Below are 219373 nucleotides of genomic sequence, written 5' to 3'. Positions count from 1 at the left end.
TGCTACCCTGCTTCAGCGTACCGTGATACAAAGGACTGTGTCATTAACACACCTGTCCAGACCTGGATGAGAAGCTGATGATGACCATTAATTAGAATCAAGTGTGATGATGCAAGGCAATTAAAGCATTATGCTGGCTTTAACAACAGCTCACAAAATAGATATACAAGCAGCATATGTCAATGCAATACTGTTTGTAGAAAGAGGAGTCATTTGTCTAATTGAAATCACTTTATTTATGAAGTTTCATTGCATTTAAATCAAAATTTAAGGCAACCCTAGTTGTTTTTGTAGAACATGATGATACAGATTGGCTTGAGATACACATCGCTCTTCGGGCCCAGAGCCCCACATTCTCAACCAAAACCCAAATGAGAGACACATTCACACTGATTTCCTTCCCCACTCTTGGCCCTGGCACATATTCCTTTTCCAATAAAAAGTACATTTACTTAGCACAGTGGTACAAATACCCAACAACCCAACGTGGTCTACAAAATATCTGGACTAAAACTCTGTTAAATAAAATGTATAGTCAACTACAGGAGATTCTTTTGCAGTCATTCGAATAAAATCAAAAGAAGTGATTAAATTGGTCTAAAAAGCTATATAAATTAACTTAAAAAGCCTCCTGTTGACAAAGAAGTTGTACTGCTGTATTCATAAAAGTTTCAATAGAAAATGTTTGGAATGTAAAGAAGAGGAGTGAACGACACCACATCTTTGGTGGCACGCCTCACAGGTCTACAGGTAACGTTAGTGACCGAGAATTCTGTTGCTAAAACATTTACACTGTGATGTGTTATACAGTGATACACTGTAAAGACTGAGAGTAATCTGTAAAACATTTACGGCAGATTGAAAGACTAGATTCTTCTTTATAATGTTGATCTTCACAACACTAATGGAACGACTTGCTAATGAAGCTGAGAGCTAAACGCTAACATTCCCCCGATGTCCTTGTGTTCACCAGCTCTGACCCCGCGCCACTTCAGGCGTCTTCCTCAGCTCTGACTTCGAGACATGAGTCCATCTTCATTTATATATTGTCCACATGCAGACAGAGTGTCTTCCTTCACTGCTTTCATCGTTGACAGCTTCACTCATTTCTTGGAAAGGAATTTCATCTTATTTCCTGGAAAAATAAAGACATGTACATCACGATAAGTTGAAAAGACGGGCAGAACCTTTATGTAAACAGAAATTGTGAGGTTTTTACGGTCGATTGGGTCAGAAAAACACAACAAAACTCACCCAGGCCCTTCAGGAACTTGTTGACCCCTCTCTGCTCACTCCCAGGAAGTGAATCCAGGTACTCTTGTGCTCTGACCTCGAAAAGACCTGGAAACAAAGACAAATACTTTAAAGTCATCCCTGCCCTCCTGTGGAGAATTTTGAGAATGTAAATATGACATTTAATTGTAATTGTATTGGCCTGCTCTCAGTAGCCAGTGGACAATAATATGACAATAATATGTGCAATAATATAAGATGTGCAATATCTGCCAATCTGCCAGTCTACCTCACAACACTCCACCTCCACCACTTTTGCACTGTTTCTTCTTTCAACCAACTGTTCATATTTCTGTGATTATACATATTTTATATATATTTTTTTGTATTTTTTATATATTTTTTATTTTTGACTTTTTAGTCTTTTTACCCCTCCCCTGCATGTGTGTGCTAAGTGTACTGCTGCCAACAAAAATAAGTTTCCCCACTGAGGGAGAAAATAAAGGATATCTTATCTTATCTTATCTTAGTTCATCTACAATTTGCCGGCTTTTTCCAAAGCTTTTAACCTCACCCCACAGTCGCCATCCAATAAGCAAAGTAACAAAATCTTCTGAACAACCATCTTTAGTCAATAATTAGTGTATTCTATGGGAAAACTTTCTAACAATTCTTTACTTCAGGATTTTTAAATTCAGAATGTGTATTAAAACCTCTGGACCCGTGTGTCTACATTAATGATTAGTAAACTGTGCTGTGACAGCAGTTCTCCTCACCTCTGAGGCCCTGCCTGCGCAGATCCCTCTCCTGGATGAAGCCCGTGAACATCTGGGTCTCCATGAAAACCTCCAGGAACCTTCTCAAGCTCTTGGAAGTGACGGCTTTGCGAAAGGCCTCCCGCTGGAAGGATGAGGGGGCGGAAGAGGAGGGACTAGGCAGGGTGGGCGAGGAAACAGACTCGTCCTCCCGCTCTGCTCCACCCATGAAGAGCGAGTAGTGGCCCACCATCTCCACGAAGAAACGCACAAAGGCCTCCGACACCACCGTGCTGAGAGAGATGGAGTCTGGAGGGACGCATAGGAAGAAAAGTCCCAGAAAAGGAGAGAGAAAAGGTTAACTGATGTGATATTTGAGGACAATAGAATAAACAACACATTTGATCCCAAGAACTCATTATAATCCTAGTTTCAAGAATTGATAGTGTAGAAAAATCATCTCCCTATTTAACATCTCAGTAAATTACTCAAAAAATATCTATAATTCCAACATTAAAGGAGCATGAGGCAGGATGGAGGCAGGATTTATGAAAAGAATTCATATACGTTTTAAGTTTTCTAGTAATAATGTCAGATGAAGCGTTCCAAACCAAAAAGAATGAGCCCTCTAGCGCATCTCTCCGTTGCCTTGAACAGGCTGTGTGCTGCAAAATGTGCTGCAATTCGGAGTTCGAATTTCCCGCGCTGTCCTGCGGATGTGACGTCACATGACGCTGCATGCACGTTCTCCCCGTTCTCCCGTGCCGGCTTCGCTGTTGGCTGCAGTACCCCCGACGGCCGTCGTGGCGAAGGGTGGCGCTAGAGAGTCTCATTTCTTAAAAGGAGCCTCATGCTCCTTTAATGTTGATATGCGCAATACTTATTTGCAAACAGTATGAATTCAATCATCATCAAGTTATTGTTTCTTTTTTAATCTCCAAATAAATATGCATACATTTTTTGCATTTCAGGCCTGAAACATATTCCACAAAAAGTTGGGACGGTATTTTTTTAATCACTTTTTCATCTTGCCACTCTTTAATGTTTAAAATGCGTTTCAGCTCTGTTGCATTCAGGATGTCCAGTATAGGGTCAAATAACAGCTGACATGCTTGACTGATTGATACCCCTAATCAAATTCTCCACACGTTCTCATTTGTGGACACCTTTTGTGGACAGGTCAGGACTGCAGACAACCCAGTGGAGCACCCCTGCCCTCATCCTCCTCTTTGGGCTTTTTGCTAAATATAATCTGAATGGTCTTCTTTGCCTTCAGTACGGCACAAGGTTACAATTTGTTAAAGATCTGGATACCTGAAATACTGTGTAAAGAAACTATTCAGTGACATATAAAGGTCCTGGGAAAGAATCAAGTTGCCCAGGGGAGTTATTTTGGAAGAAGTTTGAAAAAACTCCTTTCTAAGAATGTTTAAAACAAAACCTTGTTTACAGAAAATTAGAAAACGACTTAATATTATTTTGCTAGTTTTGAGAGTTCTAGTCAAGAAAATATTTCTTAGCTCATTGGCAAAGATATTTTGCTTAAAATAAGACATTTTCACCAAGATTTATGGAATATTAGGTTTATTTCTAGAGGAGCTGTTTCTGCAGTGTAGTATGATACAAAGTCTGAGATATAACCCTTCTGCCACCTAAACCAGTGTTTAAAGCTGCTGAAACTACTTAAAATAACTATATTAACTACTACATGTTAACTGAATGCTATTGGAAAGTGGTAAAAAAAAGTTTTTTTTAAAAGAGCAACTACCATAAATCGTTAGTATATTTAGTATTTCCCTTCAAGCAGCAAATCAATTGCAAAAATAAATTATAACACAAGCAAAAAGGCATGTAGAATCACCATCTGGCAGATCTCCTTTCTCACTGGCCAGCTCCCTCCTCTTGTCCAGCACGTGCTCCAGAGCTGCCTGCAGCTTGTGAGGAAGAATGGAGTCTTCATCATCCAGCTGTATGGAGCAGAAAGAAAAACAAAAAGCTTTGTGAAGGCAGCCAGCATGCTGCAGTTCATTTACATATTGAATCCATGTGACGTCTGGCGGAGTAATACATGTCTAAGTAGCGACGCGTGCAACACATTTATCCACGTCTAGTTAAACAATAACGACTGGACAGGCAGATTTCTGCAGTGGTCTCTTTGTTTTTCATTGTTCTTACCTGACGTAGGAAGCGGCTGTTGCCGAGGTCGACGACCAGGACCTGAACAGAAGAGGAGTGATGTCATTTCCTGGAGTTATTGTTCAGTGGAGGAAATGCCCAGAGTCAAGGGGCACCACAGGGAGCATATCCAAAAAAACAAAAACAAGAAAAAGAACTGTTGTCTTACTTCTTCTATGGGCATTTCTTTGAGTCGAGGTAGAGAACTGGAGAGGAGGCCCACGATGAAGGGAGTTGGAGTGCAGACTATGTCCAACATGGATGGTGGCAGGACAGGAATGTATGTGTGCTGCCAGGTGAAGGGGTAGAGCAGCGCCACGACTGCATGGCAACACTGAGACAAGGTGCTGTGGAAAGACAGGGAAAGTATTACTTCTGTAAAAATCCAAACTAACTACAGTTCTGAGCGAGTCACTCGGTAAACTCAGACAGTCATGGTAGCAAGTCGTGCACCTGTGTTTGTCAGCGCTTATCAAAGCCACCCTGAATGACTGAGTTGTATTGTTGTATTTAAAATCACTTCACAAGTATTCCATCATAAAACTTAAAGAAAACTGATCCAACAACCTATTGTGGAGATACAATGAAGACTGACAGATCAGATGTTCAGAATCCCACCTCAGAGGCTCCAGGTCATATAAAAACTACTACCTCATTATAGGGACTGCTTTCAGGACGGAAATATCTCCCCTGGATATGTTTTATTTTTCTTGCTGAACACTTAATTTTTGCATTTAAAGCCACATTATATATTAATATCACTTCTGACCACATGGTGGCAGACAAACCTGCTGTGTTGAAAAGAGAGCTACGGCCGATATAGTGCTGATGGGGTACAGTCCAGCATGTCTTGTAATACTACTCTGAGGTGCACTTTGCTGTGTGGTGAGCCAGGGGCTGATACAATGTGCGTTGTTGTGTGTTCTTGCATTCTTGTAAAAAATCATCTGCAGCAGAAGGTCTAGTTCTGATTCTCAAGAACGCATCTTACTAAATACTGAAGAAATACCCGGATCTGTTCTCGCTCTGGCCATTTTACCGAGGATCCATCCAGTGGAGCTTGTGGAGAGACAGCAAAGTATCCCATAATGCATTTTGCAGGTGAAAGTAATTGAACAGGAGAGGGGTAAATATAACATATTCATTTTTTTTTGTTTGTTTAACGGAATTTAGTTTCAAGATGTTTTCATGACTTGTGTTCTCTGGAAAAACAAAAGTACAGACTTGAGTTCTTGGGTATTGGGAAACAGACATGGCCTTTCTAGTGATATGCTGCCACCTCATGGTCAGAATTGGTACTGCTACTTAGAGTGGATGACACTATTTTACACTATTGACAACATTTATTGAATGGGATAATATAGAATTTAATGAAAATAGGTCAAGTTTGATCTAATTATCTGCAAACAAAGACTTAAGTACCACTTCTTATGGATTAACTACTGTTTTTAATATAAAGAGTAAACTATTATTCAACTTTGTAGCATTACATTATTTCATACCCCTGCACAGTTGCATAGCTCATGTAAACTGCATCTATTTCTATTTTCATATTTTCATATAATCAAACATCTTGCTGTAATCAAAACCCAGTAAGTCAATGATCTCTTCATCTTAATCCCTTTAACTGTGCCATAAAAAAACACTGTGCATGATTTCTCACAGGTTAAACATGTACGTCAGGGTGGAGGTCTAGTTTCTCCCACATGATGGTGCTAACATCCTTCAAACACCTCTCTAAACAGTTTCCTTATGTGACACACCATGTGAACAGTTAATTTTTATGATCCCCAATAAACCAGCTGTGACCCCGAGAGGAATGTTTGAGGGAACGGTGATTTTATCACAAAAATTTAACAGTGGCAGCAGATACACTCACTATTAACTTAATCACTTCTGGGTGTGCGTTTGGTCGCAGTTAATTAATTTAAAAAAAAAACTAAAAAAAAACTATTAGTAATACCAAATTCCCACTACACTATGGAATACCTGCTTCAGCTTTACCTGATGCAAAATGAGAAATTGCATGCAAAAGGAAACTGAAAAAGAAAATAACATCTAATATCTATGCAACTACAGATCCCCAATGTTTCCTAAAGTAAATCATGTTAGAATTACTTAATTTTACTGATTGTACAAGCTGAAGGCATGGCACCAAAAGACTTAAAAATAAACACAACTTTTGTTGTGTGTGTATGTTGTACGAGCTAAAGTTTGTAGCCAATATTGTGGATGTTAAAACTTGACTGCAAACCTGTGGTGATTCTGTAGTTATGCTTTAAAGCCATCTCCCTGGTATCCGTGACAGTTTTCCAGAAAGGAACTGATTGATCCCAAAGTGACATTATTTGACTGACTGAACCGACTGGTCAGGAGGGCTGGCTCGGTTCTTGGTTGTGCTCTGGACTCTGCCGAGGAGGTGGGTGAGAGGAGGATGCTGGTCAAGCTGAACTCCATCATGGACAACCCCTCTCACCCCCTACATGACACTGTGGGAGCATCAGCAGCTCCTTCAGCCAAAGACTGCTCCACCCGCGCTGCAAGAAGGAACGCTACCGCAGGTCCTTCCTCCCCACAGCCATCAGACTTTATAATAAGCAACTGTAGCCACCCTTGTGCAATAAACCTGTCTCTTTAAAAGTGCAATAACCACTAATACCTCACGTATTTTTGGAAATATTTGTAAATATTTTGTAAATATTATCCGCTTATTTGGTGTTTACTACTTTTTTTCTCTCTTGTACATAGTCTTTTTCTACTTTTTATATTGCTCTTTTTTATTATTTAACTATTTATGGTTATTTCTATTTAAAATGTTTTGTATAAAGCGTGTGTGTGTTTTGGCTGCTGCACGACTGAATTTCTCCTGTGGGAGATAAATAAAGTCTACTATTCTATACTATTCTATTCTATTCTATTTCCCTTCAATTAGACCGCTTATCAGCTTCTTTTCTCTCTTTTTCAATAACTATGACCATGCTTTCATTCATTTTATAAGTTAGGATGTATCAAAATAATGATAGTATCACAATATCTGGACCTATCCTGCAACATGAGATCTTTGAGCTTCAAAGCAGAGAACAGCATCGTCTGAATCGGTGTCTGTGAGCAGCAACCTGAGTTTGTCAGCAGTGAAGATGACCCTGCGCTCCAGCAGCAGGGAGGCAAAAACTCGGAGGAGGAGACGGAGATTCAGTGAAGAGAACAGACATTCAAAGTCCACGTGTTCAAGACGGGAATCTGATGGTCGACACAGTTCTATCACCTGGGGGACATGAAAAGAAGCGAAAAAAGAAACAAAAAAGAAAATTGCTTGTAAAGATTACTTACAAAAAGGTAAAAACTATAGAGAATTTGTCTTTTTTCTAAATCCACATTGACGGGGCCATCAGCTCACCTCCGTTCCAGATCCAGGTAGGAAGTTTTTGACAGTGATAGTTCTTCCCGGAGCAGGGAAGGGCGCCTCCATAATGCCTCTCATAAAAGGCTGCACCAGAGCAGGAGAGATGGCCCTCCTCTTTTCCACTTCATCCAGGATCTGACGAAGCAGATAAAAACACTCTGGATCACATGTGAGCAGACGTCAGATATGGATACGACTACTGCTGGGATTGTATTTCTATACCACATTGATTACCAGACATAATCACAGAACCACCTACAGTAAATCCTTGCTCCCAAAGACAGAAGCAGGACCTGTGCAGTGTCGGATCCATGTTTTAGACTGGGAATACTGTCTGGGTCAAGTCAGAGTTTTATTACAGAGAATCCCAATTCTGTTTAATGCTATCCATGCCTTCAAGTTGACTCCTAAGTTGCAATAACAAGCAGATTAGCCATGCTTTTCCAATCAGCAAAAGAGGAGTAACAGAAAATCTGGAGGTAATTTACCCACTTTCTTGGCAAGGAGGATGGATTATATGCCTCGCAAAGAAACACATGGGAAAGGGTCACTACTGTTCCCAGGTTTCAAGTACCAGATGGGTCTGGTTCGGTGTGTTTCTGAATATTTCTGGCTTCGGGGTAAACATTTTTGGACCCATGAAGACTGTGAAGTTGGAATATAAAAATGTTTCGTCTTTAGTGGTGGAAGAAGTGCAGAAGAGAAAGTGGTGACAGTTAATAAAAAAGACCCCGGTGCTATCTGCTACAGTAGATCAGTCAAGGGTGAAGAAAGCTCCCGCTGACTTTCTCTCCTGTTCACGTTTTCAGTCTGGCCATGATGAGGTTAAAAAAAAAAAAACAAGTAAAAAATAAAGGCTCGCAGCAGCCTGAATTAATGATGTGTGCTCCTCCACAAGCATGCCGCACGCATCTGTATACCATTAATCATCTGTGTAGTTAAAATACATTCAGGAAACTTTACATCCACTCATGTACCTGCAACAAGGCAACTTCAGCAAAGGCACATGTATGATATGCAGACAGTTACAAAGTTTAACATGCAGATAAACTGAAGGCTCATTACAGGAAACTTTTTCCACAGTAGCAGCCACATCAGCTGCATTTCATATGTGTCGCTGTACTGGAGCCAGGGCTGAAAGTCTTCATGGGAAAGTAGATGGGTGGGGTTCTGCAGGCACTGGGGGGGATATTTTTATATGGGGGTTATATTGCATATACGGCTTAGTGTGAGGGGCAATTCCAAGCAACGTCGAGCAGCTGGATGCAAGCAATGGAGCTGCACTCATATCCGTGGCTGAGTCACTCACACCTACCTTAGAGAAGAGGTCGAAGCACCCCAGTCGGCTTACGATACAGTAGACCTCAGGGAGTCTGCGGCCTTTACCACTGGGCTGAGAACAGACACATGTGAAAAGAAAAAGACAGGCAGCTTCAGAGCACAAGACTTCTCACCCAAATACAACCATAAGATTAGAGCAGTGGGGCAAATCAAAGCCTTTGTTTTGCAGGACACTGTATCTACAGTGTAGAAGAAAAAAAAACATCAACGTTGTATTAACAACTAAAAGGAAGAACTAGGCAGGTGGTTTAAAGGGATTAGAGGTCATTAGCAGGACATTAAAAGTTAATTAAAAGAAGCTGGTGACCAGAAACGGAGGCGTTTTTCAAGCATACCAGTAAACGGCGACAATAGCCGAACCGCCTGCTTCCATCTTCACCAGTCAGGACAAATGAGAACGTTTCACTGGGTGCGGTAAGAGAAAGAGACAGAAATAATTAAAATCAGCCGGAAATCTTCCTACCATGGACCGTTGCAAATAAAAAAAATTAAAACTTCAACTTCGTACTTCATGATATTGAGTCTCAGGAAATGCTAACACTGAAGCTCCTAGAAAGGATTCCTAAACTACTGACCGGCGAGGACCTTATGAGATGGCAGAGACTGACTAGAGAGTCAGTGTGTTTGGTGGCTTCTCATCCATCTCACCTTTTCCCCTAGGTCATTTTTAGCCATCATCATTAAGAGGAAATGCAACATCACTTCTCTGAACTATGTAGAGAGGAGGAATTGAACAGCAGACAAGAGAGGGGATTTTTTTTTTTCTAATGACAAATCTGTGTTTTGACACATTTGTCATTTTCTCTGCTTTGTAGTCAGTCATCGTAAAAGCTCTCAGGCCAGTTTCTTTATCTTTTTCACTGCCACAAAAACAGCTGAGCTATTATAACTCAAGTGGGAATTCCCAGTGTGTCCCCTGCTTTGTTTAACTTCTTGTTGGTTGCGTTCAAACTTGGACTGACCTGGGGAAGTTGTCAACAGGCGCCCAGTCTTTGGCATCAGGGAAGCAGAACTGAGGGATGACCTTCAACTGGTCCTCCGTCTCCCGCATGAACTTAAAGCTCCTCTCGAGCTGGACAGCAAAGAGAGAAAATGTGCCGACTATTACAGTCCGTACATTTAGCAGTGTTGTAATAATCTTTGACCATCTTATTACTCAAATGTAGATTTTAGAAAATATTGCCAGAGGGACAATATGTGACTGAAAAGAGACAAGGGAATGCAAATGATTCATGAAATTACATCTCAAAATAGGCTTTAAGCCTGTCTGTTACCATTAGGGGTGTAACAATATATCGTGCCACAAAATGTTGTGATACAAAAACGTCACAATACGTGTCGTGGAGGTGAAAAAGTGTATCGCGATATTGGAATATTAATATTAATCTATTGTGTTGACTAGTAACGCGCATCCGAAAAAAGAAAAAAGTAAAATCATACATGAGAGAAACTATTCAGTTTGTAGCAAAATATTTGTACTTGTATGAAACTGAAGATGCATAATGCAAACCTGACATTTACTTTTAGTTCAGTTTGTGGAAAATGGTTGGCCTGGCTTTTTCTTTAAAACTTAAACAGTTATAAAGCATTACAAACTGTAACAATAGGGCAAACGCACAGCATTGTTTTGTATTTTGTGTTTTTCAAATAAAAGACCATTTTTTCCAGTCATATGTTCCTCATTCAAGGTTGTTAAAAAAATACTGCTATAATATCGTATCGTTATCGTGACCTCAATATCGTGTATCGTACCGTATCGTGAGATTAGTGTATCGTTACACCCCTAGTTACCATGTTTGAATGTTGCCTCGATGTCTTCCTAATAATCACCGGGCACTTCCTAAAAGTTTTGCTGTTATATTTAATAACACCACAGGAAATTAGCATAATAAGATAATAATGAATCTAGAAAATTAGGACACAGAAACCTTTTTACTTAAATCATCTTGGAAATTGTATTTTTTCGTCGGAGGCCGTAATAAAGCAGAATCACGGCTTATATCAGGGGTAAATAAAACTGGTCCTGGAGTACCGCTGTCCTGCATGTTTTAGATGTTTTCCGGCTTCAACACACCTTGATACAAATGACAGTGTCATTGACAGACTTGTGCAGAACTTGATAACAAGCTGATGATGACTATTGAGTTGACTCAGGTGTGGTGATGCAACGAAACATCTAACATGCGGGACAGCGGCCCCTGAGGACCAGGATTGTATGAAGAATCAGCAAAAAATAAACTAATGTCATTTTTTCCAGCAAACTGCAATGTGCAGCTTCTTGGGATTCTAAGTAAATAAAATTGATTGAGGTAAATACATAAATAAACAATTATAGTTCCCTGTAAAAGGAATAAAATGTTGAGTCCCTCATTTTGTTTCAGTTTCTTTCTATCCTGTTTTACCTTCAGAGGGAACTGCTGTGTGACTTCTGGCAGGTAAGGAACTCCAGCCTTGGTCTTATGGAGAGCGACAACGATGAAGTACTCAAAGAGTTTCCTCTCCTGCAACTCCATCAAGTCCCTCTCCAAGGTCCGGTACCGCCCGGTCTGCCTCAGCATGGACTGAACCGAGAACAGCCGCTGGCTGTGAGCTGGGGGTGCACACGGAGAGACGTTTCATTCAGATTTACTGCATCGATGTCGTGCAAGCATATGTACTGTATATTCACATGCAAAACGTCAGTGGGATTTCCATCTTTGCATGTTTCACATGTCAGATTCACTACAGAAGAATTAAGTAAGAGAAAACTAAAGTATAAGTGGTTATTTTGCATGGTCTTTATGATCATAACTTATAAACTATGACCTGCATGTTAAACACATTTACACTACACATGCACCTCCCAGCTACTGTGTGTGAGCTTTCGGTTTCGCCGTCTCACCTTTTAGTTTTTCTTCCGTGTCACTTTCCGACTCACTGTTCTCATCTGTCACTAAATCAACGGGAAGACAGGATGAACAAAAGGAAAGCTAAGTGTGAGGCAGCAGATAAAAATCACAGGAAACTGAGTGAAGACATGGAATTTGCTTTCACTGCTTTTATTCCAGCGGTGGCTTTTACCACGAAAACACCACTCCTCTGGATAGTGGGTCAGCTTCAACTCACCCAAATATATGACTTTGCTGTATTACTAAAGGACACCCGAAAAGTCTTTCGGGTCAAGCCGTGTACCATAGAAAAGGTAAAAAAAAAATGTGTCTACAGTGGATACAGGTCTGATGTTTTGATAACAAACTTTGAAAAAGATAAAGAATAAATTCCCCAAGATGTAACAGTAGGTTTTAAGGATAACTGTATTTTTTAGACATTTGTCTAATTTTCTGCTCATGACAAAATAATCATCATATCAGATGTTAAAAATTCTAATTGCCATCTCCGTTTCTTCCTACATTGTTGATTAATGAAACCTCACCTCTCCCTGAGCTGGTCTCTGTGGACTGAGATACCCTCTTCATGCGTTTCTTTCCTCTGCGTGCCTCGAAGATGCCATTGATTTTCAGTACCATCTGCAGGAGGTAAAGAAAATTCCATCTTTAACTCCTTAAAGGGGACATATAATGAAAAAAAGTACTCATCTTCATTCAGACTTGCAGAGTACTGTGACATCACAGATCCATGGCAGCAATTTTATCAGGCTTCCTGTGTTCATACTGCAGTTGCATCATGGGATGGAGGCGGTATAAATCTCTACCACCAAATTCAATAGAGAAAAACCCTGCAGGGCAGGAGGTCAGAGTGGATTTAAATTAGCTGACTCCACCCACTTCTGAAGAGACCTGTAAATACATGGTGGATAACGGAGCTTTTCTACCCCGTCCGTGTGATATTTTGACCCAAACCTGTCAGATATTTCAACGTGACAAAATTGTGTAAAAAAAAAAAAAGAAAAAAAGTTCAGTAAGTAAAGTTTATTTATATATCACTTTTCACAGATTAAAAGCCATTAAGCGTTTCACAGGCCAAATATCCACAACCTAAACGCACGGCCACTTCTAGCCTTAAAATGAGTGCGCGTCATCACCGGCAATCTTTGACCAGATGACCTGAGGCTGTGAGAGGTGGTGTGGAGATCTAAAAAGTCTGAGACTTATGCAGGAGCTTGACCACATAAGGTTCTGAAAGTGAGAACTAAAATTTTAAAATGGATTCTGAAATGTACCAGTAACCAGTGAAAGGGGATGAAAACAGCAGTTGTGTGTTTTCTCTTTCTTGCCTTGCAGCAGTATTCTGGACTGCTTGTAGACGGTTAAGCTCTGTTTTGTTTAAACAGGTAAAAAGGCTATTACAATAGTTTAAATGAGATTAAATAAAAGCATGAAAAATCATCTCCAACTCTCATTTAGAAAGTAATTTTCGAAGTTTGGCGCTGTTTCTAAGTTGAAAGAAGCATTTCCCAATTGATTCTCTCCAGTGACTTTCCAAAGACATAGCGGAGTCAAAAATAACACCAGGGTTTCTGAGGCTTGGCCGGACAGATGAGCCTAATGCACCGAGGTGCTGCTTTATTTCAGAGAATCTGCTTTCACAGCCGATAATTAGGGTTTCCATCTTCTCTGCATTCAGTTTCCAGTAGTTACACAGCCACTGTTTGATGCTCGTTGTAATACGGTTGTGATAAGTCTCAAAAATTCAACTCAGTGAGGCTCCCACTAAAATCATTTCTGTGACTTCACACAGGAAATGACCCTACCTTGGGGATTTTCTTCCGTCTGCGATTGTAAGGGTCTCCAGAAAGACAAGGGGTGTCATCGGGGCTGCTGGGTGTTGAGGGGGGGCTGATGCGGGAAGGGCCCGAGATACCAGTGTCTCTGTTGGTCTTGCGTAGCTCTGGGACTTTGAAGCTTCTTCGCTCTGAGTTTTGTCTGAAGAAGCCCGGCTTGGAGGATAGCTGTTGAGGACAAACACATAATATTGCCGTTTGATATAGGAGTTGAACCTGTTACATATTATTTAACTGTGGCGTTGGCGATCAAGTACCTTATTTGGTGTATCAGGGGCTGGTGAGGACGGGGCTGGTGAGACACATTTGCTTCCCAAACAATTTCGCTCTAACTCTATATCTTCGTAAGGGTTCTCCTTGGATGGCGGATCTTCAAAACATAAATTTGAATATTTGTCAAAACCAAGAAATAAATCAACGTCAGCTGACTTGCACAATAACCTTAATAACCTGCACTTTCCAGAGAGCAGATGAGAACTCTTTCCATATAAGCCATGTTTTTCTGCCAGATGATTTCTACTCCAGATGTGCAGAGAGAGCTACTAGAGGCAGCGATGTGCTTACCCAGCTCATATTTTACCGTGATAAGATGTTGCCGTGGCTAAGGATAAATGTAGCCTCAAGTCTTCCCTTGCATGTATAAAAGTAAGCTAGTTCTCCCATATCTGTGTGCTTCCTTCTCTTCTCGTCGCTGCATGTATCTCTCTCCTGCTCTATCAAATCTTCCACCAGATGTGACCTGTAAGTGTATGCAAATAAAGAGAGACTCTCAGTCCACGGCTCCTTCTGGCCTGAAGGAAAACAGGGGGTTAGTGTGCCGTTTTCCACATTGCTGGCTGATGAGAACGTCTGTGTGTTTGTGTGTGATGTCAGCTAATCACGTGTGACTCTGCGTCAGTCTTAAAAGCCTGGATACATGTTCTGCCGACAGCTCCTTCCTCTTGTCTCAAAACACCAACAGGTATGTTCATATTGTGTTTTAAAGCATGCTTATATCAGTTTTGGGGGCGGCAGACACCAGGATAATTTATCTTTGTCTACGCTATCTATATCACTGCCTCCCTAAGCGGTTCTGGAGCAAAGCATTGCTTCACCCATGGGATTCTGGTGGGTGTCTGGTGAACAAAGCCTGCATACTTTTTCCAACACAAAATACCACTGAATGAAAGGCAGAAGCTATGAATACATCTCAAATAAGCTGTGGCATTACTTAAATATTGTTAACATAATTGACTGTTGCCATCAAGCATCTTTTGTTGAACACCAGTCTCTTGGATACAAACCAAAAACGCACTGAAGCTATGCCAGTTATGTATGCCAAACTGTTCACATGCCCCCTCCACTGCACTGACAATCACAGCAGCTAACCTCAGTTAAGCGCAAACCTCACACAATGCCACTGTTGTGCTTCGTGAAATTAAAGCAGGACTAGGTGGGGTTAGGATAACACAGCAGACAATAACGAAGGAACATTGTTCAGGTCTCTGCATACAGTTTTTAATAAATGAGCAGTCTGTCCCTAAATTAAAAATGGAGCAGAAAACAAAAGACAGAGCAGACCAAACACAGCTTGCCCTCCTCATCAACTCTGCAGCTGAACTCCGTGATACAAACTTGGTAAGGGGTCAGAGAGTTCAGTTAAGAAACAGAAAACATGACAAAGTAAAGCTTTAAGGAAAAGTAAAGGTGCAGTATTCACCTATTATGTCCTCGTAGACATTCTCTTCTGATAAAGTGCGTGTTAGACCCAGTCTGGACTGAGCATACCAGTCCACCCGGCAACTCTCTGTAGAGGACTGGAGCAAATCCTCAAACTCATAGGACTTCCTGGGAGACAAAGGAGAGAATGTAACCAAAAACAAAGGAGCAGAAAAAAATAAAAAATAAAATGTTTTTTACTGTCTCTGAATATGAATGTAATGTAACCTAAATTTAACACCTGCCACATCAAACAGACCCCACAAAGTTTCAAAATTGCTGAATACTACAGTGGAATAAAGATACATTAACCAATATATACCTATATCGCATCACAATAATAGTGCAATTAAGATCGTTGTGCTGCAAGGTTGACTGAATTAAGCTTTACTTGCAAAAATGGTTGTAAGGTTGCAGCCGTTTCTAAAGTTACTGCCGTTGCATAGCCGCCGCAAAGCCCTGCATAAAGATGAACATACTAATAGACAGGCACCTCAGAGTCTTGAGTGCCCACAGTAAAAACATGTATGAACAAAATTACAATTCATTCAAGAGGGAGACAGCCTGACCAAACAAAGGGCTTTGACACAGTGCCTTGAGCAGAGTGAGGCCTCCTCATATGGTATGGAATGTAACGGATCCAAGCCAAGATCCAAACAAGAATCTAAGCCACTAGAGAAAGTGAACAATAGATGTGCTCCACAACTACAACTGTTCACATTCTTTTCAGTTTTCTTACAGCGTTCTCTTCATTTGATGGTGACCATCTGAATTCAAGCACTACTAAGATTTAAACATTTCACTCATTTCTGTGGATGTGTTTGTGTTTAAAAATCTGGATCAGTTTTCACATCTTTGTGATCAGAGTTGCTAAATGACTTGCTGAAAAAAAAAGTGGTGGTTGCCAAAGTTCTTGCACAATCACTTTTAGAGTCAAGGTTAAGATTTTTGAAAAGTAATGTGCTTCTTGACATAACCTGTGCAGCTGTTCGTGTTGTTTGTTTTTTTTTCCAGCACAGTTTTGGAACGAAGAGTGAGTGGATGTGTACAGTCGCCAGAGCCAACTAGCTGAGCTCATTTAGTGGGATGTTCAGAAGCAAAACAAGGTCACAGATCCACAACACAGTCCACTAAAATTTGGAACCAGGGGAGTTTATATATATACATATATATATGGTTCTCTTTTATTGTTTTTAAATCATGTATTCCAAAATGAATAGCAAAAATTGCTATTTGCTAATACAGTGGATCATATCATTAAACAATTCAAAACATCTGGAGGAATTTCAGTACATAACGGATAAGCGGGAGTCCTGTGATCTCTGATCTCTCAAACAGTACTGCATCAAGAGCAGCCATTCATCAGTTCCTGATGTAACCACAAAGTCAAAGATTTACTAGTTTAGGAAACCTTGTTCAACCACTACAGCAGTGGTCCTCATTCCCGGTCCTTGAGAGCCACTTCCCTGCATGTTTTAGATGTTTCCTTGCTTAAGCACACCCTGATACAAATGACTGAGTTCTGAAGACCTTCATGACAAGTTGGCGATGACCTTAATTACAAGGACCAGCAGGAATGAAGACCACTGTACTACAGTCTGTAGTTAAGTGTGCGAATAAAACTCTGTCCTGTACAAAAAAAACGAGGTTTTAAAATGAGGTCACTCAAAGATATCTGAGGTGAACCCTCCCGTAGTGTTAATGTGTATTGTAGTCATTCAAACTACAGATCTTTTTTAAATCAAATGGGCACTGTGTGCTCTAAATCAACAACAAAAAGGACTGTTACTAGGGTGGAGCACACAAGCTGCTCCACCTGATTTTATTAATGGTCGTCATCAAGGTCTACACAACTCTGCTGGTGACAAAGCTATGTCTATCCGGGTTGTGTTGAAGCAGGGACACATGCAAAACTTGCAGTTGACTGCAAAAAGCAGAGAGGCAGCATGTGTTGCTCTAAACAGGGGCCACCAAGTCCTTGAGAGCACCTTTCCAGCATGTTTCAGATTTATTCCTGCATTAACACACCTGATTCTAATTAGTGGTCATCATCAGCTTATCATCAAGATCTACACAAGTCTGTTAACTACACAGTCAATGCGAACATTTTAAAACATGCTGGACACCAGCCCTTGAGGACCAGGATTGCCAAACCCTGCTCTAAAATGTCAGTGTACTGGTTTTTGCAGATGATATGGTTCTGCTGGCTTCATAAGGCCAAGACTTGCAACTCTCTGGAGAGGTTCACAGCCGAATGTGAAGTGACTGGGATGACAATCAACACCTCTAAATTCAAGACCTATATGCTGCCTCAAACACATTTTTCTAGGGATGTCCCTGCATTTATTTTAATCAAAATTATCCACAACCACATTCTTCAGACATTGCACGGAAATGGCTGAGGTAGAAGAGAATACTGGTGCTAGACAATGATGACTGTATATTAACTGATAAACTGAAAGAGGTGAGTAAAACAAATATTTTTGTGTATCTTTGTGCCCCCTAGGGATGGGCGGTATGGACTAAAAAATGTATCACGATAATTTCTGGCATTTATCCCGATAACGATAAAAATGACGATAAAAAAATACAACCTGATCTCACAAAAATCCGTGAAATGCCCACGACCTCTCACCACTATTTTCCGTGGTACCAACACGGAAACTGGTAGAATTACGTGTGGGCACCACGGATATTGTACCATGCAAAGTCAATGGGATCCGTGGTCGTGATATATACACGGATTATGACATTATTATTATTTATATATTATTCTTTGTTATAGTGGCTAAATTATGCGTTTTTGTCGCGCAAGGTACGGTTTTTTACTGTCAGTTTGTAAAAACATGTTTTTAACGCTGTTTTAGCAGTGTTTTAATGAGGTTTTAATCTGAGCACCACGGATATAGTACTATGCAAAGTCAATGGGGGCGTGGTCGTGATATATACACGAATTATGACATTATTATTATTTATATATTATTCTTTGTTATAGTGGCTAAATTATGCGTTTTTGTCGCGCAACGTACTGTTTTTTAATGTCAGTTTGTAAAAGCCCGTTTTTAACGCTGTTTTAGCAGTGTTTTAATGAGGTTTTAATCTGAGCACCACGGATATAGTACTATGCAAAGTCAGTGGGGGCGTGGTCGTGATATATACACGAATTATGACATTATTATTATTTATATATTATTCTTTGTTATAGTGGCTAAATTATGCGTTTTTGTCGCGCAACGTACTGTTTTTTAATGTCAGTTTGTAAAAGCCCGTTTTTAACGCTGTTTTAGCAGTGTTTTAATGAGGTTTTAATCTGAGCACCACGGATATAGTACTATGCAAAGTCAATGGGGGCGTGGTCGTGATATATACACGAATTATGACATTATTATTATTTATATATTATTCTTTGTTATAGTGGCTAAATTATGCGTTTTTGTCGCGCAACGTACTGCTTTTTAATGTCAGTTTGTAAAAGCCCGTTTTTAACGCTGTTTTAGCAGTGTTTTAATGAGGTTTTAATCTGAGCACCACGGATATAGTACTATGCAAAGTCAATGGGGGCGTGGTCGTGATATATACACGAATTATGACATTATTATTATTTATATATTATTCTTTGTTATAGTGGCTAAATTATGCGTTTTTGTCGCGCAACGTACTGTTTTTTAATGTCAGTTTGTAAAAGCCCGTTTTTAACGCTGTTTTAGCAGTGTTTTAATGAGGTTTTAATCTGACCACCACGGATATAGTACTATGCAAAGTCAATGGGGGCGTGGTCGTGATATATACACGAATTATGACATTATTATTATTTATATATTATTCTTTGTTATAGTGGCTAAATTATGCGTTTTTGTCGCGCAACGTACTGTTTTTTAATGTCAGTTTGTAAAAGCCCGTTTTTAACGCTGTTTTAGCAGTGTTTTAATGAGGTTTTAATCTGAGCACCACGGATATAGTACTATGCAAAGTCAATGGGGGCGTGGTCGTGATATATACACGAATTATGACATTATTATTATTTATATATTATTCTTTGTTATAGTGGCTAAATTATGCGTTTTTGTCGCGCAACGTACTGTTTTTTAATGTCAGTTTGTAAAAGCCCGTTTTTAACGCTGTTTTAGCAGTGTTTTTATGAGGTTTTAATCTGACCACCACGGATATAGTAGCCTACTATGCAAAGCAACCTGATCTCACAAAAGTCTGGGAAATGCCCACGACCTATTTCCGTGGTACCAACACGGAAAGTGGTATAATTCCGTGTGACCACCACGATATAGTACTATGCAAAGTCAATGGGATCCGTGGTCGTGATATACACACGGATAATGCCCACGACCTATTTTCCGTGGTACCAACACGGAAAGTGCTATAATTCCGTGTGACCAACACGGATATAGTACTGTGCAAAGTCAATGGGATCCGTGGTCGTGATATATACACGTTTTTTGACATTATTATTATTTATATATTATTCTTTGTTAAAGTGGCTAAATTATGCGTTTTTGTTGCGCAAGGTACGGTTTTTTACTGTCAGTTTGTAAAAACATGTTTTTAACGCTGTTTTAGCAGTGTTTTAATGAGGTTTTAATCTGACCACCACGGATATAGTACTATGCAAAGTCAATGGGAGGCGTGGTCGTGATATATACACGTTTTATGACATTATTATTATTTATATATTATTCTTTGTTATAGTGGCTAAATTATGCGTTTTTGGCGCGCAAGGTACGGTTTTTACTGCCAGTTTGTAAAAACATGTTTTTAACGCTGTTTTAAGAAGAGACAGGCGATATTTAAAGTTTCTCCCATTTCGTCAACCACAGGGGATTCCCTGGGCGTCCCCTCTACGTCATAGAGTGACAAGGGGGGATCCTGATCACGTGACGGATCCCCCCGAATAATAATGATAATGCTAATGATAATAGTAATATTAATAATGCTAATGATAATAGTAATATTAATAATAATAATAATAAGAAGAAGAAGAAGAAGAAGAAGAAGAAGAAGAAGAAGAAGAAGAAGAAGAAGAAGAAGAAGAAGAATGATAATAATAATAAGAATGATGATAATAATAATAATAACAATGATGATAATAATAATAATAATAATAATAATAATAATAATAATAATAATAATAATAATAATAATAATGCAGAAATTAATTAATTATTTATATTAATCATAATATTAATATTTAGTATAATAATAAATACACCTGTAGCACAAACCAGTGTTTATAGCAAACATTCAGAGACATTATCAGACAATGATTAATGACGCAACACAGTCTCACTCCGGAGGCATGTGCTTGTGCTCTTACAACGCCATATTAAAACAAATTATAAACCACATTAACACTTCATAAAAACAAAGATCGAGGGATGAGGTCTGAAAGATCTGTTTTGAAACGTGGCTTAATACGTTACGCCACTGAACGCAACCCTTCCTGTCGCCGAGATAGGCAGCAGGACAAAACGTTAAAATAGCACTAATAAATGCATATATTGATCTTGTCCATCACATACATCTACTCACGATATAAATATACATTTTATGGTCACACTTTGTCTGTTGAAAAATGAGCGGATATATTATTTCGGAACCCTAATGTCAACATCTGTTATGAGATTCTGTTATAGTGGGAGGCCCCGCCCCCTCCGGTGTTGTCATGGTAACGTTTTGCCCCGACTGTTAAACAGGAAGTGCTGTACAGCTGATGTCTCGAACGTTAACCGTTGAACGTTAATTAAAGCAGAGACGTTCAATAAACTGTATAAAAAATCTTTGATTAAAGTACTGCTGAAGTGATAGAAACGCTCCATGTCTCCTCTCCATTTATTGAACACAAACAACATCTTAACCCTAAACCGGAAGGAGGTTACCAGAACTTTTGAACTTTTTTTAAAAACATTTTTTAAGATGTGTTTGCATAACTTAAACACACAGAAATGTATTAGCACTATGATATATTATACATTTGATCATCCTTGATCATCCAGGATCATCCTGTCAGACTGGGGAAGCGGTTAAAGGGTCTCTAAATAGCCATGTTAAGTTAATGGGAAAATTTCAAAAGGTGAAACAATCAGTATTTAAAGGGGAAAATAAACTCAGAACTGGTCCAAATTGAATAGTATGACTGTGTATAATACTATCATCGATATCTTAAAGAAATCTGGCCACAAAATACTCGTTAAAAGATTTTGACTGATTGTTTCCAGCTCAGCCCCTTAAATAGGTCTCTGAATATACAAGTCAAACATCCATGATCTGTACCAACAAGAAAATCAAACTTTGTCGTAGGACAACAGTGAAGACATCGTTGGAAAGGTCTTAACCTCAGGAGCAACATATGTCAATATGAGATTTGTGGGCAATTCCTGCTCCCCAGGTGTGCCCTTTGAACCTTGTACCTGTGACACTTTTGAAGGCCTATAATTCAACAACAAAATATGCTAGAGACATGGGGTCAACAGTTTTGGAAAGCTCTGCACCTCTACTATCATGCCCGACAGTAGTCCAATAGGGGGCGCCACTGAATAGGGTCAAAACCTATAAAAAACATGATTTCACCCTCTTACCAATACAAAAGTCAAAATCAGACCGAACAGGCGTGCTTCCCACCCTTAAAAACATATAATAAGCTTGCAAAGTTCGTGATCACAGTTTTATATAAGCGCTAATTCATTGGAACTACAAAAGCTATGACGTAGCACAATGCTGTGTATTGTAACTTGGCGCAAATTGTAGTTCTGTAACCTCTTCCGGTTTAGGGTTAAGATGTTGACATTAGGGTTCCGAAATAATATATCCGCTCATTTTTCAACAGACAAAGTGTGACCATAAAATGTATATTTATATCGTGAGTAGATGTATGTGATGGAAAAGATCAATATATGCATTTATTAGTGCTATTTTAACGTTTTGTCCTGCTGCCTATCTCGGCGACAGGAAGGGTTGCGTTCAGTGGCGTAACGTATTAAACAACGTTTCAAGACCTCATCCCTCGATCTTTGTTTCTATGAAGTGTTAATGTGGTTTATAATTTGTTTTAATATGGCGTTGTAAGAGCACAAGCTGTTAAAAATAAGGGCAGTAGAATACAGCAGGTAAGTATTTAATTTAGGAGTGTCATCAAACCACACTTTTAAATTGAAGTACTGCTCTGATCGTCACATATAGACGGGATTACATTGGAAGTGTCATACAATTTGGTGTATTCTATTTGTGTCTGAAAATTTCTCGCTAGAAATGTCATCAAACCATCTTTTAAATTGAAGTATATGCATTAAAAAAAAAAAAAGAGGAATGGGGAAGCCGCTCGCGGTGATCACCTGCTCCGAGCGTCAAATCTAGCCGCAGACGGGATTACATTGCAGCCAATAGGAGCCTATTTGCGCCTCCGGAGTGAGACTGTGTTGCGTCATTAATCATTGTCTGATAATGTCTCTGAATGTTTGCTATAAACACTGGTTTGTGCTACAGGTGTATTTATTATTATACTAAATATTAATATTATGATTAATATAAATAATTAATTAATTTCTGCATTATTATTATTATTATTATTATTATTATTATTATTATTATTATTATTATTATTATTATCATAATCTTCATCATTCTTCTTCTTCTTCTTCTTCTTATTATTATTATTATTATTAATATTACTATTATCATTAGCATTATTAATATTACTATTATCATTAGCATTATCATTATTATTCGGGGGGATCCGTCACGTGATCAGGATCCCCCCTTGTCACTCTATGACGTAGAGGGGACGCCCAGGGAATCCCCTGTGGTTGACGAAATGGGAGAAACTTTAAATATCGCCTGTCTCTTCTTAAAACAGCGTTAAAAACATGTTTTTACAAACTGGCAGTAAAAACCGTACCTTGCGCGCCAAAAACGCATAATTTAGCCACTATAACAAAGAATAATATATAAATAATAATAATGTCATAAAACGTGTATATATCACGACCACGCCTCCCATTGACTTTGCATAGTACTATATCCGTGGTGGTCAGATTAAAACCTCATTAAAACACTGCTAAAACAGCGTTAAAAACATGTTTTTACAAACTGACAGTAAAAAACCGTACCTTGCGCAACAAAAACGCATAATTTAGCCACTTTAACAAAGAATAATATATAAATAATAATAATGTCAAAAAACGTGTATATATCACGACCACGGATCCCATTGACTTTGCACAGTACTATATCCGTGTTGGTCACACGGAATTATAGCACTTTCCGTGTTGGTACCACGGAAAATAGGTCGTGGGCATTATCCGTGTGTATATCACGACCATGGATCCCATTGACTTTGCATAGTACTATATCGTGATGGTCACACGGAATTATACCACTTTCCGTGTTGGTACCACGGAAATAGGTCGTGGGCATTTCCCAGACTTTTGTGAGATCAGGTTGCTTTGCATAGTAGGCTACTATATCCGTGGTGGTCAGATTAAAACCTCATAAAAACACTGCTAAAACAGCGTTAAAAACGGGCTTTTACAAACTGACATTAAAAAACAGTACGTTGCGCGACAAAAACGCATAATTTAGCCACTATAACAAAGAATAATATATAAATAATAATAATGTCATAATTCGTGTATATATCACGACCACGCCCCCATTGACTTTGCATAGTACTATATCCGTGGTGCTCAGATTAAAACCTCATTAAAACACTGCTAAAACAGCGTTAAAAACGGGCTTTTACAAACTGACATTAAAAAACAGTACGTTGCGCGACAAAAACGCATAATTTAGCCACTATAACAAAGAATAATATATAAATAATAATAATGTCATAATTCGTGTATATATCACGACCACGCCCCCATTGACTTTGCATAGTACTATATCCGTGGTGGTCAGATTAAAACCTCATTAAAACACTGCTAAAACAGCGTTAAAAACGGGCTTTTACAAACTGACATTAAAAAACAGTACGTTGCGCGACAAAAACGCATAATTTAGCCACTATAACAAAGAATAATATATAAATAATAATAATGTCATAATTCGTGTATATATCACGACCACGCCCCCATTGACTTTGCATAGTACTATATCCGTGGTGCTCAGATTAAAACCTCATTAAAACACTGCTAAAACAGCGTTAAAAACGGGCTTTTACAAACTGACATTAAAAAACAGTACGTTGCGCGACAAAAACGCATAATTTAGCCACTATAACAAAGAATAATATATAAATAATAATAATGTCATAATTCGTGTATATATCACGACCACGCCCCCATTGACTTTGCATAGTACTATATCCGTGGTGGTCAGATTAAAACCTCATAAAAACACTGCTAAAACAGCGTTAAAAACGGGCTTTTACAAACTTACATTAAAAAACAGTACGTTGCGCGACAAAAACGCATAATTTAGCCACTATAACAAAGAATAATATATAAATAATAATAATGTCATAATTCGTGTATATATCACGACCACGCCCCCATTGACTTTGCATAGTACTATATCCGTGGTGCTCAGATTAAAACCTCATAAAAACACTGCTAAAACAGCGTTAAAAACGGGCTTTTACAAACTGACATTAAAAAACAGTACGTTGCGCGACAAAAACGCATAATTTAGCCACTATAACAAAGAATAATATATAAATAATAATAATGTCATAATTCGTGTATATATCACGACCACGCCCCCATTGACTTTGCATAGTACTATATCCGTGGTGCTCAGATTAAAACCTCATTAAAACACTGCTAAAACAGCGTTAAAAACGGGCTTTTACAAACTGACATTAAAAAACAGTACGTTGCGCGACAAAAACGCATAATTTAGCCACTATAACAAAGAATAATATATAAATAATAATAATGTCATAATTCGTGTATATATCACGACCACGCCCCCATTGACTTTGCATAGTACTATATCCGTGGTGCTCAGATTAAAACCTCATTAAAACACTGCTAAAACAGCGTTAAAAACGGGCTTTTACAAACTGACATTAAAAAACAGTACGTTGCGCGACAAAAACGCATAATTTAGCCACTATAACAAAGAATAATATATAAATAATAATAATGTCATAATTTGTGTATATATCACGACCACGCCCCCATTGACTTTGCATAGTACTATATCCGTGGTGCTCAGATTAAAACCTCATTAAAACACTGCTAAAACAGCGTTAAAAACGGGCTTTTACAAACTGACATTAAAAAACAGTACGTTGCGCGACAAAAACGCATAATTTAGCCACTATAACAAAGAATAATATATAAATAATAATAATGTCATAATTCGTGTATATATCACGACCACGCCCCCATTGACTTTGCATAGTACTATATCCGTGGTGCTCAGATTAAAACCTCATTAAAACACTGCTAAAACAGCGTTAAAAACGGGCTTTTACAAACTGACATTAAAAAACAGTACGTTGCGCGACAAAAACGCATAATTTAGCCACTATAACAAAGAATAATATATAAATAATAATAATGTCATAATTCGTGTATATATCACGACCACGCCCCCATTGACTTTGCATAGTACTATATCCGTGGTGCTCAGATTAAAACCTCATTAAAACACTGCTAAAACAGCGTTAAAAACATGTTTTTACAAACTGACAGTAAAAAACCGTACCTTGCGCGACAAAAACGCATAATTTAGCCACTATAACAAAGAATAATATATAAATAATAATAATGTCATAATCCGTGTATATATCACGACCACGGATCCCATTGACTTTGCATGGTACAATATCCGTGGTGCCCACACGTAATTTTACTAGTTTCCGTGTTGGTACCACGGAAAATAGTGGTGAGAGGTCGTGGGCATTTCACGGATTTTTGTGAGATCAGGTTGAAAAAATACCAATTAAACTCCATCTTTTTAACTATAAATCTATCTCAGTCTCAGATCCGCCATGTTTGTTACACAAAAACGTCATCAACAGAAATTTCTTTCTTTCTTTCTTTCTTTCTTTCTTTCTTTCTTTCTTTCTTTCTTTCTTTCTTTCTTTCTTTCTTTCTTTCTTTCTTTCTTTCTTTCTTTCTTTCTTTCTTTCTTTCTTTCTTTCTTTCTTTCAGGCTCATTTCCTTCCTTCCTTTTTCCCTTCCTTCTTTCCTCCTGCTCTCTCCTTCCTTCTTCCCCTCCTATTTTCTCTCTTCCTTCCTCCTTTCCTTGTTTTCTCCCTTCCTTCTCCCCTTTCCTTGTTTCCTTCCTTCCTTCCTTCCTTCCTTCCTTCCTTCCTTCCTTCCTTCCTTCCTTCCTTCCTTTTTCCCTTCCTTCCTTCTTTCCTCCTGCTCTCTCCTTCCTTCTTCCCCTCCTCTTTTCTCTCTTCCTTCCTCCTTTCCTTGTTTTCTCCCTTCCTTCTCCCCTTTCCTTGTTTCCTTCCTTCCTTGTTTCCTTCCTTCCTTCCTTCCTTCCTTCCTTCTTTTTTCCCTTCCTTCCTTCTTTCCTCCTGCTCTCTCCTTCCTTACTTCCTTCTTTTTTCCCTTCCTTCCTTCCTTCCTTCCTTCCTTCCTTCCTTCACATACATTGCATGGATTTAACGCAGAACCATAAATCAGCTTTACACAAAAACATCATCAATAGGAATTTATCGTTTTTACCTCGAGATGATAAATTCTTATCGTGAGGAATTTTTTTGACGGTATATCGTGAACGGTAAAATATCGCCCATTCCTAGTGCCCCCCCCCCTTTATTGTTCATGTTATTTGTTATGAGTCGTGAGGTGAAAAGCCAAATGCAGGAGATTGATGCAGCCAGAGTTGAAATCAAACTTTTTTAATATTAATAAAACCACTGCTCAGGCAGGAGTCCAAAAAGGCAACAACAAAACGGTTTCAGAAAAACAAGACAGCATACAAAAAGCCAGGGATATCACTCAACCGGACTGTTGAACAAGACAGAACGAAAACAGACGGACCAGCAGGGAGGAAGAGAAAGAGAAGACAATAGAGACTTGGCAAATGAGACACAAGTGCAAAGTGATCCCGGGGAAGTCAAACTAGACCCAAACACAATAGGAACCAGACTTTCAAAGTAAGGCAGGAAGTGCGTACAATAAGGCCCAAACCTAACGGAAGAAATTAAACCCAAAATCCAAGAAGCCAAAGACCATGACACTATTCCAGCTTTTTTTGTCATTTGGGCTGTACACCATCAGGCTCCACTATTACTTTTTGGGTATGTGGTGGTGGGCATTCGTCATCCTTTCTAAGCAGTGTCTTACCTGTTATTACTGTTGTGGGTTTTTTCAGCCCACGGCCTCCTACAGACTCCTGGAGGGGGGCACGTGGGTAAAGGTGGTGGAGGAATGGAGGGCAAAGGAGGCAAGTTCCTCTTTCCTTTTCCAGAGAAGAGGACTGGGGCAGGTGTAGAAGGTGGTGTGTGATGCTGGAAGGTTCTTTGAGGCTTTGGTAGAGGGTTTATGGATGGAGCACCTGGCTCACTGTATACGTTTTCTGTGTCCCCGTCCCTTCTCCTCCGGGACCCCCCCAGTCGAGTCATGTCAAAAGTCCCAAAAATAGGCTCATTACCCTTCTTCTCTGTCTCCTCCAGCTCGTCTCTTGAAGGAGGACAGAAGTAGTTCCCTGGAAATGCCAGTGAAGGTCTTACAGGAACTTCCTTTGTAGCCTTCTCCAGATTCTTTACATGAGTCAAAACAGTTTTCTTGTCTTGGTCCTGTTCTGGTGGCTTGATAGCACGACAACCCCTATCTAGCATCACTTCTCTCTCTTTGTTTGTTGAACCGTCTGGAGATGTAGGTCGCAAATCGCTGAGCTTTCCAACATTCTCTTTCCCCACATCTTGTCTGTCCCAGCTGACAAACATCTTGCTATCTGTTCTTTGGACCTCTGAAGCTTTGGATTCTTTTTTTCTCGTTGACTCTGTCTCCTTTTGCATTGCACTAAGTGGACATGTCCCTGCAGGAGTTGCAGGGCCAGACTCCTTTTTGCCTTCCCATTGTGATATCTTATCACGAATGCTGGCAGTCTTGGACCCTGCTGAGCTCTTGTGGTTTAGCCCATTCTCCATGTTGGGAGTCCGTGGATCAGAGGTCGTCGTGGCTCTTCTGTGAGCCAGCATGGTGTCGGGAGGACCTGGGCTGTTGCTGAGGCTGACAGAAGGGACAGAGGGATGTTTGATGGTCACTGCAGTGCCCCTCCTTTCTCTGTCCCCTGGTGACCCGCACACCTCTGGAGGCTGGGCCACCACAGATGATCGAGCCTCCCCGACCTTCAAGCCACAGCACTGAAGCCTTAAGAAAAAAGAAAAAAAAAGATAAACAAATAAAACACGGAATGTGTCCATGAGTTGTGATCATCAGGGTCAGAGCAGATTCTCACCATGGATGAACTTTTACCAAATTTATCAGACATCAACAAAATATCACAGTGGTCAACCGAGATGAGTTTCTTGAAATTTAAACATGTGTATCGGAAAATATTGACAATAGAGTCTTAAAGGGCCAGGACCAGTACTCGAGTTGAGGGGGGATGAGAGGGGATAGCATCCCCCCTTAAATAAAAACGGTCCAAATCACCCCCCCTGTAAAACTGCCATCCCCCCTTTCCATCACTTATGTCATTTCATCAATTAATGTGGTTTTACTGCTATTTCAACATTTAGAGTCATCACCAGAAAAATAACACCAGAAAAATAACTTATTTGACAATTTTCACCTGTTTCAAGTCAATTTTCACTTGAAATAAGTAGGAAAAATCTGCCAGTGGGACAAGATTTATCTTCTTATTACAAGCAATAAAATCTTGTTCCACATGCAGATTGTTCTACTTATTTTAAGTGAAAATCTACTTGAAAAAGGTGAAAATTGTTGTTTTTTCCAGTGATGAGTCTTGTTTTAAGTGTAATGACATTTTTTTTTTACTAAAATGAGCCATTTTAACTAGAAATAAGACAAATATTCTTGTTAAGATTTTGAGTTTTTGCAGTGATCCATTTTTCTTATCCTGTGAAGGACAGAATCATATTGACAAGTTCAGAAAACTGTTTTTTATTGTTGTGTTTTGATGTATTTGATGTAAGCCCAGTGGATATTTAAAGCTTACAGAAGGCTGCATTTATCTGCTGCTATGTCATTCCTGCAGTATTTCTGCAGGTGTTTTGGTCAGTGCTATTATTTGTAATATATTATATTATTTGTAATCGGTACAAATTATTTGTCCCCATATGATAAAATCCACCACCCCCCCTGATTTTTTTTTACAACTCGAGTACTGGCCAGGACTTAAATTAACACTCGTCCAGGGCTCTTCTACAGTAAGTCCGGTCGTTGAGCACCGCTGTCTTGCTTGTATTAGATGCTTCCTAGCTCTAACACACCCGATTCAAATGAACTGATCACCATTAGCTTGCCTAAAAGGTCTACACAAGTCTGTCAATAACACATTCATCTTAATATGGTGTGTTGGTGCTAGGAAGCATCTAAACATGCACACCAGTAGACCCCGAAGACCAGACTTGAAGAGCCCTAAACTATCCCATGACATTGAAAGAGTTTGGCAAATCACAATGGTTCTGATGAATCTTTATCCCTGCTATCTGGAGATAATGCACCCTAAAGTTGGATGATGCCACTTTATTAGGAATGCCAGGTGAACCTAATGAAGTGGCTGGGTGGTGGAGTTCTCATGACATGAACAAAAACATGAATGTACTTCTTATAGCCTAACCTAGAAGTCTGCCTATGGAATAGATCTTTAGAACATTCTGATTTTATATACCAGACATGATGTGTCTAATGTAAACAGAACTAACACGGGCTGACGGGTCGTGGGAGGGGTTTGTTGATCACGTAACCGGAGTACAACCCACTGGGAAAGTTTTTATTTCTTTATTATTATTATTTTATAAAATAAGGAAACAGCTGATGAGAGTAACAACAGCAGCAGGACGTCACAGGTAGGGCCTTTATTTACAAGATGAGCAACTGGGGAGATAAGGAGATCTGCGAGTTACTCAGCCTCGGAGCCGGGGACGCCATAAATCGTCGTATGTCCAGAACCACAAAGGATGGTCCATTGTTTGAACAAGTGGCCACAAAAATGACAAACTGGGGCTTTGCAAGAAGTAAAACCCAGTCAAAAAAACACTCATCCCGATGTTCATCCATCCTCCTTTTGAAAGTGACACCTGCCTGACAGCGTATGACACTTGCTGATGTAGGGACAATACGTCATTCTACACACCCACACAGGTTACATTATGTCTCACAAATAACGCCTCCCGACTCGTCTTCCCTTCCCTTAACTAGCCTTCAGGCCCGAGGTGACAAGTAGCACGCCTTCCGTTTATATTACTAACACACGTTAAACACGCGTTCATCATCCAGCGATATTGGCGGGATCCAATCTAAAAACGCCTAATGTTTAGTTTTTAAAGCAAAATGAACAGAGATAAACATAACAAAGAGAAATATGTACCCATATCTCCACTTTAATAATTTGAAGCACAATTGTTTCCATATAATTAGTCTCTGCCTTCAGGGCACACAGCAAAGCATCATGTTTCTCATAAATGTGAAGAGACTGTCTGAGTGCCTACAATTATATCCAATTAGGTCTTTTCTTCAAAGGTTAAACAACAACTGTCATCAGAAGAGCTGAGACATTTGTATGGTGCCTCTCTTTCAATTGTGAGTAATTCTTGGAGCAATACTGAGTAACGATGACTTGAACTCTGGGTTAGAGGGTCAAAGTTTACAAGCTACACATGCAGCTATTTCTGGAGAGGAGATGAAGTATACAAGTGGAGGGGAGAGGCCGAATTGTAGACGTGCATCTTTTCTTCTCTGCTCCTGACCCACAAAACTCTGTTTTGGCCCAAAGCCCATTCATCTAGTGATTGAATTTCCAACAAAGGGAGGAAACACTGCCTTGCTGAGTGACTTCGGATGACACTGCTGGATGTGAAAACTAACAGTCATGAATTCTAGAGGAAACCTCTGGGGGCGATTAAGGATTTAAATTGATGTTGTAACATGACCACATCGGAAACTACTCCAAATTGCTCTGGCTATTATTAGGACGGCCCCATCATCACTCCAGTTTTCTTTCTGTCTTTGTTCTCCTCTGATGAAATACCAGTTTTTATTGAGGACAAATCAATAGAGAGGGAAACTAGGTCACTAAGAGAGACCACACAGAAGAGCAAGAGCGACCAAATTGCAGTGGAGCGGACAGAATATCAGTGCTGTTCTTCCATGTAAAAAATATGTTGTGGTCAAGACAGAGACAGATTAAAAAGTACTAATTTAACATGAGCATCGTACAAATATCTTGCTGATTCTACATGGCCATAAAAGAGTGAAAGACAAAGATATGAACAACTGAGGCTGGAGTAGTGAAGGATTAAAAAGGTGAAATAATTTCTTAACATCTCAGCTAACCCAGAATATCATAATAATATAGACTGTTTACGACAGGCAAAAAACATTCTGTCACATTGTGATTATCCCCAAGACAGAAATGGTTTGCTCTTGATCAAAGTCAAGGGACTCAGTAAACCCTCAAACCCTTAAAACAAAAACAGCCACGGACTAAATAGTCCCTTCTATGGCTATAAAGTAAAATCTCTTAAATATGATCTACATAGCACCAATGAATGCTGCAGGAATGACAGAGGGGACCAGAGTGGTCGTGGAGGCATTAAACAGTGGCAGCAGGGGGGCAGTAACAGTATCCAGATGGCCAGCTCTTCCCAGTTCAGCTCTCTTGTTATGCTGATGGCTTTCGCGAAAAGGAGCATGCCCAGTTCGCTTAAAGGAGTTCCGAGCTTTATGTTGGCTGTGGGAACATTTCTTTCCATTTCTGACAAGCTGTGCTCTAGGTCAGCTTGTTTGGTGCCCAGCTGCAAAAGAAAAGAAACATCACTGCGAGATCATTAGCTACAGCGGCACTTACCCGTTCACTGATTGGTAGATACAGTTGTCAGTGTTTGCACAGAGCAGCAGGGCTCTCCCACCGGTCATGGTGCTAGCAGCTGGCATCCTGCATAGACAAACACACGGACAGTTGGTTAGTAGACTGTACTTGTATGATGGGGCAAGTTCAATGTTTGGAAAGATTAAAAGCTTGTTGAAACACATGCAAATGCATGGGCGAAACAGAGTTGGGCGAAAAAAGAGAAGACTAATGGGCATGTACATATACAAACTGAGACATGATGATTGGGTCAAGAGAAGTGTTATTTCGATAGCAGACACTTAGAGAGCCTGAGTGTCTAAATTTAATGGTACATAATACCACATGGCTCAAACAACAGAGAAGCACAGCTCAGAAGTTGCATGTGATCCTCCCAAACGTTCATTCATCTCTTGGTAAACAACTGAAGACACATCTGAAAACATGTTAGGCTTTAAATACCTAGGCAAGATGATAGGAAAGGAAAGTGTGCGAGGATATGCTCGATCACTTTTAAACCACAAACCTCATTTCCAGAAGATTTGGGATTTTTTAATGCAACATAAACTAAAAATGCAATTTGTAAATTCATGAAGAGCTTCTGTTGACAGACACAAGTACGAGTCTTCACTTTATTGTATTTAAAAAGATGAAAACCTATCTATGATTTCATGCTAGCAACACACTCCAAAGTTTGAGTCCCTGCATCTGTAAATCTAACCAGAAAGTCTGTGCAGAATTACCACAGACCTCTAAGGATACAAATTCATCTCACATGGACAAAGGGCCAGGAGACACATGTTCTGTTGTCAGATGAATCCATTTCAGCGTGTTTTTTGTAAAAATAGATGTCAGGCCCTGCATGCCAAAGACAAGAAACACCATCTAGGTTCTCATCAGTGAAAGACTCACAAACCAGCATCTGTGATGATCATTAGCTGTGGCAGGAGTGACTCGCATTTGTTCAAAGGTACCATTGATATGACTAAACATTTGGAGAAATATGCTACTATCACTTTGTAAGCCATAATGTATTTGCCTGTGAGGTCTGTGATTATTCCAGAAACCTGTCTGTAGAACTTGCTTTCTTAAGTCTCTTAGTCTCTTATGTCCACTGTAGCTCAGACAGCTACTACCGTCTTTGATGCTGTGTGAGGTGCTGTCATGAAGAGAAACGCAGTTGTCACAAGAGACAACCGGCATGAGAAAGTTACTTTTGTGCATCTTAGTACATGTACTAAGATGCACATGTACTGTATACATATTGACTGATTTGTATCAGCAAACTAGAGCTAATAGTACAGTTTGCACATGACACAGCCTATAATGTACTGGGACTATATAAAGAACCCGTACTACACACACACACACACACACACACACACACACACACACACACACACACACACACACACACAAGGATATATACATATATGTATATGTATATATATATATATATATATATATATATATATATATATATATATATATATATATATATATATATATATTTCCTTTCTTCCCCCTTCTTCCCCATATATTATGTATAATGATGTCATCTCCTACTTTGCATACATTACAATTTGTATATAATTTTAACCGATGCTGTAGGAGAGAAGAATGAAGTTCTGGGAGATACAAGGGGAGCAAAAAACAGCTTACCGGTACATGTTTCATTTATTCATTTGAATTCAAAGTTAATGTTCTTCTGTCAACTCTCTGTTATTATGAATATAGGCCAGTGCAGTACCTTCACACAAAAACTATCATTAATAAAATAATAAGAATTACAGTATATTAGTTGGGAAGCATGGTGGCTTAGTGGTTAGGACTGTTGCCTCACAACAAAGAAGGTTCCTCGTTGAACCCGCAAGCCCGGCAGGGGTCTTTCTGTGTGGAGTTTGCATGTTCTCCTTGTGCTTGAGTGTGTTTTCTCCAGGTACTCTGCCTTCCTCCTGCAGTCCAAAAATATGTATGCTAGGTTGATTGATGATTCTATATTGCCTGTAGCTGTAAGTGTGTTTGACTGTTTATGCAATGGAGTGGTCACTTGTCCAGGGTGTAACCCTGTTAACCCTTTTCCACCAAACCGGTTCCAGAGCTGGTTCTGCACCACTGCTGGTGCTGGTTCACAACTCGTTCAACTTGCAAACCAGCTGAGAACCAGTTTGCTTTTTCATAACTCAGTTGCTCACGGGAGCCAGTTCATTACGTCACTGCAAACGTAAGTTACATCGCTGTGTTTGCATTGGCGCGAAAATTGAAGTAACATCAAAGCATTTGCTCTAATACGGATCTAATACGGACTTGATCCACGTAGCACCCTCCGTGCACGATATCGCTAAAAGACAGGTTGTCTCCTCCCCAGACCACTACTGCTTTGCTGTATCCATATTAATTTGTTGCTGTTTTGAAAATGTCGTTGTCTCGCAGTCTTGCTATCGTCGTTGGTCTTAATAACTCCGCCCCCCTCAGCTGACGTAAGCGGTTCTTTCCTCTAGCCCACCAAAGAGTTGGTGCTACCTTGGAACTGTTTTTTTCTGGCCCAGAGCCAGTTCTTTGTCAGTGGAAACAGAAAGCCCGGTTCCAAACTCAGCACTGGCCCAGAACCAGCCCTGGAACCTTTGGTGGAAAAGGGGTAAATAATAAGCAGGGATTGGCTCCAGCAGACCCGTGGACCCTGTGTAGGATTATGCAGTTGCAGAGGATGAATTCATATATATTAATCATTATTATCATGTTGAAAAGGGGTCTGCAGAAGTTGAAACAACTCATGTTTATGAACTGTCTCAACTCAAATGCACAAATCCATCTGAATAGGTCTTAGGTCTGACAAATGGCAGATTACACTTTGACTGGCCCTCTTGGTTGAGCTTCAAACAACAGACAAAGATATAGTTGAGTTTACTGAACTAGGCTGTGCAGCTGGTTCCCTTACTTTTTTTAGAGTGTAGTAAAAAAGAGAGGGATATTGCACCTTCAACTTCTGTTGTATTTGAAAATATTGTATATAACAGTCACAGATACTAATTAAAACCTTGCCATCCTGCTGCATACTCAAAAACAAAACCTCTATAAACACATCTAGACTATATATCCAGCCGAAGAATAAATATGCCAGTCCAACACATGGGTTTTGAGTGTGTGACTTCTACCAGATGTCCTGAGTTACTTTCGTTTACCGACTGTTTCCCAATCCTGTTTGGCCCGATTCCTCTTCTGCCTGTCAACCTATAAACTTGCATCAGCTAACCCTCTTGTCTTACTTATCCTCAAACTATGTCGAGAACTCAGCCAAATTCCACAAATTGCAGTCCCAACCGATAGTGTTTATCTTGGTATTTATATGAAGTGTTGATGATGACCTGTGTGTTATAATTTAAACATTTGTTTGAATTTAGTTTTTGTGTATATTATAAGAAATATGTATTCATCGTTGTAAATACTGCTGCCCCCTATCACAGCCAGGAAGAATTTGAAAAAGAGAGTTTATCTGGCCAAAAGCATTTCATCTTTTCTTTGAGTCAATAATATAATCGGCCCTATGAGGACAGTTTTTAAACAATTTGGGGCTTGTATGTTTTTGTCATGATCGATAAAAAAACAACAAATGGACATAAAGAGAAGGCTGAGGTCTCATCTGAGAGCACAAAACTACAAGTACAATATGTCATATTTCAGTTCCTGTCTTTACTCACAGCCTGAGCTATTCATTCTTTTGTCTTAACTTCCACCTCCCCGACCCACCCCCCATTAGTCCAAGGCTTTTAGCCCCCAGAGATAAAAGAACGGAGGAGGAAGGCTTTGCGTCAGCCGTTCTCTGGCCTGAAGGCCAAAATTATTTTCAGCTGTGAGCTGAGTGGGGGTCACATGTTTGAGGTGAAACATCACCCACATTTTTTTTCTTCCTTCCCTGCCTCGTAATTTTTCACTGCGAAAACCTAGAACAGAAATGAAGGACTTAAATTCTGCATGGAAAGGCGAGCTGACAAAGGGGAATATGAAGAATGTATAAAGTGTTCTAGTTTTACAACAATTAAACCGTAGAGCAGTTATGGTTTCATTTTCTTCTGATTTATGGGGAGAGAAGAATGGGGATACATGTCACATGGAGGAAGTATATTGGGGACATACAGACAAGAGGGATGCGAGTTGAGACAGGGTTTATTAAAACTGATTAGGAAAGTGGATATTGTATAGAATAATAAGAGTATACTGTTGCACAGTGAGAACAGTGCAGGGTTTAAGGCTGTTCACTGTTCAGAGGCCCTGGGCCAAAATAGAGGGCGCTTTTTTTAAATGCCTTAAAAAGTCATTTATTATTTTCACACATTTTTGACTTTGTGCATTAGCATATTTCAAACTGGACTCATACAAGCGAGTCGATGCTTCTCTGCTGAACCTGACGAGCTCTATTATATTCACATCTTGTAGAAGCAGTAAATTTGACAACATTGCTATGCTTTCAGTGTTCCGTTACTGAGGAAACTTTTTTCTTCTTCTTCTTTTTTTTTTTTGAGGGAGCAAAGGCTTTTGTCTCCTATAACCATTAGCAACTATTGTCAACACTGACCCCCAGAGCAAGATGGCCACCATGACAAAGCAGCGGCTGAGGGAAGCCATCTGTTGAGGCCAATAAAAACATCACGGGAAACTGTGGCCTATGAGACCTCTACCTGCCCCGCCTCCCGCTTTCAGACTCTGTCCTGCGAGGTGTGACAGCCCGTACACACCACAGCGGAGGAAATGGAAGTAGTGTTGTGAATCAGCAACGAAGTGGAGGAGATGGCAGTAAATGTTTCTTGGAATGGAAATTACTTTCTAATGTTTCGGATATTTCTGTTCGCTATTCATAGATTTCTTTTAATACCCTTTATTTTTGACGAATCCTCCAACATTTTTTATCTTTTTTTCACTTGTCAGCTCCAGATTTGAGTATTAACATTTTTGATTATGTAATACAATGCAACACAGATATAAATCATGAAGAATAAGCTCGAGTTTTGGCTTCAAATGGAAAAGGATTGCCACTCACTAAGCAGTGCAGTACTAAATACCGTAAAGACTTTACCAAAAAAGAGATCACATCTGCTGGGATCAGAGCCAGGGCATCACAGCCAAGCATCAGTTGCATAACAAAGTCTGGAGGAGATTTCTATCAATGGATGGACACTGGATGGAGGGAAAAAAGAGAACTTACAGCTCACCTTTTGGTGTTTTCATTTCTCATTTGTTTTTTGTTTTTTTCTGCCACTAGACACCCATGTAAGACACTGGACTTGAAGCTGTTTTATAGTTACTATCATGTTTATTGACTACCGTATGATCAATCAATAAGATTTTCAAACAGAGAGGATTATAGAAATCATGATGCTCCTCTTCACTGACAAGAAAACTAAACTACTGAATAAAGTACCAGTAACAATGTGGCTTTTGTAGAAGGAAAAGACTTAAGGGACAATTAAGTTAACAAAAACTGGGGTTCATCATTTTTGTTAAGATAACCTTAAGTATTAGATTCCCCATAAAGATTAAATTGCTCCTCTCTTTTTGCATTAGCTTACAGACATGGGGTACCTGACTTCAGGCTGAATAGTTCAACCCCTCTCCTCCTTATGTATTGTATGTTAGCGAGCACAGAAATTAGTCTAGACACGAAAAAACACAAGACACAAGCACATAAAGCCTTTCATAAACAGCCCTCTGCTTAATTGTATTTTCTCATTTTGAGCTCACATGATGCTGCCACATTTCACAGAATCTCCCTTGACTTATTCAACAGCTCTGTAACGTGAAGACGGATACAGATGCACACAACATGCTGAACCTTGAACTGTGCCAGTTATGAACTGTCTTATGCTATCAGTTGTCAGTTTTTCTGTGTTCTATAACTACTTAGTTGTTTACCTGACTTAATAGGGCTTAAAGCCTCAAGGATGATAGTTTTTATTAGAGTTGTCCAAAGGTGATATCACAAACACTCACAGATTCTGCCAAAAATAAGCGTAATGAAATGTGAAAGTATCTATTTGCATCTAATACCCCATAACCTTTACAGAGATAATTCAAGTCCCTCTTCATTGCTGTAAAAGCCAGCAGAGGGAGTTCTGCAAAACTGCCTTGCTAAGCTTCCTGTTTTTTGTTGGCAGGTGGGGAGGCAGTGGAGTGTGAGTTGTTTGAGTTAGCACTAAAGGCCAAATTATGCTTCTCTGTTGAAACGTCGCCATCGCGACGCAATATGATCATGATCAACATCTGCAGAGCCTCTGCGTCATGCACCTCCAAGATTGTATGACTATGGTCGAGGCGATGTAAACTACCAGGGCTGTGATTGGTCTGCTGTACTGCATTTCCTGCCCTTTGCTTTTCTTTGTCCCTTTTGCTAGTCCACCATTGGGAGCTGAAGTGTAAACAGCGGAGTAAACAGAAATGGATCAAGTTGAAGAACGCCTGATTGAAAAAGTAGTACAAACCAAACGAGCAACCACATGCAAAAACTCCAACAATGTCCTCTCTTGCTTAGTCACCATTGTTCACCCTGACCGGAAAAGCAAAACCAGAAGGTAAATACTCAACCGAGTTTCACGACAGATCCTTCCAAACTTTGAAACACGGGGACTCTGCTTGGTGGAGGTTTTCGATACACACAACCTGAATGCAGAATCTTGTGCACAACGACGAGTTCCCATGGCATTGAGTTGATGGAGAACCCTAAATCAGGCTCAATTCGGCAATAATTTGGTATTATTTTATGCTGGAATGCTCATTATTCCAGGCTGCATTTTCCAGAGGTGGCACAAATGCTGCTAGATGTAAAAAGAGTGATTTCATACTGTATTTAAGGAGCTATCAGGTGAAAGAGCAGGAAGAGTTTATTGAGTCAAAGGGGAAGACAGAAGAACCAACAGCAGCCAACCCTGGATAGCTTTTCTTAAACAAGTAAACCAGAATGTCCAATGATGACCAAGTCCTGTTGCTCATTGAAAATGCTTGCTTTTACTGCTTACTTAAACAGGTGAATATGCAGTACTTTAGTTTTGGAAATACACCTCTGAAAGTCCTGAACATATGTCCTGAAAGCAAAAAAAAGAAGCACAGGCACAAGTTTGCCTCTCTGAGTGTAATTAGCGTTATCATGCTGACCACATGTGTTGCTGTCAGTGTTTCATATTTAACTTTTATCATAACTTTAGCTTGCTGTCAGCGAGCCATGCGCTGGCTGCTGGCTGCTGGCTGCTGGCTGCTGTTACTGCGCTCTGGAGGCTTGCTTATCTTGCTCTTCCTTACAGCTGCTTCTCATAAAGATTTCCTCCACCCCTCCATCCCCCTGTGCACGCCTGCAGGAACAGCTAACAGCATTATGTCACCACCATTGCTTGCGTGTTCTCTCCTGACTGCTGTCTTTTTCTCTTTGTAACGTCCAAACACTGAAAAAAGAGATCATTGCTCCATGTGCATGTCAGTTATTAGGGCTTGGCGTTACATTAAATACAGAAAGCAACCAAAAAGGTCTCTAAACCTTGGGTTTTGAAAAAAACTATCTTAGAAAGAGGACACCATAGCAGATCAAGGACATTATTAGTCATTTTGCTTTTCATTTGTGTCTTTCTGCACACAGGCAGGTTGATGACACATCCCCAGCAAATGTGATTGAGTATAGCAATACACCAAAACCTTGTCTGCAATCAATTTAACACAGAACTGCGCACTTAGCCAGCTCTTTCTGGAATGAAGAACTTGGCTGTTCTTCTTTGCCTGTCATTCACTCTTTTATTTTCCCCTGCTCATTCTTTCTCTCTCATTAACATTCAGTCTTTGCATTGTGGGTAGAAAAGTTTAACAGAGGAAAGAGGGAAGGATAGGAAGGCAGAGAGCTAATGTTTTATTCTTCTCTCTCTCTCGCTCTCTTATGCAGAGATGTGCTCCTATTCTGCAGTTTCTGGGTTGAGTCTATTCCATTTCAAATGTCTAACATGAAGCGTTGGGTTTATTTCACTAGCCAAATAACATGAGCCGGTGGCCTTCGGAAAAGTAACGCCTCCCAGAAGCAGGATAGAAAGGTTTGATGGTTAGGGAAAGAATGTATGGAAAGGAAGAGGAGGATCGGGCAAGCACATAATGGAATTTTATCATGGCTGTAGAGTCTCTCTACCTCTGTTTCTGTCTTTGTGTCCTGCTCAGGGCCCCTGCTTCTTCCCCAAACGGAGTTCAGAGCAAAGCCTTGGAGCTGAGCCAGACTCCAGGCTAATGCTATGACTATGCATGCATGCTTATGTCTATGTAGGAAACTTGCCATGCATATTGTTGTTACCCTGAACATGTGTTACAAGCCTATAAGACGTACACTCACTGTGTCACACACACACATATGTACAGTACTTATTGCTGTCTCCACCCACTGTGTTGTGTCCCGTGGTTCCCCACCCCCTCCCCTCTCCCTCCATTGTAAGAGGAGGATGGACATGAGACGGCATTGAAACTTGGTTAGCCTCTGAGCCAGACAGGAACTGAATGGAGATCCCGCAAACAATTAATTTCACCCGCTGTTTTTTTTTTGTTTTGTTTTTTGCTTATCAAGCCATTCTAAATTTAACACAAGCATCCATTGTTGTAATTCAAATGTCACACATGTACTATGTCTTGTTTTTGTGGCTGTTGTTTACAATAGGCACTTCCCACAGTCTGGGTATCCACAGTGTCTCAGTGGAAGCAGGCCAAAATATTACCTCATAAAGTATTTTTAAAAAGTAGTTATTAATGTTGCTACAAAACAAGAAGCTTCCTGGTTCAAATCTCGGCTGGGACCTTTCTGAGTGGAATATTCATGTCGTCTCTGTGCCTGTGTGGGTTTTCTCCAGATGCTGCTTTTCACAGGCCAAAGACATGCAGTTTAGATCTAATCTGCAGCCGGTGATTATAAACTGGACAAAAGTTGAGTGTCCATGGTTGCAAATCTGTGTTAGCCCTGTGTTTGACTGGTGGGTTGGTCCAAGGTATATCGTGTATCTGGCCCCGTGGAGACTGGGATAGGCTCCACGGCCTTTTAAACCAAAGCAGGATAAAGACTGCGTGGAGAAGGGATGACTGAGGCCACAAACAAAGCCACAATGAATGACAATCTGGTTCACACTGACACCCAGGGGATAAGAAAGCATTCATTCTTTATGCATTAAATGATAGGTTGTCCTCCTGTTTGTCTGTGTGTTCCAACAAACAGGAAGTTGCTGTACAATATAACAAAGCTCCAAAACCAAAGTCATCAGGGTTTTTATTCCTACTCCATACACACCACACAGTAAAAATGTGAAATTGCTGATGGTAAATCTGACAGTTCTGAGTAATACAAGGTCAAAACGGCAGCAAACGGAAAGGAAACTCCAGACACACTCAGCAAAATCCCCTGCTTTCCATCTGTCAAGAGCTTACAAATTTCCAACCTTATCAGTTTCAATTTAAAGACTTCCCTTTCGTTTGGGAGTTTGTGTCCTACTTTCCACATTCCACCAACTGTAAATGATGCAACCAACGATGCAACCTTTAACACTGTTGACCCAGCATTGCACCAATCACCACAACAAATCCCTTGTGTGTGTTAAACAACTTGGCAATAACCCTATTTCTGATTCTGATTCTGATAGGTTGAAAAAAGACAAATAAAAAGGTGAAGAAATCTCAACAGTCATATACTACATGGCCTTTATTGAGAAATTATCATCAAGATGAAAAGAGAAAATAACCCCCCCCCCATCCCCATCTGGGAGAAAGTGTCTTGTTGCTTCTTTTTGCAGAGGTGGAGCATCTTTTGTCCAACTTCCTCCCTTAGACATGTCAGCCCCTCCTCCCTGCAGAAAGAGCTCCTGACTCATCCCCAGTCTGCTCCCAATTACTGTCCTGGCTCCACAGACCAAGCGGGCCTCGCTAATTCATACCAAGGACCACTTCTAAACAGCTTTCATATTGACCACCATTCCCGTCCCATCTCGCACGACTTCTGTCCAAAACACAAATCCACATCTGCTTCCCTAACAACTAAAACCCTTCTGCAGCTCCAATCAACCGTGAAGAATTCAGTTACTGAAAGTCTCACTGTGTTGTGTTTTCAACAAAGTTGTCAGGATAGGTGAATTTTCTGAAAAAAGGTCTGTTGATCAGACTTGTATCTCTTCTCTAATAGAAGTTGACAGAATTTTGTCCCATGCCCAATAGAACTGTGGTTACCCTAAATGTGCTGAAGACTTCATATGCAGTCATACAACTGGTGTTACATCCACTGATTGTTATTTTCTACCCAAGGACAAAAAACTATAGATCCTTTAAAAGCCTACATCACAATGACGTAACACAACTGGCTGGAGGCAAAACAGAGGAAGCCTGAATGAAAATACAACTATGCACCTGTTGAACAGACTATATAAAGATTGAATATGTCGTCATGTGTTGTTGGTAGCAAGAATGGTAGAAATATTACTAATGACTCCAATCTAAAATTATATCGCATACCAGCTGCAATTCCCCGTCAACTAAAAAGAAAACAACATTGGTTAAAGATGATACAGTAAATAGACAGGAATGAATGAATGAATGAATTAATTGTTTATTTCGGTAACATTACAGTATTTGCAATTCAAACTGTGTGTGTGTGTGTGTAAATGACAAAACACTTTCATACAAGTTTACACTCATCAGTTTCACACAAAAAAATAATAATAAACTCTGTAACTGAAAAAGGAATAGGCTGAAGCCAAAGCTTATATTTGCCTACCCTGTACTTTCCAACAGAAAACCCAGATTATCTGCAATATGAAAAGAAACAAAAAGAGAAATTTCCCTTTAAATTGTTCTGCTTAACCAAATTATACTCCAATCATTTAGCATTGTAATCCTTAATTATTTTACTTTTCAATATTTTTTTAAAATTCAACAGAGATTTACACAGGAGAATTAATTGATTAATTATCAAAAATGCTTGTGTCTCTAGTACACACTTCATATCAAGTTAAAAATATATATTTACTGTTATGAGTATAACATAGTACGTGGTTATTGTACCCATCCAATCAGAATTTGGATCAGTAATAAGGGTAATGATTCAATTCCACTGAGTGATAGCGTACAGGTCGGCGAGTCTGCGTCTGTCAGCGTTGATTTCTTTAAGTAACACTCAATGAAGTCCAGGTGATTAAGTAATCTTAGTTACTCAGACTAGGTCACTGGTGCGAGTTGTATAAGTATTATTTTCATCCATAACTTTAAACATTTTTTCCTCCAGCTATAACCCCGCCCACCACAATACATCATACTGCTTTCAAAACAAGAAAGGGGTCTATTGCGTTTACAGAAGGAAAGAGCCTGTCATTGTTGTAGAGCAGGGGTGGGGAACCCTGGTCTTCAAGGGCTGCTCTCCTGCAGGTTTAAGATGTCTGCCTGCTTCAGCACACTGTGATACAAACGACTGTGTCACCAACAGAGTTGTGCAGACATTGATGACAAGGTGATAATGACCATTAATTAGAATGAGGTGTATCAAAGCAGGAAATCATCTAAACATGCAGGACAGCAGCCCTTGATGACCAGGCTTGCCCACCCCTGCTCTAGGGAGAGAAGAAACGTTGTCATTAGCCTGACTTTCCACCAACTTATGTTTTCATCAGCTTGTCACCAGCTGGGGCTACTATAAACACCTGCAACTACTGTAGATCCATCCGAGGAGTACAGCACGTGTGACTGTACTCCTCCATGTTGCAGACAAAAACGTGACTTTAGCAGGTATTAATGAGTTGTTGGAAAGTATGAAAAAGGCTTTAGGTCTCTTTTACGTCAAAGTGATGTGATGAAAGTCTCTGCTGTGTTTGGTGAAAAGTGTATCACTAGAATATGTTGCGAAAACCGAATCTGACAACCAGTCAGTACGGTCTACGACGGAGCCCAACTTTGCAGTGCAAAACAGAGCAGTAGCAAGTGGTGTAGTCGACTCATTAAACTTTCAGTCCAGTCTCAAGTCCCTAGTATTCGAATCCAATTCAAGTCCAAATTATTGAAGAAAATCTGAGCTGAAGTTGAATCCAGTGAAACAGCTGTCAGCTTTTTTAAGCAAGCAACAGCCTGCGAATGAAAGGCAACGCAATCAGTCAGGAAGCCCCACCTGAATATTGTCTCCTGGCATTTTAGCACCATTGGTTTGTTACTAAACATGATGCATGTACCACATGAACTGACGGCAAACCAAATAATTATGCCATATGAAAAAAAAGAATAAGAGGATTCAACTCTGACTTATGAGTCCAAATGCGGTTAATGAGTCCAAGTCCAAGGCTTCAGTTCTCAAGTCCAAGTCATAAGTCCTTAAAATTAGGGCTCGTGTTTGACTCAACTCTGTATTGGAATTACATTTTGTTGTGTTGGGACGCTGGCTCAGTGACTAATAAAGGAATCTCAAATCTCAATCAATCCTTTGTAGTAGTAGTATGTCCTTTTCGAGCCTTGTGGCCCATAGAGCCGGTGTTTATCTCCGGTTTCTCTAGCGCAAACGAACAGGTGGTAACCACCCCCAGGATAGGACGCTAGTCTATCGCTGGATACTTCCCCTAGCAAAGCTAGGTACACATTCATACACCTGGGTGAAGTGAGGAAAGCCGAGAGTAAAGCATCTTTCCCAAGGATGCACAAAGTGACGCCAGTGCCATGGTTCGAACCCATGACCATCAGATCCTGAGCTCAAAGCCCCAACCACTAGGCCACTCCGCTCCCTATCCTTTGTAACAGTCTAAAATTATTGGTCCGAACAGGATTCGGTTTCAGAACTGTATTGAACTTGTTTATCTTATCTGTAAAGCACCCTGATATTGTATAGTATCTATTTATTCCAGACTTATTTGATTCAAATCCATACATTTATTCTAAATATTGATAGTTCTTACAAAAGGATATTCAAAACTTTCCATTTACTGTGTAATTGCAAATTAGTAAAATAATTGTACATTCCAAATGATTCATACCAAATTTCCTAAGGGATAAATACAGTAATATGTATCTGTCTATCGTTATCTATCAATCTTGACGCTGTGGGAATGAGTTTTGTCTATTCTCGAAAAGTACAACAAAATAAAATTTGGATTTACTGTCACCAAACCTTTATACAAAGAGACCTTTGTGGCACGTCACCTCAGGAAATACTCATTCCTGCTGTTAACAAATTCACTGAAGGGAAGACTCCAAAACACTGAGCAGGATTATCAGTTATCAAATTTTATACAGCGCTATCACACTGTGGGATTTTCTTTATTTTGGCCCAACTGTAATACTTTTTACCAAAACTGCAACCGCTTCAATGAACGAATCTACACTTCTTTTTTACCAATACCCTGGCCTTTTCAGCACAACAACATTATCTTCTTGGCCCTGGATTACATTTCTCCTCTAAGCCACATTCTCTAAACTGTGCTCTAGTGTCAAAATCCTCTCCTCTCCCTCTCTTTCCTCCTTTTTGGCACATTTCATACTGTTAGGGTTCCACTTGAGAATTCCCACCAGAGCTCCCCCCACCATCCCATTCCTGCTCCTCTGCTCCTCTGCATGCCTGCACAGAAACAGATTTTCATAATTCACTCGCCAGTCCTCAGGGGAGCAAAGCAAGGCGAGAGCTTGGGAAAGTGATCTTCCGGAGTGCAAACTTCAGAGTCAGAGCCGACAATTTTGACCTCCACACACCCTCTGAATGACAGCAGTGGGGCTGGGACCGCCAGTGGATAAAAAAATTAACAAAGTAAAACAGAGCCAACAAGCCAACACTCAACTGAAGTAAAGCAGTCAGTTTAAAGCGGAGAACTTTGTTCTTTGTCAGCATCTTTGCACCCTTTTCTGCTGACTTCTTGCAAGACTTCATACGCCTTACAATATAGATTTTGGGATCTGGTCCACTGTCCCCATATGGTTCTCATTTGTTTTTTATTTAAACTCTACTTGAAGTGCATCTGCTTTCAGGGTTGATCCAGGACAAGGATCCTCTTTAGGCAGGGTATTATTGTAAAACAAAGTGAGAGAATAATTGATTAGAAACAAGCCAATCAACTGTGCACTCAACCAAACCCTTTAAGTGCCCGCCATCGGTTAACTAAAGATGCTGCAGTGAAGTCGGACACAACCAAGTACTTCCAAAGAGAAAGGCAGAATGAATGTGTAGACCAATGTTAACAACACAAATGCTCTGCCAGGAATCAGATAGAAGCCACTGACGTCAAGAGGGGAAAGCTTTTTACAATGCGTAAAGGGCTTCACTCAAAGCCTGCACCCTGAGACTGTACATCAAGCAGGGGAAAGGAAGCTCAGAACTAATGAGTGTTAACACCACCATCAAGGACAAAACAACAAACATCCAGAAATATATGCACAAGATTAGCCACAACAATGAACAGCTAAATGAACGAAGGCAACAGAAACCCTAGAGGAAGAGGTTGGGAGGAACCCAAGAGGAACCATTGTGGAAAGATAAACAACTGCATGGCATCTACCAATAACAGATTGACTAGAAAGGGTTGGTCTAAAAGACCAGCCCTGAAGTTGAAATCATAGAAGCATGAGAGGAACAGAGACAACAGATAAAACCCCAGGTGGTGGATCTACAAAGATACCCCCAAGACAATCCAGTAGATACCACCAACATAGGGTATACGACAGAAGTAAATATCACATCAATGGAATACCACAAGCAAGTACTGAATAGTATCTGCGATCTGCTGGAGTCTATTCTGTCTATGGGTAGAAAGCAAAGGTTCATCCTGGACACATGTAGACAAACAACCAGATATGCATTCTTATGGAAAATTTAGAGTCACCATTTAACTGACATATGTGCTTTTGTACTGTAGAGGAACTCAGAGTACCCTGAGAAAAAGCCACACAGAAAGACCCCTGCTGGGATTTGAACCAACACTCTGCCAGCTCTGAGACAACAGCACTAAGCACCTGGCCGCCATATTGCACCAAAATGGAAATTAAAAAGGGAGACACTTGGGTGGTAGAAACTGAATTAGAAAAAACAAAAAATTCTGCCTCCAGATCCAGATGCATAGACTGGTGGTGGTTAACTTAACGGATGTGGTGGCTGCTGAAAAACTCCAGAAGCAGGCAGTGGTGACGGATGAAGCAATCCCAAGCGGCAGGAAGAATACCAAGAGTAAGGAATATGAGATGTTTGACAAATACCAAATGGTAAAAGAGAAAGCTGAAATGTGGAAAGTGAAAGCAACAGTGGTGCCACTGGAACCCCCCCACTCCCAACCCCCAACCCCCAACCCCCAACCCCCAGGCTGAGTGAGTAGCTCCAGCAGGTTTCAGAAACAGATCACTTTCCAGAAAAGCACAGGCTTAAAAACAGGTAAGATACTGGTAGACGCCAAGAGATCTGATAGAGGAGATAAACTTGAAGGCAAAATCATGGTATGTGAAAGATATGCACTATAACTCTTTAGCATTGGAGATAAAGAGAAAACTACCACTTTCCCTGGTCTAGTCGGTGTTTAAATATGATTTGGTATAATCAAAGTTCCTTTATGTCTGCAGCATGTCTGGAATATCTGCTCATTAAGTTGTTAACCCTGAATGAACCCCCAGTTATAGTATTGTTTTGTCATTATAGCGTGGATCTTTAAATTGGCAGGTAAACAACATTCTTCTCATTCTCAGTTATGGCTGCAAGAAATGTGAAAAGAAGAGGGGAGAAGAGGTGACAAGAACAAAAGAAAATATCAAAAAAAGAAGATAAGACAACAATGAAACTTCTTCAGTGATCACTGTTATAGCTTCTCTATCGCAAACATCACACACATACAGAAACAGTGTGCATAAGCAAAGTCACAAAGCACGCACGTGGTAATATTTTCCATTTTTCTTGGAATGCTCATCTTAATATTGCCCAAATCAATGATCTGTGTAGTCACATTAGAGCAAAGCTTTGAACCCAGATGAACACATTCATTTCCAGATGACAGCCTTCTACACCAAGAAGCTATCTTTTTCCAAGCTGGGCATGTAAAGCGAATATTATAATAACTATAATAATAATAATAATATGCTAAATGCATGTTAATGTGCAAGCATAGCTGTGTTTGGACGTGCATTTGGTGCATTACTGAGGCAATGAGTTCATATGAGTGTGTTTGAATCTGCAGGAGCCAGCTTTCATGTATGTGTTTGTGTGTATCAGGGGGTGTGTGGGTTTGTTTGGCGTAAGACACACCAAGTCAGCTGCAGTGGGGTTTTGGAGGCTCTTCATCAACACTGGTTTCCCATGATGGTTGTCCAAGCCCACATTTAAAAGCTTGTCATCAAATTGGATGTGCCTGAGGCCCATCTGTCTCCAGACTTTGTCCTAAGATTCATCTTCTGTACTGTAGCTTACTGTTAATTTTAAACTGTTATCAAAAGCTACACCCAGATTTCTGACCACAAGATTAAAGTGACTGGCACGTGCATCAAGATCTGGGAAACGTGATTGGAAGGAGTACATACAATGTATTCAGTTTTACTCTAATTTAAATGGAGGAAGTTTTGAGACAGAGTTTCATGTCATCTAAGAATCTCTGGATGGATTCTAGGGTGCTTTATTAACTAGGTTTGAATGGAAGATAGGTTTGCAGATCTTCTGCATACAGATGAACGGAGATATTATGATTGGAAATCACTGGCCCTAATGGCAGCATGTATTATGAAAATAGGGCAGGGCCAAAAATTAATCAAAGTGGCACGCCAGAGTCAAAGGGGCTGAGGAAGAAGATAGGTCATTAGTCAAAATGGAGAAACTCCTGTTGGTTAACTAGGATCAGAGACACTGCAGCATAAGTCCCTGCAGGCCAATCCCTTGATCCAAATGCTTCAGGAGGTCAGAGTGGTCAAGGGTGTCGAATGCTGCAGTGAGGTCCAAAAAACTTTGTATAACTATGACAGGAATCAGACCCAAAAACAGGAAACTCACTAAAATTGAAGTTACAGTATTTGTGATTGTTGATGGGTAACCTTTAAAGGTATTGTGACATAATTTTTAACATGCTTTTAACACTATTAAAAGTCTTGGCCAATATCCATCAAATGTGTCTAAAAAGGTGTAACAAGAAAAACTTCACTCCAGTACTCCATGCCTGGCTTTTTATGACGGTGTTTTTTTGCACAGTGAAAAACGCGTCCTTTTCCCCCTTTCCTGTCAATCATTGCCCCGCTCCTCCTCCCAACCTCCTCCAACCCAACTGCTACACACTTCAGCCGTCTCCACACACACGCGCGCACAGCGAACCACAAACACCCACACACACACAGCCCAGACAGGGCGACTACAGCCCGGGGATGAAGTCCGTGACCAGAGGACTGGAAGGCAGCACCGTAGCTCCCCGCAAGCAATACGCTAACAGCGGCGTCGGAGAGTTAAGCCGGGAGCGACAGGCGAAGCATGCACGGAAAAGCAGCACAGCGAAGCAGTCCACCGCAAACAATCACAAAAATAAAGGCATGCGAAGCAGCAGTGTCCCCTTATCTTAAGTCCAGTCAGTGGCCGCGGGTCTTTTTAGCAGTTGTCCTCCGGTGATGAGAACAGAGGGGGCTCTAAACAGCTCCGTGTTAAGCCTGATTTATGGTTCCGTGTTAAATCGACGCAGAGCCTACGCCGTAGGGTTCAGCGTACGGTGCGCGTCGCCGCGTAACCCTACGCCGTAGGCTCTGCGTCGGTGTAACGCGGAACCATAAATCAGCCTTTATGGTGCGCTGGAGAGGAGAGGAGACAGGGAACTGGGTGGAGGGGGCGGTGATTTAGCGGACCTATACGTATAGGTCCGCCACCCAACCAGATGCGCCGTTTTTGCATAATTGTGCGGAAAATCCCAGAAAGCACACAATACACTGAATGTTAAAAGTTCGTTTTTTTGGGTGTAATTGATGTCAAGACACCCAACAAAACACAAAAAATCAAGAAAAATGTGTTTTTCATGTCACAATCCCTTTAAAACATTATGGCTGCTATTTCCACGTTTCAGTCCTGTGTCTCTGCATGTACAGTATGCATCTTAGTCTACGTAGGGAGAAGAATGGCCAGAAGAACTCAAAGATCAGATTGTCAGCCTTCACGAAGATGAAAGTGATACAGCGAGAATGGAGACCAACTAAGAAAAATAAATATTGCGGCTGTAATCGGGAGTTATAGAGTAAGTCAAAGTGAACTAATGGAAATCCTCCAAAAGTGGTGCTATGGACAATACAGTAAAAAATACAAAGCAAGACTGCAGTAATCAAACAAAATAAAGAGGAAGCATTTCCCTGCATGTCGTAGCATGTCCCATGATTTAATCCACCTGAAACACCTTGTGGGTATGGTTAATAAAAAGAGACACCAATATTACACCTTTTGGAAAAAGCAAATGAATAAAACAAATGGGAGAATATCTCTCCAAAGATGTTGGCAACACTGGTATTAGTCATCTGGCAAATATGTACGGTAATAGAGCTGGCAAAAAGTCTCTGCCAGGCTTTTCTGCGATGACCTTCAACCAATAATAACAAATAATGCATACGACCATAAAAGGGGAAAATATGAATGTATTATAAACATGAGACCTTTTTAAACCCATGCAAACAACGTGAAAATGATGCCAGAGAGAGTGACAGCTTACAAGCAGTTCACTTTTGTATGAATATGTGCACATGCATGTAGGTCACAGTTAGGGTGTATATAATGAGAGTTGTATGGCCAGCTGCCAGCTGGATAAATGACTCCAGTTTTGAGTCGGATGGTATGCATTATTTATGCATGCAGTCCTGTGTGTTGGTTTGATTCTCAAAGAGAAAGTTACGGCCCTTTAAGGCGGTATGCATTTATCAAGCACTTGTATATGTGAATGCCTGTGAAGAGGCGGTTAGGGGTGTTTTTGATCATGACGAAACTCATGCCCATCGAGAGATAACATACACAACACCCCAACCATAACTTTGAAACAAGAGGAATTCTTAAACCATAACCACAGGACACATTCTTTCAGAGTATATCTCTGTGGCTACAACGGCAGCTCTGGGACCGCGGGAGGTTGGACTGTTGGGGTCTTTGAGTTTCAGCCGTCCTGCAGAGTGATTGCCAAAAGCTAGTTCTTATAAGAGGAGGCGTGACCAGACTGTTACCTCCTAAACAATGAGAAGACATCATATTGGCAGCGGAAATGCAGATGCACTCTAAAACAAACCAAGCCTCAGAAACCACAGTACATAGATATCCAAGTAGACTTCATATAGACACCCATAAATGTAACCACACATTTGTTTTTTCGAGTTTGAAAAATGTTTGAAATAAAAATCAGGCACATAATTGTTAACTTCCCGTAAAGTGTGATTATAGCGTTAATGCAAAACCAAACTCTACTTTCCTGGATGGATATTCTGGTGACTCATACCAATCAGTCAAGACTGGCTTCTCCAGTCATTTCCGAGAATAAAATAAACTGATTCATTTCTAAGAGACAACATGAGACTGGACATCTGGTGTTCAGCAGCAACCCCCCCCAATGATACGTGCATAGTGATGAAACATTCTTTTCTCTCCCTCCTCTTAGCAAATCTAAGGCCATGTGTCTCGAATGTGTTGACATGCCAAACTGTGTTAATGTTGGTGAGTATCCTGGGGAACATGAGTCACAGAATGACTAGATAAATGGGCACTAAACGAGGATACCATCAACTCAGAATATTGGTGTGAAGGTCAGAAAAGAAGGATATGAAGTCAACTTAAGTGCAGAAAATTGGAGAAAAAAGTAAATGGACTGGATTCATGTAACATTTTTCTCATCATATCGACTATTCAAAGCACTTTAATGGGTGATTTATGATTCCATGTTGAACTGAAGACACACAGTGTGGCTGGGGACTCCGCACCATAATCTTTGTCGTAACCTCTTCAGAATTGTTACAACACCTCAGGCTGACGTGAACTGCAACAAATGTGACTAGTCAGCATCGTATTTCCTTGAAAGTTCTTCACAACTTACTAGTTATTGGTAAACAGTAACTAAACGTGACAATGCTTTTTTTTTTCCTTACACAGAAGTAAACAAAATGAGAAAAACAAACACGTGGGAAATGGTTATACAAATTACTGGTCTTCCTTTTTTGTGTACAAGCAAGATCAAAAAATCGATTGCTGCAATGATAGTACAACATTCTTCAAAGCCAACTCACATAAGATATGCTTCATTTGCTCCATTAGTGTGTCCCTACTGAGTTCCTTAAGGGAAACAAACTAGCAAAAAGGGGACTGCTGAAACACCATAGCTATATCGTGTTAAGTAATGTATTTACAGACTGATAAGAACAGCAGCGAACGCCAAGTACCAACAGCAACTACTAGCATTTTTAGATTAGGAGTCAGGAGTGCTATCGAGTGATAGTACGTAATATGATGGCCCGGCAGTCTGTTTGGTTGGCCTCGATGACTTCCCCAACATCGGAAGGCTGATGTGCAGCACTGGGTGCAGGAGATGGAAATCTATCCTAATATATGCTGAATAACAGAAGTAGAAGTAGGCTTCCCCCAAATTGTATAACACAAATCAAAATATGACACATCCAGGCCTCCTCCACTCCTCCCATGCCGTTGTGGTCATTAACTTCATAGAACTTCTGTGCTGTGCTCTTCTGTTTATTAGTGACTTTAGTTTCCTTTCTTGCAATTGCATAGTCTGTCTTTTTAGTTGACAGCTGCATGTGACGTTTCTTTAATATGCACAACACCAACATCTTTAATATGCAGATTTATGGCTCACAACCCTCCTTGCCGTCAACAAATTCTACCCAGGAACCGCCACCCTACTCATCATTTTATCCAGGGAGCAATTAGGGTTAAGAGCCTTGCTCAGGGGTCCAAGGTGGTTCATCTTGGTTGCCGTTCTGGGGCTTGAACCTGGGTCCTCCAGACCCACGCCCACCTCTGTAGTCACTAGACTACCACTCCCTGCATCCTACTAGCGTCATTTTGTTTACATTCTGCCTGACCTGCGATTAACTGTACCCGTCAGAGGTGGGTTATTGGAGGGTCCAGTTCAACCCGTGACCCAATGTCAATTTCTTTAAAAGGATGGGCAACAACCTAGATTTGGTCACAAAATGCACAGTATCTGCCCAACATAAAAGGGGCTTGTGACAGGTCCTGTATTACGGCTATGTTTATAGATGCTTCTTTATTGCTCCGTCAAATTTGTTTTGCACTTCAATCAGTAGCCATTACACAGGAAGACAGTCTCTTCAATGTCCAACTGCTGATTGAGTTTGATGTCCATTCTTTTAATTTCATCAGTTCCCTAACTCGTAGTGTAATGCAAGTGTGACCAGTCACAACGTTTAACTTGGTTACAGTAATCCTGGCCTAGATCTCTAAGATAAGTGGTCCTTTGCAGCTAAAGGCTTATTTGTGCTTCTCCGTCGAAGTGACGGCGTCACCACGCAGAGCCTCTACATAGACACAAACCCCCTCCAAAGAGCTCTGCGCCACCAACATTTTCTGAGTACGTGTCGCATGGACGCAGATCATAAGAAATTTGACTGATAAAAATTACTGATGGTCAACATTTATCAGCTCCAACTCGTGTAAAATACTCTTTATATTCCCCATTGCCATGTCTGAGCTACATGGCGTAAACAAAAAGAAACTCGGCACTGTGAGCTACAGTGCTGCGGAAAAGAACCTACACCGCCACCTAGCTGTTGGTGGTGTAATTACAGAGCGACACAAACGAGAACGTCGTAGAGCTATTAATGCCAGTGATGGCATCAGTGCTGTCCACGCCTTATGCTTGTCACAGCTACACAGAAGCATAAATCTTCTAAATATTTTGAGGCTTGAGAAGCACCAGTTTTCCTGGCTCCAAACCAGTCCAACCATGACAACGGGACTGGTTTGCTGCTGAAAAACAAAGAACTGTCATTGGCAATGTAGTAATTCTGAGAAACGAGTATAAAGGCACAAGAACCTTAACCTGAAACCTGACCTAAATGTAAACAACTTAGCCAATCTTTGGTATGAGTACTAGAAACACTACCACTACATGCACAATGGCTTCACAGAGCTCCAGCCCACTCTTTACAACCCTGCAGACTAACAAACAGTCCCTCTCTCTTTATCTTCAGCTCTATAAACCTTCTTTCCACAGCACCAGAGAGTCGGTTAAGCTCAATTCAATAAACTCAGTCTTACCCAGTTAAATAAATAGAACACAACACAGAGAAACAGAGGAGCGAGTAGAGAATTCATGATTCGTGCTCAGTAAAACCGCCATTGCCTCCTAAAGCTTTTCATTTATCCTAATATGAACCTCAAGAAGAGAAAATGTTGCAGAGTCTGCCAAGAAAACTTCAGCTGCTGCAGTCAGCATATTAAATAAAATGTTCCAAAGTTATGGATTTTGTCCGTGAGTTCAGTGATTGCCCAAAGATGATGGAATGAACTAATTTGGCTGGCTGACAACCATCTGTTACAGGTCACTGCTTTTAGGACATACCAGACATTTCTGATGCATTGTAACGTGACATGCAGCAGAGCGTAAACGTAGCAGTACTATATGGGCTTTTTGACCACAGTTTGCACAATAAAGCTTTTTTTCTTTTAATACAGCACTTGCATACTGGTGAGGGTGCAACATACTGACCTTCCTGACTACAATACAGTGGGTGGGGACATTGCTTACTCAACTCTACCCTACAGAGGGATGTAAACAAAGTCACGTTTATTTTACAATAAAAAACTATTTTTATTAATATGTTTGACAATTTATTTTTTATAAGTTATATTTAAACCCTTGCCACCCTATACTTTTAAAGTTACTTGATCATGTATTAGCCCTAATTACTCCACAACAACAAAAGTCTAAATCCCAGCCTTATGCTGAATCACAACAATACTTACAATAATTAACAATAATTAATGAAAGGCAGTTTTATCATTTTCTAATACCTGCATGCAATATTTAGTTCCTGTTCAGTGGAAAGCTGAGTTTTCGCAGCCACCTGAAGCTGAGCTCCTCTTTGCTCTGAAGTTTCCACCCCTGCCTGCCCCTTCACAACAATACAGACAACGCATGAAGAGGCGCCTTTGTTCACAGTGAGGAATGCTCCTCTCACTTATCCTCCCCTCGTTTTTGTCCTTGCCCCCCCCCCCAACCCCACAACAAACCAGTTTGATATGTGATGGTTTAAACTACACTCTGACAGCCATTCACCCTGCACGTGTGTGTGCTATCGCTTGTGCACAGAAAAGTCAGTGAGGCGCGGAGGAGTCTCTTGTGAGTTCAAACAGTTTGCGCCTGGATACTCGAGCAACTCTCAGCATACTTTAACTGGACCCCAAGTAACCCTGAATGACATACAGCTCAAATACTGCTGCACATAGAGAACATCTTGACATCTCTTATCCACCCTGCTATGGACAAACATAGAAATACATTCTTTAGACATATAAACACAGTCTGACACAATCAAGGACAGGCACAAGTACATTTAGACTGACATAGAGAATATGTGAGAAGCCTATGTGAATGCACATGGATGAAAACTGACGTTAACAAAGAAATGCAGATTGGTTCCATAATGATGAAAAAGGATCATCATGTGTGGCTGTTAGGAAAAAGGTTTTCACTCACTTTGTTATTGGAAAAAACACATTTGGTCAGAAAAAGTCAAAACTGATCTCTTAAATGCCACTACCTTTCTGAGCTGGGTGAGCCCTGATGAAGTGCTCTTTTTGTAGTTTCTCATTTTGTGAAACCTGACCCAGCAGAACGCAGAATGCACTTGCATGGCTCCTTTCCTTCAGAGTGAGTTGCCTTTTCCCCCCTCACCCTCTCTTCCTCCTTTTGTACACCCCTACCCCTGCCGCAAACTTCTCTCACTTCGCATTGCTCCTGCTCATACCTCCCGCAAAAGCCACAGGGTAGAGCTCCAGGCACACACAACAAAGTTGGAAAAAGTCAGGAAAATCCTATTCCTCCCATCCAGCCTCGGGACTAAAATGTTTATAGGTCCTTCTTCTCTCTCTCTCAAACGGACTCACTCAAACCCCTATCTCTCAATGACACTGATTCCTTCTCTTTCTCTCTCCAATTCCCAAACTTTTCCCACCCCTCCTTGCATCAAGCCACCCCCCTCCTCCTCATCCTCCTCCCTTCCTCCTTCCTTCTCTCTCTCCTCCCTCTCCATTTTCCATCACACCCCCCCCACCCCACCCCCGAACCCCCTCCACCCACCTAAACCCCCTGCCGCTGAACTAATCTGCAGCTGGCCGGGTGATTGGAGCTGTAGTTGCTAGGGAAACCGAGTGTCCTGAAGCCGGAAGGGGCAATGCAGAGTGCATCTCAATACATAAATAAAAACCTCCTCTGGGAGGCAATTAAGAATCCCAAGGACCACTCTTCTTATCTGAGTGAGGGGACAACATGTTCATGTTTTTATCGTTCCAAGATTTTGTTTATGGGCTCACATGTGCCACCAGGACTTGTGTAGAAGCATCAGCCATGTGAACTAAATACTGACTGTGGCGAGACTTCAGACAGCCGCGGTACTGTTTGAGTTGATTACCGCTGTTGAGTCAAGGGTATACAAACTAGGAAGTCCAGCTCGCAATAAGGCCCGGGGCTGCAGGACAAGGGGAAAAAAAGGAAAAAAAAACAAACAAAAAGAAAAAGCTAGTGAGCAGGAAACCAGACTGGACATGCATACTGATGACCAGAGTGATTAACAATTAACCTAAACAATCCCAAGGGGCCTGTTTTCATTCTATACAGCAGAACAAGTTTGCAAATTACAATCTCTTTGTTTAAAACATATCAAGCTTAATTAAAAGAGAGTTAGTTGTTTGAAACTTGTGGCCTTTATTGAGAAAGTAGGTAGACAGGAAATGGATAGAGAGAGGGGGGGGGGCACTGCAGTGTAGAGCGACAGGCCGGGACTCAAACCTGCGCTGCCCGCATGAGTACTATAGTCTCTACAAATTAGAGACTATAGACATTTTCTTTAATTTCTCGCACTCAAGCAACATCTTTTTGATTTTGAATCTTATATATATATATATATATATATATATATATATATATATATATATATATATATATATATATATATATATTATATATATAATATATATATATATATATATATATATACGATTAAAAAATATATATATATATATATGTATATATATATCCTATCAGAGTTATAAATAATTGGAGTTAGACACACAATATCACCATTAAAAATCCAATTAAAACTGTGATATGTGTGCAAATGTCATGTCGTGAAAAGGCTTCACAAAATGTTTTTCCCATTAAATGTCATTGTTTTTATATGGGTGTTGCTGATATTACGCCCGTCTGTGAATGGTGTCAAGCAGTTAAAAAAACATGTGAAACCTTAAAAGAAAAGGAAACAATGTGCATGAATACTGTAATTTCATAGAACTGCACAAAAGTAAACAACTTTGTACAGCGGCTGCATTCCTATTGTTATATTATGAGTAGGCTTCATAAAGTGTCCACTAGGCTCGCCTCAATAGAGCAACTATCCCACTGACCTTTGCGCCTAAAGCCTGACCTCATCTTTGAGATGCAAGAGCAGTCTAGAAAGGCTGGACTGTTCACCAATAGCAGCAGGGAGAACATGGTGGGAGGTGGAGGCCAGGAACATCTGTTTGGCGTTTATCTGAGCTTATTGTGTTGCAGAGTGCTGTATAAGGCCTACAGCTGGGATCCTGGGAGTGGACTGAGCCCACTGTCCTGGGGAATCACACTGTGACCGGGAACATGGTTCCAGCATGTTCTCAGCCCCTGATGGAGCAGAGTAGGTTGTGTGCAAGACCTCTGGTTTAAGCAGAGGAAATGAAAATTAAATCACACAAAGGGTGTGTTTTGTTCCCTCACTCCTCCTTTTCGTTGTGATCCAGAAAATGGTATGTTGATACTCTCATACCGTAAAGCAGTAAAACATTTCTTAACCTACTCAGATGGTGGTGTTTATTTGAAAAAGTCATGTAAAACTTAAGGGTTTTTTTTTTGTTCATTTTAAAGCCATCCAACAAAGCATTTTATTTGTGAACCTTCAAAAAATGTCAGGTTAAAAGGGGTAAGGTAAATTCTTAGGGACCTTGCAGGTGAAAAAAACAGTATCTATCCAAAAAGTTTCCTTGAAGAAAATAATGTTTCCAACCTCCTTTAACAGCACATGCGTAACTAATGTTTATATGCAAATGATCATGTGTCTACAAAGAACAAAATAGCAACGTTGCACTAAGGATGCTGCTGTACCTGCAGAAACAGTTTTCTGAATATTAAAATAAATCTGTTACATAAAACTAACAAAAGTTTTGATGAACAAGTTTACAATGCAAAATCCTAACTTCATGGCTTTGAATAGTGATAGACTTCTTTATAAACTAAACCTTTGGTTGTATTGATGCCTGTTCGATAAAGTCTGCAATGCAAATACTTCACACTGGGCTTTGGGAGTATATGGTTACTTAGTATTTTTGGATATTAGGTAGATTGATAGAATAAGATTGGCAGAATAAGTGAAAAATAGCTGTCATAAATATTAAAGGTTGGGTAGGAAATGTTGGAAACAAAAACAGGAAGAGTCAGCAAGGTTTTTGAAAACAACCAGTTAAAAAAGTACAACCCTCTTCTTGATCCTTGGGAAATGGTTTTACAAATTACTGGTTTTCATTTAGTTATTTAAAAACACATTTTTGAATAACATCTAGTTTTATAATCCACTGGAAGCAGTGAGGGTTTGAAGTGTGGCGCATATGGGCGTCATCAAAGCACTCATTTCCTCCTTGAAATTGCGGGTTGTGGGTCCACGGCAAACGCTTCCAAATGCAACTTTTAAAATTGTTGAAAAAAAAAAGTGAAAAAAATAGACCACACTTGTCCATGAAAGGAGTTTTGAGTTAAATATCCAGTAACATTTCAGACAATATTAGATTTGGAACTTCTAACCTTTTATGAGGAAGTCCTCAAATTAACGCTGGTAGCCCGCAATTTAATACCACATCCATTACATAACTGCAACTTAAATATGCTTTGTAAATATATTGTTGATAAATGGCAACAAGGGTTTTTGTGCCCACCACTCTCCTTCATCCAAAGACGGCTGGAGACGGGCTCCAGCAGACCCACGTAACCCTGAATGTGATCAAGCTGGCATAGGTAATGGATCAATGGATGATTGTAAGCAAGTATTTCTGAAGAATATTGTATTTGAAAATAAAAACTTATATAATATATTTAGAATAATAATATATGTTGCTTTCATTATTACTAAAAATAACAATATCAATACCCTACATGTCTATCCAGGCTAAAAACCATGTAGTTATTGTTAACCCTTTCTCAAGCTCAGTCAAAATATCTGCAATTAAAATAAAAACAAGTGTCTCAATCAAATTGTGTTCACAGTTGCATCCTTCTTCTCTTCCTTTCCTTAATTGCTTCCCTTGTTGTGAGATAAAGAAGAAGTGGAAAACCAAACCAAATATGTACGTGGAATAGAGTGGGATGTGTCTCCATCTGTGGACCAAATGAAGTTGTTACAAACTGGTAACTTCAGAAAATTAGCATTTTATCTTATTTGTTGTTACTGTTACAGTGTAGTATGAGTATAGAGTTTAAAAAGCAGTAGATGAAGTTATATATAGTCTGTAACCCCTATTAGAACCATTCAGATATCAAAATGTTCAGCTCATTCAGGTTGCTATGACTTTTGGTCCTTCAAATCCTCAAACCTTTTAAAATATTCCAGGATTTCCAAGGTCCATTGGAATATAGTTAAACTCTTGAAAGACTTCCACCTTTTTCAGGCCTTAATACTTCAGCATAGACTTTGAACTCTTACCAAAAGATTCAGCCTTTTTGAATGTTATATAGTTTTTGAAATATTACACTTTAAGTTTTATGATAAACTAAGCATTTATAATGGATTTACTGTAAATTGTGGAGCTTCAGACATCCTAGAAAAACATTGTTGTCTTTGAAAGCTCACTACTTCAGTGAGGGATGACAAAGAAACCCGAGACAGAATGAAGACCAGGCCAAACAAAACCAGAACCATCTTAGACAGAACCAGAACCATCTTAGACAGAACCAGAACCACCCCAAACAGTATCAAAACCACCTCAAACACAAGCAGAATCACCTCAGACAGAACCAGAACTATCCCAAACAGTATCATTATTTCAGCTGTTTCTTCAGCAAATTTCACCTTTCATTAAGCACCTCAGCATTCAACCCTGAATTTTCAAAGGAAATACATCATTTTTTAGTAATACATAAATCTATTGCATTATATAATTTACCTGATGTGGTAGGAGCAAAATTCACCAGCCTGTTCAGATGCCATGAAATATAATCTAGCTATGGACACTGTTTGTTGCTGTAAATATGTTTATTTCTGCTCTAGTTGGACATTTTAACATGAGAGTCAATAAAAATTGACTGGCTTTTGGAGCCAATGGCCAGTTAATTAACTTCTTCTTAGTTCTGCATTTGCATCAGTCCACACTCACATTGTTGGAGTGTATTCATCAGATGGATGTTGACCCATGTCTCAGTTCATTTTTGTGTTATTTTCAAAAAATATTCTTGTACACAGTTAAGCACTGACAAATACAGTTAATTAAAGGAAAATACTACATTAATACAACACAATTTATGTATTTAGCATGGATGTATTATATAACTGGATACCGGATCGAAAATGGCCGCCCATTCATTTCAATGGAGTTTGCTCACCCAGCGCATCCGCCGAAAAAATTTCTGACTTCCTGGTTTACTTCCTGGTACACGGGCCCATAGAGCATGCGCAGTTGAGTCACCTCCCATGATGCTCTGGGGCCTCCCATCATGCCCCGGGGCAATGTGAACGAGCGCTGCGCGCTCTGGACAAGCGCTGCGCGCTCATGAGTCCTTCAGACCGGTAATGATAGATGTACACAATGAAATTAGGGATTTATAGGGCAAATCAACCGATGCTGTTCTCAAAGTCATGGTTATAGACTACATGGTTCATTTGTGTGTTTTTTTTAATTAAAGATAAAACGAGTCATTTTTATTTAAGATGAGACACCCCAGGTTAATAGGCTAAAATAGGGTAAAAATGTAAATAGCAGGTATCACCATGAAACTTCCCAAGTTTATTACTTACATTAAGACAAATATTTTTTGTATTACAAGTTTTGTCAAGTATTATGTTTAAATATGTCAAATATTATGTTTAAATGTGGTTAATTTACTGCGTTACACAGAGGCTACGCCGTAGGCTCCGCGGCTCCGCGCACCCTACGGCGTAGGAGCCGCGGAGCCGCGGACTGCCCACTGCCCACTGCCCTGCGGGCACTGCCCGGCTTCGCAGTGCCCGCGGAGCTGCGGAGGTGCAGCTTCCCCGGGAGCACTGTCATAAAATAAGCTGAGGATTAAGGGTTAAGATGATGTTAAACACATGACATCTAAAACTCCACGGCACCGTCGCAACAACTACGACACATCTCTCTCCCTGCACGTTTGCTCAAACCTGATGGAGGTCAGTTTTATTGTGAGGTGGGGATCTCACGCCACAAGCTCATTTTGTTAATATTGACCCTCATTTAGTCCCGTGCAGGGCGCTGCCTCCAAATGAAAGAGCAACAGAAGAATACATATTTGAAGTGCGTTAGGTGTGTGTGTGCAGGAGGATCTCAGTGGAAACACCCACACCTGCGCCTCCGCGGAGCCGCAGATGATCTACAGGATCATTAGAATGCTTATGAATGTGGTCGAAAACGCAGATCTTCGGTTATGTGTGGATGCAAATGTTTTTATAAACGGAGGGGGGGAAATATTCGTTTTTAAAAATACCCGGCTACGTGTGGACAGGGTCTTAGACTTGTGTTATTCCTGCCTGATATCTTATTTTCACAAACCATACACCGTTGGCTACAACGGAAATGTTTAAGTACAAGAATGACAAACCATTATTATTCTTGCTATTAAACATTTCTGTTTGGTGCAAATTGGCAATGCAATGTGTTTCTGAGTGATTATTCCGCCGAACGGCTTAGTTTCAGCCATCCTCGTTCCCGAGACACACACGACCGCGCTTTGCGAGTGCACGGCACAGCCGTGACGTCACGCCCAGAAAGAGACTTTTCTTTGACTTTTCTTTTTACAAAGATTAGTAATTGGTGGTGATTACAGCTGGAGGTGTCCTGTGAACAGTTTTAGAGGCTTCTCTTTTACTATTGCGGTCTATGGGAAAAAAGCTTTCTGGGCCCCATGGGATTTTTTGTTGCAGTACCGCGGCTGGCCACTGGAAAAAATCGGCGTGCCTGCTGAGCGCGAGACTGGGGGCCTGGTATTTAGATACGTTCAAGCGGTCTACTGGCCCTTTAAGAGGAAACCACGTGACCTAACCGGCTGGTCGTTGGAACCGGAAGCCACGTGTCACCGTATTTACATCGTGGACAGTTGTTTCATAAATGGAAATACATTGCATTTTTTTAACTGGTACAGTAACACCAGCTGAACCATGACATTTCTTTTTTCTCCGTGCTCAGACAGGAGGGAATTCAGTGGCCGTTCGTTGACAGGATATGGTTTAAAATTGGACTAATATGAGTGTTTTTATTTGAATGTACAGTATCGCTAGCCAAAGCTGTATCTTTTCTTTAAGGTGTTAAAAAAAAAAAAAAAAATAGTTAAACCGTCAGATGTTTCCATGGAGGAAACATACAAGTCCAAGTCTGGTTTCATTCTTTTAAATAAGGTTTGGTTGGACTAGTAGTTTGACCTCTTGGGACTGAGCTGAGCGTTACCATGGCAACCACGAGGATGTTTGGAGCCAGACTCCTCCTCAACCTCAGGGTCTCTCTGCACAAAGCAGGCTCTTTCACCAGATCAGGGTTTAAACCGAGTTACGTGACACGTTTCGTTAAAAGGGGTCAGTTTATAACCCACATACCCAAAGTCACGCTGCTGTGCTGGGGAGCGGCCAGTGCTTCAGGTGCCAGGTGCCAGGAAGCACAACTACCACCCAGGCTTTCTGGCAGAAAGTCTCTAGCCAGAGTCCAGGTCCACAAAGTGATATTCCTCCTCCGCCTCAGCCTGCGTGCTTTGGTTCTGCTCCTGAAGTTCAGTCCCCTTCTCTTCCTCTGCCCTCTGGCCCTGGTGTCCAGCCGCTGTGCGTCCTGCTGGCTGGACGCCCTGCTGTGGGTGACCGAGAGCTCTGGTCCCACCTTCATCAAGCTGGGGCAATGGGGCAGCACCAGGCGGGACATCTTCTCCCAGGAGTTCTGTGAACGCTTCTCCAGGCTCCACGTCAAGGTTCGCCCTCACTCCTGGGCTCACACCAAGCAGTGTCTCCAGAGGGCCTTTGGAGACAGCTGGAGGAGGGCACTTGTGTTTGAGAGCAAAGAGCCCGTGGGGTCGGGCTGCGTCGCCCAGGTGTACCGAGGCTGGGCCAGGGTGGACAAGGTGAAGGACCCGGCCTTCCAGTCCTTGATTGAGGAGATGGAGAAAGAAGACTTGCTGGAAGCCTGGGAGATCCCTGGTCTGGGAGGGGTGGCGGGGACTCTGCGGCGGCTTTGGAGGGGCAGGCGGGAGGAGGATGGCTTTGAGGAAAGAGGTCACCCAGAGGGGCAGCACCAGGAGGAGCACCAGATACCTGTGGCGATCAAGGTAAGTCTCTTGCTATTTGCATCTTGTTTCACTCATCACGAACAGGCATGTTGTAATTGTCTGTTTTCTGTTGTTAAGGTGGTCCATCCAGGTGTGAGGAGGCAGGTGGAGATGGATTTGCTTATCATGAAAGCAGGCAGCTGGCTTCTACACTGCCTGCCTGGGCTTAAATGGCTCAGTTTATATGAAGTCGTCCAGGAGTTTGAGACGCTTATGACCAAGCAGGTACTTCCTGAACATTCATACTCGTATATAACTCCTGCTTTTTAAAATTGATTTAATTTTTTACATATTTTATTGGTTTAATTACATTTAGCGTACTCTTAAATTAAATACTTACCTGCTGTACTCTACTGCGCTTACTTTTTAACTTGTGCTTTTTATTATTTTACCTCTTTTCTTATCATTTTATTTGTTATTTACTGTTTAATTTGCTGCTTTAAATGTTGATGTAAAGCACTTTGAATTACCTTGTGTTGAATTGTGCTATACAAATAAACTTCCCTTGCCTTGCCTAGTTAAATTGAGCTCAGGAATGAGTAAATAAGTTACCAGGTTTGTCTTGAATATATATCATGGAAAAAATATTTTATATACAGTTCTTAAAAATGAACTTACATTACATTCAGTTCTGGTTGAATCTGGTTAATAAATCTGGTTAATAAAGTAACATTATGTATTTTGTGTCTGTGAAAATTTGAGGAATGAAACAAGAAAAGTTTGATAATAAAAGTTCTAACAATCAGAATACATGCAATACAGTTCCAGTGTACATAAACATAGGCCCATGGGAAGGGAGCTGGAAATCTCTATTGATTACATAGCTAACTGACAATCTATTTCAGATTGATCTCCGTTTTGAGGCCAAGAACATTGAACGTTTTCAAGAAAATTTCCGCAATGTTGACCATGTCAAGTTCCCAACTCCATTACGACCGTTTGTCACCAGGAACATCTTAGTGGAAACCTTTGAAGTGAGTACACTTTCAATTCATTTATTGATTCATTCCAGACATGTCAAAACCAATGTATAGAGAGCATAACAACGTTAGCACTAGTATGAATCTATGCATCTACATATGAAGATGTTTACATATAAACCCGTGCATACACACACATTCTGAACATATAGAACCCCTTGTACATAAATCTATATGAATAAAATACCTCTCCACCCCACAACGGAAGCATCCCTGCAACCCTTGGGGTGGGTTTGGGGTGCCCGCCCAACCCGCCTCAGCAGAGGCTGACCCCCCCCAGAAAGTGGAGACATCACTCTGTTGAAGTATTACTGAATTGTGAAGCACTTTTCGATTATTTCAGGCTAAATTTATATAATTTTTCTCTCCAGGCAAGTGAGCCCATCTCCAAATACCTGAGCTCTGAGATTCCTAAGGAGGTGAAGCAGAGAATAGCCAGAATGGGAGTTGACACCTTGCTAAAAATGGTAAGGCGGTTGATCTGAAGCATTCACTGAATTTTTAACAACTTTATGATTTTTTTTTCCCAATGTTAAATTGTAGTATTTGTGAAAGAAAATTAAGATTGTTATCCCACTTTACAATTACCGGTATTTCCTTCCTGCTTCATAACTTTTATCTCCATAACTATTTGTATTCTAGGTCTTTGTGGATAACTTTGTCCATGGGGATCTCCATCCTGGCAACATTCTTGTCCAATGTCGAGCACCTCTCGCTGGTTCCCCCGATGGTGCTAGTGTTTCAGGGGAGCTTCAGGGGAAGACCACCCTCACTGACTTGTGGGACACGGTGGTGATCAGTGTCAGGCCGGACCCGTGTCCTCTCCAGCTGGTGCTGCTGGACGCTGGCATCGTGGCCCATCTCAGCGAGCACGACCTCGCCAACTTCAAGGCCGTCTTCACAGCCGTGGTGCTGCGTCAGGTGAGATCAGTTTAAAGGAGCTTCATTTGTTTCAAGAGATGACTATTAGGATAAACTGTTATGGATGTTCTAATATGTTCTCATTTTACAAGATTTAAGCTGTGTTCTTCAGCTGATATTTATTTAATTATTTATTTACAGCGGATCAAATCAGAGTTGAAGCCTTGAAACTCTTCTCGGATAGATGAAATTTGTGAGGGAGAACCTCTAAGCCGCTTTCTTTTATTCATTTCACAGGGTGAACGAGTGGCAGAGTTAATTCTGCATCACGCCAGAGCGAACGAATGCCAAGATGTGCCGCAGTTTAAGAAGGAGATGGCCGAGCTGGTGGACCATGCCGTCAGCAACACACTCTCTCTGGGGAAGGTCAGTTTGTTTTCATGTCTGATTGTTTGTGATCCAGCTCTTCAGGATTATGGTTGTGAAGCAGGTTCCGACAACAATAGTAGTGAAAATTAGATGGGGAGGGATAGATCATATTTGTTCAGTTTTAATCACATAAACATTACTTCCTCTTATAATCTTGCTTGCTAATTGCTATTCTGATCATTATTTCCCCTCAAAGAGTAAAAAAGTATAAAGTAAATAATGTTGTGTCCTCATACTTGTCTTAATGATGCACAGTGCTTTGAAAAGCTATAAAACATTTGGGTGGGGGAATGTTAAAGTAAATCATGTCCATCACAGATGTTTTAAGTTGTTTTTTTTTAACCATTAATCCACATCTGCGCTTATTCATTGCCACCTGTGGCTTCTGTTTGTTGTTTTTAGATACAAGTGTCTGACTTGCTCTCCCGAGTCTTTGGTCTACTCATCAAGCACAAGGTAAAATGTTTTTGTAATCTCACACACAATCAGCTATCGTGTGATCACAAGTGTTATGAACTTTTCTTTTTTTTTTAGCAGTTAACTGCATTTTAATCATCAATAGAAAACAAAACAGGGAATCTGTGGTTAGATATTTCTTTGGATAGCCAGTAAGTGCGTTGGGTCAGCAGTATGGCTGATTCAGGGCTTCATTTCACTACATGCTATAAGACAATAAATGAGCATGTAATGAATCAAATTTAAATCATGAATCAGACTAATCATCAATGACACAGTGGGCGTTTGTATTGGAGTAGGTCATTCATCATAATGTTTCAGATTTTTGTCAAATATATCTACAGCAAGATAGGTCCTGTGGCCAGTGTAGATACAATTACCTTTGAGAGAAGAACATATTTTAATATCTACATTTCTAATGTTGTGGGTTTGAAAATATGTAAATAAATCCTTAAAATGATTTCTAAAAGAAGCCAAAACTATTGCCAGACTGATCAGTGAGTCAGATCCCTGCTCACTGATGTTGTTGCTCATTGGTTGCTCTTGTTTTTTTTAGGTAAAGCTGGAGAGTAACTTCGCCTCCATCGTGTTTGCCATCATGGTGCTGGAGGGCCTGGGCAGGTCTCTTGATCCTAACTTGGACATCCTGGATTTAGCGAAACCCATGCTGCTTAGGAACTGTGCATCGTTGCTCTGACACACCCAGGACAGAGACGTGTCCATTGTCCCGTCAACATCCAAGTCCTCCTAATGCCAGACGGGGTCACACTGACATTCTGCATCGTGGATCATCAGATGGTCTCTTTCTCTTCTCCACATTTCAGCAGCATTGATGCCACATATACCTCATTGTGTTTTTATATTAGTGGACACATCCACTTTCATTCCTTTTTTGTCTTCTGTCTGGCTGGAGTGCAAACATTTTTGACCTCTGAATAAACTCTAATGCACATGTTTGGCTGTGTTTTAATGAATTAAGATTATATGTGTTATAAAATAAGCACTTGATAAAATAAGCACAGACAAAGGAGTCAGAATGTCTGTAGTAACTTAGCTTTAAAAATATGGTTGGACTCACTTAATGAAATATGAAAGAATATTTTTATTTTTTAGGGACTCATATAAACCTCAGGATGTCTTATTTTGTTTTTTCATCTTAGGTTATAATGTCTAAAGGACCTTGTTTTTGTGTGACTTGTCATTTGCTGTTTGTTATATATTACATTGACAAATTGATGCCTTTACTTGCAATGTAAAGCCTTTACTAGTATTTTGACTCCGTTAAATTAGTGGGAACACTTAATTATTCATATTAATAAAAAGGAATCCATGCCAACTGACCGTCTCTCCGTTTACTTCTGAGTTTAAGATATGTAACCTTTTTCAAGATGAGCTCCAAGCAGAAAATTCACTTCATCAAGGGCAAAGAATCCATTAATTTACAATTTTATTAAATCTGTCAATGAAAAACACAGACAAAACGCAATTCTGTCAATGTCATCAGGAAGAACTGTCAGCATGACCGAACAAAAGAGATCAGAAGATTCAGGTGAAAAAAAAGAAAAAAAAGTCATATACCCTTTATTGCAAATTGTTTTGTTTTTTTTCTTTTCCATCCCGATACAGAGCAGCGCTGTTCAAGTAAGCAGGGAGGGGAGAGGTGAAAATTGTGTTTAAAAAAAAAAATCTAGTAATAATAATAATAATAATATTAATGGCAAAAGAAATAAAAACATCTTTAATAGATAAACACAATCACCTCAGTATAAGACAATTTTCTGTCACGGTCACAACAACCAGAGAAAAATTCTTTTTTTTTTTCCCTATATTTTTAATTAATTAAATAGTTTTTAAAAATATCTCACCATTTACTTATACTCATCTTTTTTATTTATTGCGAAAAATAGGCAACTGGACTAATTGTGATGATTTGAGTTTTGTGTGTGTGTGTGTGTGTGTGTGTGTGTGTGTGTGTGTCTGTGTGTGTGTGTGTGTGTGTGTGTGTGTGTGTGTGAGACAGAGAAACAGATAAAATAGAGAGATATAGAGGAACATCTTGGAGCGTTGGCACTGAGAGCAACAGTGAGTATGGTGGTGCAGTACCCCCGAACAGCCACCAGGTGGAGCCGTTCAGTCTGCGTGTTCCTCTACGGTCCAACTTACGGAAGAAAAAGTCAAGTCCTACCAACGCCACTCTTTTTTTTTTCTTTCTTTTTTAAATTTTTTGTTTTTATTTGGAATGATGCTTGCTTGTTGAACTCTCTTGTCCACAGCCACTTGTTTGCGTTGCCAGATCTCAGTTCTATATACAAATGTTTCAAATCCCTGAAGGACATTTACAAAGACAAGTGCAACCTCCATGTGACCGTTCATGAGAAGCTCAGGGATATATGGGTTCCTCTAGAGGGAAAATATGGATGAGTATTACTAATCACATCAGGTAAATGTGCCACAAAAGGAATGAACAGAATTGTTTTAGGAAATGAGGATAGCGGATCTGGATGGAGAATTGTCAAAAAGATGACCGTGGAACTGTAAAATGGTGATGCTCAAATGATGCAATGACATAAATTCAGAATGTCTGAGAGATGTGATGGAACCTAATGCACAAACAAAACAAATAATCCATTGTTTGTTTCTGGTAATCCTTCATGCCGATCCATTAGTCTCTCTATGCATTTTAAAACAAAGTCTTTAAGACCAAGCAGTGCTCCTTGACTTTAAAAACTAAATTTGTGTTACTTGGCCATTCCACGCTTGTTCTGTCTGTTAAAATAAGAACTGTCAGTCTGTCCCTCCCTCAGTAGGGACCATAAAGCACAGAAGAGAGCAATATAGGGTGTGATGTGAGCTTTTTGGGTTCGGGTTCTCGGAAGAAGTAAGGGTGTAAACTTTTAAGTGTAATGTGGGTACTTCTTCCGGGATTAGAGAAGGGAAGTAGGCTGGAGAGAGAGGAGGAGGAGGAGGGCCGACATAGGCAGATCTAGAGCACAGGCACATACGCTCAATTCTCACACATATCATCACACATACTCCCGTTGTGTTGAGGCCCAGACGAAGTAGTGGTCCTAGAAGCTTGGGGCCGTCAGCAGTGCAAGAAGGCTGTTTGTTGACTTTGCAGTCACAACGCTGAGAAGATCAGCAGCCCGAATCCAAACCAGTTAAGACTAAAAACAAGAGAGAGGCAGACATAGGCAAGAAAATGGCTGACTTTTTGACAGCAGAAGAGACAAAAAAAAAATAGCACATGCCTTTCACTGTGTTTTACCCTGACTCGTCTCTTTAATAAAGCGGGCAACGTCATCATCTGACTCTTTCTGAAAAACGTCGAGGAAGATACAACCGCTGTACCATATCTCCACCAACTCGTCTTTACATTCCTCTTGGGGGAACAGACGTGTAGAAATGAAGCCTACTCAGGTGAGCGTGTAATGGAGGTGTGGGACAGAGCAGGAAGGAAGTCTTTTTTCATCTGTTGATCTTCAGCTTCTCTCCACATTGTGGTTTCTGCAGGCCACCACCAGAGGGCGATGCTGGACAGACAGTTGGGGAGGGGAGAGGGGGGCAAGAGGAGGAGGAGGAGGAGGAGGGTGATTGATCAGAGTTTGTGGCTACGAGGTGAGCCAGGGGTGGTTTAGGCATTCGCTGGCTGAGGCCCTCTTCTCTGGAACCATCTCCAGCATGGGCAGAAGGAAGTGAGTGAAGTGTCCCGCATCTTCGTGTGCCCAGCCGTACTTTTCCACCAACACGTCGAACAGCGACCACGGCTTCAGCTTGGTGATGTGCCGCAGCTCACCTGCAGTGGGTCAAATGGAGCAGAGTCAGCGGAGAGCAGCGAGCATCAAAAGGCCTGATCTGAGCAAATCACCAAACGTGAAGAATAAGACTGATGGCATTTCCTTTTTACCAGGCGTTTTCAACAAATCCCAGGAAGACCAAAACAATGACAAGGTTTTTTTTAATTATCCTTGAAAAACAAATGAAATGGAAAACCTGAAGGTTAGGGGTGGGCAAAAATATCGATATGGCAATATATTGCGATACTTTTCCAGCCGATTCAATATCGATATTCAAAATTTGAATATCGATTTTTTTTTTTTTTTTATATATATATATATTTTTTTTTTAAATATATTTTTTATCCCCGATTTTTTTCCCATTATATCACCCAGTGCTCCTACCTAAGTGACAGTCCTGGGCATTGCCACTCTCTACCAACCCTGGGAGGGCCCTGCACTGAGCTCAGGTTTTATTTCACGTTTTATTTCATTTTATAATTTATTTTTTATATAACACAATTGCCTGTCCTTAAAAAATGAAAAATAATGGACAGAGGTTTATTTATTTATGGATTTATATCTATACCGACTGATCACTGTGCCTGTCCTTGGTTTTAGTACCCATCTTTCTTGTGTTTATTATCATTTGCCACATAATTAAAGCAACCTCATACTAAATTTAATGTAAATTTCATATGATGTAAATAATATGAAAAACATATACAAATATGTTGTAACTTTAGCTTGTATAGTTATAATAAAACATTGTTTTGACTCAGTTTGTCCCATGAATTGTCACTATAATCTGATGAATGTGCAACTCGGATTTTAAGATCCATCACTATCATCTGATGTACATATATACAACTTGGATTTTAAGATGTGTAATGCATTTTTACATTTTTCGGTGAACTATGTAGAATATGCGGGATATCGCATAATCGGGATATCGCAATGTGTATCGTATCGTGGCTCAAGTATCGTGATGCGTATCGTATCGTGAGGTCCTTCCCAATACCCACCCCTACTGAAGGTAATGGAGGACAAGACTGATGTCTAGTGGGCTTTGATGGGTTTTAATGGATTCGTTGATCACGAGAAAATCAGAAAATCACCAGCCTTATCCTTCAACTGTAGTAGCACACGGTCACGTGGGGTGTGAAGTTTAACCAGTCTGAGGTTTTTGTCTCTTACAAGACTTACAGGTACATTAGATTTGGGTAAAATTCCACTCATGCTTCCCAAAGCTGTAAATTCCTGACAAATCAGCAGCAACATTAAAACAAAATAGAAAAATCAATACCTCTTTTTTCCAAAAAATGTTAAATATGCATATATTAACTCTGAACATATTCATTTATTATCAAAAGTAGCTAATGTACATATAAAAGGATACTGACATCTTCCATTAATCTTGTTAAATGAGTTCAAAATTAGATATGTGCTTTAAATCTGTTAAAGGCCTAATTTACATGGCAACAGCAGCAGCATCTCTTTTCTGTTACTGCCATTATCATTATTATTATTAATAATAATGATATTTGTACCCAAACCATGTCCTGGGTTAGACTAGAACACTGTTTTTCTTTGATTCTGACAAAAATAACCTTGAAGCAACTAAATTTGCGCAGTACGGCTCAGTTTGGGTCGGTTCAGTACGGTTTGGAGCAGCAAGTCCTGGTGAGCCTCACATTTCCACAGCCGGGTGTGTTCACGGCCGCAGCTTCCTCTGTTACGTGACAGTGGGACATCACACCTGCCGTGTAACAGTCTCCAGTCATGAAAATCACCGGATGAACAAAACTCATTTATGAAAGGTCAATGGAGGACATCCAGTTTATGTTGTGCTCTTTTTTTTTTTTTTTTTTAAGAATCTGACATTTAAGAAATTCTTAACAATCTTGTATTAATGTTTATGTCACACGGGAGCTCCACTTAAGTGTACCGTACTGCTAGCTGTGGTTGGCCTGGGCAACCATAAACCAATAACTTGGTTTATAATAATTTTCTCATAAAATGGATCAATACCGCTCCCATTCACAGTCATTTTCATCAATGCAGAACGTATTACAACCAATCGATTTCCATCAGGCTGTATGTGGTAGTCATGGTGATAACAGGCTGTATGTGGTAGTCATGGTGATAACAGGCTGTATGTGGTAGTCATGGTGATAACAGGCTGTATGTGGTAGTCATGGTGATAACAGGCTGTATGTGGTAGTCAGAGGTGTCAAAATTATTCACATTCATTACTCAGGTAGAAGTATAGATACTAGAGTTTAAAAATACTCCTGTAGAAGTTGAAGTATCAACTCAAATTTTTTACTCAAGTAAAAGTATAAAAGTACTGGTTTCAAAACTACTTAAAGTATAAAAGTAAAAGTAATGTAAGGGGGAAAAAAGCCATTAAGGACAAAAGCCATTGAAAATGAATGCGTCTTAGTATAATGCAAATATATTAAAGAACCATATATGTGTACTATTGAGCATTAACATGTGTTTCAGAGAGCAGGAGATATGATGACTAGTTGCCTATAAGTATTGTAATGGTGCAAAAAGTCAAACTTCAGAGGCATGTTATCATTTATCCTAACCTTTATTGGAATGTACATCCAAGTTTAGTTGCAGGAATCTGATGTAAGAACAAAACTGGACAAGAACATCTGAAACAACCACAACCAAATTCACTCTATCCGGATGGAGCAATTTAACTGGATAATTTTTTTTTAAAGGCCGAAATGAAATAGAGTAACGAGGCTGTTTTTAAAATGTAAGGAGTAAAAAGTACAGATAATTGCGTGAAAATGTAAGGAGTAAAAGTAAAATGTCGTCTGAAAAAGAATTACTCCAGTGAAGTATAGATAACCAAAATTTCTATTTTAGTAAGGTAACGAAGTATTTGTACTTCGTTACTTGACACCTCTGGTGGTAGTCATGGTGATAACATGCTGTATGTGGTAGTCATGGTGATAACAGGCTGTATGTGGTAGTCATGGTGAGAGCTGGTTGACTTCTCTACCTGCTATAGACAGGTGACTCCTATTTTAATTGTATTATGTATACGATGCCCCAGATCACACTTTACGAAACCAAAGGAAACAGAAAGAAAGTTCCTTATGGCAACAACCTTCAAAGCAACACACCATATTATTGTTAAATTAATCCTACATTTATACTGTCATACCAACTTCCAGTAGATACAGCTCACTTTAAAAGAAGGCTGGTGTAATCAACTAGTCTTTATCCATTTATTTTGAATTTTGTGAATGGTAGAAAAGTATATATTTTTCAAACTATTGCACATTTCCAACCTTGGTGAAGTCATAACATTTTAGGGGATTTCAACGTATGCATACTGTAGATTCTGAGATTAACAGCGAGAAGCATCTCGGGCATCTTCAGAACATCTCACATGGTCTCATGAAAGAGAAGTCCTGAGGAATTTTCCCTTCACGTTCTTCTAGAGCAGGGGCATCCAAAGTCAGTCCTGGAGGGCCGGTGTCCTGCAGGTTTTAGGTGTCTCCTTGCATCGACACACCTGAGTTTAATTAATGGTCGTCACCAGCTTGTCATAGAGGTCTGCACAACTCTGTTGGTGACAGCCGGGAAGCTAAAACCTGCAGAACACTGGCCCTCAGGGACTGACTTTAGACGCCCCTGTTCTAGAGCCTCGTGGGTACTTACAATCAAGTTCAAAGAAACAAACACAGTACAAGATAAAATGAACCTTTTCCCTGTTAAGTGCACCAAAAGTATGTTAGTATACATAAGTAAAAAACAAACCAAATTACCTCTAATCTAGAGTTAAGAGGATGGTTGTTGGAGGAAAAAAAAAAATTGTTGAAGTTTTAAACCCTATCCTCTACTAATTAATGTAAACAACCAAAAAACATGGAATATTAACATGAAAACAGTTTATATTTCTCCTCAAGTATCTAAACTGGTCATTTTTTCAGGTTTCCCGGTGAACTGTTATTATACAGAGTCCAGCCAACCAGCAGCTGATTTCACCTCTTTCTATTGACGGGTGCTAACCAGTGCTAAAACCATGGAGTGAAAACCTGCAGAGACCTGGCTGAAAACCCCAGCAGCAGGAGGCCAGTGATGAGCAGAAATAGACAGAGATGAAAATGTAATGGCAAAAGACATGAAGAAGAAGGTGCTCATTATTCAAGAGAAGAGAAAATCGCTCGGTTGGGAGAGAAGAAAGTGACAGTGAGAAGATCTGATTAATGACGTGAGCGACCAAGACAGAAAGTCCAGTTCAAACTGTTGCTGCCATGGAAACCTGTTTCCTCAGCACAATGTGGTGGAAAAGCATATTCTTTCTCTCTTGAAAAGCAACATAAGCTTTTGTATCTGTTTTTGGAGCTAATGGAGACTCTGCAGATCACATACTGCTGCATCATCCCCAACTCTTTGCTCTTGCAAACATCCCACCGTGTTTCACAGGGTTATGTCTCTAATTGGTGTATCTGCTTTTCCCCGAGTTCAATAAGGATCACCGTGCATAAAGGAAACGGGTGACAAGGCCGCCCGCCTGCCAGCACTGCATGGCTGAGGGCTTTCTGGCAGACAGGAGGAGCCCCGAGAGACAGAACGAGAAATTCAGCCGCCATTAAGAGAACACCAGCGGATAAAAGGGTGAACATTGAGACATCACATACAGACTCAGACCTCAGATAGAGACGACATCAAAGGAAGAATTATTCAGATCTTACAGGACATTATGAAGAATATATAAGCAGAAGGAAAAGGAGATAAAGGGAAACTAAAAAGTGAATAAGTGATAGTGTGCAGTAGGGCTGTTCGATTAATCGATTTTAAATCGTAATCGCGATTATGTAATTAGAACGATGTTAAAACGTGAAACTCGTAAAATCGATTTTTCACTTTTTTTTTTTTTTTTTTTTTTTTTTTTTACCTTGTCTGCACACATATTAATGATTGATACCATATTAATGATTGATGGAAATACCTCTCAATACCTGCGACAAGTGCCCCATCGGAGAGGCTCTTTAGTGTAGGAGGGGGCGTTGTAACATGCCACCGGGCATCCCTCAAGCCAGATGCCGTAGACCGGCTCGTGTTCCTTGCAAAAAACTTGCAAATGTGAATAGCAAATGTAATGACTGACATTACACACCTCTACCTCCTTCATGGGTTGCATTATTATTTAGCATGCAAAGACCCAGTTTAGTTTAATTAGAAAATGTTTTGTTTTATTTAATTGGAAATATAACTTACTGTATGTTTGCAAGTGCTGATTTGCTGATTTTGTTTTCAGAGATAAAACTTTATATTTTATTATATTTTTTAAAACTTCTTTTCAACTTATTTTACAGAGTTTTGCACTTTATTCATTCATTTTTGGTTTAATATGAGCAAAGTTTGCACTTAAAGCCCAATGGGGCAAATGTTCAATAAAAAAACAGCATATTTGAAATCATTTCTTTGCCTTTTGTCAATTCACAAAATAATCGTAATCGTAATCGAAAATCGTATTTTGAGAGAAAAAAATCGAGATTTTATTTTTGGGCAAAATCGAACAGCCCTAGTGTGCAGGGGTTATCAGCTGCATCAGACACAAGACCATCCACTTACCGGGCTCATAGAGGAGCAGAACCAGGGAGGAGTGAACCCTCACACACTTACACTTAGGAAATGTGACTAAACTAGGACTGTTTCTTGAAAAGCTCCTATTTTTGTTGAGTTCTGCTCATCCCAGATTGGAACGTTAACATGGAGACCTGAAGAGCAAAAGTGTGCAAACTTTTTTTTACGCGTTTTGTTTTGGCACTGACTGCTGAGATTGGTCATACGCTACAGAAATCCCTCTGGATCAGGTGTGCATTGAACCCAACCAGTCAAGAACCTCCGAGCCGTTTACCTTTCTTGGAGAAAAACTCTCGGCTGTACTTCCCGGCAGCGAACACTTTGCGTGGGACCTTCCCAAGGAGCTCCGTGATCAGAGCGATGTGGTCTGCCCACCACCACATACATCACAGAGGGAACAGGCACGGTTCAGCATTACAGCATGCACACACATTAACACACACACACAGGCTGTATGACACTGGCACACACTGCTGCCTCGAGGCACTGCATGGACACGCAGACTGAAGAATCATTTGGGGATGGAATTTCCATGATTGTTCTTACTTGGGTGTTTTTTTTCTCCACACTTCAATCAATATAATCTTTTATTATTCCCAAACTAAAACACCTTCAGCAGCCTGCTTGTGTCCATTTTTGTCCCTCTTGGACATATGTGTGTCCCAGTCCCACCAGCTCTTCGGTTGCTACCTCTTCTGTTGAAGAACTCCCGGGAATATTTTCCAGAGAGCGCAAAGTGTCTTGGAATACAGCCCAGCAGCTCTATGATGTGAGCTATGTGGTCTACGGAGGAGAGAGTCATGTAGGATCGAGGTGAAGGGGAAGGAAAAATGAAGGGGAAAGGGAAAGAAAGGCAGGAAAAGAAAGAAAGAAAGACATTTGACAACCAGAGTGGGGAGTATTGAATGAAGCAGAGATTAAAAGAAATTAAATGGAAGAAAAAGGTGGATTATGTGAAAAAAAAGGAAAAACAGGAACAGATGATAAAAGGAGGGGGAGGGTACAAAGAGAGGGAAGAGGAAGGAGAAAATGAGACAGTCACAGACAGTAAAAGGAGAAAAACCTGTGTTAATAAGCTGTGCCTCCACAGAAGAGATGAGAAGAAGGGATGAAGTAAAGTGATTAAGGACGGACTGTGGCCTCAGCGCTGCTAAATCAAACTCATCTCTCTGGTGATGAAGATGCTTGAAATACGTGACATGCCAGTGTAAAACATGCAGAGAGGACTCAACTGTGATTCACAGGCAGTGAAATAACCCAAGTGGAGATGACAGGATTTTAAAAGAGTGTGATGAGGGTGAACTTTCCAGGAATGTGTCGGGGCTTGCAGGAGGATGGTAGATGACCTTCAAACAAACATGCTCTACACTAACGAGACTGATGGCACGCCTACGTGGTCATTATTACCGTTTTACATTTAGCTATGACGCAGAGAAGAATAACATATTTTGTTACAGACTTAGCTCTCTGGATATTTATAACATTTAAACAGTTTCGGTGCGATGGAGAGGAGGGATGAAGATGAGTGGAGGCACAGCAGCAGAAGTAAAGGTCAGGATTTACATAGCAGTGGATAGAAGGATTTGGGGCAAGGGGTGGCTAAACCTAACCAAATCTACTAACACAACAACACAGCATTTTGTTTTTGGTTCAATTTTTCTCCATTGTTCCAGTACGTCGTTGGGCCCAAAAAAGAATTTGTGTTTGAAATTATTCTCACAAATTCTCATTCTGTACAATTGACTTATTATTTTAATCCATATGATATTTGTATATTTATATATTCATTATTCAAAGCGTTCATACTTCCTTATTAAAAATGGAGAAAAATTGTGGGGCCAGTTTTTACAGTTAATCTAAAACTCCTAAGATACCATTTACCCAAACATTTTTCTTCACAACAAATTATTTATTTCTTCTAGCAAAAATGTAAATTTTAAAGCCTTGTTTCCACTTGCATCCGTGCACTTATGTGACACACATGGAAACCCATTAATTCCTCTATAATCTGACAAATTTGTGACACTTCCTGCGTTTTCCTGAAAGATTTCAGCCTTGTGTGTCTTGAAAAATGACAACGTGTGCAGTGGATTTTAGAGATAACCTATATGATGTTAAACAGTGTGACTATAATATCAGGATTTTGAAAAACACACTTCTTTAAGTTGTTTAATGAAGCAGAGAAGTGTCATTTGTAACGTTACAATCGAGTCAACTCCCCCTTCAAGAGGTGTACTTCCTCATACTGAACAACAGGGGGCGTGTTCTGCAAATCATTACAATTTCCAGGGAGTCAAGTGGAAACACGGCGTGGGAACAAAATATTTCTGAACAGTTTTCCTGTAGAATACAGGAGGTTTAAATACTCACCCTCGTCACGGGAGTAGTCTTCTCCGGAGTGAGGCTCAAACAGGTAATCTCCTGTGGCCAACTCGAATGCCTAGCAGAGAACAAAAGCACTACAGTACTAAAGAAGAATACTACCTTTGAATGAAATGTACTAGCTACTGTACAGATGGATATATTTTCCTCACCATGCAGGCGGTACTCCAGATGTCAGCCGGAGTACTGTACCCAGCTCCTATCAGGACTTCAATGGACCGGTACTGTCTCGTCTGGATGTCCTCTGTAAAGTGCTTATGCTGTTGACCAGAGGAGAAAAAAGGAAGGAAAAGCGGAAAACTTTATGCAAGTTTTTTACATCTGTTAGTAAACAAATATGTGGGTGATCATGAACAGGCCAAATTTTTCATCTCTGTTTGATCTCTGTTTTTCCGTTAGATATGAGACAACACTGGCCAAGGGTAATGATCAGAGGGATGTGATATTAAATACGAGCTTGGATGCTTATGCATAATTCCTGATGATCTATAAGCATAATTCTCAGCTGGTGCTCCAGCATTAGCTGGTGGAGGACACCTCCTGCTGGTGCGATCAGCCCAGCAGCCCATTAGTTTTTCTAGAACTCACTGAAAATAACACACTGACAAGAAAACTGGGATTTGGTGCTCATTCCTCCTTTTTTTTTATTATCTTGCTCTCCTGTGAAGCCAGCAGCAGCCATGCTTCCCAAACGGTTCAAACTCAGACCATTATTTGCGTGCAAGATGTGGCTTTGCAAACTGCGTGAACCATAATTGTAAATCTTAATTTTAACAGCCGTGAGGAAAGTCAGAAGTATCGTACCATCACTGCAGAACTGCTTCCACTGGCGAAAGGAAAAAAACAAACACATTTTTTTTTCTTCTAAAAAACGATTTCAAGAATCTCAAAGAAGATGAAAGAGACCTCTATTTGACACCCATAGCAATAAAAGCCGTTAGGTTACAGAGTCAAGATGAATTAGGGCATTTATTACAACAGGTGGAAGAAATAAATGTGGCCTCATGGCCTGTGATGTCACTAAAAACAGACTCATTTTGAGGTTAGGGTCGACTTCTCCTCTTAAATAAACATTACCTGGTTGGAGTATCAGGCTGTTACTACTATGCAAGACATTTTTAACTTGTTAAGTATAAACAGTACTCGAGTTGTGAAAAATAATCAGGGGGGATGGTGGATTTTCTCATATGGGGACAGATAATTTGTGCTGATTACAAATAATATAATATATTACAAATAATAGCACTGACCAAAACACCTGCAGAAATACTGCAGGAATGACATAGCAGCAGTTAAATGCAGCCTTCTGTAAGCTTTAAATATCCACTGGGCTTACATCAAATACATCAAAACACAACAATAAAAAACAGTTTTCTGAACTTATCAATATGATTCTGTCCTTCGCAGGATAAGTAACATGGATCACTGCAAAAACTCAAAATCTTAACAAGAATATTTGTCTTATTTCTAGTTAAAATGTCTCATTTTAGTAAAAAAAATCTCATAACACTTAAAACAAGACTCATCACTGGAAAAACTACAATTTTCACCTGTTTCAAGTAGATTTTCACTTGAAATAAGTAGAAAAATCTGCCAGTGGAACAAGATTTTTTTGCTTGTAATAAGAAGATAAATCTTGTCCCACTGGCAGATTTTTCTACTTGTGAAAGTTTACTTGAAACAGGTGAAAATTGTCAAATAAGTTATTTTTCTGGTATTATTTTTTTGGTGATGACTTTAAATGTTGAAATAGCAGTAATACCACATTCATTGATGAAATGACATAAGGGATGGAAAGGGGGGATGATTTTGACCGTATTTATTTCAGGGGGGATGCCATCCCCCCTCATCCCCCCTCAACTCGAGTACTGAGTATAAACCATCTTCAAGTTACGATGTAGACTTCTAACTTATAATCTAAAGTTGACATTTCAGCTTATGAATGTTAGACAATCGTTTATTTATTCTAGAGAACTGTTGTGTGTTGCTCTCATTCTTTCACTGAGATGATCTTGCTCAAGATTTTACTGCTATATTTGAGACTTATTATATTTGAAACACAAAAACAAGGCAAACTGGCAGTTAGAAATGCAAAGACAAGTGTGGGTAATATTCAAAATTAAGTTTTAAATCCAGTAATATGAGCTTCCAGATATCGTGTCTTACCACCCAGCAGGCATTTCCCAGGTCGGCGATTTTGACTCTGATAGACTCGGCATTGCGGGGGTCTAGTGGGTTGACCAGGAGGTCTGCAGCTCTGGCCCTGACTGGGTGGAAGCAGACATGGACAATTACTACAAACACTAAAACCTAAGACAGGAGTTCACACACAGACCTTGAACCAGAGTTCAAGGGAATGACACATACAAAGCACTTTTATCATTCAAATTCAAATTTAGACCACTGCCATAGATGGATGAGTGCCTGATTGTTACACCACGCCTTGTGAGGGAAAAGGAACACCAGTGAACTATAAAAGTACACCAAAGGTATTTATATATGGACAACACGTGTAGAAATTGGTTTGGAAGTAGATAAATAAGCGAAATTCCCATTGGTACGTATCTAATGGTTCAATGTTCCGGATCGCATACAATCAAATGTTAATACAAGTATTTGCTCTAAAAAGTGTTTGTCAGAATACGTATTTTTGTATAATTATATATTTCTCATTAATGTAGCATCTGTCCATCCATCCTTTACCTACAACTGCTTCATCCTAGTCACAGCTGGAGCCTGTTTCTGCTCAAGTTCAGGCTCAAAGGCAGGAATTCATCCTGAAAATCTGCGATGATGGATTATGAGGTTAAAATTAATAAGTACTCTCAAAGGTCAATACGGTTCCTCAAAATAATGAGTAGTTTGTAGTCTGAAACAACAGATTCATTTAGTTTTATGATTGTCTTCCTCGAGCATCAAAGGTGGTCATGATGTAACGTTGGAGTTAAATTCTGGAATGATGCCAACATAAATTTAAAAACATGTCATTCTTTTGTCGTATTTAAGAAAATGGTTTGTAAAGCTATTTTTGAAGCTTATAAGTGCAATTGACCATCTGTTAATGTTTCTTTGCTTTTCTATTGTTTCTTTGCCTTTTGTTGTTTCTTTGCTTTTCTATTCTCTTTTTGGTTTTCTGGAGGTTGGTAGCCAAAAATAGAAAGTTGGTACTATAGGATAGGCTTTTATAAGCATTTAGCTTCAGCCTATGCCTTTTCAGTTATTGTTCAACACATTTTTTTGGTTTTGTATGAAAAGTTAATGCTGTGTACAATGTTTTTTTGCTGTTGTTTTGTGTTGCAATGACTGAATAAACTTCATTCATTCAATGTCTAACAGGGTTCTGTGTTTGGACAGATACTTTTAATGTCATAAATGCTTTCATTAGGTAATAAACTGCCATGGAGTCTGGGTAGCATTCCTGTGGCGTCTAGTACTACCGTGATGAGCTTGAGAGTTACTTGTCACTCGGATTTGGCTTCTAATTCACACATTAATTTTGTCTCAGGGTGACAGGGAAAAGACATGTCCAGACTCTTGTTACTTCAAGACTACATTACTGGAATTATTTTTAATTAGTCCGTCCTAAATGACTCTGAAAAGAAGTCAGAGTTGTGATGAGAATTAGCGGGAGCGATCATACTTCTCCCTCTTTCAGCTACTCTTCACTGACATCCTGTTCAATCCAGGATAGACTTCAAAACTTTCTAGGTTACATACAAAGCCCTTTTGGGCCAAACACTTCATAAATTCATAATATTCCAACAGAATACTTGTCTCTCTGATTTCAGGCTTACTTTGTGGTGGGAAGCAGAGCCTTTTGCTATCAGCTCTTAGATCAGGAGCTGGTTCCTCAAAACACCCTCTCTACCCTTTACCTTTAAAACCTTCCTTTTGGACGTAGCAGCACATACAGTAGGGCTGGGCGATATATCGAGATTTTAATATATATCGATATATTTTCAAACACGATATGGTACGAGACAATATCGTTTATATCGATTTAAAAAAAAAAATGTTTTTTTTTTTTTTATGATTTTGATATAGCTTATTTTGTGACAAATTGACTTGAATGTTTTATTTGAGATTTGCACAAATGTTTTGTTATTTGCACAACTGTCAACCTCAGTGGAAAAGTCTGCCTGTTACTGTCTACATTGTATTAATTGCACAGTGTATTTTAATGTAATTGTTATGCAGGAAAGGGATATTTGTTTTATTTTATTCAAGAAGCATTTTTATTCTATGTATGCAGGCAGTTTATTTTTATTTCATTTGTTTTATACATTTTGATATTGTGCAGACCTCTGTTAACAAAGGTACCTGTGTGACATTTGGCACGAGCCTTTGTATTAAAACTGACTGTTTTTTTAAGGGTTTGGCTCAGAAAAAAATGAAGCTAACAGAGATGCTATGCTATAATGCTTTGGGGGAAACCCCAATTAAGGCACAGAAAAAATATCGAGATATATATCGAGTATCGCCATTTAGCTAGAAAATATCGAGATATGACTTTTGGTCCATATCGCCCAGCCCTAGCGTACAGGTAACCCTGAGTGATCCCTTTATCACTCAGACCCGCTTTATCACTGTGTTATGTACAAGCAATTAATGCCGTCTCTCATTTTGTGTTGCTCTTTTTTCACAGCAGACATGCCTGCAGTAATCTCTGTATTTGACGGCATCAGCTGCCCCTCCAGAGCTCGATTCTGCTGAAGATGTCTTCCTGTTTTTAGGGAATTACGCTTTACACCCGTCGTTCTGTGCCTGTGCAGGAATGGGGGGCTGAATCACAGTGAAAAATCAATGCAATCGGTTGGGCCGATTTTAATAATTGCCATTGTAGTACTGCAATTACCGTATAATAAATAATAATTGCGTAATAAAATATTAAACATTGATTGAAACAGATTGGATTTAATCGGAATATAAATGTATACATGTGTGCTGAACTGGACTGTATTTATTTGGGCTTACATTGACTGTATCTGTAGGGGGGAAAAAAAGGGTTTAAGGACAGAGGTCAAGGGATGAAACAGATTTAAACTACACTGAACCTCAAGAGATGCCGAGAAATGAGGGTCAGTGAAAAGGTCTCATGTGCACATCTGTCAAAGGAGGAGAAAGGCAGTCAGTGTGACGAGGAAAAGAGATGGTATTATCGCCACATGGCAGACAGCTATATTCATATAAGGTAATAACAATCATAATAATAACAAGCTTTGAAAAAGGGATTTTATTTTTATATTATCGAGCCAAAACATTGTAATCCCACGCACATAAAAGACTACCGCGGATATCTTGTGACCGCTTGCTGAGCAGTGGGATAAATCAGATAGCAGGTTCAGTTGGTTCTTTGAGTTATCTAGAGGCTTGGTGTCTGCTCCTGACCAGCACGAGTGTGTTTTTACCAACCGCGCTTTGAGGAAAAACAAACCATGAACCAGCAACAAAGGCTGTCCCATCTGGTCTGAAGTGACATAAAAGCTTTTGCAACATCACACACTGTGTCACAGATGGTGTATGGATGTGTTTCAGGGAAGAGACGAGCGGCTGGAGGGAACGTGACGCTCTCAAGAACGTCCCAGGAATCCCTTCGTTCCCACCACCCACCTGTAAACAGCACTTTGTGGCAACGTCCCTTAGGCAGTGGCTCTTTTAACTGGAGGTCATCACTGTTTTAGGATGTTTAGATGGAGGATAGTTACAGAAATGTCTACATTTTAAGCTGTGAAGTGGCCTCTTTACATCCACATTGGATGTTAAGGCTGCGTCCCAATACTCCCCCTCGCCCTCGTTTTCTTCACTAACCCTAACTTTTGCGCGTTCCCATGAAGGTAGTGGTGTCCCAATTCCTCTTTTCACCAAGGGGGGGAGGGCATAACGAGGGCTAGGGGCTGAGAATAGCCCCTTCAAATCGAGGGATTTCAGATGCTGACTTCGCGAGCGAGGGGGTATGAAAATTTCCCAGAATGCTTTTCGTCGTCATTTGCGGACTGAATCAAAAAAAAAACATGGCGGACATTTCTTATTTTTTTGGGAATAGAATCAATATTTTGAGTTAGTTTCTGCATAAAAATGCATTTTGATTACATTTCTCGGCGCAAACCAATATTTTACTTTCATAATATTCACTCAGTGAATGTACATAATCCCTTTTTTGTCCGTTGTTCGCTAAAATCGCGCCGGAATATGGTTACGTAACCTACGTAAGCGACGCCGTAGGTTACGTAAGCTACGCCATAGGCTGCGTCTATTTAACGCGGACCTAAACTCCGGAGCCGGCAGACAGAAATGTCTAAATTTCTGAGCAAATTTCTTAACAGGCGTAGCTACAACTGTCTGATTTCATCTATTAAAACAACATCTTCCTAAATGATTTATTTCAGCCGGCGTAATTCTCAACAGAGCTGCGTCCCGGGAGAGAGTTTCTCTCCCGGGACGACGCAGCAGCTTGAACCGGCGGACACGTCTCTTCTCGGGCTGTGAGCTGCTGCTGCTCCCCGGGGGCGGGGGCTATTCTCATCTCCGAAAACATCGGGTCAAACTTCTTAACAGGCGTTATTTCGATAAACTGAGCCCCGGTTGCGGATCTTAAAGTTACCTTTATACCTGAAAAAATATTAAAACTTAATAAAGTGCCATATTAACAGCGCTACAGCTGAAATTAAAAAAGCTTTTGGCTCTCTGCTTCCTGATCAGGTTAGGGATGAAAACGAGGGGGAGTAGGAGAAATGGGACAGGCACCTGGGCCAAGTGCCCTAGATTTCAAGTGCCCTAAAATCTTCCCCTTCTTTTTTAGGGGTTAGGGAAGAAAAGAAGTGCGAGTGGAGAAAAGAAGGGGCGAGTGAAGAAAAGTAGGGGGAGTATTGAGATTGGGCCTAAGCATCAGCCATTACAAGCTATGTTATTTCAATAAGAAAATGTGAAAGTCCTATGAGACACCTTCTCTCACCTTTGGGCGTGTCTCCTGTGCTTGAAGATGACACAGTGCGACTACGGTCTGCAGCGGGGGTGTGGGGTGCGTGTTCTGCTCCGATGTCTGCAGTCCCGACTGAAATGGGGTTTCCCGGCGCAGGATCCAGCGGCAGGTCGGGGAACAGGGGCATCGTGCCCTTGTGTCGTTCGCTGGAGCCGTTGGTCATCCCCCGCTCTGCCACCTCGCCGTTGTACATCTCGTATCCAGAGCTGAGAGAGAGGTCCCTGTCGGTGTAGCTGAGCTCAGACTCCACCAGGGGGCAGAGGAGAGGCTCGGGGGTCGGGGAAGGAGGCGGAGGAGTGCAAAGATTCTGTCCGCGTCCCTCAGAGCCCAACAAAACATGCCCATTTGTTTTAGTCAAATTAGTTTTATTGATGCGGGGATTATTGGGAGAGGTGCTGTCTGTGAAGCGGTCGGCTGTCGTGGTATCATCGTCAGTCTCATCATCCTCGTCATCCTCTTCTTCTTCTTCTTCCTCCTCCTCTTCCTCCTCCTCCTCCTCCTCTTCCTCCTCACCCTCGTGCTTTTTTACGTCCTCTTCTTGCACCAAGGCCTCCTTCTCCGTTTTGCACTCAATCTTTGGCTCCTCTGCCTCAGTTTCCTCTGCCTCTTTATCAGTCTCTTTACCCTCTTCCTCCTCCTCGTCATCCTCCTCGTCGTCCTCTTCCTCCTCCTGCTGCTCCTCCACTACCTTCTCCTCCACAGTGTCATCCTCTGTCCCTTTTATTCCCTCATCCTCTTTCCGCTCCTCTCCCTCCTCTTTCTCTACCTCTGCTTGTGTTGAATCTTTGTTACCATCCTCTAAGATTAAGATTGGCGGAATCGGGGCATCTTTTTCAGCGACAGGCGTAGGCTCATCTTCGTCCTCTTCTTCTTCTTCTTCTTCTTCCGCCTCCACATCTGGGTTATCAACAGGGATGTGAGGTGCCTCACTCTGCTCCTGGGGAGGCGCTGCACCTAAAGTGGAGAGAAGAGTGTAAAAACTGTAATGGCAGGAAGTGGGTGGGAAGGGGATATACAGTGAGTGAAGTCAAAGACAGTGTAGGCAGAGAGAAAATGCATGAGGAGATAAAAAAGATTGGAGGGATGAGATGGAAAAAAAAGAGACGATGAGAACATAGGACACTACCGGTGGAGGAGGGAGACGGAGAGGGGTTTTTTTTTCTTTTAAATTATACTAGACTCCTAAACACTGAGACTAGTGTGGGCTGAGGGGTTGGAGCAAATCCACATCCTTTTCATTCAAAGATAGGTTGCTTAAACTGCCACACGCACACGCACACACACACACACACGCACACACACACACACACACACACACACACACACACACACACACACACACACACACACACACACACACACACACACACACACACACACACACACACACACCGTGTTTGCTCACAACTGCTTTGGAGTTTTTTTGTTAGAAAAGGTATAAAAGCAGACATTAATAACCTTATAAACTGGCAAATATGACTTAATTTGTATTCTTGGAACACCTCTGACGGCATATTTAAACCCAAGAACAACATTTAAATGATAAATATATGCACATCTACACTTGTATGAAGTCTGATGTGAATTTCAGTAGCTGTACAGATTAAAGCTGAACATTAAACCAAAAAACAACAACTAACAAATACTCTAATTTGTACTGTCAGGGAAAGAGACATTTGTAAAAGCGACATTTGTAAAAAGCCATATTAAATTACAATTTGGATTTTTTAATAAAACGTTATTGATTCCCTTGGAGGGTGAGAGAATAATTTAAGGAATGCTTGTTTTTTCTCGAGTGTATACAGTGAATTTCTGTTATTTTTTTCATTTCACTTTCACATCCTTCAGTGTTTGAATGTTAACCTTCATGGTGCAACCCCCCCCCATCACTACCTAAATGATATATATAGATTTTGAAAACACCTGAATCATATCTGCCACACTGAAGAAACCAAGATTTATTTACGAATGCCCAACTGTGATAAAATAATTGATCTTCGTGGTGAAAACAAAAATACATCGGGGAGAAACTCGCACATGACTCACAGGTATGATTAGTCAACCTGATGGGCCTCTCTCTCTCTCCTGCTTCTTCCTCTTCATCCTCTCCATCCTCCTCATCGTCGTCGTCGTCGTCACTCTCTCCCTGGGCCATGCTGGGGCCGAGATGCGGAGGCGCCCGCGGCAACGGGGAAGACGGGTTGTGTTCAGTTGCACCTTTGTCCCCTCCTTCTTTGGCTCTCTCCTCTTTTTTCTCAGCCTCTCTCTCCAGGGCTTCGATCTCCAACATTCGCCTTTCCAGAAGCTCAGCTTGCCGCTTTTGTTTCTTCTTCAGCTTCTTCTTCTTGTTCTTGGAAATCTTTCCCACCTGAGACAAAGGAAGCACACAGGAGAGGACAACGGGGAGTCACAGGAAGGCCAAAAAATAAATGAGAATAGGGGGTATTCAAGGGATTAAAGGAAGGAATGGATTGTGATTTATAAATAATGCCAACTAACACATGCACTAAACAGAATATAAATTCTAAACGTTGTTATGTGAAGTAGGAATGGGCGATATTTTACCGTTCGCGTTTTACCGTCAAAAAAATTCCCCACGGTAAGAATTTGTCATCTCGCGGTAAAAACGATAAATTCCTGTTGATGACGTTTTTGTGTAAACCTGATTTATGGTTCTGTGTTAAATCCACGCACAACGTACGTGAAGGAAGGAAGGAAGGAAGGAAGGAAGGAAGGAAGGAAGGAAGGAAGGAAGGAAGGAAGGAAGGAAGGAAGGAAGGAAGGAAGGAAGGAAGGAAGGAAGGAAGGAAGGAAGGGGAAGGAAGGAAGGAAGGAAGGAAGGAAGGAAGGAAGGAAGGAAGGAAGGAAGGAAGGAAGGAAGGAAGGAAGGAAGGAAGGAAGGAAGGAAGGAAGGAAGGAAGGAAGGAAGGAAGGAAGGAAGCAGGAAGGAAGGAAGGTAGGAAGGAAGGAAGGAAGCAGGAAGGAGGAAATGAGCCGAAAGAAAGAAAGAAAGAAAGAAAGAAAGAAAGAAAGAAAGAAAGAAAGAAAGAAAGAAAGAAAGAAAGAAAGAAAGAAAGAAAGAAGGATAAATTCCTGTTGATGACGTTTTTGTGTAACAAACATGGCGGATCTGAGAGCGAGATAGATTTATAGTTACAAAGGTGGAGTTGAATTGGTATTTTTTTTATCGTAATTTTTATCGTTATCGGGATAAATGCCAGAAATTATCGTGATAAATTTGTTTGTCTAAACCGCCCATCTCTAATGTGAAGGTTGATGTGCAACCTCTGTCAGGAAATCAGGAAAGGCAAAAAAAAAAAAAGGTTCAATACATTAAATGCAAATGTGAGCATCAGTATAAAAGCAGTTTTCTGCTCTGGAGCATATAGGGGTGCTTTCCTTTCCTTGGCATTCAACTGAGGTCCCAACATTTCCCAAAAACTGTCACACGAATGTACGGTTGAACCAGGATGGTCTGAACTACAGTGTTTCCAGATGCGTCTGATTTGCCAGCAGGAAATTCACAGTTAAGTTATATGACATAAGTTTACCTTTGAAGTTATTAATGTTGCAAGTATTTACCAACCACCAAAATCATGTCTTACGTATAAAATACAATCAAAACCAAACAAATTAATCACATAGAAAGTATCCAAAGAATAACAGCCATTAGCGTGGAAATATTCTACACAGGATAACTATCTGCAACAATATTGTTATTGAAAATAATCTGTCTGTAAATGTGTTTGTTTTAACACTATGAAAACATAACCGTGGTAGGCTGATGATGACCAGATCATTAGGTCATATGTTTAAAACCTGTCTGGAATTTCTTCATCTGTCCCATAATGCCCCTGGAAGCTTAGTGATTCATTTGTGATGAATTGAATTGTTTCAAAGATGTATCTGCTATCTAGTTCGTGGTTTAAAAGACTGAATACGTTTCCATATTTGCACATGAACATACAAGCAATATACTGTATAATTTTAGTTTTTGTCAGACAAGGAATGAGGTTGCAACAGCTGGGAAAATGGTGAGGAGACACCTGCTGCTTGTAAATCCACACTATGTATTCAATTTAGTTATTGCTTATTACTAGTAATCTTTTGTTCTTTGGGTTTTTAATTTATTAGATTAGCTGCTCTCTCCTTGTACCAGAATAACCAACCATCTAAAAATGTGTACAGGCCTGTTCTGACCCACTTTGTGAACCCAATAACACAAACTGAACAGGTATTGTTGTTTAAATTGCACATAAAGTAACTGACTGATTAAGTCGTTCCCGCACTCATTGTCCCCCTCAACTTTCTTTTTCTGCTTGTCTTGTTTATTTATTAGTTTGCTAACCAGATTTACGCTGTTTTGTAATACTTTTCTGCACATATTTATATTATATTTAAATTTGCTGTCAATAGTTTATTTTTTTCAGTATATTTCTTTTTTTTTCTACACATATTTTATTTCTTAAACTGTGTAATTGTATTTTTATAGTGATTATTAAACTATGCAGTCTTAGAAGAGATTCACGGCTACGTGTTACTGCATGTAACAAGTGTAAAACTGAGCATGTGACAAATAGACTTTTTCGACATGAACTATTTTGAAAAGACAGATTCTCCTCAATGTTCTGGTCTTTCGCCTACATACGCACCAAACACATACCTAAGTCACTGAAACTGACCCTTCTGAAATGTCCTTACCAGCTAAAAAACATTCAGAGAATCTATTTTTCAGTGTTGGCATAAACACAGGGAAATAGCTTTTGACTCCTGATATCAGAGTGTGCTCCCTTATATCTTCAGTTTCTTTTGTCTGCATTTCTTCTTCTCAGTATGTAGCGTTATGAACCTTATAAACAACCATAAAATACCAGGAGGAGTAACACGGTGCCTGTCAGTTTGTTGCTCTGTTGGCATTTCCTCAGATATGTCTAGGTTTCATATGTTCACCTAAACATCCTGCTTTTCACTTTGTATGTCTTGCGAATGTTTGTGTGTGTTTGTGTATTTCTCTGTTCATACTCACATCTGTTGTACTCACCGGTTTGAGCTGGGGGGCTGTGCTAACTGACAGACAGAGAAAACAAAACAACATCAATTAGTAACTCAGAAATTTTACTGCCTTAAAAATGTAAGTCACCATCTTCCAGAGCTTTCAACATTGGAGATCATCAGGGTTTGTACACGCTTCCTTTAAAGACTTGATACGTACAGATTCTATATGTGAAATTAAAATAATGCAAACAAATGTATTCTTCGCTCATTCTAGATCAATAATATAATGGTTCCTTGCTTCCACTTGCTCTTCTACAGGGTCATTAATCCTGAAAGGACGTTCTGTAGAAGCGATACACGTGAACCAGTGATGGTAGAAGTCCTGGACATTTACAAACATATCGACAAATTCATTTCCCTCAGCAACGGAAGTGCACACTGTTATTATTTTTAGTGGATTGCTAACAGACATCTATTGAGGGATCCCTCCATATCATCTTAGTGAGTGAACCAGCATCCAGCTACATTTTGTGTATCCAAGACTAATTTCTCCATACATTTCTGTGCTTTGCAGCCTTATTAGTTTTTAAATATATGAAATGAGCAAAAACAGACCATTTCTTTTGCTATAAAGCAAAACTTATAACACAAAATACCATGTTAACTTAATCTCCATTCACAGTGACAGTTTCTGCTACCACAAAGCTCTCTTTTTTTCACAGCAGGCTGTTTTGTGCTCAACGTTACAAATGTAGAAATGCGGGCTGTAAATGGTTACCCTAAGGCTAAAAAAAAAAAGAAAGTCTCGATTGAATGATGCAAACAACTGACAGCTCACTGTGAGATTCAGCTGGAGGACAAGGGTTCATGTAGAGTTCATATGCGTTATATCTTAAGACCCCGTTTTTTTCAATAGATGAAGTTGGTGAAAAGAGGTGGGGGAAGAAGCACAAATCAAAAATCTCTTTGAAGGATCAAAGAGAACCGGCTAAGGAAGCAAAAAAATATAGTGTCACCTTTTTACTCAAATCTAAATGATTATTAACTAGAAACAAACTTTCTGGGTTTAGTGGAGATTTGCTGCTGCCAAAGTGAGATCATTCAGTACAAAATTTAGGTTTACTGTTTTTTTCTATTTATGTTTTTTTTTTGCCAAGTAAAATAAATCATTCTTTGGTCTCAAATTTAAGAAAAATCTACTAAGAAACTGTTTGCTCTTTCAAAAAATACATTGAGCATTCTTGCCAAGTCAGATAAGAAGACTCGTGCCACTCCCATTAAATATAACACGGTTAGATTAAATTAAACTGCAAACATAGAAAAACATTCACTGCAGCACCTTCTTAGCAAAACAAATGAACACATTTAATCTCACTTGTTAAATCTAAGCTCTAAAACAGAGAAAAAGAGTTACATAGCTTTGAGCAAATGCTACAAAAGACATTTTGCTAAACTATGTATTTGAAAGTGCCCATCATGCAAGTGTTAATGGTGATCTACCTGCTGATCCGGATGGAGGAGGAGCCCCAGCTTTCTGCCATTCAGTGGCCTCCATGGCCATGCGTCTGACAAAAACATCATCTACACACATCAGGATGTTCTCTGGCTTGATGTCTGTGTGGATGATTTTACACTTCGCGTGGAGGTAGTCCAGACCCTGCAGGACCTGCGAGCAAATCCACATGAACAGACCCAGCATGTTATTACCGAGAAACAAGCTAATGATTTTTGTGTAAGTTTATATATATATATATATATATATATATATATATATATATATATATATATATATATATATATATATATATATATATATATATATATATATATAAATATATATATATATATATATATATATATATATATTCTCTCTCTGCCTGGAGCTTTGCAGTCCCTCTCTATTTCATTCTGTTTTCTCCTGCTCTGAATCTTCAAAAGCTTGTCATGCTCTGAAAGCAGAGAGGAGAGACTGCTGGAAGTTTCGTTCAACTGTTTCTTTCATTTCTTTCTGTCCAGAGGCTTTGAGGTTGGAATACAAAACAGTATTTTCTTTGCTTTTCGACTCGGCCTGTAAGGATCTGAGAGCAGCTAAAAATGCTTAACAACTTCACATGCTGATCAGGTGGCTGATGGGAAACATCCCTCAGAGCCTTGCATCTAGGAAAAACACAAGTGTTATGTATGAGGTTAATAATTGCAAGGTTGTTTCATAAATGAAGCATTGCATTCATTTAACTAAACGTATATAGTGGGATGAAGAGTTACCAGGCTTTAAATCAAGATATATAAAATATAAATTACAAATACAGAGCATCGTATAACCAGAACTTGGGACATTATAATTGAGTGAGCTACAACAGTTTGTTTTGTTTTAAATCTTTGTATCCACAATTAAATACATTTGTATGTTGTTATTAATATAAAGGAGGATAGGTGATAAGTGTTGTTCATTATCATGTGATACCTAACATACAAACCTCATTTGTTAATTTACAAATTTTTGTAAAACCCAATGAAATTTGTGATTTTCATTTGACCTTTATTTACATACATGATTACAAAAGAAATGAGTTTCAATGTCTTCACCAACAAACTCTGCTGTTTTTAGAAAATAGGGTAATGTGAACAAGATTACTAGAATTACAGAATATTGTAGAAAACGGTATGTAGAACACTGGGTAGAATTGAAAGAGCTTGGTCGTGACCACAGGACCTGAGGACTTTGAAGTTCTTCGTATATCAAAGTGTTCTTGTCAAACTCGGCTAATAGCGGTATCATGATAAAGGACATGGCTGCAAAGTTACATCCAAACTAAATTAAAGAATTACATTTTGCAGCGCTCCAAAGTCAAGACCTCACTCCGTCTGAAATACTTTGAGATTAAGAAATGAATGATCTCTAATCAACAGTATGTAGGACTGGAAGAGACTATAATCATGATACTATCATGCAGAAAACTATTATTTTAAGTTACTGCTACTGAAAAATAGTTCTGCAAAATTTTGAACAATGGAAAATACTCATATTGCCTCTGGATGCTCAAAACAGTAGGCTATTTCTGAACAAACTGAGGAGTAAACAAGTCAACTGTCATGTTCTTCCTCTGAGCAAGCCTTATTCACGCCACCGCTGGCTGCAAACGCCATGACAGAGGACAAAGAGTTTTGCAGTGACCGCTTTAATGTTTCTAATTATCAAGAAAAAGCAGGCTTTAATAAGTGGGCATGTGTTTGCTGCATAACATATCAGCTGAAGACAGACGCTGTGCCATCAGGGCCCAGCTTCATTCAGTGTCACATGAATTCAATGAACCCTTGACTGAATGAGGTAGGCACCCTGCAAAACACTAGAAACCTCAGTCGGTTTTACTATTACCCCAACAAAACAACTGATGCACACACTCCTCTATAAACAATAACTGACTTGAGGAAAAAATCCTGAACCTAATCTTTCTGAAACACAACGTTAATATACCACACAAAACCTTTGCAGCAGAATCAGTAAAGCATGAGGTATGAAGAGTCCATTCTGTTCCGCGTGTGTCAACCAGTATACTCTCGTCATAAGTCCAATAAATATTATCCACAAGCCCCTTAACACAACAAACCTTCATAAAAGTGTGATGTAGTCTTGTTTTTACTGTTGATATACACAGGAAGTAAATGCATGATTTCCAAGTCAGAAGTACACTCTGCGGCCACTTTATTACGTACTGTACACCTTGCTGGTACCGGGTTGAACCCCCTTTTGCCTTCAGAACTGCCTTACTCCTTCTTGGCATAGATTCAACAAGGTTCTGGAAACATTCCTCAGAGAGTTTGGTCCATATTGACATGATAGCATCACGCAGTTGCTGCAGATCTGTCGACTGCACATCCATGATGGGAATCTCCCGTTCTACCACATCCCAAAGCTGTTCTATTGCAGTGAGATCTGGTGACTGTGGAGGCCATTTGAGTAGTGAACTCATTGTTATGTTCAAGAAACCAGTCAGATGATTCACGCTGTATAACATGGCGCGTTATCCTGCTGGAAGTAGCCATTAGAAGATGGTACACTGTGGTCATAAAGGGATGGACATGGTCAGCAACAATACTCAGGTACTGTAGGCTGTGGTGTTGACACAATGCTCAATTGGTACTATTGGGCCCAAAGTGTGCCAGGAAAATATCCCCCACCATTACACCACCACCACCAGCCTGAACCGTTCATACAAAGCAGGATGGATCCAGACTTTTATGTTGTTGATGCCAAATTCTGACCCTACCATCCAAATGTCGCAGCAGAAATGGAGACTCATCAGACTGGGCAACGTTTTTCAAATCTTCTGTTGTGAAGATTGACTCCCGTATAGTCTCCTGCTACTGTAGCACATCTGCCTCAAGGTTGGACGTGTTGTGCGTTCAGAGATGCTCTTCTGCATACCTCGGTTGTAACCAGTGGTTATTTGAGTTACCAGTCTGGCCATTCTCCTCTGACCTCTGGCATCAACAAGGCATTAGCACCCTCAGAACTGCCACTCACTGGATATTTTCTCTTTTTTGGACCGTTCTCTGTAAACCCTAGAGATGGTTGTGGGTGAAAATCCCAGTAGATCAGCAGTTTCTACTTAAAGGAGCTTGAGGCTCCTTTTAAGAAATGAGACTCTCTAGCGCCACCCTTCACCACGACGGCCGTTGGGGGTACTGCAAACAACAGTGAAGCCGGCACGGGAGAACGGGGAGAAAGCACATGCAGCGTCATGTGACGTCACATCTGCAGCCCAGCGCGGGAAATTCGGGACCGAATTGCAGCACATTTTGCAGCACACAGCCTGTTCAAGGCAACGGAGAGATACACTAGAGGGCTCATTCTTTTGGGTTTGGAACGCTCCATCTGACATTATTACTAGAAAACTTAAAATGTATACGGATTTTTTTCATAAATCTTGCCACAATCCAGCCTCAAGCTCCTTTAAATACTTCGCTCCTTGCCACGTTCAAAGTCACTTAAATCCCCTTTCTTCCTCATTCTAATGCTCGATTCGAACTGCAGAAGATCATCTTGCCCATGTCTACACGCATTGAGTTGCTGCCATGTGATTGGCTGATTAGAAATTTGCGTTACGAGCAGCTGAACAGGTGCACCTAATACAGTGGCCGGTGAGTGTATTTGTATTTACCAACTGTTTTATGTCCTGCTGATTTGATGCTTATTTTACTTTGCCTGCAGTTGAAAATGTTGTTTTTCTTCTGATCCTGTGTAAACTTGGCACCCGTATAAATCATTAATACCACAAAACAGGCCTTTTCACAGCAGATGGAAAAAAGTGTAACAAATGTGAGGAGCAACGACCTACTTCCATCAACTTCTAGAGAGCCTTATCAGGCGAGGAAATAGCTCACCTAAATGAATGAAAAACATGTTCACATGTGATCACACGTGAATTCCCTTTTCTAAATAGATGCTGTGGAAAAAATAAACCCTGTGGATGCTCCTCGGATCACACATTTATTATCTCATTCTGGACGATGTCAATGTGCTTGTATTGAGGGCAGCATGAATGTATCATTAATATCTTGTCTTATTAAATTCTCTTGCTTTAACTTAATAATACAGCCATAAATATTTTGCTATATGAAATGTCACCCGAGCAACAAAAGAGAAAAAGGTGTCAAATTAGGGCAATTTAACAAATTATAGATTTGAGTGTTGAGGTGTTCAGTCAATCCAAGTTTAAGGAGACTTCATATGCGGGTTCTCACCTGTCTGATTATGCTCTTGACACATGCCAGCGGCAGACCTTGGTAGTTGGATTTTATTATCCATTTCAGCAGGTGATGACCCAGCACTTCAAACACCATACACACATCTGTGACGAAGAGTCAAGGACTCGCGTTCTCATATGTCTGACACTCACGTGCCAAAAAAAAGAGACACATTTGCACTTTGCTTGAGGTTAGGATACGTATGCCATTGACTCCGGAGATCTTGAAGTCATCAATCAGCTGAACCACCATATCCTTGTTGGGATCACTGGGATCGCTCTCTCTCACCTGAAGGAAGAGGTAGTTAAGAATATGAGATAAAAGTGGCTGAAGGCTAGTAAAGGGAACAAGGGAGTAATGAAATGAGGTCAGTAGAAAAACAACTGGAAGAGAAAAAGAGAGCTGAGGAAAAAAAAATGGCAGGACAAATGCACGTGGCACGTAAAAATATTGCATCTACTGCCAGGATAAATAGCATGCCGCTTTAATGTTTTGTGTTAGGGGACTGACATGTGAGGGGCGCATCTGAGGTATCAAGAAGGGAGGTGAAAGTGTGGAAAAAAAGAGGGGGGAATAAAGAGATGAAATGTGGAACAGAGCAGATTCGAAATCCCAAATCAATCAGATTCTCACACATCGCAGCAGCTTGATTTCATCCAAGGCCGTCTCTGTGTAGTGCTGGGCGCTCTTCACCACCTTCATCGCCACAAAGTTCTTCACTCTGTAGTGCAACACACATGTGGATAGTAACTGATTTTATTACTTATAGATATATTTGTACACTAACATGCAGTTAAAAACAGTAAAGATGATAAAGTGGCAGTGAGCTGTGAGGACAGGAATCATCACAAAAACAGTCGTTGACGCACACGATACTGCACCTGCACGTGTCACTGATTGTGTCACTGACTGACATCATGTTGATTATTATTGATATTCAACATTCTGATATTATCTTTCATGTTGTACTTCAATGACTTTCTTCTTCATAACTTTATTTTACCATTGTACACAGACAACAGCCTATGTGAAAATACACAGGTCCACATACTGCATTGAAATGTTGGACTGGTGAATTAGACTGGTGTTCTTCAGCTTTAACACAATTAAAAGAGTTTTTAATTTAATTTTAATTTAATCTGATGTTTTATTTCAGACTTGTCAGCTAGTCACTGGCTTATTGTTTAACTATGTCCACTCAGAACCAAACAGGCAACAAAACAACACAGAACTAGGAAGCAAAATGACACAGGAAATCTAAAACCCTGTTGGTGTCATGAGTTTCGCTTCAACTGCCTGGAGTTTCCAAACAAACCTGACGTGTAATTCAAATTTAAATTAAATTATCATGAAATCATTTGGGTATTTATCAGTTGAATAGTGCCTGTTGGAGTACGATATGGTAGCAAGACATCAATAGAGGCAGCTGAGGAAAAAATAAAAACGCTAGACTTCAAAAGTAGCTGTCACGTTCATAGACATTCAAATTATTTTTAGATTCCATTTATATTTTAATTGGTCAACATTTTCCATTTGGGGAGAGCAAGTTTGGCCCTCAGGCAAGTTAAACACATCAACCACTTGCCCAAAGGATAAATTGCTAAAAAATAAACAAAAAACTGCCCAATTTCGAGCTTATGCAGCCACATATCAAAAGGTAAGAACCAGCCAGGAGTTTAAGTTTGTGACTGCAATAAAATCATCACTGAACTCCAACTTCTGACCATCAGTGTAATTAACACCGATGACATGAGTAAATGAGTATGTGCATGTGTGCATGAGTCAGAGAAAGGTGACACTGGTTTGACGACACTGTTATCCATCTACCCTGGTTGCCAGGCGAACAAAGCAAACAACTCAGATCAAACAGATTTGGTTCCAGCGCAGCATGGTGTTATGTGCAGCTGTCATTGTGTCGATGTGCCAGATTCTGTCAAAAAGGTGTGAGTGTGGCGTACAGCATGGTGCGGGGTGTGTGTGGTGTGTGTGAAAGATCAAGCTGATGTGAAGAACTGTAAGTTTTTGTGCACTTTGTGGTGATGTCTTTGTGGCGAGTGTGTACGCATTCCTCACACATAAGAGAAGGGCTAGTATTGGAGCCTTACTATATATTGTACTGTAACGTGTGTGTGTGTGTGTGTGTGCGTGTGTGTGTGTGTGTGTGTGTCTTTCAGACTCACTGTATGTCCCAGCACAGCCATACGGTGGAGAAGTGGCCCCATCCCAGCTTCCTGATCACATGGTACCTCCCGTTGAATAAATCCCCGATCTTCACCGGATGGTACCCTCCTGAGACAGAGTAAGCCAGCGAAGATGAAGGTTAAACGTTACTCAATTTGGTATTGAGGAAGTGACATGAAATGTATTGGTGAGTGAGAAGAGGGATGACGTAGTGGCGGAGGTCAAACAGAGTACACTGCTGTCAGAAAGGGCTCAGACTCTTGCAAACTCCCAAAAGCAAATAGACATTTGGAGTGTGTTGAAAATAAAGACAAAAATATGACATTTACACAATTGAGCTTTGGTGCATCCAACTTTATCACTGGTCTTTGTGAAGTTTCTCTAACTTGACTGAAGTGAGGAATAGATTGTTTACCTGATCTGGACGCCCAGTCTCAGCGAGATAGTGTCCCTGTTTGTAATTTATCATTTCAAAACGTCTAACGTTTGCTACAGTTACACCTGGCATCCATATTTGTCCTGAAAATTTGACTCTCGAAAAATGTAAAGGCTTTTAATCCACTGCAGATGGTGTTTCAATTAGTGAATGCAACGTTTGTGGTCTAATGTGGATCAAGGAAACCATGAGCATTTGGAAACGCTTCATAATTTGTTCCTCTGGGTCACGACACATCCTTCCCTGATCCTCCATAGCTATCATGTGATATATCATAGGGCCATCACCAGAAGACAACACCCAGACATGATTTACAATCAGTGTAAAGAAATGGAAAGACAGAAAATGAAGTGCTGCTAATTGCAGTAAAAGTCTGCATTTAATAACACTGCAACTGCCTACACGTGCAGGAGAAATGTCATTATTGGGGCAATTCTCAACACAGGTAATGTGGTTTCCAACTAAATCATCTGAATAGCTGTGGTGAGCAACATTGTTTCCCTGTATAATCTGACCTAGTGGAAGCAGGTTGAATAACAGTGGTCCAAGAATCGATCCTTGAGGGACTCCAGGGGTCATGGGAATAAGCTCAGATTTATTCTCACCCATAGAAACGAAGCTCCCCCCCTTGAAGATATGATCTGAAGCAACTGAGAACTGGACCTGATAACTCTACACAGCTTTCCAGTCTGTCAAAAAGGATCTTAAAGTATCATATTTTATCCAAAGCCACTTACATCTGAGACTAGGGCTGTTCGATTTTGCCCAAAAAAATAAAATCAGGTTTTTTTTTCTCTCAAAATCCGATTTTCGATTACGATTACGATTATTTTGTCTATTGACAAAAGGCAAAGAAATGATTTCAAATATGCTGTTTTTTTATTGAACATTTGCTCCATTGGGCTTTAAGTGCAAACTTTGCTCTTATTAAACCAAAAATGAATGAATAAAGTGCAAAACTCTGTAAAATAAGTTGAAAAAAAGTTTTAAAAAATATAATAAAATATAAAGTTTTATCTCTGAAAAAAAAATCTGCAAATCATTTCCAATTAAATAAAACAAGACATTTTCTAATTAAACTAAACTGGGTCTTTGCATGCTAAATAATAATGCAACCCATGAAGGAGGTAGAGGTGTGTAATGTCAGTCATTACATTTGCTATTCACATTTGCAAGTTTTTTGCAAGGAACACGAGCCGGTCTACCGCATCTGGCTTGAGGGATGCCCGGTGGCATGTTACAACGCCCCCTCCTACACTAAAGAGCCTCTCCCATGGGGCACTTGTCGCAGGTATTGAGAGGTATTTCCATCAATCATTAATATGGTATCAATCATTAATATGTGTGCAGACAAGGTAAAAAAAATAAAATAAAATAAAAAAAACAAGTGAAAAATCGATTTTACGAGTTTCACGTTTTAACATCGTTCTAATTACATAATCGCGATTACGATTTAAAATCGATTAATCGAACAGCCCTATCTGAGACACACAAAACATTGCCTTGCTCAGGGGCCCAAGGTGGTTCATCTTGGTTGCCCAGGGCTTGAACCTGGGTCGTCCAGACCCAAGACCACCTCTGTAGCCACTAGACTACCACCCCTCTAATCTGAGGATCTATTAATTAACTAAGGAAATGTCATTCAAGACCTTGATCAGAGCTGTCTCAGTGCTGTGATTTTGTCTGAAGCCAGACTAAAATCTCTCTAAAAGACCATTTGCATTTAAGAAATTGTTCACCTGAACCAACACAGTTTTCTCTATATTTTTTCCAATAAATGGAAGATTAGAAATTGGCCTGTAATAGTTTAACAACGTAGCATACAAGCTTCTCTTCTTTAGAAGGCGCTTGACAACTGCAGTTGTGACAGATTTGGGAAAAGTGCCTCATAGAGTAGAGCACTAGCAATTTTCAGCTATTTCCCGAGAAGCAAAAACTTATTTGAAAAAGCTAGTTGTAATGTGTTGAAACAGCATGTTAATGAATTTGGTTTCTTAACAACCTCCTCTAGGGTTTTAGTACTGATAGGACTAAATTTTGACAATCTAATTAAATTGTTGCTGTCTGGTTGCAGTGCTGTAGGAGGTTCAGTGTTTGGTGTATACTGTACATTTTAATGGCAAGTTTGATGTTTTGGATTTTTACATAAAAAAAAAAGATGCAAACTCATTAGGCGTGTTCTGAGACGTGAAATCAGCTAGCTGTGCTGGGGCATTGGTTACTTTCTCAACAGTGGCAAAAAGCAGCAAAAAGCAGCTGATTGTTGTTGATATTCCTGCAGAACTTGACAGAAAAATAGGCTAGGTTAACCTTTTCTACAGCAGTTGCAAGTGTGAAGGTTTTCTTTAAATATTTCATTGTGGATTTGCAGCTGACTTTTTTCTCCATTTGTGCTCAGCTTTCCTGCATTCAGTCTTCTGCTTTGTGGCAGCAACACACACCCCAAGAAAACAGCTTGTACGTAGATACAGCCTTGGTCAGAAAGGTTACCAGCAGCAAGCCAACGCTCATTTTGAATTCAATCCTGAGTCCTACTGAAAAGAGAGGAGTAGCAAAAGCCTGTTGAGACTTTGTTCAATTTGCACCTACACTACTTTCTGATAACGAGATCCAATGTATACTTATCTGTAAACAAAAAGGGAACATTTTGTGGAATGTTGAGTAAATAAGGCTCTGTACTTTATAAATCTGACAACATCTAAGTCTGAACCTAGCAGAGCATCTTTAGAGAGTGCACCGCTGTTTACCGTCCAAACCTTTTAAGATACAATGAAACACAAATTTCAAAACAGAAGGTTTGCCAGCTTTATAGGATGATTTCAGAGAGGACTTCAAACTTCTATTGCTGCCAAAGGTTTCAAGTACTGAGTGGTCAAAATACTGATGTCAATGTATTAAGTCAGTTTTTTATTTTTATTCAGTTCATAAATTCTCCAAAAGCTTGTTTTTGCTGTGTCATTCAGAGAGTGGAATACTGAGGCAGTGAAGCAGAAGGAACCAGAGAAAAAACAGATCTTGAAGCAGGAAGCATCTATGAGGTTTTGAACTTTATGGTAAACCTTTTGGGAAAGAAAAGAGAACATACAATAATAATAATAATAATAATAATAATAATAATAATAATAATAATAATAATAATAATAATAATAATAATAATACATTTTAATGACTACTGTTAGCAGTTTATCACAAACACTAAGCCATAATATTAAATGTACTGGCAAGTAAATTGAGTAATACAACTCCTCATGCTATGATATAATGCTCTGTAGGGAAAACCTTTATGGAGATTTTAGCTGCTCCTAATTCAGTGGTGTCCATTTCAGCTCCAATGATACTGTACATGGAGCATTGTGTAAAAACTTCACGAGAAGCCTCATCTGTGAGAAACATTTTTGCGAACACCATCACCACAATAATAAAAAAAAAAGCTCTTACAGGACATCACAATAATCAGAATGCTTAATTTGAAAATAGGGAAGAAAATATAGCCAGCTTAGACATATATTTAAGACATCATGTAGCAATACCAATTGTGACCACATGGGGTCTTACAGCAGTGATTCCCAATCCTGGGGTCCGTTTCACAAAGCAGGTTTAGTGTAAACTCTGAGTCTGTTAACCCTGAAATGAGGGAAACTCTGAGTTTTCCGTTTCACAAAGGGAGGTAACTCAAACCAGAGAAAGAGAGGTAACTCTAGCCTGTTTCACAAAGAGAGGTAACTTAAGCTCTCGGTCAGTTACCGTAGTAACAGATGCTCTGAACCTAACCTGGTCGGGACCAGGTTTAAGTGAATGAACCTGGAGTTTCTCTGCGTCTCCGCCTCTTTCAGAGCTGCACGCACATTTGATTTCCTCATTCATTCAGTCAGCAGGCGAGTTTTGGCGAAGTTCTGCCGTCTGTCATTAAAAACAGAGTGAGTATTTTAGAAGTCCATTGTCACGAACATGGCATGTCCTTTTGATGAAGACAATTGATGAAGGTGCAGCATTAATGCGCGGAGAATTAAATATTCGTCGGGAGATGGTTATCAGACCACGTAATACATGTACATTACACATAGTCTCATTACAGGCAAAGCAATATATGTTAATCCTTTATTTTTTATAATTTTGATGATTGAATTGTTTAATGATTTCATAATATATTCAAATTTTTTGAGATTCTTTATTTGGGGTTTTCATAAACTGTGAGCCATAGGCTAATCATCAAAATTATAACAAATAAAGGCTTGAAATATCTCACTTTGCATGTAGTGGGAAATAATAGGCTATTTGTTTCACCTTAAGTTGAATTTACTATGAATGAAGTTTTGCAATATATTTAAATTTTCCGACCTCCACCTGTATATTATTACATGAATAAATAAGAACATAATACAGGGGTCTCCAACTCCGGTCCTGGATCCACCTATCCAGCATGTTTTAGGTGTCTCCCTGCATGAACACACCTGATTCTAATCAAGGGTCGTCATTAACTTGTCATCAAGGTCTGGATAGTTCTGTTGCTGACACAGCTCCTTGTATCATGGTGTGCTGAAGCAGGGAAAGATCTAAAACATGCTGGATAGGTGCTCTCCAGGAGCTCCAGCTTAATATGTGTCTGTATTGGTTCAATACGGAACGCAACTTTTAATTCCCAATTACGGAACAATTCCGTATTTAAGGGACGGGTGGCAAGCCTATTATCATAAACCTGTCCAAGCCATCAAGGAGTTCCACAGGATTGCAGGTGAATGATGTGGAGATCTGTTAAATTAATTTTATATTATTCTGTGCTGCGGTGTTACTCTTTTTTCGAAAAACATGTTCAAATTCGCCGTATGCGCGCATTAAAATCTCTAATTCCATTCGGGTGAAAAAGGACACGGTGTGAAGTATGTGGATCTTCAGATGCAATGTTTCCTCAAAGGGATTTTGTAAATTGAAATGTTAAATAAAGTTTAAAATAAAAAAAAGGAAATGTATGTCGCTCTTTTGTGTTGCCGGTTGCCATGGTGAATCCTTGTATCAGCACTCTACTGATGATGGCTTTTTATTTCCCTCACCCACGAGCTTAACTCCAGGTGAAACTACTTAGAGTTGAGTAAATTACCTCAAATCCGCTGTTCTGGAACCGAAAACTCAGAGTTTCCGATCTCAGAGTAGATCAACTAAGAGTTCAGGATTAGACTCAGAGTTTGTTGAACCTGCTTTGTGAAACGGACCCCTGGCTGAGAAGCTGGTAATGATTTTTAATTTCAGGTGCGTTGATGCAAGAAGACATCTAAAACTTGCAGGGCAGTGTGCCCCGAGGACCAGGGTTGGGGATCACCGGTTTACAAAGTCGCTGATAATATTTTGTAATACAACTTTCTCCCATTAGAGGTGCACTTTGTTGTGAGCACTTTATTGTGATTTGCTGCCCCTATGTGGTGTGAGAGCTGGGGTCCGTTTCACAAAGCAGATTCAACAAACTCTGAGTCTAATCCTGAACTCTTAGTTGATCTACTCTGAGATCGGAAACTCTGAGTTTTCGGTTCCAGAACAGCGGATTTGAGGTAATTTACTCAACTCTAAGTAGTTTCACCTGAAGTTAAGCACGTGCGTGAGGGAAATCAAAAGCCATCATCAGTAGAGCGCTGATACAAGGATTCACCATGGCAACCGGCGACACAAAAGAGCGACATACATTTTCTTTTTTTTCTTTTTAACTTTATTTATCATTTCAATTTACAAAATCCCTTTGAGGAAACATCAGTTTGCATCTCAAGATCCACATACTTCACGCCACTGGAGTTAGAAGTGTTAATACATGCGTATGGCGAGTATGAGAGCATATTTTGGGAAAAAAAATGAAATTTTATTGTCATTTAGATCAGGGCCGTCAATTGGGTACGGCAGCGGCCACACCTCGGCTTCAGGGGAAAATGTAAATGTTTTTTTTTTTTAAATAGATTTATGGAATTACTCTGTGTCTATTTGTATTGATTTGTTCTATTACTTAATACATATAAAATAACTACAAATGCATATCAGAACAACATGATGGATTTCAGTAGGTATTATCTTTCCCAACACTTCTACCCCCCCCTCATATCTTGAAATGTCCCAGCGTCCCTGACGACAGTGGTCGCTATCAATCTGGTTTTTAGTGCGCTCTGCAGTGTTACTAACTTACAAAAATGAAAAGGAAGCAGACAACCACGCAATAAAAAAAAAGAAAGAAGACAAGTGATGGGTCCAGAAGATATTAACGAGGCTGTTAGCCACTGATGGATTAATTATGCAAGTTCATCTCAAAGTAAGATATAAATCCTCTTATACATCTGTTTAAGGGAAATATTTGACTTTTTTTTACTCTCGCTCTCCTTTTTGCATTTGGACTTTAACTGTTTGAAGTTAAACTGGGATGTCCCTGTGATATTGTTGCACTGACAGTGAATAAAGTGAACGAGTTAAATTGTGTTTGTTAGATACGCCTTTTCTGCTCTCTAACTCTGCCGCTTGCTGTCCGTGGTGCAGAAAACGGATGTGTATTGCGTAAAGACCCATTGGTTGAATTGACGCCACTGAGGGAGGAGACAGAGAGAAACTCCAGGTTCGCTGAAATAAACCTGGTCCCGACCAGGTTAGTTTCAGAGCTTCTGTTACTACGGTAACTGACCGAGAGCTTAAGTTACCTCTCTTTGTGAAACAGGCTAGAGTTACCTCTCTTTCTCTGGTTTGAGTTACCTCCCTTTGTGAAACGGAAAACTCAGAGTTTCCCTCATTTCAGGGTTAAAAGACTCAGAGTTTTCACTAAACCTGCTTTGTTAAACGGACCCCTGGTCATGCTAGGGCAGCTTTAAAACAAATCTGGAATAGATGTGAAAATACATAAGATGTGCTCTTCATTTCTTTAATCTAACTGAAGGCAGAACTGATTTTTGGTGCTTACTTTAATTTAAAAAAAAAACAACACAATGGAGTCTGAAGAAATAAGCTACTGTATAGCACATGATCAAAGCAACTTTTGGTTCACTGATTCCAATGAAATTAAATATTAAACATGTTTTTTTCCCACAGCTATGAAATGAAAAGTAAAGTCTAATACACTCCTGTATTTACAGATCAATACATTGCATGAACACTTTTTGTGCTACCATGAATGAATGCCCTGAATGCCTTAAGATGCCTTTTATCATCTTGAGCCGCCACAGAAAACTAGGTTGTTGCTCTATTTTGGCAAGAACCAAGCAACCTTGAAATGCCTGTGACACCCTAATAGTTATGGAGACACACTTGCAAATCCCACCATGATGGAGGGAGGAATGAGAAAAGAGGGAGAGCATAAACAGACAGAAAGAGGGAGAAAAGACAATGTGGAACAGGGCAGCCACTATCGAGATCTGTAGGACAAATGTAGAGAGTGGAAGTGATGGTCTGGCATCGATGAATTCAGTACGTGTGTGCCGTTTCTGTGCAGGCCTGACCTTTGCAGTAGTCTGCGGGGTCCTCCTGCTCCTCATCGTCAGAGCCCAGGATCTCCTCCTCCGGCTCTGGGGGCCCCGCCGGCTCAGGGGGAGGTGGAGGAGGTGGCGGAGGAGGAGGGGCACTCACTGGAGCTTTCTGCTGGGTCTCAGGTCTGGAAACAAAGAAAGGGGACAAAAAAGTCATATTATTTAATAAAAAGTCATTTTACTTGCTGTGATTCATAACAAGTACAACTGCAGACTGAGTTATAACAGATGACTGATATCAAAATAATGTTTTTTTTCATAGACATTTCATGTTTTGTGTTTCTGACAGGAGGAATCAGTACTGATTTCATGAAAGCTTTTACATTTGCTGTTCACACTCTGTAAAGGCAGGTCTTTCAGACGAGGGAAAAGGTTCAGAAGTGTATATATTTTTGTCGAATAAATAAGAGAAAACAACAGTTGGTATGACCATTGATGTGTGAATAAAAGGTATAACCTAAAAAGATGATGAACAACGCTTCTTTGATACAAAAATAATCCCTGAAAACCGCATTGATAAAAATGTTCACAAATGCAACAAAACAGCCAGAATATTATTTTTAAGAGACATCACCGTTCAGATTCCCCCTGTCATTAGATTAAAATCACAAGCTCAAATGTATTGAATTATCACCTCTCCCAAAACTGCAGGACTGACATTTTTCAGCAGCTCAGAGACAGCCAGGCTGGTTAAACAAATCCTCATCCACCCAACACCTCAGACATGAATCAGCAGAAAAATGGAAACCATCCAAGATCAAACACAAAGCCATTTTTAACACTGGAAAATTGAGTATTATGTCAAAACAAACAGCAGTTAATCAGTGTATGTCAGTACAAAAGAGTTAACCTTTTTTCTTATCTAAAACAGGACGCAGAGCTTGAGAAGGACGACACTACTGTACGCTGCAGAGCAGGCTCGCTCTCCTTCCGGGCCAGACCATGTTTGGAGCACTTTGCCAGTACTCCTCGGGGTGACATAAAATGATCAACCAGGAAGGAGATTCAGCATTTCACTTCAAGACTCCATAAAAAACATCACAATTTATTCAAGTTCCAATAACTTTTCTGTAATCTTTTTGTCATTCTGGCTCCGCATCTGATCCAATCCATTTAGAGCCCCTACATACGGTGGACCTGGAGGCTTTGTGTACTCCAATCTGTACAAAGCAGAGCTAGTTATTTATTAAAACTTCAAGCAGTTACAGACCAACATTTGCATTTGCAACAATGTTTTTAGTCCCCTAAGGAATGAGGTGCAACTGCACCAAACTCCCGAGGGAGTAGGGGTGGGCAAAAATATCGATATGGCAATATATCGCGATACTTTTCCAGCCGATTCAATATCGATATTCAAAATTTGAATATCGATTTTTTTATTTTTTTTATTTCTTTTTTTTTTAAATATTTTTTATCCCCGATCTTTTTCCCATTATATCACCCAGTGCTCCTACCTAAGTGACAGTCCTGGGCATTGCCACTCTCTACCAACCCTGGGAGGGCCCTGCACTGAGCTCAGGTTTTATTTCACGTTTTATTTCATTTTATAATTTATTTTTTATATAACACAATTGCCTGTCCTTAAAAAATGAAAAACAATGGACAGAGGTTTATTTATTTATGGATTTATATCTATACTGACTGATCACTGTGCCTGTCCTTGGTTTTAGTACCCATCTTTCTTGTGTTTATTATCATTTGCCACATAATTAAAGCAACCTCATACTAAATTTAATGTTAATTTCATATGATGTAAATAATATGAAAAACATATACAAATATGTTGTAACTTTAGCTTGTATAGTTATAATAAAACATTGTTTTGACTCAGTTTGTCCCATGAATTGTCACTATAATCTGATCAACGTGCAACTCGGATTTTAAGATCCATCACTATCATCTGATGTACATATATACAACTTGGATTTTAAGATGTGTAATGCATTTTTAAATTTTTCGGTGAACTATGTAGAATATAATAATCGGGATATCGCATAATCGGGATATCGCAATGTGTATCGTATCGTGGCTCAAGTATCGTGATGCGTATCGTATCGTGAGGTCCTTCCCAATACCCACCCCTACGAGGGAGATACGTGCCTCGGTCGCTGGTAACTTATCCAGTGTCATTTGATATTGGTCGTATTACGCAGTTTCAGGTTTTATCGCTTTCTCACCGGAAACACATGTAAAGAAAATGTGATGTAGTTAACACATTCAATCTTTAAATTGTATCAGAGCTCAGGAGCATCTACAACCGATAAAATCCAATTAAAATTTCAATAATGACTCTGTCACATCAAATGACACACCATAGCTGAGGCGAAGCGAGGTCAACGAGCTCTTTGTACTCGGCATCACTGCACTGTAGTAGCAACATGGTAAAATGCTAAAATAAGACCAAAAAAACCCCCAACAAAGCCAGAGCTTGTGAGTAATTATAAAACCGTGGTCACAGGCTCAGACACATGATGGAGCCTCTTGGTGTGTTTCCATGGCAACTGGGAGACGAGAAGCAGGTGTGTGTACAGTATGTGTTTGTGTGTATTGGGGGGGGGGGGGGGGGGGGGGGCTGTGGGACTCAAAGCTAGAACATGGTGGCCTTTTAGGGGTACATATAACTTGGCATAGCAATTTTATTGTCATTTTACAAGCCTTTGTGTCTTGCTCACTCGGACTACGTCCTTGTAGGACAATGCTACATTTTTACCAACACAGTCACGCAGGATGTCATACAGTGCGTCCATAATCTCAGTTCTTTTATACAATTCATCTTGCAGCTGGATGGACGAACACTTAGCTCACATAACTTCCTGGACAAGAGCCAAGCCATAAAACATTAAGATAGCACAGATGTCATGTGCTGAAAGACGGACAGAGGAGAAACGGTGCCAGAATACAAAGGAACCAAACAAGGGAACTGGTGCACACGTTTCAAACAGCCTTAGAGATAAAGACAAATAAGGTGAAGGTAGACTGAGAATGAAAAAAGTGAGGAGAAAAAGGAGAACAGAGGGGTGTAATCGGATAAAAACACCAGGCAAAGGAGGCAGGAGCAAAACAGCGAGTGGCAGACAGGAAAAGAAAAAGCAGAACGACAGATAAAGACAGAAAGACAGACCAATACAGAACAAACACAAATGAACGTGCAGAAACTACAAAATACAGAAAGTCAGATATAGCAGCAGGCTAACAACCATATAGACCTTCCAGATAGAAACAGAGACACAAAAACACAGTGGACAGAAACTAAAACAGACCAAGACAGACAGAAAGACAGTGGAAAACAGGTAGAGCGGGATTAAGTCATATTTGCTGAACAAGAGGAAAACTGGAGCAATAATAAACCTGAGGCCAACAACAACCTCCTCCTCCAACAAAAATAACAATAAACAGTAATCATACAGTGGATGTTCCAAGGCGACTCGGGCTGCAACAAATGACTATTCTGAAAGTCAATTAGTCAACTAATGGGATTATAAATCTCATAATTATCAAATAGCTTACTTAGTTCTCCCCTTTTAAATGTTGCATGAGGTTGTTTAAATGTTGTGCTAATTAGCAATAAAAGACAAAGAAAGATGGACATTTCATTCAAAAATACATCTTTTAATGATCTTTGCTGCCTGTCGCCGTAGTGTTGCATCGGTCGACGCCATGGTGCTGTACTCTATTACACATGTGCAACTCTTAGCACAGACAGGAGGGAACGAGATGCCTCACTATTGAATTTTTATTTGTTTTTGCCGACAAAAGTCGACAACTACATTCGTTGAAGACTACTTTTATTATCTATTTTTGTCGATCATAGAGATGCCTCATACCATATATAGGGTGACCCACTAATTTTTATTTTTATTTTATTGGATTTCATTCAGTCATCAGCTCATTGCGCAGCATCAGTCTGTTTCATATAGTTGTCTCCTTATTATTTCACTAAACGTCATTTATTTAAGTTAAAAACACAAAAATCAACTGTAAATCAAATACTGACATTGGGTATTTAAAGTCTGTGCCACCAAAAGCAGACGGCAGTGTGTGCAGCCTATCAGCTGGGATTAGATCTCCCACTCATTAAAAGTGCATCTAATCAATTTACCTCACTAACTGGTACTGATGTGTACATCAGCAGCACAAATTCACTCCTTTCCTAGGAACAACAGCTTTTTAAAAAAGGTCCTTTTTGGTTTGTTTTTAATCAAGACAGCTTATTCTGAATTTCATGGTTTAAACATTACAAGTGTGAATCGTTTATCTTTTTATAGCTAATGCTTTTGGTTGGTTGTAAAACAGTAAACTTATAAAAAAAAAACAAAAAAAAACGATGCATTTACATTTTTTAAATGTATATTACTTTTATATTACAACCACTTCAAAGACCAAAAATGAAAAGACAGCAATTTTTGGAGAAATTGCAAACTGGGATGGCTACAACTGCCCACTCTCTTGCATTATATTAAATTTTGTCTCAAACTGCCTGCTGCTATTTATAGGAACACCATGACTCTGAATAAAATTTGCCTTTGAGAGCCACAAGGCATGTGCACACATATGAGTGGTTTGTGTTTCTGAAGTAAAAAATTGGGAACTTAAAAACAAGAGACAATACTGGATCTCTTTGGTATTGCTGTTTCTCTCCGATTCAAATCAATTCAATAACATTTTGTTGATGCCCAAAAAGAAACTGATCAATTAACTATGGAGGCTTCTAAAAAAAAAAAAAAAATTCAATTCAGTTAATTTTAAGAAGAACCTGAGCAATTATTACATAAACAATGACAGGTAAAAACTCTCCTAGTCAGAGATAAAATAGTCTGTTGCATGATTAGAGAGTAAGACTGTGAGAAACATTTTGATATAAACCAATAAAAAAAGTGGGCCTTCAAGTGAAAACACCGAGCTCTAAGGCAGGTTAAAGAAAAAGGTTTGATTTTGTATTTTTTTTCAAAAAAGACCCAATGCGAGCCACATTTCTACGTCGAATGCTGCAGGAATGTTTAGCGGACAAAAAAAAGGAACCTCCGAAGAGTATAACCGCCCCCCCCTTAAAAGCTAGTTTGAATGTGCTATCTTGATTCATCCACTGTCCATGTAGACCACAGAGCCATAAAGATTTACAATTTTGATTAAAAGTTATCGTCAAGGTTTTTCTGTTGGATTGTAAGCACCGTAAGGGAACTTGGCACAACATAAATCCATTACCTACTATTGATGGGCGTAATGGCACAGCTAAACTAATTATCAGCATGACAAACATGGCCATCCTTAAGAGCAAACTGACAAGGGTGTGTTTATGTGCGTGCAATCCCATTACCCAACACACATGCAGGACAAGCAACTACAAAACCTCAGGAATGCATTTTGAGTACAGTAAAAGCATTTTTTGTTTCCATATAAAAAGGAGAAGGATCTGTGTTTATGCCGATGAGCCCTTAAATCCTCACTGCACTCCAGAAATTCATGTTTTAGTGGGATCAAATTCATATATCTGTTTCATAAACACACCAGTGGTAAAACACTGATAAAAGACTGTTGTGCTCTCTGTCAACCTAATTGTGAGGCAAAGAAAGTTTATTTGTATGGCACATTTCAGCAACAAGGTAATTCAAGGTGCTTTACATAATGACAACATGAAAAGTAAAGAGAAGAACAAAAAGTCAGAGTTACAGTGCAAACATAAAGAAAAGTTAGACTTAAACTAGAGTTACAGTGTAATTCTGAAATTAAAGCTGTTAAAATCCAATTCAGAATGGTTTAAATAATTCAGTCAAAGGCAGCTGTAAACAGTCGAGTTTTGGGGGGTTTCAGCGTTCCTGCTGTTTTCTGGAAGTTTGTTCCAGATCTGTGGAGCATAGAAGCTGAATGCTGCTTCTCCATGTTTGGTTCTGATTGCAGAGCACAGGTTGAGGCAGAAGTCGTTCAGCCTCTAACCGAATCTGTGATGTTCGGATAAATATTATCATGTTTTGTGTGTGGACATGCCAAGACGGCTTCTTCACACCCACACCCAAGCGTGTGCGTGTGCACTCCTCGTTTTCAGTCTTAGCTTTTCTAGCCCGCACGCCCTGCAATGGCATCTGTAATCCTCATGTAAAGTTTTTATCAAAGCAGCACACTCTTCTGATTGTTTCATCTGGCAATTTTATCATAAAAGACTTAATGGTTTTCTTCCAAGTGCAAATGCTCATATGCAGCCTGATTTGGTGGGTTCAAAGTCCATACAACATACAGGACCTAAGATGTTGGTGTTGATTTAATGTCCAAAGTGAATGATTTCTTCTGACAAAATCCATATGGAGAAATGGGAACTGAAAGAGACACTTTTTTCTACTCATAAATTCCTCATCATACCAAGTTTTGCAAACGTGCCTGAACAGATGCGTTGCTGCAAACAGCTGGCACGAGAAGGCAGGACAAAAATACTATGAAAGGTAGTGGTAAAAGTATGTGTTGATTTGCTTAAAAAACCAACATTAATCTTTATAAAAGTGCGGCTTAAACAACATTTAAGAATTTGTTTGTAGCCAGCATTTATCTGGAGACTAATCTGAGCAATCAATGAGGCAAAAATATCATTTTATTATTGAATTACACCCTGGTAAACTGAAAATAGCATCACTTTTCATTAAGCTTTACTTAATAAATCCCAAAACCCATAATGTTGTCTTTCGGGACCAAATCCCATTTTGTCCTAATAGTTTTTGGTTTAAAATTGGTTAAGAATATACCGATGAAAAAAAATCAGAATCACAAAAAATGTACACTAAAATGCTTGAATACGTTTCTCCATCTTCCCATAAGTTATAATCATGAGCTCTGCAAGTCAAGACTAGATTATTGTCATCCAGTCTATTAAGCCATCGTCAGTTTGTACACCGGTTTAGCTGATGCACAAACAGTCCCTCGTCATTAGAATACAAATTAGTCTGCTGTTTTGAGAAAATAAGAATTCATCTCATGTGGTCTGTGTTCCTTGTGCATTTCAGATGGGTTAAAGGTTTTTTTATTATTTATTTTGTTTCTATATGAAAGATTTGAAACGCAGATGATAGATTTATATTGCAGAGGAATGACATCTGTGGTGCGGAAATCCTGCGCTTATGAAGTCTCAGACGTGGAGCCTTTTTTATTTATTTTTGTAGTATATCTGGTAATCTGTCATCCACAGTGTAAATACAAAACTAGCACACAATTATAGGGCATTTCTGGTGGAAAGTAAATCTTGGGATGTCGGTGTACCTTTTACTAAAATACACATTCAATTAATTTTTGAAACCACTCATTTTCTTCTAACTTAGCAGAGTAATTATTACTGTATATCAGACATACTACGACATCTGATATGAATGGGCTTGATGATTTACTCAAGAATAAATAATAAACAGATGAACGGACCAATTACTGTATGTTATAGAGAGATATCAGTCCTGCGGAATGCAACCTAGAGTTTTGTTGGTGACCAGAACTGGCAGGTTTCCAGCTTGACCTCCTACAAGCAGCGACAGAGAGATCAGACGCATCACGCACATCTTCACTCACATCTTGTCTTCAGTCTGGGTGTTTTAAAAGACCAAAAGCTAAAAATAAATGAAAATATACAGTATGTATATTGTTTAAAAATATCACCATAGGTTGAATAGAATGTTTAAAAAGTCAGTTGGTAAAGTGAGACATTACAAAAATAAAAGGTGGCTGTGTCCGAAATTGCATACTTCCACCCTAATGAGTATGCAAAATGAGTATGTGAGATTTTTTTAGTGCGTCCGAAACATTAGAACGTACTCAATAGTGTGCTCTATCCATACTCATTCCGGAGAATTCTTTTAGTGTGGATTGATGGACACTAGCCGAGCAGAAACTTCCCACAATGCAATGCAGCGACGTTTGGTTGCTAAGTGATACGTATATGTCATAAGTATAATATTAAGTATAATAATATTATTATATAATATTAATATTATAATATTCGTATATAATAATATTATATAATCTCATCTTATTTCGGCCAGAATAAACGGGAAAGAGTGGAGCGTGCGCTGCTACAGCTGCTACCGCTGCTACCGCTGCTACCGCTGCTACCGCTGCTACCGCTGCTACCGCTGCTACCGCTGCTACCGCTTCTACCGCTGCTACCGCTGCTACCGCTGCTACCGCTGCTGTGACAGACAGGTTACCATGGTAACAACCCCCCTCCCCTCCCTACGGCAGGAAGTGACGTGTGCGCTCTTAATAGTACGTCCGAATGAATGCACACTACGGATATTTACTCAAAAGTGTGCCAAATTTAAGTATACTTTTTAGTATATACTTTTTAGTACGGCATTTCGGACGCACCGGGTATGTTTTTTTAGTATCACCGATGGTGCAATGAAAGTGGGGGTACACCGTCTTCTTCTCAGGTCTCTTGTTTGTCTATAGGACGGAGGGCATCATGCAAAGATTATTTATGTGGATAACTGCCAGGATGTACTCTTTTTTACCCTAGTATAGACAGCAGCAGACCCCCGTGACCATGAATAGAATGGAGCAGGAATAGGTACATTTCCCAGTATGATATATATTTTAAAACTCACAGGTGGTTTAAATATGGTGGTTGCATAGTTTTGGTCGGTTACAATAATCACGTCCCCCGCAGTCACGTAGTTGTTCTTGCATCTGGCCCAGCGCGTTTTAGGGGGCCGGCTTAGCACAAGTTTTCTTGGCACCGAGTCGGTGCGTTCCTTGCAGCCTGCGGTCGAAAAGCAAAAAAACTGGTGCAAGGTCTGGCACTATCACCGAACTAGCCATGGAACCACTTCAGTCAAAAACCCCTAACTATAAAACCTTTCAAACTTTTTCATTTTTGTGGCTTGCACTGAGTAATGAAGGTTTGTGTCCGTGCTGAACAAAGAGTACATGCAGCAAAGAGCAGGACTGAAGTTTAGATGTTTCCCTGGTCTGACAGATTATCACCAGCAGCATGCACAAGTCTTCTGAGGCCATCGTCTTTTAAATCAGATGTGCTAAACCACAGAATCCTCAAAGACTTGCATAGTGGCCCTTGAGGATGTGGACTGGGGGGACATTAATGTAAATACTGATAAACAGACAGAGGAACACCATCCATCCAGCATGATGACTGGACGGACAGACAGTCTTTGCATAGGAGGCTCCAGAATTATGTTCTCAGGCACATACTGTACAGTAATACTAATAAATAACTTTTTCGTCAGACTAAACAAAAAGTAAATAAAGTCAACAACAGTTGCAGGTGGATATAACAATTGAGCTTTGCTCACCAGATGGTTCTCCCATCCCAACATTGAACATCTAGCCTCATGTGGCACACGTTTATATATATATATATATATATATATTTTTTTTTTATATAAAAAAAAGGTATGCTGTCTACTACCCAGCTGCCACTTGGTGGCAACTCATTAAGTTCAGCAAACTACAAAGAATTCATTGTTCAATCATCAGATTTTCAAGGAAACTATGGTTGAAGTTATGACCACTTGCCACTTCAAAACAATGATTAATCTGTGCGTATTTATACTGATACTCTTCAATATAAAGAAATACTTGCATCATGACAGTAACCTTTCTGACCACTGTTCTGCTGGATTGTCTTTGTAAAAATCCCTCAGCAAAGCAAGCTAGTCCGATGTATTTGCACACTTCCAGTGACAAAGGAAAAGTGTTAAAGTGTTCAGGGTTTTAAATAAAAAGGTTAAAGTTACAGCTGTATAGAATTGTCATTAGCATGTTTTCTGAGACGAGATGTTTTCTCTTAAGACCAAAAAAAAAGTATCAAGTAAAATGCCTGCATCTTTTCAATAATTTAAGTGTAAACCTTATGTTCACTTAATCCTGTTCAATTAACTCCCCTGTCTTTTGATTTAATCTCGTCAGACATTTTCATCTGGGCCTCCTAACACTTGATATGTGCAACATCTCTGCTGCTGATGACAGAGTTGGGCACGGCTAACACATCTCCGGCCAGCGACGAGCCGCATAGAACAGCTGACCGTTCTGAAGTTCAGACTTCATGACTCATCCTTCAACATAGTTCACCATCACCAAGGTAACAGGTATTCCTTAGCAACTAGAGCGTTGTCCTTCCTCTCAATGTTAAGGCGTGGGTTTACGACCGTGGCTGTCACTGAGCTCTGCTCCTCCGTTCCGACAGTGGTGTCTCCACCTCAGATTGATTTATATTTCATCTTTTCCTCTCTCTCTATCTTGGCTTGTGTCAGCGAGACAGCTGAGTCATTCTTTCCTCTCCTCCAGAGGATCCGTCTGTGTGCAAAACTTCTCATTGTTATTTTCAGGATGCGTCCTGACGTCACTGGCTGCACTGCCCCCACATCACAGTCTGTAAGCTGCACAGTATGGCTCTGCAGGATTCTCTTTCCATCCACCATCCATTCAATATACCGTACTATTTTTCTTTGTGGATGTAGCTGCTGCCCTAATGTTGAACTTCCCTTTCGCCTTGAGGATATTTTTCCCTTACTATCCCATTAGCCCCAAAATATTCAAAGAATAAAACGTTGCATCCATATAGCATGACAATAGAGCGCTGCCAGCTTCACACAGAGGTATGGATTTAAATCCGGCGTTGTGCAATATCGGTGTGGAAAAATGTCCATCAAAAATAATCTGGCCATTTAAGTCTATTCCAAAATTAAAATTGACGATATAAAAAAAAAATCTTTATCACCATTATGTGGCAGCTTCACTTGAATGCGTCAGCCTTGCATCTCATCTAAAACTGTGATAAGTGTTTATATTCTGCAGGAATCTTTCAGTCACTTAGCCTAATAGATCTGCTCCACATATAGGAAGATAAAGGTAGAAAGATAGAAAGATGTACCTGCAAAGCAAATTTAAACTCGCTAGTGGAACGTCTAGATTTCTGGGCTACCAGTCAAAGTATTGGCATTATTTGGTCAGCTAATGCAGTTCTCTAATTTGTTATGCACATATTTGTAGCTGCAGCCGCAGTCAGTTTTATATATCTTTAATGGATGTAGAACCTTAATTTCTGCTTTATATTCAATCTTCTTATTGACATCAGTGTTGCACGTTTCTATGCATGTACTGTTCCCAGAGCTGCTGTAATTTGAAAAGCAAAAAATGTGGCTCATAAAAAAAAGAAAAAAAAAGCAAGTTCTGGTAATGTTTCAACTATGCACAATCCCCCAAAAATATATAAATGATCTTCATTGATAAAAAAAAAAGGTGAATTTCATTGATAGAAATTAAACTAGTCCAGATCTGTTGTCATTGTATTTCTGACAAGGTAAAGACCCTGTCTAAAACTAAACAAAAAAAAAACCTAACCCATAGTTTTCTTTTCAACTAGCCTAAGCAGATTCATCTGCTCCAGTGAGATTTGAGGGATCTTAATCCAAACAGTATTCGCTTTGAAACACAACAAACTCACTTTGAAGCTTGTGTTCAATTTGGCAGTTTGTCATATCAGTTAATAGGGACTGTTACTAAATTCCCCACTGGCAGCCAATTGAAAAAAATTAATAAATAAATAAATAAAAGTCCACATGCTGCATTATATTGACTGAACTACATTGTGGATACATTATGTGACTGTACACTTAGGGACAGTGCAAACTCACAAACATGAGACACAACAAGATCAATAGTTGAAGTGCAAAAGCACTTTAGCATGCACAAATGAGGTGCCGTGAGCCATGAACCAGTGAGATACACATCTGTGTGTATGAAAAGCACTTTGATTTCAAATAGAAATTGTGTTGGAAAATAGAAACTCTGCTCTACATTGCTGGTGGGGCTGCATATGATTGCTCATGTGAGCCACACAAAACTGTAAATGACACAAGCCAACACATAACATTCACACCATAAAATGCACCAAAACTTGTGTACACAGTCCCATCCGTGTACATTAAAGTTTGTTTCTGAGCCCTGTGTATTCACTTTTTACTTTTACTCGTATGTTTGATTGTGCAGTGCACTTGATGCTTTATGGAGTGCACTTTTCTTGCTATGGTGCACTCATTTACTGCCGTCTGTATGTATATTGTAGTGACATCAGCAAGCCACAAAGCACTGTATTGTTAAACCGCCTACAACAGCTGAGGGCATCTGCAGGAAACCATGAGCATGAATGTAAAAGGCTCAGTATAAACGCACAATATGTGCACAGTGTAGCCTCAGAAGAAAATAAATCGGTGCTGATCCTGTCAACCTAATATAAAAATATTCATAAGCCACCTCCAACATATAACCTGATGAGGATTGCTTGAACTAATGATGCAACATAAACGTCAATCAGTCCGGTTCTTTAAGCAAACTGGTTCACATTCTTTCACGCTAATTTCCTTTCTTTCACACACATACATTCAGTATCACCCATAGTGCCTGCAATCTTTCAACCACCAACACCACAGGACTTGAAGAAAACAATGAAAAAAAAATAAAAAAAAAATAACTGGGTTTGTATGTGTATAATTATGTATGTGTATGCATATGTATGCGTATATATGTATATATATTAAATATAGTAACAATGCACATATATATGCCTTTGGTTTCTACCGTCATGGTATCAATCAATTCAATTGAGGCAAATCAGGGGAGTCTCAAAATACACACACAAATGCAGCGAAGTCCACAGACCACAAACCGTATGTAAATCAGGTTCTATTTGTGTGTGCATCAGAAATACATTTGTGTATCTTGTCCTACGCACGTGTGAATTGTCCAGTGCATTTGCAAGTAATCTCGTGCATTTGTGAATCTTGCCCTGTGCATTTGTGAATCAGTCTGTGCATTTGTGACTATTGAGATTGTTTTAGCTCCATATTGCTGTTCACAAAAACAAACAAACAAAAGGTCTATTTGAACAATGAAACCTTGCTGGCAGTTTCTGTTGTCTGTGACATATTTGTATTCAGTTCTCCACAGGAATTTTTTACTTGGCATCTGGCAGGAAAAAAGAAAAACTGCAGCAATTTCAAAAGCTAGGTTATACGAACTAATTTAAGCTGTCTACTGTGTACTATACTGCTAAATTGTGGACAGTACTCCCATGCACTTCTTTTTCCTCATATATTTAAATCCAGTGAAACACAAAAGTAGAGCTTTCCGCTAAAAATGTCTCTTTCTGTCTCCTCTTTATATTTGGCATGAACGCAGATGTGACAGATCGAGGTGTTATGTCTTGATGAAACGCATGTATTAACGTCATGAGTATGACTCACAAATAACAGGAATTATCGCTCCATGTCTTCAACTCATGAGATTGAATTGAAACAGCTTCAAGAAGGCAAATATGAACACAATTTCACAGGTTCTTTTTATAAAAAAATGAAATAATCAAAAAGCATGAAGCTAATCAGGACCAAAGCAATGGAACAATGTTTAGATCAATGCAAGAGCTACTACACTGCTGGTCCAAAGCGGGGAAAAAAAGTCTGGCCATTGTCGTCTTGGGATATGCTTGTGCCATCAGGGAAGAATTAAAATTACTAATGGATCAACCTGCTCATTGGGTATTATCAGATCATCAGATAAGCTACATTTTCTGGGGACACAATGTGCCAAGAAAATCCAAGAGCTGGCCAACAGAAGAAATCTCACACCATAACACTGCCTCCAAAAGCTTTCACCCTGATCCTCCATCACTCCGGCGTAAATCTGGACTCCAACCATATGATAAAGAATTTTGAATTGAATGGCCTTCATTCATTTCTCCAGAATCATTCATTAATCTTTTCAAATGATGTAATGTCCGGCCTGTGAAATGCCGAACCATATTTTAAAAATTGCAACACATTTTCTAAAATTCTAAGGATGACATCTATCTATAAATCTAAAGTCTCTTAATAATTGAATCTCTTTTGTTATCAGACACAGAAAAGCTTGTGTGATCATACTTGTTTTTTTGTGTGTAACAACAAAATAAAAATCATCTAATTGTAAAAAACAGCCTTCTACGAGGCAAATACGACCTTGAAAGCAGCATGCAATATTTCTCACCATTATTATTTACAGGCACTTTTGTGCATTAAATCCTCAAGGTCAAGATGCCTTCTATTCAAATGTTTTAGGGTGACCACGTCCACGACCTGGACAAAACAGAAACTAGACCAAAACATCGCCACATGTTAAACTATTAGAATAATATCATGTTCACTTGTTGTTGAACTTGTCAATGCACAGATGTAAATCCTGTCAGTTACATTAAGACCAGCTAACCTTTGCCACCTTCCTTTGTAGCTTTCTCTGCATATATGACAGTCAGAAATGCACCGATGTCAGCACAGTGTCGCACACACACACACACACACACACACACACACATATATATATATAAATATATTATTCTGAATGCTGTTCATCATCTACCTGTCTCGGAGGGCCCTGTGGCGCAGCCGAAGCACACACAATGCTAGTCCCCATTTCTTCTTACTCGCCAAACCTGAGCTCAACTCCATAGGACAGACCCGAGAAGACAACAACAGAGCAGAGAGAAAACGCAGCTTCTGCTCTCAGCTGTGGACCCACGGACACAGCAGCGGACAGAGAAGATGAACCCAGCCCTGAATTCCTCCAGAAGTCACATGGGGTTGTGACACCCACCTGCTAAAGCTCTGTCTCAAAGCCCAATTGAGTTTGCAGTTTATACGCATATAGGCACTAATGCACAAATACTCTATTATTGTGTCTATTACAATATACAAATACACACAACATATCACATACAGATCTAAAATGCAGCACCCGCAACCCACCAGCACTTTATCTTGTGCCATTTAATAAAAACAACAGATGAATTTCAGTTTATTAAAATCTTAACTAACGTTTCATATTTCTGATCATTTTACATTGAACAATATTTGCAATGAAAAGGCTGACTAATACTATGTGCTTTTAGTTACACACACCTCACACAATCTGAATATTATATTTTCCATCTTATATCAGACAGATTTTGCATGTCAATGTAAAAACTGATGCATGTATAAACACTTTACAAACAGCAAACATTCATAGTACATCTGGATTTTTTTATTTTATATTAAAAAGGATTTGAACCAAGTATAAGTTACCCTGTTTGTCAAAAGGATCTGCAGGGGGGCAGCACAGGGGCCTGGTGGTTAGCATTGTTACCTCACAAGCAGAAGGTTCCTGGTTCGTGCTCTCTGTGTGGAGTTTGCATGTACAACACCGACCCACGTCGTAGTAGCACCCAGCAACCTGAGCAGGGTCACTTTCAGGCCAGGAAAAGATGGCTTAGCAGCCAAAAAATATGAGCTATTACACATTCAGCCTCTGTGAATCACATAGCAGCCAATCACTTGAAGAGGAGGAAGAGGAAAAGGAAGAGGAGGGAACAGACAATGAATTGATGAAGTAGACTTGTTGACATAAGGCTGTTCTCAAAAGCACTGGCACTCTGGGAAACCTCCGGCTCTCTCCAGAGATTTCTGCAGTCCTTTCCCAATCTCTGTTCTCTTTCTTTCCCTAGTGACAGATGTTTAGGGAGTTCTACGTTGTGAAAAAATGTGAAATGTTGCTGCAGAATGATGTTTCAATATTTTAAAAGAGTTGACAAGAGAAACAATGGCACTCTACCGACTGTCATCTGCCCTGCTAGGGCCTAACCACTCAAAAAACCTTGCAGCAAGTCCTTAATATGGGTCAGTTTTGTTTGATTAACCACAGATTTGAAGTTTTATTAAAAATAAATACATTTAAAAAAAAATTAAATCAACATTTTTTATTGTCTATATACTTTGGCAGCAAACAAAAGGCAACAAGAGAAATGATCTTGCTCATTTTCTAAAGGTAGAAAGGATGTGCCAAGGTGTGCTGTGTTTATGGTAGCAACCCTGATGGAAAAAAGAAAAACAAAACAATCCAGCAGCTGAAATCAGTTTTCCATTTGCAGTAAATGATGATATGAACACATGTTTTATGATAAATACAGTGTGTTTAGAACCAGTTTAACACATAAAATATTGAGAGAAACAGATATACAAGTCACAAGCACCTCCCTTCCTCTACAATTACATAGATGGTTAGGGGTGAGGGGAAAAAATAAGAAAAAAAAATCAATATCACTAACCAGGTCCTGCTGAAGCCTATTTTGCTTTTTATGAAATAGGTCACATGATTGTATTTACTTTTGTTGCTAGTACATGATAACAGCCAAACTCAATGTTATTCAAAGATTTTGCATGTGGTAAATGTGTTTAATACTGTAAATGGACAAAATGGAATCATGTCAGCAGAACCAGAGACCACTGAGGCGAATGAGTGTTAAATAGCATGTCTAGTTGGTATGTAGGGAGACCTTCATGGGTTCAGAGCTCGATAAACCCCACCTACTCAGAGCTGATGTGGAAACACACACACACACACACACACACACACACACACACACACACACACACACACACACACACACACACACACACACACACACACACACACACACACACACACACATGACCAGGCTCCAGGAAGAGACAGAACAGTCAAACAGTGTTCTCAGACAACGGATGAATGCTGTTCACAGTTGTGCAGTAGACTGGTAACTCAGACCTCCAGGCTATACGTTGTTTACCAGGGGGTGATAGGTGAGTCTATGCATATCAAATGTTTCGGTGTAGTTTTAACAAAAGGACAGAAAAAAAAAACGGTGCCTTCAATAGGAGCATGATCTCTCTTCACATACACTGCAAAACCACACAAACAAACACTTGCTTCCCCAGAAACACAAACAGGCCATTATCATTCCTCTGCTTCAACACTGCAGCATCAGTGGAGATTAGTGCACCGATGACCTAGCATTACCCAACACACTGCGCAAGTCTGCAGAGAGCTATCCATCTTCTCCCTCCATCTTCCCTCACTCTCTCTCTCCTCTCCTTGCACCGTCTCTCCTTCCCCTCCTGAGTTTTATGTCTATCCGAGGCTCTCTCCTGAGGTTTCCGCTGTCCTTTCCCATCCTCTGCTCTCCTTCTTTCCCTAGTATTCTCACTGTGGCTTTATCTTCTCCTCCTCAATTCTTCTGTAAGACCATCTCTCGGGGATCATCTCTTCCTACATTTCTCGGTCTGTGCCGGGCATAACCAGTAAAGCTGAGTAGAGCTAATATGCAGATGGCAAATAGCTGTGAACTAATGAGAGAGAAAGATCCAGAAACGGCATGCTTGCCCTCATCTCTGCAGATATGAAATACTAAGAGTGAAAGAGCTGGGGAATGTTCCACTTAAATGTTTTTCCTTCCAAAAAGTTACATTTTATTGCAGAAACGGTGGTTAAAAATAAACAGAAAATTGTGCTATCCAAGTTCTACATGTATGTAGTACAGAAAAGTCAACCAGAAAACAGAACACAGTACCCATTTATTGTAATTACATCTGATAGCCACCATATCTACACTGAGGAAATAGTGCATGTCGTACTGTGGCACATCGGGGAGGGGCCTAGCCAAAAAAAAAGAAAAAAGGCAGGCAAGATGAATTTTAAAAGATAATTTTGGAAGGAAGACGGAATACAATGAGAAAGATTGTTACATGATATAAGGACAGAGATAGGAGAGAGTGAGTGATTTAATATGACTAATTACAGGGCTGCTGGAAATGCTGGAATGTTGTATATGTAAACATACTGAGTCAACAGGGATGGAAGTCACCGCAGAGCAGAAAAAAGTAGAATCATATCAACCGCCAAAAGTATTCCTGTAGTTTTTTATGTGCTTTCAAAGGGAAAGGGAAAGAAAACATGTTTTTGTTGTGTGTTACTAGAGGGTTGGGTTGCACACGTTCAATGCAAATCTACATAAATCATATTCATGGAGGACTGAAACCACAATGATGGTGAAAACAAAAGTGCAACTTACTTGTCGGAATTAGTGCAACACACCCGCATGAGGTTTATAAAAAGTCAAGAAAAAACTATATATTGTTTTTTAAGCAAAAATTGGGCATCTGCCAAGGAGAGGTATTGGTCAACATTATTTTTTAAAGCAAATAGGAAGAAGGCAGGGGCTCATAAAACAGGTGGGGAACCAACTAGTGTGCGCAGAGGCGTTCAGGCAGCTTTAGGTGTGAAAGATTTTAAATGTCAGGTTGCATAAGGATGTTTCAGTATCTTAAAGAGTTGACAAAAGAAACAATAGCGCTCTACAAACAGCTTGTCAAGATGAAATAACACATCAGTCCATGGTATTATCACCTTCCCACGGTGTAAAGCACAAAGCACACTTATCATTTGGGTCTTTTTATCTTTCTGTCACAGCCCTGGTGAACGTGGGCTTGAAATACTCAACATAACCTGAGCAAACCTACCCTTATCAGCTTAGGTTCAAAAGGCATGTTTCCATGGTGACCAACATACCCTGTGCATTTTGCAAATAAAAACTTTGAGTTTACTTAGCCAGGTAAGTGATAAAACCTGACACCTGCCTTCCCACCCCGCCCAAGTGAATAAATACGAAATCCGATTAATAATTCCGTATAATAAGGTTTAAAAATATCAGAAAGTTTTCCATTTTCTTGCACCAGCTCAATAGATCCCCCCCAACGTTGACAGCTACTGCTGACACAGAATGATTTTTTTACTCCGTGTTGCATGTGGCGTTACCGTCGCTCGGCTGAGATGCTCTCTACAGATCAGGTGCAAGAGTGCTGATCACGTGACCGCTTCTTAAAAAAAGGTGTCAACATGGCGACCGATGCTCAGTTTGCTTGGTGTTTTGTTCCTGCTAGGTGGCTGCTTGACTCAGTGATTCCTATTACTGATTAACCACATAGGATTTAAATAAGCAAAGTAGAAATTCCCAGAGCCGCTCCGTTGGGATGCAACTATGTGGGCAGGTAAGACAAGTCTGCAAAGCCTGTAAATCTCCGTGACGTTTCGACGACACAAATGCCTACACACTTCTTTGCCATTGCATGACCAAAAGCCCTCGGGGGGGATAAAGAGGTGGCATGCGTGACGCGTCCCCATTTCCATCTGTCCCAAGTTTGGAGGCAAAATAAAAATAAATGGTGAGGAAGAAAGTACAGCTAATCCCCTGTTTCCTTTCAGACATGAAGGGGGGTGGGGGTGCTGCTGGTGTGGATAATGGAGGCCAGAAAGCCAGACAGGCAGGGCAGGCGGGCTACTTTGCTTACTAGCTCATTTCCACGCTTCATTTGCTATTGTCATGTTGTGGCATGGCTGGGGCTGCTCATGTGAGCTTGCACCAGCGAAGTGGGTCAGACCGGAGAAAATGGTAGCGACCATATAGGCCAGTCAAAGCTACATACACTGCATGAATGCGATTGCTAGTGAACGTGAGGAGATCTGCTGCATGACACTAGCTTACTGGACCGGCTGGATACCTTCCAACACTCCACACTACATCCCCGATGCTCCATCTGCCCTATTCACTTCTTCTCCCTTTTATCTTCTGCTTTGGCTGAATCTCCTCCAGCTTTTTATATGTTGAGTCACATGGGCAAATTTGTCAACAAACTGGTTTTTAAAAAGGGAGTCACAAAGGAGGATGAAATATGTGAATGTACCTGTCATCTTTGTTTCAATAGCCACAAGCATATGAATCAGAAGCTGGATACTCAACAAGCATAACTAAACCCTCCATGTAAAGTTTTTTGAGTCCATGTTATTAAATCATTTACTACAGACACAGTTTGAATTGTATGCAGTATTTTTTGAGCTCACCTCGGAACTACATCCATTTAAAAACACAGAAGAATTGCATGTGAGACTACATGATGTAGTTTTTGTAGGCATAATTCAGTGCTACTCTGCAAACTGCTCCTGGAACTCTGTAAACTGCAGTCTAGATTGGCCAAAAAGCCTGTAAACTTTTGACATTTTGATGTTTATTTAGTCAACTCACACTTAATTCTTGGAGTTAGTCTAATCAAAGGACATAAGCCCTTCACTGAAGAGGTTGGCCTCAATAAAGAAAGCTTTAAGCCACTTGCATACAATGATTGAATATCCTCATATGCACACACACACTCCTTGCCCCACATCCATTTATGTGGAGCTTCAAGTGCCAGGTTACACAACAGGGTTCGTCTTCCTAATGTGCGTACTCCACAAGATATTTGTTTCTGTGCCACTTGCTGCTCTTTTTTTAGGCCATACTTGTCCATCCGTTCAGTTTAACACACATCAAATCTATCTCTCCGCGTTCCGATTAAAGCTCTTCTGAACCGTGCATGTGTGTGTGCGCATTTATGTGATGTCCGTCTGGGGTCCAGATGGTGTTGTAGACAGAGAAATTATGCAGTGTCACTCAAAGCAGAAGCCCCAAACAGACTTTGAAGTTTAACCCACTCTCAAATGTAATCCAGAAACAAAACAGAGAAAAAAGGTTCAAGTTTAAGCTTCTTTGTGTGCGAGACCAAAAACAATCTAGACACATCATGGTCGATCACAGTCAAATAATATTTACTATTATGAGATGTGGATCTAATTAGTCATTGCCTTATTATCAAACCTATACGTAATTTACCCAGCAATCTAAAAACAGAGGAAATAGTTTTTTTTTTGTTATTGGACCAAATGTCTGATAGTAAAAACTCGTTATAAGAGAAGTATGCAGCAAAGAAACATGTTTAAGAAGTTGCAATTATTTCAATTTTTGCATGCTGAATGACCATAGTTTACTGTTGAAAAAGCTGAATGCTAATCTATGTGGGTTGCATCTCCACATGCATGATCTTTGAGCCTTGATGACAACATCGACAATGATGACAACTTGTGTAAATGTGTGTTAACTTCGGAGCGATCCTGTTTACAAAGCCGGAACAGCTCTCCAGGTCACACCAACAACGCTACAGATACGGCTCTGATCAATGTCACACTGTTCAGCTTGTGACATTTAAATGCAGCTTTCAGCACAGCTCTAAATAACTCCTGAGATTCACGGCCGATGGAGAAATGATTAAGTAGTTATACAAAAAAAAAACCTGGAGGATGGAAAAGTGCGTCACAATTACACAAACAAATCTGTTGAGACGGTTAACTGGGAAAGAGCTATTCCAGCGGTCATAGGAGATTTTGCAAGAGTTAGAGGGCAGCGGTGCATGCACGAGTGTAACTCTTTGTTATGACCTGCCATGCGACAGGGAGATGCTCCTTTATTCTTAATTACAACCTGCTGTGACTCACACAATAGAAGAAAGGAAAGACAAGCCAAGTGATGGAATGCACAAAACTCCCCACACAGGGACTGACACATGATAAGCTTTACGGTATCATCATGATTTAGGAGTGTACCTTGAACAGGGAATTTCATTTTCTCTTTCTAAATCCTTGAGAAAATACGATCTTCCATATCACAACTCTGGCCGTCTCCTTAAAGCACGTGCCCAGTGTTAATGCTTCTTGGTCCATATTAAACTCCATTTCATAAAATCAGTACAGTGCCACTCTCCTCTGTGCCCAACTACCCATGTAATAATGTCTGATATTGTTAGTCCCCATTTACTTTTGCCTATCTGCGTGCCCACTGCGCTGGGCGCTGAAGTGTGCCAGTCTGGAGCTTGGCACAAGGCAGTGAGGACGGTTGCAGCTCTTTCTGAATGTACTTGGCACAGCATCAATGGCTACCTTAGTCATCCAGTCTGCCAGCTCCTCACCCTCCAGCACGTGTCAAATCAACTCATTCTGCTCTTTTTTGCAAACCGAACTAGGAATGTGGACTTTGTCTGATCAAATCTGAATAAACATGGGTTCCTCATGCATTCGGTCAAGAGCTCAGCACATGAATTTCATGGCCTTCCCCCTAGAGTCGCCGGCATGAAAAACTCCAGACGAGCTTTTTCTTTTTAAACATTTCCTCTGTATTTTCTGTGCCAGAACTACTACAAAGTTATGCAAGCTATGCAAGCTATGCTAATGTTATATAACGTTTTAAAATCAGTTAAATCTCAACAACCTTGTAAACAAATAAAGCACCATGCTCCCTTTGATTTCGGGAGGCTGCAATTTATTAAAGGAACATTCTGGAGTTGAAACAAGCCTAGTCTACTATTAGATGTTAACGTGTAAACATTCATGTGGGACCAAAATGAAGTGAATCAAAGAAGTTGTGAGTTGGAACGGTATCTCTGTTTTCAGCAAAATAGCAATAAATGTTGGCAGGGGGGTCAACGGAGGACTAGAGTTGATTTAACTCTGGATCTAACCCTTAAAGAGCACCGTAATCACTATTTAGTCACACGATCTAGACTAGTGCTGGCTTCACAACCATGGCTGGTCCTGTGCTGGTTACATATGAACCTTGTGTCATGACAATTAAGGTGCAAAATTGAAGGTGTCCGTCATGGTGTGAGTGTGTATCCAATTGGTGTTGGCGTGTTCTGGACTGATAACGGTCTGTAACACCATGCTACTTAAAACAATCCATCTTTGTATTTTCTATAACAGTTTCATTTTGTTGAAGGTTACATGGGGGGGCTGGAGATCATCTCAACTGTCATCCAGAAAAAGGTGAAAAACATCTAGGACAGATTTCCAGATACATAACAGCATTACTACTGTTTTTTTTTTAAATAATATCCATACACTCAAGGCCAAAATATTCTTAAAACAGCATACTTGCTTTATGAAGAGGTTGAGCCACATTGTTTAGTCGTGTTTAATTCCAGTTCATCTAAAATCAGATTTTGTGGAATCATCACCTTCTTCAGCATGCATGAGGTGGTAGGCGACAGGAAGAAGTCCCTGATGTTATGCACTGAGGTGCGTCATGTGGTGAGCTGTTGTCTTGCAATGCTGCTGAGATGCATTGCTGCTGCTGCTGCTGCTGCTGCTGCTGCTGCTGCTTTTGGCAGAGCTAATGTTGACGTGTGTTGACACTCTTGCTGTGTAAGCTTTGTGCTCCAGCACCACACACAGTACATAAGCATGTATGCTGGAATGTGCTTGCATGAATGTATTCTTTTTATCTTTGCCGTCGGAGATAACACGGCGTCAGAGGGAGAACGGGGGTTGTGTGATCAAGATTATGCTGTAAGATGATGTACATGTGTATGTGAGGAAGAAGAAGAAGAAGTCGCTCCTTCAGCGGCCATCTGAAATGTTACAGTCACATGCACAACAATGAACCGCTGCATTTCTCCGTGCTATGACCCAGACAAAAGAAGAAAAGCAACTGAAGACACACAGACAGAAAACAGAACCCGAGAGGAGACAAAACATGGAGGTGATGGGGGTGGTGGTGGCAGGAGAAAGCTGTGGTAGGAATTTTTAAGATGAGCCACAACGCAGACATGCACATTAATGACGGAGGGGATGAAGTGATGAGCATAGGGGGGGGAGAGAGAGAGAGGGAGGAGGGTAAGGTTTTACCTTTCAGGGGACGAGGATTTCTCTGAGTTCACGGACATGAGCGGTGCCTGTTAGCCGCTCTCTGGTCGAGGGACCACAGGAGACGGCGAAATAGAACAGAAAGCTGCTTTCTCTCTCTCTTTCTGAATGTTCTCTCCCTATCTTTGCTGAGTGTCTGAATAAAGGAGACGAGAGGGTTACAGCCTCCCCTCCTTCTAGTCTTTTCCACTCCTCCTCTTCCTCTGCTCTATGTCTCTCGTGTCCTCTTGAAGAAAGGATGGAGGACACAAAGGATAACAGAAGACCAGAAACTGTGCAGCACACAGTCTGTCTGACTGTGCGGCTGCCTACGTCGATATGTGTGTGTGTGTGTGTGTGTGTGTGTGTGTGTGTGTGTGTGTGTGTGTGTGTGTGTGTGTGTGTGTGTGTGTGTGTGTGTGCTGATAGTGATACCAGCAATGTCAGTCAGGCGCCCCTCCTCATGCTTGAGCCTCCCTCCTCCCTCCCTTTCCTTCCTCCCTTCTCCTCCTTCACCTTGCCTCTCACTCTCTCTCACTTCCCCTGCTTTCACTGATGCTCCTTCCTCTCTCTTTCTTCTTTTTTGCTATCCTTCCTCTTTGGTGTCGCTGCTCGAGCTGGGTGATGAAACGAATTCACAGCTCTAAATCCAGTGCGTCTGCATCTGTCTGTTTGTCTCAGCCTTCTTTCTCTCCCTGTCTAACTGGCTCTGTCAGGCCTTCTGCAGCTCTGCACAACAACAGAGCCCAGAGCGAGCCGGAGCACTCCACTCTCCGCGCAGGCGGAGGGGCGTCGGCTCGTAGCACAAACAGGAACACTGATGCATTTCTCCTTGAAGCACACGCTCCTCCCCCTTTTCCGCTTCAAGTTAGTCCTTCCCATTCTCTCTCTTACTCACTCTCCACCCAATTGCCTTATTACGACAGCCTGTATCTCAGGGCAACGCCGCACAGATCTGCCTTGCCCCCCCCCCCTTTTCTCCTTATCTGGCATCCTCTCTCATTTTTCTCTGAGCCTAATTTCCACCTCTGCCTTTTTTGAATTCTTCTAAGTGTGTGCACATATGTGTGTCTTCTGTCCTTGCATCCTTGTCTGCCTCTTTTTTTTTTCCTCGCCATCTCCCGGGGCAGATGAGTCTGCTTCTGCATGAGTGAGCAGCTCACAGAGGTAGCCAAAGGGTGTGCAGTGATGGAGGGTCTGGGTCTGTTAATATCTCTCAATATGACCTCGATATTGTTGTGCGAGTCGAGTGTGCAGAAGCATTTGTGCAGTCATGGATGTATGAGAATGTGCGACGAAAAATGCAAAGTGGGGGGTTGAAAAGACATAGCGAGGTTACTGTTACTGACTAGCAATCCAGGGCATGTACAGTAGAAACAATTCAAATGTTTATAGTATGTACACATTATTTCATTACAATAGCACCGGCTGGTAGGACATGCAAAACATTGTAAAGGCAAAGTGTTTGGTTTTACAACAAAGGTAAAGCCAAAAACTATGTATTGTATGTACTGTATTGTTGTAAATGTAAATGTCTGATGTTTTCTGATGCATTTTAAGGCAATGTGGTTAACTAATCAACAATAAGCCTTCTGACTTATCAACAGTACTGGTTCTAACAGATTTTGCATCACTATAACTAAACATTTTATCATTATTATAATTATTGTTACTGTGTGAGGTATCCATCATTTATTTAGGCTAACCTAAAAAGCCATTTCAGTCCAGTTACTGGCCAACAAAAGGGCCACTACCTCAATGTAACTGAGCACACAGGTAAGAACTTCCCATTGAGAAATGACTGCATTGATTAACATGTTTACGCAGGCAACAAGTTATTAAAACCTTTTTAATGATGGAGCTTTTCATCCTGAAAAACAAGACAAGACACATCCTGTGGTCGTGAAAAAATGCTGGTCTGTTTCTGAAGTGTCACATTATGGGTCTGCATCACAAGTTCTAAAATTGGATTAAATACTTCACAACACATCATTCAGACCTTCAAGAATATTCATGAACCACCATCTTTGATGAAGAAATGATCCTGTATGATCATAATCAGAGATCACTTCTACGTTAAGTGAAATTTAATGTCAAATAGTTTGGATAAGAACATCTACACATGCAGACTGTGAAGATAATTCAAGGTATTGGGTTGTAACAGTTGTTTATACCTGGTGTTGAGTAGAAACAGCAGTGTCACCAGACAGCGGCTGGCTTGCTGCTCTGCCGTCAGCTATGTGACGCTGACGTTGCCACCGAAGCCTTGGAGGGCCCGGCTATGTCTGCCACAGTCTTCTGCCTTCCACTGTCCATATGTGAAGGGCATGACAAGAACTCTTGATCATTCAACAAAAATAATCAGAGGTTACTCGACTACAAAAATAGTTTTTGTTTGCAGCCCTACTAGTTCCAGAGTCAAAAACCTTAGCAACACTGAAAATCTTTGGAAGTGCTGGAGAAGACTTGAAAGGTCAATGAAAGGTGATCAATTTTTTTTTGGGGGGGGGGCAGGAAGTGTACATCAGGTAGAGCTTTCGAATGAATGGTCGTTAAATTAGTGAGATGGTGCTCAGAAGTCACCCAAAAATCGACTTTTTTTTCTTTAGGTACCACCATGAGTATTGCACAATGTGCATCACCATCTTTTACCATTTAGAATACAACCAACCCTATTACGTAGGAAAGGATTTAATATCAACGGCTGAAATGCAAAACCTCCTACCTGATAATGCATTCTCCTGAGAGAACAAAACAAACTTGTTCATTTACAAACAATGATATTGGACATTAGGGCTGCAACTAACCACTATTCTTATAGTTGATTAGCCATCGACTATTGAAACGATTAGTCGACTAATCAGTTTATGAATCTCATAATTATTGAATGGCTTTTATTTAGCTCTCAGCTTTTTTATTTGCATAAAGTTGTTTAAATGATGTGTTACTTAACAATAAAAGAGGAGAAAGTTGGACATTTAATTAAAAAACACAGATTTTAATCAACTTTGCTGGCAGTTGCCATGGTGACTGTATACAACAATGCACGAAGCTTTTGGTCACGTGACCCATTGGTTTCTGAAGACTGATTTTGAAGGCCTTTTTTCCTCGTACCAGGTGCAGCCATGTTGCTCAGCAAGCCGATGGGAACACGCCCACCGCATGTCAATCAAAGTTAGCTTCGTTCCCAGCTCCTTCAGCCGAACCTCGCTGAAATATCTGCTGAGCTGCTGGCAGACATTTACAGCAGAACATACTGTTTAATATGTTGACTTGACAGCTAAATCAAAAATGACTGTCGCGTTCAGCGAACACTGGGTTCGTAACAGCAGCTGATTGCTACGGTGAGCACATTAGTGCTAACGGCTAGCCATTGGCTGAGCCTACTGTTCATCAATCACATAAGAAATATATGTAATGCTTTATATAAAATCTCATGGAGTGGTACAAAAAGAATTCACCCCCTTCAGAGTTGTCATGGGTGTGAAAACAAACGATTTAAAAACAAAAATGGTTTTCTGAACCAGGCTGTAATGTTTATATTGCTCTAAATTGGGACATTTTAACAAAGCCTCTATCTCTGTTTGGAGCCAGCCTCTACCTCCACTGAGATAGAGGCTGGCTCAAAAAGCGGGTCAATCAATCAGTCAGTTAAGGAATTGCAACGAAACTTAGTTCTGCATGAGCGTCAATGTGAAAGTAAGAAGGTTGATGTTGTTTTGCCCCCCCCGCCATATTGTTTACCTGGCTCTATTCTATTGCACATGTACAATTCTCAGCAGAGATAGGAAGGAAAGAGAAGGTAGGAGATGCCTCACTATGTTATTTTATTTATTTTTGTTGATGATTAAATTTGCTGGTGACTATTATAATTATCAATGTTTATCAAAAACGTTTTCACCCCTATTGGATACCCAATACATTTTTCACCTTTGTGCAAGATTACTATACTATGCGTTAACAAGACTGACTAGGTATTAATGAGTTGCAAGGTGGAGATTAGAAGATTTTCCCTATATTTTTTTATTTTACAGATAGGAACTTATGTGTTTCGGTCATTGATATAACACTGAGGCGATATGTATTACGCGTGTCCAATTCTACTAAAAATGAACAATTGTTTTCATATGCCCCTAAGAGAAGAAACCACAACTGATATTATTCCCCTACGATTGGCTACCAGTAAATGTTATGTCTGAACAATGCATTAGAGTAGGCAGAGTCACTACATCCGTAACTGAAAAGCTAGCAGACATATGGACGAAAGAGACAGAAAAACAGGAACACAATGATGTTCTTTCACTCCCATCTCCAAACAGTTCCACTTTCTCACATAAAAGAACTACATTAGGCACACGTCTCTGAGCCAAACTATTGTCCTCATTCTCTGTGGATGTGGGCCAATGGGAGGGGAGACCATTTTGGTTTCAGCAGATCCAGACAGCAGGAAGAATATTGAGCAGATGCGAAAGGGTGCATTTTATTCATTTATCTCCCATACCAAGTGTTGTTTGGGGTCACGGCAGGTGGGGGAGGGGTTTGGAGCAGTTCATCACTGAGACAAACATGAAGCGCACCGATTTATTTAGCCCGCAATCTCCTATTGGGTTGTGTAAGAAAAACATGGTGAGATGAAAGAAGGGCCATTCTCATACTACTGAATAACATTAAAATTTGTAAAACATAACCAATTGTTCTAAAACTGAAATTTTCCATGCAAATAAAAACAGATACTACCGCAATACTGTAGTAGACATTCGAAAAATGTGGAAAAGGGAGGGCTGTATCAGCTGTAGCTTTGTTCTCTGCATTAGTAGCCATCTGTCATTTACTGTATGTAAATAGAATAATTAGCACAATAACATTTGATGAATGAATTGGTAGAATCTTGAAGCCCCTTTCATAGGCAACCTCTTTATAGTAGTGAGAATCCAGAGCATCAAAAATGGACTCAGCTTTCTAATAGAGTACATTATAAGAAGTTTCCTCCAATCCATGCCAATTTGAAAACTGAAATGGCAATTCTCATTCTACAATTGAAACTATATGGAGAAAAAGAATGAGAATGAGGAAAAGGGGAAGGGCGGGTGGGAGATGATGACTCTCATGAGAAGATATATTTTAGGAGTTTGTATTGAGGCTGCTGGGAGCTATCTTTAAGCAGCCTACTTCTTCTCACTGCCTGGCAGATGCTGGGGAGAGAGAGGGGTTTATGCAGACTAACACCCGCCGACACCCTGACATGAGCAAATTTACGCAAATGCAGCCACAAACTGATGTCAGTGCAAAGCACAACTGTACAGACACATAGGCAAATGCACATATTTTGTACACTATTGTGTTTATAAGAAATGTTATTATTAATAAAAAGACTTTTGTATAGAAAATTAACCTTGAGTTCAGAAACACATAACTATTCAACAAGACATGCTGCTAGAGGTTGCTTTACATTACTAAAATCTAACACATCTGCTGGCACAGTGATATACAGAGCAATGAAGGAGTGGAATTCACTTCCTGATTATGTAACACAACAGAAAAAACATGTGCTAAGTTTTAAAATGAAACTAAAAGATTATTATTCAACACAACATTTTAAGGATTAATATTTAATGGGGTACTCATATTGTTGGGTCATGGCATCTTTGCAATGTAACAAAAGTATTCGTGATGATTCAATGTAGGAGCTTGTGTTTGTTTTGTTGTTTATATGTTTTGTATGTGTACATTTTTGTGTTTCTGTATATATTTGTGAATGAGTATTTTTTCTGTTTGGTTTGTATTGTGTGTACACTGTATTGTCACTCGTGAGAATATGAAGACCCCAGGAAGAATATCTGCTGCTTTGCAAAAGCTAATGGGGATCTTAATAAAACAAACAAAACAAACAAACACTCCATATGTACTGTGTCGTGTATGTGTCCATGCACACTAATACAGGCAAATGAGATGCTGCTTCTTCCTCAATACTAACAATTTTCTTTGTGATGGGAACTTGTCGTCAGGTCTTACAAGAAGAGCACTGCCCCCTGGTGGAAAACAAAGTCAATCACGTGGTAGCTTGTCCTGTAGATGAAGAGAAAGCTGGAGCGGAGGCTTCAGCAGAACATTACTCAGGATGTGCCAAGACGGTCTGACACACCTACTGTCTATAAATACAGTATATATAATTAATCAAGAAAACCCAACCCCCATGTAGCATCTTTAGCACGATTCTGTAATCTATAAAATATGGATGGATGGATGGATGGATGGATGGATGGATGGATGGATGGATGGATGGATGGATGGATGGATGGATGGATGGATGGATGGATGGATGGATGGATGGATGGATGGAATTATTGACAAACCTAACACTGCTTTCAGACACAAATACCATTTAATTTTCCCTCTCACTGAGAAGAGAGAAAATGTGACCAATCAGGAAGACCTTTAGGTACCATTTATAATAATATGCTAGCCTCCACACAGACTCATCTCTAATAAACTCTTTTTCATTTCTAATCCAACCTGCTGCTCCTGTCATCCATCTCCTGCATTCCCAAGTGCATATCCAGATTGCTCACATGATTGTGGGACTTGCCAACCAGCTGTTAGCCCATATGGAACTGCACATATTAAAAACACGCCCAGCTCTCTCACCCACTGCTACTTTAACGATGATTACTCATGTCATGTTTTGTTTCTTGTTTTTTTTTTTTCACCAAAAGGGATTTCACTTAATTAATCCCTTGCACCTCTTTGACACCTCTTTTTGTGCACTTCAACAAGTTCATTGTTGATGACTGCATCCCCGTACAGTGCCTCTAATCTGAGGAGAAATTCTATCTTTAGCGGGAACAGCCGGCAGCTCTTTGATTATGTTGTCATTCCAGCTTCCCGTCATCTCTTTTTCCAAATTTGCCACATTCCTTCATGACTGCTCAGATGGATTGCACTGTTGTTATGAGTCTATAATCCATTGCATAGCAAACATGTCATCATTTACATGCTGCACCATCTGGTCACAACATGCTAAACACTGCTTTATGCAGTCTCAACACACTCTACAGGGATTATCTTTTATCATACGAGGGGTGGGTGTGGGTGAACAAATCACAAGCTGTGCCCGCTTTAGTAGTTAAGATACATTCAGATAGACCACCTTAGTGCTATTATAGCAGCTTACCCCCTCTATCTGAGAGGAGCATACGTAGGCACTTTTCAGGACCCATTGGAGTTTGCTTGCCATCATTAAACTGGAGATCAAGATCCTATCATGTACCTGCTTTAGTGAGGCCACCCTCATCTGGACAAAGCAGTGAAGATTGTGTGTTCCTCGATCTCTCCGGACCACTTAACATAATTCACCCTGCACTGTTATGTGAGGAACTCCTCCACAATTACTTGGATTATTAACAACCTGACGAACAGACTGGGTTTGCAGGACTGAAGACCGAAGAGCTGTGTGTTTGAACAGGTTGCCAGCAGCACAGGAGTAGCAGTGGAGGACTGTGCTCTCACAGTTCTCTTCATATTGCATGTCTCAGACTTCTAGTACAACACAGGTTCATATGCAGGAATACTCAGCCTCTTGTCCACCATTAACACCCCCCACAACTGCAGAGTCACAGTGAAAGCAGTATAAGACCTGGTGAACAGCTTTGAGGAATGGTGTGATAACAATCACCTCATCTTGAGTGTAACCAAGAGAAAGGAGGATTTTCAGGAGACCAGCAATAAACCAATCACCATGTCCGTCCTGGGAGAAGAGGTGGAGGTGTCGGGGTACTAAAGATACCCCTATCGTTTACCTAGCCAACAACAGGCGTTTTTAGATTAGATCCCGCTATCATCTCTTCAACCCGCATTGGGTAATATAAACGTAAGGCGTGTTATTTGCCATCCTGCACCTGAAGGCGAGTTGAGGGGATGGAAGGTGAGTCGGGAGGCGTTATCTGCGTAACCAAGTAAGATGTGTGGGAGTGTTGAATGACAACTGGAGGAAAATGGGGATGAGTGTTTTTTTGGCTGGGTTTTGCTCCTTGCAAATCCCTGGTTTGTCATTTTTGTGGCCAGTTGTTCAAATAATGGACTATCCTTTATGGTTCCGGACATATGCCGGTTTATGGCGTCCCCGGCTCTGAGGCTGAGCAACTTGCGGATCTCCTTCTCTCCCCAGTACCTCATCTTGCAAAATATAGATCCTACCTGTGACGTCCTGCTGCTGCTGTTACTCTCGGCCGTTTCCTTATTTTATAATAATAATAATAATAATAATAATAATAATAATAATAATAATAATAATAATAATAATAATAATCATAATAATCATAATAATCATAATAATAATTAAAAAAAGTAACTCCCCTGATAGGTTATGTGATCAAGAAATCCCTCCCACGACCCGCCACCCCACATCAGCTCTGCTTACATTAGACCTGACACGCAATCAAGTGTACCCTCGGAGGCGAGTTAATCGCTGCGCCAGCTCGACATGCCACCCCGCGTCAGTCAATGTAAAAAGGACAGGCAACGCGCTAGATCCACGTGTTAAACGTGGGGTATCCACCAGTGTAAAAGGGCTAGTGTTAGGAATGCACTGAGGATATCTGTAAGGAAGGGCAAAGATTGTACTTCTTCAGGAAGCTAATCCATTTTGTAATCTATTATGTTTAGTAACAGTGACAATACGCACTTACAAAAAAAAAAAAAAAACAAACACTGAAACGGACCATCTTCAGCTTGGTTGTAATGAGTGAAAAAGGTAATTCTCGCACACACTACAACCTTTACAAAGAGACTGGAAGGAGTTGAGACTGCTTAAAGATGAAATACAGTTTACCAGCCTTTAACTTGCAGCTCTTATTTATTTATTTTTTCTTTTTGTCAGTAAATCACTGCAACAAATAGATGCAGTGATTATAAAATGACTTTACAATTTCAGGTAAATTCAATTTCAATTGACATTTGCATATGTTTAGAGAATATAGGGGGCAGATTCAGTGACATGCTGTTAGCCTCAGGTCTGCCTCATGGTTCTTTTTCTCCACTGCCAACGTCCATATGGAGCATGTTCGTCTAAAATTAGCTGTACATCTCAACACACAGCAGACAGAAGTAAATTCACAAGGGTCATATTATAAAGGTGTTTTTCCTGTAGTTAAATTAAATAATTCCTAGGTGGAAAAAAAATATTACGGACTCAGTCATGTGTGGATGGAAAACCAACGACTAAAGTAATTATATCAGGACTTCATTATGAATGATTATTTCATTTTAAAGATCAGGACCTCTGTTGAGGTACAACCACTCATTCCAGTAAGAACTTTCTTTTAATTATAAACCTAAAAATACCTAAATTATAAAATCATAATGTTAAAGAACACACACTAGCATCTTCTAAATGTACATAGTACATGAACTGAATGTACAATAGGGGCTGCTCTCTCTGTTTTGTTTATTTCTTTGTTTAGTTCTTTGTCTTTCCCCAGCAATGAACAAATCAATGTCATTGCCAGTAAAATAATAGAATTCCTGCCACTAGATGATCAACCATTTCCTGTAGTTGAGGACAGAGGATTTTTAGATTTTTTTTTTTTAACAGTTGGTATTGCACATAGCTCATCACACTAAGCCGATTATCGGTCAGGCGCATCTGTTATTGTTATGGAAAAAGATATGTATAATACCACTCCTTATGTCAATCAAACTGACAGGCTACTAGCTATAAATGTTGATGATAGAGTCCAACATTTGAAAGAAAAGATCATAACTTTTAAATTTGTATCTTTCCACCCTAAATAATTGATATTTAATTGGTTAACTATGAAATGTTTCTTTAAAAGAGAACAAGAGAATAACTCTGAACTACTTTGGACTTGCATTGACAGCAAACCTTCATGTGTAGCTTGGATAGAAATAAGCATCAAAACCTTCTTAAGGCTTCAGGGCCACATTTTTAAATATTTTAGTGCTGAGGAGCTTCACTCTTACTGGGAAGTACATGCTGGAGTAGCACAGTGTTCATTTACGTTTTGGTTTATTTTTGTGCCGTTTTTTGAAGCACTTTTATGTTTACGATGATTGAAAAAGAGAAAACAAACTACAATGTAGAACATTTACTGTAATTTCTTTTGTGTAAGTAATGAACGAACAGACTGACTCTATTCTTTGTTCTCCAGGTCAGACCTAAATAATAACATTTTAAAATTTGAAAATTTTAAAACTGCAATCAGTGCATCTACATGTTACTGTAATTCATATTTTTAAATAAAAAATATGGATATATGTTGAACAGAGCTTTAAAAACAAGCAGAGACTCCAGAGTTGTAACTGCAATACATACTTCAACTTGTTCTATGAAGCAAAGCACAACTGGAGCAAACAGCCGTTAAAATATAACTGTCCTGTTAGCTGTGCTTCAGTAAGTTCATTAGTTAAGATCAGCATCTCCTTTTCAATAAAGAGCTGAGATTTTAAATTAAAACAAAAAAACAGACACTACGGTAGTGAACAAGAACAACCTACAGTATGAAGCCAAACAGCCATCTGAAAGGAACAAGTTTCAATAAAAACAGGACACACTGACTAATAAAGCTTCAAATTATTAAAACAACTCAAAAGGTGAATAAAGCAGTTTTCAAAGTTTTATGTACAGTAAGTAAATCCCTTTCTGAACCAAATGCTCATCAAAATGTCTATGTAAGTCCGAGCAATAACATGAGTAATAGCAAACCGTAATCCAGCAGTTGTTCAGGTCAGATTGTCTGCAATCACTCAATGTTTTCTGATACTTTAACGAGGCCTTTGCCAAGCTAATCTCATCCTATTATGGATCACTTTACTTTCTTTCAAAAAAAAGGCAGAACCCCCCCCCATTACCCCGAAGAATACAGTGAGAAGCAATAAGTCTGAATGGGTGCACTTTGCAAGTGTGCCATGTGTGTTTGTGTGTCGCCGCCTGATTCAGATAACTGAGGTGACAAGTATGATTAAATCCATTTGCCTAAAGCTCATTGTCAAAACAGTGAGATTGTTATGTGGTGGAAGCCCTACATGGTCCTGTTTGTGTGCGTCAGTTATTTACACAGCCACATTGAGAGGATGCAGGTTCCTCTTTGAGGACGAGGAAGTCCTCAAACGGATTAAGGTTAGCGCTGAGATCTTATAGTGTTCAGGAAATGAATCCAAATCTGTGTCCTGTTAAGTGACAGCAACACAAGCGTAACTGTGTGTGTGTGTGTGTGTGTGTGTGTGTGTGTGTGTGTGTGTGTGTGTGTGTGTGTGTGTGTGTGTGTGTGTGTGTGTGTGTGTGTGTGTGTGTGTGTGTGTGTGTGTGTGTGTGTGTGTGTGTGTCAGACAAGGTCTAAGCTCATTAACCTTGTGGTGTGTTTAATCGATGAATGAGTGACCCACACCCACTCTTCCTGCTCTCTGACCTCAGCTGGCTCACCAGGCCGACATGTTTAAACGGATCACACATGGGATTGGGTAACACCCGACACCAACGTCACCCACAAAATGGCTGGCCTCGTGTTCACCCTTCCACCGCACTGATAGAGGAAACAAGTCCAGTGATACGCTGTACACTAAAGCACTTGCATCATGAAATATACAGTAGAGATGCACATGCACGGTACATGTACTTCATTTGAAGACCTAATCAAAAAAACAGCTCATTATCATAAATTATAGTTAAACTTTAGAAGTGAAATGGCGTGACGTGTCAAATCAATGGCCTTTGATAAAATCTTTGAAAAATGTACTTTCTAAATGTTAAAATTATACTGTTTGCAATACAATTATAGTAAAATATTATGTTTGCCTTCAAACTTAACATAGGGAAACTTAAAGTATATCTTTGGAAACCTAAAGAAAACTTCAGACGGACAGAAGAGAAAAATTTCAGGGATATTTTTGGTATTTTAGGTGTCCACTTCCTGTTCTGTTGCAATGCCAAAAACTGCTATTGGCTACAATCAAAAATGGTCACAAAGACATGACAGAAAATTCGCTCTGCTCACCGATTGTAGCTTGAAATTATTTCAAGAACTGTGTTTCCAAATTTAACTTTCAAATCATTTTAAAGATTTACTGGATCTGGTCTTAATTAGCGGTAAAGAAAGAGAGAGAGAAGGGGAAGATACGTAGCAAAGGACCACAGGCCAGGACTTGGAGCTGAGTCGGCTGTACGAGGACCGCAGCCTCCGAACACGGGGCGTCTCCTCAGCCAGGTGAGCTATCTGGACCTCCCAGAACAGTGAAATACATTTCAGTGACCATCTTAGTATTTAACTAACTAATTCCCTCTGTTTTTATATTGATTTGATCTCAAATGTATCTTAGATTATTGACAGATAGCAATGTTTCTTTAACTCTTCGTGTCTATATTACATGAAACTGGAATACTGTGTGCACTTGGACAAACACAAATTAAAAAGCTTTATGTTCACCATGAAACTGGCAGCTACCGAGTTACTTTCAGTTTAAATAACGAAGATAGTCGCAGAAAATTTAATTTTAAACATTTATTTGCCCGAACAACCTTAAAGCAGATGAGCACTTCAATTGTTGGAATTAAGTTATGGAATTCATTAAATTATGATTTAAAGTGCTGTATAAACATATTTCAGTTTAAATATAAATTTAAAGAGAAAAAAATAGCAATGTATGTATGAAATAGTCTAAATATATAATATATGCGTATGGAGACAGACAATTTATTTTCTGTTTTTTCTTTTCTTGTGATATTAATTAAGTAATTGTGCAGACCATCTGTTATTATTGTTCAGTTTTCTTTTGAGGGAGGGGCAGGCATAATAAGATTTTCTTCTTCCTGCTCCTTTCTGGTTCTGGAATATGTTTTTGATTGTGTTGTCATTTTACTTGCTTGCTTTTTTTCTTTGCATATTTCCATGACCAGAATAAATAAAAATGAAATTAAAGCTGCAAGCAGCAATGAACGGGCCCTCGCACTCACGGCCACCGCCCCCCATAAGTATCAGAAATGACACCACCCACGACTTCCTATGTCAAACCATTGAAAAGTTATAGCAGAAAAAAGGGACAACCAATCAGAAGAAGGGGCGGGGCTAATTCAAGCCAATGAAGGTCAAGGACTCCATACAGAGTCCCATGACACCACCCACGACTTCCTATGTCAAACCATTAAAATGTTATAGCAGAAAAAAGGGACAACCAATGACAAGAAGGGGCGGGGCTAATTCAGGCCAATGAAGGTCAAGGACTCCATACAGAATCTTATGACACCACCCAGGACTCTCTATGTCAAACCATTCCAAAGTTATAGCAGAAAATCGGGACAACCAATCAGAAGAAGGGGCGGGGCTAATTAAGGCCAACGAAGCTTAAGAACTCATTACAGAGTCCCATGATACCACCCATGACTTCCTATGTCAAACCATTCAAAAGTTATAGCAGAAAAAAGGGACAACCAATCAGAAGAAGGGGCGGGGCTAATTAAGGCCAACGAAGCTTAAGGACTCATTACAGAGTCCCATGACACCACCCACAACTCTCTATGTCAAACCATTCAAAAGTTATGGCAGAGAAAAGTATTCTAGGGGGCGCTGTTGAACCGTTAGCCACGCCCATTAATTGCAAACCATGAAATATCAAATTTATCGCTAAGTCTGTCTTGCATGTAAAATTTGGTGACTTTTGGAGAACTATCAAATATGGACCAATCAGATTTCAAAATGGCCGACTTCCTGTTCTGTTTCGGCCATGGCTCCATGAGACTTTTCTTTAAGTTGTGCCATGATACAGGTGTGTAGCGATTTTCGTGCATGTACATCAAACCGTATTGTGGGGCTTGAGGCACAAAGTTTTCCGGGGGGCGCTGTTGAGCCATTTTGCCACGCCCATTAATGCAAACCATGTAATATCAAATTTATCGCGAGGCCTGGCTTGCGTGCCAAATTTGGTGCCTTTTGGGGAACTATCAAGTATGGACCAATCAGATGAAGGGAGGGTGCGCTTGTTGGCGTCTAGCGTCGCCACGGTAACACTTTTGAAAGAGAAAAGTAATGCGTGTAGTCGCAGGATGGAGACGCACATTTTGATGTAAAACACATCTGGGTGCACATTACGGTTCGGGCCGTATTAATTCTCGAAGGAATGGCATATATTGCTCCAAAATTACGTGATTCATTCAGAATGTTCAAAATGGCCGACTTCCTGTTCGGTTTCGACCATGGTGCCAAGAGACTTTTCTGTAAGTTGCAACATGATACAAGTGTGTACCGACTTTCGTTCATGTACGTCAAACCGTATTATGAGGCTTGAGGCGCAAAGTTTTTTCTGTCTGAACCAATCAGATGAAGGGTGCGCGCGCTTTTTGGCATCTAGCGTCGCCACGGTAACGCTTTTGAGAGAGAAAAGTAATGCGTGGTGTCGCAGGATGGAGACGCACATTTTGATGTATAACACACCTGGGTGCTCATTACGGTTCGGGCCGTATTAACTGCCGAAGGAATGGCATAAATTTCGCCAAAATGACACGACTAATTCAAAATGGCCGACATCCTGTTCGGTTTCGGGCATGACGCCAAGAGACTTTTCTTTAAGTTACGTCATGATACAGGCGTGTACCCATTTTCGTGCATGTACGTCAAACCGTATCGTGGGGCTTGAGGCACAAAGTTTTCAAGGGGGCGCTGTTGAGCCATTTTGCCACGCCCATTAATGCAAACCATTAAATATCAAATTTTTCGCCAGGCCTGGCTTGGGTGCAAAATTTGGTGACTTTTTGGGCACGTTTAGGGGGGCAAAAAGGCCCTCCTTTCGTCAGAAAAATAATAAGAATAATAATTAAAGCTGCAAGCAGCGATGAACGGGCCCTCGCACTCACGGCCACCGCCCCCCATAAGCATATCAGAAATGACACCACCCACGACATCCTATGTCAAACCATTAAAAAGTTATAGCAGAAAAAAGGGACAACCAATCAGAAGAAGGGGCGGGGCTAATTCAGGCCAATGAAGGTCAAGGACTCCATACAGAATCTGATGACACCACCCATGACTCTCTATGTCAAACCATTCCAAAGTTTTAGCAGAAAATCGGGACAACCAATCAGAAGAAGGGGCGGGGCTAATAAAGGCCAACGAAGCTTAAAGCGACACTACGTAACTTTTCCACCTTAATATCATATTTCCAGAGTCATTGTGATGGTACATCAACTTCCAACAGGTTTAATGACACCTCTTTCATGATCTGAGGGAGTCTGTATCGCCTTCACTGGCACTATGTAACTTTAAGGAGGATGGTAGGAACCCTGCCACACTAAAAAACTACAAATTTTACGGCTTTGACTGCTTTACGGCACATACGTCACTTCCCCCTCCTTCCCGATTCGCAGTCGAGACGAAAATGGGCGGGGCGTGGAGCGCAGAGCTCCGCAGAAGCTGGTAACCTGTTGCTGCAGCAGCAGCAGCAGCAACAGCTCCACATATAACAGACCAGGGAAAAGATCCTAATGGTTTAACTTTTCAACGGTTTCCTGCTCGGAGGCAGAACCACGCAGGCCAAGTATCTGATATAACGGAGTAAAAGAGTGAAAGAGTCGTCGGCTCGCTTTGGATCGCGGCTGTAACGACCAAACACACAGTAAAGCCTGAATTATGGTTCTGCGTTAAATCGACGCACACCTACGGCGTAGGGTACGTGGCGACGCGCAACGTACGGTGCGTGTCGCCGCGTACCTTACGCCGTAGGCTCTGCGTCGATTTAACGCAGAACCATAAACAGCCTTAAACCACAAACACTCACACAGACGGGCGTCGGATCAAAACACGGGTTTTATTCCCCACTTCTCCAGCTAAACACAGTTGCTGGCCAGCTCTCTGCGGTTCAATTAACCCCAATCTTCAGATAAAACTAGTTTGTTGAGGAAAAAACATTAACTCTTATTTGTAGCTGCAGAGGAAAAAAATAATCTCACGAGGAGCCTCTTCAGCATAATACAGCGGTCAAAAAAAAGTAAGAGGGTAAGAGGGATACAAAACATGTACTGTATGTTGTATTATACAAATTTATTGAAACACATGGCTCTTCAGTAGGGATTAATTATTATTATAATTAATAATAATTATTTTCTCCATATACCGCTCCCTGGCCTCCTTGGTGCTCATGGGAAACGTAGTGTTCTTTCTGGTAAAACACTACCGCTTTTGTCCAAAAGATGCCGCCAAACTCAGAAAAGCTGAAAGTTACGTTGTGCTGCTTTAAGAACTCAGCACAAAGTCCCATGACACCACCCACGACTTCCTATGTCAAACCATTACAAAGTTATAGCAGAAAAAAGGGACAACCAATCAGAAGAAGAGGCGGGGCTAATTCTGGCCAATGAAAGTCAAGGACTCCATAAAGAATCTGATGACACCACCCAGGACTCTCTATGTCAAACCATTTCAATGTTATAGCAGAAAATCGGGACAACCAATCAGAAGAAGGGGCGGGGCTAATTAAGGCCAACGAAGCTTAAGGACTCATTACAGAGTCCCATGACACCACCCACAACTTCCTATGTCAAACCATTCAAAAGTTATGGCAGATAAAAGTATTCTAGGGGGCGCTGTTGAGCCGTTAGGCCACGCCCATTAATGCAAACCATGAAATATCACATTTATTGCCAAGTCTGGCTTGCATGCAAAATTTGGTGACTTTTGGAGAACTATCAAATATGTACCAATCACATGAAGTGGGGGCGCGCCTTTTGGCGTCTAGCGTCGCCACAGTAACACTTTTGAAAGAGAAAAGTAATGCGTGGTGTCGCAGGATGTAGACGCACATTTTGATGTATAACACACCTGGGTGCACGTTACGGTTCGGGCTGAATTAACTGCCGAAGGAATGGCATAGATTTCGCCAAAATGACACAATTTATTCAAAATGGCCGACATCCTGTTCGGTTTCGGCCATGGCTCCAAGAGACTTTTCTTTAAGTTTTGCCATGATACAGGTGTGTAGCGATTTTCGTGCATGTACGTCAAACCGTATTGTGGGGCTTGAGGCACAAAGTTTTCCGGGGGGCGCTGTTGAGCCTTTTTTCCACGCCCATTAATGCAAACCATGAAATATCAAATTTATCGCCAGGCCTGGCTTGCATGCCAAATTTGGTGCCTTTTGGGGAACTATCAAATATGGACCAATCAGATGAAGAGGGGGTGCGCTTGTTGGCGTCTAGCGTCGCCACGGTAACACTTTTGAAAGAGAAAAGTAATGCGTGTAGTCGCAGGATGGAGACGCACATTTTGATGTATAACATATCTGGGTTCATGATACGGTTCGGGCTGAATTAACTCTCGAAGGAATTGCATGTATTGCTCCAAAATTACGCCATTAATTCAGAATGTTCAAAATGGTCGACTTCCTGTTCGGTTTCGGCCATGGCGCCAAGAGACTTTTCTTTTAGTTGCGACATGATACAGGAGTGTACCAATTTTCGTTCATGTACGTCAAACCGTATTATCGGGCTTGAGGCGCAAAGTTTTTTCTGTCTGAACCAATCAGATGAAGGGTGGACACGCTTTTTGGCATCTAGCGTCGCCACTGTAACGCTTTCGAAAGAGAAAAGTAATGCGTGGGGTCGGAGGATGGAGACGCACATTTTGATGTATAACACACATGGGGGAACGTTATGGTTCGGGCTGAATTAACTTTCGAAGGAATGGCATAAATTTTGCCAAAATGACACAACTAATTCAAAATGGCCGACATCCTGTTCGGTTTCGGGCATGACCCCAAGAGACTTTTGTTTAAGTTGTCCCATGATACAGGTGTGTACCGATTTTCGTGCATGTATGTCAAACCGTATCGTGGGGCTTGAGGCACAAAGTTTTCAAGGAGGCGCTGTTGAGCCATTTTGCCACGCCCATTAATGCAAACCTTTAAATATCAAATTTTTCGCCAGGCCTGACTAGGGTGCAAAATTTGGTGACTTTTTGGGCATGTTAAGGGGGGCAAAAAGGCCTTCACTTTGTCAGGAAAATAATAATAATAATAATAATTAAAGCTGCAAGCAGCGATGAACGGGCCCTCGCACTCACGTCCACCGCCCCCCATAAGCATATCAGAAATGACACCACCCACGACTTCCTATGTCAAACCATTCAAAAGATATAGCAGAAAAAAGGGACAACCAATCAGAAGAAGGGGCGGGGCTAATTCAGGCCAATGAAGGTCAAGGACTCCATACAGAATCTGATGACACCACCCACGACTCTCTATGTCAAACCATTCAAAAGTTATAGCAGAAAATCGGGACGACCAATCAGAAGAAGGGGCGGGGCTAAATTTAACCAATTATGGTCAAGGACTCAATACCGAGTCCCATGACATCACCCACGACTCTTTATGTCAAACCTTTCAAAAGTTATGGCAGAGAAAAGTATTCTAGGGGGCGCTGTTGAGCCGTTAGGCCACGCCCATTAATGCAAACCATGAAATATCAAATTTATCACCAGGCCTGGCCTGCATGCAAAATTTGGTGACTTTTGGAGAACTATCAAATATGGACCGTTCAGATGAAGGGGAGGCGCGCTTTTTCGCGTCTAGCGTCGCCACGGTAACACTTTTGAAAGAGAAAAGTAATGTGCGTCGTCGCAGGACAGAGACGCACATTTTGAAGTAAAAAAAAAAAAAAAATTGCTGACAAAAATTTCATCATAGGCTACAGCCAGGCTCGAACACCCGACCTCTGGCACCAAAGACCGATATGCTCTGGGTGAGCTATGTCTCAGCCATTCCTTTTGCTTTGACTTACTGGCTTAGGAGAGACCAACATAGCAATAAAATGTCTGGAATTTTTTTTCCTCATTTTTTAAATATTTGTAAGGTATAAATATTAGTAAAACACTACAATTTCATTTATTACTCTTTCTGTAACCATTCTACCGAGGTTCTAACCGGGCTGAGCACGGGACTATTTCTGACATCACCACATTACAACAGCTGATCGGTCGGGGAGCGGGCCGTCATCACCCTACTCGCCACTGATTGGTCGGGGGGCGGGGCCGTCATCACCCTACTCGCCCCTGATTGGTCGGGGGGCGGGGCCGGCAGACGTTTGAATCAGGAAGCGGGAGTCAAACCATTAAAAAGTTATAGCAGAAAAAAGGGACAACCAATCAGAAGAAGGGGCGGGGCTAATTAAGGCCAACGAAGCTTAAGGACTCATTACAGAGTCCCATGACACCACCCACAACTTCCTATGTCAAACCATTCAAAAGTTATGGCAGATAAAAGTATTCTAGGGGGCGCTGTTGAGCCGTTAGGCCACACCCATTAATGCAAACCATGAAATATCAAATTTATCGCCAAGTCTGGCTTGCATGCAAAATTTGGTGACTTTTGGAGAACTATCAAATATGGACCAATCACATGAAGTGGGGGCGCGCCTTTTGGCGTCTAGCGTCGCCACGGTAACACTTTTGAAAGAGAAAAGTAATGCGTGGTGTTGCAGGATGTAGACGCACATTTTGATGTATAACACACCTGGGTGCACGTTGCGGTTCGGGCTGAATTAACTGCCGAAGGAATGGCATAAATTTCGCCAAAATGACACAATTTATTCAAAATGGCCGACATCCTGTTCGGTTTCGGCCATGGCTCCAAGAGACTTTTCTTTAAGTTGTGCCATGATACAGGTGTGTAGCGATTTTCGTGCATGTACGTTAAACCGTATTGTGGGGCTTGAGGCACAAAGTTTTCCGGGGGGCGCTGTTGAGCCATTCTGCCACGCCCATTAATGCAAACCATGAAATATCAAATTTATCGCCAGGCCTGGCTTGCATGCCAAATTTGGTGCCTTTTGGGGAACTATCAAATATGGACCAATCAGATGAAGGGGGGGTGCGCTTGTTGGCGTCTAGCGTCGCCACGGTAACACTTTTGAAAGAGAAAAGTAATGCGTGTAGTCGCAGGATGGAGACGCACATTTTGATGTATAACACATCTGGGTTCACGATACGGTTCGGGCTGAATTAACTCTCGAAGGAATGGCATATATTGCTCCAAAATTACGCGATTAATTCAGAATGTTCAAAATGGCTGACTTCCTGTTCGGTTTCGGCCATGGCGCCAAGAGACTTTTCTTTTAGTTGCGACATGATACAGGAGTGTACCAATTTTCGTTTATGTACATCACACCGTATTCTGGGGCTTGAGGCGCAAAGGTTTTTCTGTCTGAACCAACCAGATGAAGGGTGGGCGCGCTTTTTGGCGTCTAGCGTCGCCACGGTAACGCTTTTGAAAGAGAAAAGTAATGCGTGTTGTCGCAGGATGGAGACGCACATTTTGATGTATAACACACTTGGGGGCACGTTACGGTTCGGGCTGAATTAACTTTCGAAGGAATGGCATAAATTTCGCCAAAATGACACGACTAATTCAAAATGGCCGACATCCTGTTCGGTTTCGGGCATGACCCCAAGAGACTTTTGTTTAAGTTGTCCCATGATACAGGTGTGTACCGATTTTCGTGCATGTACGTCAAAACGTATCGTGGGGCTTGAGGCACAAAGTTTTCAAGGGGGCGCTGTTGAGCCATTTTGCCACGCCCATTAATGCAAACCTTTAAATATCAAATTTTTCGCCAGGCCTGACTAGGGTGCAAAATTTGGTGACTTTTTGGGCATGTTAAGGGGGGCAAAAAGGCCTTCACTTTGTCAGGAAAATAATAATAATAATAATAATAATAAAAATTCCTGCAAATACAATAGGGCCTTCGCACTGAAGGTGCTCGGGCCCTAATAATAATAAAAAAAATACAAATAATTCCTACAGATACAATAGGGCCTTCGCACTGCAAGTGCTCGGGCCCTAATTAAATGAAATTAAATGAAAAGCGTGGACATGGCTGCAACCTACTGGCCAGAAAGAGTATTGCATTGACACCCAAAGACTCATAAAAAAAACCTGTCAACCGACGCAGAGGTTCATAACAGGACAAAAGGTGCCACGGAGGAGCAGAAAGCAGACTCTGACAGGTCAAAACAGGAAAAACAGCAGGTGTTTTTGTTTTCCCCTTCATGCTCAGAAACCATGGAGAGCAGAGGAAAACAGCCTTGGCCACGTGCACTGGGGACACGAAACAATGAGCACCCTGTGTTTCCGACTCCACAGTACTTTCGATAACAACCCAACCCGCAGTAGGGCCCGTGGTCACCAGTGAGCATGATGTCAACAAAATGAATGCAATAATTCATTCGGCCGAACTACTGCTGCAATGTCACTGAAATAACTCAAGACCTGGTATTATATCCTCGTCCTGGGTGATCTAACTAGTGGTTTCATATTTGTCTACGACCAGCCTTCTTGTTCCTGTGGCAGACAGAAACTGCATCAAATATCAACTGAAAGCCAACTCAAATGATGTGCAACAGGCATTCACTGCAAAACAACAAACAAAGTTTTAGGATTGTCATCATGATTAGACATCGACAATTAATCACACCTATTATAGGCCCTTTTGTACTAAAGCCTCAGGATATATTGATGATTTACAGGCAAATGTAGCAACTGTAGGCAACCCTGTGCTGTTAAACATCCAGCACTGCCCCCTTTTTATTAAAGAAATGTAATTTTAGTCTTGTGTATACAAGACTAAATGTATATAGAACACCACAGCAGTCAGGTATTAAGTGTTTTACAATGGCAGCAAAAACCTTGATGGAAAGGAGATGCACAGACTGTGAAGGACACACACACACACAATATACTCATGAGGTATGGGAGGTAAGGGTTAGTGTGCCGGAGAGATACTGAGACAAACAACGATTGTGACTAGACTGCAAACATGGGGATCACGAGCTGACGACTAAAGCAGCGCAATATTTATTTTACTTTGTCCTACACACACCATAGTCTGAATCCATCATATTTTGTGCAGTTCGTGATGAGCCAGAGGTAAAGATGTTTAAATATGCTTTGCTGTGAACCACATAACTAAAATGAGAAGCATCTTGGCATCTCATCATCAGGTTTTCTGCATGTTTCACTAAGGCTGTATAGCTTTACAGTAAATGCATGTGTTAACATGTATAATTTAATACCTCTCTCAGGCTTTAAGACATGCAAAACATCAATTTTCTATGACTGCCTGCAAACGCAACACTCAACATCTCCTCTCTCGCTCGTCCCTGACTGCCAGTAACTTGGCTGCTCAAGTGGTGCTTTTAAAAAGGACTCTCAGCCTGAGTGGATGGAAAGAAGACCTTCGTCTTCAAACTGACTCAGAGCATCTCCAGTCTAAAGTAAGTAGGAAGCCAAGCACACAATCCTTTCCTTCACTGGAGTCACTTTTCATTCATTCAGACATGGAAGACTAACAGCCACTGAGAGACAGCTGGATGTAAATGCATGTTATAACAGCATCAGCCTTAAACGATGTTTGAACCTCACACCGTTGCACGTGTCAAATACATTTCTTCTCTTGCTTCTTCTGTCTCATTATTGATATGATTTTACATTTTCAGAACCTACTGACATCAACAAGGTTACTGATAAGTTTAGAGATATAACATTATCTTATTCTTATTATCTCTTTATCTTTATCATATTTGGAAAAGCTTCTGGTGTGGAACATCTTTTTGCTTCTCACATGTATTCCTAATATTGTTCAATGAATACTAATTAGTCTGCTGTCTTTTATCATTTGCAAACAATAGGAGCAGAACAATTAATTACATTTTTACTCAATGTTTTCTTTTATTTTAAAATGAAATTTCTATCAATTTTCAAGGACCAGAGCTACATGTAGAGATGTATCCTCTTGATTTATCCACAGTTTGCAAAAGACCCCAATGAAAGCCAAAGCTATCAGTAAAGCACTAAGAAACCAAGTGAGTAAACACATAATGTCTTTACCACATGATCTGCAGCGTCACAAGATGAAATGGTGCGCAGGGTGTAACTAACCTAACACTCAAAACACATACAGGGACGTGTACAATTATGAGACAGTGACATTGAAATGTGTCACACTTACTATCTATATTGTATTAACCTCAGAAGAGGCAAATAATGCGTTGCTACTTGTACAGTAACTTTCAGCTAAAACACTGCCATTTTTCCCCTCATTCATCATCCAAGTCGAGGTCAGAACAGAGAGAAGCTAATGTCTTTCCTGCAACATGCTGGAAAAAGGGAGTTGGCTTTTTTCTTGGAGTGGGGACATCCCCGTTTTGTTTTTGTGTTTTGATTCTCAGGCTCAGTTTGTTGAAACCGTATACAAACTATGAGATACAGTAGATCCATACACCATACTCAACACTCAAAAGTGTCCTTTTATTTCCTCTCAATGTATTAAAGAGAATAATATTTTTAAATCAGTCATGATAGTTCATGCACCCTTGGAAACATCAGATAGTAAAACTTTATTGACAAAGCACAAAAAGTCCTTAAGACTACACACTTTTAAAGCCATAATGTGCTGCAACAATAACATGCATGTTACACAATTCTAAATCCTACTTAAGGTTTATAATTTCAAACTACGAATTAGGAATGAAAAGCTTTTTTCTTTGATGGACTGTAGGTACTAAGCCAGAAGTGAACCACCCAAAGTCTGTTTTTATTTTATAAGGCTGCCCTTTATGCTTTATAAAAAGCTGCCCGGAACACCTCAGGTTATGTCCTCAACCAAAACAACGAACAACGTATTTCTATGTTTCTCATAGAGGATCAACAAGATAGAGGCTTTACACCAAGAAATGCCACACTTAAAAATTGCAAAAGAAAAAATAGAGCATATTAAAAACATTGTAAGGGTAAAAAAAATAAAAAAAGAACTTAATAAGCAATGGCAGAAGTAGTTTTTCTCCTTTTTATTGAGCCAGGAGGGGGCAATAGAGAGTGGCATCGTGCAGGTTCAGCTCTGCCCAGCTGTGCCAAACTCCTGCCCTCACAGAGTTACATGCCCTATTAATGTCTTTCCTTCCTCTGTCCATGACGACCTAGTGGCCTGCAACTACATAACTGGATTGCACTTCACAAGCATTACATAAGAGGAACAAATCCTATTTGGACAACACGCATAAAAATAGGAATCCCTCCTTTTCCAGTGATTTACTCTTGCCTTGAATCCTCATTTGATCTTTTGAACTATGTAGATAAACTCTGATCTTCTACTCTGCCGGCCAATGTGCTGCCAAAGCAGTGGGGAACTTACATACACCTACTGTAAGCAATATGCAGCTCATGTAACAACTACAGATTGGCTGGTGTGATGGTACTGACCGCCAGCTAAAAGAGGAAAAAAAGACTAACTTATAGGGCAATACATCAAGCACACCTGAATTTGAATAGCAAACTTCCTTTCTGTTTTCCACATCACGTATCAAAAGGAATACTGGAGTGGCCTACTTTTACGTTCAATTAGTCTGGCAGCCAGCAATAATACTGGCACTGTGGCACCAGGGGGAAATCATTCCCACTCAGACACGAAGAGGAAATGGCTAATATCATCTTACAAATGAGTCTGTAAAAAAGAATGATCTGAGAGGAAATTCTCTCTGACAGTACAGCGTGACTCAACACCCATCAATTTAAACTCTGTTGTCCTTTGCGATATGTATAATTTGTGGGATAGAGACAAAAATATATTATAACACAGAGAAATAATGCAGTCTCAATTTCACAGAGTCACTAGATTTTTAGTATTTCTGCCTGTTTTCAGGCCATACAAGTTCATAAAGTTGTGGTTATTTTTTTTCCAGCTTTTTTGTGCTGTTTCAAAGTGACCAAAAGCTGCACACCCTCAGCCACAGTTTCTGGATACTTGACATCGCTGGGCTGCCTGACTGATGGTAAGTAATTCATTGTGCTTGTCCGTCACTGTAAAATGTTGCACTGCTGGGTGACTAGAAACTAATTTCACCTCTCAACTCCAGCATGACAGACAGAGGGTGGGGAAGGAGGATACATCAAGATCTCCAGACAATGAACTCAGAAAACGAAACGTGACTGCCTCTGAGCTCTCTGCTGCTCTGAGCTGCTTCAAGGGAACAGTAAATGGTTGTAAGTCTGGTCTGACATTTCAAAGATGAGGAAACTGACTCAGGGGAAACACCGTGGTATAAACAAAACACGGCCCTGTAGCGGTATTTCTAAGATGCTACATTAAATGAAACATGGAGGTTTCCATTCTGCATTCAGCGGGCTATGTCCTCTCCCTCATGTGTCCAACACAGCAGTTTTCTGCTAACCCTCATTTCCTGCCTGCAGCTGCACCGTGGCATCCTTTAATTCCCACTCTGCACTTTCCCCACTCACTGTCTTCATCCCAGGCTTTTCTGTTGCTATTGGTTATCCACACAGATAGCAAACTCCCTTTTCCTCTCGGTCATTCAGCCTCCTCCTTATTCACTCTTACTCCTCCACTCCAGTTCTTTAGCTTACACCTCATTTCTCACCGTTTTTCTCTCCCATCTCTTCGTATTCCCTTCGTTCTGCATGCAGCTCACGTGCTTCTCACACTGCGCCCGCCTGTTTAAGCAGGTTGAAGTATTGATGAGGGCAGCGTTATTGGCTGAACCTTACACATCTGGCAGCCAAAGATCAAACTGCCAAGCTCCTTCTCATATCTTTACAGTGTATTCCATACTAGTCATCACCCCAGCATGGACACACCCAGGACTTCTGGCCAGTCTAAGAAACAAACCAAGGATTTCTCCGAAAATCAATTCAGATCATTAACAGGGGAGCCATGCAGGTGTTTAATTTCTCTCTCAGAGCAAGATAAATGTGTTTTGTTTGTGACCTAATGAGAAAATCAGTAACAATCCTTTCTGTTAAACGACTCCTGGACCAACATTCTAGACTAAACCAGAAAATATCATAAAACAATGTCAGGGCAAAGCTGTGAAGACAAAAACATGTATCAAACAAATAAATCTAAAGCACACCATCTCATCTGTCAAACATGTTGCTTATTCTGACGTGGCTTGGGCATGTATGGCTGACAATCTAACTGACATTTATCGAGGGTTTCACTCCTCACAGAAGCATCAGGATGAAGACAGAGTATGTACTGTAGGATCTGTCTGTGTGCTCAAATTCTGCCAAATCCGTTAAAAACAATCAGAGGGATAACAAATGATACGAGAGACAGATGGAAGATCAATATCACTGATCTTCGATGCATAAAAACCCAACTAAAGAGCCCACAGGTGCAGTCAAGGCCTAGGCGTCGATAACCAGGGTAGATACAAAGCCTCTGCTGATGTGTATAGATTTAAGACTTAAGATAGTGTTTGGGTTAAAAAAAAAAACATAACAAAATAGCTAATATTATATTTTTGTTTGTGTATCCATCTCTAATCTTCAGTTTGAGCACTGCAGTGTGTGCGCTGAAATACAAAGCTTGAAAACCAAATAAATTGTTTAACTGCTCAGACAATCAATCAATATGGTGAAAGCAAGACAAAAAGCAGGGATTCTTACATTAAAGCTATAGGGTCTACGATTTTACATATTGTACATTTTTATCAAAATCATTTATAAAGGTTGTTATGGCCCAATAGTGTTACCTATGAAATATGATTAGCAAAAAGAACCAAAAGAAAATATTTCTTCTATCTGCTGTAATCCTGCAAAGAAGTCAACCAATAGCCGCCGTTCGGGCCGAATGGCGCCTATTGGTCAATCTGCTTGAATGTCAGTGATTGGACAGTCCTCACCCTACTCCCCGCCTCCCAAAGTACGGCAACACGAAGGACATATGAGAGAGTATTCGCTTCGGCAAAGGCGCGGCTTGTTTTTGGTCCTGCTGGCTCCCGTACCAGAGGGGTTGTGTCGGAGGCCGGAGCTTCATGTGAGGCAGAGCACAGGGGGAGGGAGTTTGTGTGGGGAGTAGGTGTCTTTTTTTTTTTTTAAACTCAAGATCGTAGACCCTAGCTTTAACTACACTTAACTTGAAGTGAATAACTGAGCTGAATAATGTTTTTATCAATTCCTAAGTTTAAAAAAAAGTTTTCAAAAAAATAAATAAATTCTGTTCGCCAGAAATCATCATGAATATATGGGAGTGTTGTGCTTGTCCCCTGGCAACACTTTCAGAGATGATGTAACAGGGGAAATCGACAGGTAACACAGGTGAACTTTCTGAGCAGACCACATGGATGAAAATTTGCATTTATGAGTTTCAACATCTGGGGTACAGACCCTTCACAGTAACATAAAGGATTACGCCGTCTGTTGTTAACAAGCGCTGCAGCCACAGCTGCCCCACAAATCTTCCAGTCTGTCTGAAGTGAAGAGGGATGCTGGAGACCTGCTGACGAGTTTCAAAAGACACAATACTCCCAACTCCCCCCTGCCGTCGCTGTAAACGTATTCATCCCATCTCCCCAGGATCTCATACTAAAAAAAATAAATAGTAAAAGCCTCATGTTTTTAGCTGCTAATTTTTCTCATGGTCAACCTTCCTTTATCTCTTTCTTCAACTGTAGCAGTGTGCGTGCCACGGGGCCCGACCGACAGGATGGAGAGGACACGGAGCTTGGTGCAAAACCCTTTTATTAGACCAGAAGATCACCGCCACACGTGCACAAGCACAGCATCAGACATCAGCATCCCAGCCCCTTGCTGCTGTCCAGCTCTGCCTTATAAGGCAGGCAGGGTGGAGGCGCGGCAGCCACTCAGGCGGATGGGACACAGGTGCGTGTGTCCCATCAACCTCTCCACCCTGCCACATCAACTATTTTGCAATTTATGTATTTTTTTAATCTTTAGCTGGTCTTTGGAAAGCTCAATCTCCTGCTTCCCACGTGAGAATAGAGGGAATGCACATGACGTCACAGATGCGACTTCACAGCGGGTTACACCCACTGAGTGGCAGAAAGACTGAGTGGCAGCGTAAACTTTCAGTTTGAGCAACTCGAAAACATCTAAAATGGGAAAGAGCTGTTGTGCGATCGACTGTACTCATAGATTTTGCAAGAAATCGGAATTATCATTTTACAGACTGCCGAAAAATAAGCTTAAGAGAGACAAATGGATTGCTGCAATTCACAGAAATGACTGGATTTCAGGCACCAAACGTGGATTTGCATTCCCATTTTGTATTAGGTAATGTTGGATTTTTGGGTAGCTAACAATAAACGGTCAAATCATAAAGTTCGGTGTCCTCATCACTTTAATTTCGCCAACAAATCCTGCCTTGAAGTTGGACCAACCGTCTAGACTTTTGTATGCCTTCAAGTTTTGCTTCGTGTATTTCCCCGGCGTAGAAATTAAGTACATGTAGATATCAGGAAACTCGATTCATGGCCAAATATTAATGTCCATGGACCACTGTTTCTTGGGGTAACTGTACGGATCACTGTCAAGTCCAACTGCCTTTAATTTAAGCCGATAATCGGCTGTTCTCCACAGTTTCCCCTACTAGTTGCAGCCGTTTTTGCCACTCAGTGCGAGTAAGGGGGCGTGGTCCAGTGGGAATGTGATGTCAATGCATACCCTCTATAGTTTTCCGTTGTCATGGATACTCATCATAACAAATGTTAAAAAGGGCCAGAATTACCAGTAGAACTGCATCCAAGTCAGCATGGAAAAATGTTTAAAAAATTGCAGTTTGAGTGGAAAAAAACCTCAGTAGAAGTGCAAACCCTCAAAACCAAATATTTGTGTAATTGCTCAGAAATTAAACATAAAACACAACGTGACAGAGCAACTGCAACAGATGGCCACTTGAATAGCACCACTTTTGACACTGAGTTATTTGTTTCCAAACAGTATGAACACAGTATAATTAATGTTTTTTCTCATTAACTTCATTTTATTTATTCATATTCCCACATGCTTGCCTTTCAGGGCTACAAAACCCTCCAACAAAATTACTAGGCAGGATAGTTTGAAGTCAAGGACAACTGAAAAGAACAAGAATATTGATAAATCTGACTACTATATACCTGTATATGTGCATTGTGATTAACCAAAGTTATTTTTTTACATTTCTTTTAGGTACATTCATTAACCTCCACAGTGCTCCAACTGATTGACTGCCCTCATCTTCAGGGAAGGACTTAAGGCTGAGCAAAGTATCACAAAAATCAAAAGAGGTTACATTGCAGTTTGTGCGAACATAAGCCTGGTTAGAGGAAGGTTTAAACAGGCTCAGATGGAGCCACAGATAGCTGTGAGATATACATCTGAAGAACAACATCAGCATTTAGATTTACAAGTACCATCTGGAAAATTCACGAGTACACTGGTGTCAGTTTATGTGCTATTCATACTTGCAGCCCAAGTACAGGTGTCTTGGTTTGCTAATCCACATCAAATCAATAAAAGAAGTGATTCCGACTGAGCTCCAGTCCAAGGACCTGTGACTATCCAAAATGAACATACAGTAATGAAAATCTTGAAGCAGCTGGAGAATGGGATGACTGAAAGACCACTGTATAGTATTGAATTGTTATATCTGAATCACCTTTCCTCCAGTTTGGAGGAATTGGAGGCAGCTGAGGCTGTACTCACAGTGAAAAGGACAAGCTCCGGAATGCTTATAACTGCTCTACTTAAGTCACCCATCCCCGTCCAGCAAGTGTTTCTACAGCAACAAGGCCAACAAAGGCTGAGAGGTCCACAGATTTCAACTGAAAGTCCAAACTTAACACAATAGAGATGACAAACTGCTCGAATAATTACGAGAACATAATTTATATTCAATCCCGAAATCAATAACAGAAGAAAAAAAAGCAATTATGTATTGCTCTGAGTCTCAAAAAAAAGAAGAAAATAAGGTTGCTGTAAGTTGCTGTAACAGTTGGTTTATAATAACCTAATAACAGGAAAAAATCTGTTCCTCACATTTTCTTACATCATGAGCTAGATAATACCTCCAAAACATAATCAAATATCCCTTTAATTGATATTAAAACTGATATTTTCACATGAAAAAGTCTGTTTTGCTGCATTAATATTTGGGTTTTGTTTTGTTTTGTTTTTTTAAGAAATCCCTGGACATTAAAGTGTTAGGTAGAAAAGACGACACAGTGTAACCTTCTCGATATTGTGTGTTGGGCAACTATACAGTACATCATTTTGTCCCCCGTTCTAGCTGAGACAAATAGTGATTTGCTGAAAAAACTCACCAGGCCAACTGGTAGAACAATAAGTAGATGTAGATCTGCAAAAATATTTGTATTCATCCAGTGGGATGAGAGATGTGGTAAGAATGGCAATCCTTTTAAAATGAATGCTATCAGCTCTAAATCTCGTCGAGTTTACATGATTATAAGTCGATAACAGAAGCTTTAAAACACCTCAGCTCCTATATCAACTTCCGAATCTGTCTGTCTTTTTCTCCCTCTCACACACACACACACACACACACACACACACACACACACACACACACACACACACACACACACACACACACACACACACACACACACACACACAAAACACAAATATACACACACTCATTAATTCAAGCACTCTGTAACCCAGCTCAACCAGACAAAATCAAATAATACAATCTGAATAGTCCATGCAAGATACAACCTGAATTTCAAAGAAACAACAAAAACAAAACCATGAAAACTTAAGTGAACTTGGCATAAATTTTCTTTTGGCCAATGAACAGTGCAAAAAGCATTTCCAGCTACAGACAATGCATATCTTTATCTGCACCATACTGCGCTATATCTGTCGATAAATCCAATGAATAAAATCCAGAGCACGGCCATGTTCTCATCACCCCAGTATGGTGCATGTTGTGGGAACAATGCCTTGAATGCAAGTTATAAAAGCTGCAAAAGGCTTTGAAGACCAAGGGCCTCACTTATAAAACAGTACACAGAATTCATACTAAAAGGTCAAGCCAAATTGCACCAAATAGTCAGGTTTATTAAAACATCTTCTGGTAGGCTCCCCATAATATACATCAAAGTCAACTTTGATATGAGGATCCTGTTTCATCCCATAATCTGCATCCTTTCCTATCCATGTAGATAATTAAGGCCCTGAGACAGACTGATGACCTGTCCAGGGTGTACCCCTGCCCTTACCTCTTGAAAGGCATAGAAATGAGTATCCTGAATTCCCAGGCAATTGTGAATATGTTATCCTTCCAAAACAACAGTAAATAACCTTCAGAAAGAACCCATCTGCGCATCAATGACACAATGACACAATTCATCAAAAATACATGTCATTATCTCTCTCATAGGTAGGTTAAAGTTACTTTAGATACACTGGCGTATTTATACCTCTTATCCTTTATGGTTAGGGTCCTCTTGATGTGTCGCTCAGCAATTTTAAAAGTCTTCTTCTCCCGTCTTTGTTAACGTGTGTTGGCCAGACAGTGAGGTCATGTGTCAGGACAGATAGGCATCTATAACAGCTGGTAAATTTCTAGGAGCATAGAAACTTTCCTGCCTTTGTGTGAGGGCTGCTGGATGAATGAGTTTAAGCATGAGAGGTTGAATATGATGAAAAACAGGAGATATCAAAGTCCAGTGAGAATGCATTGACCTACAGCAACCCCAGTGTAAACACAACCATTCACCTGGAAACATAATGCTTAGGATACGTTTTGTTTTTGGTGGGAAAGTGTGTGATGGTGTGTAGATGTGTGCACAAGAGTTTGATGTGGTTTCCGAACTACCTGCGTGAAACCATTCACCTGCAGACAGGCATGATTCTAGATCAAAGCAGAGAATACTGCTTAATGATGACCTTTGTGACTGTAGGAAGACTGTGAGAGTTTCTCTGAGAGTGGGTGTTGTCTGCTCGTACTGACGCCACTGTGAAAACCCCAAATTTAAACACAGAAGTTTTTTGGTTTTTTTTATTCCAGTTATGCATTAATCCTCAGAAATAATAATAATATAATAATATAGTGTGTTAGCTGAGAAAACAGAGCAGGCTATGTTTTGATTATTCTGCATTTCATACCTGCAGCGTCTGCTTCAAAGTTTTTGGCACCACAGACTGAGCTGGAGAGTAAGATGTGAGACTGATATACAAAGACAGTGAGAAAAAAAAAAAAACTGATGCTGTAAAGATATTCTGGGATTCAGATACTTAAAATAAGCAAAACTAAGCAGTCAAAAACATCTAACCTCTACAGTATAGCATCTAGCAGATTATTCAAGCTAAATGATGTGCACTTGTTCTCCAGCAAAAACTGTAATCCATAAAACAAGCCATAGGAAATTGGTGACACAGAAGGCAGTGTTTCCATTAGAGAGGATCCAGAGTAAAACCTGAAATTGAGACAGGGCTGACGCCCTCCTTGTTCAACACAGAAGTTTTTTGTTTTCAACCATCTTCTCTCTAGTTAGAGTGACAGACCCGGTAGGATCAACTGGAAAGCAAACTACAGCTATGAGATCAACACCAAAGGGACTTAGATGCCTGCTGTTTTCCATTTGCAGGTGGTATGCACTGGTTCCAATGAATTACAAGAGACAAATCGTACTTAAAGGACACATCAGGTGTTTCTCAATTCTCAAGAAGGCAAATGACGGACTTGCATTCTTGGGAAGTCCATACTTGTAAGTACAACTCAGGAGAACGTATTTTGGAGGACGTGAGCATGCATCTCTCTCTTTTTCCAATTGGAACAGCAGCGTACTTGTGTTCTTCTTGATGATGTCAGATCTGAGCTAACAAGCTAACAGCTCCTGCACTGTACACATAACGCCTACAGTTTAATTGGTTATAAAGACAAACACTCTTAACACTAAAATAACTAAAGAATGGGCTATATATTCTTCCCGCTCAAGTCTATATAACCATTACTATACTATATAGTATAGTAATGTAACCATTACATGACTATATAACACAATGTGTTTTGAATGGATTTTATGCTTCTGTATGCCAGCCACGTTATAAGCTTGGTAGAAGCGAAAAGTAAAAAAATCTCGGAGGAGGAAATTTTAAAATACACTCCATCTTTATAACTTTACCACAAACATAAAGTTAGCTATATTCTAACATGAAAAAAATCTTAAAACTGCATCCTGTCAAACAAGTTATAACTTTACTACTTTATTACTTTCCCTTGTTGGCCCGAAATGCATTCTGGGATAATTGGCCTTGAAAAACTCTTCAATGGAAGCGCATCTTATTCGAAAAAACTGCCAAATACCACAAAAACGTTTTTACGCTTTCATGAGATGGTTTTAAACACATGTTGATAAATGAGTTTCACACAAAAGTATTATGGAAACACTTTTTTCACATTTGCACGTCTCTGGCAGCGCTGGAAATGATGAAGCTGCTTCATTTAGAGTAATCAAAATCTAGTTTCTAGCTCTTTTTGGCCTCATTAATATGATGTATAGTAGTTGTGCTATCACACTACTTTATCATTATGCATTATTTGTTTTGCCTCTGAATTACTGTTTGAATGATCATCCACTGTCTTCGTCTTTTGTTGACTATTTTCGGCAACACTGGTATCACTTGTATTGTAATAATTTTTCAAAGACTAAAGATGTTTTTGTCAATCGTGTTGAAAGTAGCGATCTTCTTTTTCGTTGTTTTGAAGAGAGATCTCGCAGGACGACATACGGAGAGTTACAGAGATATGAGAGAAAAAAAGGAGAGTTACGCTCAAAAAAAGAAAAAGACCATTCAATGTAAATGCGACTAAATCGACGCTGGCATAGGCCATCAAAAGCTTGTTGGGGGTCTGGAATTAACTTGGATGGTAGGTAGACGTGCATGCATAGCAAATTTAATTTACTAGTAGTATGTTTAAAATTCTGGGCTATGACATAAAATCTTGAAATACACTATCAAGTAGGTTTCAACTTTCATACACAGGGCTGCACATAAGTGGGCCGCCAGAGCGCATGCGCCGTCAAAATCCACAGTGCGCTGTCAATCTTGTGCTGCAAAGCGCTTTTGCGTACCAACAGCTGGGGCTCATATTATTGGTTGTGGCCAGACCAGAATACTAATATTAAAAAATCTATTGCGAGAGCTTTTCCCCAGAACTGAAAAGTTGGTACTGGCCAATCACAGCGTGTCCTTACTCCCCCTCCATGCTCGTTGCGGCGGTGGATGGGGAGGAAAAGAGGTAAGGATCAGCTTTAAAGGATCAGCGGCGACGCGCACCGTACATTCGCGTTACCGCGTATCCTACCCCGTAAGCTCTGCGTTGGTGCAACGCGGAACCATAAATCAGCCAGTGTCCGTCACTGCGTGCAGCAGCGTGCCTGCACCAGCAAGAAGCTGCTCTCTGATTATGGCTCACAGTTTATGAAAACCCCAAATAATAAATAAATTAGAGAATATTTTATGAAATCAATAAACAATTCCATCATCAAAATTATAACAAATAAAGGTTCAACATGCTTTGCATGTAATAAGACTAGGTAATATATTAGTTTCACCTTTTAAGTTGAATTATTGAAATAGATTAACTTTTACACCATATTCTAGTTGAATTATTGAAATAAATTAACTTTTACACCATATTCTAGTTGAATTATTGAAATAAATTAACTTTTACACCATATTCTAGTTGAATTATTGAAATAAGTTAACTTTTACACCAAATTCTAGTTGAATTATTGAAATAAGTTAACTTTTACACCAAATTCTAGTTGAATTATTGAAATAAGTTAACTTTTACACCATATTCTTCACCTGAAGCAATATTCTACACCTTGACCGATGTGGACATACATAGCATAGGAGGCTATTTCAGCTGCTATATGGTTGGTTGTCTGTACAGTCATGCAAGTTCAATGCTATTAAAGAACACGTTTTTTCATATAAAATAAACACATTTTTATGCAGTTTAGAAGTTTTGGGGCTTTTTTTTGGCTCCTGCGCTGCTGAAATCGGGGCGTCCTTTATTTCTATTTCTGAAAGTTGGCAACCCTAGGTGCAAAATATGCCATGAGCATCCCAATCTGGCCGATAAAAACTGTAACTTTTATACTGACTCTACAGACTAAAATGCACCATAATTTGTTAATTCATCTTTATAAGTGAATAAATATCGTTTTGCCTATAACTTATTCCTGCATCCCTCTTTTATCGATCCGGCGAGACGGGTCACCGCGTTTTTGGAGCCCCAAGTCACATATCCAGGGGCTCCTCTGAGCACCAGACCAAAATAATTATGTGCAGCCCTGTTCATACATCTTTGCATCCATTAAATCACTGCAACAGTCTACACACCAAACCACACAGTGATGGCTGCCATGCTCATATTTACACATATTGATTACAGTATATGACGTGGGAAGTTTAGAAAAACAAATAACAAAATGTCACAAAAAATCTATACTCTTTACAATCAATGGACAACATTACAATACTGCACAACAGAATGCTTAATGACCACTGCGGTCTGATCTCTTCATGGGTCTGCATTACAAACATGCATGATATTTTAAAAAGAAACACTGCAGAAGTTCAGGAACATTTATCAAATCAATTTTCAGGCATGTTTTTTTTTGTTTTTTTTTTTACTGCATTTACAAACACTGATTAGATCTCTAACAAGTAAAAAAAAAATTGACATAAATGAGCTCCAGAAACAGTCACCTTCTCTGAGTAACAATTACAGTCGCAAGTCTCTTTGGACATGTTTCAATAAGTTTGGCACATCTAGCTACTGGGACTTGTGCCCATTTCTTAGGACAAACCTGTGCCACTGGTGAAAGGCAACCTTTAAAACATACCACAAATTCTCAATTGGATTGAGTTCTGAGCTTTGAAAAAGGCTTTCCAAGATATTTTATGTGTTCACTCTTACACTGCATAAAACAGTGGTTAGTCGCTGTAACTTAATAGTAGCAGGTGTCACCTCAGTGGTTTTTATGTTTATGGGTTTTTGTATGTGTTTTGTAGTTTCTCAATATTTAATTGGACATCAACCTTCCAGGGGCTGCAGATGATCATTTATCAACATGCCTTAATCTAGCACACTTATGGCGCTTTTCCACTAGTACCTACTCAGCCCGAGTAACCTCGCCTCGGTTTGGCGCCTTTCCACTAGGGGTCTAACGTGCAGAGTAGTAGTAGTAGTAGTAATAGTAGTAGTAGTAGATACTTTTTCTGTAACTTCTCTGCCGAGGTTCTAAGCGGCTGACTCGGCTGCATCTGACGTCATCACACTACAGGCCACCGATTGGTCGGGGGGTTGGAGTCAGACGTCTGAGTCAGGAGGCGAAAATCAGATCTCTTGATCTACTCGTTTCTTTTCCATAAAAAAAAAAAAAAAAAACATTCTCACACAGTGTATGGCTTAAAAGTGGTCCAGCAGACTCCCATCTCATTCTATGGAGATGCAATTGAATTATGCAACAGGACAGTGACCCCATTTCACCCAGAAAATCTATGACGGAATAGGTGGAAACGAAGAGTATCAAGGTTTTTCAATGGCTTAATGCAAAGTCATCCAATTCCACTCCTCAAGAGACTATGTTTTAGATGTTTCCCTGCTTCGATACACATAACTCAAATGAATGTGTCATGAACAGCCTTGTGCATATAGAATCAGCAAAATATGTAAAACATGCAGGAGAGGACCAAAATTGGACAAGACTGGCCTGGTCAAAGTCCAAACCTCAGCCTGTTTCAAATGCTGTGATGGGACCTTGAGAGAGTAGCATGTAATTGAATACCCACAAACCTCAATGAAAAGAGCAGACCAAAATTCCTACTCAACAATGTGATAGACTTATAAGATGCATTGGTTGCAATTTATTTGCTGATTCAAATTTCTTCTTTTTTTCACTTTTGCCCAACTGCGATTATTTTTCTCTTAAATAAAATTGACTGAATCCATTAACCTATCCTGACTTTACATTGAACAGTTTGACAAGGTTGTAGACAAATTTCCACAGTCAGAAGAATTGGGGCATGCTTCCCTGAACCTAGTTGTTAGGTGGAAGGTGGCAATAAGGGGTACTATTTTCTGCGTGTTTGAGTTGCGAAAAAAAGAAAAATTTGTTTAATATTATTCCCATTCTTGTCTCTTGCAATTTGTGTCATTTTGTGATGTTTTTAGTTTGAATCAATCAGTGGAAGCATTGTTTATTGGTTGTAATAGTGACAAGATACCAAATCTTTGTGATTTTTTTTTTTTAGTCTGAAACTAACAACTTTGGTTTATATTCTTTTAAGAGAGTGTCATATGATAGTCTTTTAAAACATTGTCTACAGTTTTTGCAAAGCCTACTACTGTATGTTTGGCATTCATTAACAATAAAATAAAAGGGGATTTCTTGTATGATGCATGGATGGACATGGATGGATGGATACTGGTCAGAGGCAATTCTAATGATCCATCAACTGGTGGAGCTCTCCTTATAATACTTCAAGTTACAGATGCCAAAGAGGCTTCATCAAGTTACTGAGGTGTACTTTGATTTTGTATTTTACATAAAGCATGTTTAAGGAGGAACTATTGTACTGTTTTAACAATGCATTTTATTTGTGAGTGATGCAAACATGAAATGGTAGCACATTTTCCTTATTTTAAAACTTTTTCCATATATAAGGCGGTACCGCATTATAATGCGCACTAAATATATGGTAAAATACCGTACTATAGTGACTGGGGTTGAGTTACGTATCTACCTGATGGAGCTGCACTACAGGAAATGTTACAAAATCCTACAGCAAATACAGCTAAAAAACCAAGAAGAAAAGTACCATACGTCAAACTTTATTAACAAAATAAAAACCAGCTTTGCGAGTCAGCGTCGCTGCTGTTGTCTTGAACGTCTGTGACGATTCCTGACGTTTTTAGCGCCATTACTTAGGCGACACCAACTACATTACCCACAATCCCCCTGACTACAGTAACAGAAATTACCGTAATGATCATATATAAGGCGCACTGCATTATAAGACGCACTGCCGGTTTTTGAGAAAATTAAAGGCTTTTAGGTGCGCCTTATAGTGCGGAAAATACGGTACATCCTTTCCACTTCGGGAATTACAACCCCAGTATCAAAAAAGTTGGGATGGTCAGGGAAGGGTTTGAATATTTCAGCAAGACAATGCTGAACCATATACTGCATCATCAACAAAAAATGGGCCAAAAAAGGCCCAGGATTGTTAAGCAGCTAGAATTCTGCATAAGACAAGAATGTGACAACACTCCTTTCCTAAAACTAAAAAAAAATTCTGCAGAATCACAACTTTTTTAAAATTAGGATTGCAGTAACAAAGCCTAAAACATAATAGTGAGAATCTTGGTGTGGCAAGGGTAATGAGTCACAGCTGATGCAAAGCAGCACTGGTTCAAACATCTAGTGTGGAATGCAGGCTTGCCATCCGAAGTCTCATGCTCACATTTATGTTGCCTTTAACTTTATTTATTAAACTTGCGCTCAATACAAACAGCCCAAGGGCAGTATAATGGCAACTCTTTGGAACAGTATTACTGTGTGATCTCAGTGGATGAATCATTCTTATTAAATAAATAATGGCATTGCCATTATGTCACATGTTGGCATCATAAGAGACTAAATTCACCTAATTTTCAAGACGTAGAGTGAACCAGATGCATTTTGCACAGTTTTTTTTGTTTTATTCATTTCCTGATATGAAAACATTGGAATTGAAAGAGGGGGAACCTTAATTTTGAAATAATTATATATTTTCCAAAACACAGGCTATCACATACTTAACATTTAATATGTTGTCTTTGTTCCATCACATTGATGTTCAAATGAACAGCAGATCACTGCCATCTACTCTTTACTCACATTTTACGCCAAAACCAAGAAACAGTGTTAAAGCAATTTCACATGACAAATCTAGCTCAATAAACTGACTATCAATCAAGAATTTCGATAACTTACCTCTCCATTTCAATTGTTACATAAAAATATTTGTTGTTGATCTGCCAACAGGCTATTTTAAGAGAGCACTTTAGAACATAATCAAAAAGATTAATTATTGCAGAAAATAAAATAAAAATAACCTCTGAATACTTGCAATGATGAGCAATATCCCGGTAAAAAGGACATTTGGGCAGATACATCTGTGAAGGGGGGGACAGCATGGGTGATCATTTCACCACATGCTTGATGTTTTACTGTTTTAATTACCTTAAAGGGGACCTATTATGAAAAACACGTTTTTTCTTGCTTTAACATATAAAGTGGTCTCCCCTCAGCCTGCCAACTCAGAGAAGGAGGAATGCAACCAAATTCTGCAGTGTCTGTACAGCCGCCCGGATGAGCCGTCCAGTGTGATGTGGCTTCTACGAGCCGTTCAGATTCTGCTCCCTTTCGTTACGCAACCAAAATGCAAAACCACGCCCACAACTACCATGTCATAACTGCATGCAAGCGCGGACTATTATCGCGTCGCGCTGCGCAGCGCTGCGTCGCTCGCGGCCAGTTAGGACAGTCCAATAGAAAATGGATGGATGGAATTGATTTGTCGCATGCAGCTAGGACACGATGCAACTCCGCCAGCCAGAGCTTCCGCCATTTTTTCGTAGTAGTGTATCGCGTCATTCAGGCAGCCAATCAGCACAGAGCCTCATTATCATAGCCTCCCTGCCCACTCAGAATCCCTCATAGAGAAGGAGGTTAGAGACTGGGAAGATAAAGACATGGCTCAAAAGGCTGAATTTCTAATTTATTTAGCAAAAACAATCAAAAGCTTGTTTTTAAGACATGCAAGGCCTGTTTATAGGTATTAGATGCCATAATAGGTCCCCTTTAAGAGAGCCCTGTAGAACATAATCAAAGGATTAATTACTGCAGAAAATAAAATAAAAATAACCTCTGAATACTTGCAATGATGAGCAATATCCCAGTAAAAAGGACATTTGGGAAGCTGTAAGTCGTGACTGATACATCTGTGAAGGGGGGGACAGCATGGGTGATCATTTCACCACATGCTTGATGTTTTACTGCTTTAATTACCTTAATGGATGTAGCCTACAGTTTTGCAAATATGTGCTCGCCTTATTTAACATTCTAATCGATGTGGGAATTCCAGCAAATTCCGCCAGCCTCCCTTGGGGTGGTCTCACAGTTTGTACCACCTCAGTGATGTATCTTCTCTGGCTGCTGGTGACGTCGCTCCAATAGTGTGATGCCAAGAAGAAAAGCCCCGCACTGACTCCACGGAGCCACTGCACTGCCGCACAAACCGGGCTGCTCAGCGTGCAAACACTCGTGATGGAGGCAGGTGGAGACCGGTGGCTGGAGCCCACGACCCGTTTTTTGGGAACTTTCAACACTCCGCCTGACTTGGGTTTTAAATATTTGATATTATATTATATATTAATATTTAAAAAATTCACGCTTCAAGCCATATGTTCCCACTGAGTCAAAAACAAAAAAAAAAAAACGCCGACGCTCCGGCCGGCAGCCGCGCCGGCGTCACACGGTCACGGACCTGCTGTCAACACTGAATCCTGCTGGCGCACACGCTCCGCTTACCTCCGGTGCTGACCCGCTTTATCCTTCTTCCCCTTCGGCCTCCTCTTCCTGGCTTGGATGGCCATCACTGCTGGCCGAAGTTAAATAATCCGGCGAGGAGTGTAGTAGGAGAGACAACAAACAGATATCATCATCATCACCATCATCATCATCATCACCATCATCATCATCATTAGGATTAAAATCTGGCTGGCACGGGTCAAGCAGCCTCAGAGCGTCCCGACAGGCTGAATAAAGCCGTGAATGTGCACCAGCCTCCGTGCCGAACAGGAGTTGAGAAGGAAGAGTCGGTGGTTTGGGAGAAACGAACCTTTCCTGGAGCTCATGTTTCCTCCTCGTCCCTCGGCAGGAGCGGCCAGCCCGAGCAGCAGCCGGATCTCCTGCAGCTCTGGCTGCTCTCTCTCCGTCAGCTCAGGCTGGGAGGCGCGCTCCCTCTAACGTTTCAGGAGGGAGGCGCGTCCACAACCATGGGTAACATTAACATTCCTGTACTGACTCCTCTGGGTTTTATATATATATATATATATATATATATATATATATATATATATATATATATATATATATATATATATATATATATATATATATATATATACTTACACATACATAATAATTACCGGTATGCCTAAAATTATTGGTCAATATGGGAGAAACTCATGGTGTGGATCGATCCCCAAGATATCGTTTCTCACTTCAGCGTCAAGCCAGGTATTTATTTATGTATTTATTTATTTATGATGTTTTTTATTATGTAACAGGGGGGGGGGATTGAATACTTAAAGATGATAAGATTAACATTCCTTTACTGATTCCTGTGGGTTAATATATATATATATATATATATATATATATATATATATATATATATATATATATATATATATATATATATATATATATATACACACACAAATTCATGTATCACAGCAACGGAGATGAATGATAACTATTTGATCAATTATTGGTCAATATGGCTGTGTATCGATCCCCAAGATAGGTTTCTCACCTCAGCGTCAAGCCAGGTATTTATTTATTTATCTATCTATTTATGATGTTTTTTTTCTTCTTCTTTTTTATTTTTATGTAACGGGGGGAGATTGACTACTTGAAGATGATAACATTAAAATTCCTGTACTAATTCCTGTGGGTTAAATTCATATATCACAGCAACGGAGATGAATGATAACTATTTGATCAATTATTGGTCAGTATGGGTGTGGATAGATCCCCCAAGATATCGTTTTTCAGCTCAGCGTCAAACCAGGTATTTATTTATTTATTTATTTATTAAGGTATTTATTTATTTAATTATTATGTTTTTTATTCTTTTTTTATTTTTATGTAACGGGGAGATTGAATACTTGATCACATTAAAATTCCTGATTCCTGTGGGTTAAATTCAAGTATCACAGCAACGGGGATAAATTATAACTATTGCATACATTATTGGTCTATATGGGAGAAACTCCTGCTGTGGATCTATCCCCAAGATATCGTTTCTCACCTCGGAGTCAAGCCAGGTATTTATTTATTTAGATATTTATTTATTCATGATGTTTTTTATTCTTTTTTTTATTTTTATGTAAGGGGGTGTTGAATACTTAAAGATGATAACATTAAAATTCCTGATTCCTGTGGGTTAAATTCAAGTATCACAGCAACCAAAATGAATTATATTTATTTGATAAATTATTGGTCGATATGGGAGGAACTCCTGGTGTGGATCGATCCCCAAGATATCGTTTCTCGACTCAGCGGCAAGCCAGGTATTTATATATTTATTTATGTAGGTATTTATTTATTTATAATGTTTTTTATTCTTTTTGCTTTTGTTTTGTTTTTATTTTGTTTTTTCGGGGCAAAATAGGAAAAGACAGCTGCACTAAACTAATGCTGGATTAGTACAACAACAGTTTCATTTAGCTTTGTAGGGTGATGATGACTGATGAGGAAGTGATAATGGCCACTGCCAATAAAAAGGCCAGTCATATTGTAAATAAATTTGTAGCTTTGTATACATTTTCCTGACTTGGTAAAAGCTAACATGCGATTCTTAACTGACATGTAGACTTATACTCAACTTTTCCTGGCTATATTTAAAATGTAAAAATATAGGTAATATGCAAGTTAAAATCTTAGCATTTACAGTTTCACATTTTATTTTTAAATTAGACTGATGAACATTCATTTCTAAAGGGGAACTAAAAAACATACTTTTTCAGAAGTACTCAAAAGTTTGGATACACAAACTCTTTAAAAATGAATGTACGGAGTAATTCTTTTGACAGATTACACTAAACAACTTCATACAGAAGTATATAAACCCAATGGAAAAAAATCAGGGAACTTTTGCAGAATATAAATAAAAAGAATACAAATACCCGTAATTCTACTATTTTTGTCCACTTTTCTTTCCTTTTTCCTGCAATTCCCAAGCTGTATATTTTGTGCTTTAGTATTAGTAATATATAGTAGTAGTAACAACCTAAAAGTGTATGCATACAAACTTTCTTTGATCAAACCTCAAAAAAAGTACTTTTGTTTTGTTGGTATCAGAGATAGATGAATTTAACAGATTTAAACTAAATCAGTAATACTTTTTGCAATGAAGGTATGTACCGACACTTACATACTACTTCACCAAATATGCTTTCCTATGTTGAATGATGATATAAAGATGAGTACACCTATTCAATTAACATAAATATTACTATAATGGTTATAAACATGAATATTGTGTAACTATGATGTTTAAAGTAATTGGTCTCAGTTTTATTGGATATTTTCTATGATGATTAAGAAAACATGAGTAGTGGGTCAAACAGATGTGTATGCTCATCTGTGTGTTAAAATATTCCACTCACTGCATGGAAAATGTTGTCTTCTTTTTCTCATTTCACAATTTTTATCCATTGAGGCAATGCTTTCCATCATAGTGCCACAATGGTTCCATAATATTAAACTTCAATCTTTTGCTTTTGCAGCAGGAAATGTTTTGAATCGCAAAACAATTCTGATAAGTGGAAGTGGAGATAAAGGATTTTTTTGCAAATCCAATCGAGAATAGATTCAAGTCTCCAGGCAACAGTTTTTTGTGGAAGGTATTGCTTTGTCACTCACGTGCTTTTACAGGCACCACCTCCCCGATCTTTGAAATTGGCAAGCTCCCTGTGGTGCAGTGTACTATCCCAAAGTCCTAAGGTGTGCAAATATTACATTTTCATCATCTCTGAACACAGTGGATGCAGATTTTTAAGCTAAGGCAGAAGAAGTGTGCAATGTGCTAAATGTGCTGATTCAACATGAGGTCCATCACAGTCTGTGATGTAGAGGGGAAAAAAACTACTTAACATGTCTTGTACTTCTGCAAAACATGGAAACCTAGTCTAGTAAAATACAGGTACCTGCCCATGGGTGACACCTGACCACCTCCATTCAGTTCAGTTGCAGTTTCTCTGCTGCTTGTGGAAAAATAGTCTCCTCCAGTTATATGTGCGATATAGTGCTTTCACTTTTGCATGTTCAAGATGTATGACTACTGCGATGGACTGGTGACCTGTCCAGGGTGAACCCCTGCCTCTCGCCTGAAAATTAGCTGGGATAAGATAAGATAAGATAAGATATCCTTTATTTTCTCCCTCAGTGGGGACACTTATTTTTGTTGTCAGCAGTACACTTAGCACACACATGCAGGGGAGGTTGTAAAAAGACTGAAAAGTCAGAATAAAAAATATATAAAAAATACAAAAAAATACATATAAAATATGTATAATCACAGAATATGAACAGTACAGAATATGAACAGTATGAACAGCTGGATGGGCTCCAGCAGACCCCCGTGACCCTGCAAAGGATATAGTGGGTATAGATAATGGATGGATGGATGGATGGAAGATGTATGACTACTCACAGGAAGGATTACCTAGAAAAAAATGGAAAAAATATGAAAATCTTTTATCTTTTAACGCTTTATCAGGTAATGAGGGGAGTTAATGAATACGCTTCAAATATTGTCACATTGTTGAAGGATTGCAGAGCTGAACATCATCTCTCAGATTCTTTCAATATTCCCTATAGATTGACAGTTTCTGTCAAATTCTTTCAATATAGATCAACAGTTTCCAACAAGAATGAAACCCAAGGGTGTGCGTACATTGTTCCTACACACTGACCAGTGAAAAGGCACCGCTGGGATTCGAACCCAGGATCTCCTGTTTACTAGACAGGCGCTTTAACCATCTAAGCCACGGCGCCGCTGTCTGCGGTCTTTCCACTTCTTTTTTGGAACCAGCGATCAACGGAATAAATGTTGGTCAGAAGCATACCATACACACACAAACTTAGTATACGGATTGAAAAATAACAGTGCAAAATAAAAGTTGACACGACTCGAAAAACTATGTTTCCTTCAGAAACCGGTCTGGAGCTACCATTGAAAATAAAACCTACAGGCCAAGAAGTAACACGGCACAACACTTACTCGTTGCTCTTTCTCATGTTTTTCGTGAAACATTTTATAAATCTTTGTTTTTTGTAGGGCCAATTTCTCTCGTGACCACAAGCCTAACAGGCAACCAAAACATGTTCAAAGGGATTAGGAGGAAGTCTTAGATTTATGTAATCCTGACCCTTATTTAGATTATCAATGTCAGCACTTGACTTTTACAAAATCTTATCCCAATGTGGAATAATTTTAACGAAAAGAGAAAATATTGTATTTTAACATTAATGTAAATAATATTTTGCTATTGCTGTACTTCCAGTATTAATTCATTACTCCCACTTGTATCTCCTAAAGACATTACAGGACAGTCCTCTCTTAGCCAAATGACAATCAGTCTAACTACCAAATCCCCTCAAGTCTCAGTTGATGGTCTCTTACTGCATTTAATTTACTTCAAATACTATAAAGTTCATAAACCGATGTCAGTGAACGCATCTTATCCCCGTGATTGACAGGTCGTTCGGCCAATGGCTGCACCGGGAGGGCGGGCTTTAGGGCAGGATATGTTTCCGGAATCACATACACACGTGTGAAGAAAAACGCTGGCATCCACTGTTGTTTCTGCTGTATTGAAACTCGCCAGATGCAGGTGGGTAACGATGTAATTTTGGCCTAAAAAAAATAAAAGCATGATTTGCTTTGTTTAAACTGACGTTTCGACATGCTTTTGCCTCTTGAAAACGGTTACCCTCGCCGGCAATGGTAGCTAGCTTGTCTTGCGATGGGCTCTGCTAGGTTTTGAGTAACAAGCAATATGTAATTCTGTCTTTTAGTGCACTCTTCAACCTTGGCTGCTTAAAGACATCTCAGCGACTTTTTGAACGGTGGAAGACAAGAAGACTTCCCCAAATTTGCAGGCGTTCCCTACACCCCTTTTTATTTTCCAGGGCCTATAAACAGTAAGTCATCGTTTTCTGTTTGAATGCTGTCAGCAAGATGTGTTGTTATTAGCCTGCACATGCCTCTGCTGCAAACTTGCATTGTTGACACATTGACAAGCTGTGAACAGTTTAAGATTTCTGTTTAGATTCAAGCACATGAGTTCTATCATGTCATCAGCTGCATCACAGCATTAATGTCCACTCGTGTATTGATCAGTTTGCAAAGGCTGACTTAGTTTTAACTTTTTAGCCAGGTGAAGAAATCTAGTAGTCGACTGGTCTAGTATTTTTTGACTTGCCAGTCCCTGTAAGAAATGCTCAGGTCACTTTTTTTTAAAATTTTCTTTTAGTGTCCTTAGGGCCTGATTTACTAAAGTTTTGCGTGTGTAAAAACGTGTGCAAACTTGACAGCACCCGCAAACCAATTTGCAAGCTGATCTACTAACAGCGTGCAAAGAGGACTGCGCCTCTCAAATGAGCAAAATAGCACACGCTGTTCATTTAATACAGGGGTCACCAATCCTGGTCCTTGAGGGCCGGTGTCCTGCATGTTTTAGATGTTTCTCTGCTTTAACACACCTGATTCTAATTAATCCTCGTTACCAGCTTGTCATCAAAGTCTGGATAGTTCTGTTGATGACACAGTCACTTGTATCATGGTGCAATGAAGCAGGGAAACATCTAAAACCTGCAGGGACACCGGCCCTCGAGGACCAGGATTGGTGACCCCTGATTTAGTACTTTTGCCCTGATGAATAATCAATATGGGGCGTACCCGCCAGAAAGCGCTAAATACTGGGAGGGGAAAATGCAAATAGGTTCATTTAGCAAGCCTGAAAGTAATTGCGGGGATTGTGATTGCATCTGTATTTAATACGTTCGAAAGGAAGGTGCTAATCTGCCCAGCATTACGCACCGATGGCTGCTGTTATTGTGGCAAGGAGGCGACATCGCCAAAATCAAAGAATACGCAGAGAGTGAGTCTTTATTCTGCTGCATGCTATTTTAAAAATGGTTGCACAAGTTTTATTAAAGGCCACTTTTTCTTTAGTTCTTCGCCTTATATCTTGCCACCTTCTTTTAACCTCTTCTGCCGTTCTTTTTGTCTTACCAACTGCATTTATTCTATCGCAGATTTTCTCCCATATTGCGTTTCTTTTGGTAATGTTTAAATTTCTTTGCTGTAGTTCATGAATGTGTTTATTTGCCTCTTCCGCTAATATCTCTTAACTCCAACTCGTCAAATTTCATTTTGCGCTTGGACTATCCTGCTTTCCATCCAGACTCTCCATGGCGCAAACCGTAAGACACGCAACACCTCATTTAAATACTGCGGTTTGCACCTGTTATCAATTGCGCAAGCATTCTTAGTTGATCACTCGCAAAACACACAACAACAGCACGTGCCAACTTTTTCAGTGCACACGCAATTTAGTACTCTTTATTTAGGATCTTAGTAAATCAGGCCCTTAGAGTGGATTTCTGAACTGCTGCAAGAACAGGAGATGCACTGATCCGCACGCTCAGTTTTGGTATTTTCACTATATCAGTTGATAGGATAGTCAGATAGTTTTGGCTGGTATTGAGCAGGAAATGCATCGGCCAAAAAGACTCTAAAGCAGGGGTCTTCAACCCTGGTCCTCGGGACCCCCTGTGCTGCATGTTTTAGATGTTGCCTTGCATCATCACATCTGATTCTAATAAATGGTCGTCATCAGCTTCTCATCCAGGTCTGCACAAGTCTGTTAATGACAAGGTCATTTGTATCACGATGTGCTGAAGCAGGGAAACATTTAAAACATGCAGGACAGGGGGTCCTGAGGACCAGGGTTGAAGACCACTGCTCTAAAGCAGGGGTTCTTAACCTTTCTGACCTTGGGGCCCAATTTTTTCAGAACAGAGTGGCCCGGGGCCCGTTAAATATTTACACTGTATAGCAGGGGTATTCAACTTTAAGAGGTCCATTTAGAGAAAATTTACTCAAGCGAAGGTCCAGAACATCATAATAACATCATAATAAATATATATATATATATATATTCAAGTAGCCTCATAGTTGTATCAACATCTGCATCTGACTGTTATATTAAAAAAGTACATATTTGCCCATTAACATGTGTAACTTCAATTACACATTTTTTCTCTTAAAAATAAAATTTATTTTATTTTTCAAATGCTATCTTATTTTATTTCTTTACCAGCAGTTTGAATTTCCCCTTTTCTTTGTTAATTGTCTCAACACATTTTTATAATAAATTAATATAAACACATCTTAACAATTGAACAGTTTTGCAGTTTCTCTTTCTTCCCCTTAATCTTATGCCCTCACTTTCTGTCGTTCAGTGAGAGAACTGAGCTCTAATTTCTCCTGCCAGGACTTTAAATCTGGGCTGGATGGTGTCAGGTTCTCATATGCATGTAAAGGTGCTCATTGATGAGCCTGGAACGATATTTAGTTTTAATTATGTTCATTGTGGAGAAAGCTGCTTCACAGCTGTATGTGGACCCAAACATGTTTTAAACATGTCTCTGGCCGCTACAGCCGTGTCACTTTCCGATGCTTTTGAGAAAGCCCGAACAACAGTCCAGTCCAGCAGACACGTCAGCCCACACATCTACAATCCTTCAGCAGTAACGACGGAGCCCGCAAGCCCAAGCGGCACCGACCTCCCCGGCCGCGGGGACGCGTCAGGATAAATGATCACCCCGCGCGCAGCGCTCGCTCGCTCGCTCTGGGTGCAGACCCAAGTAATCGATCCCTGATCCTGGCGGATCTAAACCTACCTACTCATTACTGCAAAATGAATGATTTTCTCTGTAAAAACACACTATTTCTCTTACTATTACACGTACAGCTAGCTGAGTGTCTTCTCCTCATTTGGTTGGGAGTTGCTATGCAGTCCCGCGGCCCTCGCGGCCCACACGTACAAAACTGAATTTTTTTTCGCGGCCCACTAGATGGCGCTCGCGGCCCAAGTGTGGGCCGCGGCCCTATGGTTAAGAATCACTGCTCTAAAGCACCCCACACCCGTTAGTAAGCACAGCATAATATGATGATGAAGTGGAGCTGTGAAAGACAGTCTTGAGTTGTCCGGCATCATAATAGTATTTCCATCCATTTTCCCAACCGGAAGAAGAAGAAAAAAACGGCATGGAAGGAAAACAGAAAGATCTGTATTGGCAAGTTAGACATTTTTAAGAAAATTGGAAATCTGAATTGCCAGAGAAAATTCACTTGCAAACACCTTTTACTTTGTGTATGCAATTAGTGGGTTGTCCTTCCAGTGCGTTTATTTACTTATTCTCCTTAAATCAAACTTTTTCTTTCTCTGTTTTTACAGCTTGACTCTGATGGATGAATCCGAGACGGTATCGCTCCAAGCCCAGGTTGGAGACAAGAGAGGCTGTCCAGAGGAGAAGGAGGAGGAAACGCCATTAAAGAAGGCAAAAGTTGAGAGTGATCATGAAAATGGGGGTGCTGCCAACCAAGATGAGGAAGAGCCCGGGGGACCTAGTGATGGAGAGGAGGAGGGTGAGACCTTTGCCGACATGATGAAGCATGGACTGACGGAGGTGGATGTGGGCATCCTGAAGTATGTCAGTGACCACGAGGGCTTTTCAGGAATCCTTAAAGAAAGGTCTGCTTGTGTCCTCGACTCTGCAAAATATTTAAATGGTTGCTTCAAACTGATTTGGTTGGCTTAACAAATTATTTTGTTTTGTTTATTTTCAGATATTCTGATTTTGTTGTACATGAAATCAGCAAACAAGGCAAGATAGTGCATTTAGATGACCTCTCTGTCCCAGCAGAAACTGAGGTAAGATGCCAGTTCTCTTTTAATTAAAAAACAAAAAAAATCTAACATGTCATGTCAGTCGGCCAAAAGAATTCATCAGTAAACCCTCAAAATTAGTTTTCATACTTGTTGAATCCTTTCAGAGATGAAACAAGTAGATATCCACCAATCGACTGGCCAGGGACTGGATTTTTCAGCTCGATCGGTAAACGCCAAGTCAACCTCCAGTGTGTTACTGATTCCATTATGATCTGTTTTGCTCATGCACCATATGTACAGCAGCATATTCAACATGAAAGTGATGTGCGCACACCCAGGAGTAAGATGTTAACGTGGAAATAATTCACTTTGTAAACCAAAGACTGAAATATTATTGCGTAAACGACCAGCAGCTTCACCTCATAGGTTTTCTGAAGAGCGGTTTTCAGGCCTCTTCTATTCTCATAATGTGGGACGACGTGTTGTAAATGGGCAAACGGGCCCAGCAAGGCCACTGGAAATGCCCACCTAACATCAATCAATGTGTGCTGTGTCTACGAGCTCCTTCATCTGATCCACACCGGCCGAAGTGCTGGCAAACATGTAAAGCAAAATGTCCTGTTTCGAATGTCGTTTCTATGGTGAAATCAGAGAGTACTGCTGCGTTTAGGCCAGGGGTGGGAAATTCCTGTGTCCTGCACATTTTACATGTATCCCTGCTTACTGGAGGGGAATTTATATAAAACAATAAACTTTATATAAATGTACATTTAAAGTTTATAGCCTACTGTTTATTATGAGGATACCAAAACATATATACACTGTAGCAAATTACTTTGACTATTTCTACTATTTATTTGGCAATAACAATAAAAACAATAATATAACAAATGTCAAATAATAAAAACCAACAAAAACTTGCAGTCGGTGCATCCCTGAAAACAAGCCTTTTGTACGATTTATAAATCTACATTTATTGATTTAAAAAATGGTCAGAAATGCAATGTTAATACTGTTAGCAAAACAGACATGACATAAATCTTTCATGTTCAACCCCGCCTGACTATTTTGTGTCTTCAGTCTCAGGAAGATCCAGTGACTGACCAACCAACAACCGAATGTGACGTTTTAACCGAGGAGCAGAAAAAACAGCTCGGGGAGCTGCAGCTCTTCAAGAATAAAGAGGGAACTGTGTCTATTGAGGTGCATTTGAAGGACACTATCCCCTCTTTGAGGACAGGGAACATTTAAAATAAGTGAACAGATGCCTTTAAGCTAACCTTTCTCCATGTTTCTACTCATCCATTTAACATTTATAGGTGGTAGATGATACAAAGGAGAAGCGGACGCTTGTCCACAAAGCCATAAAGACTCAGTTTCCTGGTATAGAAACAAAGACGGAAGAGAAAGAAGGGCGCAAGTTCATAGTGGCCTACCATGCTGCTGGAAAGAAGGCTTTAGCAGGTATGTGGAGAGAAAACAAGCCAGGTTTTTTCAGCGAATGGGAAATAATTAAGATAAAACTATATTTATATTTAAAGAATGCAGAAAGGGAAGATCTTGTTGCATGCTCTTTTCTTTTGCACATATGCAATTTTCAGTGATATATGCATTTAAGGATGCATGCACCTATGCATGGTCAAAACACCTGCATGGTTCTTCTGTCCCCTTTCACCCCCAATTTGCAAGATTTTATTTATTTTTTGGTCATGGAACAGGAAGGGATTCAAATGAGCTTTTTCCACCAAAGTGGTTCCAATGCTGGTTCAGAGGCGGCGACTAACCTAGAACCAGTTATCTGAACTAGTGCTATGCTGGCCCAAAAACTCCGCTTGAGTAGAAGCAAGAACTGGTTGCATTGGGTTTTAAGGGTGAGATCATCCTGGCATGACAAAGCATTAGGCGGTTTTTCGATTAACAGCAGCTCTGGGATAAAACCCAGTAGGCTAGAATTATGGTAGAGCCGACCTCCTCCTCGGGCCCTTCAGCTACCATGCCTCCTTTTACTGCTCCTTTCTCCACTACCAGTAGTGCACCTTTTTTTTGCTATTTGCTAGCCACCGAGAAGTAAAAAAAGGAAAAACGAACTCAACGGTGCACTGCGATGTTGATTATGAGTGAGGCAGACAACGAGAACAGTTGAGATGTCTGAACATGTCATCTCCTGCCTACAACATACCAAGTCAGCACCACCTACTACTCGGCAGTTTTTCTGGGCCGTGTTGAAGTACGCAGCTCATGGCAAGGGCAAGTTTTTTTTGGAGGTTCCCAAAACTACTTTGATAAGGGAGACACATGGCAGCAATATAAAATTGTCACACAACCATGCAAATGGAAACCAGGTGACTACTTCATATTTGTGTCGAGCTAGTTCAAAATAAACTAAGAAAAGGTAATTACCAAAGAATGAACATGAAAAATCACACACCAGCAGGAGGCCGTCTTGTGGTTTTGACCAAAGCATTTGATGATTCAGTGGCATACCAGCCATTCTGACAAAAACACATTCACTGCTAAACAAAGAAGAGTAGAAACTGCTCTCCTTAAAGATAATAATGATAGACTACTTAACATAGAATTGAAGTGCAAGGTGGAGAATAAGAACAACTTCAAATATGATAAAATCGACAGTCAGTGTTTTTTGTGAGATGCTTTTAAAGCTTTCCAAAGTTGAACCAGTTTTGAAATGGCTTTAGTACCAGCACCTGGTTCAAGTTGGTCGAAAAGAGGTTAAAAAAAAAATCAGGAGAACCAAAAAAAAGGAGAGAAACATAAAAGAAAACACCCTTTCTGGATCAGATCATTTAGTAGCAGAATTCCACTCTCAGACCCATGCATGAGATCTCACCCATGGCAACCCGGTCATCAATTATCTCTTTCTGAGTAACATTATTCTATCCTCCTTTTGCTCTTCTCTTGTGGCTAGAAGTCAAAACAACTACAGGTAAGTGCTAATTCTCTACACGGCACAGGGACTTTGGTTTAAATCCATAAGCAGTTAGGTCTCTGTAACTATATCTTGTTTAAAGCTGTAATACCAAACTATTTTCTCTTTTCTCATCTCTTCATAGCAGTCTAGTCATTGGATCTGAAAGTCCTTTCAAATCCTGATTTAAAAACTAATGCAGGCACACTGTTAGGAAATATTTGCAAGTAAAGTTTTTGCAAATAGCTTGAATATTGGGACGCTTGTGAATCTGTTGTATATTGGAAAAATATTCGGCCACTGTTTCTTATTGCAACTTTTTTTTTCTCTCTCCACAAAAGCTCCAAGGAAACACTTTTGGCCCAAAAACCGTGGCAGTTTCTGCCACTTTGTCCTGTACAAGGAGAACAAAGACACCATGGATGCTATTAATGTGCTTTCAAAGTTTCTCAGGTTTGGATGTGATCTTATTAACTTTATATGCATGCATATACATGCAAACAGCAGAATGCAGTGTCCTACTGTAGTGAAGAGCTCTTGCATGTGTTTTTCTGCTTGTCTTCTCAGGCTTCGACCCAACATGTTCTCCTACATGGGAACCAAAGACAAGAGGGCTATCACTGTGCAGGAGATAGCTGTGCTCAAGTGAGTGTATAGTGCTTTCAATATATCATTACAGTGACTGGTCTGCATGTATTCTTACATTTTCTGCATAATATTATTCAAATAGGGTCTCTTACCTTTTTCAAAGTCAAATGATATACAATATAAATTGAAATCTGTGAGAAGGAACAATACAAACTCGGTGTTGGTCCATCGGGTACCACGAGGTGAAGAAGCGCTGCATAACAGCTGTGGACTGTTAGCTGCCATTTTAGTCAATGAGTGGTCCCACCCGAAGCACATGGTTGATGATGAGCCAAGACTGTTTAAGCGCTCTGCTGCAGCAAATCTGCGTCAATTTACACACAGCAGATCAGGCCAGCAGGAAGTCAGACACAAGAATAGCATAAAACTGAAAATGAGCAGGCTCCAACTCATACATGGACATTACATGAACCCATGAAGGCAGAGGATATTTAATTTATTTGGGGCTTTGAAGAAATTTCAAACGCATACAAGGAAAAGTTAATTTTATTGGTCAAGAAGCACATTTTGACACCATTTATCCTTTTTATTTGTGTTTATAACGGAGAATGAGAAATCGTGAGAAATGCATCTTTAAAACAGCAGATAACCCCATTACTCCCACTTGGTGTCAAAACCTTCAGGTAAACTTGTGATCTCAAATATTTAGCTAAAAGGGCTACTCTCCGAAGTAAAACTGCTATACAGCTGGTCCGTGGTGTTTCTGCTCCTGGTGGGACCCAGAAGTTGGACAGAAAGATAGTCTGGGGGTCTTGTTAGGTCAGGCTTCTGTTGTTATCAGACACGTGATTTCTGGCGGGTCAGCTCTCATGAACAAGAAAAATAATCAAAGTACTTTGTTCACTCTTCACGTAGGATCACAGCAGAGAGGTTGGCTCACCTCAACAAGTGCCTCATCAACCTTAAGCTGGGAAACTTCAGCTACAAAAACCACCCCCTGAAACTGGGGGAGCTGCAGGGAAACCATTTCACTGTGATCATCAGGTCAGCAAATGTTACATTCATTCTTGCTTTGCCATCTTTTTTTTTTTTTAACTGTTGGTTTCCTGTAATTGTGCACATAAATCAGGAGTATGACGTCCTGAAATGTATGAAACCTCTTTTTCAAAGGGTGGTTTTAGCATCATGTTGTGCAAATAATTTGCAGCTCTCTTTGTGGCAGTACATACTGAGTCACAGTCATTTATTTATGTCAGACTTGTCAAACTCAAGGCCTACAGGTCAAGTCCGGCCAACCACCTCATTTTAGCGGACTCCCGAGAACATGTAAAAATAATTATGTTCTTACAGTGCAATTCTATACAGATGTGGAGACGTATATTCACCATAATGACCCACAATACAGCTGGACTTCATTAATTGCACCATGATGGCATCCACCCACGGAATGGCAGCAACATTTTTGTGTTTAAGTAATGGATTTAGGACAGAAGTGTGGAAGAAAAGAAAAACTTAAAAAGTGAAGATAATTTAAAGATAAAAGGGAAATAAAACATGTTTCTACCTAAAGGAGACAAGACAGTTTTTTTTTGTTAAGGCCAATTTGTCTGCCTGTTAATAGTTAAAGGCAGAAGCAACTCATAATTAAAGCTGCAAGCAGCCATGAACGGGCCAAACAAACACAAACGTTGTTCAGACCTGATATTATCATGAGTGCTTGATGTTCTGTTTAGTGTGCATGCGTGCGTGTGTTTTTCCTCCTGGCATAAAAACGTGTCCTTACATCTGTATTGATTGGTTCACGGCTGGCTGCTCTATATTCAAACAGCAAAGCTCAACACTCCACTGTCAAAGACTGAGGAACACACACATATATATATACACACACACAGTACAGACTAAAGGTTTGGACACACTTCCCCATTTGTTTGAATGAGAAAGTGTGTCCAAACTTGTGTGTACGTGTACTTCTGTTCATATGTGATCTGCATGTTGGGACCTAAACATCTTGAACTGTCAAAATTGGAAGCAGTGAAAAATACGGTCCGTTTTGTCTTTGTTTTATAATAAAACATCGATAGATGATAGTTTTTCTCTGTTTTATCGTGGTATTTGCTTTTCAGGAACATCTCAGGAACAGATGAGCAGGTGCAACAGGGCATGACATCCCTCAAACAGACGGGCTTCATCAACTACTACGGCATGCAGCGTTTTGGCACCACAGCTGTGCCAACACAACAAGTTGGAAGGTGAAGTGGCTGTGCAAGTTATGACGGGATGGTAACGATTACGACGCAGCACTATTGGACTGTGAGCTTGAGCTTTTCTCCTCCGTCTTCTCAATATCAGAGCCATTCTGAAGAATGACTGGAATCAGGTGGTGGATCTGGTTCTGAAACCTCGTCCCGGAGGTAATCCAGACCTTTTTATCCTCACTCTTGTTCTGATTGAGTCTGTGAAGTGAGTCAGTGTTTTAAAGCTTTCTTTCATCTGGATGGCTTCCCGCAGCGGAAAAAGAGTTTCTGGTGCGCTGCAGGGAGGAGTGGGCGAAGACGCAGGACCCGGAGGCAGCACTGAAAAAGCTGCCCAACAAGCGATGTGTGGAAGGACAGCTGCTTCGAGGCCTGTCCATGTATGGCAAGAAAAACATCGTCACGGCCTTTGGACTGGTTGGTTTTTCTACTATCAGTGATGTCAGGTTGAAAATAACTAAATGACGAGCCTGTCACAGTCCTCACACTCAAACTACAACTGTTCTGCTGTAGCGAAACACAAAAGTTGCTTTCAGTGTTGCATAAATGGGAAGTGTGTTCATGTGGCATTACTAAAGGTCAGATTTGATTCTGTCCCCAGAAGACTCTTGATCTGTTTTTTCTTTTCTTTTTTTCCCCCTCTCTCAGATCCCTCGCAACAACCGCTTGATGTACATCCACAGCTACCAGAGTGTGGTGTGGAACACCATGGTGAGCCGCAGAATCGAAGCCTTTGGCCTGAAGGCAGTGGAAGGGGATCTAGTGCTCAGAGGAAGTAATTAATTCACCTTTTTTTATTAGTGGCCCAACATTGTGCTTTATTACCTGTGAAGGCACTTTGTTTTCTACAGATTAGTAAGAACACAACACATAGGTGCATTTTTGCGACTTATCTGGATAAAAGAAAACTAATTTAAGGTGGAAGTTCAGGCAGAACCAATCGTTGCTAACTGTTATTGATTAATAGATCAGTTCAAACTGGCAAGTTCTTTGGACAAAACAAAAAAATCCAACAGTTGTGCCTGAAATTCATAAAACTAAGTGGTTTTGTGGATTATATTATTTTATTGATGAATTTTTGGCTCATTTGTTTGGTTCACTAAGTGCATTGATGCTGCAGAAGTTAGGGAAAGGCATTGATATTTTATTTTATATTTGTCTGTGTTTTGCCCCTGAAGCCAAAGCACATCTGTTGTCTGCTGAGGAAGCAGAGACTCACTCCATCCATGACATTGTGATGCCTCTTCCGGGGTTTGACGTCATCTATCCCTCTCACCACGGTAAGATATACCGCACCTTTGAGATTGGTGTGGTTTTTTTTAATATTTGTTTGTTGTTGGTTTTTTTGTGTGTGTGAAAGTCAAACTGCTATGTTAATATGACATAGCAGTTTGACTTTTGACCTTTTTTCTTTTTTTTTTCATCATAAAGTACATTTGCTGAAATCGATAGATATACCAAGTACCTGAATTTTCAATTGGGAAAAAGAAACAATATAAAAGAAGATTTTTGTGGCTGAACACCTGAATTGTGGAAATTTGTAGCTGAGGGGGAGAATTTCTGTGCATTAATGGCATTTGGGATGGGGAAAAAAAGTTGAAGAGCAAATGAGAAAAAGAACTCTGAATTACTGGGATGAAATATGAAAATTGATTAGGAAAAAAAGGGGAAAGATTTACTTTGTAAATTCATACATTTCCAAAAAATGTTGGAAAGTGCAATTAATTTCACTGGTTTACATCTTCATACATGGGTGCATTGACCTCTGTCAACTGCTCAGGGTTCAACTAGCAGGGAAATAAAGGTACCTTATCTTCACCCCCCCCCCCCCCCCCAAAAAAAAACAAGACTGATCCTAATTTATTTTAAGCATAAGTTTGCAAGTGAAGGTATTAATAATTTCTGATTCTATTTCTGCCAAATTTGTTCATTTATTAAGTCGAAATGTCTGCGTTTTGTTAGTTCATTAAGTCAGAAATGCTAACTTTTTTTTCCCCTGCACATTTGAGTTTCATTTTAACAATATTGTTTTTGTTTTTTTTCATATTACCACTCCATCTTCCAGTTTTATGTATTTGTTTATTTTTCTCAAATGTGTCTAGTATGTTGTTGTAGGAGATGAAATGATTCCAGTTATTCATTCATTGATATTCTTGACTACATCTTTATCAGTTGGTGAAGGTTACAGAGAGCTGCTGACTGCAGACGGGCTGGACATCGACAACATGAGACACAAAGTGAAGGACTACTCTCTGGCTGGAGCCTACAGACGCGTCCTCATCAGACCCACCAACGTCAGCTGGTCAGCTCTTCTCCCTCATACTTTCCATGAAATATCCTCTCAGGCTTTTAACGGTCAAATACAGACTTGTGCTGCCCTCATTTACTGCTCTGACTTTAAAGTTTTAATGAATGAATTACTGCTGTGCCAGATTTCAGAGCTGATTTGTGGTCTTTGTGGCTGTTGTGAACAGGGAGGTGAATCACTATGACGACCCCAGGATCTCTCTGGTGCATACCGATTTTGAGAAATTGGAAAATAAAGCTGCACCTGTCTTCAACAAAGGTAAGCTCAGTCTAAGGCCTGCTGTGAACTCAAGTAAAAGTCTTATGTGAAATTCAGGGGCATATATAACTGTTTATTTTCATGTGTATTCATTCTACTATTATTATTGTTGAGTTCCAAAACACACAGTCTGACCGGAGAAGCTCAGAGGTGTAGAAAAGATGGAAATATTTTAAATTGTTAAAATTAGCATAGATATACGGAAAAAAAATTGAAATGTTATGCTGAAGGCACAATTTAGCTATACTCTAGCAGGCTGCAAAGTAAAAATAAATAAATAACTGGAAGGAATTGTATTATTATTTATTTTTTTATTTTTTTTATGAGAAGGAAAATGTCAACTTTTGTCTTTTATTTGGATGATTAATACATACGGCATAATCCCCCCCTGTCAACAGAGGGAAAGTATCGGGGTCTGCGTATGGAGTTCTCCCTGCCTCCCTCCACGTACGCTACCATGGCGATCAGAGAGGTCCTGAAGCTGGACACCAGCATCAAGAAACAGACGCAGCTCAACACCACCTGGTTCAACTGACCCAGGGCACTCGCAGACATCGTTCTCCTCCGGCTGCTGACTGTACAAACTGTTTTTAAGTGCATTATGTGTACATGACAGAATAATTTAGTTCTATCTGAACTTTAAATGAGTTTTTTTCTTTTTTGATAAGTATTAAGAACAGTTGAATATCATACTTTTTTTTTATGATTTTACTTTTTAAAAGTTTCTGCACTGCAGAGACTAAGTACAGTTCAACAACGACCATTCAAGTGAACCTGTTTTGGTTTTCAGAGGACATATGAACGTATATGATTGTTCCTTGTAGCTTTGGACTGTGAGAACTCTTCAAGAGAGAGAGAAATTAAAACTGTCAAAGTTTTAAAATAGTATGCGTGGATGATTGTCTCTCATGAAAGCGCAACATTGAAGTATTTTAATCATCTTTTTCCGATGATAAAGTGTTTAGATGCGGTTCAGTAGTTGTTAAACTTATGTCCTTTGAGGCTGTCCTACAAAGATGTTTATCTACATAACGTGAAAAAGATCAACCTGAGCTCATGTAAGTTCTCTTACATTGAACGGTTATTTTGTCTTTATGTTTACTAGGAAGTCATATCTGACTCGCTGTACAAAATGTGACCAGAGACCAGATCTAAATGAATAACAATAGAAAAAGAGAGGTACATTTTGTTTTTTACACTCCACTTTATTTTTAAAATATGTTTTTGTAGTTCAAATCATGGGACAGCTGACAATCTAAATGTCAACAAACCTATCAAAATCTTCTTTTCACTGATTCAGTTTCTGGAAAGCACATAACTATTCAAGTTTATCTCTCGTCAAGTGTGTGTTTTTTATTTTTGTTTCCCCCCAAATTTAGAGCGTAATTATCTTGTTTTCTTGCTCAGATATTTGACTGCTTTTCCTCAAAATTCTGTCCAGCTCGCCAATGCCGTTTCTGCATTCACTGATGCATGTAAAAATGTCCTGCTTGAGATGCTTTGAAGTAAAAGTCCTACACAACAGAGCGGTCACAGCACCATACATGGCACTTTATTATTTTTTGGAATAGTGTAGTGTAGTGTTATATCACAGAAATTCAAGAACGGTTTCATAAGCTTGCAGAAGTAGGTCTTAGATTAGAGAAGGACATTTGTACAATTGATAGTGAGTGCAGAAACGGTTGTTCAGTGGATTTGTCCTTCTGTTCACTTTGTGCCACTTATCCAGATCCAGCTCACAGGGGAGCAGCTTAACCAGACTTCATTCTCCCCAACCATGTCTACTAGCTCTGCAGGAACACCAAAGGTGTTCCCAAACTAACTGAGATGTAATTTCTCCAGCTAGCTTTGGGTCTGCCCTGAGAAAAATTCTGATTGGACATGTCTGGGACACCTCACCTGTAGTTACTCTACTCCGAACCCATCCTATAACAGAGTTCCTTAACCCTTAGGGTTAGCCCAGACAACCCTGGTAGAAAACTTAAATTCACTATCTCATTCTTTGTCTCACTACCGTCCGTTCATAGCCATAAATGATGTAACATCAGGTGATTTTTTTAATTAGGGAGGATCCAAGGTAGTGTTTTTGTTTTCAGTACTACTACTACTACTACTTTGTGTGTTTTTTTTGTTTTTTTTTAAGCTCATATTGCATTAAAACTGTCAAAGAATGATTGCATCATTACCAAAAGCATGCAGCTCTTACCAGGGTTTAAGACCCGGCAGCTGAAAAACTTAGCTCTCTTTTCACCACAACATTCTATTACATCTGCATGCAAATCTCCATCTCTTCAATCCCCACTAGTAAAAAAAAAAAGATGCACTAACTCCCCCCTTGAAGCAGGAACTGATTCCCAACCCAGAGCATCCTTGTCTGATTGAACCATCTCCTTAGGCCTGGAAGTGCTGATCTTCATCCCAACCCCTTCACACGCTGCTGCAAACTGCCTCAGTTACTGCTGGAGGTCTCTTTGTGGACGGCGGTAAAACTACATCATATACAAATAACAGGGATGCACTCTTGAGCTCTCCAAACTGGAAACCTTTGGCCCCAAGACTGGACTTAGAAATTTACGATGCATCAGTGACAAAGGCCGGCCCTGGTAGAGTCCACCCTACTGAGATGCAAACCAGCTCTCACTCTGGTTGCACAGGCAAACGTATGATACCCCCTTACTCCTGAAGTCTCCACTGAACATCATGAGGGACTTGGTTGTAACTCTTCTCCAATCCCATAACAAACACATGAGTGGTTGCGGTTTGAAGGTGAAGCGCAGTACATTTCCACAGAGGCAGGGACTCTTCGTGTTGGGGCAGAGTTTTGAGTTAAAGCAGTGTATTATCTGAGTGTGGACGTAAAGAGCTCTACTCTTAAATCAAAATATTTTGCGCTTATTTATGGGCATGGTGACACCCTCCCCATGTGAAATGAGAAAATAAAGTGCAGAGTAGTGCTGCAGTTAACAGGCTGTATAAGGAAAATGGTAAATGCTGGTCTAATCTGTCTGCTGAACAAAAGGTCTACAGAGGCAGGTGTCATTCACAGTAACCATGGCGAGGATCAGTTAACTTTAACGATAAAGCAAGGAGTACAACCACAAGTTCATGATGCAATTATCTCATAAACCTTTCCAAAGTTTGTTAATGTGCCATCAAATGCAGACGTGCAGTAGACGGTTATATCATGAAAATGAAATAGTTTTTTTGAGCTTTGAAAAAAAAACTACTCAGCTTTTAACTGGGATTAATAAATATTTTATGTAGAATAAGTAAAGTGGAATTAAAGAAAACTCAAATGCAGACAATTTGTGACGTGAAACATACTTTCACTGGCTGTGAAACACCAGCGTAGTTATTCTTTGCTAAATTATTTCAGGTAATTGAAGCAGAGTGTAGACAGTCTAAAGATTCACCTGAACTCAGATGCTAGATTATCTTTTTGAAATCATTTCTAATGTAACTATACTTAAACTAAGGAATCATCTAATTTTATCATTTTAAGATGAAATCAGTGGGCCGTTTACATTTCCAGGAGGTACACAGTTGTCGTAAAAGATCTGGAAGGAACTGCCAACGTAAGTTACCCTCTTCAGGAAGTCCTCAAGGTGCTGCACTGACATCTCTTGAACCCTGTTACTCTCCCGGTCATTAAGTCCATAAGCTGCAAACGCAGGGAACTTTGAGCGTACAGCGTACGGGGCATTGTGGTCAAAATTCACACAGCAGTAGGCCGACCACAGGTAGGTTGGTATGCCCAGGCGGTTGATGTTATGGCGGCGTATTGTGTGCCCTGAAGTGGTGACCCCAGTGACTACAAAGGCGGTGCCGCGGCAGTAGTTGTTCAGCCTCTGCCGTATGCCATGCTCATGGTTTTTCCAAGGTCCAATGTTGAACTCTCGAACCTGAGGAACGATATTGGTCAGAGTGTAAGTGGCCGCCTTGTCATCTGGGCCGGCCTGGTGCTCGTCTGGGTTAAGCTGGCCGCGTTCAAAGATCACAGAGTTGGAGTAGTCGTCAAGAACAGCTTGAGAATCTTCAAAACTCTTGTGAAGTTCTTCTGAAGGGAACTGCTGCATTTCTCTGGAGCCGGAAACCATGGAGAGCTGTGAATGATAAACATTATCTTCAGCAAAATTGTACAATTTTTGTACAATTTCCTTTACTCAGAGGTGTCAAGTAACGAAGTACAAATACTTTGTTACCTTACTTAAGTAGAAATTTTGGTTATCTATACTTCACTGGAGTAATTATTTTTCAGACGACTTTTTACTTTTACTCCTTACATTTTCATGCAATTATCTGTACTTTTTACTCCTTACATTTTAAAAACAGCCTCGTTACTCTATTTCATTTCGGCCTTTAAAAAAAAACTATCCAGTTAAATTGCTCCATCCGGATAGAGTGAATTTGGTTGTGGTTGTGGCACAGATGTTCTTGTCCAGTTTTGTTCTTACATCAGATTCCTGCAACTAAACTTGGATGTACATTCCAATAAAGGTTAGGATAAATGATAACATGCCTCTGAAGTTTGACTTTTTGCACCATTACAATACTTACAGGTAACTAGTCATCATAACTTCTGCTCTCTGAAACACATGTTAATGCTCAATAGTACACATATATGGTTCTTTAATATATTTGCATTATACTAAGATGCATTCATTTTCAATGGCTTTTGTCCTTATTGGCTTTTTTCCCCCTTACATTACTTTTACTTTTATATTTTAAGTAGTTTTGAAACCAGTACTTTTATACTTTTACTTGAGTAAAAAACTTGAGTTAATACTTCAACTTCTATAAGAGTATTTTTAAACTCTAGTATCTATACTTCTACCTGAGTAATGAATGTGAATACTTTTGACACATCTGCCTTTACTGTATACATATGGCAGTTTGCTGTCTTCCTTACCTGAGGCTCATACATCCAAGGTACATCCGCCTTTTTGTAGCCATCAGATCGCTTGAATGTGTATGCAGAATAAACAGGGATGTGGCTGAAAGTATCGTAGAGGGTGAAGAAACGTGGTTTTCCCTGGTAGAACTGACAGATCTTTTTAAATGGCTGCTCCTCGAGCCCTCTTGGTTGCGTCCCCATGTAAAAGAATTGTTTACACTCCGATGAAAGAACTTCCTGCACCTCTGCTCTTGCCATCACAGTGATAAGAAGACACACGAGGATCTGATCGATTCTGTAGGCAGTCATGTTGAAGCCCGCATACGTCTTCACAGTGGTATTTTCCTCTCTGAAATGCCGTTCCACTGTGTGATCCGTAACCATTCTCTATAGCTCATACCACATCAGGTGCACTATGCAAATCCTTATCTTATTCAGTTTTCAAATAGCCAAGACTTGCCATGTTTGAAAAGCATCTAACCAGGCTCAGTGTCAGGCACAGGGAAGATCTGCTCTTACGTCACTGTAATGCAGCCAAAGGATGTGAATCTGCAGTCGGAGTTGGGACTACAATGTTTAAAAACAGAAGTCCTGATCATTCTTTTTAAATAAATATTTAAAACACTAATATACACTGGCAGTTTAAACAATAAAATTATATGAATCCCTTAGTTTACCTTAAAGTGTGATCTCATTCTCATCTAAGTTACAATAAAATACCAAGTCAGTGTGCTTAAGCTGATAAAACACTTTACTTATATACTTACATAAAAGCTAAATAAAAGCTAAATAAAAGCTTTTGGATCTAATTGAGGAAATGAGTTGGAGTTGTGGTTTAGAGCTATTTTTGGTAAAAGATGAACATTTTAAGCTTGCTGTTAAGAATAAGCATTTACGGATGTGCATGATGCCTCTCAAAAAGGACAGAGAGGTCAATCTACCAGAGATGCTAAGTGTGTTAGCATCCATGAGTCCACAGCTTGACAAACTGGCTACAAATGGAGGGATTTTGGTACAATGACTTCTCTTCTTAGAAGTGGCTACACCCCTGAGACAAATTTGCACGTGATGGGGCTGGAGATTGATCCAGTTACTTTCTGTTTGGAGGGCAACCGACTCGACCCGGTACACCGCGGCCACCCCTAAACCTTTCCTGACGTGTTCCGTTGAATCCATATTCATTAAGCACACCAAACAAACCTTTGCTTTGCTACACAATCAGACAAACTGGAAACCTCTGAAATCATGGTGTCTGTCTCCTGAAATCTCAGGAGTGTGTGACTGCACACCTCCTGAAAACAAGCTGGATGTGTGGCACCTGAGAAACTTTCAAGTGGAATTTTTTTAAGATCACAAATAATGAGCTTTTAATTGAGGTTTGAATACGTGTTTATAATGTTTCATGTTAGGTATATTTACAGAGGTGTGTGTTCGAATCATGACTCAATCAGCTAACTAGAATTTGACCTATTGTGTGAATAATTTTAACCTCGTGGATAAGTTAGTAAAGATTTCCACATTTGCTTGCTTATACAAACAGGCTTTGCTTTGTTACGTCGCAGCTGGAATGCTCTTCTGCCCCTGTTCTCTCCCATTGTGTTACCCAGACTGCATTGCTTCTGGGAAATGGAGGGAATTGTTTGTAATTGCTCTGCCTTTATTTTCTTTTCTGCAACTAAGGTCTTGCATGTTTTCAAGCCACAGAAAGGACTGGAATGTTTCTCAGGAGCCTCCTGTTCCCATAACAACAGGTTGATGGTGGCATGACCTCTGTGGAAACAAACTCTTCCTGTTTACTATTTGAACATCTTCCTATTTACACAGTAACTCCATGCTGACCTGGCAGTGCCCTTTCACCCACCAAGCCATATTAAAAAAAGAAACTTTAATTACACAATTTGTCCAGCAAATTCTGGAAATACTGGAAATACATATAAGATACGTGCTGTGAGCCAGAATACAACTGTGACATGAACTATGTTTAACTCTGTTTTGCATCATTGCCGCCAACATTTTCATCTTCAGGGGCAGCTGATCTAACAACACTACAGTGTCATTTTACACTCTTAATATTCACATGTAAAAGCATTTGAATGGCCTTCCTCATATCTATTCAAGAATATTTGCCTGTATTTGCAAATTGCAGTATCAACATACTCTATGAAAATTAGTGAAAACACTTTTGCAGGGTAGAGGAGATAGTTTGTAAGTGGGTGATTATTTAATTAAGGGAGTTTTTCTGTCCCCAGGGTAGATTTTCAAGAAAAAAAATATTTTTAGAAAAAACAATTATTGCATTTGTTAAAGTTAGGTTGTAGTAGCTATGAAAAAAATAACTGTGTCTCAATGATGACATTTTAATACTTTTTCAGTGTGTTGAAAACTCAAATGTGCAAGAATTTCACTGTTTTGGGTTTGTCCCCAACCCAGACTTTTTGACCGCCCCTCTATAATAAAGCAATAAAAAGTGCTAAATTCATTAAAACTTTACTTTGCATTTCCTTGTAACAACTTAAAAAGGCCTTTTTCAAATTCATATAATTTATATTTGTTCAATTTGCAATTTATTTATAGTTAAATATCGCTGTCCCTCATACATCTGTCATTACCATCACACGCAACATTTTAGAGAGCAATAAAGTTTTTACAAAGAGTTATTTACATTGTTGCATGCAAATTAGATGCTCCACAGGAACATTCCCAGACATGAGGCAGAAGCCTGATCTTTTGATGCTCACATATGTAAGTAATTTGATGTTTTATACACCCTGATCTGAGAGTAGGTTTATTAGGCGTCATTACCAAACAAGTCACTAGTTGAGTATTTTAATTCATTAATAGGAGATTTCCCTTTATTTACATATATTCAGTGTACAGTGTGCCTAGCTAACCAGTTAGCTTAGCTAATCAAAAAAATTTGCCAACATTTTCTGCAAAGAGGGAGAATTGTCATTACCATCACGTGTCATTACCATCACAAAAGTGACTGTGATGGTAATGACTATCAGTGATGGTAATGACAATTTATCTGTTAATCACCTTATAACTAGAATATATTAGCTTAATTTATCATGCACTACTTTACTATGATACATAATTGAACAGTGACAAACCATAATTTACATTATTTTTGTTTGAAGATGTCAACATGGCCCCAGCTAAACCAGCTTAACGGTCAAAGAAATACAGAGACAAAATCAAGGAAGATCCTGAGAAATATCAGCAATATCTTGAAAGAGAAGAAGAGATACAAAAAAAGAAAAGAGACAGGAAAATTGAAAGCCATCTCACAATTATCAAAGCGGGAACAAAGATGCAGGAGACGACAGTGGAAAGTTAATCAAAGAAACAGTAGGGCCAGTAATAATTCTGCAGTGTCTGTACAGCCGCCCGGATGAGCCATCCAGTGTGATGTGGATCTACGAGCCAATAAGATTCGCCGCGTTTTCATTACGTAACCAAAATGCAAAACACGCCCACAACTATAAAACCGTGTAACTGCATGCGAGCGTCCGACTATCGTAGCACTGCGTGACATCAGACGCTCTCTGTCCATCTCCCTCCAGCAGCTGCCACTTAATTGAGGTTTTTGTAGTGAAATGAGGAGATATCATAGAGATAACTTCTCATTTCAACTAACTGGATCAGCCGTTCCCCATCCGTGACCGTTTCCTACAGCGCTTTCAACCGGCTTTCAACGCGAGCGACAGGAAGAAAATAGAAGCAGGGCCAACAAATGTTCAGCTCAAAACGGCGCACTGCGTCGTGCTGCGTCGCTGCGTCCAGTTAGAACAGTCCAATAGAAAATAAAGACATGGAATTGATTTTGTCGCTGGCGCTCGCTCGCATCGAATAAAGCCTGAATTATGGTTCCGCGTTAAATCGACGCAGAGCCTACGGCGTAGGGTACGGCGTAGGGTACGGCGTAGGGTATGGCGTAGCCTACGGTGCGCGTCGCCGCGTACCTTATGCCGTAGGCCAGGGGTGGGCAATCCTGGTCCTCGAGGGCCGGTGTCCTGCATGTTTTAGATGTTTCCCTGCTTTAACACACCTGATTCGAATTAATCAACGTCATCAGCTTGTCATCCAGGGCTGCACAATTCTGTTAATGACACAGTCACTTGTATCATGGTGCAATGAAGCAGGGAAACATCTAAAACCTGCAGGGACACCGGCCCTCCAGGACCAGGATTGCCCACCCCTGATGTAGGCTCTGCGTTGGTGTAACGCGGAACCATAAATCAGCCTTAACTCCGCCGGCTGGAGCTTCCACCATTTTTTCGTAGCGGTGTATCTCGTCATTCAGGCAGCCAATCAGCACAGTGCCTCATTATCATAGCCCCGCCCACTCAGAATCCCACATAGAAAATTAGGTTAGAAACGGTAAAGATAAAGACATGGCCCAGAGGCTGAATTTCCAATTTATTTAGAAAAAAACAATCAAAAGCTTGTTTTTAAGACATTCAAGGCCTGTTTAAAAAATACATTAAATGCCATAATAGATCCCCTTTAATATGGGTCACGCCACTGTTGCTGTGCATTAATTAAAATGCTACACACTAATTTGAGAGTGCTGAAATCTTTATTTTCTATTTTATCATTTTTGGATTGACACCCATCATATGGGAAATTTGAGTTGAGCATGCCAATTCTCTTGTTTGATCCTTTTTTCTGTCAGAATTGAACCAGCCGGCCCGAAGAAGATATTATTACATAAGCAATGCTGTGGTAGTTCACCAAATAATTATTTTAGTGGAAGGTTAAGTGTTCAAAAGGTGTTGTTTTTAAAAAGTAGTGTTTTCTTTATCTTTGTTGTCAAAAAAACAACAAAAAAAACACCAGTGTTAATTTTTATGTCATTACCAAAACATGTTGTCATTACCGGAATACATTGTCATTACCGTCACAATACACTTTTTGACAGAAAATGTTGCTTTTTTGTTAACTTGGGTTTTACCTCAATCATTGTGGTAATGTTTAATTGTCTACATTTGCATTTTCTGAAAAAATATGCATTGCAATTCAAATATTCTCATTAGTATGCAATATTTCATTGTTGTGACGAGGCAATATATTAAAAAGTTAGAGAGAACATGGTGTTAAAATGTATTTTAAATGTACTTACAAATATTTAGAACATGATTCTTAAAGAGCATGTTTTGTACTTACTGGAATGATTGTGAAAACTTTGCTTGTCAAATCATTTTGTTTTAAAATCAGTGTTTTGTTTTTGTGATGGTAATGACATTTTACTGTGACAACTTTGAAAAAAGCATCATAATATCAAAATGATCATGAAGTACAATCAAAGCTATGCTAAGATCTTTGTTCCAGACCAATTGATAAACCTTTTGAAATAGAAAAAACAGAGATTAAAGAACTTTTTTTTTTCAAAATTCCAAAAGTCAAAAGTGCCCCGAATTGAATAATCACCCAAGTACAGAATGATGACTGGCGTAATGTTACCTGGCAGTGGCAAAACCTTAGGCAAAAAACATTTTGTTTAAGCTAAATAAGCATAAAAGACAGTTTGATATAAGTCTTACACTTCAAATCACACTTAAGTAAAACTCATTTGTCTAATATTTTACAGTTTTTAAAGTAATAGTTATAAGGTTTAGAAAAAACCTAGACTCTACTTCTTCCACAATGTAATGAGTTTAATATAAAAAATGTTATTTTAATCACTGGTTTGCCAGGTCACTAATTTTTCATAATTTAAATGTGGTTTAATTTGATTAATATACATGATGGAACTTAGAAAATATAATGCCTGGTATTTTACATGATTTTAAGGTTTTAAAAAGTTCCTAAATCTTATCAATATATATTTTTTGAGAAAAATATAACAAAGTAAGTGGTAAAAACATCTTTCCTTTACCTTACCTAAAAGTGAAGGGCTTCAGGAAACAGCACACCGTACTTTGTACACCAAATTTGGGGAATTGTTTATTTGCTATCAAATCTGTTGAGCGATTAGATTTTCCTATTTTACTCTGCATTACTATTCCATCTTTCTCATCAGCTCATTGATGTGACAAAAGAAAGAACACAATTATGAGTCATAGACCAGATATTTCAAAATCAATCAACAATCATTTATTGAAACATTCAGCTGAATGGAGACACAACTCACCAATACAATTACAGTTTCCCAATCCGCCTGAGTCATGTCTGAACGCGGAGTGGGAAGCGCATAAACCTTTAACCCAGACCGCACTAACAAAACGTGATAAAAGCTCTAACAATCAGTGCCATACACACACAGTAGCCATCTCTTTTCCTCTCTTCCATGAATCCTTCAGGTCCCATGGATAACCTTGAGAGGAGTTGATTTTCTCTGTTATACAGGGAGCGGATGGATGCATGGAGTCATTTTCATGGAGTCCACAATATCCATTGGTGGATATCTGCATTAAACAACTGCAAAACCTTCTGTCCTGTTGCACACAGTTCTTGAACAAGAGTCCTTAACTGAACATTACATGCCTGCAGTAATTTTCCATTAACCTTAACTGCTAAGCAATCCCTTTTACAGATGCAAAAACAACAATCTTAATGCATTAGTAATTACCTGTAAAGTAAAAACACACAACTTAAATTGGTTATGTTTTCACACACATATATGACTTTTAATCTCCACAAATCCCAGAGTTTGATGAGAAGGTAAACGCTATTCTCTTCTCTGTGGGTCCAATTGCCAAGCTAAGCATAGTCGCTAGAAGTGGGCTGCTAGTCGTAGCCTTAATGGCAACATACTCTTCCTAATAACAACAAAATGTTCTTGTTTATACGTTGTGACTTATATATTAATCTTGTGTAGATATACTGTATCTATGTAAAATGGGATGCATTAAAAATAAGAATCTGGCAAATTTTGAAGAAGCACCACTGGGTGCAATGATTTCCTGCAGCAGACGAGTGCCGGATAAAACTCAATCATTTGACCAGTTTAGAGGTTAGCCAGTGCATAGTTCAGATCCTGTGTAGCATTTTGCAATTGAACAATAAAACAGCAATAAGGTTTTGATTACACATACTATATAATTAAAGAACAAACTGTCCATGGTTTCGTCCATACTTTCTGAAGAGTGGCTTTGAACCCTATCTTTCCTTGTACTACCATCTTGAAAATGGGAAGGAACAGGACTGAAAGCCGGCTGGAACTCTTCCAGTCCTACCTTACATCAATTACCTAGCGAACTGGAAAGTTAGCACTTGCAATCATATTTGCTTCTGGCCACCGACTAGTCACGCTGTTGATAAAATATTACACAGGTTTTCAAGGTGTTGCACATGTATCTTTACTATGAGACTTTTTTGTTATTTTGCAAGCCATTTGGAAAATTTAGTTTAGGGTTTTGTCAGACCGGGTGATTGGATGGACAGAGAAAAGATTGTACTTACACTCTCATCAAACTTATGGATTAAAAGCAAATAAAATAATTCCCCCACCAAAAACTTAATAGCCCACTTTACTTTTTTAATTTCTGCAAATTTGACCAGATAGTCTAAGTACTGTAGATCTCAAAAACAGCATTTGAAATAACTCACAATTATAACTGCATTGAATATTTTGTTGTTGTTTTTTTGCTGCAGGAGGCGATAAAACAGATGTATGATGAGCTTCAGTTACTGATCAGAACTCTTCACCTTGTTGTTCACAAGCCTTTTCAGTACAATGAAAAAGACCTCCACTCTAAAGCTGTGCTTTATGTCAATATTAGTGCTGTTAGTCGTTGTTTGTCCTCTTCATGGCCTGTTACAAAATGGTCTACAGTTATATACTGTGTTTGATATATGTGACGCATTGAGGACAAAGATTGTTTACTTGTTTCTGCACATATTTGTATACTGCAGATGCATTTTGATGTATCTGTGTGTCTGCAAGTGCAGCTTCAGGATGGAGGGCCTTGTTTGTGTGTCTGTTTGTATGGGATGTGTTTGTCCTGGTCAGGGGAGGGGCATACTGTGTCTCTGGAGAGGTGTTTGTATTTGAATTGAGGGGGGGGTTGATGTTTGCAGGTCGCTGCTGGGGTGGTCTGGTTTTAGAACGAGAAAAAAAGGAGGGCTCTGAGTTTCTATCAACTTTTATGCGTGTCTGTGGAGGGGACACTGACATATATATTCAGACTCAAGAGGAAGAGGCAGAAGAGAGAACTTCCCTAGAGAGAGTTGAGTGAGAACCATTGGAGGACGGAGGCTGATTTTTGCTCCTCGGTGAACGGATTTGTCCAAGCTGATGAAATTACCCGAGGTAAGTGCCATCTGAGAGCTTCATTTAGGATCCCTCTCAGGTCTAACTCCATTTGACACGACAGGATGCAACATTTATTTACAAAACATGCCATCTGGTGGGAGGATTTAATCCAGGGGTGTCAAATGTGGGGCCCGTGGGCCACATGCGGCCCGAGAGAGATTTTCATGCGGCCCGCGAGAAGTTTCCAACGCAAAAAAACGAAATGTTAATTTACTAAAAAGGAAGGCATAAATAATTGCCATGAATCGCAGCATATCCGATAATATATTTCTTCTACAAATCCATTGTTATTCCACAAAGAATTTTTTTAGTTTTCTAGAATGCATTTGCCGATTTTATTTCTTTGTAGATGGTCGTTTATTTTTATTAACTGACTAATATTATATATTTTCGCAGGAAAAATATCACTGCTAAAAAAGATGATAGAAGATATTTATTCAGAGAATTTCAGTTTTGAATACGAGGATAGTGACAAAATAAAACAGTTAAAAGAGAAGTGCTGACTTTTTCGGCACACTGGCGTAAATATCCGCGCCAATTTTTAAAAATAAATACACTTAATTGTACTGGAAAAATCTCTAGATCACAAAGAAACACTCTCTGATGTAATAAGAAAGATTTTGCTTTCCTTTTTTATAGGAAACTTAATTAAAAATTTCCTATAAAAAAGCGAAATATAAAAAAAACATAGCCTACTTGTTTCTGTTTATCTTTATAAAATGATATTAAAAGTATCTTACATAATTTGAAAAAAAAGAGAAATTTCAAGAAAAGATCCTGAAGAAATATATTTTACATAATTAGAGTGTAAACAAAGTGCATATTTCCTTTAAAATTAACTAAACTGATATTGGATTAGATAACAATAGTAAAAAAAAAAAGAATTAGAGAAAAAGATTGTACGCACCGTTTTTGTTATTTTGAGCGTGCGACCCGCGAAAAAAAAATTGGTCAAATCCGGCCCGCCAAGCAAAATGAGTTTGACACCCCTGATTTAATCAAAGTTTACAGTTACAGTTACACTCATTTCTCCTTTTTACCATCTTTGAGACAGATGTGCACAACATAAAGGGCAGAGCATGAATTAGCAAAGCTGTAGTTGAACTTTGACGTGTACTGAAGACTGGTTCTCACAGACTCTCTTTGTGTTTCACCTCATTTCAGGTTTTCCCGGATAACACAAAAATGAAGTAAAAGTGAACTGAGACGGATGCAAATCTGGAATTTGGACCACTTCTGAATCTGAAACAGGTGTTGCAAGAGTTTGGCGTTACCACTTCTCGACGATGTTGATGACGTTTAAGTTCAGGCCCCAGTGAACTGCAATGGAAAATCTTTTTCTATAGAAACGTACGGACAAACTGAGAGATGTCCGACGCAGATGTGTACCCCTCCCCTTCTCCTACTCCCCCTCTCCTCTGCGACTACAGTGAATGGTCCCCGTCCCTTTTCATCGTCCCCTCTGTCTACCTGCTGGCCTTCCTGATTGGTTGCCTCGGCAACAGCTTGGTGCTCTGGGCCTATCTGGACCGAGCGGACCGGAGGAGGACTGAGACCAGGAACAAACAGAAAACAGGAGTTGGACAGCTCTGCTGCGCTTTCAGAACTAGTCCACAGAGGTGTAACAAGGTCAGCAGGGCTCACTGTATCTCTTTTACTCTTAAGAGCAAAACAAACTGTAGAGACTCCTCAGGACAAAGCAACAGACCTTCTTCTTATTCCTCCTCTTGCCCTCCCTCCATCCCCCAGCCCTCTCGCTCACTGACAGACTCTCTAATAGCCAGTTTAGCTTTGGCTGACCTCTGCTTCCTTGTGACTCTGCCCCTCTGGGCCGTTTACACGGCCATGGGCTACCACTGGCCTTTCGGGCAACCCCTTTGCCAAATCAGCAGCTTCCTGACAGCTCTCAACATGTACGCCAGCGTATTCAGCCTGAGCATGCTCAGTCTGGAGCGTTACTGGGTTCTGACCGGACGCCGGCACTCCAGCCATCCTCATCCTCCACAGAGGTGTCCCAGCAGGGCCTTGTGGATTCTTGGAGGAGTGTGGGTTGTGGCGGGAGTCCTGGCTCTTCCCGGGTTGCTGCTACGCTCTGTCAGAGAGCTCGAGCTCGACCCTGACTTTGACAACGATTGGCAGCTTGAAACGGCTGACTCCAGAGCTATCCTCCTCTCCTGCCAGATGGATTACTCCATGTTCATCAGAGCAGACCTGGAGGAGACTGAAAAGGAGAAGGTGGAGATGTGGTGGGCTGCTGCCCTGAGTCTAAAATCAACTCTTATTGGCTTTCTGCTTCCTCTTGTCATCTTGCTGGTCTGCTACTGTTCACTGGCCCACCTGCTCAGCAGACATTTTGGAAGGGGCCCTCGTCCCGACCGCAAGCGCCAGAGGAGACTCCTCAGGGTGATTGTGACGTTAGTGATGGCATTTTTCCTGTGCTGGCTCCCTCTGCATGTTAATAAAACCGTGTCTATGCTGCTGGAATTTGGATACATTCCATATTCCTGCTCTTTAGACCAGACGCTGCTGGCTGCTCAGCCTTACGTCACCTGTCTAGCGTACCTCAACTCCTGCCTGAACCCTCTCCTCTACGCCACCTGCGACCCGTCGTTCAGGAAGAGATGCAGAGGAGCTCTCCTTGTCGGGTGCATGAGGAGAAGAGAAGGAGCAAAGAGAAAAGAGGGAAAGAAGGATGCAGGAGAAGAGGAGAGAGAGGAAAAGAGCTCCACTTTTCCCACGAGGACGCAGGAGGAAACGGCCGATCGGACAGATGATGCAGACCAGTGGGAAAGGGTTCGGGAGGTGGATGCCAAGCTGGTTGAGGAAGAGGCCTTGTAAAATCAAATCATGTAACTCAATCTGTTGTAATTTCATTTTTAAGGAGCCAAGTCATGGATTTAGGATGTTAATTAACAATAAAACGAAGTTGGATGTGACATTTTCCAGCAGAGCAACAACGCTCTTAGTCAGTAGGTCAATATTTTTACAGTAAACATCTTTATCAAATGTACACGGACAAATTGTATATTTCCTGTTTCTGTTTCCAATGGCTGCATTTCCCACAGGAAATATTTATTTGCTTCCTAAAAGACCCCATCCTGGGATGAACTGTGGTCAGATCAGAGCTTCTTATGTAATACGATATACAGCATTTAGTGTTATTTCTGTACCACTTATTTCCCATTTTTTATTAAATATTAAAAAAAACTTAGTCTCACGAGTTTTTTCCTTTTTAACCTTTTTTTCCCTTTTGTTTTAAATGACTTTTCATACAGCCACCCTATCAAAGAACTCAACAAGACGTATTATGTTTAAGCTGCCTCAAAAAAGAGAGGAAGCTTGTAATGTTGCTGAACTGACTGCCTTGGTCTTAATTATTTGTCACATTTGAATCAATAACTGTAGACCAATGATTACAAATACGTGTTATAAGAGAACAAAGTTTAATATCAACTCAGACACCAGCATAAAGTCTCCTGTATAAAGTCCCCATAAAGTTGCCTTAATGCCTCTGAAATAATTAACACAAAAGCCTGCACTATAATCTTCATTATGGAGGGATTTTATTTGTTGGTGCATAAGTGAGTAGAATAAACTAACAAACCCATCATTCAGCATTTGATAAAAACAATGCACGTGATAAAACAATAGTAAAAAATAAAAACATACAAATGGGAAAACAACATTTGGGCAAATCAGCAATGATTGCTTTAGCAAGGTCATAAGGACACCACAGAAAGAGACTGCCTAATATGACATTTTCTGGTTAGTAGCAGGGCAGCTGTATTCAGCATGATATATTACTTTCACAGGCCAATTTATTGGGTACATGTGGTCAATTGGTTATTAACACAAATAGCTGATCAGCCAGTGCATTGGCAGCAACTCAATACATTTATGCATGTAGAAATGGTCAAGAAGATTCACTGAAATTCAAATTGACCAGCAAAATAGGGAATAAAGGGGATTTAGGGGGACCTTGACTGTGGCATAGTTGTTGATGCCGGAAAGGCTGGTTTGAGTATTTGTGTAACTGATGATCTACTCAGATTTTTATGTACTTCCATCAGAGACAACAGAGACCGATCTGAAAAAAACAAAAACAAAAAAATTAAATAAGCAGCAGATATCTGAATGAAAATGGCTCGTTGATGTCAGAGGAGAATGATCGGACTGATTTAAAATTATAGAAAGGCAGAAGGCAGAACACCATCTCTTAATGCACAATGCATTGAACTGTAAGCGGATGAGTTACAGCAGCAAAAAAACACACCAGTACAGCAGACAGGTGCCATTTCTAAAAACAGGGAACCGAGCTTATGATTCACAGCTAGTGGTGGTGTAATGGTGTTGGGGATATTTTCTTGGCACATTTTGGGGCTGTCTGTACCAATTTGGCATCATTTAAATTTTAAAACAATACTCAGCCTAACTGAGTAATTACTGACCATGTCCACTGCTTTATGACCACAGTGTTCCAGTCTTCAATAAACTCAACATGACAGTTCAGTGTAGTCCAATGGCCTCAATAGTCACCAGTTCTCAGTCCAAGAGCACATTCAAGGATGTGACGGAAGACAACATTTGCATCATTGAGTTCCAGCTGACAAACCTGCAGCATTTCAATATGGACCATAAATAGAAATAGAATAGAAATAGAAAGCCTTTATTATCATTATACTGGTACAATGAGATTAGGCAGCAGCTCCGTAAAAGTGCACACATGACACATGACACACAAACCAACAACTCTGTGGAAGTAACACCAATCTATACCACGAAGAATTAAGGTAGTTCTGTATGACACTAGGCCTATTGACTCACTTTTTAACTGTATTTTAGATATTAAGGCCTGGATGTCACAGACTTTTTTACAGCTAAACCAGGACAAGACTGAAGTACTGATCGTCGGTTCAAAAGCCCAGAGAGAGAAACTGGCCTCTAAACTAAATATATATGGAGTAAACCCGAGCAAAGAGGCAAGAAATCTAGGAGTCATATTTGACTCTGATTTTAATTTCAAATCACATGTACGCTGTGTCACAAAAACAGCATTTTATCATTTAAAAAATATGTCTAAGGTGAGGCCATTTCTCTCTCTGAGCCACAACGAGAGACTGATGCACGCCTTCATAACAAGCAGGATAGACGACTGTAATGCTCTTCTTACTGGTCTACCCAAGAATACCATCAATCAGCTGCTACTGGTTCAAAACGCTGCAGCGCGAGTTCTGACTCAGACCAGAAGGAGAGCAAACATTAGGCCCATTTTAAAATCCTTACACTGGCTACCTATTAGTTTTTGTGTTGATTTTAAAGTTATTTTATTAGTTTATAAAGCGCTACATGGGCTTGCACCAGAGTATATTTTGTATGTTTTTATTCTATGAACCAGGAAGGCCCCTCAGATCCTCTGGCTCTTCCTTTTTAGCTGTTCCACAGAGTAGAACTAAAACATTTGGTGATGCTGCTTTTAGCCACGATGCTCCAAAACTGTGGAACAGCCTGCCGGAGGATCTGAGAGGAGCTGGAAATGTGGACATTTTTAAACGTAGACTAAAAACTCATCTCTTTGGTCTGGCTTCAAATTTTATATTTTATTCTGTTTAACATTTTTTTACAGGTATTTGTTTTATTTATTTATCTATTTCTTGTAATGTTTTTATTATTCTCATATTTTATTGTTGTGGACTGATTATTTTTTATCGATATTAGCGGTACTCGAGTTGAGGGGGGATGAGGGGGGATGGCATCCCTCCTGAAATAAAAACGGTCAAAATCACCCCCCAGTAAAACTGCCATCCCTCCTTTCCATCCCTTATGTCATTTCATCAATTAATGTGGTTTTACTGCTATTTCAACATTTACAGTCTTCATCTGTTCAAGTAAATTTTGACTTGAAATAAGTAGAAAAATCTGCCAAGACAAGATTTATCTTCTTATTACAAGCAAAAAAATCTTGTTCCACTGGCAGATTTTTCAACTTATTTTAAGTGAAAATCTACTTGAAACAAGTGAAAATTGTTGTTTTTTCCAGTGATGAGTCTTGTTTTAAGTCTAATGAGATTTTTTTTAACTAAAATAAGACATTTATTCTTGTTAAGATTTTGAGTTTTTGCAGTGATCTATTTTACTTATCCTGTGAGGGACAGAGTCATATTGATAAGTTCAGAAAAGTGTTTTTTATTGTTGTGTTTTGATGTATTTGATGTAAGCCCAGTGGATATTTAAATCTTACAGAAGGCTGCATTTAACTGCTGCTATGTCATTCCTGCAGTATTTCTGCAGGTGTTTTGGTCAGTGCTATTATTTGTAATATATTATATTATTTGTATTCAGCACAAATTATCTGTCCCCATATGATAAAATCCACCATCCCCCCTGAACTTTTTTTTTTTTTACAACTCGAGTACTGGATATTAGATACAAGGTGTATCTAATCTACCAGGTGAGTCTCCCCTTCGAAGTACCGACTCTGTCCAATAGATGGCGCAGAAGCACCATTAAAGTGTTTGACAGTCTATGAACATAAAACTGTTATTGCCACCCAATGTGAAGAGAGGAGGAGGAAATTAAGCAAAAAATAAAAAAATCTGCATGCTTTTCAAATGTGTGTGGAAGTCTGTTAATCGTAGAAAAATAAGTTGCATGCGAATAGATTACTTTTGTTATACATTTATCACTGGCCAAATCAAAGTCAGTCAGAGCCAACAAGTGCAGAGTTTTGTGTGTTTATCGGAGTACAGACTCTGCTTGCCTGTGACATGACGACGATGGGAACAGCTCTGATTTACGATGAGGAGATGACCAAATACAAGCTGCTCTGGGTTGAGTGAGTACAAACACGTGTTAAACCTAAATTATGGTTTAAATCGACGCAGAGCCTACGCCGTAGGGAACGGCGTAGCCTACGGCGTAAGTTACGCGGCGACGCGCACCGTACGATGCGCGTCGCCGCGTACCTTACGGGCGTAGGCTCTGCGTTGGTGTAACGCGGAACCATAAATCAGCCTTTAGCAGCATGCAGCTAACTTAGCCTATTTTATTTGAATGAATTTAAAGAGCAACAACTTATTTAGCCTTACAGGTTGCATCATTTCAGCTGCATTCATCCGACTTCAGTCTTTTGCTGCTGATACATTAATACGATCGTAACATTAAAGTTAAGGTTCCAGTCAAAGTATCTGCACGCATCTGTTCCTTATGCTAGTGTTTTTGGATACATTTTATGAAGAGTTGTTATGTTATTATATAGAGTTTTGAAAAATACAAATTTTATGGCACTAATTTTCTGAATTCTGCCATTGAGGTAATGATTATTGTACCCGAATTATTGAACAATTTGTAAACTGATTGTGGCAGGAACTGAAAGTAGGTTTTATGTTGCGGACCGGGTCAGTTAGAAAGATGCACCCAGTCTTTTTCTATCCTTTAAAAAAAAAACTTTATTATAGTAATAGTCAAACGGGCAATGTTCAGAACAACAGAAATATATAATGAAATCACCATAAATCACCATAAATCTCATACATCTTCTTGTCCATCCTTGTAATGCATCCCTGTCATGTCATTGAACTGATGTTTGTTAGGATTTTCCAGGAAACCGTTTATGGATATGAATCATGGCTTATATTTTAAGATTTTAAATAAAACCTTCTTTCTTTTTAGTCTATTTCGTCTGTGTGTTTGTTTGTTTGTTTTTTATTTTAAAACGTCTAGTTTTAGCCACTTACAGGAAGAGCTTCATCCTTGATTTCTCTCTTCATCAGTGACAGATCATAAAAATTCCATCATGTGATCATTGAACCTTGATTGTGAATTTTGTTTTAGTTGATTGTTTAAAAAAAAAAAAAAAAAAAAAAAAGTCTTAAATTATTATGGTCAGCTTGTCATTGATACTTTACTTTTTTGTTTTTTTGTCTCTTTTCTTTTAATTCATACATCCATTCTTATCTATTTACATTTAACTTCAGGACCGGTACCCTGTAGCTATATGTGTTTAATTTTATTTATTTATTTCTTGCAGATTCTTCAAATAGAAAAATGCTTTTGAATTGTAAAAATAAGAAGGAAAACTAATGAATATCTTTACAATAAAAATCTGGATCAAAACATTTATCAACTTGTATACAAATGCAGAAACTATTTGTAATTGTATTTTTTGTCCAGTCCAGCGTGTAAGATCGAGGTACCTGAGCGTCTGACGGCGAGTTATGAGGCTTTGGTCAGGAATGGGCTTGCTGATCGCTGCGTCTCTGTACCAGTTCGTGAGGCCACGGATGCAGAGATTCTGCGGGTTCACAGGTCAGCCCTGTTCTCACTACACAGATGTGCCACAATTCTCTGAATTCTTCTGATTCATACTTCTGTACATGACAGTAAAGTGAACATCACAGATCACTCACCTGTACAGGACTGTCTCAGAAAATTAGAATATTGTGATTTTCTGTAATGCAATTACAAAAACAAAAATGACGTACATTCTGGATTCATTACAAATTAACTGAAATATTGCAAGCCTTTTATTATTTTAGTATTGCTGATCATGGCTTACAGCTTAAGAAAACTCAAATATCATATCTAAAAAAATTTGAATATTCTGGGAATCTTGCAATATTTCAGTTGATTTGTAATGAATCCAGAATGTATGACATTTTTGTTTTTTTAATTGCATTACAGAAAATAAAGAACTTCATCACAATATTCTAATTTTCTGAGACAGTCCTGTATATCTTTTACTGCACATAACAGTGTGGAATACCTAGAGGCAGTGAAAAAGACTCCTTACATGACCCTGGAGGATCTGAAGGAGTTTACCCTGCAGTATGGAGATGTCTACTTCCACCCAGTTAGTCTCATACTCCACTGTGTTTGACATCTATTAAGGACCAAAACTCAAGCTGTGGTGGTCACTTTCATTGCTTTTTCTGTTTACTCTCCCAGAACATTTATCACTGTGCCAAACTGGCTGCAGGGTCCGCATTGCAACTGGTCGATAGTGTTATGACGGGGAAGGTGAGGAACGGCATAGCTCTGGTCAGGTGAGGCTGAAACCACTGAGACCAGAAAGTCCAGAAAGCAGATGCTCTGATACTTAATGTGGTCTATTTTGGGTTTAGCTTTGTTTTGTCGTAGAGGAATAATATCATTATTCTGCATAAATAGTTGTAGAAGAACACGTGTCACAATTAACTGTAAATATACTGCAAAATGAAAAAATTATAACTTAATTACACGACATGAAGGCTGAATGACAACCAATATGTGAAAAACAGCTGGATGATCATTAGATGTTAATTCTCTTTCACTGTTAACAGACCGCCAGGACACCACAGTATGCAGAGTGCTGCCAACGGTTTCTGTGTGTTCAACAACGTGGCCATAGCAGCTCATTATGCCAAGCAAAAATATGGAGTCAAAAGGTAGTTTGACTTTTAATCTTTCCTGGTAACTGTTCCAGATGTTCAGTTTCTAAAAGCACCCTTGTATGTGCATATTTCATGTCTTTGCAGGGTGTTGATAGTAGACTGGGATATACATCATGGTCAAGGGGTGCAGTATTGCTTTGAAGATGACTCCAGGTGAGTCTTTGAAGGAAGCATTCTCAAAGCAGCCTACCGGTATGTCTGAAAACTCTTCATTTACTGAGCCATTGAGGCTTGCAAGATACTCTGACATCACATGCACAGATTAAAGAACAATTAAACAGCCTCCTCATTCCAGCTTCCCATCATGCTGCATATGCGGTACCATGGACATGGGTAGCACAAAGCTTTCATACCAATTCTAAAAGGGGCACAATCCTAAGAATAGAGAGGTCAAGTAGAATTGAGGTGCTAAATCTTCCCCTTTCAACCACCAATGGATATAATTCTAAACATGAGGCCGAAAAGGGCACTTTTGTACTGTATCTGTGTTGCATTTTTGCCAAAACTTGACACAAACATTTAATAGGGACTTCAAGAAATTAAGTCAGCTACTAATAAAACAATATAAAATATCTTCTTTAAGGTTTTTGATAGGTGTTGCTTGTCATGTTAAATTTTGCACTCTTCCCAGCGTCCTCTACTTTTCTTGGCACCGCTACGAGCATCAGAAGTTCTGGCCTAACCTCAGAGAGTCAGACTGTGACAGTGTTGGTAAAGGGAGCGGGACCGGGTTCAACATAAATGTACCGTGGAACAAGGTGAGTAAACACAAAGTTTCAATGCAATTTGAGCTATTAATACATGTATTGTTAGTTACTTCTGTACATTTGCACTCACTAATTAATGGTAATTGTAATTAAAAATGATGTAAAAGATGCACAAGTATTTAACTGACAAATTCTGTGAAAAAGAGTAGAAAAACTCTTAAAATAAATCCCATCCTTCTTTTTTTTTGCAACAGAGGGACATTTGTTTGTTTTATTCTAAAAATCATCTGGTGGCATTTGGTTGCACATTTGTGTAATTAGACCACGCGGTGCATACAGTAGGGTGATGGATTGTGCTGGAGGTGTGTGTTATTTAACATACACAAGCGCATTTTAAAATATGTTTTGGATGCATTACAATTAGAATGCTGACCTTACAATTTTAATTATTTTTTTCATATTTTGAAATTGTACTGTCATAGATTTCAGAAATGTCTGTAGTTTGGACTGTGCAATGTCTATAAATTCAGTTTTCTTACAATAAATGTTGTTGTTTTTTTTAATGTTTTATTTTCTGTTATTCTCAATTTATATTAACACACAAAGCAATATCGAGGTGTTTAGTGTATAAAAGTTTTAATTTATTTGAAATTAGTTTTTTCTTTTTTTGAATTGTTTGCTGAATCTGATCACCGAACAAAATGTGCATTCAGACTTTTGTTTTGACAACTCTGGAAAATGTTGGTCATCTCTCGTTGATGATCACTGTAAAATAATAACTCCATCATTAAATGCTGGAATTGCTACCAAGTGATTGTAATTCTGACCAAATCTTAAATCTGTGTTCAGTGTGAGTGTAAGTCTGCGTGAGAAACTTTGTTGTTCTATTTCAGGTGGGAATGAAAAACAGTGACTATCTTTCCGTCTTCTTTCACGTCCTCCTGCCAGCTGCATACGAAGTAAGACGTCTTTGGAAAACTCCCATTTGGTGACGTATCAGACACTTTTACTCCTGACCATGTGATTCTTTGTCATAGTTTTGTCCTGACTTGGTCCTGGTGTGTGCTGGCTTTGACTCAGCCATCGGTGATCCAGAGGTATCAAATATATTTTACAGTTACTAAACATGAAATGCAATTTATAATTTTTGCTGGTTTAATTTCTCTTTTTTTGTGAATGTTGAGCCTATGTAGCATCATATACATGGCACTGATTTAGATATGACCAGTTAACTTGTGAGCAGATAAAGTGCATAGATTGGATTTTTCGCAGTTCAGCCTCTGACTTCTTTCATGTTTGGAGATAAACCATTTATGAATCAAATCTGAGCTTTTGTGTCTACCGTTACGCAGACAGATCAGATTTTCCCTGTTTGTGTGACTCAGGTGTCCTTGAAAATGCAACGGTGGCCAGGGACATAAACACAGGAAGACAAGCTCTTCTCTTTCTCCTCCACTTTGAAATATGCCTTATCCTTTGCTGAAGTCCGAGAAGATATTGCTTCAATAAGATCTTTTTGACAACTTCAGGAATAACAAAGCAGAGCATCTGTTTCAACCTCTAACTGCTACTAAACTACCGGGCAGCGTAGCTGTGTAAAGGAAATGCAGACTCAGATTCAAATTTAGATTTATTATTGTCATCCAGCGTGCGGCACAATGACATTTCTTTCCCATACAGCCATCAGAGAGAACAAAAAAAAAAAAAATACAATAACATAATGATCTTGTCAGCACAACATCCAGGAGAAATTGAGATAGGCAGCCTCCCAAGGCCGGCGACTGGGGAGTCCATTCAGATAACAACAATTGTTTTGGGTCAGGGCGACTCTAGTAATTTTCTATCTGCCTTCAAGTCTCTCTGGTTCATCTGAATGGCGACTCCAAACCGTCGAATTTGTGGTCATTTTCCACTAAGCCGAGCTGCCAACTTCTCCAACTTCTTTTCCAACCCAGCTAGCTGTTCAAGAATCACATCCAGTTCGCGATTGAAATGGTTGAGAGCAAGATCTATTCCTTCACGCGTGCCACGCAGCCGAATTTCTCGATATGCCAGGTAACCGCCAACTCCAAAAAGCAGAAATCCTGTTATCAGTAATCCAATTATGTAGACATCCTCGACCGACAGTATGGGCAGACACAGGACCCTCCACGTCTCCCAGGAGTCCATCGTGTATCCGGCGGCAAACGTTCCGTTGGGGCAAGAGAGCTCCCCAATGCCGTGTCTTCTCGTCGAGTTGATTTGGTTAATTGCCTTGAGAGACCAGCTGACTGGATCCATGGTTTAAAATTCAGAAGATATGCAGAGAGATGCACCAAATAGATTGACCAAGACAGCACAAGACAGAGAGCAGCAGCAGCGCAGATAGAGGAGGGAGCAGGAGTAGAAAAAGAAGCGTCCGCCTTCACCGAGAGCAGGAAGAAATCACTTTCACCCGCACTCCTTTGACCTTCCTGCTGTTGTTGAAAACAGAGCTCTTTTTCCAACTTTTTCCACGTTGGTAGAGAAGCTCATCTGCCTCACATGTTGTTTCCTGACCCGGTAACCAGTTCCAACGTGGATATCGCATATGGGGTGCTTATAAAAGATGATGTAGGCAGTTTATTAAATAATAAAATACAATAAACCAGACAATGGCATGACATTGGAATTGGCAGTCAGATAAGTTTTGTGTTTCAACTAATATTACTTTTAGCCAACAGGTGTTGCTGTTTCCACAACTTATTGACAGATGTATAGTTTGACAGACATTGTGGTGTGTACTACCCACATGCATTTTCTTCTGTCTGTGGAATTGTCTTATTAGGCATTACTTCATTTGAGGTGGGCAAACTGCCCCTGATATCTGTTTAGTGAGATATTTTGTCACTGAGACAGAAAATAAAAGACTGATTTGTGTTTTTTTAGGGGGAAATGTGTGCTACTCCAGACATCTTTGCCCACTTGACTCATCTTCTTCGGAACCTAGCGGGAGGAAAGCTGTGTGCTGTTCTGGAGGTTAGCTCACGCAGCAAACACTGGACATCAACCATATGAAACTACTGCAGTGGCTCTTCCTCCACGGAGAGATTAACAGTTTTGTTCTCTTGTTTTGCATTGGATTATTTCCATATGTGATTTATGTATGTTAAGGTTAATGTAGAAAAACGGCTATTTTGCAAAATAGCCGTTTTTCTACATTAACCGTAACATGTACATGAACAGACTGAGAATGTGTTTGTCTGCATATGAGATGCAGCTTTTGAAACAGAGAAACAAAAGTTAATTGCGATGCTTTCCAGGGAGGATACAACTTGACTTCCCTCGCTCAGTCCGTGTGTCAGACCGTTCAGACTTTGCTTGGAGATCCTCTGCCTCAGCTGGGAAACCTCAGCGGTCCCTGCGAAAGGTTTGCATCGCCAACAGTCGAACTTTATCTTTCGTGTGTGTGTTTTATAACCACAGCAGCTTTTATCGCTCCTTTCCAGTGCGCTTGAGTCTCTTCAGTGTGTCAGATCAGTACATAGACAGTACTGGTCCTGCTTCAAACATGCAGGTAGATAATTATCTTTTATTTCAATTTATTTAAACAAGAAAATTGTTGGGAGAAGATTTTTTTCCCAAACTTTTTTCTAGTAAAGACTCTGCTTCATGACACAATTCAGCCAGAAATACACACATCCTAGATTGACTGATTTGATTGTTTTATCTGTGAAAAGCACAGTTGCCATAGTTTTTTCAGATGTCAGTCAAAAAATGTTTACTGTTTGTTTACTTGTTTACTTCATGTTAATTGTTTAATCAGCCTTTAAACGTGTCACAAAATGACTGCCTGCCTGCAGCTGATCCACCCAGCTTCGATATCAGCACCAAGCGCGCCAAATTAGCAGAAAAGGAGGAGGAAAGGACGGAAATAGTGGAGAAAGAAGCGTGCGTGGAGGAAATGGTTTGGCCTGAGCCTCCAAAGCGTGTGTCGCCTCCTGTTCGCGCCGCTTTGCTGCTTCCCTCCCATGTGGCCTGTCCGGAAAGATGCCAGCGCATCAACGCCTCGGCTCTTGATCCGCTGACAGTCAGCAAAGTCAAGTGAGAAACATCTATTTGCAGAAGTTTTATTGTTTGTAGTGTTTTTTTTTATTATTATACAATTATTATAATCTAATTATTAATTAATAATAATAATATTATAATTATAATTATTTTATTATATAATTTTTTTCACTTCTTTATTTTTTCACTTCTTTATTCAAAAATGCGTTAAAAAAATGAATTTAATATTTTCTCCTTGTAGGGAAAGTTTTCTCAAGCACGGAGAAGAACACGTAGCCCTCCAGACCTTTTCTGGCCTTATTACACTGCTCGAAAAAATGGAGAACAACGAGGTCAAGCCGGATTACCGTCTGTTTCTTATCTGTTGGGATGGTGTTGAAATTCTTTTTATTTCAGTTTTCTAACATGCGGTTGTGAGATAAAGGTCGATATCATGTTTTTACCTCGTAGATCTGCAGCGGCTTGGCGCTGGTTTCTGACGTCACCACGGCGATGATGTTTGTTGTCCACCATGTAGCAGCTGCTTTCAGGAAACGGTACAGAAATTAGATTTAATCACAACTCACCCACTGCGTCCTCTGCTTCTAAAAATAATCCTGCCGGAAATGTCCGCCACTTCTACAGAAATAAGTGAACACTTTGAAATATACGCTTGCTTGTTGCATTAGAAGGTAGATTTTTCTCGTCTTGTAGATCATTTCAAGCCTAAATAGCAAATGTCGCGTTCAAGAATCTCTTATAAAGATTCCTGTACTCGGAAAAGGTCTCTCGTGTTTAAGTCCTAGCAAACATCCTGCCTCGACTGTACTGGGACGCTTATTTGTCATTAAAGAGGCATTTTCACATTCCACTGCAGAAGTCGGATATGAACGTGCACTTCCCAGAAAAATAAAACAAATCTAAGAGTCATATGTGCTCTGGGAGAGCTACAGCAGACATACCGCAGTTGAACGAAAGTCACCATCTACTCTTTTAAATTTCTACAAAAGAAACCTGGAACCTTCAGTGCACAGCTGTCAGATATCGACGATTTGAAAGCAGATGACTAACAAAGCCTGCAATTACCACTTAAAAGTTAAAAAAACAACATAAACCAAGGAAAGGAGTTGAAAACAGCTACCACTCAGAAATGACCCGACCCTGCTTTAAAAAAGACCAGATCTGATGTCTCTAAGACCCCACTCAGGGTTTGTTTTATTTTCCTTTTCTTAAGTGCTAAAACCTCATTAAACTAGGTATCGACCGCATCTTCCATCAAGGCCCAGTCTTTTTAAAAAAAGATCCACGTTACCATAAAAATAGTTTGTTTTACCTCTCCACTTTGTGTCATATTGTCAATTTCTTTTTAGTAATGTACAAGATCTTTGACTGAGGGTAATGATTTTTTTTTTTGCTTGGCAGAAGAAAGTCTTTGCACTTAAAAGAGCAAATAAACATTAATTTGTGAGCTTTAGAGATTCTTAACACAACAGAAAGCCACATTTTTTGCAATTTCTTTGCCATGCTGTAGCTTCATGGTTATAAAGTATTTTTATCTAACTCGAAATTGAAAGAGCCTCCCTCTAAAAATGTCAACTTTTCACTTAATACCATTAGAAATGTTTCTAAATGATTTCATGATATTTTCAAATGTGATTTTCTCCAATGAGCCTCAAAAATGCAGGTGAAGCTTGAGTTTATGCTTCCATTTAATGAGTGTGCATCAAGTCTGATTTGTCTCCATTTGTCGTTATCCAGGCTTTTAGTCGTGTGCGTCGGCAAAGGCAAGGTACCGAGTCACCTCACCGAAGACGGGTACTTATCATCAGAATAAGTCTCTCTGTATCCAGTAACAAGTGGATATTTAAATGAAGGATTGAATATCTTGTTAACTATATATTTTTTTCAGGAACTTGCTGGTGGTTCAGATCAGCAGTGAACACACAGACGAACAAACGAGTAAATACTATGTTCCTGTTTGTTTAAAAAAGGTATGTTTGTTGCACTAATACAAATCACAGGTTAAAAGAAATACTACTTGATATCTTCCATGGTGGTATGGATGAAATTTGATTTTCTTAGTTTCAGTAATAAGCTTTATGGATGCCAGTTCGTGGTAGTTGCATCCATATGGGGAGACTGACGTGCCCCTCGGTTCTGTCAGCTCTTTCAGTGTTCGGTGATTGTCAGTTGTTCTAAGTACCGGTAGCTTGTATGTGGAGGGCCACAGCTGAAATTGGACATCACAGGGCTGACATCAAACTTTAATCAATACAATCATTGTTTGTTTACATTATCCATAACTCAGATATGTATGCTGCTTATTTATAAGCTCCTGCTTATTTATGCGTCTCCTCACAGGGTTGCAGTGACACGGCAGGCTTCCTGCAGGTCGTGTTTGGTCTCCTTCTACCTCTGGCGTATGAACACAACCCCAGTCTTGTCCTGCTGGTTCGGACAGCTGAGAGTGGAGTGTGTGATGGTATGTGGCAGCAGCTAACAGGAATGCTGCAGAGCTTTGCACAAGGACACACGCTGGTTCTGGTGCAGGTGAGAGGGCTGGTGCAAGTTTCAGTGTCCTTTTATTCGTTTTTTTCAGTTGCAATTATTAATTACTTTACTGTTATTTGTTTATTTTCATTTGTTTTAAGGAGGATGATAAGGCATGTGTGATACCTACAGCCTCCACCCTCCTCGGGGACCCTGCTCCTCCTCTGGAGCATTTTGAGGCTTCACTCTCAGAGGATTTGGAGGCTGTAGAGAGACTGAGACAAAGGTTGCAGGCAGATTGGAAACTTCTGCAGATGACAGGTGAATCCACAATGGTAAAGTTTCATAATTAAACTTAACTGCACCTGCAGAGGTCTGTAAATGGAATATACTTTATTAAGTTAATGATGTCTTCTGAATGCAGCACCAGAAAGTGGAGGAACTGCTGAATGCTGAAACCTTCCTGTTCCTGTTTCATCCTCAAGATCAGACAGAACGTGTCAGACGTTTTAATAACGTTTGTATTTTCGGGCTGCTTATATTGTCCAGATTAGCCTACGCATGGACACTGTTTCATAAAACGTACTGTTCTTTTTTCTTTTAAGATACTTTCTAAATGACTCAATTACACTTTTGGTGCATTTTTTAATCACCATCATTAATACTAATTAGAAATCAGTGCAGCTAATTGTCATTATTCAAAGATTAATTCCTGCATTATTTCTTTTGAAGTATGACTGACAATGACCAATCTCCATGTGCTCCTGAAAGTTTAAGCTGCTCATTATCAGCTTAAATCCCATGTTTTAGGCACATGTGCATATTTCACTCTGACTTTATCACTGAAATGTTTATATTTGATTTGTTTATCACAAATGTTGTGCTGTGGCTTCCGAAGGATCGTCTGTAACAAGGAAAAGTTATTTTGTAAATCCAAATAATTTTTATGCATCCTCATTTACAACATGTATTCTGCCACATATTGCATTTTGGTGCGTTCATAATTGCCTGGTATACGCTTCTGTTTTTTGGGGGGGGTTTTTTCTACTGAACCAAACTTTGATTTTTCACCTCTTGCTAATTTTATACTTAAATGTTTTTGTCACTAGATCCAGCGGTTGGTGAATTATTAACCTTTATTTGTTTTCTTGTATTTTTTTGCTTTGGATGGGTCGGTTCAAAAGAGCCTCTTCAGGGGACATTGGAGGGATCAAATCAATCAATCGCTGCTTCAACTGTTTTGACTAAACTTAGGAAAAAAAATGTTTTTTCTTTTTTGCAGTTGCATACTTGATGAATAAAACCATGATGAACAATTGTAAATTTGTAAATGTTGAATAATTCGGTTTTTTTTGTCAAGAGAAGAATAAATACACTTAATGGGGAAAATACAGTTTGAGCTTGACATCAATTTGATTTTCAAAGGGAGTGTTCACATCTGTAACTTGCTCAGAAATATCGATTATGACAAATTACATTAACTTTACATGTCCTATAAAGTAAATAATTGCATTTATAAACACGATTGCACTTTAATAAATTACTGGATCACTAATGTTTTTATTGTAATGTAATTAGTAACTAATAGAAGTAACCCACGTTTTCTGTTCAGCACTGTAGCCAGGCTGACAAAGAGTCACAACTCTGTTGAGCCGTGCATTCCTGCAGCTCTCCGTAGTGAAGACTTTATGAGCTTCTTTAACAGTAAAATCACGAGAATTAGAGAAGAAATCAACCAGCCGGTTGTGGGCGTTTCTTCAGCTTTAGCGACTTCCCTAGGCTCTGACTTGACTCTAGACTGTTTTGATCCTATAGACCTCCCTGAGCTGACCTCACTCGTTAATAGAGCTAAGTCAACCACATGTATGTTAGACCCCATACCGACTCGACTATTCAAAAATGTTTTTTCTCTTATTGGTACGACAATACTAGGCCAAATCAACCTATCCCTAAACTTAGGATACGTACCACAGGTTTTCAAAGTTGCAGTAATTAAACCTTTACTTAAAAAAAACCTTCTCTTGACCC

General features: G+C 39.9%; 7 protein-coding genes and 1 non-coding gene across 16 annotated transcripts; 4 read left to right on the top strand and 4 right to left on the bottom strand.

Annotated features, from left to right (window-relative positions):
- Positions 1–222: 222 nt before the first annotated feature.
- Positions 223–56346, bottom strand: si:dkey-82f1.1 (DENN domain-containing protein 2A). Of its 2 annotated transcripts, none has more exons than XM_061721106.1 (20): positions 55930–56346; positions 32276–32362; positions 27583–28611; positions 15327–15454; positions 13885–13997; positions 13598–13795; positions 12320–12413; positions 11789–11839; positions 11310–11497; positions 9870–9979; positions 9243–9312; positions 8882–8959; positions 7561–7701; positions 7280–7428; positions 4333–4510; positions 4164–4205; positions 3850–3955; positions 2010–2297; positions 1255–1341; positions 223–1135 (listed from the first exon to the last, which is right to left on the bottom strand). In XM_061721106.1, the coding sequence occupies exons 2-20, from the start codon at positions 32359–32361 to the stop codon at positions 1104–1106; spliced, it is 3168 nt and encodes a 1055-aa protein (XP_061577090.1). In that variant the 5' UTR covers position 32362; positions 55930–56346; the 3' UTR covers positions 223–1103. The 2 variants fall into 2 exon arrangements, with proteins under 2 accessions (XP_061577090.1, XP_061577089.1); XM_061721105.1 differs by having other exon boundaries at positions 55994–56346.
- Positions 56347–62757: 6411 nt separating this feature from the next.
- adck2 (aarF domain containing kinase 2) lies at positions 62758–67718 on the top strand. The gene is made up of 8 exons (XM_061722495.1): positions 62758–63987; positions 64066–64212; positions 64833–64961; positions 65339–65434; positions 65610–65888; positions 66126–66254; positions 66660–66713; positions 67270–67718. The coding sequence occupies exons 1-8, from the start codon at positions 63127–63129 to the stop codon at positions 67408–67410; spliced, it is 1836 nt and encodes a 611-aa protein (XP_061578479.1). The 5' UTR covers positions 62758–63126; the 3' UTR covers positions 67411–67718.
- A 930-nt stretch (positions 67719–68648) lies between these two features.
- srpk2 (SRSF protein kinase 2) lies at positions 68649–170485 on the bottom strand. 8 transcript variants are annotated; one of them, XM_061721096.1, is made up of 17 exons: positions 170376–170485; positions 170066–170135; positions 106284–106435; positions 98393–98501; positions 96846–96933; positions 96413–96500; positions 96210–96316; positions 91965–92130; positions 90496–90536; positions 87516–87837; positions 85443–86423; positions 80657–80757; positions 78643–78750; positions 78479–78548; positions 76799–76891; positions 76383–76475; positions 68649–70509 (listed from the first exon to the last, which is right to left on the bottom strand). In XM_061721096.1, exons 1-17 carry the CDS (start codon positions 170389–170391, stop codon positions 70325–70327), a joined length of 2790 nt encoding a protein of 929 aa, XP_061577080.1. In that variant the 5' UTR covers positions 170392–170485; the 3' UTR covers positions 68649–70324. The 8 variants fall into 8 exon arrangements, with proteins under 8 accessions (XP_061577080.1, XP_061577081.1, XP_061577082.1 ...); XM_061721097.1 differs by having other exon boundaries at positions 90511–90536; XM_061721098.1 differs by having other exon boundaries at positions 90511–90536; positions 170066–170132; positions 170376–170469.
- A 3763-nt stretch (positions 170486–174248) lies between these two features.
- Positions 174249–174322, bottom strand: trnat-agu (transfer RNA threonine (anticodon AGU)). Its single transcript has one exon. It is a non-coding gene; the product is annotated as a tRNA-Thr (tRNA).
- A 707-nt stretch (positions 174323–175029) lies between these two features.
- Positions 175030–189488, top strand: pus7 (pseudouridine synthase 7). Its single transcript, XM_061721094.1, has 17 exons — positions 175030–175161; positions 175346–175471; positions 178795–179091; positions 179187–179271; positions 180310–180432; positions 180549–180693; positions 182497–182608; positions 182723–182800; positions 183659–183787; positions 184867–184992; positions 185093–185154; positions 185252–185412; positions 185644–185770; positions 186174–186275; positions 187168–187297; positions 187470–187561; positions 187960–189488. Exons 3-17 carry the CDS (start codon positions 178805–178807, stop codon positions 188094–188096), a joined length of 1896 nt encoding a protein of 631 aa, XP_061577078.1. The 5' UTR covers positions 175030–175161; positions 175346–175471; positions 178795–178804; the 3' UTR covers positions 188097–189488.
- A 204-nt stretch (positions 189489–189692) lies between these two features.
- Positions 189693–192809, bottom strand: LOC133443826 (endonuclease domain-containing 1 protein-like). Its single transcript, XM_061721095.1, has 2 exons — positions 192471–192809; positions 189693–191664 (listed from the first exon to the last, which is right to left on the bottom strand). The coding sequence occupies exons 1-2, from the start codon at positions 192762–192764 to the stop codon at positions 191059–191061; spliced, it is 900 nt and encodes a 299-aa protein (XP_061577079.1). The 5' UTR covers positions 192765–192809; the 3' UTR covers positions 189693–191058.
- Positions 192810–200606: 7797 nt separating this feature from the next.
- aplnr2 (apelin receptor 2) lies at positions 200607–203764 on the top strand. The gene is made up of 2 exons (XM_061722494.1): positions 200607–200712; positions 201880–203764. The coding sequence occupies exon 2, from the start codon at positions 202084–202086 to the stop codon at positions 203551–203553; it is 1470 nt and encodes a 489-aa protein (XP_061578478.1). The 5' UTR covers positions 200607–200712; positions 201880–202083; the 3' UTR covers positions 203554–203764.
- A 3508-nt stretch (positions 203765–207272) lies between these two features.
- Positions 207273–218028, top strand: hdac10 (histone deacetylase 10). The gene is made up of 20 exons (XM_061722493.1): positions 207273–207547; positions 208885–209019; positions 209467–209563; positions 209659–209756; positions 210033–210137; positions 210228–210296; positions 210775–210901; positions 211744–211809; positions 211888–211947; positions 213758–213847; positions 214132–214238; positions 214318–214385; positions 214672–214912; positions 215118–215208; positions 215327–215412; positions 216614–216670; positions 216765–216846; positions 217217–217405; positions 217507–217666; positions 217770–218028. The coding sequence occupies exons 1-20, from the start codon at positions 207480–207482 to the stop codon at positions 217799–217801; spliced, it is 2028 nt and encodes a 675-aa protein (XP_061578477.1). The 5' UTR covers positions 207273–207479; the 3' UTR covers positions 217802–218028.
- Positions 218029–219373: the final 1345 nt, after the last annotated feature.

The sequence above is a fragment of the Cololabis saira genome, chromosome 5 (assembly GCF_033807715.1).
Source record: "Cololabis saira isolate AMF1-May2022 chromosome 5, fColSai1.1, whole genome shotgun sequence".
NCBI classification, from domain to species: domain Eukaryota; kingdom Metazoa; phylum Chordata; class Actinopteri; order Beloniformes; family Belonidae; genus Cololabis; species Cololabis saira.
This window is presented reverse-complemented; position numbering and strand designations above follow the sequence as displayed.

Bases quoted from the DNA above. Each gene is read 5' to 3' on its own strand.
- si:dkey-82f1.1 (XM_061721106.1), bottom strand. From the start codon at position 32,361: ATGCCAGCTGCTAGCACCATGACCGGTGGGAGAGCCCTGCTGCTCTGT. The intron at 28,612-32,275 runs GTAAGTGCCGCT...TTTTTTCTTAAG, and splicing joins ATCTACCAATCAGTGAACGG to GCTTCAGTGCTGTGGCTTGA. The intron at 4,511-7,279 runs GTTGCTGCTCAC...GTCTTTCCACAG, and splicing joins TTCACTGCTGACAAACTCAG to CACCTTGTCTCAGTGTTGCC.
- adck2 (XM_061722495.1), top strand. From the start codon at position 63,127: ATGGCAACCACGAGGATGTTTGGAGCCAGACTCCTCCTCAACCTCAGG. The intron at 64,962-65,338 runs GTGAGTACACTT...TTTTCTCTCCAG, and splicing joins TCTTAGTGGAAACCTTTGAA to GCAAGTGAGCCCATCTCCAA. The intron at 65,889-66,125 runs GTGAGATCAGTT...TTCATTTCACAG, and splicing joins CAGCCGTGGTGCTGCGTCAG to GGTGAACGAGTGGCAGAGTT.
- srpk2 (XM_061721096.1), bottom strand. The intron at 96,501-96,845 runs GTGAGAATCTGA...CTCTTCCTTCAG, and splicing joins AAATCAAGCTGCTGCGATGT to GTGAGAGAGAGCGATCCCAG. The intron at 78,751-80,656 runs GTAAGACACGAT...TCTGGTCAACAG, and splicing joins TGGGAAATGCCTGCTGGGTG to CATAAGCACTTTACAGAGGA.
- pus7 (XM_061721094.1), top strand. From the start codon at position 178,805: ATGGATGAATCCGAGACGGTATCGCTCCAAGCCCAGGTTGGAGACAAG. The intron at 183,788-184,866 runs GTCAGCAAATGT...TTTGCTTTTCAG, and splicing joins CATTTCACTGTGATCATCAG to GAACATCTCAGGAACAGATG. The intron at 185,155-185,251 runs GTAATCCAGACC...GGCTTCCCGCAG, and splicing joins TCTGAAACCTCGTCCCGGAG to CGGAAAAAGAGTTTCTGGTG.
- LOC133443826 (XM_061721095.1), bottom strand. From the start codon at position 192,764: ATGACTGCCTACAGAATCGATCAGATCCTCGTGTGTCTTCTTATCACT. The intron at 191,665-192,470 runs GTAAGGAAGACA...TATCATTCACAG, and splicing joins CTTGGATGTATGAGCCTCAG to CTCTCCATGGTTTCCGGCTC.
- aplnr2 (XM_061722494.1), top strand. From the start codon at position 202,084: ATGTCCGACGCAGATGTGTACCCCTCCCCTTCTCCTACTCCCCCTCTC.
- hdac10 (XM_061722493.1), top strand. From the start codon at position 207,480: ATGACGACGATGGGAACAGCTCTGATTTACGATGAGGAGATGACCAAA. The intron at 211,948-213,757 runs GTATCAAATATA...GTGTTTTTTTAG, and splicing joins CAGCCATCGGTGATCCAGAG to GGGGAAATGTGTGCTACTCC. The intron at 215,209-215,326 runs GTCAAGCCGGAT...TTTACCTCGTAG, and splicing joins AAAAAATGGAGAACAACGAG to ATCTGCAGCGGCTTGGCGCT.